The 245747-nt window shown below is 42.9% G+C and overlaps 4 protein-coding genes across 9 annotated transcripts; 3 read left to right on the top strand and 1 right to left on the bottom strand.

Moving 5' to 3' along the window:
- Window positions 1-2716: 2716 nt before the first annotated feature.
- On the top strand, window positions 2717-40317 carry gfod1 (glucose-fructose oxidoreductase domain containing 1). Of its 2 annotated transcripts, none has more exons than XM_031754781.2 (3): window positions 2717-3723; window positions 32277-32470; window positions 32761-40317. In XM_031754781.2, the coding sequence occupies exons 1-3, from the start codon at window positions 3471-3473 to the stop codon at window positions 33499-33501; spliced, it is 1188 nt and encodes a 395-aa protein (XP_031610641.1). In that variant the 5' UTR covers window positions 2717-3470; the 3' UTR covers window positions 33502-40317. The 2 variants fall into 2 exon arrangements, with proteins under 2 accessions (XP_031610641.1, XP_039473518.1); XM_039617584.1 differs by lacking the exon at window positions 2717-3723 and adding an exon at window positions 21578-21635.
- A 28332-nt stretch (window positions 40318-68649) lies between these two features.
- On the top strand, window positions 68650-86537 carry LOC116331931 (kinesin-1 heavy chain-like). Its single transcript, XM_031754770.2, has 26 exons — window positions 68650-69034; window positions 70299-70386; window positions 70463-70536; window positions 70649-70753; window positions 70829-70877; window positions 70954-71009; window positions 71440-71527; window positions 72653-72777; window positions 73248-73352; window positions 75372-75517; window positions 75813-75961; window positions 76412-76611; window positions 77580-77648; window positions 77970-78176; window positions 78272-78415; window positions 79272-79460; window positions 79666-79783; window positions 81064-81119; window positions 81204-81313; window positions 81397-81498; window positions 81592-81652; window positions 82725-82796; window positions 83421-83525; window positions 83627-83840; window positions 84353-84473; window positions 84873-86537. Exons 1-26 carry the CDS (start codon window positions 68906-68908, stop codon window positions 84877-84879), a joined length of 2889 nt encoding a protein of 962 aa, XP_031610630.1. The 5' UTR covers window positions 68650-68905; the 3' UTR covers window positions 84880-86537.
- Window positions 86538-90853: 4316 nt separating this feature from the next.
- Window positions 90854-155988, top strand: arhgap12b (Rho GTPase activating protein 12b). 5 transcript variants are annotated; one of them, XM_031754845.2, is made up of 18 exons: window positions 90854-91026; window positions 96027-96779; window positions 142788-143060; window positions 145503-145643; window positions 145766-145846; window positions 146367-146489; window positions 147894-147968; window positions 148427-148488; window positions 148564-148645; window positions 151130-151231; window positions 151349-151447; window positions 151653-151755; window positions 151845-151964; window positions 152066-152164; window positions 152931-153008; window positions 153112-153246; window positions 153366-153471; window positions 154589-155988. In XM_031754845.2, exons 2-18 carry the CDS (start codon window positions 96102-96104, stop codon window positions 154761-154763), a joined length of 2532 nt encoding a protein of 843 aa, XP_031610705.1. In that variant the 5' UTR covers window positions 90854-91026; window positions 96027-96101; the 3' UTR covers window positions 154764-155988. The 5 variants fall into 5 exon arrangements, with proteins under 5 accessions (XP_031610705.1, XP_039473477.1, XP_039473478.1 ...); XM_031754838.2 differs by having other exon boundaries at window positions 90855-91026; window positions 151127-151231; XM_039617543.1 differs by lacking the exon at window positions 147894-147968 and having other exon boundaries at window positions 151127-151231.
- A 22493-nt stretch (window positions 155989-178481) lies between these two features.
- Window positions 178482-228299, bottom strand: zeb1b (zinc finger E-box binding homeobox 1b). Its single transcript, XM_031754828.2, has 8 exons — window positions 228042-228299; window positions 193683-193838; window positions 188079-188240; window positions 186967-187169; window positions 186596-186701; window positions 184427-186129; window positions 182952-183132; window positions 178482-182275 (listed from the first exon to the last, which is right to left on the bottom strand). The coding sequence occupies exons 1-8, from the start codon at window positions 228097-228099 to the stop codon at window positions 181536-181538; spliced, it is 3309 nt and encodes a 1102-aa protein (XP_031610688.1). The 5' UTR covers window positions 228100-228299; the 3' UTR covers window positions 178482-181535.
- Between the last annotated feature and the right edge of the window lie 17448 nt (window positions 228300-245747).

The raw sequence follows: 245747 nt of genomic DNA on the forward strand, positions 1-245747 counted from the left end.
TATAATTTAATTTTTGCTTGATGCATAAAGTTAAAAGATTAAAACTAATAAAACAAGTTTTAAAAAGAGACTTTTCCATTTGATTACATTTTGTATGATGAATTATGCAGAAAAAGTAGAATTGGGCTGAAAGATCTATCGCTTTATCACCTATTCAGGTTGTAAATTGTGTTTTTAAAAAGTAACTAAGTAACTAAGTAATTAATTACTTTTGAAAATAAGTAATCAGTAAAGTAACGGGATTACTTTTTGGGGGAAGTAATCAGTAATTAGTAACTGATTACTTTTTTCAAGTAACTTGACCAACACTGGCGCTGACGGGTTTGACCCCAACTGGCCGCACAGTTCCTGTCTCACATAAACAAAAGAAACAAACAAAAAACATGAGTCAATTACAGTGCAACTGTGATGTTTGAAACATTTACATTTTTATCCCTCCCTAAGTCAGAACAGTTACTACCATGTTTTCAATAGTCCACAGGCACATGGACGACAGGTTTCTGATGCTATAACTTCAGGAGGAAGTTACTGTGTGTGCTACAAAATCCTTAAAGCTTTTTCTTTAAATGGTGTTTCTGAGCAGGCACACGCTGTGTCAGAAACAGTAAAGAACTCTCAGCTTTGACCTTTGACAGCCAGCAGCTGCTTTCTGTGTGCAGTCTGCACCTAGCAAGTTCAGAGTCTATCTCTCTCTCCTGTTCGCTCATTCCTTCTTGAGCAAATGATCTGGAGACGGAGATGTTTCCATCCATCTGCACAAATGTGTTATTGGCAGACACAAAGAAATCTCACTGGTGTTTCAGATCCCTCATGAACCAAAATAACAGTCCAGTAATGCAATATTGTGTGCTCATGTCTGTATTGATTTATGACATTCAGCTTTTTCCATTCATTGAACAAGGTCCTGCTGGGTCATTAGGATGTTTTCTTTCAATGATTTACACGCACAAATATATGTAGATAAAACAGGGCGAAAGATTAACTTAAGCATATTATTTGTTCAGTCTGTGTGATCAGGAAGTTTACCATTCGTGCATGAATTATGACAACCTCAATCAGGATTTTTTTTAAGTATTTTTATTGATCTTTAGGCATGAAAAGATGAATAAAAATACTTAAGAAAAAAAATCCTGACTGGGGTTGTTATAAGTCATGCATGACAGGGCTGAATAACAATAATTACAATGAAACACGTCATATATCTATAGTAACATTAAACGACCAGTGGGTGGCAGGATATGGAGTGGCACATCAATGTCCAATTTAGTGGTTTATGTGCAAGTATACCATCAACACTGACACAAATACAAGAAAACAGCCTTTGAATAGTGGTCCACTGTAGCAACTACTATGTGTGAAAGGGTTAATGAGTCATAGACTGTATATAAAAGATGGCCAAAAGATTTATAGTCCTGTAGGAGTCAGTGAAAAAAGGGCCTTCGACTTCATTGATCTATACCCTTGGTAGTTGCCTGATGAGTATATGGCCTCAATTGCCAGTCTTCAAGACTTATTCCACAAAACATGATGTTCTTTATTAAATTATGATTAAAAGGCAGAAGGCAAGGTGTTTGTAATGAGTTTCTCAGATCTGCTGTGTGCTGTGATGTCTGGTGACTGATGGGTGAGGACGCAGGTCTACATCTTTCTATACAGTCTGCGGTTAGAATACCATTATCATACTGTTGGCAATCACACCAGATGCACTTAGGTCAAGTGAACTGGTGTGACTGGTGATGACACCTTTTGGAGGTATCTGGTCATAGAATGAACAATGACAGTACAGGGATCAACACAATTTCAAATATGACACTCATATTACATATCATATTACTCTGATGCACAGGTCAACATTCAGGTTGCTAAAACATGAAATGGTACAGAATGAACAGTGTTAGGGAACATCTTCTGGGAACCATTTACTACCGTGAAAATCTTGTAATATTTCTGCCTTAGCATTGCTAAAATCTGAAATTATTATGAGTTAATAATAAGACAGTAAATCAAAAAGATGTAACAGTAAGCAGACACAATTTAGTCATGGCTGTAATGTGGTCCTCTGCAGCTTCTGTAGCTGCAGTAAATGTAGCTACAGTGTTGTTGGTGTGTGTGGTTCCTGCGCTATTAACACCAGAAAAAGCAGATATGTTGAGGAACCAAGCACACTGTGGCCACGATGAAATTCATATCCTTTATCCACTTCAAAGGGTCCTGATCCCTGCTGTAGAGTGCACAGTAGCTCAGCTTTATCATATCTTAAACCTGGAAAATGAGCTCTTTGCCTCTGACAGCACGGTGTGGTATAGTGTGTTTAGTTCTCTTTAAACAGCTGAAGAACAGCTTAAAAAGCTGCCCTGTGACGCTTCTTATACACACTAACGTGAACACTGAGTCTTACTGGATATTTCTAAAAACTAGGGTGGAAAATATAGAAAGTAACTTCCTCTGACTTCAGCTGGCAGACAATAACTTTTGGTGTATGGAAGTATAGCCAGAATCTGAATCTGAAATAGCACCTCTGAGAGTAAACCTTCAATTGCAGCACCTATAAAAACCACGGAAATATATATAATATAATATATGTATCACTTGTTCTTTATTTGGTTTGGGGGTGTAGGGGTCGGAGGTGTAATGAGTGATGGTGGGAGGGTGCGTGTGTGTATTTTTGTTTATTTTCTGCTCTGAATGTGTACAGCACTTTGAGTTTGTATGGAAAGTGCTGTAGAATTAAAGTTTTAATCGACTGGTTGATTGTAACTCATATGAATCACACATACACACGAACAACCATGCTACGTGAAGCTTTTATTTTGAAATGGTGCTGCTAGTAGCGCTTCCTGTGTGTGTGTGTGTGTGTGTGTGTGTGTGTGTGTGTGTGTGTGTGTGTGTGTGTGTGTGTGTGTGTGTGTGTGTGCGCGTGTGTGCGCGCTGCGCCATCAGTAACGTCTCCAGCACCGTAGCACTGCAGCCGCTGTAGGAGCCTACGGGGAGCGGGCACAGGGCGACGGCGGTGTTTCCGGCAGCCTGCCGTCAGACCAAGCGCTTTCCCGGCTCACGTTTCTTCCAGCCCGCGTTATCTTCAGGGAGGGTCCTGCAGGGGGAGGAATAAGCAAACCGCGGAGGAGGAGACACGCTCTCCGCCTGCTTGGCGCAGTCAGTGCGGTGATAGCTGTCAGACGTGGACGAGGTGAAGAGCGGAATGGTTCATTTATAGACTTCGCTCAAGTGTGGAAGCGTGGTCGGATTTCCGCCTGTTCTCGGGTTATTTTTCGGCGGGTGATAACGACAGTTCGTGTCCGATCGCAGAGAGGGGGCGACGTGGAAATGCCGCACAGAGATTGTGTGAGTGCAGGTGGATGGCCAACCTGACGGTCCCCGCCGTCGCTTCCCTTCACAGCTCTGCTGGCGTCCGGAGCTGCGAACACCGAGCGAATCCATACAGAACCAAATCCAACTAATAACCCGGAGCTATGCTTCCTGGGGTCGGTGTGTTCGGCACCAGCCTTACCGCACGGGTGATCATCCCGCTGCTGAAGAACGAAGGCTTCGCCGTTAAAGCGCTGTGGGGCCGGACACAGGAGGAGGCGGAGGAGCTGGCCAAGGAGATGAACGTGCCCTTTTACACCAACAGGATCGACGACGTGCTGCTGCATCAGGATGTGGATCTGGTCTGCATCAACCTGCCGCCGCCTCTGACGCGGCAGATCGCTGTCAAGACACTGGGTGAGTCTGGCTGCTCCTCCTGCTGCTGCTGTTAGGATGGATGTTGCGGGCCTAGCGTGCAGGCTGCACCGGGCCACTCTTTAACACCACATGCCGCCTTAGTATGCTCACAGTGCTGCAGTGGATGAGACCTAGAAGTGGGAGCTTAGTTAGCAGGTGTGGTTGTTAATGATAGATGCCCCGAGCTTTATCTCACCAGCTGTGAGCGTTGAAAGTGTCCTCTTGGATGACTTACAGCAGGCTGTTTGTGTCCTTAACACAGAGCTCTGCAGATGCTGTGCTCCTGAGCAAAACAGTGCTTTTCCTCCCCCATGCAAACGGGTTTACAAGTTGCAAATGTCTCTGACAGGATGTTATAATGTTTTGCATTCATAAAATAATGCATTAGTGAATACATGCAGGTTAGATGTGAGTATATGGGGACTCCCTGCGAGGCAAGGTCTTCAGTCAAACAGCAGATTTAACCCATATTAGTGAAACTGTCACACACAGAAAACTAGAAACCCCCAGAGACCAGGCCTGCATGCAGGACAAGACAGGCACACACACTTGCACATACACACAGAGGTTGTTCTAGTTTGAATGTGGAGCAGTGCAGCTTATTTTGGAGATCACATCCAGGAGGGGTGAGCCTGCTGTGAGAGAATGGTGGCAAGAACTGCCGAGCTCTACTTCATACAGGTTTTATTTGCCCCACAGTCTGGCAGCAGAGCTCAGCTGGCAGTGAGCTTTAATAGGTCAGGTCTGCTGAACATTGAAAACAAACGGGTTCAAAGACACAAAAGCATCCGGGGAAGTATTAGGTTATATCTGGGAAAACATGTTCCTGCTTAGCTACCAAGCTGCAGGAAACAGGAGAGTGTGTAGGACGGTAACAAGGTGAGAGGTAACATCTTCAGCTCCATTGTTTTGTTTCATTAACAGCCTCAAAGATATTCCAGTCATAATGACATAAGTTAAGATGCTGAAACAAGTGACTTGCTCTATATAGCTGTGGTGTCACTGGTTGTAGTCATTTCCCTACAGTTATAAATATCCCCAGTATTAACCATGATTAATATAAAGTTAAGATGATTAACTTTACATTAATCATGGTTAATTAATCCCTGGCTGTCAGGGAGTCTGTTTAAACTCATTTAGAGGGGGAGCCCTTGTCTCAGACAGCGACAACTCATTAGGAACATTTAAGGAAGTGCTAATGACAGACCGTAAGAGGAAACATTACCTTAACTTTAATGCTACGTCGACTTGAGGTGCAAACAGTTGCATAACTAGTTTAGCAGATGCTGCTTTACTAAAGCAGTAAAACTTGCTACACTGCTTATTTAAAAAGCACTTCATTGTCTTTCATTTTGCCACATTTTCATTAAAATAAAGTGAGCCAATGCTTTGGAATGCGTTGGCACAGAATGTAAATACACTACAGCACCTTCATGCGCATTTTATCGACACTTCAGGACCGACCAGTCTGGTAGCAGAACCAGTTTAACCCACCCCAGCTTACTACTACATTTGTTGCACTTTTGCGTCATCACTGGGGTGGCTGCAGCTCAGGTGGTAGAGCAGGTCAGCTACTAACCGGAAGGTTGGTGGTTCAATCCCAGGCTCCTCCAGTCTGCATGCCAAATATCCCCCATGCTGCTCTCCGATGCATCCATCGCAGTGTGAATGTGTATGAATGTTAGATACTAAGCACTTAACAACCTAGAAAACGTGCTTGTGTGAATGGGTGTGATTGGGTGAATGAATTAGTTGTATAAAGCTCTTTGAGTGCTCAGATAGAGTAGAAAAGCGCTATATAAGAACCAGTCCATTTACCATTTACACTGTAATAATGACAGGAAGGTCAGAAGTAGACTTTTTGCAGTACAGGGTCCACACCAGGTCTCCTAAGGTTAAATATTAGACTTAAATAAAATATTAGCATTGTTCAGGATGTCATCTAAGGAAGTAAGTCATAAGTAGAGTTAAAGAAATTGATCACCACCTTGGTAAAAATGGTTAAAACTTCAGCAACATCCAGTAACTACAGGCTGTAGTTGGTGCCATAAGAGTCAAGCAGGCCTAAACAATTTCTTTCTCATTTTTAGTGGCTGGAGTGAAGCTTTTCATAAAATCATGTGATCCTCATTGGCACAAAAAACACTTGAACATCTATGGTTCCATGACAACGTGGCATTCTCCGTGCAGGTCACGTGATCTGATGTCAAGAGCTCCTATAAGCTATTTAGTAGGCCTGAGGGGGGTGCTCACATTGCAGCAGAACCATGTGTAGCACTCAGAGTGGGTTCTTGGTTTGTTCTGAGATGGTTTATAAAACAAAACAAAAAAACTGCAGTAAATTCTAAATAAAAGATATGCATGAACAAGCATAACCCTTATCAGTAACTGTCACTTTCACTTAACACACTCGACCTGCTCCATCCCACTTGTCCTGTCTTATGTGATTGTACTACATTAACTCAAAGTCAAGCAAGTAAACTTTGAGTTATTGTTGTACCATAACTCCACGTGTCAGCCACCTCTACATCGGTCGTCATGCTCCTGGGGAGCACAGTTACCCTGAGCTATAGGAGAGGCTGTTCCAAAACTCTTCCAGAAGCAAGTCTTGCCACTAGCCAGCTTGACAACGACCCTGGGCACCTCTTTGAGTCTGAGACCCCTTATTTAAACGAGCTTGGCATGCTTTCTTCCCAGCGTGTTATAATCATGTTATACAGCTTAAATCCAAAGTGCTGACACAATCATTGTCTCTGTCCCTGCTAGCAAAGCGCAGAAGAGACGACACGCTAAATCACATCATCATAAGTCAAGAAAACAACAAGTACACGTACCTTCATGTTTACATGATAATTAGACATGCTGTATTTTTGCCACTGTGCCGCTGAATCTCTGCTGAGCCGGTGCACTGCTGCACCAGTTTGAATGTAACAAGCTCGTTGGGTGCAGCGGTGGAACAGCTGCCATTTTTACCATTATGGGATTCTTCCATAGATTTCTATAGTGTCAGGTCTCTGTTGAACATTGTGTCAAGTTAGGTCCAAGTGTAGGGCGACTGCCGTGGAGCAGGCCTCCTCAGGGGTGCAGCTGAAGGTTAGAAATTTTTGCTCATGAGCAGGATGCCAGGTTAGACAGGCTGTATAACCCCATGTACAGTCGGTCTTCCACATACTGGAACCACTGCTGATTCTTAGTGTAATAGTTGTGTAATAGTCAGTGTCCCTGTGTGGAGATAAGGCCTCTGCGGTTCCATTCATTCCCACACTGCTGCCTTGTTTGTTCCCTGGCTTCACCTGATTCTGTAACGTGAGCTAACAAAAGGGATGGGACTGATGTACAGGGTGGGCCATTTATATGGATACACCGTAATAAAATGGGAATGGTTGGTGATATTAAAGTCTTGTTTGTGGCACATTAGTATATGTGAGGGGGCAAACTCCTCAAGATGGGTGGTGACCATGGTGGCCATTTAGAAGTCGGCCATCTTGGATCCAACTTTTGTTTTTTCAATAGGAAGAGGGCCATGTGACACATCAAACTTATTGGTAATGTCACAAGAAAAACAATGGTGTGCTTGGTTTCAACGTAACTTTATTCTTTCATGAGTTATTTACAAGTTTCTGACCACTTATAAAATGTGTTCAATGTGCTGCCCATTGTGTTGGATTGTCAATGCAACCCTCACACACTGATAGCAACACCGCAGGAGAAATGCCAGCACAGGCATCCAGTATCCGTAGTTTCAGGTGCTGCACATCTTGGTGTTTGGTGTGGTATATGGGGTACAACGATAGTGGGTCCAAATTTCATCAATGGAAACCTCAAGGCCACTGGATATTTGAAATTGCTACATGATGATATGTTTCCCTCTTTATGCACTGAAGCTGGCACGTTCCCTGAGTTTTTCCAGCAAGATGGTGCACCACCACATTATGGGTGCCAGGTCCAAGCATTCCTAGATGAACAGTTTCCTGGAAAGTGGATTGGTTGTCATGGGCCAGTTGAATGGCCCCCAAGGTCTCCCGATCTGACCCCCTTAGACCTTTATCTTTGGGGTCATCTGAAGGCAATTGTCCATGGTGTGAAGATACGAGATGTGCAGCACCTGAAACTACGGATACTGGATGCCTGTGCTGGCATTTCTCCTGCGGTGTTGCTATCAGTGTGTGAAGAGTGGGAGAAGACGGTTGCATTGACAATCCAACACAATGGGCAGCACATTGAACACATTTTATAAGTGGTCAGAAACTTGTAAATAACTCATGAAAGAATAAAGTTACGTTGAAACAAAGCACACCATTGTTTTTCTTGTGACATTACCAATAAGTTTGATGTGTCACATGGCCCTCTTCCTATTGAAAAAACAAAAGTTGTATTCAAGATGGCCGACTTCTAAATGGCCACCATGGTCACCACCCATCTTGAGGAGTTTGTCCCCTCACATATACTAATGTGCCACAAACAGGACTTTAATATCACCAACCATTCCCATTTTATTACGGTGTATCCATATAAATGGCCCACCCTGTACAGTGGAGGTTTGCTCATGCCATGACTGCACTCTTCTCATTATGTACTTATGCATACCCTAAATCACAGGTCACACCAGCAAAGGCACGTGACAACAAGGGAACGTAAACTATCTTCTCAGTGTTAAAGGTTGCTCAAACGAAGTGAGGCTGTCCCAGTGAACTCAATTGGACCTGCATGCCAACTACATCAGCTCTGTCACTAGCCCTTCTTCCTCCTCTCTTTCCTCTCAGCTCATTTCCTCATAGCTTCACTGCACGAGTACCGCCTGTTCCTTTCCACCCACCTCTCTTCAGCCGGTCTGCATCTGGGCCCGATCCTGTTGGCGTTCTGTTGGACAAACATGAAACAGTGTTTGCAAATTCTGTTGAAATTGGGCTCGATAATTACACCAAGTCAGAATATCATAAACATGATACTGTACATTTTTTAGGTTCCTTTACTGCAGGGGTCTCCAACTCCAGGCCTCGAGGGCCGGTGTCCTGCAGATTTTAGATATAACCGTGGGTCAACACACCTGAGTCACATGATTAGTTCGTTACCAGGCCTCTGGAGAACTTCAGGACATGTTGAGGAGGTCATTTAGCCATTTGAATCAGCTGTGTTGGACCAAGGACACATCTAAAACCTGCAGGACACCGGTCCTCGAGGCCTGGAGTTGGAGACCCCTGCTTTACTGCTTTAAAGACACACTTTTCCATATAGATAAACCTTTTATTTCTTTATCTATTTCTAAATCAATCAGTCTTTGTTCTTCAGAAGAGATCAGATGAGTTTGTCTGGAGCCGAAGCTGGCACCTGAAGGTTGAGGCCCTTTAAATTAAAGGTGGGAATCAGCAGACAACCCACAATACCATGACATCACAGTGCTTCACTCACGATACGATGTTATTGCAATTTCTTAACATTGTGATATTGCAATAAAATGTAATTTAACCGCAAAGTCTGTCCTTAAAGGAAAACTTTACTAAAGCAAAACTACAAAATAAGATTGCACAGCAATGCCATCACTAAAAGCCACCATAAATATTGCCCTAAGACGGAGTCAGTCAGATATCGGTTATCAGTCTGATATCAGACTGTGATTGTGATTATACGCTGGTTAACTGCAATAATCAAATATTTGTCTACATAAACAGAAATTCACTCATGTGACTGAGCCATTAGCTCGCTCTGAGTTGGGAGGTAGCTTTGTCACGCTAACATGACTGGAGCAGTTTTAATTTAAAGGTTAGAAATTCAGATTTTTCAAAAATATAAATGTTTATGGGTAGATCTAATGAACACACACATACACACAAAGTAATACATGTAGTTTGATGCTAATTCTTAGTGTTTCAGCAGCTACATGCTTATGTGTTAAGAAGTGGGAAACAGCTAGTCCAGATATTTTTCTTTCCTTTCAGTTAAATCGTATTTATGGAGCATTGATTCACAACACCTCAGTTAATTCATCTCAAAGGTGAATGACCTATTGCTAGGTAACGATGTCACCATTAGGTGCATATAGTAATTTTTCACTTTGAAAAGAGTTAAACATCTGCAATCATCCACCTTTAGTTGGAAAACTCCGACTGCTGCCTGATTGGTTCTTATCAGATGCTTCATGTTCTTTCAGTATTCGTTAAACCCCATTAAATGATAAAGACAGTGACTGTCAACACGAATAAGAAATTGCATCTGTTGCTGACCTTTTTATCTGTGCTGGCAGCTGTTGCGAAATTCAGAATTTTATCACGCTAATGCAGGACTGTCCTTTCCAAGAGAATCACCCCCTTTGCGCAAGCTTTAATTATCAGCTCAGTGTCTTCCAGCAGCCGTGTTAGCACACATGCTCATGTCCTCAGCTTCGCATGGTGCAGAACTTGGACGCCCAGCAGCTTAGAACATGCATCTCTCTAACATGTGCTAATATATCTTATATATCTTATATATATATCTTAATTGCCCCTTGGGGATAAATAAAGTCTTTCTGATACCGTTTTGTTTTTTTAAGCTAAACCGCCATCTTTTGCCAGAGAAAACAAGAGTAAGCGGCAAGTGAAAGTAAAACTTTAAAGTGGTTTCAGATGAGAGGTGAACTCCACTGTGTTTGGTCAAAGCTTTGAATTAAAACAGCATTTTAACTTGTTAGTGTAGGAAGTTTAGTTTGTAATGCAAGAAAAGAAACCGAAATAGAAAGGTAAGATCAAGATAGAGAGATAACTACTTCAGGTGTTACACATACGCACTGAGCAGATGTAACAGCCACATTCTGGGATCACTTTTTGTGGTTAATAATTGTTATAAAATTGCGTAATGTTTATCAGATATACGCACTCGCACCATGACTTGACTTGAACTCTAAGTAGATGCTCGTAGAAAGCAGTGGTAAATTTTACAGACGGCAGATGTGGTGGTAAAGTTGAAAATAAGATTCCAGTGAATCATGATATCAGCTGACCACTGAAATTTCATCAGCAGACACGGCTACACTCCTGCTATTTCTTACATCACTGTTTTCACGACAGCTCTGTGAAAGTCTTACGCAGTCACTGATTGGCTGACCTGGGGGACTGAAGGACTAAAACTTCCTCTTCTATCAGGGCGTGTAAGCTGATAGTAATCTGCCTGTGGCCTGCTTATTGCTCATTGCTTATTGCTTACCTCATGAGCTGACATGATAAATGTGATCAGGCTTCTTCAACAGAAGAATGTGAACTTTGCCTTTGAGAGCTGGGCGATATATCGAGTTTTTTGTTTTTTTTTAAATATCGATATATTTTTATACGAGATGTAAGATGTGATAATATCCTTTATATCGATATAGTCTATATTACGTTATAATTATAGTTGCGGAGCAGTTTGCCTCTCTTTCGTCCACTTTTGTCTTTACGCAACGTTACTCGACCTTGCCTCTCCTTCACTGAACACAACTCCCCCTCCTGCCCCATCGCTTCACCTGCAGGCAGCGACAAGATGGACACGGCAAATCTCCGTTAATGAGTTACTGCGCATCGCCCCGTGCGTGGGGCTGGACGGCGTCAACGTGTTAACGAGCTAGCCACGCTAACGCCATGCACGGCCTGAAATCCTTTCATTTTCTCAAAAGTTGACTGCGCGCCTTTTGTATGAATTCTGGTTGTGCTTGATGACCGCGAACCGATTTTATGTGGTACACAGCGCTCAGCAATCTGTGAAAAAATGTTTTAGTTCGACTTTGGTAAGCTATGGAGCTGCACCGCTTGATGGGTTGTCGGAGGATTACGGCTACCGAGGAGCCTCGCGGAGTAATACGTACTGTGCTTCAACGTAATATTACCGTATTGTGTGTGTATAAGGACCATAAATGGCACCTGTTCAGAGACATGGTTACTAAGCGGATTTCAAACTCCAGTAGAAGTTGGGAACAGAGCAGCTGTGAAATCTGTCTATGTTATTATGCTCAGCGTCTTTTAGTTTAAATTTTGACTGCACAATTGTGAGCTCTTTGTTATGCACAAAACAACATAGTTTTCTTTTATTTATAGAGCATCATTAATTAATAAATGCTCATAATTTATTTTTGAGTAGTTTTTTTCATGTACATCTATGCTGTATGTTAATAAAAGTGCCTGTGTGACATCTGGGACACAGCTTTGACTAAGAACTCTCTTTTTGTTCTTACTTTATGGCTTTAAAAAAATATCGAGATATATATCTTATATCGCCATCCAGCTAAAAAATATCGAGATATGAATTTTGGGTCATATCACCCAGCTCTACCTTTGACCACACTGACCAGTTTGTTTTTTCCCGCTCTTCATTTGACTTTTGTGTTGTACGAACACACTGTCTAATACTGATTATACTTTGCAAGCATTTAATTCAACAATTGAGTTCAGTTCAACATACTTAGAATGCAAAATTAGATATAAAACTAAAAACGTTTGGTTTGTGTGTTTGTCGTCTTATAATCTGTCCATAATAGTTGGATATTTGGGGTAACAAAAGCTTACAGTCATATATTATTTCATATTAGGATGCTCTATGCTGAAGGTGAGAATTGCCCGATAAGATATTATCACAATAGGTCATTCATGATATAATAATATTATATAATTTTTAGTAATTAGCAGTACACTGAGTGTTGTAGTAAAATATACTGCAATTTATCACCTTTTGTCAAATCAAATCAAATGACAGTTAAACTTTGTCTATATATCTGTTTTATTCATTAAAATAAAGTTATCTCACTATATTTATTATATTTCAATCGGTATAAAATAAGATCACTGTTGCTAACACCTGTCATAAATTTTGCCCTCAGATAGAGTCAGTCTGCTTTGTGTCTGACATCAGTCTGAGACTGACTGGAGTTTAGTTGGCAATTACATGCAATCTTCTTTGATAATACAGCAAATAACTGTGATAAATAATTGAAAATCACATATCAGCTGCTGTCTAAATAAACTGAATTTCCAACAGACAATAAAATGATTGTTTTAATTGATCTCACCAAATTAAATTTAAAGAAATATTCAATATTTACTTGTTTTAAATCCAAGTTGGGTAGTTCTACTTGTTCAATTGTTTACCCAGTGAAATGCTAGTCTGACTGTTAATATTAACATTTACATCATCCAGCCAGCCTTCTCTGTATTGTGTGTCCTCCCTTTACCCCTACTTGAATGACTGAGTACAGAATTAAGAACTAATAATAACCACGGGGATTTTAGGAAAATGGAAAATCACCGGTGGAAGCCAACAGCACCACACACGTTCTTCAGGTTTTACATAAGCAGATAAGCATACTTGGTCTACATTACAGTGAACCTGTCGGTCTTGTTGAGCAGCTTGTTGGCTTCCACTGGGATTTCTTTTGCAGTTCTTCCTCTGGTTTCTCTTTCTTATTAATGTAGCACTCCTGAGGCATGAAGCTTGTATTAGTGTTTCTAGTTTGCTGCATGCTAAGTAATGCCCTCAGGTTGTTGAGACGATACGATACATTTCAGTCTGTTGGTTTTAGGTGTCTTGTATAGCTTTGCAGTAGAATCATTTCTGTTCTCTAACTTCCTCCTGGGTAGATGCTTTGTGAAAATATGCAGCAATGCAAGAAAAAGAAGAAGGCTGATGCCCCAGTTTGTCATCCTCTAAGTGCCCGGTCCTGTTTTTGGGATCATTCGAAAGGCTGTGGAAAGGTTCTCAGGTTTCCTCGCATGAACAAAAATACTTCAGACTGTTGATGGTCCGGTAATTGTCTGAGAGTTGGACTATAGTCTCACACTACTTAAAGTTTTTCTTTGTCTTCTGTCACATATATAATGTTAAAGTGGTGGACACATATTCAAATATAGCCAAAGTTTCTAATAATAAGGTCTTTATATGTTCGAGTAGTGACTTTACACAAAAGCCCAGGCTTCAGGCTGCTCTAAACATTCCATTTCTGATGTTTTTTTCTATTCTTGGATCTGTGATGTCAGTGAGACTGGATATCCCTAATATGGTCATCTCTGCTCTGCTGTACAGTCTGTTTACAAGGGGCAGGAAATCAGAAGGGAAGGGACTGAAAGGCAGAGCAGAGATGAGCTAAAATGGCCAAGGTTAGCCATTGAATGATTTAACAAACCACACAAAGGTGCAGGATAAGATGACTAGGAGTAGTTTGAAATGTGTAATACACAACACTACTTTAGTGGAGGCCAAGGATAAAAGTATAAAGGTGGAAATGAGCATACTGGGTCACTAATCACCTTGTTAAGATTGTGCTTTTATTCTGGTAAATGTTCTCGTTTGGGCAGAAGGTTGAATGGCTGTGGGTCACACGCTGATGGGGAATCTGAGAGTTGAACTGAAATGTAAGACAAGCATGAGTTTCAGGTGCGCTTTCTGTCCCCTCGTGTGGTTCTGTTTTGCTGATAGGCAAAGGAAGTGCAGCCCTTCAGCTCAGCTCTGCGGTGCACTTTTACAGTGACGAGCAACAGGCACAGCACAGCATGCTGTGTCTTTTTAAAGCGACTGTTGGCGCCTTGTGACGTTTGTGTAAAATCCCTTTCAATTATTTACTTCATCACTTGTGTCATTGTGAAATTCCAAAATTGATTTCTGTTGTAATTCTGAGAAAAATGCAACATAGATCACAAGGAAGTTGAAAAGGTCAAGCAGCCTCACAGCATGACTGCTGAGCATGAAACTGACAGCACTGGGGTGTGTTTTCTGCATCAGTCGTTACTCATAACCAGGTTGATTAGTAATACATACGTGATAATGACAAGTCAACAGAAAAACTTGAACCCTTGAGCAAGAATTGACCTGGCAAGCACTCTAATTGCAGAGTTGTACTGGGTGATCACTTTAGTCCTTTAACAATTCTGTCCTGTCAAGAGTGGTCTTATGCTCCCTTCCATGGGGCAGGTGGGATCTCTGAATGGCTACATGAGTATAAAGGTGTTGGGATAAAGTCCTACTTGGACACAGTAAAATCAGAACACCGTCGAAAAGCTTCCTCAGTCCTTATGAAAGTACATTTGTCCTGTCTCCCTCCCTGAGTGCCGTTCTGCTGAAGGTTTCTTCCTGTTAAAAGGGAGTTTTTCCTTCCCAGTATTACCAAATGTTTTCTCATAGGAAGTCATCTGATTGTTGGGGTTTTCTCTATGTTATTGTAGCATCTTTTACTTTAGAATATAAGGCACCTTGAAGTGACTGTTGTTGTGATTTGGCGCTATATAAATAAGACTGTAATTGAATTGAATTATCAAATATGAATCTGGTTTCTTTCATCTCAGTGATAGAAGATATGTGTCTGGTTGGTGTGTACTAAGCTGCACAGCCAGACACTCATTCATACTGCTGGCTGGACCAGACTGTACCTGCTAATTATAGCATGTAAAGCTCAGTAGATGAACAGTATGGGCAATCACTCATCTCCATAATGTGACTGTGTGTAATGTGAAGGTTGTTGGCTATAATGAAAGCCCACAGAAAAATATAGCTGTAGCTCTATGGGACATTTTAGCATCTTTCAGTTCACTGTTTAGGTTTTACCGCATTCAGCTTTTCTGTCTTGGTCCAGTCCAGCACATAAACAAATCCAAACATTTTCTTTAGCTATCCCTGTGTTTGTGTTGTTCCTGCATGAATAATATGAACAGTCTGTAGATAACAGGTAACCATGAAGCATTATGCAGACTAAAAGCTAGCAGTGATCAGGTCAAGGGGGTTTGAGTGACACAAAAAATGCAGTGTGTTACTGCTACAGTTAACAGTAGATGATGTCTGCAGTAGTTTTAAATCTAAATCATGCCCATGGTTCATCAGCACTACATAAGATCTCAGACACCTGCTCTGCAGGGCCACCCAAATGCACAGGTTTATTTATAACTTGAATACTAAGGATGTCATCATAAATACATGTTTCCACCTCTGATACTCATACCTAACAGCACTTTTGACTGGTGATGAGCTCTCTGGCAGCCCACTGAACATGTTTAAAGTGCAAACAACGCCCAAATGTACAAATTACAAGAGAATAGCCAGGCTTTTTGACACAAATTTATCATCACTGAAAAAAAAGCAAATGTAAAATTAGTTTAACATTCATATTGTTAACAAGCAAAAGAAATGTTAATTGTACATGCGTTATTAAAAATACATCTTAGCTTAGCTTGTATTTCCTTTGTTAGCAATAGCCTGAAAACCATAAAGTTGTTTTTCTATGTCTACTGCTTCAGTGTGTTTGCCAGATGTTGAAATTTAAAAAAAAATCTATTTCTTTATTATAATGCATAAGAGCATGTGTGAAAATGCTTTGTGTGTGGAGTTTGTTCTCTATTGTTAAAGTGAAAGCTACGCTAACACTAGCTAGCTTCTACTAGGCCAGTCATAGCTACAAATGTGTGAATGCATTAGGTAGGCCACACCACTGAATGTATGCCTGTATGTCAGGACAGTTGATGCATAATTTTCCAAATTTCCAACTATAACCACATCATGGCATGTTGTTTTAGATAAACATTGATATGATATAAAAAAAATCAAGCTGTTTGGAACAGCTAAATATTGGCTGCAGAAAAGCAGCTTGGGGGTTAATAAAGTGTATATTAACTAGCTAACATTTCTATTTATTTCCACATTTCTTCTTTTTTTAATTTATTTGAGTCACCTTGTCAACTGATGAGTTATTTCCAGCTACCACACACACCATTGTGGTTACTCCACAATGTATAAAGGAGGGAGTCCAACCAGTGTTAGCGGTTTATGTTTGAGTTGCTATAACCACAGCAGGTCACTTATTATGGAAAAATAACCTTTTTCTGTATTTACCACATTCTTAAATGATAAAAAGGTACAAAAGAAGAAAGCACCTCTGATGTAGTCTACAGAAGGGCTCAGTTTTCTTCAGGGTGACTTTGCTTGCATTCATCAGCCTGATGGATGAAGGGCCCTTTGGTTAAGCGGTCCTTCCGAGTGGTTTAGCTCCAGACAAATTAACCACCCTCGCAGACGGAGTCAGCCAGGAGATAGAGTGGTATGCTGACATTCCCAGGCCTTCTTTTTTTGCTTTCTGCACTTGTGTTTTTCACCACAAGTTTCCCACTGGTTTGCGTTCATGTTCTACTGGATGTCCATTAACATGCTAATGACAGCCTGGGAGCACAAGTGTGAAAAAGTGTGTTTTAGAGACAGAGGAATGAACCGAGAGACGATGAGGAGCAGTGAGGAAGAATAGCAGAGAGAAAGCTTGTCATCCTGTTAAATTGCTTTTGTGTGTTGGATGAATGGCCGGACGGGGAAAGCTCTTTCAGCTCACCGCCACGCTGTGCTGACAAGTGAGCATTCCTGGAGAAAAGGAAAGTAGAAACCTCCCCGTCCCTGCCCCTTCGACATGCCCGCTTTCTTCTGCGTGGACCCATTAGAAACTGTTGTGTGGCACTGAACTTGGGGTGCAGGCTTTGGAACAGGAATCACATTGTGTGGGTTTTTTTTGTTGTTGTTGTTTTTTTAAATCCAAGGGCATTAGAGAGGCAAGATTTTTGTATAGGATGGGATTTGAGGCAGGCTTTCAGCGTTGAATAATTCTGCATTATTAGACTAAAGTCTTAATGAGGATATTTTCCTCTATTATTAAATTTGAACAGAGGAATGAAGAGAAGCTTTCAGAGATTTCTCGTTTAGTGTCAGTCAGTATATCTGCAGTGTGTGGAAGGGCTCTCATTCCATCCATCCATCTATAGCTTCTGAATTATATAAGTTACCAGTAACAGTTATTACTGGTAAATAATGGTTGAAATCATTATAGCTGTATCACCAGTTCACATGGGTGACATGTGAAATGAATAAGTTGTTGGTGACACTCAAGCCATCTTCACACATACACTGATGCCCTGAACATTTACATGTTGCCTGACTGAGCAATGTGAGAATAACACATGGTCACAGCCGTAGGAATACGTAACACTCGTCATAGTTTTTTAGTCGAAAGACTAAATTAGACATATTTAGAGGAGCATGGGAGTTGTACCATTTTCAAAAAATAAAAATAAATAAAGCTATAACGTTTCCCACATGTACGTGACATGATTCAGTGAAAAACAAGAGCCAGGCGATGTGGCTAAACACTAACTCATATCTTATCCTGTTATGACCTGTCGCTACTTAATTCCTTCCCGGCCTGAAAACACCTCGCTGATCAACCTGTTAAAACACTCCCACTTACTGAGTGTCTGTATGTAGCTAACTGTGGCATGCCAAAACAAAGATACCTGTGCAATCAGCTGCGGTGTTGGGAAACCACTTGAGTAATATTTTCAACTTGCACAAACTTAACCAGTGGCCCCGTCATCCCCTCCTACATCTCTCATCATCTTCTCTAGCATGCTGCCGGCTGATGCACTGTGTCATTAGCTTTATGTGGCTCTTTATTCCCTGCCTTGTCCTCTGTATTCCCAAGGTAATGCTGTTCTTTTACACATCTGCTCAGATGTCCTTTTATGTGCTGTGTTCAGGAATAGGTCCGTCTGTGTGTCTTAATTGGCCGTCAGGGACCAGGGACAAGAGGCATGTGCGGATACGAGTTAAAGCCCCCAAGTTTTGGGTCAGGTTTTTCCTCTAAGACTATTATTGTAACCACGGCATGCCCTGCACTTTTTTCTTTTTAACCTTGGTGGGCCTTTTTTTAGATCACGCTTGAACAAAAAAAAGCATAAACTGACAAACTGACACTGCGGAGTAACGCGCGACGCAGCAACGCGGTCAACAGGAAGTGATACTTGAGTACTCTGTAGCAAAGTGTGTCTCACTTCCTGTTGTGTGTGGGAAGTGTGCGCTTGGGTGACATTGAGGATTTCTTTCAGCGTCTTCCTGCTAATGACAGGTGACCCTTTGCATTCTTCTCTTTCTCTGTGCTTGTGTGTAACACATGAAATATATCCAGCTGCCCAATAAAGAAACGGAGAGATGGAACGATTCATAAAAATAGAAAACAGATCAGGTTTTTCTCTTCTTCTTTCCATATCAAAAATGTCTTTGTTGGTCATATATCTCTCTGACTCATGTCTCTTTCCATCCTTCTTATTTTTCACACAAATTCTTTTCAGCTTGCCCTCATGCATGACTCACTCATACCACAGGTGTAACTGTGTCCCTGCAGTCTCCCCCTGACTTTCTATTATCACAGTCACAATCCCAGTCAGCCAGGTGCATGAAAGGAAGTCAGATACCATTAAGGAGCGATTTCGTGCAACCAGCTTCATTTAAATCTCCATTATTTAAAGGAATTGTCTAAAATCATCAGTTTTTAAAGGTGCTATGGGTCCCATGTTATCAGTGTCCCAATTTCTTTTTTACTGTTATAGCAGAAGTAGTTGAGTATTGTCAGCATTGTTTGAAGTCATGATTCTAGCCATACGTTATATATTCAGCCTCCTCACTGAGGGAAATATCTGATTTTTAAGCCCCTAACAGCTCTGCTTGTGCAGTCCAGATAATTGCTAACTTTGGCTCTCTGATTTTTAGTGCTCCCCAGGTATGTCGCATTCGGTTTATAAGATTAGGTGGTCTGTTTGACGTCACTGAATAAAGGAAATTCATGGAAACTGTTTAGTATATTGTAATTTAAGTTGTCTGAGAAGGAGCCAAATTGCTGCACCTCCTCTGGGCCTTGACTTTAGAAATTCTAGCCTCTGATGGAAGATCTTGGCCTGTCACACATCTTTTCAAACCAAATCAGGTCGGTAGTATCAAGACTAGAAAAAGCCCGCTTGGAAATTAAGAAGTGGTGTCATGTGTTAAGCGGAGGCCTTTCTCCTGGAAGAGCTGGGTTTAAGTCCGGTATTATGCCAGAAACGAGTGTTGATTGTAGGCTGCAGTGAAAATAAAAACTGTCCCTGGGTCTGAATGTGAAGCCAACATGAAAGTTCCTTAAACCTGCATTTTCCCAGCAGGGGGCAACTACTCGGTTGCAAAAAGAAGTCGGATTGCATAGAAGTCTATTAGAATTTATCCTGAGCCTTACTTAATTTTTGACCTCAGTAAATACTTCTCTGATGTGTATATGGACCCAGTTACTAAATCATATTCAATACAACGTGTTATTTACTTACTGTTTGGATCATTTGTTGGAAAATAAATGCCAAGTCAGTACTGTATGGGCATGCAGTGTTACAGTGTTGCATAATCAGATCCATCCCTTTCATCAAAACTCATTATGTACATGACTAAAAATCTCAAGATCAAAATGGATGAGCTAAATGCATCTTTTTTATACAGTCCATGGCATTTTGATAATGTATGTATTCATTTGGATATGGTGGAAGGCACCTCAAACAGAGGGGTGCCTTCAGGTCTGCAGGAGAAAGGCTGAAGGTGGGCTTGAAGGTGCTTCAATGATATGCCACAATGCAGTGACAATGTGAAACGACTGCTCACACATTACCCCATGAGAAGCCTAGAAATCAAGCAGGGAGCTGAGAACCACTGTTCTCTGTCACAATATGCAAATGAATCATGTAATCAGACTGAAAGATGCAAATACTGTAGGTGATTTTGCATACAGTAGAGCACTGTTATTCAAATTGCACAGGCCACTACAACCCTTGTGGATTTCTTAGAATCACAGATGTGTCATTGTGTAGTTGCATACCACTGCACATCTGGTTCTTCGGGGAGAATTTGATGAGTTCACAATATTTCACAATCTTGCTCAAGCATTCTTTCAGCCAGTCCCGCAGACCTGCCGTCGATGTTCTTCTGCGGCGCATTGTGATGTCTGTTCTCTGCACAGTCATCGTAGAAGCACTTTGCATTTTTCGACCTTGTTTATCTCACGACTCCAGAAGAGCGGCACATGAATGAGGCATTGTGTCAGTGCCCTGTCTGCTGTTAACCCAGCCATAGTGAGTTATGTCCTCCAAAGCAGCCAAGAGACTGCCAGCCAAATTCAACTGGGTCAAAAAAAAAGAGAAGTTTCAAAAGGCAGTGTGTCTGTCTCAGCTGATGGAGGTCATCTCTGTTGATTTATGTAACGTCATTGTCGATTTAGAGTCTCTGACTGCAGGTCCTAAGACCGTTATTTGTCACGTCTTAGCAGTTACTCTGTAACTGGGCCATGTTTCAAGCAAATGTTGTTTATGGAGATGGGAAACACGACTTCCCCCTGATGTTAGTGACCCCCCGAATAATACGTTTGACACTTAAAGTGATATGTTTGGCAGAATTATGTGTGGGGAAGTTGTCACATTGATCAGGGGCCTCTTCAGACAGCACTTTGTTCACATGTTCATATGTAACTAGTTAAATTGAGCCCTTACTGAGTAGAAATTAACACAGGCTACATCACAAGCACTGTTATCACTGCAAGACGATAGACTACTTAAGTAGTATTTTAAGTATTCCAGCATGCAATTAATCAAGAATGAAGTGAGATAATAAAGAGTTGTTTGCCAATAGGAAAAAAAATAACTAGCTCTGTTACTTTAGTAAGGAAATGTAACATATTTTTAATTACTCCTTTTAACGGGGTCATATGTAGCTACTACTCTATACAGCTTTCGATACAATGTTACCTGTGCAGTAATTTGATGTGTGTAACAAAGTTCCACAGTAATCGTTGTCATGTTTGTGCTGTGTTTTCTAATTCTGGTTTGGATTCAGTCTCCAGCACGCTTGGCTGGATTTGAGAGATTGCCACAGTCACAGTTTTTTAGTAGTTTTACAACACTGTGCCAACACTTTGGCAAAAGAACGAGGCAGCACCTGCTCCTTGGCAGGCTTCCACAAATCAGCCAATCAGAAGAAAGTGCCCTTTTGGAGACGGGTACCTGAAAGAGACAGGAACTAATAGAGCCTTATTTTTACAGATGACAGGCAGATCACGAGGGTTGTTGGGGTCCGTTATCACCATGATGACAGTCCTGATTGGCCCAAGCGTAAGTGTTTTCCCTCCTCTCCACGTGTCTCCACCCCTGTCCAGTAATAAATGGTAATAATGGAACGTCTTTGTTGTGAACACAATTGCATCAAAACGTGCCAATTAATTAGCGTGCGCCTTAAGTCACTTGGCCGCCCATGCATATCAGGACATTAATGATTATTAATGATTGCTCACTGCCCTTTACTCACGTGTCAGTTTATGGTACAGCTGTCTGCTTCCTTGTGTAGCGTTAGCTGTGGGTCTTCAGCGATGTGTAAGTTCAGTATGGAATGACTTTATCCTTCCCCGCTCCCTTTTTTACCCTCTCTGCCAGGCCACAGTATAGAAATAATAAGCTTACAAGTCATCTCGTTAACAATCACGTGCTGTCATGTGCTCCATACAGGGTCCATTACGATAACTGTTTGCTCACTGCTGCTCATTACAATTCTGACCTTCCTCCCGTCGCTTCCTTCTTTCACTTCACAGCAGCTCCGTCTGGCACAAAGACGCCCTTCATGGCTCTGAAAGAAGCCAAGTGAAAGGAGGGCTGGAGCTCACCTCTTGTTTTGACAAAGCCTGACTTCTTCCACACGGCCACTCTAGCATGCTCACCTGTTAGTGCAATCCCTTTGGAAGATGCAATTTGTTTTTTATTTAAAAGCTCAAACTTGGCAATATTTTCTCACACACTGTACACAGCAACTCTACAGGAGAGTTGCATGTGTGTCTTTTACCTCATGTGTGGCATCTGTCCTTTACCCTAACATATACCACGTATACATTTTCTGTCACATTGTCCCAGGCTGCTTTTAAATGCCAGTTACTTTGGCAACCTAAGAGCAGCTTCTCTGGGACAAAGAGTCAGTTACATATTTATTATTGATGACAGCAGGTTTGCTCACTGCGGTCCTCGTTTTTTCTAACCAAACCAGCTCGTCTGACTTTTTATTCTTTCTGTACCTAATGAGCTGACACGTGCGCATGACTAAGCATCTAAAGTGATATTTGCCTGACCGCAAGCAATCGTTTATATGTAAATGAGCCCAACCAGATTAAAGTGTCAATTACATGAGGAAAAACATGTGCGTCTGGGTAGTCTTCTGCCTGATCCGCATAGTAATTAAAGGCAGCTCTGACAGTAAAATGTAAATGGCACAGAGTTGCTTCTTTGTGAGGCAACTCTGACACTGCCAGGCTTGTTCTATCTGTCTCAGCTGTGTGTGTTACTGTGAGCCATGATGGGAAGTGTGCTGATTAGGATGCTTCGTTTGTGTGTCAGTGGTGAGAGAGGAAAAGTAGACATAGTAGCTCAGCAGTTAATTAGACTCTGGAGGAACATGGGGGTGGGGGGGTGGGGGGTGAAGGCTTACAGACAGGTGCAAAGTCTTTGTGATCCAAGGTAAACATAAACATCCAGCCTGTGACTAATTTTGCCATTTTTTTGTTCGTGCTAACATAATTTTTATCATTGCACAGTAGGAATATTTAGCTGAGTGTGACATATTGTATGGATGGCCATTTCTGTTAGCATATACCTGCAGCATCAATGGGCAGTAGCGACCTTAATGCATGCCCATAGTGCTTGTGCTTTTATTGGAAGCCACTCCTTTGATTACCAGTCAAAGGAGTGGCAGTTGCCAGAGGGCCACGCTGGTGCTGGGGTTAATAGCTGCACTTAAGCACATTTAGGGATGCTAAACTCCTTGTGAAGGGCTTTAGCTGAGGCCAAAGTTGGTTGAATGAGGCTAATGCTTCCTATCATTCATAGTTGTACTGTGTCCTAATGGACTTATAGTTGGAATACCTGCTGTTTTATCATTCTTGTCCATCTGCTGGATGTACTCCTGCTGGCTGTGCTTTTTTCCATGACTCGTAACACTATGAACACCACCAAATTCTTACTCCTGTTTGGCGTAAATATTATCTTAAATAAGGCAGATTAGTGTTTGGGGCTTCTCCAGGATTTGTTAAAGAGGTTATATGGCATCCACACCTGCGCCCTGCCTTTGCATTAGCTGGAAGGTTCCAAGCAAAAGCACAGTTGACAAGAAGGTGACACCAAACTTATTGCCTATTACTGTAAAAAAACGCATTAAATAACATTATACACTTTAAAACACACAGGAAATGAACATTTTGTCATCAGTTGACATCAGCTGTAAAATGCATGAATGGCACTTGACATCTTTGGCATACAGAAAATAGATTTAAAAACCATAACCGATAATATGTAGCAATAAAATTCCACTTGGAGAATACTAACCTCTCAATAAATAGCAGCTTGTGTACACATGTTAACAAAAAACTGCACCAAACATCAACTCATTAATGCTTCTTTAACTTGTATAACAGTTGATGTTGTTTGCACACCCCCTTTTAAGGAAGTTTTCCTACTGAAATGTCATTCAGATTATCCACTAGGTGTTTGAGGAGGAAAGGGATAACGCTGGTTAGTAGACAGATAATGGTTCTATGATGTAGTGGTGTACGCATTCTCCTAACAATGAGAAGATCTCTGAATCAATCCCGGGAGGGAACACACATACTCTGGGGTTTGTAACTAGTGTAAAAATATGCTAAATCAAACATGTGTACATCTCTTAATCAGTTAGGAAAAAAAAATTTATCTTTTAAACATTTTTGAAACAGACACCAAATATTACTAAATTTTCTTTCCATTAAACAGTGACTGCGCTCCTCCAGACTCGAAGCAGATTGATTTGAAAACTAATTTCAAATTGCTACCTGAAGGTAGATGACACTACTCATTGCAGGACTGGGTTCCCTTCTGCCTTAGTAGAGCAAACATTGCTGCATTCATCCATCACTGCTATCAAGGTCACTATTGACATGCTAATTTCACAGTGTGAATACACAAAAAACAGCAAATTAGTGAGCAGACAGCTGGCTTTTGTTTGCTTTATGTCCAGCCAGAAACATACAGTGTACACTGATAAGAATGTCTATTTCTCCATGTTTGTCTGGGCTCTGTTGCCACCCCCTCTCTGCTGTGTAATTGCTTTAACTTAAATTTAATTTGGAATAATCAGCAGAAAGATGAGCCTGGCCTGCCTTGCTTAATGTCTGCTCCTATTTGGTGCTGAAGAGCCATTCACTGAGGCACAAACTGCTTCAAAGATGCTGAGAATAGTAATACTGGCTTTAGAGAATCTGTGTTGTGTTGTTTACTCAAACACATCATGATACCAGTTAATCCTGCATGTGAACTCTGCTTTACTACATATCGATTTCATCAGTGGATAGGAATGTACAAAGCTCCTCCCTAACACGTCTCATTCTGACCCTCGCCCTGCAGGAGCACGTGCGTGCCCCAGCGTGGCAGATGGCTATTTCTCCTGACCAGTTCCCCTAGATTTCCTATTTCTCGCTTCCTCGGGTGGAGGGCCTATTGTGCTGGCTGTTGCAATGATGCCTTCAGCATCCTTTTCGAGCCACCTGGTTTTCCTTTCCAGCTGTTTCCACAGGGCCACATTAGAGGTGGATTAAAATATTAACTCTGGTCTTGTGGTCTGGTTTTGTCCCTGTTTCTTCAGCTAGTGAGTCAAGTTTATTGTATCAGTGTTGCTGATCAGTATTTGCTCTGCCATCAAAAACAATTCAGTGAGCCTCGCCCTCACTTAAACCCAGCCCGACCTTCCTGCACAGCCAACACTTCCAGCCTTTCCTTCCTCAGCAGTGCTACTCCTGTACAGTGGAGGTGTGAGATCTCATGCAATGAAAGCATTCCCTCTGCCACACACAGCCTCATACCCTCCCTCTTGTGTTTCAAGGCCGTGCCCTGTGTTTGTGTCTGTTGAAGTGAATATTTGGTGCTCGGTAGGATACGCCACGAGTCGTGCACAGAGGCCCAGATGATGTGTGTGGCAGCGAGCCGAGAGGAGCACTGGACTGGAGAGAGTTGGCCTTCACTTGTAATGATGCAGCTGCTCTCTCTTTCTCTATCCTGGCCTTCCTCTGTCAGTGTCTCTGTCCAGCCAGTGTTGACTTAGCAAAATGGCAGAATATCAAAAATAATAATATTTAGGGGACCTGAAGCAATCCCCAACCTTCAAGAATTTCAATTGTTCATTGTGGTAATTTGGCTGAATTAAAGACTCACTGTAATTTTTGATATTTTGATGTGTAAATATCATAGAACAAGTAAGATGAACAGTTAGCAGTGAACAGTTTCTATATCAGCCATATATGAACTCAGGGGCCAGATCAAGTGGGACCCTCTTTGGGCTGAAAAATGAAGCCAACACTGATAAACGTGACCTAATTTGAATAAATAAACAGTTAATTGGATCTCCACCTAATGCACTTTGTTTGTTTTGGCATCAGTAAAGTTTTCTAACAACAGCTGGCACTTGATCAATACTGCGTGGACAGTAAAGAGTGCAAATGCAGGTATAAGAATTTTTACAGGAGTTTGTAAAATTGTCATGTCACCATCTTCATTGTACATCCTGTTTTTTATAAACAGAACTTGCAGGAAGTGATGCATGCTTTGTGTGTATGCAGAGGACAGTGGGTTTAAAATTCAGCAATTTTTATGTGTATGACTGATAAGAAATGCATGTTTTGAACGCTTTTTCTTTTTCTCTGCAAATGTTAACTTAGTAGAAATTGCTGCTAACTGCTGCCGTGGTTGAACTGTTAAAATTGATTGCTCACGATCTCATACTTATTGCTGTAACGATGTTAACATGCTGCACATGGCTCATCCATTCAAGATTCAGTGACTCATCTGTTCCATCCAATTAATTATAAAGCCCCTGTCTGCCTCATTCTCCTCTCCCTGCAATGAGATTAAGGAATTAACTTTTGTTTTTCACTAGAGGGTCATGATCAGAATATGCGCGAGCAAATAAATTAAAACTAGTCACCTGCTGGGTGGTGTTTCTGCCATTCCAGCTCGTAGCAGGAACACGTTTCTGCAATTCACTTCTTTTTTGGACGTCAGGTCTGTGAGGCGATGGGGTGTGATTTCAGTCTGTGAGGTCGGCTGATTCATTAGGCAAGTTGTCAGGAGCGTGCACATCAAAGGCACCTAAAGGCACCTGGAGGGACGCGTGCTACCACTGTTCACTGAGGGAAGCTTCTAATCCTAGAAAGCTAAAAAATGGCAGTCTGTTACAACCTGCTCTGCAAAATGTCAATGACTCTTATGCAGTGCTGCTGCTCCTGCTGCATACCTGCTTCCTTGGTACTTTGTCTGGATTTACACAGTAAAGAATGATGCATCTCCATTACTGGCCCCTTTATAATCTATTAATACTCTTGTCATATCTATAGGAGTGTGATTGTCCTTTATCCGTCTAATGCAGGGCCTCTCTCTCTTTGCCTTTAAAGTCTATTGGTTAGATAAGTCCTGTATGTGAATTATTGATGCTAAGGCACTGAGCCACTGTGCTCAAGGGTTTTTTCTGCTCCATTACTGCTCTCCCACTGGGCCAGGAACTTTACCTGCGATTTGAGCTTCAATTTACCCTACCAATCCTGAGGAAGTGTAGCTATTCAACCAACCCTAACCCCCAGCGCCAGGCCTTTACACTAAACCTACCATATATCTAAGGATATTTTCCACTGTTGTTCTCACATGTGGCACACAATAAGAAAAAGAAGAAGCTTGCTAGCTGTAAATCCACCAGATTATCAACCACCACTATTAACACACTGAAGGCTCAAAGACCAGGTCAATTGCAATATACAGTATTTCAATAAAGCGAGGTTGGCCAGGAGAGAAGCAGCCTTAACAGAATGGCATCAGGAACAGAGGCAGGTTATAGGCTGGTTCCTATCATCCTCATGACGACCAAGCAAGTCAGAATTTGCCCTTATCCCAGTTGTTAGATACTAGGTTGGACTCCAATAATCCAGAACAGCGTTTCTGCACCTTAATTTAATGACCACTTAAATCTGATAGGCAGGTCAGTGTGTATTACTGTCAAATGAGTTCATTTTTCATGTCTGGCAGCCTGGTCTCGCTTCCATTGAAGGTACTTCTGTGATGTGTTCATGGTGCAGATGTAAAGTTGGTTGCAGTGCTTGAACATCTAATTAGTAGCACATAAGAGGAGCGAGCATAAACAGAGTAAGGGTTTTTTAAGTGCCAGTTTATTTCAAATGAAATTTTTTCCAATGCTTGTGTCTGCTAGCTGTAAGGTGCAGATGCCGGCCGATCAGGACTACTTGGTATGTACTAATACATATACTGGAAATAAAAGCTTACATGTAATGTCCTCAATCAACTTAGCAATTTAAAATCAGATACTGGATTTATATGAGGTGTTTGCTAAACAAATTGAGAGGAAAGCAGGCTGTTTACGGTCAATGTTAGGTTACATCAAGCGTATGACAAAACTGTCTTGATAAATTCAGTTGGAACCTTAAATCTGTGTGCCAAAAAAGTTATTATGTGTCTTGTTTCTAATTAATTCCTTATTAGGAATTAATTGCACCAGTACACCTGATCTCAGGGTTTCCCCTGAGACTGGTTATTACTTGGTGCTGTTCTTTCTGTAACTAACAAAAATGTCAGATGCAGAAAGGAAGAGAGGTGTTCAGACGCTTATTCAACAATTTTGCTAGCACATCTATTAAAATACACTGATATGTCTAGAGATTAACACAGTCACTCAACCTTTCTCACTTCCCAATGTTCATGTTGGGGCATAGGTCGCCCACTAAATTGAGCTCTTCAGGTACCTTACAGGGGAGCTGTATATGTCCCACAATACAACTGTAGGTACATAAATGCAGTATTGCATTTTACCCTCAGTCCTTATCCATTCAAGTGCCATTTGTTTACTCTTGGAAGTTCTGCCTATAATCCTAGTTGTACTGATGATACTGTATCTTTCTTTGGCATCCCATCTTTCAAGGGATTCCCATTTGATTTCTTAAATTTACAGCTGCTTTCGCTCCATTTCCCATCCTCCTCTTCTTTTTTACTCTTTGCTCTGTGCTCTGCACTCGTATTTCTTCTCACGCTCCTCTATTCCCTTTTAATTCTGGTCTGCCAAACACAGCATTAGCGCTGTATCATTTCACCTCCCAGCTGTTGGTTTACTGCAGTGGTTGCTTGTACCTTGTGCTCAGGTGCATCCATAATCTGTTGCGCAAACACACGATCTGTCCTCTCACTGTCTGAGTCACACTTCAGCAGAGTAGCTCCCCTGACTCATCAGTCTGACCTGCCTAAGCCAGACTCAACCTTTCAGAGCTTTGTAGACAAGGAGAGAAAGGTCGTTGCTGATCTGAAGAGAAGCTGCTTTTCATCTCCATAAAGGTCACACTTTAGTCTGGCACGACAGCACAACCATGAGAATGACACAGTATAAAAACTTCCAGTATTCTTTGTCCTTTTTCTATTGTTTGTATTCTATTGTTCTGTATTGTGTTGTAACAAGCTAGTGGTTCATATGAAAGCCAAAAACCCCTGTCAAGAACATTTAGCATTTAGCCTGAAGAGTCTCACCCGAGGCAGTGTGTCTTTTCCTGTATCTGTTTCTGTGTGTTGCTGCCAAGACGAAGGGGACGTGGGTAAATATTTTTTGCTTGACTTTGTGTGTGTGCACAGTGGCTGGGTAATGTGGGGGGGGGCTCCCTTAGCGATCCTCAAAACTAGGTCAGAGGGATTAATATCCTGACCTGGCTAATTGGAGCTGAAGTTCACTTCCAAAACTGCTAGTTCATCCACAGGAAGCCTCAGCCAGGACTCCACTATGAAGCTTTTCACACTCTGAGGGCCCAAGGAATGTGTACAGTATGTGAAGCAATGCTTTTAGATTGTGTGTACATATCCTTTATTATTTGACTCCCTGTTGACAGTGTGAATCTAGAGCATTTACAGTGCATTAAGCTAACAGTGGCAGAAGTGGCCACAAGAACCGCTCAGTGTCAGCGTATCAGTCAAAATAAATCCTTAGTAACGGCCCAACACTAGTGGGAGGCTTAGCCAACCCCCCAGCCCCCCCACCCCAGTCAGTCAGTCAAGGTTTTAAGACCTAAAGCATGATTATGCAGAGAAAATACCACATTCTTTTACTGCACCTTTATTCAGTACAATGGTCGGTAGTTATCCTCTTTGAGTTCTTTATTCTTATCAAACTAAAACAGTACAACAGATACCACGTGTGGTCAGTCAGAGTTTTCTAATATGGAACAGGCCAGCCGTTGTTTTGTATTTACCGGTCTTACAAGAGAAAAGGTTGAACTGCGCGGTTTAAAGAAAGCAGGGTTTCTGTTCGTGTGCATGCCAGGGGTTGTATGTATCTGTTGTGAAAAGCTAGAATATTTAAGATAGTTAATGTAGATTACTATTCACATTATCTGTCTTTACACATGTAATAAAAAAAATTGAAATTGAATGTAACACATTATCTTCATATTAGACATTGACAAAAAATAAACTCTTCAGTACATATAAGCTAACTGGTGGCTAGTGCTACATTAAGTGTGTGCCATATTTAGTGGAAAGCATGAAAAATGCTTTGTTGAAGGTGAGGAAGTAAACCAAACCGCAGGACATCCCCACTTCACTGAGCCTTTTTTGACAGGAACCTTATGGCACTGGCCACACCTAGCAAACAAAGACGGGCTACTGTTGAAGTTTATATACATTTCTCTATACTATGAACTATACTGTGTCACTATGTTGACTTTGTTCTACAGTATGTTTCATCATTTACTATTGTGGCCACAGAGACTGTTTACTTCTGCTTTACATTAGTTTCATGCATTCAAGGCGTCCTCATGATGGATAGTTTTAGTTTTTGTACAGTATTGAAATTTCTCAGTGTTATTCATTAACATTGATGTTCTTTGCAAAGATGTAGTAAAGAACAGCACAGCTGTTTCAATGTTTTTGTCATTCAGATCCAGTTTGACAATCGATTGCAATTTGCAGACAGATCTCAGGGTTTTGTGTTTTTTTCTCTTTTCCGTCACTCAGATTGATTTTCTTTGAACTGTTGGCTCCAGGCAAAATGAGCGAATTGGTGCTTGGCCTAATTCTGTTTCGTCTGCCTAGAAACTGAATAACAAATCAACAAATACAAAGCAACTTACTCCTCAACAGCATATTTTGCAGGTCAGTCATATGGCTGGTCCCGTTTTTCTCTATGTAGCCATAACAGAAAAACAGCTATGACAGAAAAAAAAACCCTCCCATCACTATAATGGTGATTTGAGGACATACAGCCTCACATCTTGGTTGTGTTTGGATGTTTCTGGCACCAGTGGGCCTTTTGTTGTGCTGGAAGTGATTTTAATTGGGTTTCATACATGCTCTTTCTCCTCTCTTCTTCATCTCTTCTGCACTTCCTTTTATCAGCCTTCCATAAGGCTCCAGTAATACAAGTGAACCCTGTCTAAACCTCTGTGGTCTTACTGTACACCATGGTTATGTCTGCAATATCATGCATGCCTGACAACAATAATTCAACTTTTCAAATTAATTGAGTTTTTGTTTAAATAGTGCCAAATCACAACAACAGTTGCCTCAAGGCACTTTATATTGTAAGGTAAAGCCAATAATACAGAGAAAACCAGCTTGTTGACATATTTGACCCCAACAAACACGACTACTGCCATTAGTGCTAGGCAACAAGTGCCATAAACACGCATGTTGTTCAGCAGGGCATCCAATTCATCCTCCTTTTTGTCTGCCACAAAGATGGCTGCTTTAGGCACCATGTAGGTCTGAATGGGCAATGGATAGAGACAAGACAAAGCAGGAAAAAATACAAAGAGTCACAATAAACGAGAAGCCATTTCATTTCATTGCACTAATTGTAAGATGTGAATAAAACCTTCACATCTTACAGTTCGTGTGGTAAATAAATTTCAGTCAGGACCAATGACATTTCTGTCTCGAGCCATTCATGTCTGTGGTTATGGCTCAGCTGCGTTCTGCTTCCAAGGTCATAAAATGGGGAAAGCAGCAGCAAGACCACATCAATTCAATATAATTGCAATCATATGACCCCCTATGAGCAAGCTCTTTGGCGACAGTGGGAAGGAAAAACTCCCTTTTTAACAGGATGAAACCTCCAGCAGAACCGGGCTCAGGGAGAGGCGGCCATCTGCTGCCACCAGTTAGGGGTAGGTGGATAAAGACAGGACAAAGACACACTGTGGAAGAGATCTAGAGATTAATAATTAAATGTAAAGAGGTGTATAAACACATAGTGAGTGAAAAAGGTGATGCACTCAGTGCATCATTGGAATCCCCCAGCAGCCCATCTAAATGGCTTTTAGTGACTTTAGAAGAGGATCTTCATTAAGTTTGGCTGGTGGAGCCTAAACTATAGACTCAACATATGTTTTGCCTTTTTTGCATGGATTCACCGTTTGTGCACAGTTTACACTAACAGTTCTCACGACCCAGATGGGAAATACTTGAAAGTTCATGAAATCTTGAGCCAGTTGTTGTGGGAGTTACCACATTTAGCAGCTTTGCATTGTTTCTTCAGGGGAAGGGATGTTTTTATGCTCAAGAGGATATTATGACTCTCTCTCTTTCCGTCTCTTTTCTTCCACCTTCTTCCTTCATCTGAACATTCCAAGTAAGCTGTCAGGCTTTTTCACTACAATGGTTGCAAGGTTGCATGTCTGATTCACAGTTGTCTCTCCTTTATTTTATAAGGTATTGGCAAAAATGTAATCTGCGACAGGACCGCCACGCCTCTGGATGCCTTCAGAATGATGTCAGCTGCCCAGTACTACCCCAAGCTGCTGAGCATTATGGGAAATGTTCTGCGTTTCTTGCCAGCTTTTGTTCGAATGAAGGAGCTGCTGGAGGAAGGTTACATCGGAGAACTTCTGGTCTGTGAGGCCCAGGTATGACCAGAATTACTTCTGTTTATTGCTGTGTGAAGACACTTTTTTACAAATTGTTTCCTATGCTTTTATCTTGATATTAAATAGAGTTATAGCAGCATCCACATAGCAAAGAATCAATGTTGCTACAAGACAATGGTGGTACCCTGGTGCTTTTACTTGAGATTTGATCCCAGATACTACCCAGCTATCTCCTTTTCATTCTTGCTTTTCCTGATCACAGTCAAGTGAGCCATAATAAAATCTAAAAGACTTGTGCTCCCTCCTCTGTTGTCCTCTTTGTCTTAAAGGTCCACAGCGGTAGCCTCCTTGGGAAAAAATACAACTGGAGCTGCGATGATCTGATGGGAGGTGGTGGCCTGCATTCGGTGGGCAGCTACATTATTGACCTGCTTACGTTTCTGACAGGCCAGCGTGCGGCCAAAGTCCACGGCTTCCTCAAGACTTTCGTCAAACAGACCGACCACATCCGGGGCATCCGTCAGATCACCAGTGACGACTTCTGCACGTTCCAAATGGTACTGGAAGGAGGCGCCTGCTGCACCGTCACACTCAACTTCAATGTCCCCGGAGAGTTCAGGCAGGAGGTGATAGTTGTAGGGACTGACGGGAGGCTAACGGTCACAGGGACAGACTTGTATGGACAGAAGAACAGTGGCGGTGGAGAAAGTGGTGGCGGCCCTGAGCTCCTGCTCAAAGACACCACGCCTCTCGAGAAGGCCTCCCTGCCGGAGAAGGCCTTCAGTGACATTCCGTCCCCTTACCTCACCGGGACAATCCGCATGATCCAGGCTGTGCGGCAGGCCTTCCAGGACCAAGACGACCGGCGGACGTGGGACGGGAGGCCCCTGACAATGGCTGCCACTTTTGAGGATTGCCTATATGCTCTGTGTGTGGTGGATACAATTAAGAAGTCCAACCAGTGCGGAGAGTGGCAGAACATTGTGGTGATGACAGAAGAACCAGAGGTCAGCCCAGCTTATCTGATCAGTGAGGCCATGCGGCGGAGTAGGATGTCCCTCTACTGTTAGCATTTTTAAAACTCAAAGTGGCGCTCCAGCGGCATTGTTAGAAGTTTTTTCACAGAGCTGTCGGATTCCAGTTTTGTGTTGAAATTTGTGTTGTCACTGTTACAGAGGCTTTACACGAGGACGTGCAGGGAGTTGAGGTTTCCCGGCCTCAGCGGTAGGAAAAGCAATGTGATTAATAATCAGAACTTTATTTATAAAGAAGCTTTTTTTTTTTCATTTTGGCAGCAGATTTAAGCCCTTCGGGGAGATGCACTTTTAAATCAAGCAACAGAAAGACCTACAGTGGCGGCATATCAGGGAGTGAAGCTATCTGCTGGTTCGTTGGTCGATCAGTAGGAGGCGTCCTCGCGGGTATCGTCTTCTAATGTTCCCATTTCACCAACAGATACTCGCAATTTCATATGCTTTTCATCACCCCTGCTGGCTGCTTGATCAAACAGTTATTTGCGCCTCTGGTCTAGAACTTTATTTAACTGGTCTAGAAAGACACACGCCCTACACTGTGGGTCCGAACAAGGACTGCCAAGGAAGAACGATAGTCTTTTTTTGAATTGTGCCAGTCTGTTGTTGCTGTAATCTGAAGTACTTTTAGTACTAGTTTTACCAAGTGAATGTTAAAAAAAACAAGTCATTGTGCTTCTTAGTCATGCTCTGTCTGCTCCGTATGTTTCTCCTATGTGTGTGAAACGAGAAAAAAAGAATCAATCGTTTGGCTGGTGTTTTCTTTTTTTTTTTTCCCCAGAGGACTCTGGTTTTCGTATGCAATATAAACAGGCAGAAGGGGCACTAGTTTCTCTCAGAGTCTGAAATAAAGGGTTAGCAGTAAACTATGGTATGCCTTTATGCAGTTCCAGTCGGCTGTGCATCACCTGCATGGTTGGTCAGTGTAGCGGTACTCTGATTCTTTTTATGCTATCATTGTAGCCACTAAATCCCGTGTGACACGTATCTACACTGATGTGCGGACAGTCTTGCATGTAAGTTTGCAAGCTATGTGCAGATTTCCTTCTCACACTGCTGTGCAATGGTTGCTGCAAACTAATTGCAAGCCTGTGTGGTGTGCCCAGACCTCAAGTAAGACTGAGAACTTGCAGCAAATTAAATAGTGTAGCAAAGTGTGGGCGACTAATTTTTTTTTTTTAAATAACTTTTCAAAGTGTTAAGGTTGGTGTTATTTTTTGTTTTTTCTTATTGTTGGAAAATTTCATATAGGCCTAAAGATCAAACCCTGTAGCATTAATCCATCTGTCAATAATTCCTGACTGCAGTACAGTGTCTTTGGCACTTGGCCCCGCACCCACTGATTACTGCTTTCAATTATTACATAAAATTATTATATTAAGTGTTTTTAAAAAGAGCAGTTCAGATATGCGTCCAGCATTTTAGCTTCTTTTAGCTTATGTTTCAGTGTTTTGGTTTTGCGTCGCTCTCACCACTCTCATTGACCTTATTTCCAGCAGCAGCCATGCTATGTTTGCTTTAGCAAACATAGCATAGCATGGCTGTGATAAACACAATGTAAGCTGCCAGCCCCACACCAAACAGCAGAAAGACACAGCTACTTGATGTAACTAAAGAGTCAAATCATAAAAAGTAAAGATTTTCGCTGCGTTTACACCCAAGTTCATAGAAGTTTTAACTCTTAGAAATGCTTTTTTAAAGGAACTAAAAGGTTCCTTCACTCCACTGATATCTATGTCACCAGTGTGCTCTAAAGACTAAAGAGGATTTGGGAAATTGGTCCATTGACACGGAAACTCAAAGACTGTTTTAATATGCAACTTTAGGCAAAAGGTTGTGGTACTGTAGAAGACTACAACACTAAAGCCATACCAAACAGTACATAATTAAAGCTTAACTTTAAAGTCCTGCTTTGAACCCCTATAGAGCCAGTGCCGTAGTAGGTTACAGCGCTGTCTGCAGTGGCCTGCCGTCAAGATTGAATCTAACTTATTTATTTAGTTTATACATGGATTGTCAGAGGAATGAAAACAAGAAAACGCCATCCGTCTACACTGGAAGATTAATAGCTCTTGCATTAGAATAGTGAGGAAGCTAATCAGTAAACTATGCTTACACAGACCATCAACACCAAACAGACCAACCGCAGTTGTTTCCTGGGAAGGTGCACATCAGACTGTGCGCTAGCTAGTTTTAACACAGCCGTAAGCATGGCAGGAAACACTGCAGCGACGTTGTCACCTGCTTTTCAAAGCTGACCATGTTTGCTGCTTTGTAAATAGCAAAAATGGTGGAAAAGAGATGAGCAGTGGCCGTGAAGCAGTTTCAAACTGCTCAAAAGCAAGCACATTTTTGATCTTTTGCAGTTCAGAACAATTAGTATTATTAAGTACTACAAGTCCCCACACTGGTTAATATTTTAATCGGAACTTAATTCAAACCCCAGTCCTCCCAACAGCTTTCTGTTATCTGGACAAAGGCAAATGCAGCTCTGGACTTACATTTGTTATGTAAGCAGAAATGTATGCTGTAAGTTTCATCAGCTGTCGACTAATGCACATAACAGTTTAACCCACCAATCAGAAAACAGAACAAGTAGGTGTGTGACTCACAGTCCAGCTTCCAGGAAAGCAGAAACAAACCATCAGAAAGTGATGAAAGCAAATATGGCTGAACTTAAAGTTTAACATCAGTCGAAGCAGGTGAAGGAATAACACCAACCCACAAGCCAAAAGATTGATTTTTTTTATATGCATTCTCTATCCATAAGCTGTGCTGAAATACTAAATATGTAACGACTACTGAAAATGTACATAAAAATAATATGGAGCAACAATATGCTTTTGTCTAAAGAATTAAATCAGTACTGTATGGGTTTTTGTTTGTTTTTGTTTTTTTGTACAAACCAAGGAACTGGAACATGTCTGGATGAGTGTCAGGGTATTTATTCTATGTTGAAGTTTTCACTGACTGACCTGCAGTGCTTATTGTGGGAGATTAACAGCAGACTGAGGCCTTCGGAGCATTCAGCTTCTTATTTCCATTTATCGGATATTGACCAAAAGAGTCTCTTGTGAAAAGCTTTATGTTTTCTCTTTAAATGCACTATATCAGAACGCAGCACAACTACACTGTCGCCCATGAACTCATAGATCATAGAGTGTCTGTGTGCGCTCTTTTATTGTTTACTGTTTAGTGCTTTGCTGAGGCCAGGCCCTCTTTAAAACCCCTCATGCCACAGAACAAAAATTGAAGAACCAGAAAACACTCTTGCCTAAATAGTTTGCATGAAAAGCACTGAGTCTGACACTGATAAGCTGCCTCTCAGTACTCCAGGGAAAATATTGCCCCGTGTGTACCAAACGCCTTATCAAATCTGCATATAGACTTTCCCCCTTTGTCAGATAAGCTCACAAAATATAGCTATGTAAAGAAAAAAAGAACATGCACAGAAGTTGGACTTGTTTCTTCAGAGTTGAATTGTTTATCACCATCAACACAGATTTTGGGAAATGAACCTGAGGGCTGGTTGACTTTGAAGAAGACACTAGATAAATAGGCGCTTCATAGGAAAAAGGAGAGGTCTTTGGGACCCCCCTGATATGGCCTTTAACTCATTTTACTGCTGTTTGATTTATAGCTCTCTGCTGAAGTAGAACTGGTTGTTTATTTGTCCCTGTTGAGTTCAGCTGGAGGTGAATGATTTGCCTTTCTTGCTGGTTAAATATAGATAGACACACACAGGGAGGGAAAGGTTGGAGGCTAAATATAACACCTACAGCATATTAAAGGCAGCTTATGACTTAGGTTAACTTTTATTGCAGTAAAACCTGACATTTCTGCTTTAATTGGTAGCATTTTATTTGCAGGTCTGTTTGGCCCTTATGCACTCTCGTAAAGTCTTCCGTGACTGTGCACTTTGGTGCAGTCAAAGATCTGAGAGTGTGATTTCTGGTTAATTTCCCGTTCGATTCTCTTGTGAATCCTCCCTGTTTCTGCACAAGTAAATACTTTATGTGCTTATCTCTTCCGATAGAAAATGCAATTTTCAGATCAGTTCAGACTTTCTTGAGGACACATCTCAAAGGAGGCAACACCATAAGTCATAGGATTTGGAATTTGCATAAAGGCAGAGCTATGAGCCTTCATATTCTACACGAGGGCCTGACTACGGCTGATTAAAGCCAAAACCATGTAGATGTTAGCAGTTGGCTGTGCTGATCAATTTCAGCGGAGGCAAGCTACAGTTGTAGCCACAGCTGCCCTGGGGCAGGCTGACAGAAGCGAGGCTGCCATATCGCGCCATCAGTCCCTCTGGCCAACACCAGTAGGCAGTAGGTGAAGTGTCTTGCCCAAGGACACAACAACTGAGACTGTCCGAGCCAGGGCTCGAACCGGCAACCTTCCGATTACAAGACGAACGGCCAACTCTTGACCCTGTTTAATACTCTTTCTATATCATCACTGCTAACTTAGTTGCAAGTTCACCTCCAGTGACACTTAGAAAACTCAAGAGGTTCAGAAAACCCCCGTATCTTCCAATCAGCCATAAAATTTAAACTTCTTTGGGGTCCTGTGGGTTGCAGGGTGGGGCCCTGATGGATGGATGGATTAGGGGTAGCAGTTTTGGGGTTGGGTTCAGTTCTTGGGATCACGCTCCAGGCAGGATTTGTGATAGTTGTAAGGAAGTCGATGTCTTTTGGGACAATCATGGAAGGGAGCTTGATCTGCAAGGATGGATGTGGCTTCCAGGTCCAAAACTTGAAGCCAGTTGGAAAGTGCCTTAAAGCTGTCGAGTCTTACTGAATACAAATATTACGATCCTTAGTAGAGTTTAAAAAACAAAACGAGAACCCAGGGTATTCTTTATGGCGGGGCTACCTTGTTATTGACAAGTCGTTAATATTTAAGTTTGCGGTGTCATAAAAACATTGACAACGCTCAGCTCAAGGCGTCGCAAATCAGTGAATGACATCTGCCATATCCATCTTTTATACTCTATGCTAGGTAACAGTGTTGATGGTGACGTCAAAGGTACTACAGCCAAAGTCTCCTACAGGTGTTAAGGCGATTCATCGTGTTTTACTGCACCTGTTTTAATGTTGTGGCTGATTAGTGTATATTGCCTGCTCACACAAGTTCACATTGTTTCAGCAGGTTTTAGTGCCCCCGCACAAATAGATTCAGTGTGCTTTTAAATCAGCCTGGGCCTCATCTAGAAATAAATCGGCTATATTTAGTGTTCTGCGATGAGAAGACCCATAAACTTAAGTAGGCCTTCTTGAGCTTTTCATGTGTTTGAAGCTTATCTGTGTAGGGGTGAGTGCAGGTTTCATTCATGTCCACACAGACCCATCGCCCTTCACAGAGACTCAGTTAGTGGACACAACGAAAACATGGGCTTTTCATTTCAGCAGTATAGATGCTGGATAGGGGAAAAAACAGTGAATCAGAGAAGAAGCCATTATGAGTGTTGTTACATCACTTTAGTGCTCATTAGCAAAGCGTCTCCACCAACTTTCATCTGTGAATGGAGAGGCAGTAGGCAGCAGTCTGAAACACACGAGGCAATATGTGGCTTCTGAAGCGCTGAATATTTAATGAAGAATGTGAATGAGCCAATACAGCAGTGTGAGGATGTCATGCATTTTATCTGTTGACTGATTTTATCTTTTTTTTTCTAAGTTGAACCACTGAGTGTTTTTGCTTTTCATGCTGATGACAAATTTTGTTGATTTTTCCTCCACCTGTCAGGATGGCCCGATTGTGCATTGAGAAAGACCCTGCAGAAAACCTAAACACAAAACAAGAGGTGCTCTGGTTCCAGCACTTTGTCTCATTTGCTGACAGTCTGACTATGAACCGCTCCATCTCTGCATTGCCAGCATTCACTGACTCATTGCTCAGGAAAGGCCTTCACTCGCTGAGAGGGAGAGAGAGCGAGAAAGGAGGTGGAGGTGAAAACCTCAAAGAGATGCTTGTCATACACTCGGAGACCGTTAATTCGCAGCCAGATCCCACATTGCCAAAACTAAGTCTTGTCTCGGATTTGACCCCCCCTCATCTCGTTCTTTCACACTTGCTCCTCTGTAGGTCTCCCCCTCCCTCTGAGATTCTTTTTTTCCAGCCAGTGCTGAGAAAGGTAACGGTTTTTGATTTGCTTTACTTTGCATCAATCTCTCCCTTCACTTGTCCCCTTTTCCCCCCTTTCCTCTTTCTATCGTGAGCCAGGTTGAAGCCTGGAGGAAAAGCTCACTGGTGCTTCTGCAGACCTCCCTCTCGTCTTATTTGTTGTTTTCACAGCCACACAAAGACCACTCCATTCACTCACAGGTTGTGAATGCCTTTCCACAGCTGGTTTATGAATGCTGACTCTGGCCGTGTCTTGCTTGCTTCCCCCTCCACAGATATCCATTTTGATGCTGTATTGTGACTATATCTGATATTTATTGTTCTGTATGTATATCGTGGATGCATGGACCTCTGTACATACTGTAATTTGAACTCTCAAACGCATATTTATGGGTCTTACTAGAGAGAATGTACTTGCTGTAGGAATAATTTATATTTTCTATCCGTTAAGGAGGTCAGTTGGTGTCACAAATAAACGCCCTGCTGTAATGTTGTTGTTTTTTTGTTTAGTTTTTTTTGTTCTGAGTGACTGTGTGACTTCTGTTTCAGTGTTTACTGGCTCATCTCCCTGCACCAGTGCTTGGCATTGATTGAATGTGTGTGGCTAAGGGAATGCGTGAAAGTGGTGAAAATAAAGTGTGATCTTGTGTTTGCAACATGGTTTACAGCTTCAGCACTTGTCTAATGCTGCAGTTTCTATGGAATAAACAATATATGCATACACGATGGCTCTCATTTCATTTTTCCTCAGATACTGCCACGCATACTGACAGGACTGCTTCAGCACACTGATTCTTCAAGTCTCTGATACTCTACTGGAGGCAGGCACCAATTTCTTCCATTTTTTTAGTGTTTTTGTGACAGTCGTGGAATGCACCAATATTGCTCTTTAACATTTCACTGATAGGTACGTGTTTCATTGGCTTTAACATATGAGAGAGCACAGAAATTCTGTATTACTTTGCCAAAACCTTTCCACTGACAATTAGACTCAAACTATACCTGCAATTAACCCCATGCATAGCTGGCCAGCAGATCCCCACACTGTACATGTAAGGAGTTCGTGTTTTTGCTTTCATTTGTCACTCTTATGTATTTAATATGAAGAAAGGTTAGAAAATGTGTATTATGATAAATCCAGCTTGTGTTACTAAGCATTTTTTGAAAGTCTTTGCTGACCTCTGCTGGCTACAGTGGATGATGCACATGGTGTTGCTCGGAGCAAACCCTGACACAGGACCTGAGAGAAACATCTGGGATGGGGGGGGTCAGCACCCTGTCACAGGGCTAAAACAGAGTGAGAGACAACCAAGGCCTCAGTCAGATGGATTTGAACCCAAGACCTTCTTGCTCAAAGGAAACAATACTAACTGCAAACCAAGATTAAACTTGTATATAATCACGTTTCTAAAATAGGTTCTTTTACAAGTTTTCCAATACCACGCTTCCTGCTTTAAACCAATATTGCATTCTTCCATTTCCTGCTTCTCTTGTTATAAAAGGCCCTCTTGCCCAGCTAACCAGTTATTTGGAGTTGACTATTATTAGAATATAATTTTTTTTTTAAACAGAAAACGTAACTCGTTACTAAATGCATGCACGCGTATTAGAAAACAGTTGTCTTAAATGAAGGAAGTATCAAAGCAAAACTGTGTGTCGTGTTATTTAAACTTTGTCTGTATTAAAAATGATCAGCTAAACTAAATCTTAACACTAAAAGGTCTCGGCTGGAGCTGCCGATGTGATTTAAGAAACCTGGAGAACGAGTCCTGGAAACTGCTTCAACAAATGACAAGAAAGCAGACCGAGAGAGTTCAGGCTGTGTTGAATAAAGGTGGTCATACCAAATACTGACTTTTACCTTTTATACTGTATTACTGTGTATGTTTACCTCACTCCTATTTTCCCAGCTAAATATAAAGAAATGAAGGGTTGCTCAAAACCTTCACACTATATTGTATAATATGAATCTTAGTGTAACCCTGTATCGTTTCCATAATAAAATGCAATAACAGCCTTGATGCATGCTCAATCATCCAGGTAAGTAAATCTCCAAAAGTTGATTCTGTTCATCTGGACGTAGCGTTTTCAGTGGGAGAAACGTTTCATTACTCATCCAAGTGACTTCTTCAGTCTCAGCTGACTGCAGGTTTCCCCAATCTGTAAAGGGGTGAGGGAAGAGAAGCAGGGGCATATCTAGATAAATTTTCTTAGGGTGGCATAAGGGTAGCATATAAATCAAATGGGGTGGCAAAATCAAAGCAATTTTTTTTACAGATATGCAGGCTGTATGTAATAATGATACATACATAATATATTACACACACACACGTACATGCACGAGAGAGCATATTTCTCCTATATTGGCTTCCTTTCACTGGCTCCTTGTTAAATCCAGAATTGGATTCAAAACCTTGCTCCTCACACACAAGGTCTTAAATAATCAGCCCCCATCTTATCTTAATGACCTTATATTACCATATCACCCTATTAGAGCACTTCCCTCTCACACTGCAGGCTTACTTGTTGTTCCTAGACTATTTAAAAGTAGAATAGGAGGGAGAGCCTTCAGTTTTCAGGCCCCTCTTCTATTAACCAGCTTCCAGTTTGGATTCGGGAGACAGATACTATCTCTACTTTTAAGATTTGGCTTAAAACCTTCCTTTTTGCTAAAGCATATAGCTAGGGCTGGATCAGGTGACCCTGAATCCTCTCTTAGTTATGCTGCAATAGGCATAGGCTGTGGGAGATTCCCATGATGCATCGAGTTTTTCCTTTTCAGTCACCTTTCTCACTCAACATGTGTTAACAGACCTCTCTGCATTAAATCACACTTGTTATTAATCTCTCTTCCACAGCATGTATTTTATCCTGTCTTCCTTCTGTACACATAAAGAAGGAGGCAAGGGACTGGGAGGGGAGCCAAACCAAAAAACATACACACAGGCAGGCCGACCGGCGGAGACTACCAGACCATCACAATTTGGGAGGGAAAATCCAAATCTACAAAAAAAATAAATAAAAAAACCCCACTGGAATAGGATAAGATAATGAGAATAAGTATTTATGCATTACAATTTAAACTAAATATGCTGCTGCATTTATAACATTTTTAGTGAAAATTTTTCTCCGTAAATGTTGTAAAGTCAAATAAAACTGAAAAAACAGTCACCCTCTTCACCCCACCAGCCTCTTTTATCCAGTATAGCCTCATAAAATCAGACAGCTGTGACATTAAAAAGACCAAGATGTACCAGAATAATGGGAAGAGTATAGAGAAGGATAGAAATGGATCACAATCCAAAGCATATTCCACATTATCTGTCAAACGTGATGGAAGCAAAGTTATAGCGTAGGACTGCCTGCAGTCAGGGCTGGACTGGGACAAAAAATCGGCCCGGGCATTTTGACTAGAGACCGGCCCACCAGGTATTATAGGAAAAACCATAAATCCTTTGAATGAAAACAAACGCTGTTGTCACAGTGATGTACACTGTCTTGTTGCTATATATGTATCAGTCTAATAAACTTAAACCTACACCATCCTCCCTATTCTGGTATTCTAAAGAGTACCCAAAAGTAGACTGCTTGGTCGAGTTAACCTCCTGAACTATCTACAACACATGTTGAAAACCTGAAATTAAGACAGAGAAGACTAGAGGTGAGACATGATCATTACTGATTACTGATGACAGATTTAGATATATTTTCATAAACCATTCATTTGCCACATCAATAAACAGCATGGCAGGGCAAAATATTTTTTCTAACATGGCAACCTTTAAAAAGTGAAAGGAAATAGAAAGACAGGTGAGAAAGAATAAAACTTAATTGACTTTTTGGTACTGGTACAGAATCTAGAAAATGTGGGAAAATACTGGCATCATATACAGTACTTAGCTACTTCTGAAGAAATTATGATGGGACCCTAAAAAAATTACTATGTACAATAATGGATTTCTATACATTTTACATCAGATGAAAACGTTTGTTGTAAGATTCAGATAATTATTTGTTAAAAGCTAGTGAGAGGAGGTATTTTACTGTTATTTTATCATTGCATCAGAAATCATATAATAAGCATTGCATTAAAGCATTTATTGAAACTATTGACATTACATTAACGTTTGTATTACAGTGATTGTTATAACCTCATGTTAATCTTCTATTTACAGGTGTTAGTATAATCATATAATCTTTCATTGCAGGTGTAACCTGAGTTGTGCTCAAGTCAGTAAGGGTTAAAAGCTACAGTCAGCGGGATGTCTGGCTGATCTATTGAGTAAAGTGACGTAGAGTGTAGAAGGCCGCACATGCTTACAATACACTTACATCATGTTATTTTATGATCTGTTATTTAGCTATATCTTTTGTTAAGCTTTAAGTAGTGTGCATTGGCAATAATTACTCATTACTTCATTTACTCATCATCATTAATTGTTACTGCATTAAAGAATTTCTTTAGGCTGTCGGCCTTATGTTACAACTTCTGTTACAGGTATCGTCATAATCCGATATTAACATTTTCTATTACAGGTGCAGTGATAATTCTTTTCATATACATGCATTGTATTTTTGTGCTTGCTAAAGAGGGGGCTCGGTCAACTAGCGGAGGGTCGGAAGCTTTGTTCGGCGCGAGGTTCGAACAATCTATTGTGTTAAGGACTTTGAGCTATGGAAAGAACACGCTTACAAAACACATATACTATGTGATTTATTATTATCCTTTATTCATTTATATTCTTTTATTAAGCTTTGAATAGTGGCATTTGATGAAAACATTTATTCAACATATTACATGTATGGTTTCAGTTAGGTTATTGCACACATGAAGAGTTGGCCTCTGTCCTTATAGACAGAGTGGATGCTGAGGTCGAGACGCACACACACGCACACACAAGCAGTAGTTAAACTCATGTGTAGGGGAGAGTTCAAATATTTAAATAATAGTTTGCAAAGCCTTGTAGCTGTAAGATTATGTTTGCAGAAGAGACAGTTTGTTCCAGGGGATAAGCAGAGGATCTGGCCTCGGGAAGAAGAAGATGTTCTTTTAATGTGTTAAAAGTTGTCAACATTGATTGTATTGTACCTACTTTACGCATGAGGGGGCGTTCCAATACCCTGATTTTCATAAAAACTATTGTTGTGTGGTTTTCGGTGAGAGATCTGGTGCTGTCTGCGTACAGTGTCCCATCTCCCACACGTGTGTTCATTAAAATCATCGTTTGACTTGACCCGGCTGGACCAGTGTTGTTATTCTGGTTTTCCTCTTGTATCCATCCCCAATATTTTGAACCCGTAACACTAGACATTTCAAATGAGAATAAGAAAGAAAAGTATTTCTTTGTGCCCCCCTTTCCCTGTTAATGCCCTACCTGCCCCCCTGGCAAAACTTTGCTAGACCCGCCCCTGCACAGTTACCAGCTGTCAGCTACTCAGAAAAGGATCCTGGTGTTATTTGTCTCTCAGAAACAGTTCATAACTTCCTTTCAACTCATTCATGTCACCTAAAAGGTAAACCTGTTTCTCCATCACCTGTTCAGCTCTGATGATTCAGTAAGGACATCTCCTGGTTTCATCTGCATGTTTCCCTCTCACCAGATATCCAAACCGATATCATGACCAACAGCTTTTACAGCTGTGCTCCAGCAAACATCAGCTGATACTAGAAATTAATATTAAATAAATTCTAACAACAGCTGTTTAAGCTTAAACGTGCTGCTGTTGTTTAGCGCGACATCCGGTTTCCTGTTTCTGACGCAAAGTGGGCGATAAACAAACAAGAGAGAAAAGCCGATCAGCTGATTATTGATCAGTTTCATGATTGAAGTAGAAACAGGAGAGGGAGGGGGAGAGAATGGGAGAAGAAGAGGCAGCTTTGCAGCAAAGACACAGAATAATTCCAGCTTTGTGTCTTTTTCATTGTAGCTGAAGTCCGGGACAAGCTGTGTTCCTTTTCACCTCAATACGAAACGCACAATATTTACTCTGAATACGAGAAGATTCCGTTTTTTACAGGACGGTTGGAGACTCTAATAACTAACCTTATAAATAAGATAAGATAAAACAAGTTCAACATCAATAATATCATAGCACCCGCCCAGCAGTATATAAACTCCGTCATGCTAGCTAGTAAGCAGTACGAGTTATTGTAACTGACTGTAAAAAGTCAGCATAACGAAAATAAACTCCACCTAAACTTGGTTTATATCTGACCCAGATAGACTGCAGGTCATAACTTCTTACCTGAAGTTCAGTTCACTGCCTCGGGTCTCTGCTCCTTCTGCGTTTCCGTCATCCACCTGCCAGCGTGTTGCATCTGCTGGCCTCCACCACTTGCTAATGTTACTGAATCTGTGGAAGCTCCGCAATAGCCACCACCAAACAATTGAGTTATTTTTACACATCTCCCAGCATCTGGCCAGTCCACCACCTTTCAGTGTTTATACCGTTACGGGGAAAAAAACGAAAAAAAGAAAAAGAAAGAAAACCTTCGGCCCATAAAAACGAAAAATCACCATCGGCCCACCGGGCAAATGCCCGGTATGCCCGATGGCCAGTCCAGCTATGCCTGCAGTGGAATCAGGTCACTGGTTCCCCTCAGATGATGTGACTGCTGATAGGAGCAGCAGAATGAATTCAGAAGTGCGCAGTGCAGTACTACAATCTCTGCTCGAATTCAGAGATTCAGTTTGGTTGGTTGGCTGCAAGAAAGCCCAAAATATCCCAAAGCAAAGAAATGGGATATTCTTGAATGTTCAAACCAATCACAGGATCTACTCAAAAAAAGAATCTGTTCAATTTACTTAATACAGTTATGTCAACAATTTCCACTAAGCTGATTTTTGCTCTGCATAATTCTAAATGATTATAAACTGTAACTCACATAAGCAAATCAGGTAATTCCAAACTCATCTGGTCAACTTTGATTTAAGTAATAGGTCTGTGTTCACCTAATTAAAGTGACTCCAAAAATGCTTGAATTTGTCGATTGAGATGAAAATGAAATGAATGAAAATTTTCAGAGATGAAAACATGTCATTATACTTTATTAAGTTCTATTTACATAAGTAGGTTAACTGTATTTAATAAAACCAATCAAAAAATACTTGCAGCTCCAACTTAACTGACTTAAATTAGTGTGTGTGGCAAATCACTGGATTTTATTTCACTTAACTTGTTTTAACTGGTATAACCGTAAAAGTTTTAAATTGATTTACTAAACCAGGACATGTCAGCAATTTCCACACAGTGTACATAAGTAAATTCAAATTACCTCACTTTAGTTTTGTGGAACAAATATTTATTACCAATGAAACACAGATATTCAACCCTCTGATTATCAATACACATTTTCCTTCTTTATTTATGGTACACACCCCTTCTGACATCTCTTATTTCCCCCTCTTTCATGCCAATCTTTGTTACAATCTCCATTTTTATTTTTCCCCCTTCGCTGACCAACATGGAATGAAAACCTCATATGAACACTTTGAAAGTCTGCTAAAACATATTCAGACATCATTTCCAAAGACGGTTTGGAAGGTAGTTCTATGTGTGGATCCAAAATATTCCAGTTCTGTTGATGATTGGGGACAAAAACCGTTGTCCAAGTGTTCTGCGGTTCCATTTCAAGGTTACACTAAACAGTCTTTTACTACTCCTCTGTTTTCCTGCAGTTTCTTGTCAAACTCTTCATTCAAACAGCTTGTCTTCAATCACCTCACCAGCAGTCTACTGGTCTCTGCAATGTCTGATCAACATGTGATCTACATAGGTGACTTCGAGTGCACGGACAATTTAAATATGTGCATGGATAAGCGTGTCTGCGGCAAAAGTGGCCATGGTTTAACCTGTAGTGCTTCAATAACTGAGATCTTGTAGTCTCTTGTGCCTCACACTCTTTACACTTCCATATTCGTGTTGCTGAATGTCACGGCCCGGTGGACCAACATGAAGATGATCAGCAGTGTTACTGTTTTTCTCTCTCTCGCTGGGGGCGGAACTCATTGGCTGTGTCCCAATTCAGGGTCTGCACGCTTGAAGTACGCATTTTAAGTGCGATTACGTCACCGCCACGCGACGACGGCTGTCCCAATTCGAAGTGTACTTCAAATGCATACTCCAAATGCGCCGTCGAGTTCCCCAAATATCAAGCGTGGTCCCAGTGGCGGTCCTAGCCTGTTTGGCGCCCTGGGCGAACACCCCCTCTGCCCCCCCCCCACACACACACACACACACGAAGAGAGAGAGAGTATGCATTGTATGCAAACGGCTACTAAACAGACATAATTCGTCATACAATGAGAACAGGACAAATCAACAATTGACACTGACTAATTAATATTATATTATTGTATATATTGCTTGGAGTTTAGGATGTTACTGTTACTATTTTTACCATTTCTTCTTGGAGGAACTGTAACCCACATAATTTCCTTAGGGATTAAGAAAGTATTCTGATCCCTAATGTTTTAGGATACATGACCTGCCATTATCCAATGACACATCTGCTTACCTGTATCTTTTGCTCGTTTCTCCTTGTAGGAGCCATAATTAAATGTATTGAATTTTAATGGTCACTGGGTTTTCATTTGTTTGGTTGCTATGGTGATATGTAACGGGAGTCACGTGGGTGCTAGCGGCGACATTAAGAGGGCGTTGTCAGTCTGTCTTTCACTGGTTTGATTTTGACAGAGCAGGGCTGGGTAGCCGTAGTTTTTGTTGACCGCAGCACTGTGAGTTTCCCCTTGTTGCATTAGAGCCTGTGATGTTTTAAGAGTTTGAATCATGAGCCGATCACATTGCTCTGTAAACTTTTCAAGCACTTTAATAAACAAGCAAGCAATTTCACCTCTCGCAATATTGCGTAAAGTTGACAGCGCGTCAGGCAAATCGGCAGGCTCAGTCCCCGGCCTCTAGCGACTGTGGAAATCGCTACACTCCTCCTCTTCTTTTCTCTTTTTTTTTAAACTTTAAAAACGGGTTGTGTGTGAGACTTTAAATCAGCAAAATATAAAATATACATTTTAAATTGTTATTGATCCCTTTACCCCGAGTCCTAAAGTGTATATTTATTTTTTTTACTCTTAAATATTTATTGTTTGTTTACTTGCACTGCTGTAACTGGAGCCTCGTCGTCTCGTCTCTCTATATCAGTGGTTCTTAACCTGGGTTCGATCGAACCCTAGGGGTTCGGTGAGTCGGTCTCAGGGGTTCGGCAGAGCCTCCACCACGGATGTCGCAGAGGTCCAGACACACCCGAATTATCGTGTAAATTTGTGATGACACGCCCCCTTCTGGCCATCACTGGCTCCAGATGATCATGTTACACTGGTTGGCCAATCAGCGCTGCGAGGGAATGTAGTGCGGCGCAGTAGTCAACATGTGAATGTTGTGGTAGTACCGTGTGATTTTTCTAACATTTTAATCCATACTAACTATGTCGGCTTAAAAAGAAGAAAGTGGTCGGACGAATATGTACAATATGGATTCACATGTATCACGGAACGTGATGGGAGTGGCGTCCTATCTGCATGATTTGCAATGCCAAGTTGAGCAACTCTAGTCTCGCACCGGCAAAACTAAAGGAACACTTCTTGAAGCTGCATGGAGCGGGAATACAAGAACACAACACTTGCTGAATTCAAGGTGAAGAGAGCCAGATTCGATGAAAGGCCCACTCTGCCTGCTCTTGGATTTGTACCCGTTAACAAACCGATCCTCACAGCATCGTACGAAGTTGCTTACCTGATCGCAAAGCAGGGCAAGCCACACACCATTGGTGAAACACTCGTGAAACCAGCTGCATTAAAGATGGCAAATCTGATACTCGGAACAGCGGCCGAAGGTAAATTATCCCAAATTCCTCTTTCAAATGACACCGTCAACGACAGAATAGAAGACATGAGTAAAGACATCTTGGCTCAAGTAGTCGCCGATCTGATTCAAAATTCAGCCTTCAACTCGATGAGAGCGCAGACGTTGCTAATCTAAGCCAGCTTACTGTTTTTGTGCGCTATGTGAAAGATGACATGATAAAAGAAGATTTTTTATTTTGTAAGCCTCTTACAACAACAACTAAGGCAGCCGATATGAAGAAGCTTGTGGATTCTTCTTCTTCAGAGACAACAATCTTTCATGGGACATGGTTTCTGCAGTTTGTACGGACGGAGCTCCAGTCATGCTGGGAAAAAACTCTGGTTTTGGTGTGCTAGTAAAAGCCGATGCACCACACATCATTGTGACTCATTGTATTTTGCACAGGCATGCATTGGCAACAAAAACCTTGCCTCCAAAAATGGCAGAAGTATTAAAAACTGTGGTGGAATGTGTGAACTATGTGCGAAATAGTGCTCTGAGGCATCGCATCTTCAGTGAGCTGTGTAAAGAAATGGGCTCTGAATTCGAGGTACTTCTGTACCATTCTAATGTTCGGTGGTTATCCCGGGGACAGGTGCTGAATCGTGTTTTTGCCATGCATGTGGAATTAGCCCTGTTTTTGCAAGACCACCAACACTGTCATGCAGATTGCTTCAAAAATCCTGAGTTCATTCTCATTTTAGCGTACATGGCTGATATATTCGCAGCTCTCAATCATCTCAATCAGCAGATGCAGGGTGGTGGAGTCAATATCATAGAAGCGGAAGAACACCTGAAGGCTTTTCAAAAAAAGCTAATGTTATGGAAACGACGAACAGAGAACAACAACTTCACAAACTTCCCTCTTTTGGACAACTGTGTAAGTAAGATCGAAGATGTGTCTGGAATCGGAGATATTCCTGTATCCACGGAACTGAAGCAAACAATTGCAACGCACTTAGATGAGCTTGCAAAGTCTCTTGACAGATATTTCCCTACAAGAGAGTCATATCCAGCATGGGTGAGACAGCCATTCACGTTTGCTGTTGAGACAGCGGATGTCAATGATGAATACCTTGACGAAATCATTGAAATTCAGCAGAGCCAGGTTCAACAGCAACTCTTCAGAACAACAACGCTTTCAACGTTTTGGTGTCGACAAATGGACAAGTATCCAATTATTGCTAAGAAAGCCCTGTATTTTTCTATACCATTTGTTACAACATATCTTTGCGAGCAATCCTTTTCGACGATGCTGGACATAAAAACAAAGAAAAGGAACAGACTTTTCTGTGAAAATGACATGAGAGTGGCACTTGCCAAGGTGAAGCCATTCATATCTGAACTGGTCTCTCAAAGGCAACAACAGAAGTCACACTGATTTGGAGGTATGTAATAGGTTGTAAGTTCATGCATTGTGTTGGTTTTGTTCTTTGAACAAGGTGATGTTCATTCAATTCAATTCAATTCAATTCAATTTTATTTATATAGCGCCAAATCACAACAAAAGTCGCCTCAAGGCGCTTTATATTGTACAGTAGATAGCACAATAATAAATACAGAAACCCAACAATCATATGACCCCCTATGAGCAAGCACTTTGGTGACAGTGGGAAGGAAAAACTCCCTTTTAACAGGAAGAAACCTCTGGCAGAACCAGGCTCAGGGAGGGGCGGCCATCTGCTGCGACCGGTTGGGGTGAAAGAAGGAAAACAGGATAAAGTCATGCTGTGGAAGAGAGACAGAGATTAATAACAGATATGATTCGATGCAGAGAGGTCTATTAACACATAGTGAGTGAGAAAGGTGACTGGAAAGGAAAAACTCAATGCATCATGGGAATCCCCGGCTGCCTATGTCTATTGCAGCATAACTAAGGGAGGATTCAGGGTCACCTGGTCCAGCCCTAACTATATGCTTTAGCAAAAAGGAAAGTTTTAAGCCTAATCTTGAAAGTAGAGATAGTGTCTGTCTCCCGAATCCAAACTGGAAGCTGGTTTCACAGAAGAGGGGCCTGAAAACTGAAGGTTCTGCCTCCCATTCTACTTTTAAATACTCTAGGAACAACAAGTAAGCCTGCAGTGCGAGAGCGAAGTGCTCTAATAGGGTGATATGGTACTACAAGGTCATTAAGATGGGGCCTGATTATTTAAGACCTTGTATGTGAGGAGCAGGATTTTGAATTCAATTCTGGATTTAACAGGAAGCCAATGAAGGAAGCCAAAACAGGAGAAATATGTCTCTCTTTCTAGTCCCTGTCAGGACTCTTGCTGTAGCATTTTGGATCAGCTGAAGGCTTTTCAGTGAGTTTTAGGACATCCTGATAATAAAGAATTACAGTAGTCCAGCCTGGAAGTAATAAATGCATGAACTAGTTTTTCAGCGTCACTCTGAGACAGGATATTTCTAATTTTAGGGATGTTGCGCAAATGGAAGAAAGCAGTCTTACATATTTGTTTAATATGTGCATTGAAGGACATGTCCTGGTCAAAAATGACTCCAAGGTTCCTCACAGCATTACTGGAGGCCAAGATAATGCCATCCAGAGTAAGAATCTGCTTAGATACCATATTTCTAAGATTTTCAGGGCCAAGTACAATAACCTCAGTTTTATCTGAATTAAGAAGCAGAAAGTTAAGGCCATCCAGGTCTTTATGTCTTTAAGACATTCCTGCAGTTTAACTAATTGGTCTGTGATACCTGGCTTCATGGATAGATAGAGCTGCGTGTCATCTGCATAGCAGTGAAAATTTATGCTATGTCTTCTAATGATGCTGCCTAGGGGAAGCATGTATAATGTAAATAGAATTGGTCCTAGCACTGAACCCTGTGGAACACCATAATTGACCTTAGTGTGTGAAGTGGACTCTCCATTTACATGCACAAATTGGAGTCTATTAGATAGATATGATACAAACCACTGCAGTGCAGTACCTGTAATACCTACAGCATGTTCTAATCGCTCTAATAGGATATTATGGTCAACAGTATCGAACGCAGCACTGAGGTCTAGCAGGACAAGCACAGAGATGAGTCCACTGTCAGAGGCCATAAGAAGATCATTCATGCACGGCTCATTTTGTGCACCAGTAAAAAACATATCTATGTCTTGAATTTGAAATTATTATTTTTTTATTTTTCACTAAAGAGGGGTTCGGTGAATGCACATATGAAACTGGTGGGGTTCGGTACCTCCAACAAGGTTAAGAACCACTGCTCTATATACTGCACTGTACGTAGCGGAGAAGACAGTAAAGTTTACTTTGACTTCAGCAGCGAGCAGGCGCACCGAGGGCTCTCGTGCTCACTTTTCGCGTATAGAATTTTGAAAAAACATCGGTGCAAATTATAAGTCTGTATCATAATGTCTGGTGTTTTCGTGTTTGTTGGTTTGTTTTTATTTTGTTTTATTTTGCGAGTTGGTAATTTTTGCTGCTCCAGCCAGCCAGAAAATCCCCCGCCGCCTCGCCCTCTCCTCCCTGTGCCGCAAGCAGCAGGCGCACCTCGCAAACGGAGGGCGCCCTTACTCCCAGCAAATGGGCGATAGAAAACCGATCGGTGCCTATGACATTCCCAATATGCGCTGGCTGATGTCGGGGCAGCATGAGTACGAGCAATTTTTTTTTTTTTTTGCCGATGCCCGTGATGCCGCCCCCCACCACGATGCCGCCCCGGGCAACCGCCCGTGTCGCCCGTATCTAAAACCGCTACTGCGTGGTCCGGTGCACGCTTCGTGGTCCCATATATCCCACAATCCATAGCGCGGCGGTGGGTGTGGATAATTTTGCCGGGAAAGTTATGTGACATTAGTGATGTTTGTACTTTCAGCATTAACTTGGTTTTAAAGCCTCTACTTCAAAATATATATATAGTCGACCTTAATCTTTCAGAGAATGCAATGATTTTATGGATAATTAAAGTCAGTCATATATCCACAAACACAACAAGCTGACAGTCAGTGATGCTGCTCGGTTTGCAGTCCTGAATATCACGGCACAAGCAGGATTCACTGCACTGTTAATGTCAGCTATGTTATATTGCTGCCTCTGTTTGGTGGTGTCGAGCCAAACGGACTTTAACATGTGTTTGAACGAGCTGACGGTTCACTCGTTAAGCTGAAAGAAAGATGCTTTAATCACAGGAGTCACACATGTGTCCACTGTACCATCTGGGAACTCTTCTTGTTTAGCTTTTCGTAATAACACAAACACTAAATCCTTCTTCTCTTGTGCTGTTTTGTAGCAGTGTATACACCTGAGACTGTCACCTGTCTGTCTGTCCTGCACTCTCTCTCTGTTTCTTTCTCTCTGATTGTGGAATAAAAGTATGAACATGTATTTATAAGTTACACTTGTGTTTGAATCCTGCAGCTTATCACACATTTGATTTCCATGTGTGACAACTGCAAGTGTCCAGAGTGAGGACAGACTGAGGGACCCACTGCTGCACATCATCTGTGAGGCTTTGCACCCCTGATGATCCACCAGGACAAACTCAGCAGTGTATGAGGAAGAGGAGGAGGAAGAGCCAGCAGCAGCTGACAGATGGAGAGAATAGACAGACTGTTCCCTGTTTGTGAAGGACTGCTAGAAAAGTTTAAAATAACTAATTGTCTGTCCTGAATCAGTCTTATTAGGTAATGTTCAAATAATTTTATCATTCCAGTGTTTTCAGTGTGGGAGAAAGTACTCAGGGCCTTCAAGTTAAACACTATGAAAGGCAGAGACAAGTTTAATATTCAGAAACCTAAAGTATGTATCAGCAGCAGAATGGACCTAAAAATAAATGTTTGTTTTTTCACAAGCCTCTCACTTCCGCACTTCTCGTACTTATAGTACGCACCGTACGTAGTACGCGTAGTGTGCGTAGTGTGCGTAGTGTGCGTACTTCAAGCGTGCAGACCCTGAACTGGGACACAGCCTTCCGTGGGTTCCTGCCCTTGCCCAACACACCTGTTAAGAGTGAACACCTGCGCCTCATTATCCCTGCCACTACTTAAGCTGAGAAAAGGAAGCTACTCATCGCTGGATCATAACTTAACTTGACTTGATCTCCCAGAGCCTTTACCCCTGGCACTATTGTATATAGCAACTTTTCCTGCACTAAATCTGTGTTCTTTCCAAGCATCGGAGTCCCGCGTTTGAGTCCTCAGTTCACCGTGGCTCTGACATGGAAACAAAAAGAAACCATATTATATATTACTTGTTACATTAAATATTTTCACGGAAAGTGTTAAGATACACTCTGACCCTCCATTATGATCTTGAAGATGACTACTTCTAAACATTTAATGGCGATGGCATTTTACTTAGTACTATGTGAGCGTTACCAATAAATGGAGTTGTGCCTGCCCAGCCTTCAAGCTTGGAGATGCTTTTCAGAAAACTTGTTTGTATCATGGTCCCCGTGCCTCGACGGTCGACTCTCTGTTAGGCAACATGTTTGTTTTTGTTTTCCCTCTCTCCCTCTCCCCCTCTCTCTTTCGCCGCAGCGATGCTCATTGCGGACTCCCGCTGCTGGCCAGCTGCTGGTCAGTGTCAGTCAACCTGCGTATCTGAATCTGAATCTGAGAATTTTGTGACTATTCTTCTAATCAGACCTTTTGTGTGTGTAGGTTTTCCTGAAACCTAGTTAACGGACTACAAGAGGAGTGGCAGTGGAGAGGAGTTGGATTTTGTACAGAAAGTATGGAGCACTTCTTTCCGACCCCTGTTTCCCCACGGACCCTGGAGACTCGGACCCCCTTTTCCCCTGCACATTTTATATATATACACTTTGTTTTGTTCACTGTAAATAAACGCACTGTCTTTTGCCTAAGGAAAACCTGCCCTGCGCCTGAGTCCCTTTTAAGAAACCTTATCAGAATGATCCAGCCAACATGGACTCAGCAGGACAGGACCCCATGGGCCAGGCTCTGGCCACTCAGGAAGCCACTCTTGCCGGTCATGAACAAATGCTCATGCAGTTACGGAACAACATTGCCGCATTAACTCAGGCCGTTGCCCAGTTAATACCGCTGGAAGGGAACGCGCCCCCAGGAAATGTGCAACTGGGAAATCCTCAGCCAGCTAACCCCGCTCCCCAGGCGGCACCACCTGCAGCGCAGCGACAGTTAGCCTGCCTCGGGCCACTCCATCCGCAGACGGACCCCTGCCCACGCCGGAACCATTCTCGGGTGAGTCCGAAAAATGTGCTGGCTTCCTGGCTCAGTTTTCTCTAATTTTTCGTGAGCAGCAACGTTTTCATAACAATGATGGGGCAAAAATCACTTGTTTTGTTCAACTTCTGAGAGTTATGGGCCCAGATCCCGGCATTTCCTATACTGATTTTCTCTCTAAGTTTAAGAATGTGTTTAACCAAGGCACCGGGGCTGAGGCCGCTGCTCTCAGTCTCCTGAACTACAAACAAGGTAAGCGGAGCATGTCTGACTACGCTATAGACTTTTGGATTCTGACTGAAGAGAAGGGATGGAGCCAGGAGGCGCTACGGAGCGCTTTGTTGAATAATATTCGAGAGGATGAACTTATCATGCATGATCTACCTGTCTCCTTCAATGATCTAATGTCCTTGTTCATTAAGGTTGATGAACGGCTGCGGACTCGCCAGTCGCAGCAGAACTACAACTCACAACTCACAACTCACAACAAAGTCTGTGGGACTCTCAGGCGTCGGCTGATTCGGGCTCCTCCTGGGCACGCGAGGGCGCGGATGGAGAGGAACCCATGCAGTTAGGCGGCTCCCACCTCACAGCTGCGGAGCGTCAGCACAGAGTTTCAGCCAGTGAGTGCCTCTATTGTAGCCGTAAGGGACATGTTGTAGCCACCTGCCCATCGCGAGGTAAAGGGCGCGCCCGCCAGTGATGGTAGGAGTACTGGTGGGCGAGCTAAGCCAAGAAGAAGCTCCTCCCCATTTAACCCTACCAGCTAAAATCTCCATTCACTCTGAGAATCACTCCCTACCGGTCTTAATCGACTCCGGAGCAGAACAAAACTTTATTGACTCTCAGTTAGCCCCGCATAGGCCTTATGACTGTGCCATAGACCTGCTTCCCGGAGCTCCATTGCCCACCAATCGCCTTTATAGTCTCTCACTTCCTGAACGAGAGGCTATGGAAAAACACATCACCGAATCCCTAACCGGCGGCCTCATTCGTGCCTCCACGTCTCCAGTTGCAGCTGGCTTCTTCTTCGTTGGAAATAAAGATAAAACCCTCCGGTCATGCACTGACTATTGCGGACTGAATAACATCACTGTTAAAAACAAGTATCCACTGCCTCTCCTTACTTCCCCCTTTGAACTTCTCCAGGGGGCAACTGTTTTCACCAAACTGGATCTACGAAATGCCTACCATCTGGTCCGCATCCGCGAAGGGGACGAATGGAAAACCGCCTTCTACACCCACCTCGGGCACTTCGAATACCTAGTCATGCCCTTCGGTCTCACTAATGCCCCAGCGGTTTTCCAAGCTTTAGTAAATGATGTGCTCAGAGACTTCATTAACCGGTTTGTTTTTGTCTATCTAGATGACATCCTGATTTTTTTCCAGAAACCAGCTCGAACACGAGAACCATGTCAACAGGTCCTGCAACATCTCCTCGAGAGCTGGTTGTTTGTCAAGGGAGAGAAATGTGAGTTTCACGTCCCCACCATTGTGTTTCTGGGTTACATAATCAACCGAGGAGACCTCCGCCCGGACCCGGTGAAGGTAAAAGCCGTTGTGGAATGGCCAGAACCGCCAAATCGGCATCAGCTGCAGCGCTTCCTCGGATTTGCCAACTTCTACAGACGGTTCATCCGGGACTTCAGCCGAGTTGCTTTACCTTTTGACACAACTAACCTCTCCCAAGCTTCCTTTTCAGTGGAACAAAGAAGCTCAGTTGGCCTTCCAGGAACTCAAGAAACGGTTCGCCGCAGCCCCCATCCTGATTCAACCTGACCTCATGCAACCTTTCGTGGTCGAAATTGACGCCTCTGACTCGGGGGTTGGAGCGGTCCTATCACAACAGAAAGAAGGTAAGCTCCATCCCTGTGCCTTCTTCTCTCGCCACCTGTCCCCTGCAGAAAGAAACTACGATGTCGGAGATCGGGAACTGTTGGTGATCAAACTAGCCTTGGAGGAGTGGCGGCATTGGTTGGAGGGCACGGCTCAACCCTTCGTCGTCTGGACAGACCACAAGAACCTGGTGTACCTGCAATCAGCTAAAAGGCTCAGCACCCGACAGGCAAGGTGGGCCCTGTTTTTCACCCGTATCCACTTCACCATCTCTTACAGACCTGGTTCCCGGAATATCAAACCTGACGCCCTGTCCCGTCAGTTCTCAGCCTCAGAGGGACTGAGCCCGCTTCCATTCTCTCTGCTACCTGCGTCGTGGGCGCCATCTCCTGGGAGATCGAGGCGGCTGTTCGGGAGCCTCAAGAGTCGGAACCAGATCCGGGAGGTGGACCGGCCCGACGGCTCTTCGTTCCTCAGTCAGTTTGATCTCAAGTACTGCATTGGGCTCACACTGCCCGCTTTACTTGCCACCCAAAGGTCCACCGCACCGTCAAGTTCCTCCAACGCTACTTGTGGTGGGCTAAGGTCAGTTTAACCTCTGGTTATCATCCCCAGAGCAACGGTCAGTGTGAGCGTGTTCACAAAATGAATGCTTCTGTTCTTGAAAAGAGAAACAGAAGCAGAGAGAAAACAGTGATCTAGCCAACCAAGAACTTGAGGCAGCGCTACGGTGCATCGCATCCACCAACCAGTCCATCTGGGTTTTCAGCCACCTCTCTTCCCCTCCGTCGAAGGTGAGTAGTCTGTACCTTCTGTTCAGCCCCATCTGCGTAGGTGCTAGCGAGTATGGCGGGCCACACGGACAGCGTTGCTACGCACCAAGGACCGCAACAAACAGATCGCGGATCGCCACCGCACACCAGCTCTGGAATACACCGTAGGACAGAAGGTATGGTTGTCCACACGCTTTGTTCCTCTCAGGACCAAGTCCAAGAAGCTCACTCCGAACTTCATTGGTCCGTTCGAGATTTCGGCACTGGTTAATCCTGTCTCTCTGAAACTCAAGCTGCCACGCAATATGAGGATTCACGATGTGTTCCACGTCTCTCAAGTCAAACCTGTCCAGTGTAGTCTTCTGTGCCCTCCTTCCAGGTCCCCTCCTCCCGCCTGGCTGGTGGATGGCTTGCCTGCTTATTCCATAATACGCGGATTATGGACTCTCGCCGCCGCAGGCATGGTTTCCAGTACCTGGTGGACTGGGAGGGCTATGGTATTGAGGAACGCTCCTGGGTTCTGCGGTCCGCCATCCTGGACAAGTGCATGCTGCGAGAGTTCCACCAGTCTCATCCTGGTAAGCCTGGTGGGTCGCCGGGAGGCTCCCGTTGACGGGGGGGTACTGTCATGGTCCCCGTGCCTCGACGGTCGACTCTCTGTTAGGCAACATGTTTGTTTTTTGTTTTCGCGCTCTCCCTCTCCCCTTCTCGCTCTCTCTCTTTTGCCGCGGCAATGCTCATTGCGGGCTCCCACTGCTGGCCTACACACCTGCTCTCATCACCACACCGGTCGCCGATCCCAGCTGATTGCAGCACTATTTAAGATGGCGGCTCTACGCTAGTCTTCGCTGGATCGTTGAGCTATCAGCGTCAGTCAACCTGCGAACCTGCAAATCTTCTTTCCTTCGGGGTCAACCTTCAGATCAATAAAGTTTTATTGAATTGAATTGAATTGAAATCTGAATCTGTGAGTCTTGTGACTATTCTTCTAATCGGACCTTTTGTGTGTAGATTTTCTTGAAACCTGGTTAACGGACTACAAGAGGAGCAGCAGTGGAGAGGAGTTGGATTTTGTACAGAAAGTGTGGAGCACTTCTTCAAAACCCCTGTTTCCCCGCGGACCCTGGAAACTCGGACCCCCTTTTCCCCTGCACATTGTATATATCCACTTTTTTGTTTTGTTCACTGTAAATAAATGCACTGTCTTTTGCCTAAGGAAAACCTGCCCTGCGCCTGAGTCCCTTTTAAGAAACCTTGTCAGTCTGAGTGAACGTAGCATGCTCTTCAGTTACCAAAGACAAAACTGACAGCAGACAGACACCCAAACAAACAGAAAGGGGCTGCAGTAAAGGTCCGGCAGAGCATGTAGACCTCAGTCAGTCACTGACTGCCGAGGATTTTCATCAAAGTTTTAAAAACAATCATTTCATTTAAATCATATCAGGGTGTCCAGTTACCTTTGTGCCTCTGAAAATAGGGGACAGTGTATAAAAATGGTTGTCATTTCTAAACAGTTAATGCAATAACTTTGTGAAAGCCCTTGAATTAAAGGAAGAAGTGTGACACCTTAATAACTGTATTTGCATCTGTTGCTGCTTCCTGTACTTTTGAACTAAACAGACAACCACGAAGTACAGAAAGTGAAACTAAAAAGATCTGTTTCTTTCTCTTCCAACCCACAGTCTGCTTTTCATGGAGCACGTTATCACTTTGTGCGTTTTCACTTTTTATTTTTGTCGTGAGACAAGCAAAGACCATCGGGAGCACTCTGAACAAACAGTATGAAGAGCAGGGCCGTCCCCATATCGACCTCATTGATAAACTCTTGATTCAAAATGTGCTCAGCACAATCATAGGCATTGGTTGCTACTGACAACAAGAAATAAAGCCGGTCTGCAGGGCTGAACCATTTAGTAGTGGTGAGGGAGGGTAACACTATGTAGTATATCCAGTTTTAGAATTTATATTCAGCGTTAATTGTTGCTTGGCTCAAAGTGTTAATGCTAGCTTATTTCAATAAACAACATTTCATATGCACAAAACAAGAGTGGCATTAGGGGTGGCAAGAGATTATTTTAGGGTGGCACATGCCTCCCCATACCACCCCTGTAGATCCGCCCCTGAAGAGAAGATGAAAAAAGTCCCAATATTGAATGTTTACTTTTTGGGGTCTTTTTTTCAGCTAGTTTCTCCATCAATGAGATCATTACAGTGATATGTGAGATTTGTGTGACAAGTACCCTCCTCATAAGCCTTGTGGATGGCTTTTGAAAGTATGAGATCTTTGCACTCAGACATACGGTCACAGAGGAGTGAAGGGAGAGAATTTTAAAATTGATTTTATTTTTTTTTAGCTGTAACAGATGACAGCGTTTTTATTCAAACTTGATTTGGTTGTACAGTCTATGAGCACAGTGGCACGGTGGTTAGCATTGTTGCCTCAGATCAGGCTAGGGTCTTTCTGTGTGGAGTTTGCATGTTCTCCCTGTGTTTGCTAGGGTTCTCTCCGGGGGCTCCGGCTTCCTCCCACAGTTAGTTCATTAGTGGTGTTAGGTTAATTTGAAACACTAAATTGCCCGTCGGTGTGAACGTGAATGCGATTGGTTGTCTTTGTCTGTGTGTTAGCCCTGCGGCAGACTGGTGACCTGTCTAAGGTGTACCCTGCCTCTCAACCTAAGACAGCTGGTTGTACTGGGCTCCAGTGCCTCACACAACCCTGAAGAGGATAAGCGGAAGCGAATGGATGGATGAAGTCTATGAGATACAAGACAAACTGCCTTTCATTTAGGCTTCAAATGTAATGTAAAGTTCATCTCAAATGTAAATTTGAGATGAATTTAAGTTAAAAGGACTCCAGAGAGTCAGAGTCAGACTGTTGCTTGAACTTGTATTAACCTGAAAATCACGTGATGTGTGATCAGTATCAGAGTACAGCTGGTTTAGACAGACTAAACTCTGTATTGTAGAATTGCAAAATATTGCAAAGGACTGAAATGTTAAAGTACTGCAGTCCATTCAACAAGGCACCTCAACAAGAAATTTAGATCTGCCTTTCAAAATCCCACAAGTATGATCAGCGAACAAGGTAAACAATATGCTAAAAGTAGCAGCTCCAAAGTTATTTTGGAGACGTCCCTATGGCCAGTATACCTAGATGACTGAGCATGAATCAAGACGTTTTGCAGACATTATTCAATTTAATAAGATATTTCTCCCAGAAGGACATCAGGAAAGCCTGGAGACCAGCAGAGGGAGCTGCTGCATTTAAAACAACAAACAAATCCTCCACTACAGTCTTGGAAAAAATATCTGCTTTGAAAGTTGCTCTGATCTGCAGGTGGGTATAAATTTCCTGTGTTTTAGACAACGCCTTAGTTCTGTCTCATTCCCATCCAGTTTCTCAATATCATTTTCGTAACTGTGCTACAAATGCATAACATCATGGGCAGAAATTATGATACATATGTTTACAAAGGTAAAATGTCTAAGGTGCATTTTCATTATGTGACATCACTAGTCCAGTAAATCTAGCAGGTTTTTGTACACAACTGATTCATCATCATTTAAAATGCACAACCGCCTCAAGATACTGTACAGCCTCCTGACCTTTTTCCACAGGGGTGCAGAAAATGCTTTCTCATCCATTATTAACTCTAAGTGTGACAAGAAGAAGGTAAGCTGTACAAGACCTGCGTGTTTTTCATTCAAGTCTGATTTTTGCAATTAAAGCAACCCAATCAACATTCTGCAAAACGTCAAGGTTTTTCTTCAACTCTTAATTGCACTTCCAAACTTCCAAAATGAAAATACTTCAATTTAAAAGATTTTAACTTTATTTTTTTAATAACTTATTAACTTATATAACTTATTATTTTTTTTAATAGAATAGAATAGAATAGAATAATCCTTTAATTATTTTTTTAATAAGTTATTATAAATACTTAAGCACCTTAAGTCAGTACTTGGTAATCTCTCAGGAAACAGTGAAGGCAGACTGAAGCTCAAAATTAATCAGAATGCTTGTGATTTGCTAGTTACTTCAGAGGAAAGATGTTTTGCCACCATTCAGACACTAAAAGTAAAGCAGGGATGCTTTTAAAAAAAAATGCCATGAACAGTTTACATTTAATCAGACGACCTCATACACGAGGGAGCCATGTTCTTTTTACATGCAGTAAAGAGAACATGTTCCCCTCTTCTCATTTCAAACCTGATGATTCTTCTTGTTCCGTTATTTGAGGTTTTGGATGCTATTTGACTGGAGGCATAACTCACAGACACACGAGACGCGCCATTACTCCAATGGGTGTCCTTTATTATTTTTCATCCCCCCCCACAACAACAACCCAGCAGAAACGTTCCTACCTCTTAACATTTACCTGATACTACATCCCCCCTACTAAATAGGATGTGATGCTGGGATATAACTAAGAAAACAGATTAGACCCGCGTACTTTAAAGTATACTATTTCCATGTGTTTTATCTGGTAACAACTTGTTTACTGAACTCGTTTGGTTTCAAACCCAGACTACTCAGAATGTCCAAAAATAACCTCTCAAAGTATACAACTCTGAACACTAAGCATAAGTGCACATTTCTGAACTATTTGGTGCAGCTATAAACAACCTGTTTAAACAGTGCAACCATTTGCTTTATTTCACATTGTCTCTATGAGGGATGGGGTAGACTACCCAACCCTCTACCTGAGTGTGGGGATTATTCTGCCCCATAGCTCACTCAGTTCCTAGCCCTATGAGCAAACATAGTCTTTCAGATATGCTGGAGGCCTCCTAGACCTGGGTGGGATTTGGCTCCCAGCTTCAGGAGTCTGCTGGCTGGCCTCCTGCGGGATAGTGTCTGGAACCGACACACTCTGTGCCGCTGGAACAGAGTTCTCAGGTGAAGTCTCTGGTGGATCGACAGAAATCTCCGGTGCACCAGGTGTCCGTGTAAGATGGTAACGGTTTCTTCTCAGCATACCCTTTGCTGTCTCTACGATGTAGGACCTCGGTGAGCCTGCCATGGACACGACTGTCCCTCTAGTATCCATGTCTGAGACCCACACTTTGTCTCCAGGATTGAGCTGTAGCATATCATGTGCTCTGTGTCTGCGGTTGTAGTTTTGTCTTTGTTTTTGTCTGTACGATTGTTCTATAGCTTTGAGTTTGTCTGTGTTCGTACTTCTTGGATTTAGCTGTGATGGGATGACAGGAACAGTTGTCCTTATCCTCCTACCCATGAGAAGCTCAGTCGGGCTGTAGCCATTTGCCAATGGAGTGGCCCGGTATGCCATAAGGGCGAGATAGGGATCGCCAGACTTTTTAAGAAGACTTTTGATGGTCCTGACTGCCCTCTCGGCCTCCCCGTTGCTCTGAGGGAAGTGGGGACTGGATGTCTCATGGCTAAAACCCCAATCTTGTGCAAATCTTTTAAAGGAATCAGACGAAAACTGAGGTCCATTATCAGAGCGAACCTGCTCTGGTATGCCATGACGTGCAAAGATTGATTTACAGTGCTCGATCACTGCCTCTGATGTTGTAGATGTCAGTTTGGCAACTTCGAAGAATCTGGAAAAGTAATCCACAATGACCAGGTACTGTTTATTCTCTGTCTGGAACAGATCAGTTCCAACCATGGCCCACGGTCTTTGTGGGAACTCTGTAGGTAGCATGGTTTCTTTGTGGTTAGTCCGCTCACGGCAGCAAGTGTCACAAGTCTCAATCACTTTTATCAGGTCACTGCTCAGGCCTGGCCACCAAACAGATTGTTTAGCTCTCTCTCTGCATTTCGTTATTCCTAGGTGTCCCTCATGTAGTTTAGACAGAATGTCTGCTCTGAGTGATGTGGGAATCACTATTCTGCTCCCATAAAGAAGCAAACCATTGTGGACTGTGAGGTCACCTGAAAATGGCAGATAAGGCTGGAAAACCCTTTCAATGGAATACTTATCTGGCCATCCTTCCACACAGAACTTCTTCAGCTGGCTTAGAATGCTGTCATTGTCCTGATGTGTCTGGATTTCTCTGAGTCGTGGCTCTGTGGCTGGCAGACTTGCTATGATGGACTCCACATACAAGTTGATTTCTTCCTCCGGCAAACCCTCAGTTGTGCCACCTACAGGAGCTCTGGACAGTACATCTGCTGTTGCAATGTCTCTACCAGGAACATGAGATATGGTATAAGAGAACCTCATCAATCGCATGCGAGAGCGTTGTATACGAGGTGGAAGCTCATCCAGGCCCTTGGAGCCAAGCAACGAGACCAGAGGTTTGTGGTCAGTTTCAATGTGGAATGTTTTCCCAATTAAGAACTCTGCAAACCTCTCACAGGCCCATGTTGAAGCGAGGGCCTCTTTCTCAATTTGAGCATATCGCTGCTCTGTCACGCTGAGAGCTCTTGAAGCGTATGCTACTGGTTTCCACCCTAAATCAGCGTGCCGCTGGAGAAGCACTGCTCCCAAGCCATACGAAGATGAATCAGCTGATACGCATGTTTCAGCATTTGGATCATACAGAGCAAGCCCTGGGGGTGTTGTCAGTTCTTTTTTGATGCCGTCAAAGCCTGCTGCTGCTGTGGCCCCCATGACCACAGGTTGGACTTCTTCAGCAGATCTCTTAGGGGCGCGTTTTTCCGCCAGGTGAGGAAGAAACTTTCCTAGGTGATTCACCATGCCCAGGAAGCGTCTCACCTCACTTATGTTGCTGGGCTCATCCATGGAACTCACGGCATGCACCTTGTCAGGATCTGCGCTAACCCCCGATGCCTCAATGCCCCAGGAACTTTATCCTGTTCTTGGAGAACTCACACTTGTCGTTCAATGTTACTCCAGCCTCCTGCAGTCGAACCAGTGCTTTTCGCAGTCTCTCATCATGCTCTGCCTGTGACGTCCCCCAGATGAGCACATCATCCATCTGGCAGAGGACTCTCCTTCTAAGCCCTCAAGAATGCGTGCCATCCGTTTCTGGAAGTGTTCTGGGGCTGATGAGATTCCAAAGCACAGACGGTTATAACAATACCGACCAAAGGGTGTAATAAAGGTCGTGAGCAAAGAAGAGTCCCTGGATAAGGGAATCTGCCAAAATCCTGCATCGGCATCCAGCTTTGAAAACACTTTTGCTCCTGCAAGCTGTCCTAGAGTGTGTTCGACTGAAGGGAGTGGATGTTTCTCTCTCATGACATATTTGTTTAGTTCAGTGAGATCGCTGCAAATTCTCACCTTGCCTGTGCGCTTAGGAACCACCACCATAGGCGCGCACCAATCAGTCGGCTCCTCCACCTTGGAAATGACACCCTGCTGCTCCATCCGGTTCAGCTCTTCTTTAACCTTTGGTAAGAGTGGAAGAGAGATTCGCCTAGGGGTCAAGAGGGAAAACGGCTGCGCCCCTGGTTTCAGAACAATATTGTACTCCCCTTCCATTTTGCCTAAGCCGCTGAAAAGCTTGGGGAATTCTTGTTTGACAGCATCAATAGAGTCTAAGCTAATATGATTCACTCTGGCAACCAGCTGTAGTGCCACTGCAGCATGCCCACTCAGCAGTGGTGTGCATAAACCCTGTACGACATAAATGTCTTCTTTGGTTTTATGGTTGTTCTTGCTGAGAGTGGCTGTGAACATGCCTTTAACCTTCAGACGTGTTCCTCCTGGGCCCTGCAGAACCCTCTTGGGCTTATCCAATCTCCCCAACTGATGCTGTGTGTAGAAAGTCTCTGGGACTGCTGTGACATCTGCTCCGGTGTCGATTTTAAAGAGTGTGTTGCATTTGTCCACATTTATCTCTGTTACCCATGGACTCTCTTTGGTTTCCATGAGAGAGGAACCCAAAAAGCGACCTCATCATCAGTATCGCTGTTCTCTGAAACTGTTGCAGCATTGATCTCACACAGTTTTTGTTTCTGCACATCCTGGCAAAATGTCCTTTTTCTTACAGTAATTACATGCAGCTTCCTCATGGGCATTGTTGAAGATTGTGACCTTTATGTCTCCACATCTTCTGCATTGTGTCTTTTTTTTCTTTCTGTGTTTTGGCAGTGGTTTGTTTATGTAGCGGTGTCAGCTGCCTGGGACGTGCCCCTTCTTGCCGTTTAGCATGGACGCGGTTCAGTTGTGAGTTGGTAATATCCATTTTAAAGTTAGTGTTTAGCATCTCTTGTTGCTTCTTTACAAGCTCACTTTGTCGGCTCTGTTAAGCGCTTTCTCTAGCGTTAGTTCTGGATCCATTTGTAGCTGTTCTGACAATCGTTTGTCTTTCAGACCTACGACAAATCTGTCTCGCACCATTTCGTCATGCAAAGTCCCGTATCCACAATGTTCTGCCAGACAATGCAGTGCAGTATGGAAGCTGTCGACTGACTCACCCGTCTCTTGTTGGCGCTGGTTAAACTTCGCTCGCTCAAATATGATGTTTCTACGGGCTACGAAGTGAGCATCCAACCTCCTTTTAACGGTCTCATAATCGCTCGCCTCTTCGGGAGTCAGGTGCAGGGATACCAATATGTCCTCTGCCTCCTCGCCCATAGTGTAGATGAGGGCGTTCACTTGATTTTCGTCCGCTTGCGTCTCCAATCCAGACGCGATGCGAAATCTGTCAAAACGCTTTATCCATTTGGTCCAGTCGTCGGACCTAAAAGTGAACTTCTCCGGCGGGGTGACTTGAAACTGACTCATGACGTCACGTCTCTGTTCGCGCAGCTCCTCTGTGGCTGACCTTTAACCTGGCACCGACGCCGAAACCTTCCACTTATGCCCAACTAACGTTTCCAGTTGTCTTCTGACACCATGTTCCGTTATTTGAGGTTTTGGATGCTATTTGACTGGAGGCATAACTCACAGACACACGAGACGCGCCATTACTCCAATGGGTGTCCTTTATTATTTTTCATCCCCCCCCACAACAACAACCCAGCAGAAACGTTCCTACCTCTTAACATTTACCTGATACTACACTTCTTTCTGCAATCTTGACTTTCTTGGTTTCTTCTTCTTCTTGTGCCTTTGTGTGTGTTTCTGGATTCAAATGCAGACTAGTCAGTAGTGTTTTTAGAGTACAGGCTTCGATCCTCTACACTGACAGTACACTGTGCTGTCTTTATACTAGATCATCTACTAGATCTTAATCATTGTCAACATTTTGACCTGCTTGGGCCAGACAGTGAACCTCACATTGTAACCAAAGCTTAGGGCAGTGCTGAGCATGAGAGGCAAATTAGAATAATGATATAAAAGTAGCATCAGTGTAAAGCTGCTGATTTATTTTAACCCTTCAGAGCCTGAACCATGAAATAACTGCCACAAAATTCTGTGAACATTCTGACAATAAAAAAAAAGAAGTTAATTTGCATATATGAGTTTCATTTTGTATCATATTTAGTACATTGGTGCAACTTTTTTGCATTTTATTCCTTAAAAATATATTGTGCTATTAATTTCGTCTTTTTGGGTGGTCTCAAAAACTCATGTATCAAATATGATACACTTGCCTTTAAAAGGTTAAAAAACCCTGCTTATTTATATCAGGACCTACCGAGCCAGATGCAGAAAAAAGCAAATGTAGCCCAGTAGAGAAGCAAAGAACAGCTGTCAGTATTTTAAAGTGCATGTTTATATATGTACAAACAGGCCCTGGCACAGGAATCTAACGGTGCACACTCTTTGTAGTTTGTGTCTGTTTGACTGCCTCTTAAAGGGCTAGAAAGCTGAGGGTTTGGTAACTTTGGGATTTGCTTACAGCATCCCTCTGCTTTTTTTTTTTTTTTTTTTTTTGCACTTTCCTTCTCTGTGCAGATCACTTCCAAGCTTCTCTTTGTTAAAGATAAAGTTGACAGAGCAGCTTCCTGTAACATCTGTTTCAGAGGTTTAAGTATCAAGCCCGTTAATATTCCTGCAGAGTGTCTTCTACAGGTAACTGGTGAATAAGAGGGGAATGAAGTCGGGTGTCTTCAATCTCATCTTCAACAACTTCTCCAATTCGTCCTCATTCATGGTATCATACTCACAATCCTCACTGATGCAGTCATTTCAGTTCTCACCAGCAATGGGATCATCTTTCTCATCACGCTCTCTTTTTAATGATTTATTGTGGTCTAATTTTTTTAACAGTACAAAAATCTGGCATTGTAACACGGGTGTGGTCACTTTTTATATCCACAGCACTTATATAAAAAGTGAACACCCACTGTGTCACTTGTTTCTTCTTTCTTGTGAGATATATATTCTTGTAAAATACCCAGAGTTCCTACTTCAAATTCCCTACAGTGTAAATGTACCTTCTTTCTTTTAAAATACCTGAAGTTACTCAGTACTTAAACGTGACTTCTGACCGTCGGGTGGTCAACAGCGTCGCAGATCCTGACCAGCAATGTGACGCTTCTGTTCATCTGTCATGTGCTCTAATCGTTGTTTAGTTCAGCCCTGCAAAGAGGAGGCTTTTTCATCAATGCTGCGCCTGAAGGGAGCACGCTGTTAGTTTTCTTCTATCAGACTTTTATTGTCAGCTTTCACTGAAAAGTGTTGAATAGAAACACAAATGATTGTATGTTTTACAGTTTTTACTTTTGACTTCATTTTGCGGGGAAAGTCTCTAAACTGAGCGACAGACAACTTCAGCAGCACCACATTTTTGTTCTCTGAGCACTTCATCCATCCATCCATCCATCCATCCATCCAATCCATCCACAGCGGCGAGGATGGGGGACGCGGCGGCGGAGTGCACCATCAAGGTGGTGTGCCGTTTCAGGCCGCTGAACAGCGCGGAGGTGGCCCGCGGAGACCAGTACATACCCAAGTTTAAGGGGGACGACTGTGTGCTGATCGGGGTGAGTTTCATATTTTATTAAGTGAAATTGTGTCCTCAAAGAAAAAAAAAAGTTTGACATCATTCTATATTTTGGGTTGGAAATGCTGATTTTGGAGGCACTAACAGTGCAATAAACAACATTACATCATCTATTTAATGTACTACTATCTACTCGTTTTTTATCACCTTATTTTGATAGAGACAGTAGAGACTGACAGGAAAGAGTGAGGGGGGGGGGGAGACATGCGGCTCATCCAAGTGAGCTAAACCGGCGGCCCTCCTTTAATTAAGGCTAATGAAATCCCCATCGAATACGTTTTTGTGGTTGGGTGCCCTGATATTTGCTATATATTTATATACTTAGTCCTGTCTCCCTCCCCTCACCCCTAGATTTATGCCCCTCTCTGAGTCTGGTTGTACTGGAAGTTTCTTCCTGTTAAAAGGGAGTTTTTCCTTCCCACTGTCACCAAGTGCTTGCTCAGAGGGGTCGTCTGATTGTTGGGGGTTCTCTATATTATTGTAGAGTCTTTACCTTACAATATAAAGTGTCTTAAGGCGACTGTTGTTATGATTTGGCACTATCTGGCACTATTTGGCACTTTGCCATAGCCCTCCCGAGGCACTAGCCTTCAGTAAAACTGCACTGTTGAATAAAACGTGTAATATTTTGTTGTAAAATTCTGATTCTATTGACAAGTCAGCACATTTATAATTCCACTAACAACCCAGCTGTGTCCAAAGTGAAATCAAATTTCTTCCCCATTCTGATACTTGGTTAACACTTGAACAGGTCATCTTGACCATGCCGACATGTCTGAATGCACTTGCTGCAGTGTGATTGGCTGATGTGACTGCATTGGAGCAGTTGACCATGTGAACATGAACATTCACTTTCTTCAATGTCTAAGTGCTTTTTAACATTCGTACCGCACTAACCTTACAATTAGTAGATGACCTGCTCAACCTACCAAACCACAGCCATCCCAAAGGATACATTAAAAATATTCATTTGCTAAATATAAAAAATGTGTTCAACAAAGAAACATTTCAAAGAAAGAAAAATCAAAATCTCAAACCAGGACACTCACGGGGGGACACTGATCTAGAAGCAGATGACTCAATGATGGCATGAGGAGAAAACAGTAATATAGGCTAATGTAAATGCATACAAAGCTGAGGGTGGGAAATAAGCAAAGACAGGAAATCGAAGCAAAGCAATGCCCCTGAAGAGCTGACTTTTAAGATATATACTTTACTGTTTCTCACGGCTTCGTCTCTTAAAGGGCAAACCATACTACTTTGACCGTGTGTTCCAGTCCAAGACAACTCAGGAGGAGTTTTATAATGCTGTGGCTCAGAAGATAGTGAAAGGTAAGCTGTGCATTAGAATCTGTCCATGAAATACAAAGCCAAACCCCAATCCTAAATGTGTTACTTCTTTGTACAGATGTTTTGGAGGGATACAACGGGACCATCTTTGCTTATGGGCAGACATCTTCAGGCAAAACACACACAATGGAGGTACTATGAAGTATCAGCTGTTGGGTTTTTTTCCACTGGTCAAACATATTAAAAATAGCCAGGAAAAGCCTGAGATTCTGTGTTGTCTTACTTTTATCATCATGTCCTGAAGGGGAAGCTTCATGACCCTGAAATGATGGGAATCATTCCTCGAATTGTGCAAGACATCTTTAACTACATTTACTCCATGGATGAGAACCTGGAGTTCCACATCAAAGTATGTAGCTGAGCAGTGAGGCAGGCGCAGATGATAAAATCTGGTAAAGTCTCACTGCGCACTTTTGTTTTGCAGGTTTCATATTTTGAAATCTATTTGGACAAAATTAGGGACTTGTTGGATGGTATGTAGGGGCTCATCATCAGTCAGACCCGTTACAGAGACCATGATTCATTCTTTGCTTTCATTTTCCTCCACAGTGTCAAAGACCAACCTTCCTGTACATGAGGACAAGAACAGGGTCCCCTATGTCAAGGTAAGAGACTGAGTGCTTCATTTTCAAGGCACAACATTGTTTCTGATTAAACTCAAACTCTGCAGTCATACAGTCACAAACTTCTCCCAGCCGGTTCTAATGCATTAGTTATGAACAACAGAGCAAAACAATGATGCACTGTGATAGCTTACCTACAGGGTTTTACGTATTAAGGGCAAGAAGGCTTTACCGATCATTGTATTTCATTTGGCATTCAGCTAGAAGTCGCATACACCATGATTGCATGAAGAAATCCAAGCAGATATAAAAGCTACTGAGACCATGAAGCACTAGCTCTCTTTTCATAAATCTCCAGTGGAGACTGTTAGCGTGTCACGGTCCCTTTAGCTAATAAATGCGTCTCTATAAAGCAGTGTTGCTGTGGGGCTACTGAGCATAATATTTCCTTGTGATGTTCATGTGTCCCCAGGGCTGTACCGAGCGTTTTGTCTGCACTCCTGAGGAGGTCATGGAAGCCATAGACGAAGGCAAAAATAACCGAAGCGTGGCTGTCACAAGTGAGTTCATACATTGCGGCCTCTCATGGGTTCATCCTCACTGAGTCTCCTGATTGTTGCCACACTCCCAAAAGCTGAGCCAAGAAGACATCTGTGAAAAACACATTAAAGCCAGGTTCTTTCTAACCATGGGCACAAGGCTTAAACTGAAGCTGAGCTGACTCAATTATGCACTTATTTCCATAATTAAATGGATGCCATTATGACATCAGTTAAGTTTGTTGGAAAATTATCATTTCTATCAATAGACATCTGCATATGAACATGCAGAATCTGTAAGCACCAGACAACATTTTTGGTCCTGGAAGCTGGAAGCTGACTGGTTGTATCTAGGCAGACTTTGGTTGCATGAGCCACTGTGGTCAATGCATAGACCACTGTGATGGTAATAGACTGGTTCTTACATAGCACAACAGTTTACACCAGCACTTGTTTCTGCTTTCTATCTAACATTCATACTCCAATGGAAGCATTGGTGAGCAACTTCATTATCTTGCCCAACGATACTTTGGCATGCAGACTGGAGCAACCACCAGTCTTCTGATTAGTCTGCCTTCTGATCTGCAGCCACCACAACAAACGTTTTTGCTCTACCTGTGATCAGCAGGATAACACAGTGGGAAGGTCCCGTGTGATCTCCTAATTTAACACTGTGACGTAAAGATTAAAGGAGATGCTGATCTGCTGGGAAGGCAGCTGTGCTCACCACTATACCACCATTCCAGACGTCAAGGATTGGTTTTGGACTTTGGAGTTTGCATATCCTCCCTGTGCCTGCAAGTTTAAAAATCTCAGTCTATTTCCATTTCTCTTTCCACACAGCAGGACATATTCTATGTTCAGTAATTACATTAAAAAGGCAAGAACAGCATAAGCACAGTCAAGAGGTGTTAAAATTAGAGGATGTGAGGCCTTTTAGGTACCAATGAGCTACAGCTACCTGTGTTAGTCCCGGCTGGAGGTTTTATATATTCTAGTCTGGTTAAGTCTCATTCTTTTACCTTGGTAATGCCTCAGAAAAAACACTTTAACGGGCCATTATTTTTATTGCGTAGTAACCTAGAATAATATAATCAGTAATAACTGTTTTTGTGTGTGTGTGTGTGTGCCCACATGTACATTCAGACATGAATGAGCACAGCTCCAGAAGTCACAGCATCTTCCTCATCAACATCAAGCAGGAAAACAGTAAGACTGAACAGAAATTAACTGGCAAGCTGTACCTCGTCGATCTGGCTGGGAGTGAAAAAGTATGATTCTCAGTACTCCTCCTCCTCCTCCTTCTCCTCCTCTTTGACCTCTCTCATCTTCATAACCTCTGCAAATGTGTTTTTTCCCAATTCCAAGAGCCCGCCTCTGACTTGAACCAGCTAAAGAGTAGCTTTTGACTAGTTGTTTATTAATAGAGTAGAAACCAGGCCTGATTTAAAACTCAGGGTGGAAATAGCTCTTTTACTCTCATTTCCCTTTTCCCTAGTGGCAAAGTGTCTCTATATTAAATGGATCTGTATGATAAAAGTTTAATGATGCGATCGTGGTGCCACTTCAGTTCATGGGGGGAAACTAGAACTAGCGCTAAACTCCAGGAAAGCCATTAACATGCTTTGTCAACTGTCTTTTAATAAGCTGATCTTGTTAAAAGAAAAAGGTTCAGAGCATCTATAATGTGATACAGTTTTCAGCTTCACTGTAACAATTGTGCTGTTTGTGTGTTTCAAAGGTTGGTAAAACTGGAGCAGAGGGTACAGTGCTGGATGAAGCCAAGATGATCAACAAGTCCCTGTCTGCACTGGGAATTGTCATCTCAGCTCTGGCAGAAGGCTCGGTGAGACAGTTTTCGACTCTGCTTGGTGAAGCGTTAGAATTACTGCCACTCCAAAATGTGATTCAAAGTTTATAAATGAAATTCGTAAAAAGGAGAGGCTGAAGTGAGTTCATTACCACAAATGTGCCGATTCGTTCTCTAGATCTTTTAAAAGATCCCATAAGTTGTATTTGCATGAGGGCGGTGAGAGAGCACTGAGGTGTGCACTAGGAGTGACAGATAGGTGGGGGTGGGATTACATTAGTTCTGAGCGACTTCTTATTTGCAGGCTGACAGAAGAGGTCAGGCAGGAGTCTCTGTGAACCATTATGTTTACACAGGACATTTGGATCTTTGGTGACAATAGGGAACAGGTGGATGAGAGTCTGGAGAGCTGGAGGTATCCACTGGAGAGAAGAGGAATGAAATCCAGTAAATCCCAAAAGGTTGATTCTGTTCATCTGGACGTAGCGTTGTTCATTCGGTGGTGCTAGTTTCAGTCATTGTGCAATGTACTGTTTATAAGGTTGGGGAAACCTGCAGTGAGCTGAGACTGAAGAAGTCACTTGGATGAGTGACGAAACGTTTCTCCACCTGGAAATGCTACATCCAGATGAACAGAATCAACTTTTTGGGATTTACTTACCTGGATGATTGAGCATGCATAAAGAAATCCAGTAAAAGCATGACAGAATGCATGTGTGTGAATAAGAAGGAGACACGTATAGCTGTAAAGCTGGAGGAGCAGGGGTAGTTTAAATACCTTAAACCATCCAAAGCAACAGACAGTGCACAAGAGAGGTGAAGAAGAGAGTCTAAGCAGGGTGGAGTGAGTGGAGATGAGCGTTGGGGTGATTTGACAGAAGGACAGCAGCAAGAGTGAAAGGGAAAAATTACAAGATGAAAGTTAGACCTGCCATTATGTATGGTTTAAAGACGGTGGCTGACAAAAAAAACAGGAGAGGTAGAGCTGAAGATGCTAAGACTGCCATTGGCAGTGACCAGACTGGACCAGATTAGAAATGAGTTCATCAGAGACAGCTCGAAATGAGCAGTTTGGAGACAGTAATAGAGGCAAGGCTGAGGTGGTTTTGATATGTTCAGAGAAGGGAGAGTGGATATGTCGAATGAAGGATGTTGAATATTGAGCTGCCAGGCAGGAGGAAAAGAATAAAGACAACAAAGAAGATTCATGGATGTAGTGTTGTACGACATGCAGAGAGTTGGTGTGACAGAAGGGGATGATAGGGACAGGGTGAGATGGAGGCAGATCGCTGAATTCGAAGAATTTATTGTACTGTTACTGCTGACATCTGCGCCTTAAACACTTAACACACTGGGTAAATGTACACATCACCATGTAATGTGTGCAAGATAGATGTTGATCTACTGATCACACCCTATCTCCATTTTCTTGGTTATTACTATGACTATTTCCAGTTCTGGGGGGTCTATCAGACCAGATTGGACCTCAAAAAAATAATGCTAAAGATGACCCCAGCACGCTAAAATGTGAAGGCAATGGTGTGTATGTATGACAAGTTGTGAAATCATCAGAGAGTACAAACCACCAGTGTAGGTGTTTAGGTTAAAGGACTTGCAATACTGTGGAACAATCTTGTGTGCAAAAATAGGAACATCAGCCTGCTGCTGGAGACATTTTTCTAAATATTTACTGTTTCTTTTTATTGTAGGTCGGCATTATAGAACCTGAATACTTTTACGTACCATAGAATTTATCATAAGCCTTGATCTGTGCCACTCTAAATATCCCAGCAGTTGCACCTATTTCAAAGATCTAGGAGCCCTGAGATGAACCATCGGCCCACTGCTCAGGAGCCTCCATAGAGCATTTTTATATTGCTAAAATGTTACAAATTGAGTATATTTAATTTTGTAAGTACATGATAGTGGACCGCAGTCCTTAATTTTAGTTGCTCAGTTACATTTCATCACAAAAGACTTCACTGTTGTAAATGCTGTTTGTGACATGCAGAATTATCATATAATGCGACATATGGTCCCTCTCAATCTGCCTAGTCCTACATACCATACAGAGACAGTAAGATGACCAGAATCCTGCAGGATTCCCTGGGAGGAAACTGTCGGACAACTATGGTCATTTGCTGCTCACCTTCGGCTTACAATGATGCAGAGACCAGGTCTACATTGCTTTTTGGACAGAGGTACGTAGACACAAACCTGTTATCATATCTGTACAAATGATGTCACTGAATTGAAAGGTGTTCCACAAATAGCTACGTTTTAATATTAAAAGATAAGAGGCAAAGAAGACTGTGGTCTAGAGTCATAAATATGAATGATCCATAGGTTTGGTGTCTGACTCCATAAAGACAGGGCACCGACTTAAGCTCAGGCGCTGGGAAACAGCGAGCTGCTCTGCGGTGAAACCAACCTCAACTGTGTGGTGTTAGTATCCAAACAGACTGCTACCACTTTCTCACCTCTCTGTCTCACCAGAGCAAAGACCATCAAGAACCAAGTGAGTATGAATGTGGAACTGACAGCAGAGCAGTGGAAGAGCAAATGGGAGAAAGAGAAGGAGAAGAACAAGACACTGAGAAACACAGTCAACTGGCTCGAGAATGAGCTGAACCGCTGGAGGAGCGGTGAGGGCCAAAGGCTGCGTTACGGGCAGGTTATGTGTGGGTCATAAAAGCAGAGGCAGAGGATTTTGCAGACATATGATCATTGTTTTTATGTGTTAGTATGGATATTTTCATAACAATGTTAAATCTTGTGTCCTTGTGTTTAGCAATTAGAGTTGAGCTGCACATGGATCCTAACAGGAGGCTTTTAAAGAAAGAGCTCCTTGTTTCTATATTTAATAACCACAAACAGTCCCCCAGAAAAATATTCATGACCATGCCTGTCCTACACTAATGCTACACATGAAGGCTCGTTAATTTTAACTAGTTTTCTTTTCTTCTTTTTAAGAACTATTAAGAACCTGTTAAGAAAAGGATTGCTGTGAAACATAGCAGTCATAATCTTTCTCTGATGGGGAGCTAGAGAGGGAGGAAACAGACCTTATATCATCTTTCTGCTGCTCCCTGCAGGAGAGAGTGTGCCAGTGGATGAGCAGTTTGACAAAGAAAAGGCCAAAGAAGAAGTCCAGGCCCTGGAGAGCACCCACCACAATGACAAGACGCCACCCAAACCTCCCCTAAACTCCCTGCCTGGAGTCAAACTCACAGATGCAGAGAAAGAGAAGTATGAGGCGGAAATGGCCAAGCTCTACAAAGAGCTTGACGACAAGGTAACGAAACAACAGTTTTGGTGTTGGTTTAATTTGCTGTATGCGCCACTTGTGGCCTTTTTGGTCAAGCTGAAGAAATGAAGACCAGCTAAAAAAAATGTGAATGCAAAAGTTCAAAAACCTTAAGTGTTGAACTGATTTAAGCTGAACTGAAAGATGCAAGTCAGGATCACATATATGTGCATTTATTATATCACAAATGTTTGAGCACTAATAATTGATATTCAGCTTTGTGCTTTGCCCTGTGGGCAAACATCCCTTTCTTCATTTCAGAGCCTTTTCTTAATTTTACTGTAGGGATGTAACAGTAAATCCCAGTATAGGTAACAGTATATATATCTATATATATCTATATCTACAGACAGACAGACAGACAGACAGACAGATAGATAGAGATATATAATATATATATTGGTCTTTATCTCCATCTTAACTGTGTATTTAGGCTGGCTCATTGCTGATCAGTTCTGAAAATCTGTCAAACAGTGTAATCTCAGTACTGCCCGTTTTGCTTTATATATATTAGATATATATATTAGAACATGCAGATTAAGTGCATTGCAGTAGCAACTGACAGATTTTTTAACATATTTAAATAGACATTACCTCAGGCAAGACATGCTATTAATCTCCAGCAGGATAACAGTAAAAAGTAGAACACTGAGTCTATTTCGGTAGTACTTTGACTTTGTGAGAGCAGGACATAAACTAGGTAAGGTTTTACAATTCCAGTCACATGAAATTTCATAATATCTTCACGTCTTTCTCTTTTGTTTTAATAATGTAAATTCATTCTTGATATTGGAATAAAGACAATATATTTATGCGAAAACCAACGTTCATCTTCCAATTGAACTTATTTCTTTTGACCAGCAGGTGGCGCAATTGGTTGCAGTTCAGTATTGCTCTTTGGCAGTATAATTATGTGAATGAAACATTACTGGATTTCTCCTCTGCCTTTCCTGCAGGATGATGAGATCAACCAGCAGTCTCAGTTGGTGGAGACGCTGAAGCAGCAGATGTTGGATCAGGAGGAGGTGACACTGCATCCGCCTTCCCTTGCTTCCTGTCTTTCTTTCCTTCCTTCCCCTGTGCCTTCCCGCTGTTCCACATCCCCCTAGGCACTCCTGTTAGCATAAACCTGGTGTGACAGCTGATTGCAGACCATTAGTAGCCCTGCAGGAGAGGTCAAACTGTAACTCACTCTTAGCAAGCACAGGAGCCTCACCAAATTGAGCATATTTTTCTTCACTGTTCAGAAATCTGTTTTGTAGTCCCTGCTGTTGATACGTTTTTTTTAATCTACTTTCGAACCTGACTATAAGAGAGCATCGCTGAGCATCATTTACCTCTCCTAGCTATTAGCATCCTCTCGCCGTGACCACGACACGTTGCAGACGGAGCTGAACCGGCTGCTGGCGGAGAATGAAGCCTCCAAGGAGGAAGTGAAGGAAGTGCTGCAGGCCCTGGAGGAGCTGGCTGTCAACTACGACCAGAAGAGTCAGGAAGTTGAAAACAAAACCAAAGAGTTTGAGGCTCTCAGTGAGGAGCTGAACGAGAAATCGGTGAGCAGTTTGAAGCTTTAGGGGAATTTGCTGGAAGTAAAAACGCTAATACTAATCCTAGATGCTTTGTGATGTGTGTTATCGTCCACCACCAGAGCTCCTTGGCCTCCATTGACTCAGAGCTTCAGAAATTGAAGGAGATGACCAACCACCAGAAAAAGAGGGTCACTGAGATGATGTCATCATTACTCAAAGACCTGGCTGAGATAGGCATCGCTGTGGGAAGCAATGACATCAAGGTTCCCAGTTTTGGCTCTGATACACTGTTTCATATTCAGAAAAGTGACATTTGGGTTAAAACTGTGAAAGAATAGTGCTTTAGACCACAACCTAACAACTTGTGGTCTAAGAACTATCAACGTCATCAGGTATTCAGGTGATCCTTGCTGAATGGTTTTGCATGGGCCGGTTGCAAGCACTTAATTCCACTGTGGATGTATCTCTCATTCAGTTCTTTTACTGGATTCAGTCAGAAAATGTGGAACATGAACCTTGATCGAGTTCCAGCCAAAGTAGAACTTCAAATCAACCTTTATTATCACAAAAAAAAAAACCCCGAAAAGCACCCAATCTTGAAAAATAAGAAACAGAAACTAAACTATGAGTGTTGAATTTCTGCAGATAATGACTTTCAATAGTCATTAAAAAATTGGTAAAATAGATTTGGTTGAACCAACAGTCTGAAATTGATTGATTCAAATGTAAAACAGGTAAAAGCACAAAGATGCTCACAGAAAACGCTTCAGCAGACAAATGTTCTGCATATTTTATGATCAGAGGACAGCCAGTCAGTTGGTTGTCTAGTTTTAATAGGCAGTGCGAGCATCTTGTTTTGTTTGCACTGGTTTCCAGTGTATCTCCAACTGCATGCTCTTCAAGAAATTTTGATAAATTCTTAATCTATTTTAAACTCTAAGCCTCCGCTGAAAAGAGTTCAACATCTATTTCAGGACCACACTCTACCCATTTAAAATACTGCAACAAACAGATTCTCAAGTACTGAGAAAAACATGCGAGAGGAAGTAGAGGATGGTCTGTCTGGGACTGAGTCTGAGGAATGTCTTTGACCTGCGTAATGTTCTCTGACGTCCTCAGCAACAAGAGAGCAGCGGTCTCATTGACGAAGAGTTCACCGTGGCCCGTCTCTACATCAGCAAGATGAAGTCAGAGGTGAAGACCATGGTGAAGCGCAGCAAGCTGCTGGAGAGCACACAGACCGAGACCACCCAGAAGCTGGACGAGACTGAGAGCGAGCTGACTGCCTGTCAGCTCCGCATCTCCCAGGTAACAGCTACTTAACAACTGCTGCCATCTCGGATACTGTCGCCATAGTGACATATAGTTAAGATGTCAGATTATGTGGTTGTATATCAAACAGTGGATGGGTTTCTGCTTACTGCAGGTCTAACAATGGGATCTGGCCTAAAAGAACTGTCATTTAATTTGTATGAGTCCTCTTCATGTCTTTCGTTGGCCTGTCGTTGTTTAGCAAGAAGCCAAAATCAAGTCCCTGATGGAGTCCCTCCAGAATGTGGAGCAGAAGAAAAGACAGCTGGAGGAGAATGTGGACTCTCTCAGTGAGGAAATAGTCAGGATCAGGGCCCAAGGTGAGCAACACACTCTCTGCTCTCCATTCTGTTTTTGCACAAGGAGCCCTGTTTGGCTAAAGGTGTGTTGTGGAGAAGGCAGTGAAGCTGCTGTAAGAGTTCCTTAAGCTAAGTATTTCAGGACCACACTACCCATTTAAATTACTGCAACAAACAGTAATTGTCTGCATAGTCACTCAAATGTTTTAGGACATAAAAGCTAAAGCAAGTGGCTACAGTGGTGCAATGGTGACCTTCAAACAAAGTCTCACATACTGATTTAAAAAAGTCCTGGAAACAACCCTGAATAAAAGGATTTTTTAAAATCTTCTCTGGTGTTTTAGGCCTATTGAACAGATAGCATAAAATCCACATTTCTTTAAAAGTCTTTTTATTATATGTACCAGCCATTTCATTACAAGCAAGGTGCTCGTAATGGGTTGGACACCCTTTTGCCTTCAGAGCTGCTTTAATTCTTTGTGACGACTCACATTTGAAAAATATTTGGATACATTTTTTGTTGTGCATTGCTGTGCAGCAGGCAGGTCCCAAATACAGGACAGAGAACAGAACTCAACCTTAACGGACAAAGAACAAGGGGGAAACTCAGACAATTGATACACAGCAGGTAATGAGGGGAGAGGAAACAGGTGGGAAACACAGTGGGAACAAATCAGGAATAACAAGACAAGGGAAGTTAAACTCGACATAAGACTATCACAATAAAACAGGAACAAGCATACACACTGAGACCCAGACTAAGACATGCCATACTAACACAGTGATAGAAGATTAAACACAGAGACAGAACACAGAAAGACTAGACAGACATGGGGGCATCAATGGGGAAACAAAGGGATCACGAAAGATATAGATTTAATAAGCAAGAACATGAACTAGAATCCTACAAACTGAGAATATAATGAATGGCAAACTTAAAGGCATCCTTAAGACCATAAAGAAACATAAAATCCTGCGTCCAAGATCCAGGGACCATGACATTTTTATTATTTTAAACCTGAATTTGTAAAACTAAAGTTGAATAAGTCATAAGTATTGATTATTAGCATTGAACGTTCAAAGAAGTGTCTGTGTTTATGGATTTTCCTGAAAGTCATGCTAAAGTAATACCTGTTTCTCCTTTAAATCTTGTTTCCAGTAAACTATGAAAAGTGTTTACATGACGTGGCAACCTTAAGAAAAATACTGTTTGTACTTGTTTGTGCCATAAGAAACTAAAGAAGATCTATTGTTATATCCCAGTTGTTCCCAATAACATGGATCATTTCTTCTCCTTCCAGAGAAGGTTAATGCCATGGAGAAAGAGAACGAGATCCAGTCTGCAAATGAAGTCAAGGTACTGTAACACGTACAAAGTGTGCTTTTAATTGCCCACCTCATCTCATTCAGTGACTAGCTGTGTTTTTTTGCGTGTCTTCAGGAAGCTGTGGAGAAGCAGATCCAGACTCACAGAGAGGCCCATCAGAAGCAGATCAGCAGCCTGAGAGATGAACTTGATGCCAAGGAAAAGCTTATCACTGAGCTGCAGGAGTAAGACACCACATCACCTAATGCTTGTCTCTTTGAGTGAAACTTACATGACTCGTCTGATTTTATCCCTGACCTCTGTGCAGTCTGAACCAGCAGATCATGCTGGAGCAGGAGAGGCTCAGAGTGGAACATGAGAAGCTCAAGGCTGCTGACCAGGAAAAGAGCCGGCAGCTGGAAGAGCTCACGTAATGTCTCTCGCGTTTATTTAACAGGAAAATGCAAACTTGGTTAGCAGAACTGTTTTCCAGTCTTATTAACACTTGTTACATGTGCTGCAGGGTGCAGCAGGACAGGAGGGAGCAGGCCAGACAGGACCTGAAGGGACTGGAGGAAACTGTGGTCAGTTATTGCCACAAGTTTTAAAATCTGTATTTGCTTACAAAATGAGTTCACCACAAACCTGTTATGTAAGTAGCTGTTAGCAGTAGTATGTTGCTATGGAGATTTATGTCTCCACCAAAACAACAGAGGTAAGAGGAAAAAAAGTTACATTTTTAACACTCAGCTAGCATTAGCAAATATGGTCACTTCTGGCTCCAAAAACACCACAAAAAACATGGCGGAATCCAAAAATGCTAATGTTAAGATTTCATGATGCAGAGTCCAAAAACCAAAGGCAGACACCACCGTGACTATAACCATCTGTTATATACAACGTTTAGGACATGAAAGAGAGGAGTTATTCCTAAAGTGTCCCAATCTAACTGAAGAAATCTTCTGATAAAAGCTTTTAAGCCTTGTTTGCAAGGGGCAGCCAATCAGAAGAAAGCTGGGGAAATTAAGCTAAAATTGGTCATTTTGGAATGAATTTTAGATTAAAAATGAATTAAAATGGCTCACCACGATCTAGTCGAAGATGAATTATTAATTTGAACTTTAATTTATGCAAAGCAGCATTTGCATGTTCTCACAGTGACTGCATGGGTTCTCTCCGGGTATTCAGGCTTTCTCCCACATTTCAAAGACATGAGGTTAGTGGGGTAAGGATAATTGGGGATTCTAAATTGCCAATAGGTGTGAATGTGAGTATGAATGGGTGTCTATGGGTGGGTGGATGAATGGCTAGATGGATGGATTTGAAGGATTATGGAAAGCCATTCTAGTGAAATGGGTGTAATTAGTTTCCTTTAAATCAGCTTTAATCATGTGACCTCCTCCTGTCACATGCATGTATTTTTGCACAAAGAGTAGTGGTGCTCAAAGATTTACTTTTTGGGTGCAATAATTAGGTACGAACTGACATGATGTGACATCTCAGTACAGCCTCAATATTATTTATATGGCTCACTAGCCCTGATATAACCCAGATTTGTTGCCAGCAGCAGCAAATGATACATTGTGACATGAGTTTGGAGGGCGATTTCTTGTCACCGTTATTTTTTGCAAACCTGTCTTTCTCGTCTTATGTTAGGCACGGGAGCTGCAGACACTTCACAACCTGAGAAGGCTCTTTGTCCAAGACTTATCCACAAGATTAAAAAAGGTACAAGTCCTCACAGCGTTTCTGTGATGGAGCACATTTCAGCTCTCAGAGCAGACATGTATCCTCCCATTCCCCGAATGTTGCCATGGAGGATCATCACAGTAATCGCCATATTGTGATCTGATTTTTCATCTGTTAAGACACAATATCACATGAGCTCTCATTGCCCTGACCACGACGTTTACCTGGAGTGAGTCAAACAGCTCCATATTTCGCTCATGCACCGGCACCACTCCCATTTAATCTGCACTATGATGAAATTTTAATGAATCCAGGGAACACAACAGAAAGTGTCTGCAATAAGTAGGCCATCTGATTCTTCAAAGGTAGCAGCTGTAATTTAGGGACCTGGGCCCTCAGTGTGCTGCTCATCTCCTGCCTTCCGGTGGAAGCTTGATGGGATAGACAAAGGCAGAGCGGGCTTTCCTGGAGCACACAGAATATATTGCGCTGCTGTACTCATCCAAAAACTGCTACTTATCACCACATTTAGGCACAGATGGGATTCTCTGGATCAGGGCTCTTTGGTTACAGAATTATTTTTTGCTTTGACACGGATTTGAAAAACTGAAAGCAACAAAATAAATTACATAGATAATAAAGTTGCTTGCTGTGCTTGGACAGAATGCTCAGATGAACTCAGAGGACACAGAGAGCAGCGCTGCCCAGAAGCAAAAGATCAGCTTCCTGGAGAACAACCTGGAGCAGCTAACCAGAGTTCATAAGCAGGTAGAAATAGATGCAAACAAAGTGAGGCGAGTGTCTCCCACTCACACTGGCATCTCGAGCTTAAAAGCTCTATGTTTCCTCCTCTGTTTTACTTTCCTCAGCTGGTACGGGACAACAACGACCTACGCAGTGAAATCCCGAAGATGGAGAAGCGCCTGCGGGCCACAGCTGAACGGGTCAAAGCCCTGGAGACCGCCCTGAAGGAGGCCAAAGAGAATGCAGCCCGTGATCGTAAACGCTACCAACAGGAGGTGGAGCGCATTAAGGATGCCGTCAAGCCTAAAAACATGGGCAGGAGAGGATCAGCACAGATAGGTAGATAGGTTGTTTTAAAAAGCGACGCCTTTTACACGACCAAAAGGTAGCAGTTAGCTAAGCTTGATGTAATCTCGCTGTTTGTTTTGAGATCGGGTAGCAGACATTTTAAAAATAATTCCCAAAAGCTATATAGATGTTGATAATTTTGGTACTCTGTTCAGATTATATAGTAAATTTTATCCAGATTGACTAACAAGTCTAGTAGGAGTTAGGGACCAGGGAACATATATATACACTGTGATTATTATAGTAAGCTTTGTAGTTTTAAAGTTTTGGACAGAACCAGGCTAATCATTCATTATCAGTGTTTTTTATCTTTATGCTAAGCTAGGCTAACAGCCGCCTAGCTTTAGCACTAAAGTGATGCATATACATCAGTATTTTATTATTTTTCTCATCTAATTCTCAAACGGAAAGAAATTAGTGTTTGGGGTTTTTTTTAAAATATCAGTGAGCCATTAACCTTCACTCTGTAAATGATTGTTTTTGTTTCCCTGTGTCCAACCCAGCCAAGCCTATCAGACCTGGTCAGCTGCCAGGGGCTCCCATAAACTTCAGTGTCAACAGGTCCAACCTCATCCAGAACAACCACCCTACCGGCATTAAGGGAGGAGGAGGCGGCAATAACAGGCAAGAAAAGCATGCACCCTGTTTCCCTGCAGTCATAGGTTTATGAAATAGTGTTCCTGTTTTCTATCCCATCCTAATACTTTGAGTAACCCGTGTGTCTGAAGATGACCCCCCAGTTTATAATTAGCTAAGACAGCTGGGCCAAGTAAAGGCTTTTTAAATAATGGCTCAATTACAGTGGCCTTAAAAGCCTCTGATAGGTGTCCTGTTGATAGAGATAAATTAATTAGATTGAAAATTGATTGTTTCAGTCTTGTAGAAAGGGGGACCCAAAAACATGTGACAAGCCAGTGATGAACAACTTATCAACTCTAAGATCATTCTTTTCTCATTCATTCTTTTGCATTTATCCACGTTTATGGACTTCATTATTAATTGTTGTCAAAATTCCCCCCACAGCCCCTGATGGTATTAATACTCACTCAGACACAAAGCCAAAGAAGCAGACCAACATGGACAGCCATCAGCTGAATCGTTGCACTATTCTTCCAATGTCCAAATGTGTATTTACTGTATATAAGCACAGCATAAGCTGCAAAGCTGCTCTTTTAAGCTCTGTAACCAATCATAACCTGTAATAGTGTCCTGCAAAATCCGCTTTACTATGACAGGCTGGTGTGTTTCCTTTTCCCAGGCACAGATAACATTTTACGTTGTGCCAACATGTATGTACTTACAGTATGTGATCTTGATGGCCACCTCAGCATGAGAGCAGAGATGAAAACAAGGCTAAACGAAAGCCTTGATTCTCTAGTCTGTTTGTTGACTTATTGATTGGTTAAGAAGTGACATGCGCAGTTCACAGATGTCACAAAAACTTTTGATGGCAAATAAAACACTTTAGTTATACTCATGTGAAAAAGAAAGTTTTGACAGGACTCTGTGCAGTCCACTCTTACTGCTCCAATAGGAAATATGAGGGCACATAGCAGCCAGGTGCTGGTAATCAAATGCACTTGATTAACAGATCATCAGCAAGTGTGAGCGCTTCTATGAAACAGACGTTTGGCCAGTTTGCTGGTCTGGAGCATTCAGATGTGTTTTAATAATGTTCCACAGTCTTCCCAGGGGTGGGCATCCCAGGAAATTCACTCCAAGGTCAGATTGTGGAGTTCTCTGAAAATCTGAAAAACAAAAAAAACCCCCAAGAGTTATATCTCTGAATTTACAGGCCTCAGTTAGCATGTTAAATGCTAACGTTCATGACAGTACGATTAGAAAATGACTGCACAAGTAGGACTTGTTTGGAAAGGTTGCCAGGAGAAAGCCTCGTCTATCTGAAAAGAACATGGCGGCATGATTTAGGCTTGCAAAGTTGCATCTGAATGAACTGCACAACCTCTCTGGGTAGATGAGGCCAAGTGTGAGACCATCTGTCCAACAGCTTAAACTTGGCTGAAATTGGGTCATGCAACAGGACAATGATCCCAAGCACAGCAGCAAACTTCCAACAGGATGGCTGAAAACAAAAAGAAAAGGTGTTGTTTTGGCTCAGTCACAGTCCAGACCTCCACCTGATTGAAATGGCCTTGGGCATAAATTCAGTTCAAAACTCAACAAACTGAAGCAATGTAAAGATGTGTTGGCCAAAATTCTTCCATGATGATAAAGCTATACAGAAAATAATTACTGCAAGTTAATGCTGCTAAAGGAGGTTATACGAGCTACTGAACTGTGGGCTGTACAGAGTTTTTCACTGGACTGCACAGAGTACTGTGAAAAATGTTTTTTTCACTACTGTGTCTTAGTTTATGTCATTGAAGTTGCATTGCTGCATTGCAGCACCTTTTGCTGGAGACAGCAGAGGGCAGAATTGGCATAAGCATTAAGCATGACCGTGTCTAGCATTGTAGAACAGAGAATGATCTGCCTATGTATAATTGTTATTATTGTAAAGATACCTCAATAAAATCAATCTGGAACCTCTGTCATATTTTGGTGTGATAGCTTAATAATCTAATAACGATGATGCTGAAGTAGCAGGTTTTTGTCTCTTAAACATTTAACATTTTATTAAATGAATCTGTTACCACAGTGCTTGGTTCAGCTTCCACTGCAGTTTTCAAATTTATATATGAATGTAATAAACTTTAATTTGAAAGCTTGCTTGGTGACTTTATTTCCTATAACTTTGGGACAACTCAATGGAGGGGGAGTTAGTTGAGGAGATGAAGAAATTAGACAGGAGTACTTGGGGGGAAGCAAAGGAAAAAGCTTATACTGAGTTGTATGTGAGACTGGACAGGAAGGAGAAAGGGACTTGTGGTGATTGGCTGCAGACAGAGATTGAGTATGTGCAGCGAGTCAGCGTGATTAAGGATAGAGATGGAAATGTGCTAACAAATGAAGAGTGTTGAAAAGGTGAAGGAGGACTTTGATGAGCATATTAATGTAGAAAATATAAGAGGGTATGAAAATAAACTACCAGCCAGGAGGAAAAGAAGACCACAGAGAAGATACATGGGTGTCATGGGCCGTACAGAGGTTTGACAGAGAAGCATGCTCAGGACAGGGTGACGTGACGGCAAATGATCTGCTGTGGCGATCCTTAAAAAGAGCAGCCAGAAGACGAGGGGGAAAATACATACAAGAAAAACAAATCCCCTACCTAACACATTAGATGGGGAATCCTGCCTCAGAAAATTCTGAGCATCAGACACTTGGTTTCCTGTATTTTGGGAAGTTTTTTTCACCTTCAGTCTAGCGCGGGAGACACAATCTAGATCTAAACTTTGACAAGTGAAGATTCTGTTTGATATCAGACAACTTTTAAGGATTTATCTTTACCTTTCCTTTTTTTTTTAAGAAGAAGAAATCTCTTTCAAGCAACAACACATGAAACATGTTACATATTATAAATGTATCTCTGTTGTGGGATGACTTTTAAAAATCATATACACACGATTATGTATGTTGTTGCTGAGCCTGAAAACAACAATTATTATAACATTATCTTAAAGATATTTAAGAATAATTTCTGTTTACAAGTAATATAAAAGTAAGTAAAACTAGCAACAGAATCAATCTTGCACTGAGCTGTAACAACATCAACTGGAGCTGAAATAGGTCCTGGCTGTTCTTTTGTGCCATACCAATTTGTACCACAGGATGGTGTCCTGAGTCAACCAAGTCACTGAAAGCATTCCTATGCTCGAGTTTCTCCCAAGTTAGCCCGTTCCAGCTTTAACGTCAGGAAAGTGAGAAAAAAAAAAAACAGGATTTTTTTTCTACTGTTTATATTGAAGGCCGCCATCTTGGATTGCTAACTTGTGGTCGGTGGGGCTGCTCTGACTCTCTGAGTAGGAAATCCAAGTTGAGTTAGCATTCTAAAATTTAAATTCCGACTTAATCTGGATCACACCATTATTTACAGTGGAAGCCTGGGAAAAGGGAAAAACCTCTTGGGAAAAGGAGGATAGGGCTTCTAAGAAACAACAAACGCTAAAGGAACAGCAATATGCACCTAAAAAGTACAATGTTGCCCTCAGTGATAAAAGTCTGAATGAACATTTTCTGAAAAAAATTGGAAGCAAGTTAGTGAGTTGCTAGCTAGCAAAACGTTAAAAAACGAGCAAAAACACCCAAAAAACCTCTCTAAACAAGACTGATGTGTACTGAAATCACGCAGTGCTCGGGACTGTCATTTCCTCTTTACAACAACACGTTGTGTTTTAACATAGAGTTGTTTATGCACACATTCGTACATTTTTCTAAGATACTATGGTTGTAGTGTTTTTGCCTGAGGCTAAGTCTGGGTGAGTGACTCCACTGAAGCCTCTCTGCCTCCCTGGATCTTCCTGTCACTAAATCATTCATGTTCCTGCTTGGATGGTAAAACACTCTTCTTTGATCACCAAATGAAATTTCAGCTCAGTGTTTGTGTTTGGTAAATAGTAGCGGTTTTTGATACGGGCGACACGGGCGGTTGCCCGGGGCGGCATCGTGGTGGGGGGCGGCATCACGGGCATTGGGAAAAAAAAAAAAATAATGCTCGTACTCATGCTGCCCCGACATCAGCCAGCGCATATTGGGAATGTCATAGGCACCGATCGGTTTTCTATCGCCCATTTGCTGGGAGTAAGGGCGCCCTCCGTTTGCGAGGTGCGCCTGCTGCTTGCGGCACAGGGAGGAGAGGGCGGGGTGGCGGGGGATTCTCTGGCTGGCTGGAGCAGCATCTAATAACCAACTCACAAAATAAAACAAAATAAAAACAAAACAACAAACAATGTTTTTTCGAAATTCTATACGCGAAAAGTGAGCGCGAGAGCCCTCGGTGCGCCTGCTCGCTGCTGAAGTCAAAGTAAACTTTATTGTCATCTCCGCTACATACAGTCCAGTATATAGAGAGACGAGATGACGAGGCTCCAGTTACAGCAGTGCAAGTAAACAATATATATAAGAAGAGTAAGAAAATAAATATACATTTTAGGACTCGGGGTAAAGGGATCAATAACAATTTAAAATTTATAATTTACAGTTTGATGATTTAAAGTCTCACACACAACCTGTCGAAAGGGGAGGGGCCGGCTGCTTCTAAATAGAGCACATTTCATTCATAATGTTGTAAATCCAAGCCCATTATGTATTCATGATTTGAATCCTGGGTTGTGTGAAATCCCAGAAATAAACCCTAGACAAAGTGAATCTGTGAACTAAGGTGTAGGTCTATTAGGTTATGTTGTGGTGATCCTCAAGTTGGGGGGTTTGTGTTCATACTGGAGTGCAAAATTAGAACCAATGGAAGATGGACAAGAAAAGTTCAAAGCCATCAGGTCCTCAGTTTAGAAAAAAGAAAAAATAAGAGGAGGAGAAACGAGCAAAAGATATAGGTAAGCAGATGTGTCATTGGATAATGGCAGGTCATCCTGAAACAATCAGAATCAGAATCAGAATACTTTATTAATCCCTAAGGAAATAATGTGGGTTACAGTTGCTCCAAGAAGAAATGGTAAAAATAGTAACAGTAACAGACTAAACTCCAAACAATACATTATGTTACAGATTTTAATATTAATTAGTCATTGTCAATTGTTGATTTGTCCTGTTCTCATTGTATGACGAATTATGATGGCTGTTTGGTAGCCGTTTGCATACTATGCATAATCTCTCTCTCTGTGTGTGTGGACAACAGTTTTATGTTAATGTGCATTCCTTAATATGTTTTGGGGGGGCGCCAGAGGGAGTGTTCGCCCGGGGCGCCAAACAGGCTAGGACCGCCACTGTTGGTGATGTTACATGATTTAAAGATTGTGAAAATTAAAAGCCTGTTTCTGAAGGGAAATAATTTCAGCTTACTGTAATGACCTTTACCTTAAGGAAATTTACAACTATTCCAAGTTTACCAGAACAAAGTCAAAGACCCCCAGGGTGTCCGCGGACCTTGCACTGGAGAGGCCAGGGAGACCTTGAGGCTCTGAAACCCGTCTATCAGCATTGACAGACGGGCGGAGGGGGAGTGACAGACGACTGCTGGGTTAAATGCCCCAACTGCTACTGGCTGCAAGAAAGTACGCGAACTGAAACCGGAAACAAGTTTGTTTGTTCATGAAAATAAAAGTACATCAAAAATCTAAAAACTATTCAACTGAAAATTTTGCAGATTACTTTATCAAATCATGTAGGATTATGAACGCGGTTCAATTAACTGCCCCAGCCTTCAGAAATTATTTTTCTTTACACAGTAAAATTTTTCTTAAAAAACAAACAAAAACAAATGTGTGCTTATGGGTGAGGATTTCATTTGAGATCGGATGTGTTAATATGATAATATAGTAGCACAGTCCAAGGACAAGTACAACTCCGTTCAGCGAGGAGATTGTTATGCTTGGACACATTAGTATTGCATAGTATTGATATCAATTTTAGTGAACGAAAATATATATTCGATATAATAAAAGGTGTCCTTTACGATGCAAATGAACTTCAAAACAAAAGTTCCCTATAAAGTTCCCGTGGCAATAAAATAATAAACAAACCAAGAAATATAATTATCTGTTGCTGATTTGATATCGGATAATTGTGTTTTTGTTTTTTAAACGTCCAAAATGTGTAAATAATGCACATATGATATTAAATAAAACTATTTTCCATTGTTTTCTCCATTTATGGGTATAGAATCTGTCAGTGCCCCACACCTGTGTGACTGCATCGAGTGTAATTCATTTTCCAAGAAATAGAAATGTGCAATGGCATCTGTTACTAATAATGTTATTATTTGTATTATGTTTCAAATCTTATATAAATATGGCTATTATGGTGATAGCGTTATCGTGATTATCTCTAGTCTATAGTCTATAGCTATTTATAGTAGAATTTGATGGAGGCAGATTTATTTTGGCAGCTATGACCGGATGTGCGCTGTTTTCGCTCGGAACTTGACAGCCTGTGGAGAGGCGGGGGATTGCGAACAGACTGGCTGAAGGACTTGAGGTCTTCTGCGGACTCAGTCGGAGCAGGCGGGACTGAAATAGGTTAGAAAAAAGTTCCCTCGGATTACGTCTGCGGTCGGCACGGAGCACAGAGCTACGAGGCGGGAGTTTCTTTTTTTCTCGAGGTGAGTGATTTTATCCAGGCGGGTCGCGCTGGTCAGCGCGAGGCTATTGGCTTCTGTCGGAATTACTTTGTTGCTATGGCACGCTGTTGCAGAGCGCGCGGTGGTTCGTACTCGAGTGAACCTGCAGTGCTTTTGTCCACGCATGAAGCTTCTCGAAAATGTCCCGAAAATGTCTGCTAGTGGGAAAATAAACTAAAGAAACGTTGTTGATATTCTACTGAGAGGATAATTAAAGGTTCCACGTGATAGCATCCCTCCGTGTTGATGGGCTAATTTCCTCGCGTTGTTTTTGGTTATTTGTCCCAGTCGGGAGCGACATAAAGAGGAGGAGGGGGGGGCTTTCTTTGGCAGGCATGCCCTGCCCTGCCCTCGCTCCTGGGAATCCTTGGTGATGTCGAATCGGAGACCCTTTGTCATGAATTCACATGGATTAAACTCCTTTGTGTTGCGTTACTGCAGTGTGTGTGTGTGTGTGTGTGTGTGTGTGTGTGTAAGGGACCCTACCCCCCACCTATACCGCCCCTCACCATCGCCTGCCCCCTCAGGCATGCTCTGAACCCCCTCCTACAATTTATAGACTGCTTGCCTTTAGAGGGGGCTTTTCCAGTGCTGTGTCAGGGAGAAGCAGCGTTTTTATTCCCACTGATTCTCATCCACATATGCAGCAAATAACCCGCATAGATTGGATTGCAATGCAACAGCAGCAGGAGCACATGTTGGAGTGGATGCTGCTCATCCACACATCTGCTTTGGGTGAAGCACAGGGACAAAGGCAGTGCAGGTCTCAGGGTGTTTCTGCTGCTACAGTGGCTGGTCTGCAGATGTATGCAGGCAAACGCTCTGGTCGTGATCTCCTTGCTGATGCCTAGCTTGATATTCTTCCATTTGCACCCACTGATACCGGGTTAAAGCTGTGCCATCATGATTTGCAAAAGCGACAAATAACTTTTATTAGCTGAGAAACACTGATTTGACATGTTAACGGTGTACAGCAGTGCAAGTCATTAACATGTTCATTAAGAATCTTTAAAAATGTTTTTCCAGAGAACCATTTCTGTTACTGGATTGTTGTCACTAGTTGAGGATTTCAAACCATCTGCTTCCCCTTTTGAAACTCTACAAAAGAAACACAGCAAGTTTATGGTTATTAAGGTCCATATCAACAGGGACAGGCAGTATTTGCGCAACATCCCTTTTTTTTTTTTTTTTGTAAGAGTCTGCTGAGTACCAAGTTGGCCAGTGCGCTCCTGTGAGGCTGGACAGTGCTGTGACACCGTGCTGTGCAGTGCTGGGGATTTATTTCCAACAAGATTTAATCTCAAGTCCTCTGCCAGAACCACAGCAGTTGAAAGGAGAGACGGGGAGCTCCAAACTTCATCTGCATTCTTGCTGAGAAGTTGCTTTTAATTATTGTTAACAGTAGTGACTAGTGGAGCTGGGGGGCCCTTCCGAGGCTAGTGATGTCATGCTTGATCTCCAGCCAGTTTCTTTTGGTTTATGCTCCCTTTAAGGCAGATTTAATCGTTTGGTTTCGTGGTCATTTTTGGTCAGTGTGGGAAATGGTTTTCCTTGGGTATATTTGGGAGCCTTTCAGGTAGGTGCCTCAGCTTCAGCTGCTAGTAACAGTTTGTTATCCAATAGATAAAAAACTGTTACAACCTTGCATACTCCTACGTATGCGATCAGGGACTGAAGAGCTTAAACTCACTGCTCTCTGTGTGAGCTTCCTGTGATGGAGTCAGGACAGTGGCTGCCATGCAAACAACAGTGATAATGGTGTTATCATGTGGAAGCCCTGACAGGCGCCTGACTACATCTTTGGCAGCTTTGCTCATGGTGTCAACTGTAGATTGTGTCTGAGTGGTGCATTCTTGCCCTCGCATGTTCCTGAAGAGACGGTCATTCATAAAGGCTGATGGATGTGCAATTTGACATTACAGCTGGAGCTTGTGCTGGGACAAGCCTGGACCGGGCTGCTGTCAGAGACACACACCCTGAAAGCTGTGGCTTGATGCAACTGTAACACTTCATAGTGTTGAAACAGATAAAACAGACACTATTAAAGCTCATTATGGACATCTTTCATGAGTTCCCACTCCGGCCCAGACGGCTCTTACCACCATTCTGGGTATAGCTGTCTATTTCTTTACATAAGGATGGGCCCCTTTGTAGATTCGGCGGCATGTTCTCACGCCTCACTAAAAGCAGCTGCTTTTACCGCCGAGACTTCAGTCCGTGGCGGCTGCTATTTCAGGGGCAGAAGAAGAAGAAGGATTCAATATGAGGAGATATTAAGTTAACCGACGAAAGGATACTATCCGATGGATCAATGACAGGTCTCATCCCAAAACAAACTGCACAGGAATGGTGTGGGGCCCAGCTGTCTTCTGACTCACACACTGAGTGTGCATGATATAGCAAAGAGATTGCCTCAAGCTTTTAAGAGGTTTCACCACAGTGTCTTGTAGCTGCATTAATGAGTAATGATGCCAAAACTGCAGAGCAGGACTCAAAGGCTTTATATCAGGGATGCCAATCATGTGGCCCAGAACCAGCCTGCAAGAGGATACAGTTTTTAAATCAAATACAGAGCTATTCCTGGTGCGACGATGCCAGCGTTACAAACACATGCGATTAAAAATGTATGTCAATTTAAATTATTATTTTTTAAAATTTAAACAAATGGTTTGGATCATGAAAACCAGAAAACTGTTATTTCCTTACAAATCTCTAAATGAAGGTTTTGTGCCTTTCTAGATCCAGTGTGATCTGTAAATTGTAATATCCATGTAATGACACACTCGTTGAGTTTGGAAGAACTTAGGGATGTTGAAATTGCACATCTCAAGATGTATTGCTTCTGTTTTCTAAACGAATGGCTCTTTACGTGTGAAATTGAGCTAAAATTATTTTATACATTATTTGTTGTGTTTCTGGAGACTAATTGGGACCTAAATTTAAACATAACAATCTATTTCGTAATATTTCACATTATCAACTGAAACTCTGAACTCAATTCAATTCAATTCAATTCAATTTTATTTATATAGCGCCAAATCACAACAAAAGTCGCCTCAAGGCGCTTTATATTGTACAGTAGATAGCACAATAATAAATACAGAGAAAAACCCAACAATCATATGACCCCTATGAGCAAGCACTTTGGCGACAGTGGGAAGGAAAAACTCCCTTTAACAGGAAGAAACCTCCGGCAGAACCAGGCTCAGGGAGGCGGCCATCTGCTGAGACCGGTTGGGGTGAGAGAAGAAAAACAGGATAAAGACATGCTGTGGAAGAGAGACAGAGATTAATAACAGATATGATTCGATGCAGAGAGGTCTATTAACACATAGTGAGTGAGAAAGGTGACTGGAAGGAAAAACTCAATGCATCATGGGAATCCCGGCAGCCTATGTCTATTGCAGCATAACTAAGGGAGGATTCAGGGTCACCTGGTCCAGCCCTAACTATATGCTTTAGCAAAAGGAAAGTTTTAAGCCTAATCTTGAAAGTAGAGATAGTGTCTGTCTCCGAATCCAAACTGGAAGCTGGTTCCACAGAAGAGGGGCCTGAAAACTGAAGGCTCTCCTCCCATTCTACTTTTAAATACTCTAGGAACAACAAGTAAGCCTGCAGAGCGAGAGCGAAGTGCTCTAATGGAGTGATATGGTACTACAAGGTCATTAAGATAAGATGGGGCCTGATTATTTAAGACCTTGTATGTGAGGAGCAGGATTTTGAATTCAATTCTGGATTTAACAGGAAGCCAATGAAGGAAGCCAAAACAGGAGAAATATGCTCTCTCTTTCTAGTCCCTGTCAGGACTCTTGCTGCAGCATTTTGGATCAGCTGAAGGCTTTTCAGGGAGTTTTAGGACATCCTGATAATAAAGAATTACAGTAGTCCAGCCTGGAAGTAATAAATGCATGAACTAGTTTTCAGCATCACTCTGAGACAGGATATTTCTAATTTTAGAGATGTTGCGCAAATGGAAGAAAGCAGTCTTACATATTTGTTTAATATGTGCATTGAAGGACATGTCCTGGTCAAAAATGACTCCAAGGTTCCTCACAGCATTACTGGAGGCCAAGGTAATGCCATCCAGAGTAAGAATCTGCTGCGTGAGGAAAAGTTTTATTGAGGCCATAGATCAAGGAAGAAGGAAGTGGATTTTCCCATAGACCTTCTCCCAATTGGACTTCTCTTTACACCCTGAGAAACTGCATGTTAATGGCCATTAAAAACACTCCACGTTGAAGACACTTGCACTTGGGCTTTACTAATTAGACTTGGGAGTTACACTCATCCTTTATTCCAGGGAATGCTACTTGACGACACCGGCTTCATCTAAAATGATGATTAAAAACAAAAAAGTTGAAATAATAAAATAAAAAACCCAACGTTCCCTATCTGCTGCTATTATAGTATGACATGAAATGAGTGAAGCACATTTACTGAAGTGCAGCCTTGCTTGTGTGCCTGAGAGCTACACAAAGGTTATCAAGGGCTGGTAGTGGTTTTATACAGTGCGTGACAGGAAGCTAATAAAATGATGCCGACTTTATTTTTAAGTGCAGGCACTGAAGGAACGTGGCCTCCACAGTGTCATTGTAGTCATTAAGATTAGTGTGTGGGGTCATGTTGTCATCACCTTTAGCTCAGCAGCGGACGATCGGATTACCAGGCTGGATATCCTTAGTGGTCGTATCATTATCAGGGCCAGTCAGTGTTGACTGCCTGCTTGTGGTTGACTCACCATCCGAGCACGTCTGACTGGGGGAACATCGTGTCATAATGTGAGCATGTTTCAGCAGTAGCGCTTTGTGGTTGTGGTTATAAGGTGAGTAATGAAGTGGGGTGTGGATACCCATACCAGATAAATAGTAGATGGTTTGTGTTGTTTACTGGATGTGTGTTCAACTTTGCTCAAAGTTTTGTTGTCTTTAAAAAAAATCAAAGTAAACAACTTATGATTCTCCTCTCTGTCTTATCTTCTTTAGTGAGCTATGAGGAACCCTGCAGGCCCAGGTTGCTGATCAGTTGAGGTCAGAATTCAAGCACTTGTTCCCACAGACATGGCTGACAGAGAGGGGCTGCCCATCGCTCCGGGACAGGTCTACATTGAGGTGGAATATGACTATGAGTACAAGGCCAAAGACAAGATGGTGACTATCCGACAGGGAGAGTGCTATATGCTGGTGAAGAAGACCAACGAGGACTGGTGGCAGGTGAGAAAGGACGAGGGTGCAAAGGCGTTTTATGTGCCAGCACAGTACGTCAGGGAGGTGCGCAGGGCGCTCATGCCCCCCCAGAAACCCGCCTTGAGGGCCAAGCCCGCCGTTTTGGACATCTGCCGGGCGTCCAATGAGAACCTCAACAGGCCTCAGCCAGAAATGTCCAGCTTTGGACGGCCGTCGCCTTCTTCCACCCCCTCTCCATCCTCTGATCGCGTCACGCCGCCCGCACTGCCCAAGGATGCTAACCAGAATGTGGGGAGTCCCCACCACTGCAAACTGGTGGCTGAGTTGGTACTTCTCCACAATAACAACAACCACCACCACCACCCCAACAATTCCACATTGCCACGAATGCGGGCGGATTCACCAACGCCAAAATTGGGGAACAACCATAAAAGCCCAGATGGCAGCAAGACGTCCCCTCTGAGCGAGTTGCCGGGAGAGGGGATGAACAAGCTCCGCAACGACTCGGAGTCTGGAGACGAGCTGAGCAGCAGCTCAACAGAACACATGCAGGTAAGCTGCTGCTTTATTTCTATTTGTAAGCCTTGCTTTGTGCATTGGTAGTTCAAGTTTGCAGGTGCACCAAATACCACACAGGGTGACACCTTTGGGTCTGTATCTGCTCCCCTCCAAACAAAAGTGACTCACTCTTATGATCGCCATTCATTTTGTGTTTCTTTGTTCTCTCAGCTATGTTTTTTGTTTTTTCCTTTTCTGTCCATGTCTTCCTCTCTCCCTGGTTTATTTCACACTCTCTGCTCACATTTCCTCTGGGCCATCTGCAAATAGCTGCCCTCGTCCCAGTCACATTCTGTCATTGCGTAGTGAGAAGTTCCAGCTTCTTCATTCATCATCATCTCGCTTAGCTGCAATCGTTCATCAGCTGTGCATCGTTTGCCAGATCTGAGTAAAAGCATCAACAGTTGCACGTGCTTATTAAAATCTGCTGTTGCCCTTGAAGCAGAATTTGTCTGGTTTGTACAGACGGAGTGGGGTGAGGGGGTTGCGTTGGAGTTGGGTCATTAACGACTAAATGGCGTGTTCATGGTTTTGCTCGTTAAATGCAGGCTTCTGTAACTGAGTCTTCAGGTAGATTGAATGTAAGGGTCTGCCTGGCACAGCTGTCGGGTGTGCAGGTTTGTTGTCACTTTTCAAGCACTTTTATGTTGCTGTACCACAGGAAGGTGTGTAAAGGTATCATTATAGCTAGGGCTAATGCTTTGAGATAGATTATCTCTGCAGAGATCCAGACTTCCTGAACCCCCCCCCCCACACACACACACACACACACACACAGTGGAATCATAAAATTAATTTCCTCCCTCCCCTTTCCAGTCCCACAGACTGATAACTCAGGCCACAAGATATCTGTCTCATCACTCTCAGACAGGGGAACTGTGAAGGACTGCAGGAACTGGGGCTTATCCTCCCTTGTCTGGAGCGCTGGTAGATCAAAGTAGGAAAAAGGAGGAGATTTGAAGACAGTGGGAGGCCATGCGGCTCTGCCTTCACGAGCCATTTTTGGGCCGGCCGTATCCAGGCAGGGTCAGCTAGTTCCAAGGTTCCAAGTGCTGCTTGTGTTCTTTGTTCCACGGGCTGCAGCAGCCTCCTCCACTGTGGAGTGAACAAAGAGACGGGCCTGAATAGAAACTAGGTCATATCTGCCGTGGATCAGTCTGTAGCCCCCGGTTACCCCGCTGCGGGGACCGTTGTGTGAGCGAGAACGTGTGAGTGCGAATGCCATGTGTGATGCGCCATGTGAAGGAAAGTGAGAAAGGCAGCACACCAACACAGTTTACGGCGTCAGAGCCACAGATGTACTGTTGGATGGCTAACGGGTTAGTGGGTCGCATACCCCAAAAAAAAAAAAATGAAAAGGGTTACTTTCTGTGTTACTTGCCTGTCTTCACTAAACTTTTGGAATTAATTATATGCTTGGCCAAAATAAACACATTTCACTCTCAGGCATTTACATTTGCATGGGCAGCTCTTTGGGGTGTTTTTTGTCAGGCTGCAGTAGAGCTGGTAGGGCGCATAAGTAACAGACAGCAGACAGGATTTAGCCCGAGCTCCCCGTCAAGCTCTGCGGTGTCTGTAGTCGCCGAGGCAGGTGGAACCCACACCCTCTCTCTTTGTACCTTTGTGGTGTTGTGTTAGCTTGTCCTGTTTGGCCTGTTGCCAGGCAAGTGAATGACCCCGCAGAAAGCCCAATTCTTTCAGCTCCTCTCCTTCCACTGCTTCCTGCCATTGCACGGGTGCAGGCATACTGCCCCCCTGAAGAGAGAGAGGCAGAGGGAGGTTCCTGCTGAGGCAATATTGTATTTTAGAAATTGGTTTTAGACACTTGTTAGTGCCAGAGTGGCAAAACTCACTTTTATGTGATTTTTAAAAATTGATTAATTGTATCTTTGGTGCTTACCTAATATTGTGATTGAGACCTGATTAACCCAAGGTAGGCCACCATCGTACCACGGCACCTCTGACCTTTGAGGCATAGATATGGCAGTGCTGTGGTGTGTAGCGCGGGGCTGATCCAGCATGAATCTCGTGCTGGATCAGCCCCGCTCTGCAAATTGTGATCTTGTGTGACTCCCTTAAGTTTTTGTGGTGTGGCAGTGCGTAGTATCCTGCTGGGAGGTGTCAGCTGCCAAGTGCCATGAAGAGTGTGCTTAATCTGGAACAGATTAGGTAGGTGGTGCATTTCAAATTAGCATCCACATAAATACTAGAATCCAAGCTTATGAACACTCCATTTTAACAAGATGATAACTTTTATTTGCGTAACCTCGCAGCACTTTCAGTGTTCCTCATCTCTCTCTCTTCCCCATAACATAACAAATTTTAGGGAAATCTGATTGTTTCATGTTCTGAAAGGGGAAAACAGTGGCCGATATATTAGTATATAGCCCATTAACACTGAAGGCTGAGTAGCTCATGACGTACAGGTGCTCTGTTAAGCTGCTGAAGCTGGTCTGAACGTGGGGTAGCAAACACTGTTGAAGCTGCAGTAAACATCGCAGTCATCTCAGATCCTTACTGAAGGTGCAAAACCATGATGTCATGATGTATCTCTATGATGACGAGCATGTCCAGTGTCCCAGCATGCCAGTGCAGTGAAAATGCGGACTGCCAGGCACTAATACACTTGCTGTCAGGCTGTCTGGAGTGGCAGTATCATCTAATAAGACTAATTTTAACCCACCTACAACTTAAAACCACCCAAGGAGGACAAACCATGTCCACAAATCAGGTTATTAGAAGAGGCTAAAGCTGCGGCAACGCTACCCATCCACAAACACATTTCCTCTCCTGAGCACATCGACTCCGAAGGAGCCTCTGAATGAATGTATTGGAGACTGGATGGGAGGATTTGTCACTGACACGCCTCCATTCAAGTGCCAGCTGGCCCCCTCTTAATTGATTTGATTTGATGTGCGGGTGGCGATTAACGCCTCCGTGTCTCTTCATGCTTTCCTCGTGTAATTTGCTTATCTCTTCGGCTCTGGCGGAGACTGACAGTTCACTCCACGCCTCCTCTGCACCACTGGAGGTTGCTTGGGCCGGTGGTCACATAGCCCCATCCAAACGAACTCCCTTTTATTAACCAACGCTCACCCTCCCCTCTCGTCTAGACAGCGCAGCTACTATGCTCTTATTGGACGGGCAAAATAAGCCTCTTTTCCTCACTTCTCGGGGACCTCGCAGTAGGATCTGTTGTATATTTTCTTTTTTGAATGTAGCAAACATGTGATTTAAAGCCATTTTTTCCACATAAACATCTTGGTTTTCTCTACACTTACTCTGCTTTTATCTGTTGTTTTTGTCTGTTTGTCTGACCACACAGTGTGTGTATCCCCACAAAGAAAGTTATTTTGAGTCAGGTTCCTCAGGAGTGCTTTTACTCAGCTTTTCTTCTTTTTTGACTGGAAGCAGTTTTCTTTGTTCCAAAGCACGGTGACTTAATGAGCAGATGAATGCTACTCTGTGGGATTTTTGGAGAGGTCGGATGGTTGTTTTCTCTCTCAGTGGATGTGTCACCCAGGGGCAGATGTGGTGGCCCTGGAAGTGTTTGCATCTGTGCTTTGATTCCATGGATTCACTCAGCTGCCCTGAAGGCACTCACAGGTAGAAAGGCCTTGAAGCCCCCAACCTCATCCCAGAGTTTATACCATTTGACACAATCAGTGTCTAAACTGCTGGACCCTCCCTTTCTTTCATAATTCCAACACGTTTGGCTGTTAAGTAAATCCTCACAGGCTCCACTCTCTGTGATGAAACTGGTAATTCCCTGAGATTACAAGATGGATCAGTCACTCCCATTAAATAAGCTGTCTTCTAGTATTGTGTTTTTATTTTTTTCTCCTCTCAGAGAAATCTCATTGAAGGGCTGCTGTGTAGCCACAGTGACATAACAAGCTTGTATGCATCCAGTTGGATTCTCAGAGGGGTTAAAAATGAAAGTGAGCTGCTGTTTTGAGGCCAGCGTTTGCCTGCCTTCAGCCTGCTGTGTGGTCTTTTTGCTTGCTAGCGGTGCCTGGAGGAGGAGAGATGGGGGGGGGGGGGGGGGCTTGGAGGCCCTGGACCCCGACAGTGCTGCTTGTACCCGGTTATGGGATGGCAAAGGCATCCCAGACAGATACATTGTCATATTTTTGGTGAATGAGGAGATTAGTTTGGGAACGTGAGCCGTGAACCTCTAAGCAGCTGCCACGGTGAGATGAGTGATCCAGAATAGCGACACTACAAGGTCAACATTAAAGATGGGAGGAGAGCATTAAAAGCGGGTGTTGTGAATGTGTGAGCATATACTGGGAGCTCGATGGCCTGCTCATTGCTGTTTCCTTCTTCCTGTGAATGAAACACAGAGGGAAGCACGTGCACACGTTGGGCCCGTCCTCCTGCATTGTATGTTTGCTGACTTGTGCAACAGAGCAAAGTTTGGGAATGTGCATCAGGGGTTTAGCAGTGTAATGAAATATACTGCTACGTGGGGTTGCTTGAGACTCCTAAATGCACTTTGAAACTGCAGTCGCTTGCTGAAAGGTTAGATGAATTTACCGCTGTTATTTTGGTTGTGCTGAATCGGCTCATTAAAGTTCAGTTACGTGCGTTTTCTCCCACGTGAAGCAGAATGTGTGTGTTGTTCTTAGAAAGGACAGTGAGGTGGATAGTGAGAAAAGCCTTTCTGTCCCACTTGAGTATCCTGGGAAGCTCTTGAGTTTACTGTACAGAAACAACCTGTTCTTAAACACACAGCACCACAATAACCTGCTAATTGCATGTTTTGCTAAATGGGCCCTTTGTGCGTGCAGCCTAAAATTATGTGCAGGGACTCCTTACAGCCAATTTCCAAATAAGCTGAAAGCTTTTGAAGAAAGCACACACTCTTATTACATAAAGACAGTAAATTCCACTAGATATGAGCGCAAGCAGCGCTGTAACCATCTCCTGTGCCGAGACTTGCTACCGGTCCGGCTGAAAAGGAGGCCCCTGCTTGTTTTCCAGCGCGTGCTTGACATTCCTGCATCAGTGCCTACAAACGCACACTCACTCACGGTGAGACAACAAGCGAGTAAAATCAATGAAGGCTCGCTTTTCCCTCAGAAGTGCAGCACTGGACCTTTTGGTGATCTAATAATAAACTTGAGCAAACAGTGCATCTGCTGTGCTCATGTGAGCGTCTGTCTCTGCGAGTGCGTGCGTCTGGCTGCATGCATTCTTCCTAGTTCTTCTTTTTCTCTCTCTTCTGTCTGGGCATTGAGGTTTCTCTTCTACTTTTCTGCCTCGCTCTGTCTGTCTGCTGCTCCCTCTGGTAAATAAGTCTGCACACCTGTCTCTGGAGTTTAGTGAATGGCTCCTCTTGGTCCACTTTTCAAACTGTGACCACTGTTTCTATTTATTTTTTCTTCCACATCCATCCCGATGCATGCCTCTGTGATGCGACAAGAGGATTATATCCACAAGCTCCAAGCAACAAGGTTTTAAGAAACCCATAATAGCTGATATTAAGGCTTGCTGTTATGGGAGATTGTTTGCTTTCCATTTTTCCTTTATTAATGTTTTGATATAAGAAGATTTCATCTCAAGTCACAGTGTGCGTTCGCATGAAAGGAGCCAGAAAGACCAATCTGTCATAAAGTGTCACACCAGTTTAATTCTTCTTCTTCCCCCATAAAGACGACATTTGATGACCTCACCTAGTACCCTTAATGACGAGTTTTGACACCTCCATATATATCGATAAAGATGTGGTTTGTTGACCATAAGATAAGGTTTCCAGCTTTTTCAAGGGTAGCACTAGTAAACTACATAGGCAGACATTATCCGGACTAACTTCTGATGCACACCCAGTCATTTTGTTCTGAAAACAGGCAAGAAATATGACGGAAACCGCTCACTTCAGAACAGAGGAACGATGGCATCGGTGTAAGCTGCTTACACCCTCCGATGCCGTTGGATTCGAGGTGAAACATCTTCACAAAAAGAAGTCCAGCCGCCTTTTTTTCCCCAAGCTCCTAAAACTATGACCTGGATAACTGAGAACTTACACAGACATGTCAGGACATCAGGAGTTTTCAGCCCAAACAGTTCTGGGGATACCCTAAGGGTAACTTCTCACTTGGTGGTCCCCAAAGAAGCGCACACTTTTAGAGGCTTTTTTTCCCCGATGTTCAGCTTGTACTTCCAATAATCACTCCTATTAGCCAGCTAAAGATTGAGAGGGAAACTGCCACAGTAAGACAACACACAGACCATGTACTAGGTTGGAGATCATTTGATATCTTCTTTGACTACATTGCATGTTTGCTCTCAGATGCCCGTCTATCAGTTGAGGTGTAGAACAGGTGAAGGCTGCAGTGCATGCACAAATTACTTTATATTAACCTGCAGAAGTTCTGTCAATGCTTGTTTCCTCATTTGCAGTTGGCATAAACAAAACCTGGCACAACCAGAAGTAACAACTTCTTTGTTACTGAAATGCATACATACTCCATGTGACCTTAGGCATTTCAGTAACAAAGAAGTGCTCTGGAAGAGAACATGTTATTGTGTCACAAGCTAATAGGGTTGCTGTCCTATAGTGATTTTCTAGAAAACCATAATATTCTACATCTGCGCAGTTACATTTATTGGGAAAAAGCAGGTTATGTAGTTCATAATCATTTAACATTGGTTTTGCATTGGTTTGATTGCAGCTTCTCCTTCAAGTGAGAGTGACAGGTTGGTTAGTGTTTAAAGTCCTTCGGTTATTACTCATCTTCATTACCTCGTGTTCTTCCAAGATGAGGTAATGAGTGTAAACTTGACATGTAAGTGAGCCGCATGTCACTGAAGAACAGAGCTGACACAGGAGAGACCGAAGTCTTTGCCTCTCTTCTGTCTCCCTTTTTAGTTGCAGTTCTCTGTATCCAGCGTCCCTAAAGCTGCTCTGCCTGTCAGCCTGTGAGGCAGCGTGCTGCCTATTCACGTAGTGGATGACGGGGGTACATCACCTGTTTAATTTGCTCGCTCCGGCTATCCCGCTTTGCTCGTCCTTGCTCCGCTCTGTGGTTTAGCCAGTCCCTCGCCTGTCGCTCAACATCTCTCTCTCTGAGCCTGGCTCACTGCTGTAGCTTGATGCACTGGGACAGCATGTACCCAGAAAAGGTAAGAAGAACACCTATCTCTGGGCTGCTTTTCATAACTCGGCTAAATTATTTTTCTCAAGCTGCCTTCCTCTGGTCTTTTCTCCCCCTCTGGATCGTTCCCTGTCCATGCTTTCTCCCTCCCCTTCACTATTGTTTGTAATCAATGTGGAAACCTCATTCCCTTCTGCCTGTGGCATTTCACCTTGAAACACTCAGACTGACAGCACCAACTGCTGTGTGTACGCTTATGTGTTTGATATGGTGCTGGGCACGTGTGGGTGTTCTAGTGTAGGATTTATTTAGAAAGTAACTTGGCCAGCTCCCCCTCCGCTGTGTTTTCCACAGAGGTCTGTTTGCACACAAGTGATGATGCTCAGGGCACTGGGCTCTCAGTGCGTAGTTACATAACTGATTCTCGCTGTGTCCAGAGCCTTTTAAACAGCTGCTAGTCCTTTACCCCCTCCAGCAGCCTCTTGGTGTGGATGAGTGGTCAGGTCAAGCTATTCTTAAGAATCTCACAAATACTGCATTTTCTGTATTGATGATAAAAACTGTATCTGGCAGCACACACTTGCTTGTTGCAGAAAAGGAGGCTAAATTACCTAATTGGTGTTAATTTTGTTTTAAAGTGGACAAATCAACTAGGACCTAAACAAAGCCATTGTTAAGTATACTGAATATTTCAGTCTCTAAATAAATAACATATGCTGTTAAATGACCAGCGTGCTCAAAGCTGCTGCGTCTGTTATCACCCAAGGTTAGCAAGCTATATTCATAAACCATGCCGGAGCGGTGCACAGACACATTTATCTGCTAATTAGTGTTAAGTAACAGACTAATAGAGTGCTAGAATTTTCAGTGTTTTGCATCTGTGTTTGAGGTTTGTGCTTTCACCTTGAGGGATCACAGTCAGCGCAGCGCTGAAGTGAAGCACCATCAGTATCCCACTGTTCTTGGCATTTTGTTTGTTTTTCTTCGCCTACACTAGTTTCGCCTGCATAAAGACTGAATTTTGAAATCACGTCACCATGCTTCTAATGTTTACAATTCAAAAACAATTTCTTTAACAGCTTTTCTATCCAAAATGCACAACTTGGCAGGTAATGGCGTTGCATGTAAAGTCAGAGTTTGGACTAATCAGTGTGTTATAAAAAACTCTTGCGCCCCTCTTGCCCTCTTCCCTGGGTTCTGGCTGCTCTTTGACTTGTTGCACTCTGTCTTTGAGTGTAACAGCTTGTATTTCTCAGCAATTTAGCGCAACACTGCAGCAATTTCCTGCAGATCAAAGACAATATTTGAGAGCCATCTGCTGTGTCTCTCTGCTCTCAGTGTTTTCCTCAGGAGACCTGCAGCTGGGGGCTGGTTGCCAGCGAGTGGGAGGACTGGTGAAAGCATCAGAGCGTAGGAGTCTCGAGGCATCGAGGGGCACGTATTGTCTCCGTCATATGCTGCTGCTATCATTAATTACTTAGTGCAGCTGCCAAAGAGACAAAGGATGAGCAGTGAATGGATCAATGCCGAAATTGTTCTGATGGCGGCTGTCTTGCCAGAGGTCATTTACTGTTAAAGGGAGAATGGAATTGGTCTGTCACATCATCTGGTGGAGTGTACAGGCGCATGGAAAGGTGTAGAGTTGTTGCTGTGGGCTGGTACAGTTGCTCTTTGACCTAACACACCACAGAGTGCTGCAGGAGTACCTAGAAAAACAAAGCACAATCATTTTGTGGAGACAAGATATGCAAGAAATAATCTAAATGTCTTTTATTGGTGTTTCATTGGGATGAAAACACCATTTGTCACATTTAAATGTCATATGAACGATGAAGAGAGATACATCAGAAGCTTACAAATTGATCAAAAATAGTCTATTATATGTGTAATTATATTTTCTTTATGTTTCACATTCTGTATACTCCTGACAGAGGTATGAGCAACTGTGAAGCTATCTAAAGACCCTCTCATACCGCCTCCCAAAGTAATATTAGTACTATAATATAATATGGAACTGCCAGAATATTATTAGTCAAATTACTGGGCATAAAGCCTAGCACTAGTTGACCTACTTAAAAAAACAACAACATAAAACTCAGTAGCACAAAGAAGTGCTACAGTGTTGATTTTTTTGGCACTGAGGTTATAAGCATTAGTTAGACGAGCTCTGCAGTGGTTGTGTAATCCTTTCTGTTCGTGTAGGTCATTTTTAGGCTCGCGGTTGAGCATGCGTGGCCCAGATAGTCGTTTACCGCTGAACCGACTTTCCAGAAACTGTGTTTTTGTCCCCAGAACTTTCCATGAGCATCTGTCACCGAACAGAGATGCTACAGAGGGAAAAACAAAGGGGATACACAGGGAGTGGACACACTATACCGCTATGGATCAGTCCGGATTCTTCTGCCAGCTTTACAGCTCTGTAACCAAACAGCAAATCCAATTTTAACACAGCCTCAGCACACGTCCTATAATTGCTCTCAGATGGGCTTTCAGCTCAGTGGGGAGTCCTCCAACCAAACCCTGCCTTAAGGGGATACAGTATGTGTGTCTGTATATTCCTCAAAGCTGACCAGAAATAGCTCACTGTTAAAATACAGGCATTAGGATGGTGATCAGAGTTCTCTTTAGCACATGGAAGAACCTTCCAAGGCCAGGAGACTTTCAGTGCCCTTGCATTTGATTGGCAGAGAGGCACTCCCGGTGTCCATTAATGAAATGGATATGTCTGCAGTAACGGATGTCTCAGTGCTCCCTCTATGCTCTGCTGGCTCTGCAGTGCTGTTGGCTGGGTTGATCACCTCTTTGTATAACTGATTGACCGCTCGTTGATTATTCTGTCAGGGAGAGATTAGTTTCCGTCATAAACATATAGACTGGCTTGTGTTTAAAGTGTAGGAGTGGAGACACAATCCTGTTCATAGTTCATCTGAGAAGCTTTACAACATTAAAGAAAAGGGGCTGTGGAACCTTTAGAATCATGATCACCTTCTTTCCCTTATTTTCTGCTCCCTTCCTTTGCTGTTTAAAGCATCATCTTGGTGATGGACCTTGCTCAGGTAAGCGTTAGCTGAATGGAAGCAAAACAGCCAAGTGGTGGGGATTGTTGGAACCAGTGACATGGTGCATTACCTCCGCCTCAAACACTCCTTTTTAAAATTTTTTAAACTTCTTTACAGTAATTCAGATTAATTCTAAACAATGCAAAAAAGCTTGTGGCAAGTACTTTTATGAAGGAGCATTAAAGGCAAAGTCTTTCTCAGTGGGCTCAGAGCTAGTGGTGTGAAAAAATATAAACATACGGAGCATCAGAAAATAGTATTAGTCTAAGATTAGTTTGTATTTACTCAAGTTTTAACTAATCTTTCAAAGTGTAATTTTTAAATGGCGATTTCAATTGTTAAAGGAAAAGACACACACCTCTTGTTAAATCATAAATTATCTGTTATTAACCACACCTTTTGGAAAGCTCATTTTGTTTCGTTAGGTACAACCTGCTGAATCAAGAAATCACTAAAACAGGAACTGTCTGACAAAGTGAAGCAGGCTAAAAGGACTTGAAACATAGCACATCATGCCACCATCTAAAGACAGCTGAGAAACAAAGTCATGCCATCTGTCAGTCTGGAAAAGGTTACAGTGCCATTTCTAAGGGTTTGACAGCCATTATCCCCAAATGGAGAAAAACTTGCAACTGTGCTGAACCTTCCTGGGATTGGCCAAATCGAAGTCTGGGCTTAAATCTGATTGAGATGCTTTGACATGACTTTATACTGGACGCTCATGCTCGAAAAGCCTCTGGTGTGGCTCAGTTAAAGCAATACAGCATAGAAGGGTAGACTAAAGCAGAGTAATGTGAAACACTCATTGCTCAAATGCTTGATTGCAGTTTTTGGTGCCAAGGGTGATACAACCAGTTATTAGATTTAGAAGGCAATTACTTTTTCACACAGGGCCTTGGATACCTTTTTTTCCCTATCCCCTTAAAAAAAACAAATTCTCTTTTAAAAACTGTATTTTTATCTTTGTTTATCTTTGTCTAGCATTAAAATGAGTTTGATGACCAGAAATATTTAAGTTTGAGAAATATGCAAAAACAGAACAAAGAAATCAGGAATGGGGCAAATACTTTTTTGCACCTCTTTCTGTCAGTTTCTCCGTAACAACATGTTTAGTTATCTGATCAAACATCATTTCACTAAGCCTCTTTCCCTTCTCCTGCTGTTTTTCTTTAATGTTGTTTGTCACACTGGCTGTGGCTAGGGCCGGTCGATAAAATGGGGGGAAAAAAATAATTATAAACTTTTCATTGATGCATACATGAGACACGGTCAATATACAGTTGATAGAACTCATCCTAAAGGCCAGTGACGATGAGAATAGTTGAGAATTAGGTTGATACAGGAAAAGGAAACAACCCAACCCTCAAAAAATAAGGACAGACAGAGAAGTAGACACTGCTTTGGTTGGCCTGCACACCCCAATGCACGCACAATGTAAAGACTTTACAGTTCTTACAGCATGTCTGTTATTGTGTAAATACTTACGCTATTGTGTACTCCACACACATGGAGAGATGCCAAACTTTTCACTGTTCTTGTGACAGTGACAATAAAAAGCTATTCTATTCTATTCTATTCTATTCTATTCTATTCTGTTCTCTTCAACAGAAAATGAAGAGAGAGAGTGATATCACAAATGCAACAGGTTACTTTACTGTAAAAGACATGGTGCCAGTTAGTGCTGGGCGATATGACGATATATATCATGTGGACGATAGAAAAGTGTCTATCGTGCCATTTGTCTTCTATCGTTTCTAACCCGAATTTTACAAATTATTACATAAAATATATCATTAACCCTTTACAACCGGTCGGAGCAGGCAAACTCCGTTTTCCCTAACTATTTTTAAATCCCTGTAGAACTGTAACCACGTAAGGTAGCGCAATAATGTTTTTTTTTTTTGCATATGAAACCGTAGGAGTTGTACTTACATCTTATTCCATTAGCTTGCCCGAGGTCACGACTTTCTTCCACATATAGCTTTGCAAAAATTGCATAAAAAGCACTTCCAACAACAAAAACATAATATTCCAGACTTGCAGCAACAAAAACATAACATTCCAGACTTGCAGCAACAAAAACATAATATTCCAGACTTCCAGCAACAAAAACATAACATTCCAGACTTGCAGCAACAAAAACATAATATTCCAAAAACAGGCTTTGCCGATCCGATCAGCTGTTCATAACACTTCCTACGTTTGTCGACGTAAGTCAGCCATGTCCGCCATTACCTGTCTGAAACCGGAAGTGACGTCATTTTAACGGAAAATGTAGTTTTTTAAGCTTCAAAGCCTATGTTGGTGTTTTTAAAAGTAATGTTTGACTTTATGCTTTTCTGTATCGTTTCTGGGATGCTTAGAAGTCAAATTACACTGTTGTAAATAGTTTATTTTGATGCACATGCTGTGTTTTTGCAAATTTCCATTTATTTATTTTCATTTTTCCTGTAGTATATAAAAATTTGTGTATCTCAAAAATAAAACTATGAAGACACTCAAAATAAATACATGTAAAGATAAGCTCTGGCGGACTTGGTTCTATGGTAGGTCTTAAAGGGTTAAATAGCCTGTGCAAATATATTAGTGTTGTCTTCTCACTATACATACTCTTAACAAGAGAAAATAAAGTATAAAAAAATGATATTTTTCGCAAAGAAACTCTGTCTTGTGGTTTTGCAACATGGTGCTGCTTTACGTGCACCCAGATTTGCGACATGCTTTACAGTAACTCAAAACAAAGACTGCACCCTCTCCACTCGCTGTTTAAAGACTGCATACTTTCCAGATGACCACAGGTCAGCTGGTATATCGTGATATATATCGTTATCGTGATATAAAATAATTCATATCGTGATAAATATTTTTTCCATATCGCCCAGCACTAGTGCCAGTTAGCACAGTTGAATATGTTGGATTTAAGCATCTAGTTACAGTACTTGGCTCTTGCTACCAACTTCTGTGCCTTAAAAATTTCTCCTAGACTGCACATCCTCAGCCACACACAGTATAGGGAGAAAGTTGAACAGCTGTGTCGTATATATCAGGTTTGTGGTCGTACTTTTTTCTTGGAGCATAAGGGACCACAACTGAGTTAATATGTCAGTTAATGTTCTTCTTTGTGTACAAAACTTCTTGAACTCATTTGATATATAGAGAAGGTTTTTTGTTTGTGTTTGTGGGGTTCTTTCCCAATACTTTCAAACTTTTAAGCTTCATAGAAAGATGATTTGATCTAAATTTTGATCTGACATTTTGGCATGATATGATTTTTCTTTTTCTCTCTTTCTGTATTGCCGATCCCTAGCTGTGGGATGTGACTGAAACCACTAATAGAGGTTAAATTCTTCTTGTTTCCACAGTGAAAGGCCGTCAGCTAGCAGTTCCTTTTGGCATATGCTGATCATAAGATATAAACATTAGCCACAGGGTGTCACCCATTAACCTTAGCGTAAGCATTTATGGAGCTAGTAATGCCCAGATACATTCCTGCTGATCAGTACAGCGTAACAGGCTCTTAAACACTAGAATTCCACTCACCAAACCTGAATCGCAGACTTCTTGGATGCTCTGTACCATACAGGAGGCCATATTATTTGCTAAGTGATCTCATTAAACACAGTCAAGTTTTCCAGGTCAGTGCTTCAAATGAACCGAATTGGCAGCTACCTGCTACAGCTGGCATTGACACATGGTTAATCGAAGCAGCCATGCCCCTAAACTGCAATATTCTCATAGTTCAAGCAGATGCGTTAGTTAAAATAAATTACCTCAGGTGCAATCATTTTACTAGGAAATCATCCATACTGGCCAGGACCACTTTTGTGTACAAGGCTGTAATTAAGTTGTTTAATGCTGGCATTTAGAGGAGCGGCAGTTCTTGGCACTTTAGCACAGGATTATGGTTAAATATATTTGCTGTATTTATTTTCTTTGGTTCTTTTTTATGTCTATCTCTGATAGATTTTTAGGTGTTGTGAAGGTCTAGAAGTTTCTAGACTGATCAGGACTAATTTTTTTGTGTGAATTTGTTTCATCTTTCATTTTCAAGATTAAATTGGAAAAACTAAGTCTTGACTAAGTAAACAAATAAAATCCTGAAAGCAGCCCCATGACAAAGATCAGTTGTCTGAGTACAGTGATTTACTTCCCTCTGGTGTACTTTCTGTATTACAGTCTTATGTTTGTGTGCATCAGGGAATCAGCTTGTGTATAATATAACATATATGGCACACTAAAGCCTGAATGTATTTTTTGTTTTCTCTGAAAAGTACTACTACTGAAACATTGTTTTGAGTGGATTAACCTAGAGACGGACCGTGCCGGAGTGCCATAATCGTCTGAAAAGTGTTATAGGCTTCAATGGCTGAGCTTCCTGCACTGGCAACTGTGGGACAGAGGGGCTTTACTAGTCAGCCTAGGCACACTGCTCTACACACATACACATACTAGAATGCAATCTTCTTACATATCTGGATTAAGGGGGTTGTGTACGGTACATTCCTGGGTTAAACCCCTCCCTCCAAACTCCTGTTCATCCCACACCAACATGTTGTTGAACAATGTGCTTATCTTGACCCTCACTGTGGCATGGCAAATCACAAAACCCCACCTTATCCAAATGCCAAGTGTGCCATACTGATGGCTTGGGTAGATGGACAGTTAGAGTGCTTGCTGTTTGCTTCCATGTCTTTTTTGTTGCTTAATTCACAAATTCACTCTCCTTATTATTGGGGTGTCACTAAAAAACCCTCGGTAGTAACTGAAAGGCGAGTAATCTGCCTTTCTTAGAGTTGGGATCTGTGTGAGTGCTCTGTGCCCCGGGCCAGGACCCCCTCCTGGTGGTCAGTAAAGATGTTTGTTGCTGATCTCCCAGCCAGTCCCCAGGCTCTTGAACCTCTATTGATCTAAAATGAGTGGGCGTTTGCAACCATGGTGACATTCTAAGCAGATAGCAGCCACTCCACTGGTTACTAGGTTGCAGCGCTTTAGATATGTTAAGCATACTGTGTATGAGACACTGTTTAAGGATGAGGGTGTTGGAAAGCCAATCACAGAAACATCAGTTTGCTTTAAATGTAATCATATTAGTTTAATTACATGTTCAGTTCATCCTTTAGAATTGTCAGAATCCTGATGCATCCCATAGTTTGGATAGAGGATAATAAAAAGGAACCAGGGCTACAGCAGTTGTTGCAGATTGTTGGTATTTTTTATTCAGCTAAAACTGATCCAAACCATCATGTTGAGCAAACAACCTTTACTGTCAGGACTCCTTCATACATTTATTTTTGATTAAAAGGGGCTACAATGGTATCAGATAATACCATTATGGGGGCAAAGACCAATGTTCTGGGGCTTCCAATGTAACCAGCAGATGTCTGGATAATGACCAATGCATATACAGGTTAATATTTTCAGTTCTACGCACCAGTCATAGTTTACAGTCCAAATGTGACTATAAATAAATGTAAAAACCCTAATAAATAGCTGACAGATCGAGATTACATTTTGGGCAACTGATCCATTCTTGTTCTTAACAGGCAGCATTAACACCTCTCCGTTCTGAACCATCCCATTGGTTCATCAGGTCCCATTTCCAATGCCCCTTTGTTCCTTTGAAGCAAACCCATTGACCCCGATCGTAAATGCCATCCAACCTAGTGACAGCCACGTTCCAGATCCCTGTCAGCACCACTCAGCAGGAGGGGACCACCTCATGGCTCAGGGTTACCAACTGCCCCAGTTTCTGCGCTGCCTGGTACACGTTCTGTTCAAGGCCCACGGGCGCTTTGGCGGTCTGAACTGCCTTTACGTGCTATTGCTGGCTTGACAAAAACAATGGCGGCATTCTTGATAATGTGGTCAAACACGCCCAGTGGAAATTGAATTGCTTTCTACAGAAGCAGCTCTGTGACAGTCAATTACCCAACCAAGACCTTTATGTGGGTCAACCAGACGACAAAGGAGAACAAGCTTATCTGTTAAAAGATATTGGAGCCCATGAAAGCGTGTAATGTGACAGTTGGTTTTTCCCTTGTGCTTTAGTGTAGCATGACTATATTCTGTATTTTATATCATTTTTTCCTACCTAGAATAATAAAAATCCACCATTTTAGACCTGAATTTTTTGTTTATTCAATAAATTCTTATTTTCGAACCTAAATATGGGTAGTGGGATTCTGTCAAGTATGAGAGGAATACGAGTCTAGCAGCATGTGAGAACCCGACCTGCCAAGAATATATTGACGTGTAACTCAGGAGGTGGCAAGCAGTGCACAGTTCAGTGTGTAGTCATGTTTTCTGTGTCACATGCAGACCAGTGGCTAGCTGATGATGCAAGTCACTTTTCTAAAGACCCCAAGCATGTGACCAGGGAGTATAGATGACAAGGCAGCCCTCTCTCTGGCAGAGACTGTATGCAACAATGGCTTTTACAGTGGCTGTTCCCCTGCTGGAACTTTTCTCTGGCTAGATATACCCTGGGACGGGGGCACAAAGAGGGGAGGGCTGGCCGCTTGGCAGAGTCCAGATTGTGGGCTGCCTGACCCATAACCTGTGACACAATGCATCTTTCTGTCACTGTATATACACACACACACACACACACACACACACACACACACACACACACACACACACACACACACACACACACACACACACACACAGCTGAACACCCTGAGTCATTTTATGTAGGCCAGTGGGTAGAGTGGGGTAGAGAGGCTGGAGATTTAAATGTGCCCTTTTAATTGTATGTATAGCCTAGTAGCCCACTTTCCTTGGCCCTGTCACTAAAGGCTGTGGTAAATCATTATGAACTAATCTACAGTGACGCTGCCCTTTCACCAGAGCTCAAAGAAAAAGTCTTCTACATATGTCAAGAAGCCAGTGGGATTCAGCTGATGGTGGTGGAAGAGCAAAAACAACCCTGTCCTCACGTTCGAGTAGCTCTAACATTCTTGTGACAAAACATCATCAGCTCAGCTTCTGCCAAATGACCAATCAATACATCGAACCACTGTTTCACTGCTACTAAGGTCACAGATTGAACAATTAATCTCTGGTGACAAACAAAGCCTTTGATAGCTTGACAAGAACAATGTGGCTTTGAAAATGAACATTTTGAAGAATTTATTTACGGTACACAGCAAATCTGTAGATAACGTCTATACAGCAGAAATGATTAGTTATCAATGGGTTTTCTGTCTAGTGGAAAACCATCAGTGTTTTTTTTAATGCGATTTTCCACATGACTCAAGGTAAATATTAGAAATATATTTGTAAATAAATAAAGTAATTGTCTCTTTTCTCCCCAAATTTGTTTGAACTGTCATTTGTGCAGCATGAACTGGTTCATAAGCTCATAAATTAGAGGATCTATCTGGAAGTTAAGTCATATAAGGGCCTCCACAGGTCAAACTATAGCAGGCTCATTAAATGTTGCCTGTAGCTGCCTTAGTCTGTGGCTCTCCAAGGAGCTCTAAAGATGGACTGCTTTCATATTGGATGGCTGTCTCTGCTAGCCTTACTGGGCCTGCCTCTGCTAGCCTTACTGGGCCTACCCAACCACCAGTTAACCCTGTCCACCACGTCAAAGTCTTTGTTTTTTATTTGTTTCATAGAAATCATGACAGGACATTTAAAGGCATGGTGTTTAAATTGATAAACTGTTGTGATAATAATCTAGATTAGGATTACTGAAAATAGTAATTTGCTACTATGATCCAGAATACCATCATTTCTTAAAGAATGATAACCCATTGGCTTAAATGGTGAAATAAATGGTCACAAAGGCGAAAAGGGTCAGATTTCGAAGCTCATTATAAGTTCACATTGTGGAGACATTTGAGGATTTTCATACAACTGTTACAAAATCACCAAAATGAAGGAATAAAAAGCTAATCACTAATTGACTCAGTCAATGATGGCTAACATCTTTCTCCAGTCGCCCAAACCTTTGATCACATAAAGAAACAACGCAAAGTGAAGACATAATTTTCAGACTTCAGATATTTTGTGACCCTTTAGTGGATTAAAATATTTATAGGAGACATTTTCAGATTGAAGAAAATCAACACTTCTGTAATGAAAATGTATAATATGGACAGAGTAATCGTGCATGTATCTCTATAGTATTAATCATTATTGTATTCCCTTTCCCTTTTTAATTCAGCAAGATTCATTTGTGAACTCTTTTATGTTTTAGATGATTGTTTATGAGGACTAAACGAATAAAAATCAGAGTTGTAAATGTAGTAACTGTTTTTTTTTCTCCCCTCCTATTCTCTGCCTGAAGCAGAATGAGTTGTCCAAACCACCTGCTGTGCTCTGGGCTTTTTTTCTCGCTCGGCTAAGGTGATTCCATTTCCTTATTGTAGACGAGCTGCGAGTGCAGCACTCCGCTCTCCGGGGGGGTCCCTGCTGTCAGCCTCTCCCAGCCCAGATGTGCCGTTACTGTCTGCCGGTCCCAAACCACCTAATCCCTCCATCCTAGCTCTTTTTTTCACCCTCTGTCCCTCCTCTTTTAGCGCTCGCCCTCACTACTCTATACATGTTGCTGCTGCTGTATCTGTCATGTCATGATAATTTGCATTGCTTGTCCTATGAGAGTATCAGGTACACCTGAATATCTTGCACATCCTGGGTTGTCTTTCAGGTTTTTTACTCAGCAACTACAAAAAAACCCAACATGACAACAAGACATTTTCATTATGTTGATATATATCGGAGCCTGTGCGAAGTAGCTTGGTCAAACTGTCATTAAATATTCAGAGCCTTCAGCCTAAACTTAAGGAAAGCTGTCGAAGCACAACCTGCACTTCCTGTTTGCCTATCTGTGTTTGTGCATGAGTTAGATTTACTACAGATTGCTGGTTTGAGGTTGTTTTCGTGGAGGAAGTGTCCATTCCCCTTGCAGTCGGCTGTTGCCTGTTGAAGTGGTACCACTTGGCACTCAGCTTCACCATGGTTTGTGTCAACTTTCTGCAGTGTGATTGCAACCAGGGGCCTTAATAATTCAGTTCACATGATGATGTGCACGCATGCACATTCTCGCACCCCTCACACCCTATAGCACTCCAAAGACTGCTACAGGGTGATGCACAGAAGGAGAGAGAGATGTGTGGAATTATTCTATTTGAACCTCAAGGGCAGCAGGGTGGCGTTTATCTGGGTCACATTCTGGAGAGGAGGATCATTAAATCTGGAGCATTAGAAATCAGCTACATGAAAACACTAATGCATATGCATGGTGCAAACACAATCCCCCACACTGACATGGAGATACACACTGACTCACAACTCACGCAGCTTGCCATCCCATTTCATATTTTGCATGTAATGCTGTTGTGGGATAAAAGCACTCCTCGCTGCACGTTTGATTTTCAATTAACCTGATTCACTGGGGTTAGTACCCTGATGCACCACAACCTGCGTGCTTGGCGGCTCCAAGGCGCTCCCACTAATGAGTCATCTTGTGTCTGAGCACAGATAGACAAGCTTCCCTTTGTCTCTGCCACAAGCCTTCTCTAAAAAAGAAATAAAGCAAGAACTAATGTAGAAAAATAAAAATAACAACTGAAGTTGAACTCTGTATGTGGTAAGCTGTGCTGCCAGGTTAATATTTGGTCAGAATAAAAACCAAAGTCCGATTTATCAGGCTAACGAAGGAATATAAACAATAAGATGAAAAGTTTTATCAGAATGAGTCTCGATTGAAGTAAAGCACTTTTGGAGTTTTCAACATGTGGCAGGACAGAAATCCGTTCTCCTGTACAGCTGCAGGTAATGAGTTTATGAGTGGGCCCACACATGCAGCAAGAGCGGCATGCGCACTTTTATAAATCCAAAAAAATGATAAAATAATTACTTTTGAACAATAAATAGGACATCTGTAACTGACTGCCTTTCCTGTCATTTCCACCTGAACTGCAGGATCCAATAAGGCAGAGCAAGTGCTCTGGGTAAGAAGTACTGTTATTAGCTGCGATCCACGGCTTCGGAGCTGGAGTCCACGAGAGACTGTGTGGAGAAGCAGCTGTGTGACATCAAGGGCCATTACAGAATCAAACTGTCGTGTAGAGAATGTGACATGCAAAGTCACAGGGTTGGCTGGTAAGAAGCACCTGAAGTTTCAAAATAAGAGCATGGAGATTATCTGAGGATGGAAAATATTAAATGGTGAAATGAGTTACAAAATGCACTTGGGTGACTAGGGATGGGTATCGTTTAGGTTTTATCCGATACCAGTACCAAACCGGTACTTTTGAAACGGTGCCGGTGCTTAAACGGTGCTCGAACCGGTGCTTAAAGAATGGAGAACACAAACTTTGTCCAAAAACCTCTCATGTTTAACTGTTTTCCACTTTTTCTTTGGTCATTTTAGCCTTTTTGGCCAGGGTGACGGGAGTATCTGCCATCAAACAAGAAGACAGCCGCATGTAACTACGACGGTGTTTGCTAGTTCACCTTACATGCATTAATTTAATAAGTGGTTAGCCTACTCAACGTAAATTACACATGGACAGCATGGAGCTACTCACGCAGAGGAGAACGGCTGCTGCTGCCATCATCATCCGTCATCAGTTCTGCTACGCTGACAGGGCTAGGGGCCAGGACTCTACTCTTCGGGTTTTTGGGGGATGTTGCTAACTCCGGGTCCGATAACAGGCAACCCACCCGCAGTAGATGTGCACGGTGTGAGGTCTCGCAGCAAGCTATCAAATACGGCGCATTTCTCGGCTTTTAACAAAATGCTATACGTCGCCAGGTGTTTCATCAGATTCGAGGAATTACCTCCTTTGCACAGTATCAGCTTAAAGCACTTGTTGCAGGCTGCTGAGTTTGCATCTTTTGCTGTGAAGTACAGCCAGACTTCTGACTGCTTCGCCTTGGGCATTTTTAATCTGTAGCTCTGCTCTAAAAGAACGTGTGTACCTGGGCCCGCCTACTACGCTTGCAAAGGTAAAATGATTGGCTCGAATCCAAAGTGTATGACATCTCAGGAAAAAAAAAGCACCGAAATGAAGCACCGAAATGTGCGCTGCTTTTCGGTCTGGTTACTACCGTTTATGTTACTACCGGTACCCATCCCTATGGGTGACCATTAATATTGCAGGGGTCAAGTTGAGAAACAATGCTGTTTAAGTAAGTATTAAGTAGTATATGTATTCAAGTAAACCTGGCTTTGTTATAAAGACAGAGAGATCCTACCCCTAACACACACACACACAGTTTATTTCTTGTATCCACATTAAGGCTTTAACATTGGCAACGCCTGCTCTCTCCAAGTGCCCCTCTAGTTTGTTTGTTTTTAACTTGTTCATTGCACTCTGCTACAAGCAGAACTCCTCACATGGGTGTGTGAAGTGGAAAAGAGGTCACTGAGAAGGAGCTGGTTGGGAAACCGTGGATGTTTTGATGTGCTGCTTGTTTATGCTGACTGTATTAATTCAATTCAATTCAATTTTATTTATATAGCGCCAAATCACAACAAAAGTCGCCTCAAGGCGCTTCATAGGTACATAGAAAAACCCAACAATCATATGACCCCCTATGAGCAAGCACTTTGGCAACAGTGGGAAGGAAAAACTCCCTTTTAACAGGAAGAAACCTCCGACAGAACCAGGCTCAGGGAGGGGCGGGGCCATCTGCTGCGACCGGTTGGGGTGAGAGAAGGAAAACAGGATGAAAGACATGCTGTGGCAGAGAGACAGAGATTAATAACAGATATGATTCGATGCAGAGAGATCTATTAACACATACTGAGTGAGAAAGGTGACTGGAAAGGAAAAACTCAATGCATCATGGGAATCCCCGGCAGCCTACGTCTATTGCAGCATAACTAAGGGAGGATTCAGGGTCACCTGGTCCAGCCCTAACTATATGCTTTAGCAAAAAGGAATGTTTTAAGCCTAATCTTGAAAGTAGAGATAGTGTCTGTCTCCCGAATCCAAACTGGAAGCTGGTTTCACAGAAGAGGGGCCTGAAAACTGAAGGCTCTGCCTCCCATTCTACTTTTAAATACTCTAGGAACAACAAGTAAGCCTGCAGTGTGAGAGCGAAGTGCTCTAATAGGGTGATATGGTACTACAAGGTCATTAAGATAAGATGGGGCCTGATTATTTAAGACCTTGTATGTGATTAGCAGGATTTTGAATTCAATTCTGGATTTAACAGGAAGCCAGTGAAGGGAAGCCAAAACAGGAGAAATATGCTCTCTCTTTCTAGTCCCTGTCAGGACTCTTGCTGTAGCATTTTGGATTAGCTGAAGGCTTTTCAGTGAGTTTTTAGGACATCCTGATAATAATGAATTACAGTAGTCCAGCCTGGAAGTAATAAGTGCATGAACTAGTTTTTCAGCGTCACTAAGCGACAGGATATTTCTAACTTTAGAGATGTTGCGCAAGTGGAAGAAAGCAGTCTTACATATTTGTTTAATATGTGCATTGAAGGACATGTCCTGGTCAAGAATGACTCCAAGGTTCCTCACAGTGTTACTGGAGGCCAAGGTAATGCCATCCAGAGTAAGAATCTGGCTAGATACCATATTTCTAAGATTTTTAGGGCCGAGTACAATAACCTCAGTTTTATCTGAATTAAGAAGCAGAAAGTTAGCGGCCATCCAGGTCTTTATGTCTGTGAGACATTCCTGCAGTTTAACTAATTGGTGTGTGTTACCTGGCTTCATGGATAGATAGAGCTGCGTGTCATCTGCATAGCAGTGAAAATTTATGCTATGTCTTCTAATGATGCTGCCTAGGGGAAGCATGTATAATGTAAACAGAATTGGTCCTAGCACTGAACCCTGTGGAACACCATAATTGACCTTAGTGTGTGAAGAGGACTCTCCATTTACATGTACAAATTGGAGTCTATTAGATAGATATGATACAAACCACTGCAGTACAGTACCTGTAATACCTACAGCATGTTCTAATCGCTCTAATAGGATATTATGGTCAACAGTATCGAACGCTGCACTAAGGTCTAGCAGGACAAGCACAGAGATGAGTCCACTGTCAGAGGCCATAAGAAGATCATTTGTAACCTTCATTAAAGCTGTTTCTGTGCTGTGATGAGCTCTGAAACCTGACTGAAACTCTTCAAATAAGCCATTATTTGTTCATTACTGTTTAATGAACATTAATGCTATCAGCCAAAGTAAACTGGGACCCAAACTCAGATTCATCCCGTCGTCTGTGGCCTCTGAAGTTCCTCTGCTACATGCTCTGCTTTGTAGCACTAATCCTGTCCATTACAGAGGAAAAAAGCCATTTAACTGCATCAGTACTTGATGTTTACTTCACATAAATAGGTGACATCAAATAAGGAAGAAAGTATTATTGTGTTGTATTTCAGGTACATTATCACTGTATGGCATTTTTTTTTTTTTTAATATCAGCCCAGTCTGTAAACGACAATCTTCTCCATCATAGTAAAAAGATTTGTGTGCATGATTGGTGAGACTATGAACGTGTGTGTGTGTGCGCACGTGTGCACCGCAGCAGAGGCAGGGTATGAGTTTGACACCTTTTTCAGATTTCCACCCACACCAAAAGCTTGCACTGATACCTTCTGTCACCTGGCTTGTCAAAACAAAATCACGATGTGCGCTCGACAGACTCCTCCCACCGATCTGCTGCCTGGCTAACGAGGTAGTGACTCTAATCTGTCATCATCCTCGTCTGTTTTGGCTGACCTTTCCATTCACAGACTGAAACCACACACAAAAAGGGGGGCACTGGGATCAGCTGTGATCACTTTGTTTTGTTTTCACACACAGCTGGTGGCAGACTTACAACAATGCCAAAATCTAATCTCGATGGCGGTGGGTTTTGGCAATTTGATGATTGCGGCTTGTTGGATGTTATTTCCTGTTTGCGATTGGCTTTCTGATGGCTTTTGTTGAGCTCTTGTTGTGTCTCAGAAAGAGCTGAGATTGTTTTTTGGCTTTTGTCGTGAGTAGATTCACAACAGTTTTCAGTGCAGAATTCACTGGAGCGTCTGTCACTCTAAGTGGACCGTGTGAACCAGATTTTATGACCCTAAGGTTGTGAACTCTGACCTTTATATAGCCTTTGTCCGTGGTACGGCCACTTGTCAAGCAGTCCCTTCTGATTCTTTCTCCCATTTCCTTCATCTTGCTCTGTATTTTCTTTCTCTCTCCCTCCCTATATCCATCCATCTCTCTCTCTCCCTCCCTGTGTCTCTGAGAGGATCAGGTCATTCAGCTAATGAATCCTCCTATTTAAGGCTAGCACCAGAGCCCTAAATAGATCTCTTAAGATCCTTTAATCGGCTGCTGAGGCCTCTTCTGTTCTCCGTGATGACCGTGTGGATGTAGTCAGGTTGTTACAGTAGCTACTACTTGCCACATCGACATACCTGCTCAGGACCACCCCAGCCCCGACCGGACTTGTCTCTCTTCTTTCGGACCATGTTTTCATACCTGAGGACCCCTCATTACATTGTGAGTAGCTGCCATTGTGCACTGTGTAAGAGAAGGCTTAGTGAATGGGACTGGATGTGTCAAGGCTTAGGCTACTTGGCTGAGGGGAAAAGTGGAGCAGGTGTTGGTGAGTCTGGGATCTTGTCATGGTCTCTGATAATCACTACCATGCTGTACCAGCAGACTGTTGTTGTAATTTCCTTGTGTAAAAAGCATGTGTTATTGATAGTATTAGTCTTTTCTATGGAATTAATCTATTAGATATCAGACTTCTGTATATTTAGTTTTAAAATAATAGGAATAAACAAGTACCTCTATGCTATAGTATACTTGTTTCACCTAAGTGCATACTAAATATAGAGCTAGAGGTGCTACTTTACATTTCTTGTTAAAAATTGAATGTGCAAGTTGATCATTTAATTAGAATAGCAACAGAGCAGCTTGGCAGTAAAACTGCTTTTGTACCTCATGCTGTACCTGTTGGCTCCCGGTAGTCACCATGACAAGTGAAGTTCCAGAGAATTAAAACTAAAAAAGATGACAGTAATCCAAACTACACTAGCAAATAGCAATATAGAAATCTATATGATAATATGAAATCTATAATCAAAGCATCCATCATAGAACTGGAGCTATGTCTGTTCACCAGACAGTCACCAAAACAATAGCACTAAAACATTCCACAGCTCATAAGTTTAAACAATGGAAGCCAATGCAGAAAAGCCTTATACACACACTCCAGCAGGGGGCATAAGTTCCAGTCGACGGTAAAATATCGAGGAGAGGAGAAAATTCATGAACTGACTGAATTGTTACATCACCATGTTAAATTCAGTGAGCTCTTTAGAATGACCTATTTTTTCAACAATGTGTTTTATTTTATACACTGGTGGCAATGGGGCTGAAATCACATTAGGAGGTCTGGCCCAATACCTTTGTCCATATAGTTTAGCAAGGCGTTTTTTAGGGTGGTTTAACTGTTGATCGGCAGGTTTCTACAATATGAGCACGCATGATCCACTTCTGTGGAAACATCAGACCTAACATCCAAAGGATATACGCAATCATTAAAACCACCTGGTTAACACTGTTCAACCTCGTGACAAAAAAACTGAAAAGTCGAGGCATGTCATTGGTAGCTGCTCCTGTGGGTCTTGTGTGTTGTCTCATGGGGATTTACTGAAATGTCCCATAAATGTTCAGTCTAGCATTGGGATCTGGGAAATTTGGACGACAAGTTCAGTGGAGTGCATTATCCTGCTGAATTAGGCAACCGGTTGCCATGGGGAGCATGCATCTTCAACAACCTTTAGGTGGGCGTTATGTGTCAAAGTAACATTTAACACACGAATGGCAAGTTCAACTGGGCCTTACTTATAGAGGGTTGAGAATTAGGACCTCCCTGTTCAGTTGACTCTGATTCTGCAGTTCACCACAATTATACCAATTTCTTTATTTTGACATAATAACATACTATTAGAGGGGGAAAACACTATTTCAACTGAAAGGCATTTCTTGGTTGGTTGAATAACTGCAGCAGGTGTGTGTTGTTAACGGTTACATCTCAGTGTGTACTGATATCTCTGCATTGGTGTTGTTCCTGGATCTTCATAATGGATATTGGTTAAGGTTTAACACTACAAGTAACCAATCACATTGTTATGATGTCATAGTTTTACAATGCAGGAAAAAAAACCCTGCTGATGTCCACTCAGGACAAAAAAAAAAAACCTCACAAAATGGGAAGCTAGGGGCAGGGTTGGGAGCGTTATCGTGGTTAGTGATAAAGTTACAGGGGCTAAGGTTATCTGTGTAGGATTGCAGGAAACCATGACGTCACAGTAATGTGATTGTTGACTTGTGATGTGGTACTTGGACCAACATCAGTTATGATGATCCAGGAAAAACACCAACAGAGAGAGATCAACACCGGGCCTACATGACACACAGGAGGTCACCCACATGACCACGTTTTTTTAGAGAGGGGCTCAGCTAGCAGGGAATTACTTTACCTAAGGTTTCGCCTTGTCTCTTCTGATAACATGCGTTTTGCTCGTAGCTATCATCTTGATAAATTAATCTTCTGAGTTGATCCTTAACTGTTGCTTTGAAACAGTGACTTTGAAGGGGGCAGCCCTGGTAAGACTAAAGCATCCTCAGGAGTATTTCTAAACCTTGGCTGTCTGTCTGTTTCGGGTTACATGAGAGAGAAGAGGTTGATGCTTGTTTTCACATTCTTCCTCCAGCATCAAAAGGGAGTCGGAGCGAGTGAGTATAAAGAGGATCTGACCTTCATTTAACCACGGGGCAAATGTAGTTCAGCCTGAATGGGCCTGTAACAAGAACAGACTGTGTCAGTGAACAGAGCTGATATTGTGAGATGTGACAGTGCCTCGCCTGCGTGCTCTGAGGTGATTGTCTTCACAATTAAAGTTTTTCCTCAACATGGGTTGATGAGTTGAAGCACCCCCGTTACCCACACACCTGTCTTCCAGTGTGAAGGAAGAAAAGACTGAAATACACGATGTACAGACAGTTCTTTTATTCTCCAATAATAACTGGCAGGTTGGCTTAACCCCTTCCACCCACCACCTCTCCACAGCAACCACAGTGGTACCTACTGTGGCTCTGTTGTTCTCTATTGCTAGCGTCCTTTCTGCTTATGTCACATGTTTCTGCCTGCTCTCTCCCTCCTACCAAGTAACCCTTATTACACTTCACACCTCTTTTACACCCCCCAATTTCCCCTCCATCTTCAGCCCCCGTCGTTGTCAGCTGCTCAGCTGTAGTGACTGAAGGCTGACTGGTCATTGTTATCCTCTGTACCAAGAGCCCTTGTATTGTGTGCCTTCTCTGCACTTCATGGCTCACACCTCAGACCTACTGCTACCAGGCTCTAAGGGCCTGTATTTTCCATCAGCCCTCCTCACAATGTACTGGACAGTGAAGGGGAGGTTAGTTGAACACCTCACATGTCCCAGAACAATTTAAAAATTCTTCTTATGTGAACTGTGAAACTGTCTGTTTCTGCCTGTTAACTGTTTTATGGAAGATGGCAGCCAGTAAACAAGGAGCGTGCAGATGTAAGTAGGGCTGTTCGATATAACGATATATATCGGATGACGATATAAAAACATCTATCGTTTCATTTTACGCTATCGTTTGTTTCGTGGTGTCGCAAAATAAACTGTTTACGGCAATATTTTTTCATTATTTTGATGGTCACTGTGTAGTGGCTATATTAATTTCCTAAAGTTCTCTCTTTCTCTTATATTTAATATAACCACACTACAGACGGACAAGCGCTTGTTTTTATGCGTTGTCGTTAGCAACAACGACGGTAAAACCACCTCGTGTCCGCTTGTTTATTTTCCACATAAACCTTTCACAATAAAGCTCAAGATCCTGTTGAGACTTTTCAAAATAAACTGAATCACGTGAAAGATGCAGAGTATTTACGAATGAGAAGCAAAAATGAGCCATCTGGGGTCCGTTCTTCGTACCTCGCTTACTACATCCAAGATCAAATGACACATCCAAGATCAAATCATCGCGCCAACTTTGAGCTCGCTATTCCGGTTCTCCGAACACACCTGTTGTTGACGATTAGTACAGCTGGATGAAGTAATGTGAGATCACTGGGTGGCTTAAAAGGGGCTACGCATCGATAGTAGAAACATTGATCGGCAATGATTGGTCAGTGAAAATATCGAAGGAGCGCGCTCAGTATTTTTCGGCAGCAGAGCAAGAACTCTTGATTGAGGGATTTCAGGAGTTTCAGAGTTTAATTAAAACGCAAGGGAACACTGCAAAGGCTGCAAAAGCAAGGAGAGAGGGCTGGCAGAAAGTTGCTGACAAATTAAACTCGTAAGTAATTTATTATATTATATTACATTATATCCTCTTTCACATTAGAGCCACAACAGGACCCACTAGAACATGGGAACAAGTAAAAGTGAAATATAAGAATATTCTACAGAATGGTAATATTTATCACTTATATTGCTTTTAGTCTCTTGAAAAGAGACCCTGAAATAATCTGTTTGTTTGTTTATAACAGCAACCAAGAAAAGGGCAGAGCAAATAAAGACAGGTGGTGGTCCTGCACCCCCTCGTCACACCCCGGCAGAGGAGCTGGCCCTAGGGTTGCCACCAGACCCATTGTTGAGGGGCATCCCTGGGGCAGCTCTTCCTTAGACGAGCAGCCGGGTGCAGTAGCAGCAGCACCTTCATAACTGGTAAATGAGCTCATAATTCTATTTGTACAATGTAAAATATTTGGTTATTGCCTTAATTAAAATGCTTTTTGTACTGTGACATTTATTGACATTGTGGGGTTTTTTGTGTGTAATTTCACATAACACTCCATCACTTTTACCTGTTCCCATGCAAGGGGTGACTGAAGCATGCACAGTAAGTTGGGAGATATATATGTGTATATATATATATATGTGTATATATATATATATATATATATATATATATATATATATATATATATATATATATATATATATATATATATATATATATATATATATATATATATATATATATATATATATATATATATATATATATATATATATATATATATATATATATATATATATATATATATATATATATATATATATATATATATATATATATATATATATATATATATATATATATATATATATATATATATATATATATATATATATATATATATATATATATATATATATATATATATATATATATATATATATATATATATATATATATATATATATATATATATATATATATATATATATATATATATATATATATATATATATATATATATATATATATATATATATATATATATATATATATATATATATATATATATATATATATATATATATATATATATATATATATATATATATATATATATATATATATATATATATATATATATATATATATATATATATATATATATATGTATGTATGTATGTATATATATGTATGTATATATATATATATGTATGTATGTATATATATATATATGTATGTATGTATGTTTTATTTACTTACATACATACATACATACACACATATATGTGTGTGTGTGTGTATGTATATATATAATCATAATCTTTTTTTTTTTAATTATTTATCGCTTTTATAGCCGTGGTCTCTCATCTTACGAAGTAATTTACTATTACTACTCTAAAATATGAATTACATCTGAAATAATCAAATACATGAAATAGAATGATTAATAATACATTTCCCTTTTTTTAGGAAATGACCTGTATGTATCTGTATGAAATCAATAAAAGAATCAAATACTGAATTATCTTTAGTTACATTGATAATATTTATTTACGGAAAAACAGTGGAGAAATATCGCTGTTGCTTTCGTATAAATGAAGCCGACATACCTGAGTGGCCGCGATCTAATCCTGTTTACATAAAGTAAGCCTGCTCCCAGTCCCGGATGAGCTTCAGAGAACCGAACGATCCAAGATCACGCGAAATCGTCAACAATCAAATCCAGCTAACTTACTTAGTGAGGTACGAAGAATGGACCCCAGGTGCTAAAAAATAAACCTTAGACTCAAACGTTAGAACAGGCTTTTCCCCGCAGCACGCTGTGTAATAAATACTCACAAAGAAAACGGCGGCCGTTACAACTTATGTCTAAAAATGTATCGTTTCATGCATCAGTTAAAACACTCGACTCCAGGTACGCGACGCCCAGCTGGAAACATTTCACACAAGTCGAGCTGCCCGAGATTCACAGAATTTACAGAAAATGTTACATTTTTGTGATTTATATCGTTATCGGACGATAGATGTCTTAATATCGGGATATGAGATTTTGGTCATATCGCACAGCCCTATCTGCAAAAGCTGTCATCACTAAAAAAAGTCCCAATTATGTAACAGGTTGATATCTCAGCTGTGATGGGAGCTGACTCGCAATATATTTGGCGTCTGTACCGTGAAGACAGTAACTCGATCTGTTTTTGTCCCAGTCCCTGCTTCAAGTGCTCATCTGTCTGCAGCAGGAACTTTTTTGGATGCTGAGATGACAGTGAAGGACAGGAGTGCACCATTCCTTCTCTCCCAGGAGTCGGCTAGGATTTATTTCATCATTATTTATGTAACTGTTTTGGTGTTATCGGCATGAAATGAATCACTGGTTTTAGTTCAGCTGAGAAATGGTCTAATCACGCCTTTACTGCATGACACATCCTGCTGTTTTCTTCTCACCTGCTCAGGACTCATCAGGATTTGATTAATTTGAGTCAAGTGCCTGCAAATGCTGACAAACCAAGGAAACAGATGTTAATATACAGCAACATGTTTCCAGAACTCATCAGTGAAGTCATTATGTACCTCCACTGCTGCATACAGTTTGTGATTTCTGAAACCTAATCTACTAAAACAGGAAGCACTGAGGGAGTGCTTTCTGCAGACTGACACGTTTTTCTTTATATGTTGAAGCCTTTGTAAAATGCTTCTTTTATAAACAGTTGAACGTCCTCTGTGTGTGTGTGTGTGTGTGTGTGTGTGTGTCTGTGTTTGTGTCTGTGTGTGTGTGCATATGAGCCCTTGCACGTGTATAAAAAGGATATGTGCATGTGCACACATTCTCCTCGTCTCTCACAACAACAAAGCCTCGTTCCATCTTTCTGATGTGTGGAGCCAATGTTCCAGCTTTGTTCTGCTGCAGAGTGGAAGTGACCTCTGGTTCAGGCTCCAGTCAGATTCATTAAAATAAAAACCAGCTGCTGACGCACATGAAGACCTGCGCAGTTAAACATACTCATATTGGCAAAATGAAATGCAGTCTGAAACGGGCATGTTAATGATACATTCTGCTTGTGTTGTTTGCCATGTTGTATTGGCTAATTTAGTGGGCACAGTACCATCACACGCTGTCGTAATGGGACTGGGGGTTGTTATGGTTTGGGTAGAGCCTTTGTGCCAACCGAGGAAACCCCTTGACGTTTGATGTTCATGAGGAAAATATTTTCCCCCGCTTGCTCCTGAAGAACAAACCCCAGAGACATTAGCTCCGTCTAAAACCTTGTATGAAGTCGGGTGATGTAAGGTTGACCATGGGAAAACTTTGAAAATCAAACTACACAGAGCTGAGCTGAATAAATCAAACCCCATAAACTGTCATGATACCCGTTCCAGCTTTTTAAGTCAAGATTGGAAATATTATACTTACCAGTACCTGTTATTCAACTACTACCCGAACACAACTGTCAGCTAACAAGGTGCACCGTGGGTAATGTAGTTACCTTTTTTCAGACAACAATTTTAAAACATTGTAATCAATCAGTGTTGTGGTAGAAGCCTGGCCTTATCAGGCAGCATCAGTGGCCAACCTCACAAATATGCCTGGGGCTAAATGGGAGCAGATCCCTGCAGCCCGTTTCCAGCATTTTTTAAAAATCCTAAAATCATAAAAGGCTGGTGTGGCAGTAGATTAATGCTATAACAGCCTGATTTCTGTAATGAAATCCTTCAGCTCTCCGCTGACCTTTGTTTTTAGTGTGACCTTGTTTTTCTGTCTAATGAGCTGTCACAGATTGAATATGTGCTTTTATGATGTAGTTTGTGCTTCAGTAAAGTGTGTTGTATCTACTGTAAAGCAATGTTGTACAATAAAAATAGATCTGTATTTCACCAGAAACAAACACGGGTCTGTCAGAATGCCGCATTTGGATAGACTTCTCCAATAACCGCTCTGCTCTGTGTGTGATGAAAGCTGAGGTTTTCCTGCCTGCTATGCTCAGTATGAGACCAGTGGAAGGATAATGGCTTTGTTTAAGCAGCTGGGTTAGCACAGATCCTGTGCTGCTACATTTGCAGAGGAATGCTCTACAATGATAGTGGATCAAGTCAAGTTTTCTTTGAGTTAGCCCGGTTAATAAATAACAGAAAGGAAAGGCAACTATTTGGGGTCCTCTCGGATCAATGTGACACAAGTCTGTGTGGACGTGTATCTAAATGGTTTTTGTGACGTAACAGACTCGTCTGCTGAGAATTTGAATTATAAAGCACCAACTATGTGTGTGTCCCAGGTGGTGGACTTTCAAGAAGTATAAGAGTGTAATTGAGGTCTAATTGATAAAAGCTTTGTTTACCAAAATTAAGAGTTTAAAAAAAACAAACAAACTCATTATGTACATGAACATAATTAGTAGAACAAACCAGTCAGTTCTCTTGTCTGTGTTCTGTTAGCTGCATAAAAAAATAGTAATGTCAAAAAACACACTCATGCCTCTTCTGGATTATCTGAATGCTTGCAGGTTCCCATGGTAACAGTGGTCTTACCAATGTACGGCTCAACAGATTGCATATTCAAAACTTATTTTCATCCATTCGAAGCTGATCATAACCATCTTTCTAGCAGGTTGTGTGTTCTGCAGAAGTGTTTGTGGTGATTTAGGCAGGTTAGAAGTGACACTGAAAATGATCAGGCTATCCCAGCTACCACAGGGCGAGAGGCTGTGTTGTTTATGTCCTTTTAATCAAATATTTCAAAGAAATACAATACCTTGTCTTGTATTTTGAGTAGAGTGAACATTAAAACTGGGGAAGACCTGTGGGGTTTTCTGCTTTGTAAGTGGGCCTCAGCACTCTTGACTTTTGGAGTGGCTGCTTTTAGTTGCAACAAGTGAAAAGAAGCTGCTTTGAGATTAGAATCGGTCCTTGTTAATTTTCTGACTGTTCATCTTTCACCAAGATCTCCGCTGCACAAGTCCACACAGCTTTTGACCTCTTCTCCATCCCACCCGACCAGCCATTCAGCACCCAGGGAAGGGAGTCGGTATAATTAGCTTGAACCAATCACACTGAAGGCATTAGGGCAGGATTAGTCATTAACTGGGGGCTTAGCTGTCAGCTGTCAGCCACAGAGGAATGCTGCTAAGCCTCTGCTTCAGCCCCGTGCCACCAAGACATGGCAAGAAAACAAAAATTACGCCTGCGAAATACTTCTTAAAATACAGTGGCGGTGTCTGCCACTCTGCTCTGTTAATAGCCATAGCCACAGGTGGATGGATCAGACACCAGCTGTAAATATCTCCGTTGCATATGTAGCCCGGTGCTGCTCTTTTAATGTCCAACAGATGTTGGTGCAGTAATGCAGTCTGTGAGCCTGGATACAGGAGGACCTGAAAACAGGCACACTGTCTGTGTTAATTAAGCAAGTTTTCATAGTCTGAAGTGTCAGAATGTAATGTGTAATGTTTCGTCGTTCACCACAGAAGAGACCCTCTGTTAGCTTTGGCTCTGCAGTCAGAGAAAACCTGATGGCAGCGAGTTTGAACACAGAGACTCTTTGTACTGTGAGGGCCACTTGAAATGAGAAATAAGAGTGAGATTTGGCAACGGCAGTTCCATTAAAGAAATTGAATTTTCCTTCAGCGCGTCATCGATATCCCCCCCACCCCCAAAACCCCACTGCAACTAAACAGAACAAATTGATGCTGTCAGGGTGCTGGCAGGTCGTTTGACTTGTGCAGCCTGAATTCATTTATCAGACCCCTTCCAGTTCTCTCTCAGGAGTGTACGCAAAATCCATCACATCCTGTTCTTCCTATTTTATTGGACGGCTGTGTGGGTAACAGATTGCAGCATGGCTCTGTCATCCTTTCCCACAAGTCTGGCTGCGTGTCTCACACTTTGATCGGAGAGCACACACGCTGGCTCGCAGCTTTTAGTGAAAGTTTGACTCCAAGTTTGGCAGAAAATGAAAAGCAAAAGGAGTTGAACAGTAGGGGGGGTATGACCCACACTGGACACATTGCTGGGGGGTCTGGGAGTCTGTCCTCCTGTGCAGATCGGTGGCCTTTGACTTCCCCCAGCATGCACATTCAGATTCTTTGTTGCAATCTGTTACTCTGTTAGACAATCCTTTGCACTGAGTATTTCTTAGAGGAAAGGCATAGTTATACCAGCACTTTAAACAATGAAACTTTGCAGTGAATTAAACCCACTGAAGTTTTTTAATTTAAAACAACATTAAATGACTCTAATTTTATTAGCCAATGGACTACCATAAACTAACCTCTGGGCATCCAAAAGAACCAGTGAGAACATGTTAGGTGGTTACATACATGCTGATTGAACTGATGCTGCATTTAGTAGGTACTAATGCTCAAGTAAAGAGGGAGTGGAGAGAAAACTGAAGTGCTGATGTATGCTGTGACTAGAGTACTAGTCCAACCTGCTAATAATATTATGGTTGGCTTTCAGCTACAGGAGCAGTTAATATGCCTAGATCGAGATCTTCAGGAAGATATGTTTCTCTGTCGTGACTGGCTAATGAAATATGAATAACTTATTCAATGGAAGTCTGTTGGAGTCAAGGCGCAAGACTGGAGTGTAATAGGTCCACAGATCTGTCAAGTATGCACTTAATCATTTAAGCTTGTGAGTATAGTCACTGCATGGAGCTTCTTGAGAACCACACAGTTTGCAGTGAGGCACTGACCACTGAGACTGAGCACAGCCAGGTGAAGTAAAGGCACATGTGGTACCCACCTGAAATGGCTTGTTACACAAATCATATCATACACTGACAGTAGCAGCACATGCAACAAACATGTTTTTGATCTGTCTCTCCTGCTGTGATCTGATGTTTACCTGTAAAGTAACCAGGTCCTTGGTTCCTTTACAAATCAAGCTTTTGATTGGCTCCTTCTAATTATTCTCAGTTGCGCTGTTGCAGATAGGCTGAGCACAGTGCCGCACACTCATTCTTGGCTCTACAACAGTCTCCCCCTTATGCACAGCAGACTGAACATGGCTGCAGGCTTCCCCTGTCCTCAAAATCCACCCCTCACTCAATTAATATTTCAAGAAGGAAACCTGATTGGAGAGGCAGTGTGTGGCAGTGAAACTCCCTCTGTTCTTTGCAGAGATGTTGTTTGAACAAAAGAAAAAGAAGAAGCCTCAAATCATGTAAAACAGATGATTTTGGAACAAAAACTCAAAAATTAATTTGTCCACTGCAGCATTTTTTAGCACTTGAAGCCTTGGAGCCTTCTTTTGTCTGCAGTATCCAGGCAGCAACAGTTTGTGTCTATTAGACTTGTTATTCTCCAACAAGCTATCTGGAGGTTTATCACAACAAACTGACATTTTAGCTGAGCCTTATCAGCGCCACACCGAAAGGTTAATTGTTCGCATCTCTGTCAGCGCATGAGCCTCACCGAACCTTCTGATCCGTGAAATGAAGGAGCTGTCGTCATGCCGACCGCTGACAAGATGCTGACTCAATTTTAATCTCTTGGTTTTTCCTTTTTTTTTCTTGTTGTTTGTTTGGTTTTTTGTGCCTAACCCTGGTCGTCAAGTGCTGACCTGTCTACCTGTGCAGGTTGCATATACATGTTCCATTAACATTTTTTTCCCCTGCACAAACTATTCAGATTTTTTTTTCTCTTTTTCTTAAACTGGTTGCTAAGGAAGGTGAGGAGCTGCGTGCGTGTGTGCATGCGTCTTTTCTCATGTTCATGGAAAATAGACACGGAGGGCTTTGCTAGAAATATTATGATAAGCGAGTGGGCGAATGTGTTCGGAGCGATGACTAGCGATGTGGAAATGCAGGTTAATCTGATCATATAGATGTGGCCATCGTCATCAGCATCATATCTACTGGAGCAGAGGGAGAGAAAGTATGATGAATGTGAGAAGAAGAAGAAGAAGAAGAGGGGTAGCAGTAGGGCGTTGGCTGACTGAAAGGCGGCACAGGATAAAGAAGGAAAGAATGGCCAAAGAGGTTTTGGTGCATGATTATCAAAAGTGTGTGTGTGTGTGTCTGCAGAGAAACGTGGGCTTGAGAGGGGAAACAGAAGCGAGAGAGGAAGGCGGCGGGGGGAAGAGGTCAGCAGAGAAAGATGAGAGAGCTGAGGACAAAAGAACAGAGGGAATGGGAGCAGATTGATGCAGCGTTTCAGTGATGCTGCACGCTCTCCGCGCCCTCCCTCTCTCCAACCCTCGTGGCCTAGCTTCAAATGGTCCTCGTGGTGACCACCTTATTGGGTGGATGTCTCCATGGCCACAGACGCAGCTCTCTCAGTCACCATGCCGTCTATTCCCACTACCACACTGCACTTCCTTTAACCTGCTTTCATCTAATTCAATTACTCAGTCGCATTATGTAAGGCAGTTACCGGGGGAATAATGCCACGCTCAGAGGTGTGAGATTGACCCGTGTGCTGTCGGTGATGAGAGGGAGGAATACAGAATTATTATTTTAACAACAGTTATTACAGAGAGTGGAGCTTGTGGTTGATTCTCTCTGCTGCCTTTAATTTCAATGCAGACCTCCTGAGATTGACTCTGTGGGAAAGAATATTTGCCTACCAGCAAATAAATAACATCACATTTAGCAGTAAGGAGTTATGTGCTGGTGTTCACTATTAGTGATCAGACCCAAAACGCTGCACAATAGGTCTGTATTATCCAGTTTCTGGCCGGCAGGACAGGTGGAGCCGTGTTAAGGAAGTTTGAACTTCTGTTTCATGCTGTGTGCTTTCATCTTGACGGAGCTACTTCCTTTTCTTTTCATTTGCAAAACCAAGTGCAACAGTCTTTAAGGGGACTATATCATTTCAGACCCACAATTTAAAGACATTTAAAAGACATAAAAGACATTTTGTTTCTGTTCATTTTTAAATATCTGTGTCTATTCAGAAACGTAGATTCTGTGACACAAAGGAGGGAAGTGAGATCTGTAAAAATTATGTAATATGTTCGGCTTTTTTAGTCTGTCAGGATCCTGACAGCAGTAGCAGCAGCATCCTGAATCGGTGATTGAAATGAGAAAATGCAGTGTTTGATCTGCCTTTGTGTGCTGTTTGGACTGCAAACTGCTGCACAGTTACCATTGATGGAGATGCTGCAGAGTGGGTTGCCATGTGCTAGAAACCCCTCCCCCTCACGGTACTCTCCTCATGGCCAGATATTTGTGGTGGAAACTCTCCCCCCTCCCACCCCTGTGCCTACTGTCTTAACCCAAGGGAGACACCTACTGGACCTGCAGTTTAACTGCAGCCTGTGCGTCCCTGCTGCCCTCACCCTGACCTGCACTTCTTTGCACAGAGAATTATTTATGGTTTAATTTACAGTGCACTGCTGGGTCCAGTCCTTCTCCAGCAATTGTACAAGCTCTGTGGGACAGGAGGCTGACTGAAGGGAGGCAATTTATGGTGTGCTTTTCTCAATATGGCGATAAATACATGGGCGATAGCAAACTGCAACAGAGCCTAAGCTCATCGGGATCTATTAGCAAACCTTCTCTAATCAGTTGTTTTGTTTTCTGCTGTGCACGTCCGTTCCCAGCTTCCTTCAATTTCTCCATTAGACCTCTGAGTTGAATTAACGACATGAATCCACACGGGCGTGCCTACACACTCAGCCTGCGTAATGCATTCTTAATGCAGTTTGTGGAGATCCTATACTGTACTGGCCTGTAGTCTGAAACTCATTTATCACGGCTCTGCCGACAGACAGGCTGCTGCTCTGCTGTGAAGAAGACTGTTCTGTATTCAACAGCACCTCTCTTGCTCTCTCCTCATCACCTGCTCTCTTTCTCTCATTCCCTCCACCCATCCCCTAGGTCCTCTCTATTTTTAATTACCTGTCAGAGACCCTGGGTCCTGATCCCTCCTTCCCCGCTCTCTGCCACATCTCATTCACTTCAGCCAGGAATCTGCCCGTTGAGAATACAGTATAAACACTGGGCAGCGATTTACAGTGAGGGTACTGGGAGTATATTGTGGGAGGACGTCATGCTCGCTGATCACAAATGTGAACATCTAATGACTGGCTGAAGTTCTTCTTACTTGCTGCCTGCTATATTTTACTCTGTAATACCACGGGGAAGATTTTAGCAGGTGTGCCTGTATTTTCTGGTACTGTTGAAAAAGAGTGTTTTAAAAGTGTGTGTTATTTAATTGAGTGAATTATTTAATGTGTCATATGTTTTGGTTAAATAGTGCTTATTATAAATTGGCACATTATCATCAAAATAATCATCATCATCATAAGCACACATTCTCTTAAAGCAGTAGCTGGCCTAGACCATAAGATTAAGGTTGTCATGACAATCGTATCTTACTTACCTTACAATCTTATACAGGTGAAGGAAGTGCCCTATACTTGCAGTCTTCCTGTTGACCAGCAGGGGAAGCCTCCCAGTTCTTATTGATCTCTGTCGCTCTTCTGCTGTGTTTTGTCAAGTTTCCCTCCCCTCCCCATCTGCAGCTGGACGCAGCAGATGGACGCCCATACCTGAACTGGTTCTGCTGAAGTTTTCTCCTTAATCAAATGTAGTTTTTCCTTCCTACTGTCACCAAGTGCTTGTACACAGAGGTTCGTCTGATTAGGTCTTTACCTTACAATATAATGCAGTGACTGTTGTGATTTAGCATTATATAAATATAGTGAGTTGAAATAAAGTGTTTGGAAAAAGAGGTGACGGTCAACTAAGGCTTGTGCAAAGTTAATGAGGAAAATGCCCCACTTCTCACTTGATTTATGACCTAATTTAACATTTTACTGATTACTTTTTGGTGTTCATCAATAGTTTCAAGTCATATTTAATATAGCATGAAAAGCCTACCTTGGGATTCATAAGTTGCTATCAGAGGGGTCATCAGATCCACTCCTTATTTGGCCCTGGTCTCGCTCTTATTGTGATTTGGTCCCTGCAGCTCTCGTGAGATATGACAATACTGGGAATAATTTTCTGCACATGCATCATGACATGTGACCCCTTTCACATGATATACATATATAACTGATGCCATGTTTGTGTGCTTTAAATTTAGTCGGCTGCAGCTTCCCATACCTGAAGATTAACTATGGCTTTTCCTGCTGTTAGTGTAATGTTCTCAGATATATTTTTCAACTGTTTTTCAAGTACATTAACATGTTTTAGGTGCCGTATTTAAAAGATTACCAGCATAAACCTTTATTTTGTATTTATACAAATTCATTGAAAGAATTTATTTGCAGGTAGCGGTCAACTAAAGTCATGAAAAGACAAAATTCTCACATCTTATCATAATTTTTAACACCCTGTCGTGTGCCAGGTATCATCTATAAACAATACAAAGTAAAATTGGTGATCAAAACCAAGTGTTGTAATGTTGAAAGAGCTTCAGCATGTTGCCACATGGAATTGCAAAAATCTTTAGAGAAATGTTGCCGTTGGTGATAAAACTTAAATAACACCTTCCTCTTCAACTATTCACTTTTATTGCCCGTCAAACCTCCTGTAAATATACTCTTGCTTAATCTGTCATACGGCACTCATTTGACCAGGTGAAAGAAGAGTCCACAGGAGTAGTGATCAGGGGTGTTATCTTTCCTCAGCACACTCAGGTCTCTACACTGTGGTAAAAATAGAGTCTGGCCTTTGGTGAAGCAGTTTTGTCGGCGGCTGGTCTAAGCGAAACCCACAGAAAGTCATTCTTCATAGGGGAAGCTCACACTATTTCAACAGTTTCCTGTTGTGTCAGATGCGTTTGTGTACACTGCCGCACTTGTCAAACACACACACACACACACACACACACACACAGAGCGTGTGTGTGTGTGTGTGTGTGTTTGACAAGTGCAAAGGGGAACAGAATCCACCACACCACCACACACACACACACACACACACACACACACACACACACACACACACACACACACACACACACACACACACACACACACACACACAAAGTGAGGTCTCAGATTTCCTCTTACCTTCAGCTGGAACATTACAAGTCAGAAGGACTGAGAGAAAGCGGTGTTTTTGTGTGTCTGTGTTGGGAGGGGTGCTTTGAAACCACAGCGCGTGCCCCGTTGCACTTGATGGCCGCCGTGCATCACCATGCGACGTGCATTCAGTGTGTTCAGAGGCTACAGGAGAGCCGGGGAGGATGACGACGACGTCTTTGTGTGCAGCTCTGGACACAAGGTGACACAAATGAGACTGCTAGATATTTTCACCATGTCAGCTTGCTTAGATCTCTGCCCTCTGAATTAATATAGCACAGTGCCTCTACGTTGCCAGCACAGATGGATTTCAGGTCTTTGATGTCCCATAACAATTAGTTCATCTGTGCTCTTCCTCAAACTGTTCATTTATAGTTTGACAACTTTCCATCAGCACTGGCAGCAAGCAGCAGCTTTGTTCTCCTGTTCAACTGTTGCATTGGATTCCAGGTATTATTAATAACAGCATAGTGAAAGTTTGCCAGTCTGAATTTAGGGAACAGACGGTGACTGCCAGTGATGTTTATCTTCTTGTCAAGTTTAATTTTAAAGTAAAAAAAAAAAAAGTTCCTCTGTTGTCTCCTGCAATACCAAATATGTGTTGTGTTTTAACGTATGGTGTACACTGCATGAAGCTTTTCTTTTTCATACAGAACAGCCTCTCTTGATGTTGCTATTTTCATTTCTGTCTAGTTTTGAGGGAGTTGCCACTTTTTTCCCTCTTTCGTGTTTGGATGTCATACAGATTAGTAACAAACTTAAAAAAAAAAAGGAAAAGCTAGACTTTGGACCCCTGCATGGGGTGGCTGTAGCTCAGGAGGTAGAGCAAGTCAGAAGTCAGAGCACTAATCAAAAGGTTGGTAGTTTGAACCCTGGCTGCTCTAGTCTGCAGCCCAAATATCCTTGGGCAAGATGCTAACCCCATGCTTTCCGATGCATCCAGCTTGCAGTGTGGCTGTTGAATGAGGCATGCTGTATAAAGTGCTTTAAGTGTTAGAACCAGTCCATTTACCATTTGTAGTAAGGAGGGAATCTGATGGTGATATCTCAGTTCTGTGCATACACTAGAAATGGTCCTGAGTTGTCACCTGTATGCTGCGATGAAACATATCTATCTTGATGGGAGTGGTCTCGCTTCCTGGAAGGCAGTGGATCATCATTTGTAATGAGCATTTGTAATGAGCTGAATGGCTTGATGAGGATGAAAGAGCTGTGAATCATGGTGTTAGAGGCTGTATTTATTTATTTTTTTAGCTTCCTGTTTTGTTTTTTAACCAGTAAAGCTAGTCTTGTTTTCATCCTGTGATTTAGTCTCTGTGCATGTGTGTGCACCATCATGGTACCTTTTCTGGAAGCAAATAATATATAAAGTTTTATGTACTGGAAACCTTATAGGTGTGCGCTTGATTTCACACTGAAAGTGAGCATTCATGTGACAAAACATCTACATGTCATTGGGAATTACGACACAGAATTTGTTGAAGATTATAGTGAGTTTATCACTATAGCTCTGTGGTTACGTTGTCATGCTAACACGCACGCAGTGACTGTGATCTGCATTTGCTCACTGCCTTAAGTTTGAGTCCACAGTAGCCATTAGTCGGGTGTTTGGTAATAAACTGTCTGTTGGTTGTGCTGTTCTTGGTACTCATTATGTTCCACATTAACAGCACTTAATCAGGCTGAGGGGAGCACTACTCAGCCTGTGGAAACACAGAGGGAGCTTCGTCCAGTCTTTGGTAATAACACTAATAACAACAATAAAGAGCTGAGCGTCCTTTTAAACCTTATATGTTAGGGTGGTGCAAAATGACCAGTGCAGTTGAAGACAAACTCTCTATACAGGCAGCAGAATATGATATAAAACGATTGTAGCATATGTGGCATGCATGTCAGCAGTTGAACCGTGTTCCTTTACCCAGTAATAAAGCTTGTGCACACTCCACTCAAACTACAATCATTTTTAAATGACTCTGAATGCAGAAACCAGAAAAATATTTTGGTTTCCCTTCTGTCAAAACAGACATTAAAGCATGTTAATTACTTCTCCACCAGATGCATTCAGGTTTGTTTGGGCTGAGTGGAATCTAAATGGATTTGACCCCAGTCGTGCTCTCCACAGCCACGAGACTTCATCATTGCTGTATTAGTTCCTTAAAAAAAAAAGAGCAGTTAAAGCTGCAGCACACTGGATTCATTCTGGTGGCGACGGACGAGGCTGAACCCGAGTTCAGCCAAACTGTCATGTCTCTGCGCTTTGCCTCGTTCAGCCGCTCACTTTGTGCTGGACTTGAAACTGAGAAACAGTGGGTAAAACTTACTGAAGCCAGCAGGGTGCCACGAGGCCTTTGCTCCACTCCAGCACGTGTGCAGGATATTAAATAATAATTCATGTGAAAAATATTCCTGTTATTCCAAAACCGGTAGGAAGTTCCATCTGCGTCCTGAAAGATGCCCAAATGTTTGTAACTGAAGTGTGTTTCCACCCCTACGTTCCTCACCTGTAACAAACAGAGGCAGTGCTGGCACAGCCTTCTGTATCTAATGTCTTGATGCATTCTCAATCATCCAGGAAAGTAAATCTCCAAAAGTTGAATCTGTTCATCTCGACGTAGCGTTTTGTGGGAGAAACGTTTCGTCACTCATCCAAGTGACTTTCTTCAGTCTCAGCTGACTGCAGGTTTCCCCAAACCTTATAAACAGTACATTTGCATAATGACTGAAACCAGCCCACTGAAGGAACAATGGGCTGTAAGGTCAGTTCCTTAATCATAATTATGCAAATTCCCATGACCATTGATCAACAATCACTGACCAAAACCCACTGATCAAAGAACACTGATCAATGGCCATGAGTACCATTCACAGAGAGTTGGGGAATGGCTGCAATCACAGCATTGTAAGATGGCGAAAGATGTACCCTTAGGCCCCTCCTCGATTCAGAGATGGTCTTTCCTTTTCACGTAAATGGCCTCCTTGACTCCAGCGCTCAAACCAGCGTTCTTCCCTGTCCAGGATGTGTACATCCTCATCGCTGAAAGAGTGTCCACTGGCCTGTAGGTGTAAATAAACTGCAGAGTCCTGGCCTGATGAGGTTGCTCTTCTGTGTTGTGCCATCCGCTTCGCTAGAGGTTGTTTGGTTTCCCGATGTATAAATCCTGGCAATCCTCCTGGCACTTAACAGCGTACACTATGTTACTCTGTTTGTGTCGGGGGACCCGATCCTTGGGGTGGACCAGTTTTTGGCGCAGCGTATTTTGGGGTTTAAAAGCCACAGAGACCCGGTGTTTAGAGAAAAAATGCGTCTCAACTGTTCTGATACTCCTGACACATATGGGATCACTACAGGTTTTCGCCTGTTAAGTGCCAGGAGGATTGCCAGGATTTATACATCGGGAAACCAGGAGGAGGGGGCCTAAGGGTACATCTTTCGCCATCTTACAATGCTGTGATTGCAGCCATTCCCCAACTCTCTGTGAATGGTACTCATGGCCATTGATCAGTGTTCTTTGATCAGTGGGTTTTGGTCAGTGATTGTTGCTCAATGGTCATGGGAATTTGCATAATTATGATTAAGGAACTGACCTCACAGCCCATTGTTCCTTCAGTGGGCTGGTTTCAGTCATTATGCAAATGTACTGTTTATAAGGTTTGGGGAAACCTGCAGTCAGCTGAGACTGAAGAAGTCACTTGGATGAGTGACGAAACGTTTCTCCCACAAAACGCTACGTCCAGATGAACAGATTCAACTTTTGGAGATTCTGTATCTAATGCTTTCCTGCTTGCTAGAGACACCCAAAGCTGGCACTAGTCAGACTCAGCTCAGCTCCAAAAGCCCCAAATATTTTTTTTCAGACCATACAGAACGTTAAACGCTCTGAGCCGTAGCCATGGAAACTTAGCTTTTTCCTTTTTGTGGAGTGACCTTCGGATGCTGCCAAGTTTTAAAAGACCATCTCAAAAACTGTCTTTGATGTTTATCTGCTCTGACACTGCAGGGCCGGGTCCAAATCCAGGAAAATATATTCAGACGGCAACTCTTAGGTTGTGTAAAGCAAAGATCTAAATGGAAGACAAACTGTTTAGTTACCTTTTTATCTCTATACCGCATCGGCACTTTACACCAGCCATTTGCACAAAAGACACACGTAACTTATCTTTTCTACTTCCTCTTGCCTTTGCTGTGCAGGGTGCCTTTTTTTTTCTAACGCTTGTTTCCCCAAATTTTTCAATCTTTCTAACCTGCTATTGCACAATTTGAAGCAATATTTATGGTTACTAAGGAGATGTTTAGCTGTTAGGTCCCTGTGCCGTGACAGTGCTGTCTGTTATGGCAAAAAGCCACATTTAAAGGGACAGCTCTTCACAGGCCTGCACAGAGTCCTGTGAAAACTTTCTGTTTAAAATTCTGTATTTTCCTCTGACCTGTAGTGCTCTTTTTGTGTGCTAGGAGGAAATTTGCTGTATGTCTGCCTTCTCTTGATGAAGTAAATTGTGCTCAAAGCACCAAAAATCTATATTTCTTTCCAGGAATTAAGACCCAGTTACCCAGGAAAATATGCAAACCTTTTAGTGAACAGTTGAAACTACACCTGCACCTCTCGCAGTGCTAATGCCAGTGTGACAGCATGGTATCATTAGTTTTAGGTTAAGATTTAGGCTTGTATGATAATGTATGTTGTAATTGTACAAGTATACTTGTATTTGCTGTTTATTATGTGATGTTTGGGCCCCTACCTATAACCTGTGGTTATAAGTATGGATCCCCATTTCATAAATAACTTTGTGAACAAGAGCAGAAACAGTTCCAATACATTCAAGGAGCCTTGCTGCAGAAGGTGTCTGAAAAACTGGGCAACTCACACCAACTCAATCTACCTATTGTTTAATATAGCTATTAAACAGCCTCATGCATAAACTGTGAAGTCAAATCTCTGAAATTCACCATTTAATTTCTTTTGCATTTCATTTCTTTTATCCTACATGGGTAAATCTTGCATTAAAATACCAGCAGACTTTGTCCTCAGAGAATTTGCCTCTGATTTGATAGATAAATGATTACATAACTCTGTTGAGAGCATGTGGTTCAAATCTCACTGATATGGTGCGATTTCAACCTCTGTGACTGCAAGCCACATGTGCCGCCTCCATCCTGCCGTGCAGACTGCCAGACTTGCTCAGAGCCTTCGACTGCCTCCTCACTCACTCACTTTCGTTCTTCTAAATGGAGAAATTAGATTGTTGTGCAACATTTATATTTCTTTGCAGCTAAATTCTGTGTTTATGTTTGTAATGCTAACTGTGCTGTCGCAAACAGCTCAGCTGATCACGTTCCACCGTTGGGCCCACCCTGTGACAGCTGCTGCTGTTTGTAGCTAGGCCGAGCGTGTCCAACACATACTTGGATGTCAGCAGACACTGGCGTCTTGTGGTCATGGAATTCCTGGAATGTCATTGAATTTTCAGAATAAAGTGAGGACAGTCGTAAATTCCCAGAACAACTCAGTGAATATAAATGAAAAAAAGATGATCAGCCACCCGTGAATGAATGCACCACAAATCCTGATCTTCCTCCCTCTTTTCCTCCATCTGTCTCCTCCAGACAACATCACCGACAGGTCAGGGCCGGTCCGACTCGCCTGTCTATACCAACCTCCAGGAGCTGAAGATCTCTCAGTCCAGCCTGCCTCCTGTGCCCTCAGGCTCCCCAATCCACATCCTGGGTGACTGGGAGACCCACAAAGATCTGAGTGGCAGGCACTTCTACTACAACCGGGCCACCGGGGAGCGGACCTGGAAGCCACCACGCACTAGGGATACTAGCAGCAGTACCAGCAGTACCCGAGGAGACAGCCAGTGCACAGCGGAGAGTGAGGTGAGGGGTGCCTGGAGTATTTGGAGAGAGATGCTAAAAATGATCTGTTTCTGTAAGTAGTCATAAATGTCAAATATGAACAAGCATTCAAACAAATAATCCTTTGTTTGGGCCAAAGGGTTTAGGTGTGAGTGGATGTGGAAACAGGAATCAGGTCATAATGGTCTGTAAATGGCATCTCTGGCAGTTCACGTTAAATAAACAGGCTCTGTTGAAGTTGTGGTCAACCTCACTTCTAAAAGATGTTGTGGTTAGACGAAGGTGGGAAGACAAGTGCGCCTTTGATATAGAGAAGCCATGGTTTCAGTTTCTTAGTAGGTTGTCATTTCATCCTAACTATCCAACACTGCCCCCTTGTGAAGCATTAATGCACTGTAGTATAACTGATAGAGCATTGGAGTGGCTTATTATAGCCTAAAAACAAACGTGTTGATTCCAGCTTCGCACAGGACCTCTTGTTTCTCTCAGTTGCAAATTGTTTTATTGTTGTTGATTGTGCTGCTTGGCTGAAAGACTCAAAACATGAAATTCAAACCAGCCTGAGGAAAAACGTGGTGATACACGACAAATAAATCTGCCAATGACATTTGCAAATACCATCAGCTACTAGTGTGAAGTTGTTCAATATGTTATTTTCCAGCTGTGACTGTTAACCATTTTTACACAAATAAAAGCGTAAGTCAGCTATAAAGTAAAAACAATAAATAAATAAAAGAAAAGAAACACATCAAATGTTACTTGATGCTTGGGTCGTTCAGCTTTTATATTCACTAAATATAGTTGGCTGAACGCTTCACTACTCTTTTTCTGATTTGGCACCAGCAGCCAAAAGCTTTGCTCTTAATTTATGTATTAGCTGCTATGTGGATTACACTTTAATGTTCAATTCAGTTTTATTTATGTAACACCAAGGCAATAAAAGGCCTCAAGGCCTTTTATATTTTAAGGTAAATACATACAGAGAGAACCCAACAATCAGATGACCCCTGTATGAGCAACCACTTTGGTGACAATGGGAGAGAAAAACTCCCTTTTTAAACAGGAAGAAACCTGCAGCAGAACCAGGCTCAGGGAGGGGCAGCCATCTGCTGCGACCGGTTGGGGGTGAGGAGAGGAAGATGGGACAAAAGACAGAGATTAATAACTAATGATTAAATGAAAAGTGGTTCATAAACACCCTACACTATCTCTACTTTTAAGATTTGGCTTAAAACCTTCCTTTTTGCTAAAGCATATAGTTAGGGCTGGATCAGGTGACCCTGAATCCTCCCTTAGTTATGCTGCAATAGGTGTAGACTGCTGGGGGATTCACATGATGCATTGAGTATGTCTTCTTCAGTCACCTTTTTCAATCACTGTGTTAATAAACCTCTCTGCACTAAATCATACTTGTTATTAATGTCTGGCTCTCTTCTACAGCGTGTCTTTTATCCTGTCTTCCTTCTCTCTCCCCAACCGGTTGCAGCAGATGGCCGCCCCTCCCTGAGCCTGGTTCTGCCGGAGGTTTCTTCCTGTTAAAAGGGAGTTTTTCCTTCCCACTGTTGCCAAAGTCCTTGCTTATAGGGGGTCATTTGATTGTTGGGTTTTTCTCTGTATTTATTATTGTAGGGTCTACCTTATAAAGCGCCTTGAGGCGACTGTGGTTGTGATTTGGCGATGTATAAATTAAATTGAATTGAATTAAACACAAAGAGTGGAAAAAAGGTGAGTGAAAAAGACAGTCAGTGCATCGTGGGAAGCCCCCAGTATGTCAGGCCTATTGAAATGTAACTAAGTGAGGGCTCAGGTCACCTGATCCAGCCCTATCTATATGCTTTATCAAAAAGGAAAGTTTGAAGCCTTAAAAGTAGAGATATTGTCTGTCTCTTGAATCCAAACTGGAAGCTGGTTCCAGAGAAGAGGGGCCTGAAAGCTGAAGGCTCCACCTTCCATTCTACTTTTAAATATTTTAGGAACCACAAGTAAGCCTGCAACAGGGACCTAATGAAGAGAAGCTGATACTGGCGAAGTATGCTTTTTCTTTGTAGTCCTCGTAAGTAGTGTAGCTGCAACATTTTGGATCAAAATGTTTACATAACTTTTACAGTTTTTCTCTTTCTTAAAAAATGTGTTCACATTCTTGCCTACAGTTGGGCAAGATGATTGGTGCTGAAAACTATTTTACAACCTTTTAAAATTTGGTGTTGTACCTTACAGTGATATCAAAATGAAGCTGTGCAGATGCTGCTGAAGTGCATAACGCCCTTTGTAACTCACATGTTGGAGTTTTATACTCAGCAGCCAGTTTTTACTTTGGTTGACTCTAACTTTGTGTCCTGTTAGAACAAACTTTGTTGACCAAGTGTTTGAACACAGACAGTTGTCATGTGGTCATATGTGTGACCGTTGGTTCAGCCGATTCTTTGCTTTAAGGTCTTCTTTTCTGTCCTTCTTTCTCCACAGCCACTGTCCTCAGAGGAAAACTGCCACAGCACCCACTCCAGTCAGTCTGACAGCCAGTATGGGTCACCCCCTAGGGGCTGGTCTGAAGAGCTGGATGAACATGGACACACTCTCTATGTGTCTGAGTACACACAGGAGAAGGTGGAGTCTGATTTTGATTGTGCTTAAAAGAGTTTGGGTGACCTCACCCGTCACCCTTAGTGACTGCACTTCCATCAGATGCTTTTTCTTTATTTGCCGCTGACCTGTGTTTATGTTTACAGTGGATAAAACATGTGGACGAACAAGGCCGACCCTACTACTACAGCGCTGATGGCTCCAGGTCAGAGTGGGAATTGCCTAGGGTAAGATTACATGATGAACTTGGCTGTCCATGTGCTTTGTCTTTGCTCTTTACATCAGTCATCCACCACTTAATGCAGGTTCCTTCCTGGGACAATGACTACTCTTGTCGTATTACATCACCTGGCACCACTGCACTGTAACACACTTTGGCTCATCCTAGCAGTGTTGAGACCAGTCCTGTTGTTGTAAGTGGATGAAGGTCTGAGAGCTCATGGAAGAGCCAAGTTTACGTTGAACTCTAAGTGACTGGCTATTAGTGGCACTTTACCACCTAATCTGGAGGCTTTAGAGGCGATCAGAATAGACCGCTTCGTTCTCAGAGTGAGTAAACAGTGGTCTAGTGCACACGCAGGTACAGTCAGTGGACTTTACTGTAAACAATGCCTGCCGTGTAAGGAAACTTCCTCTGTCCAATGATCCTGTGGACAGTAAAAGGAGAGGTGGGAAAGAAGGGAATCTGAAGTCTGTTAGAAAAACATCTGGGACCGTAAACATCACCGCTTGTCTCTTTCTTTGCAGTACAACATCTCCCCTCAGCCCGGCGAGGTTCCTAAGAGTCGCAGCCTGGAGAGAAAGCAGCCGGATCCCATTGTCCTCACTAAGTGGAGGCACAGCACCTATGTCTTAGACCTCAATGACAAGGTAGGACAGAGACCACCACTAATGTGGAGTTAAACAGTGTTAGGCTGATGGAAACAGGCTTTCCTGTGTTGTTCATGCTGTGTTTTGTGTGCACTTTAACACTAATGACAGTTGGAGTTCAGCATATGGAAAGGTGGTGAATTATTCTGTGTGTGAAAAGAAGAGAACAGGTTGTTGTGAAAATTAATGATGGCCAATAAAAATGGATTAACAAGTTTGTTTTATCTGGGGAAGACTTCATGGTGTGTGTAGCCAGCATATCTCTGTGAGGACAGTGGACACCTGCTCATCATGTTGTATGGGATACAATCTTGTGACATGTAAAACAGACCAGAGCCACAAAGTTCAGCTCACAAACCCACACGCTGACACTTGAATGTCCCTGAATTCCTTTTAACAATGCAACATCTGTTACCAGCTGGGTCAGTTGTCGGTCTCGCTTGTGTCTTTGCGCATTTAGTTTGTGAGAGTGCTTTTCTGTTTTTGTCTCTTGTGAGAACAAAAATATTTGTTTCTGTAATGGTTTTTTTGGTGGGTGGCTTTTTCCCCCTGTCAAAGCTTCTCTGAAGAACTTTTTTCACAGGTTGAAAATAAATTTTTGTTTTGATTTTTTTTTTACCTAAGAAACTTTTTCACAAACTTGGCTAATTTTCTTTTCACCTGTTTCAACTGGAGAACCTTTTTCTTCCTATTTCACAGGTAGGAAAAGTAAACTATTGTAAAATGGTCTGAAATGGATTTTTAACTTTTAAGTCAGGAGGAAAATAAACTTTTTAGATATTAGAAAATGAATCACCACAAGCTTTTCTCACTTTCCTCTCAGGGAAAGGAAAGCTCACAGAATACAAACTGATAAAAGAAAGGAGAAGCTGCAGAGATTCAGACATCCTCAACTTTAGCCTTCAGTTTGGGCAAAGCTCCAAAAACTGGTCCCTGCACTTTTTATTATGCAAGGCACTTCTTTTTTCTTTCTTTCTTTCTTTTTTTTCAACCCTCCCTGATGCAAAGTTTAGCAAGTCGCATTAAAGAAATGGTTCTAATATGGGATATAACAATATGCATGAGTTAAAAGAACTAACTGCATGAGTGGCTAGTTTTAAACACAGCATTTTGTGTTTTGTTAGTTTCTTCAGTGTACATTGTTGTTGATGCAGGATGGAGATCAGGAAAAGGAGCAGCATATTGGACAAAATATTGAACATCTCTGTAGCCAAAATCCAAGATGTTTACAATTCAAACCCTAACTTGTCTTTTTTCTGTCTTTATCTTTTGATGACATCTATTAACAATAACTCATTCTTGTGATTCCATCCCAGGTTTCTTCTCCATCACTCACTAACCTCAGACCTGCTGTCTTCATGTATAGTTATTAGTGACTTATCACACTGTGCCTCTTGTTGGTAGGAGTGTGCTTCGGTGCCCAAGCAGAGCTCTCCAGACTCTGACTCCTGCCCCTCATCTCCTAAGCACCCCTTGACCGTTAGTATCCCAGCTTGCACTGCACACTGCATATCATCATCCTGCTGTCTCTGCATGTAAAGACAACACTTCTCGTCTTTCATCTTTTCAACAACCCATTTGGTTTACTATAGTGTGCTGCATGCCATATTTACCTGCATCAAACCTATCACCTACCTACTAAACTACTATTTCAACACTTTGCTGCAGCATTAGGGCGCCATCTGCTGGTGGTGTTTAGCTATGAACACAGCAGCTTTAAGACTCAGTTTGCTCCGCTCCATTTGCTTGTCGTGTGTGTGTGTGTGTGTGTGTGTGTGTGTGTGTGTGTGTGTGTGTGTGTGTGTGTGTGTGTGTGTGTGTGTGTGTGTGTGTGTGTGTGTGTGTGTGTGTGTGTGTGTGTGTGTGTGTGTGTGTGTGTGTATTTTCAAACATGTGTTCCAGCAGGTTTTTATCTGCCACTGTGTCTCTCTCCTCAGCCTTCAGAGAAGTGTGGAGTTCTCAATGTCACCAAAATCACAGAGAATGGAAAGAAAGTCAGGTAAGAAGTGATTACTCTCTAAAAGTGTTTTCTGCATCCACAGAATGTCGTTAACACGTTTGTCCTGACTAACAGGAAGAACTGGACCTCCTCCTGGACTGTGCTGCAGGGCTCATCCCTGCTCTTTGCAAAGGGTCAGGGGGGCAGCACCAGCTGGGTATGTATCCTGTGACCTCTGACTTCTTCTTTTTATTTTTATTTTTTTAAATCATTCCATTTGTTTCTCTGATATTTTCCTTTTCCATATTCCTGCGTATTCACCGGCCTTCATGCCATCTGTGTTGTGACCTTTGTCACCTTCTGTTCATTAGTTTTCTCCTCTTCTCTCTGAAGTCTTACTACCGCAGCGACTCTATCCCAGAGCTGCTCCTCACTCTTCTTAGCAGCTGGAAGCACTCAGTCAAGCCCCGTCCTGCTGTCTCCTATGTGAACTGTAGGCCCGGTCAGGCTGCCGCTGTATGTTCCCTCTCTCTCTGCATGCGCTCCCACCTCTCTCCCATTTGTTCATTCACCCCTGCTGTGACTGACCACTGACGTGTGTTTGTCAAGCTTAACTCACCTTAACTTCACTTTAGAGAAACAGCAGTTTAGAGAGAGATCAAAGGAGTCTTTTAAAGGTTGTGTGATATTTATACTTTTATCTTAAATTTACAAGAAAGCAGCTACCATACATTTTTGATCTTTGTTGCACTTTGTGGCATTAAACTTGCACATTTTACCTGGTACTTGGAGAGCAAGTACCTAAGATAGCGGAGGGCATTATACAGCAGTTGTTTTGTTTGCGCTCAATTTTGACAGTCCTATTAAAGATTAATATCAGGTTGTACATGCTTCAGATAGCTTTTCTTCAAATTCTTTAATTATCACTCACTTTTGCAACTTTGTACTTTTGTGTTACTCGCAAGAACAACTCCACCTCATTATTAGTCCATTTAAAAAACTCAGTGCTTTTCCTCGACATTTTGCCGCAACGTTTCAAAGAGACGGAAAGTAAATAAACGGCAGACAGAAATGAGGCAGGTCGAATCGTCTTGCGCTTCACCCATGCGCAGTACTGGAACGTAAGCGTTTTCGGTCGCTTCAATGTGGACGCACAACTCCGATAGTGTGGACGCGGAGCGTTTTCAGACGAAAACGCCATTTTCAAATCTATCCGGGCTAGTGTGGACGTAGCCTTAGACACACTAATGAGCAGCAGTGGAGCCCATGCAAGTCACTCATACAAACAGAAAATAGTTAATAAAGAGGACTTAAATTATTCTGTTGGATAAAAGTGTATGCAGTGTGTCTCTCCTCAGGAGGACATGCACTTGTATTTTACTTAGGGCAAGTGTGTTTAATGCTTTATTGATAAATGGAATGCTCTTTAAATATTAAGTGAGTAAAAATATGCAGAAAAGAAAGAAAAAATGCAAAGAGTTTAAAGAAAATCAGCATTCCAGTAACTATAGAAAAGTGATTTAAAGAGAGGAACAACAAAGTGTAATCAAACCTTCATGAAAAGTTCACACCCAACAGCAGCATCAGTGTGTTTCATACAGTTTCTCTGTGATGTCACTGAAAGATTTTTAAGAGCTGTACTGATATTTCGTTTAGCTGGAAGAAACCCCTGGCTGGTAGCTGTGTGTGGAGTGAGGAGTAAGAGAAAAGGAGAGACATGGACAAAATGCATACTGGGAGAGAGAGGAGGCAAGAGTTGACATTTATAGCAGCATATAAAGACACAGGGAGTAAATACAGAATGCTAACAGGGCCTACCAAGCATAGGTCCAGGACCAAGCAGTCAGAGGGTTCCCTGGTCTTATTCCAAAAATATATTACATTGTCCAGAGTGAGGCACAATAAAATAAAGCAAGTCACTCTACAATCCAGTGCCAAATTTAAAATCTTGTCTTGGTCATTTACAACAAGTGTAGATCCTTATAACTGACCTTGTTTTATGATGGGTCGGTGCTCACACCACAGCTCTAGTGATTAATAACAGTGATGGGTCGTGTCCTGGCATTCCCTTCCAGAAAGTTATCCACACATGAAGAGCAACACTTTGGGGACAGTGTTGGCGTTGATGAACTGCTCCTACGTGCATTAAGCAGTGCTTTCTGCTGGGGTGTCGGACCAGGCGTTGATGTCAAGGATCCGTTCGCACAGTTTCAGGCATTTGACATATGGACCGCTTGTCTGACAAGAAGAGAGTTTTAGGAGGCTCACAGTGTTCATCACTTTCCGGTGATATTTCCAGGAATAGCTCTGACTGAATTACAACGCTGTCAGATTTAAAACCTCCGAACATCGTGTTCATTAATATGCATGACATTAATATAAATAACTAATGGCCTTTTTGCTTTTTCGTAACACAAAACTAAAGATCTGTGTGTGTGAAGAGATCCAATATGTACCTCCTGCTTCACCAGTGATTCCTCTGACATCGATGCAATATTAATGAACATAACTGAGGTTCTTAGATGATTTAACGACTATTTTATTAACTGTTGTGTTATTTACTGAGTCCAGTGTAAAGTCTTTACCCCTTTGTTGCATATCTGGTTTCATCCTTGTACGGACACAGCAGGACATCCCTGTTATATCATGTGTGTGTCAGCTGTTGTCTCTCATACTGTGTCTCGTCTCTCTGTTCCAGAAGTTTGGCAGCAATCAGTCGAAGCCTGAGTTCACTGTGGATCTGCGCGGGGGGACAGTGGAGTGGGCCTCCAAGGACAAATCAAGCAAAAAGCACGTCATCGAGGTGCTGGAACCATTGGACCTGCTCCCAACTCTCAGCTCTTGTTTTTTCAGTCATTTTTGGTTCAAACATGTCAGAACAAGCTGAGCTTTTTTGGCTTTTTATCCTTTCCTCCTCTAGCTGAAGACCCGTCAGGGAACAGAGCTCCTGATCCAGTCCGAGATTGACAGTATCATCAGTGACTGGTACCGCGCCCTTACAGAGACCATCAACACACATGTGAGTGGAAGACACAGAAGCTTTACCTTTAATTTAGATACTTTTCCCACAATTCAGTGCAAGCCCAGCCAGAGCTGAAATCACAGTTTACACCTGTTTAAACAAACTGCAGTGAAAGGTTAAATACTCAGGAGTGGACAGAATAAATAGAAACTGAGAGCAAATTCAGTCTGAGCCAGCTTATGTATGTGTCTTCCCCGTCCAGGCATGGGAGTCGGATGAAGCCATTGAGGAGGACATGCCTGAGTCTCCAGGAGCTGAGAAACACGACAAGGAGAAGGAGCACCGGGACTCTAAGAAGAGCCGAGGTAAGTCTGCGAGTGTCCCTGCGCTGCAGAATGGACATTCAGTGTGTTTGCAAAAGAGAGGCACTCGCATGAAGCCTGTCTTCCTACAGCAATGAAGAACTCTGTGAGCATGGATTCATCAGACCAGAAGAAAACCAGGATGAAGCTCAAGAAGTTCCTCACTCGTCGACCCACATACCAGGCTGTCCGAGACAAAGGATACATCAAAGGTAAGCGGACAGCAGCTCTACGCACGTGACTGCAGCGAGTGCTCTGTGATGTTCCACCAGACGGGCGAAAGATGGAAATAAATGTTTGTGTGTGCTCACAGATCAGGTGTTTGGCTGCAGTCTGACCAGTCTGTGTCAGCGGGAGAACACATCAGTGCCCAACTTTGTCAAAATGTGCATCGACCATGTGGAGAACACAGGTACGAGCCCCCCAGACATACGCATATGACACACTGCTTATTATTTTTATAGATTTTTTTTATACAACTTCACGAATGCAGACATTAAGCTCTCCCATTCTAATTTAAAGAATCCAGAATATGTTGCTATGAATCATGCATCACCATGGCGATGGTTTGGGCTCAGTTTTATTTCATGTTCAGTCAGTCGTTTGTTACAGTTGCATTATTTTTTCACACACATTAAACAACAGAGTTCCAGAGGTTAAAAGTACAAGAGCCAATTACCTGAGTCGTAAACTGGAAGAGTGTAAAAGTATTTAAATGAAAAAATGTTTGAAAATCAGTAAATACAAAAATAAAGAGATCTTCCAGCCTATGAGGTTCCAAAGATACAGGCCAGTAACATGACATGTGTCCAAGGCCATGGCGGAGAGAGGCAGAGTCTTTCAGAAGTAAACTCAGGTTTTCTGCCACTTCAGCCAGTTCAGAATATTAAACATCTGTGTGGAATTTCATTTTTTTTTAATTGTTTTTGCTTCTGATGCTGCGACTTTCTGTATCAGGCATAATTTTAGTCTCTTTCAAGCATCAACATAACTGTTTTCATACAGACTACCTGCAGTTTGTTCCAGAGCAACACAAAGTGAAGCAGTGAAGAGAAAAGCGTTTGATCAGTCTCTCTTTGTTGGTGCTGCTGCTTTAAAGTCAGGAAACACAAACGCGGCCTTGTCGTTTACACTCCCTGCTCCTGTCTGTGTTCCCTTCCTCTCACCTCCACCCACAGGTCTTAATATTGACGGCTTATATCGAGTGAGCGGGAACCTGGCAGTGATCCAGAAGCTTCGCTTTGCTGTGAATCATGGTAAGATCTAGTTACACTGTATAATCTCTATATGTGATGTGATGTAAAGGGTCATTTTTCTGGTAATAGTTGTGTTCTGCCTTACCTCCTCGTCATCTGTCAGATGAGAAGGTGGATCTCAATGATAGCAAGTGGGAGGACATCCACGTCACCACCGGAGCTCTCAAGATGTTCTTCAGGGAGCTTCCTGAGCCTCTGTTCTCATACGGATCCTTCAATGACTTTGTGAACGCCATCAGTGAGTTATACGGTTAAAATAGTGCCGCTCTCAATCTTTAGGTTAAATCCTTTGCCTGGTGTGACCACAAGGTGGCACTGCATCCATGTGTTTTCACTTATTCTGCTTCTCCTCTTCAGAGTGCTCCGACTACAAGCAGCGAGTGAATTCGATCAAAGATTTAATCAAGAAGTTGCCAAAGCCCAACCATGACACAATGCAAATCCTCTTCAAACACCTGAGGAGGTAAGCAGTGCGCAGGGACACTTTTCATTCATCCATTTAATAAATAACTTCTTCAGACCGTGAAACCCGTGAAATCTCATCACTGTCTTCAGAAGTAAGGAAGTCATCGGTCAGACTTGTTCAGCTCTTAGTTTCCAGATTAAAGTCGTATATTCTCTGAATTAAAGCCACTGTGTTGTATGTTAGTTATTTATTACTCCGAGACACCACTGTGTATTTTGTTATACACTAAGGTATAATGACAAAACATTGTTTCAGCCCAGATATGAATCATTTTACCCTGAAGATCCGTCAAATAAAAACAAATATTAGGACCTGTGTCTGTATAAACACATGGGAAAAGTACATCCTGAGAACTGTAACCAGCCCACGGATCATCCCAGTGTGAAGCCCAGGATAATAACTAGTTGGCCAACTCATCAGCAGTCATTTTGAAAAATATAACTGGTGATAAACATTTATGAGGAACATCCGACACGGAGAAAGTAAAAGCCTTCAAGTGTGTGTTCTCTAATGCCCGTCCTCTTTGATTTATTTGGTCACGTTTTACTTGAACGAGTTTCACATGCGTGGCTCAAACGGACCCGTTCAGCTTGTTTACCCTCCCTCATTCCGATCAGCCTATATGCAAACACAAACTTGAGCCAGCTGTGTATTCTTGGCTCACTGCAGCCAGTGGCAATATCATATGTTCACAATGACATTTGCCTAGCTTTCCGATTTGCATTTATATGGTGCTGTGTTTGCTGTAATTCAGTACCTGTGAAGTGGTGTTTCATGAGGAAATTTATAGCGTGACATTCTGTGTATGGAGGTCTAGGTATATCAGCAGGGGGATTTAATCTGCCTTTTTTTTTTCCTTTGCTCCATGAATATGTTATTGTTTTGTGCATCTGCATGCAAGGATGTAGATTCTATTTAAAAAGACTATTATGCTCTTGCCTGGAGCGTTCTGTCGTGTTACCGAGTTTGCCTCTGTGCTCCGGCTCGAGCCTTAAAGATGTATGTAATGCACTTTTCTCCAGATGAAACCGGAACGCCGTCGAACACCTGAAGCTGTTTATAAAATGTGCGATCTCTAAATCTCCTCTTCTCCCCATTCTCCTCTTCCCTCCAGGGTGGTGGACCACGGAGAGGCCAACCGCATGACCACACAGAGCGTGGCCATCGTGTTCGGACCCACGCTGCTGAGGCCTGAGACAGAGACGGGCAACATTGCGGTCCACATGGTCTACCAGAACCAGATAGTGGAGCTTATACTGCTAGAGTACGAAAGTATTTTTGGTAGGTAGAGGTGCCTACTCAGGAAGAGGATGCCACACTTTTCAAACACGGACTTGTTTTCCATTTCCCCTCCTCTCTTTTGTTTCTGGACTGAATTGAACATTGCTGTGGACCAAGCAGAAAAAAAATTCCTAAAGTGTTGCACTTAAAGAAGTTTTGGAGATGATTTAAAAGAAAAAAACAAAGTGTATAAATCTCACCCACTTGTTCAGTTGCCATTCGTGCTACGAGTAGTGGGGCCGGATGAGTTTTTTTCAGAGTGGTGCTGCGATGACGTGTGGACGATTTGGTGGATTTGAGTATTCAGGTGTTTTTCACATACACTGGATTCCCTGTGGCCAGTAAATGAAAGTGGAGCTGCTCGCGCCTCTTGGTGGAATCCGACCAGGGAGTGGATCTGGTTTCTGTGTCGTGGAGCTTCGTTTGTGACGTGTGAGCCCTTTGAGTATTTGGATAAGGTGGAAAAATAATCAGTGTTAAGCTAACAGACTGTCTTTTGGCTCTTGGATGAACTGGAATTACACTTATCCCACTTATTAGTGACACCCCTGCCCCCACTTTCAACCAGTGTTGGCCATTAACCCTTTGGCACACAAGTGTACTGAGTGAGGTAAATGGCATAACATCGGAGCAGAAGCATCCCTGTGTTGCCACTTTGTAACAAACTGTGTGTCGTGTAGTCTAACGTGCTTTGTTAACATTTGCGTTAAGCCGGCCGCGATCCTTCGTGAACTTCATTAAAACTTCAGTGGCGAGAAAGGTCGCCGACCTCAGTCCTGGTGTTACTGGAAACCAACAAAGCGGACTTCTGGGAACTTCAGTGTTACCATTTCACGTGAATTTGCTGACCCTTCTCCTCACGTAAGCTAATATTAAAGTGTTCAGACAGGGGAACATGGCGCCCGGCTGTTCGAATGCAAAGAAGAGCCTTTAAATCCTTTTGGAGCGTATGTACAGGGAAAGAAAGTAGCTGTTAAACTGTCGTAGTGACTGAGGTATGTGTGCTTTTGATGGCGAACCAGTGAAAGAGTCTGACTTTGTTGAAGTTTGAATCAAAAACGTGAAAAATAGACGGATTGTGAAAAAGAAAAAAAAAAGTGACCGACTGTTACTTTTGTTTGCAGGTGTATCTGGAGTGTTTGCGCATGGTCAAGCATACATTTGAATGTACTTTTCAGGCTAACTGCTGTTTGTGAAATTGCTATGTCTAATAAAAAAACAAGACAAACCCACGTCGGTGTGTGCTGTGGTGGCTGTGTGGATGTGAAGTGAAGAAAAGGTTAGCAGGCTGTTTAACCTTCAATCAGCTCTAAAGCTTCCCCCCTTTCCCTCGTCTTTAATTACATAATTGAATTAATCTACTCAGCACTGATATCCTGCTTATTGAATTGAGTGATTAAGCTTTCATGTCTCAATCAATTATTTTCCTACCTGTTAATTATGAAATGAAACGTCGGTGTATTTCTGGAGATTTCTTGAACGCGGCCCAACCTCTGCCGCTCCACTTCCATTAATCTGATTTCTCCGTTCTTCAAACGCCGTTTTTGTCGTTCCGTCTCAGGTCAAACGTGGCTGCAGACCTGAAGGGTGTGGATTAATTGATGTCTAATTAGGTAATTGCCACAGTGTCAGTTCTGATTAAGAAGCACGAAGCGGAGCAAACTCTGCTTTGCTGAAAGCCACACAGAGCCTGTGTGTATATTTTCTGTAGTCGTCTCCATATGTGGAAGTTTCCAGAGTGGGTTTGCTTTAATTTAATTTAGTTTTTATTAGCTTCAGTGTTTCATTTTCCTTGATTTTTGGAATGTGGCATTTGTCGGGGGAAAAAGGTAAGATCAGAGCTAATATTCAGAATTCAAACACCGCCATGTATACTGCCACAATAAACATGCACATCAAAGACGTCAACTAAAGACACTTCTTGTTTTTATAGTTTCAGAATATTCTTTAAGTCTTTTTATTTTAGTTAGGTAAAATGGGTTTTTTTTCACCCTGTTAACTTCAGTAACCTCTTTTTCATATCATTTTTTGTGGATATATATGATAGTAGTAGTTTCTTGGCCTGATGAGGCTTCTTGCCTCATTATTTAATGACAAATTAAGTCGAATTAAGTCAGAGATCTGGAGTTTATTCAAACTGTTGACAATACATTTGGTATCTTTTCACTGAAACTCAGTATGAGGTCCAAAGAAATGTTAATGGAGCGAAGGAGAGAACAAAAACTTTAAGAGTAGCCAAATTAGCAGTGCTGTACAAAGAAAACCAAAAGGCCTAAAAGACCACAGCAGGCAACTAAAACACTCTTGGGGAGGTAGGTGTATCATAATCAGTGTCTAATGTCATGAATGTAAACAGCGTTTACAACACGGTGTAAACCTTTGCCTATACTAAAAACAGCAAGGCTAGATTGGACTTTGACAGAAAACGTGAAAGTACAGTGACCTGGAGAGGTCAAAAGCACCAGCGAATAGAAAAAGACTGCAAAGCTCACACACACATAAAGAAGCACAACAGAAGAGGACACAACATAGTGACAGATCAGCTGCAGATGTGACAAAAAAAGTTTTCACAGATGAAACAAAGATTAACTTCTGTCAGAATGAGAAGAGAAATGATCCAAAGCTTTCCACAGCATCTGTGAAACACGCTGAAGGCGATGTTATGGCACAGGCCTGGCTGTCAGCAGAAACCTGTAAATTGTGTTTGTCGATACAAACTACTAACAAAAATAGCAGGATGAACTAAAGTGTACAGGACCATGCTCGCTGCTCAGATTCAGCCGAATGCTGCAAAACTGATGAGACAGCGCTTCACACTGCAGATGGATAAGCCAAAGCAAACTGCAAAATCGACCCGAGAGTTCCTCAAAGCAAAGAAAGGAGTTCTTCAATGGCCAGGTCAATCACCTGAAGACAGCAGCCTAGCAGAAGATCTCACCAACGATCTCATTCTTACCTGGTTTTCAGGATCTCCCAAATGAAATAGAAAGTGTTTTCCAGTTGATCAACCACAAAGCTCGCTGTTGGTGGATTCCCTGGTTTGATTTAACATTTCAGCCTGTATATTAGCCCGCTGACATTAATGTGAGGGTTTAGAATCTATGACTGACCGTATCTCACAGATGACAAAAGCTGTGCGATGTGTGACATCATGTGTGAGTCACATGTATGTTAGATTTTTAATACTGTAAGCAGAATACCTCGTGTGACTTTTCCCTCTTTCTTGGCAGTATTTATCTTCTGTACTTTTTCTAAGGGAGTTAAACAGAACTTTTCATCCAGCCTCCAGGCTCTTTTCTTTCCACCACATGCCCTCCTCTGATTGAAGCCACTACTCTGAACCACCTCCACTCTCTTTGCCTATGTGTTAATTTATTGCAACAGGTTTAACTCATACCTCAGCTCTGGCTCTGTTTTGACAGGATGGACCACCCTGGATTCTACAAACGTGTCAAAGGTAGGCAGCACTGAGTCGTGCGCCCCGCTGAAAACCGCAGGCCGTTAAAACTGAGATGCAAAGAGGAGGGCCCCCAGTATTTCCAAATGAGAAAACAATTAGATCATTTCTATAATTCATGGATGCGACCACAGCGCAGGCCTGGAGAGGCTTTGAGTGTTTGAAGTGCTCCGTATGCTTGCAGTGGTTTTCAGGCCTGATCTGCTCCGTGGAGGCCGAGGTGTGGGCAGGTAATGTGAACAAGCCATTATGGAGCATAAAAGATTTATGGATCCCCCCCCCCCCCTCCGCTTCATTTGCAGGTGGGCTGTCAGCAAAGTGGCTGAATGAGGAACAAAATGGTTTGGGAGGTTTTTCTTTTTCTACACTGTGGTAAAGACATTTTTACCAACTGCTTTTACCAATAGCTCAGAGAGCAAGTGTGAGCTGCTGTTAGCTCAGTGCTGCAAGACGAAGACATCCAAGAGGAGCCTTTTAGATTCCATGATGCTGATTGGTTGTTGAGCTGTGCAGCAGTTAGAGCGTTGGAGCTTTTAAACGTTGTGTTTCTGGACACCCGAGGACTGACAGTTACTTTTATTTTTTTTACTACACAGGTTTTCTTTATTTCTTTTTTGTTTCTGGTGAAAATATTCTTCTACAGCTGAAAGTGAAACTATTATCACATAGTTTCCAAATAACCTTATCACCTAGATAAGATTACAGACCAAAAAACCCGATTTATTTGTCCACGTGTTTGTTGAAGATCCTAATGTGCATTAGAAGTGACGTTTCATTTGATAGTCCAGTCCAAACATCTCTTTGACAGACGAACTAATGTTCCTCCACCTCCTCTGCATCCATCCACCAGCCTGCTACACCACCATTAATGATTTCTGTGGCAGCAGCAGGGCGACATCACTCAACGCTGCAGTTTCATGTCTGATAACACAAACTTAGACGTCGGCTGACACTGATGCGAACTCGATATGTCTTTGAAGCTGTTAATACAGGATGAATGTACCTAATATAATGTCACCTATGTAGGGGTGGGTGGTATAGCCTCAAAATGATATCACGATATTTCATCGAAATTTGCAATAATGATATTTATGATGATGTAGTTAAAAATACTGAATGTTTTATCGGTGATTGTAGCTTTCAGGCAGCAGCATTTGTCAGGCCAAACAAAGGGACCGGCATCTGTATGCTCATCGACGACCTGATTCACTGTGTGAATGAATCCATCACAGTGAATCAGGTTGTGTAAGAATTTCAAAGTTATAAAGTGTTCTACATGTTTTATTCTGCATGACTGTCAACTATATGCTGCTATATCACTGGTTTAAGTTTGCAGTGTCACGTTTTTTTTTTTATTGGTATGCCACTAGGTGTGAATGTGCGAGTGAATGTGAGTGTGAATGGTTGTCTGTCCCTGTGTGTTGGCCCTGCGACAGACTGGCGACCTGTCCAGGGTGTACCCCGCCTCTCGCCCTATGACAGCTGGGATAGGCTCCAGCGCCCCCCCGCGACCCTGAAAAGGATAAGCGGAAGCGAATGGATGGATGGATGGATGGATGTACTCAAATATTGGATTTTACAGGCCAATACAAACAGTTTTTAATGTATCCGTTGCGAATAAACTCATGTCTTTCTTTCTCTGATGATAAGAAAGACCAGGCTTTTATTCTGTTTCATTCCATGTGTATTCAGCTAGCTAATACTCATAATTCATAGTAAGTAAATGCGGGGAAGTTTTCAGACTTTGAAATCTGCAGCAGTGTTTAGACCTGAATATCTCAACAACAGGATCAGTGAGCAAATAACAGCCCTGAAATAGTCAACACACCATTTTCAGAAAACACAAATTATTTGATACATGAAGTTAAAATTTCATATATATTCAAACCTTTGACCATGAACGTTTTATTTAAATCAGAGGTGAAATTATTCAAAAAAAAATTTGCTCATTTGAGATGTAATGACCTTTAAACTAAACCTGTGGTTACAAAAACACTTCCTGTCTGATAGAAGTCCAAAACGTCCCGTGGCCCTGACTTCAGTAAGCACTTTCCGAGTGGGTGTATTTGCAGTCACCCATTTCTGGTTACACTGAATAAAACGTTAAGTCCATTTTGTAAATTCTGATCATTCTGAGTGACAGAAGGCAGGATTATCAATTTGTTGTCACTATTGTAGCTACTCTCAGGTATACAGCATATATGGTGGACTCAGTGGTTTTACACTAGTATAACAGTGCGGGACAGTCTCATCACCTATCTGGCCCATGCTAACTTCCACATTATGTATGAACATGAGCTGATGACCAGTGCAGTTCTTTACAAGTACCCTATAGTAGGACTTTTTCCCTCATGTCCTATCAGTCATTTTGTAAAATAATGCTGTTTTATATTCTTTCTTTTTTTTAACCTGTGACTCTACCGACATCCTCAGACCTTTGGCAGCTCCTCTAGACTTCCTAAATGCAGCTGTTTCACTTCCATATGACAAAAACCACACAAACTGCTATTTCTGTGCTCAGTTGGAGGGATTTTTAAATGCATTTGAGCTGTGAGCACAACATGTCAAAGGTTCTATAAGTGCACTGGGGTTTGGACAGACACTTCAGAGAGAGATCACATAACCTGGAGACATAAAAGCAAAAATGTAGATGAGAAAGCATTTCTTCAGTTATTTGAGAGGGCTGGCCTTTAACATGGCCCACACACTATATCATTTTTAATGTGAGGTAAAATTTAAGACAACAAAAAAGAAGGCATGGCAGTCTGCACATTCCTACACTGTCTAACCGAAGATGGTGTGAGCGCTTACAAGTATAACATCATGTGCAAGAAGAAGAAGAACCAGTTCCTGTTGCAGAAATAACTCATTTTGCCAGCGCGCTTGAACTCAAAGCCATCCTTTATCCAAATGTGCTGTCATAGATGTGGCGCGTGGCTGACTGGGCTGTGTTCTCGCATGCATGGCGATGCTAAGTAAGCGTGTAAGTATTCCAAACGTCAGCCCGTCTCGTCGTTGTTATTAATGAGCTTCGGCAGCAGGAGTGGATCATTTTCCATGGAAATTCAATGCATTTTAAATAGCGGTGGATCAACATTCCAGGCCAGGATTTACATAAGGTAATTGCAGGATGCTGAAAGCACCTTCTAGCTGGCAATGGACTTTCTTTTCCCCCTCCTCCTTACCTTCAGTAATACAATCAAGTCCATTAAGTAGGCAATAAATACAAGGCAAGACTGTATCAGCATTCCATGACAGATAATGGGCTCTCTCCAGAATATCTATTTATTTACCCTTGGACAGTTACAGCTGCTGTTGTAGCAGACACACACCTCTAAGTCTAAACCCGCCTCTTCTGCTCCAGTATTTTCTCTTGTTGTCAGTGAGAATTGAAATGAGGCAGCTCTTAGGAAAAGAGGGTGAATAGGAGACACGGGGCCTCCTCCTTACACCTCTCTGAGGTCTACCTGCGGCAGCTGCAATGGGGGTCTGGGGAAATTAACTGTAGATAGAGAACACAAAGACAACAGTGGCATGCTGTATATATGCAGAGGTGGAACGGGACTTCAATCAACTCGAAGCTTAAAAAAAACACATAAAAAATACTTTCTTCCCTGGCTTTGTCAACTGGTGGTTAAAACGTCACGCTCCAGGCTCCAATATTAATATCAAGTGCATCGTCTGCTTTCCTGTGACGACGAGGAACACGTGGCGTAGGTACTTGTTAGCCTCTGTAGGTCCGTGACACAGCCTGTTCAGCAGCTCATTAGAGAAATGGGCTGAGCTGGCTGGCTGCCCCTCCCTTCATCTGCACCAACACTCTCCCTCCCTTTTTTTTTTTCTCCCCCCCCCGGAGACCTTTCGATTATGTGCCAGTGGCATGTATGGCTTTTGGGGGCCATCAAGTGATGATTACACTCGGTGTGTTGCTTTTAATTGATGCAGGAATCAGGAGCAATCGGCAGCAAAGGGAGAGGCTCCTCGTTTGGAAATGAGGGCAGCTGTGAAGTGATCTTCCAGCCTGGATGGAGATGTGAGGTGGAGGTTGGCCGTGATAAGTACTGACAGTGAGACAAAGGAAGAACTAGGTGCTCTGATTAATGTGAAAGGAGCTGGATGGGGGTGGGGGGTGGTTCTGTTTTTCCTTTCTCTCTCATTAACACTGTTGGCTCTGGAATATGTTAGCTAACAGCGCATGTATTCCCCTGGTGGGGCTGTTCTCCGCCGAGGCTGTAATTAGGACATTTCATCCACAGCCTTTTCAACACAGCTGTCTGATTGGCGGAAAAGGCCCAGCGTAATTACAGAGGCCCTGGGCCTCCGACGCTGTCGGGCGAGGAGAGGAGGGACCCTAAACAAATCACAAACAAGAATTCAATTAGCAGATCAACAGCCTCACACGTGGACGTCCGCGTTCGACGAGCCACTTAAGACAGTTCCTGCTTCTGGTCTGAGCTCGGGGAAGTTTTCTTTCTCTCACCGCAGGTAGACCTTTCGGAGGGAGGGCTGCGCTAGTTTGCCAGCTCTCTCATAAGCTCATTGGATTTGCTCCTGTGCCAATGTCTTACTTAATTAGCCTGCACATCTTTACGGGCATAAATCGCTTTTACATCACTGCCAACGGAGCGCACCGCAAAGTGGGTCGATCATATATTATGTTGATCCTCCTTTGGCGCGGTTAAAGCCATACATTACATTTGAATTTGTCGAAGAGCTGAGGACCCCCTGGCATAATTTTTCTTTGTTGTGCTGTCAGCGCTAATCTCTCCCCAGGGGTCTCAGCATCAGCTCTCTCTTTCTTTCTCGTCGCTGCCCCCAGATCGGATGAGTAAAGGGACGTGGGGGATTGAGCCGAGCCAGGAGGGCACCCACACATCTCTCATCACCCCACCACCCCTCCTGACGCGCAAACCTGCCTCCTACCTTCCCCGCTCAGGCCTCGACTCGGGGGGTTTGTGATGAAGATGACACATTTGATCTGCCTCTCCCCCCTTTTTTTGCTTTGATAACTTCCCACACTCCTCACCTTCGTCGTCACCATTGCCACGAGTTAACAAACTTTAACAGCCAGACTAATCGGTAGTGTGAAAGGTGGTACTCGTAATGACTGTGCAGCTCCCCTCAGCTCAACATTTTGTTGTCTTTCAGCTTAGACTGAAGCATGTTAGGTTAAGTGTGAACGTGAGTGTCTCTCTGATAGATTGCCAATCTATTCAGGGCATTCACATTGACTTAGCAGTGTTCTAGCATGCTTATCTTCACTGGTTAACTTTTAGCTTAGCATTATCTTTTACATTAGGGCTTAATCTATACCTCTACTATTAGCAATTAACCCATGCAAGCAAATGTTCCCTTATTTCCATTGTGAAAAAATGTTAAGCGAAGAAGCAAATATGATATTAAAATGCATTTTAATGTAATCAAAAAGGAAAGTTTTAGCAGCAGACTGTAAACTAATAAAAGTATAAAAGTAAATAGTAACTAAATGATACATTTGAAGGCTTTCATTCTGTGATTTTTCCCTTCTTTGTGTAGCCTTTTTATTTATCTTTATTGTGACTGGGATTGGCAGCTGAGGTCTGTTCTGACATCAAAAACAATGATTAGCTGAGGCAAAATCACAATCTTGGCAAAATTAGGACACACACATCCGTGTTAGGCTAATTGGAGATAATAAATCTATCGTAGGTGTGGATGGTAGTCTCTCTGCCTGCGTTAGCACTGTGGCACACTATCAACATGGCCGGGGTCTACCCTGCCTCAGGCCTAATGTCAGCGGGGGTAGACTCCAGCGCCTATTTTGGGAAACTAGTTGGATTTTTTTACTTCCTCAGTCTGTAAATACCTTTTTAACTTTGTAGCGAGGCTTGCTCTTTGTCATTTTTTAAAATGTTTTCCATAAATTGATGACTCTTCTTTTTTGGAAGCCTGCTGTGGTGAGTTTTTCTCTTCTTGGGATGGGATTATTGTTTGTTATTACAGTAATTTCACTGTCAAAGCTTTTTCTTGGTGTTTAATAGGATCACATGTTTCACAGACAGTGCACATGTTCAGGTATCAGTGGGTAAGAATGCTCTTTGACCTTCAGCTCTGCCTGGATTTCTATACATTATCAACATGTTATTTTAGTCCACAGTTTCCTGCCGACGAGTCGCGAGTCTACATGACTCTTTCTCGCTCCCTGCAGTGCCTTTTCTCTCCCACTAGGTTGTAGCGAAGAACATGGATTCACCCTCCACTCTGGCGACCCAGATGCATACCTGCTCCAGGCTCCGCTGTTTATTCTCCTTGGATTAACTTCCCCAAACGTCCACCCTCCCCTCATCTTCCTCCTCTTCTCCCACCTCCACATAGAGGAGGAAAAACAACTAGAGACATTTGGATCTTTGGCACATGGCAAATCTGCTCCGACTGAGCTTGTAAACACACACACACACACACACACACACTCAGACATAATCAAGCTTTTGCTACTGTTCCTCTCCAGGTCCCCTCTGCATTAGCATGGAAGTCATCCATATTGATGCTAGGTGATTCATGTGCTGCCAGCCTCTTTGTTTTATCTTTTTTTTCCTTGCCTCCCTCGCCCCCTTTACCCAGCCAAGGCTTTCCTGGGGATCAAGGGGGTGATTAAGGTGAGGGGAGACGGAGGAGTGGTCGAGCGAGAACCCCAGGGTGTTGGAGGTAGGGGCCGTTCCCCCTGGTGATGAGGTGGAGCTTAATTGATTTGTCAATGTGGAGCCATCTGGCACAGAAAGATGGGCCTCCAACCTGTTCTCCTTCCTGAGAGGGGAGGCGGGTTGGATTACACGCACATGCTGCATGTACTCTGTGGGATTTTATGATATCTCTTTGTCTTCTTTTTCTTTAACGTTTGGGGACAATGTGTTGTTATTGCGGGTCAGCTACACCCAAGGCAAGACTGTTTCTGTCGTTCTTGCCACACCCAGTAAATGGCATCGAAAAGAAGGCACGGCAGGGCTTGCAGCAGTCAGCCGCTGGTGAAAAAGGGACACCCAAACATTTCTTAACAGTTGCACCGGGTGGGGAGGGCACAGAGGGCATCAAAAGGTCAGAGGGTCTGCTGGACGCTGGCACAGAAATGAGGCCACCGGCGTCTTAATGAAAAGAGCTTGAGGAAATGGGGACAGACAGAGACAGAAGGAGAGAATGGATGCTGCCTGCACTGATTAGTATCCCTCCTCATCATCTCACTCCACCCCTCACACCCCCACCCCTTTTTCCTCTTCATTTCCCTCTGTCACCCTCTGACTGGGAGCCTCATTTCTATTGTCATTTTTAAAGGTTGTGATAAGAAGAACAAATGAAAGTGCTAGTGTACGGCTGAGGCTTTGAGTAATGATGTGAATTAGCCTCAGTCGTTTTAGAGACTCTAAAACACACAAGCTACTGCTAACGCTGACAGGTGGAAACCCCATCGTAGGTGACAGGAGCCACGTTGGCATCCCCGGGGCGAGGTAATGGTGTCTCCAAGAAAGATGGGAACATTCGGAAATTTCCAGGTTATTTCTAGAATAAACACTTTCAAGTTGCCCAAGATGAGGGGGAAGTGTAGCTGAAGCACAAATTGATTTGAAATGTCTACACAACAATGCGTAGCAACAGTTCGCCTTCATGTTTATTGGAAATACACACTTTCACACAAACTATCCATCCATTTTCTGCCTCTTACCTGGGTTCAGGTCACGGGCCAGCAGTCTATGAACTCTGATTTACATAAACTGTTGTTTGGAAAAAGAATACGTTTGTTTTCCTGTAATTGTTGCTTCTATAATATTTGATATTAATGAAGAAATGTGAAGCACTTTGTCTGGATCAGAGTATTACAGCAAGTTTTAGCATCTATTAGCTTGCCGTTTTTGTTGTTTATGGCCCATGAACTGATTGTTTTGGTTCTTTCACCACTATCATAAACTCATCAGTGTGCCAAAAAGTTTTGCAACCGTTTAGTTTAATGGAATATTGAGCAGCTAAAGAGCCAGATCATGTACTTGGGCCTTACATCATCAGGTAACTACAAGCCCAAATGTCATGTGCATAGGTCGTACAGCTAGCCATGTTTTTAATGGTATACTACAAGCTCACTAGACCTAACGCCCATGCTAAGCACTTTTTTTTTTAGCTAGCAATGTGTTCATGATGTTAATTATAGTGTATCCCATTAGCTTGCTGTTTCTTTTCATCTCGTCACTGTACACAGCGTAAAATCTTTTTGCAACCAAACCGATATGATGGAAACGTTCATCTCAAAGCTTCAGAACAGGACTTCAAAAACCAATGGATGATTTTACGGTAGCTACATCCATCTTTAACACTGCCTGTGCTCGTCACCTGTTGTTTTGTGCTCTGCTTTTTGAATCTTTTGAAAATTTGTAGTTAGCATTTTGGCCGACGCTGTGTTGTTTTTTTTGTTTTTAAAGCTAAAAGTTACCTATATGGATGAGAGGGTGGAATGCTAATTTATCCGCTAACTCTATGTAACTCTGTTGCAGAGCTGCATTCATAAACTGTATGACATACTGGCTAATTAGTGTTAAGTAATGGACTGATGATAGAATTTCAAAGCAACAAAGTCATAATAGCAGTCAGATGTTGTATTAAAACTGAACACCAACTACACAGACCCTGCACAGCACAGTATAGGACTCACCAACATCAAGCTGCCTGTGGTGGGACACTCGTCAGTCAAAGCAGTGACATCACTAACTCATTTATCCAGGCGGATAATTTATAGAAAAGAAAATAACCAAATTTGGAGTTGTTATGAGGGGCAAAATTATCCACAGTGAACAAAACTATTTAATGTAAGTGACTGTTAAAGTTGGATATGGTAGTGTATAGATGGACGTCAGCCTTGTATGGCAGCTAGAGAACTGCAGGTTTTGGCTTATTTTTTCAGCTCCAAAGGTTAATCTGTTTGCTTAAATCTTAATAAGGACAAAAGGTGACACTGAGAATATTGCACAAATGAGTCCTTTTAAAAGACATAAAAATACTCTTGATAATGCAGTAGTTCTGTTTAAGTTTCAAACATGTTTAGCTGAATGCTTCTAAAACAATAATAAGTTCACATCGACAGCAGCAGTAAATAAACTTTCATCGTGTACCCGCTGTGCTCCCTGAATAAACATGTTTCAAGAACAGACACAAATCACACCCTGCATATTCATACACTGTGTTCTCCTGCACCACTGTCACGTGCCAATGGTGAAGAAAACACGGTTAATGAATTGTGTTGTTTACGAGGGCTCAAATCACCACTTTTCTCTGTGGTTTCACTATTGTGTAGGCACATTCTAGCTTCTTTTTGCAAGCCACATTAAAAAAAACACATCGCATTGAATCTAAAAGCCCACGTTACTATTACGAGGTATTCATCCAAAGGTGATGATATGAAATTATCCCCAACAAGACTCTCTGTTCTAGTTTCTGTCTGTAATTAGAAAACAGGGGCTCCTTTCATTACTTGCACTTTTTACACTGTTATGCAAAAAGCCGTGGAGCCTTTGGAGCCTGGGCTTCAGACACAACAGCAGCTCAGCCGGAGCTGATAGACTCTGCTGTTAGCGCAAGGGAGGAACACCAAAACTGTTGATAATCGCTGGATTCAAAACAACAGGTGCCGTCCAAGTCTCTGGGCCCGATCAGCCAGGGGAGAAGCAGGAAAACCATAGCTCTGGGGGTGAAAAGTATGTTGAGGAGGAGGCGAGGAAGACTGTGAGGGAGTGATTTGGAAGGTGCTTTGGAGCACAGGTATCGGTTAAAGGAGGAGTAATGATGAACAAGCTTGCTAAAGCGCAGGAAATCCCCCTCTGTTAACCTCTGTTCGTACTCCCATGAAACATGCACATACACACCGCCATCTCCCAGTAGAGTCAGAGAACGGTGTAGGTTAAAGGTCATCTCTACCGAGGCATGTACACCTTGGGAGCAGCCAAAGGTCGAGCGCAGCGGGACGGTGATGGTGGACACATTCTTAACGAGCGTGATGGATGAGGAGGGAGAAACGAGCGGATTAACAAAAGAGACCTCACTGGTGAGGTGACCCAAACGTGAGAGAGCTGAGAGTCGGTTTATCTGAGCTCAGCTGTTGGCTGCTGAGTGACTCACAGCTCAGTAACACATCTGGATGTTTGCTGCATGACCTCTCTCTTCTTTAGAAAGACGCTTTAGACAAGACGCTAACTGCTCTTAAGCTAATATTCCATAATGCTACTGCAAGGTCCCTAATGACATGAAATGATGTAACACATTACCATGACAGAGACCACCACAGTGTTTAAAACTTCCAGCAAGAGTTTATGCTCATGCTCATTTAAATATTAAATATTAAAGCAGTGTTGTAACTAGTATGTTTACATGTAATGTGTTACACAGTATTATTATTGTCCATAAATACTCTTACAATAATAAAAGTAATTATTACCTTTTTTTTAACATTTTTATTAAGCTATAATGTGTGAAAAAATGTATTTATTTTAAACTTTGACCTTGGCAAAGTGTTAGCAGTATGCAAGTATGCATATCCGGTCTTTAAGTCTGACGTCATTAGCTGTTTCTGGGTCCAAACTCCGCTTCAGGTCCCAAAGTCAAACGAACACTGCGGCATCACTGAGAGCTACAAACTTGTCTTTAATAAAATGGTCAGCGTGGCTGCTCTGCCAGGTGTAACAATGAAGTTTAACATCCAGGCATCTATGAAAACAGGATTTATGAAGTTTAACTGAGTTTGAAGTTAGAAGGGCGTTAGCTTGCTAATTTCCATCTAAAGATGATACCATGTTGTGGCTGAGGGATTTCTGAACAATTAAAACATACAACTCTGCTATCACTTCAGACATAAATGAAGACAGAAAACTGAACAGCAGTGACCTTTGTAGGGTTAATGAAGTTGGGCTAGCTGGTATATAATGATGTGCTACATGGCGGAGCAAATGGCTGCCCCTCCCTGGACCTGGTTCTGCCAGAGGTTTCTTCCTGTTAAAAGGGAGTTTTTTCCTTCCCACTGTCACCAAGCTGCCCTCCCATAGGGGGTCACATGATTGTTGGGTTTTTCTCTGTATGTATTATTGTAGGGTCTACCTTACAATATAAAGCACCTTGAGACAACTGTTGTTGTGATTTGGTGTTGTATAAATAAAGAGATCTCAGTTTTTTGTTGTTGTTGTTCTTTTTGTTTTGTCACATATACCCCATACACTGTGTGATTACAGGAACACTAGCTAGGAGTCCTTATTCACTTACTAGAAACCTTCTGCTCTTAACTCTTAACCACAAACCACATCAAACATTCAGAAGAATCAAAGTCAAAACGCAACGTCACTTCAATCAGAATCACAACTCTACTAAAATTGGCATTTTAGTTTAACATTGACAGTTAGACGTATATTTAGATTTTAAAAAATGCTTTATTCAATATCCACTTAGAAATTAAAAGGTTAAATATAATAATCCAAAACACTTTAAAAACTGGTATCAATGAAATAAAAACCGCCCATTTAAATGAGATAATAACATCTTTTGTTTTACAGTGTAAATATAATGTCTTATATGTTCATGGTGACATGTGACATTTAATTGTTTAACTGGTAAAATCTTTAACATGGCATTTTAGCATGCTACCTTGTAAACAGAAATAATAAAAAAATAAAGATTGCAATAAATAATAGAGTTGGATGCTGGACAGACGGCATATTTGCTCCAATTATAAAACAAAACTTTTCCATTCTGTGCACGTATGGGATGTTTCTACACCAAAGCTTCATGGTGAGGAGTGGACATCTACAGTAAAAGCATCATCTAAGGGAGTCTGTGACAGTGAGTAACAAGGAAATCAACATGTGGAGCTTTCCATTTTATTTCTCTCTCTTAGCGTCTTGGGTCACAAGGACACAGGTGAAATCTTATTTTCGTGGTACCCGAAGAAGCTAGGAAGGAAACATCACTAACTGAAGAGCTGAAATGTGGGGAGATGCTCTGTAGTCCTTGAAGCATACGGGCCCCTGTAAGGACAAAAAGGTGAACCTTTAAGGCAGCGTAAAGAGATGTCACGCCTTTTTTATGGGCTTATCCAGCGACCAGCAACCAATTAGGTGGCAGCTTTAGAGGCGACACTTGAAGGTCCGTGCTCCTCTGAGGAGGATGGGACAATGGGATTACACACACACACAGCCACAGCAGAGAGACTGAGAAAGGAGAAATGGATATTAGCTTGTGTATGTGTGTGTTCATGCATGCTTTCCTGCATGTGTGGGAAGACCAAAGCACACAAGAGTGGGTAGATGGGTGGAGGTGCGTTACTTACAGCACAGAGCTTAGCGTGAGTGTGTGTGTGCAGGCAGGTGGGTGGTAGCTTTTCAAAGAGCAGACCATTTAATTGAATTCTGTGCAGCTCCTTGTTATTCTAGTCATGACTGAGAACTGCTCCATGTTGTCCCAGCAGTGTGGGAGGGCCAGCCTTACCTGCAAATATCGGCTGCTCTGTACTGTGTGTGTGTGTGTGTGTGTGTGTGTGTGTGTGTGTGTGTGTGTGTGTGTGTGTGTGTGTGTAGAGGCAGAGGTTGCGAGGTGATTGTGGTTGCGCTGGTGTTTTTCTAGCGCAACTCTAGTCCCAATGTGGTAACGAGGAGGGGAAGTGGTGAAAGTCAGCCCTGAACCTCACCCTGAAAAGAAAGCACGAAACTGCCAGAGCCTTAATACTCTAAATATATGTATGTGTGGAAGGGAGAGAGAGAATAAAAGTGAGAGATTTGACATGCAAAGCTTTCATCTCATTGTCCTTAATACAAAGCAACCCCAAAAGAAAGCGAAATCTCAGCTACTAACACGCATTCAGCTCACCAATAGAAAAGACATGCTGCCTAATAAAATAAATAGAGCCTCTAAGCAATTACAAGCTTAAACGATGATGCATAAATTTCATTTATAGATAGATTTCACCAGGGCTTATCTCTGAGAAACACTGTAATAGGATTCAGCTCGAAGGCAAGAGGAGCAAAACTGTGTGTGTGTGTGTGTGTGTGTGTTGATAGGGTGGGCAAGTAGGGGTAAAGCTTTTATTTGTGATTAAGGTGATGGGTAAAAGGTGACCAGGCTTCAGGATAACGACTGCACGCTAAACAAGGACACCGAAAACCTCAGTGGATCTCAACATGGTTAATGACTGGTTTCATATTACTGTAGATGAAGGGTAATTCACCAGGGAGATGTTTGAAGTCTGAGCCAAACACAGAACAATCCAATCAGCCAATTGACACACACACACACACACACACACACACACGCACACACACACACACACGCACACACACACACACACACAGAGAGACCTCCCATACTGGTCACCCTGCAATCCTTTGACCAATGCAAAGGGACGAGACACACACCTGTATTTTGAGTCAGATGTTTTTGTTTGTTTTAAATAAAATAAAATAATAATAAAACATGACTGCTGAAATTGAACAACCAATTCTATATCCATTTACTTACTCCAGAAGCCCCGCCCCTTGGACTGTAACTGTAGAGCTAAGCACATGTTTTTAATTGTTCAAATGTCACAGTGTATGTCCTGTCTTGACACATTGTGTCAGCATGGATTGCTGATGAATCGTATGTGTTACTTACAATTTTCTTCTGATAAATAGTCTTTCAAGCAGGTTTTTATCCTGTCTTCCTTCTCTCACCCCAACCGGTCGCAGCAGATAGCTGCCCCTCCCTGAGCCTGGTTCTGCCGGAGGTTTCTTCCTGTTAAAAGGGAGCTTTTCCTTCCCACTGTCGCCAAAGTGCTTGCTCATAGGGGGTCATATGATTGTTGGGTTTTTCCTCTATATGTATTATTGTAGAGTCTACCTTACAGTATAAAGCGCCTTGAGGCGACTGTTTTTGTGATTTGGCGCTGTATAAATAAAATTGAATTGAAACTGAATTGAATTATTATATTATGTAATAATGTAATATGACACTCTTTTGGTATGCATAACAGCAATATAATTATGTTATAAAAATGTGTTTACGTTATCATGCAGCTATTATGGTAAATCAGTGGGCGTGACATGTGCTTTCCTATGTTCATGATAAACCCTGCTGTGCTAGGACATACAGAGAGCAGCGCAACAGTTTCTCATAAATGTGGACGAGAGGAGAACGCTTACAGTTTCTTTTTATAAAACAGAACTAGGAACCACAAGTGCAGCTGAAAAAGAAAACTTTGTGGAAGTACCGGGGGAATTACCAGGATTTCTGCAGTGCTTTCCCATAAAAATGTGGCCTCAGCTAGTCACTAGAATATATTTTTAACATATCAAGTAATGAAACAGTGTGGAGTTTGGGAAAAGTAAGGAAACAATAAGCTATACTTGAAACTTGTGGTTTAGGTTATGAGGCTATGAGATTGGTGGCCTTCTGTAAGAGATGCCTTGATCACATCTGTCCCAGGAGTTTAGAAGCAGCATTGTACGACTCGAGGCTGGTAACAGCTTTTCTGAGGGCCTGGCTGTTTAACAGTCCATGACAACATGGCTTATCTGCAAGTGGAGGAAATTTAGGAGTCCTAGTCAGTGTTCCTGTAATCACACAGTGTATGGGGTATATGCAACAACAACAAAAAAAAAAGAACAACAACAATAAAAAACTGAGCTCTCTGTTCCCCTTCTGTCCACAAGTTCCCCCCCCAAAAAAGGGAAAATCTAGGCTACGGGCTCGCCTCGCCAAAGCTTTAGCTTGAGAACCCACAAAAAACCCTGCAGGAATCACTACAGTGTGCTAAAACATGTTTGTGTATGGCTGTGTTGGTAGTGTTGATAGAAGGACATGGAAAAAATGAAAGCATGTGGCCTGCTGCAACCCTCAGTTGAACTAGAAAAAAAAACAATATATGGATGAATATATATTATAGCTAATGTTAGCTTAATGCTAGCTAAAGTCAGCCTTTGTTTTGTTAATTTAACAGCAGCTGGACGTCTGTGACGTTAATATCAGGATCTCTCGAAATGGTCACTCATGTCTGTGAATGGCTGTTAAATTGCTCTCTGGGAAGAGTTTTGTTTAGTCATTTTGGAAATGACTGCTCTGTTATTAAAGTTTGAAGGCTTGCAGGAGCCTGTGATGTCTCTCTTGTGGCATGTGCTCGACAGCCGTGATTGACTGTTTGATTTGAGCTTCTGTTCATGAATGAAGTGTGACTGTTTCCTTCTACCTTCATGGTTTAGGAGTTAAACAGATCAATACTTCATGAAGTCCTGTTGCACATAAAGTTTAATGTTTGTCCCGGGATATGATTGCTACCTTGTTAGCGCAGTATAGCTAACGTGGCTTTGCTAAATAAGTAAAAAAGAAGTAATGCTGTAATTGTTTGTTTGGCATGTTTATGAGCCTGTAAAGACCATAAATATATTCCGAGTGTCTCGGTGTGTTACTAGCTGGTTATATACTGTAGTTTGATATGCAGGTTTCAGTTATGTATGAGCTTCTGCTGACCGCTGTGTTAAACTGGAGCTCTGAAACAGCAATTTGTCACATGAAGTGGCATATTAGCCTGCCGCCTTACACATATGCACACACACATATAATGTCTTTGTGTACATTCTGCTATTTAGTGGTTGAGTAAATGAACATGATATTTAAGTGACTGCTATTTCCTGAGCGCCGTTTTTTTCTTTCCTCTGCCTCCTCCTCCCGGCTTTTCTCTAAATTTCCCCAGGGAGCTTCGGCCCCCTGGGTTTGGCTCGGTGTCAGAGTCCCGGCAGCCATGATACTTCATCAGGCTTTTGCACCATTATTGGCAAGAGCACTCCATATCCTCTTAGCAGTTATAGCTTTTCAATTTTCCTTTGAAATGCTGAGCCCAGCAGAACATATGGCAATATCTTGGCTTTAAGTCCCAGATTGGCCTGAAAGCCTGTAAAACGGCCCCACGTATTGAACATGGAGCCACAGGCTACACACTGGTTAACCTTTGTGGAATTTCAGAATGGAGTCTGAGTATTGCTGTGACCACTGTTAAAGACATTTATTACAGGTACAATTACAAGATGCTGTTGGATGTTTTGACACCTTAATGTTAGGGTGTGAGCTGTCCTATAAAGCGCTGTTCCACCACCAAACCCCCTCCTCTATAAATGTCTCTGAAGACCTATTTAACATGACGGCAGAGCAAAACCCCTGACAGATTATTCTGTATCTTTCTGCCACAGTGCCCCTCCACCACATTCACAAACACTCCCGTAAGTTCAGGTCGCAGACGTATAGTACAATCGCTTGCACTCCTTCTGCTCCGAAGAGACAAAAGACAAAGAAGGAAGTTTGAATCCCATCCCACCCACGATTTCCTTTCCTTAAAACAAAGACTCTGGCTCAGGAGCATCTTCTTAAGACTTAGAGATGTTCCTGAAATGCCCCCAAAACCATCCTTAGGAATCCAAAGCGAGACTGTGCTTCTGGGAAGGCAGAAAGAATACACTATGCAAGAATAACTATCAAATATGTTCACCAGCTATTGTATCATTTACAGCGCCCGCACTGACTATGGATTTTCAGTCCATTCCATTACTAATTCATGTTAGTGGAGGGGGTGGGTTTGGGGATGCAGGAGGAGGGTCGACCCTCCTGGAAACCTAATCTGGATCAATAGGGTTGACCTTGGGCTGGTCTATAACCAGACGGGCTTGAATGATTCTGCTCGATCACTAACATGTGATCCCTCTATTAAATTTTATTTTTATGATGGAGTAAGGTTTAAATCGGCTCTTCTGATTAATTTGTTACGCCGCCATGATCTCATAACTATGTAACCACTTCAGATAACATGGTTTATAAATAGACTACCACTTGTGACTTAATATTTCTTTTGTTGATATCAACAAGCCTGTGACCCGAGGCGCTGAGTAAAGTCTGGAAAATACGACTATTTACTGCTTTCAAGGGGCGTAGGAGACGACTCACATGCATAAACTGTAGTTAAAAGATGGTTTAAGCTTCAAAGTCTGACCCTGCATTCTTTTTAATGGCCTGCAGGGGGGCGAGCTAAGTCCATTAAACTCCGGTGCCTCTATGGGAAAAGAAAAACAAACTAAACCTAGTATCTGGGTAATTCCACTAAGATTCTGATAGTGGAGGAAAAAAAAGAAAAGTGAAACTATTTAAGATACCCACGCAACACAATTAGCTTATCTACTAGCGTCTGTTGACCCAGGTTTATCTAATGCACCACATACCCAGTTGTTAATTGTATTCAAGAGAATTGTATTTTTTATATAAGACACACATGTATAATAATAAATTGATATCACTGGTAGAACACAGTATTCCATGATTCCTCTACACTGATTAGGTTAGTAGTCAGCTAGCTAGTAGATACAGTCCCTCAAAAATGAATGAATGGATGGATGCCCCATCGTTCTGAAAATTGTTATATTTGTTCAACCAATTCAGGATGAATTGCAGTCAACACTTCTGTTTTAACATTATTGTTGAACAAGAGGACAAAAAGTTTCTCTTCTCTGGGCAAATCCTAAAAGTGTTTTCCTGAGAGAAAATCTCCCTGAGCTCTACTTTATTATTGTTTCAACTTTCATTTGGACGCAGGACTGTGGTGCTGGCAAGAGGCACTGAGAGGATTAAAAAGAGGAGGAGATTATCAAGGAGACAGAGGAAGAAGAGGACAACAGGTGTGTGTGAAAACTTACAATATAGTATTATCATTACATGAAAAAGCTGGCTGCCTCATTTTCAATATAAGGTACTTTAGAGCTTTCAGTGAAATTGTATTGTGATGTTTACTTTCATCTTGCTCTCCATTTCAAACTATTCCATCTACATGTATGTACGTGTTCCTGTGTGACATATCACTGACGAAAGAATAAAAAGCCTCATCAGCGAAACAAGTTGGCTCCACCCACCAAACAGTTGTGCCCATGTGTCTGTAACTTGATGATCCGTGAATGCTACTGACGCTGACTGAAATGCAGTCAAGTCTCCACTAAAAGGTTTTGTTTTTCAGTTCTCGTTCCATCTATCACATCAAATATTTCATTGTCTTCCTGTTTTCCGCTTAAGCTAAAAAGTGCTTCCTAAAATGTGAAACTGTTGCTTCAACCATTTTGTTCTGCTTTTTTGGTCATTTGAGGTTTTTCCTTGGAACTTAATGAATCCACCCATCTTCTGTGGCTTATCATGGTCCGGGTCATGGGCAGTGTTGGGTGAAACTTTTTTAGTAACGTTATACATTACCGCATCACTGAAAAATGTAATATGATTACAGCAATTCGTAATCACATTACATTAGCCACAAGCATCTGCACAGACAGGGGGGCTGTAGCTCAGGAGGTTGGACATCTACTAATTGGAAGGTTGGTGGTTCAATCCCTGGCTGCTCCGGCCTGAATGCCAAATACCCTTGGGCAAGATTCTAGCCCCTAAGTTGCTCTCCAGTGAATCCATCTTGTGTGAACAGAAAGCACTTATGTATGTGTGTATAAATGAGTGAATGAGGCAAGTTGTATAAAGCACTCTATAAGAATCAGTCCATTTATCATTTACTGCACGCTAACACTAAGCTACACTGCAAAAACTCAAAATCTTACCAAGTATATTTGTCTAATTTCTAGTCAAAATATCTCATCACTCTTAAAATAAGACACAATCAGCTACAGAGTAACATTTCAGTGAGATATAGAAAGTTGTGTTTAGACAGAATTCTGGAGAATTTTAACTTCTAACGTTCCTGTGACAAAGTGGTTAGGATTTAATTCATTTACCATTTGTCACTTACATATATTGTTAATTTGTCTTGTGTTATCTTATAATGAATCATAATGCTTTAATGTAGACACTGCAGATGTAACCTTGGCTCTACATACTATCCCGGGTCTGTTTGTGGTAGCATTGGTTATATTCATTACACCTGTGCAAATGTTCTTAAAGCCAAATGTCACTTAATCATTAGTTGATTTGAATCTTTCATTTGTTCATGTAGTTTGGTTATACTTACCATTGTGTGTTCCTTTGCACAGGTCAAATATATAAAACAAGTGTGTGAGAGAGACCGCCCCAGTACTTCCTGGTTATATAGGGTATGATGTCAATGATCGAGTTAATTGGGTGTAACCAAATGAAGGGGTGTTTCTTTTGTGTAAATTTGTTTATTTCCTTTAAAATAACCTCATGAGTTGGATTGTGTGAAGAGATTGACTTTTCAAACTGTTTAGTTGGGTAAATGAGTTTGTTAAGTGGAAGAATGATTTTATTCCTGTTTCTTTGTCTAGACTGTGTTATTTGGTCTACCCTGTTTTCTCAATGGTAGGGATTAATAAGGGTTCAGCTGTGGGTGGAATTCTGTATAAAGCAGGTGAGGTTTTGACTGCCAGCATTCTTATGTTTGAGTGAACAATTGTTGAATGGCGATGCCAGAAAATAAAGGACACTTAAAAGAAACTTGAACAGTCTGCTGATGCTTTCTTCCTATCACTTTCTTTGCTGCTTACGTTATGCTACCCCACAGTTCCAATGGCAGATTTCTTTCCACTTATTTCAAGCAAAAATATCTCGTATTAGGTGGGAAAAAGTCTAAAAACAAGTTTGATGAGATATTTTGACTAGAAATTAGACAAATATACTTGGTAAGATTTTGAGTTTTTGCAGTGTAGCCAAGAGCCGAGAATGATGTTAAAGCCCAACTCCATGCTGACTCCAGCCCAGCAGCCGGACCCTGATCCTCAACAGGTAAAAAGGACAGGCTCCATTTCCAACTGTGATTTTTTAAAATGCAGAATCGCCATGGCGATCGCTTTGAAATCTCTTTGTGCTGGTTTTCATCTTTGCTTTGCCTTAACCCTGTTTGTGTTTATATGTAAATACTAAAAGAAAGATCCTATCCTATGAGTAATGTAGTAAGTAATGTAATGAGTAGTATAACATCTTACTTGCTCTGGGAAGTAATTAAGTAATGTACTGTGCTGCCTTTAAGAAAACTAACAAGTCATGTATCTAAACTTTTTTAAAGTAACGACTCCTACACCGGTTGTGGGGCTCACTAACATCAATCCCAAATATAAAATGTGACCATGAACTGCATTTCTCCATGTTTTACACCACAGCCAGAATTAATTCAGTGTTTTCTAAAATGAACATTTCAAAATTCTTTTCAAAATTCTGATTATGAAAGCAAAAGCTTAGAAAGACATGAAAGCAGAAGTGCATGAAAGAGCGTTTTGTAATTTCCAAACTCTAATGAAAAATCTCATGACAAACTGAACAGCTTGTAATTGATGTATTTTATTGTGAGATGGGGAGTCATAAAAAATGAACAAAAAAGAAAAAACAAAAACAATCACTATAAAAAAAGATGAGGGTGTTAAAGAGGAGGGGGGGGCGCATATAAAACTGGGTGTGGTCATGACACTGACATATAAAGTAACAAATTGGCACAAATAAAAACAAATAAGAACATACGTCAATATTATTTTGGCTTGGCAAAAAGGACAATTTGTGGGATTAAGGATCATCCTTCAATACAACAGAACACACTCATGCTATTAGACATACAATTAGTTTTCAAAAGTTCAGTAGCTTCATATTAGAGAGGGGAAAGAAAACTAAACTAACATGAGAATGGATGCAGAGGTCACAGGTTCCAATTTTCAGGCTTGCAGGGTGCGAGTTTCTTTTTTTTCCCTAAGAAAAACATCACTTCATTTGTTCCAAAAACATACTTCAGTATGCCAGAGTCTGATTTTTCCAGGCTTGTAGTTATTTGCCATTGATTCTTTTTTTGTCCCATACTAAAATATATTATCGTATTAATACAAACTACAGTATTGTACACTACATAGTGTAATAAATAACCATAAAGAAATATAAAAAATAAGACACATAAATATAAAAGTTCTCTATGACTAAAGAGACATACCCAACTCGCTGGGGGTGGGGATAATACTGCCATTGCTGAAAACATACAGTACGCACACGGACATGGAACATAAAACAACGTAAGAGACAAAAAAATGAAAACAAATTAAAAAATCAAATAAAAAATAATACTGACAGGTAAAACGATGTTGGATTAAACTCCTAGGATTCATATTTGCCTACATTTTGTTACCTGAAGAGACATCTGAGCATTTCATGGTGTGTTTAAACAAGTGCACTGAATAAGCTTCAGAAAGGCAGGACACAGTCAAAAATAAGAAAGTGTATTTCATCATCACCCATTTGAAAAACCAAATGTGCATTGCAATTTTTTTTTTCTGTTTGTTTCTCAGATTAGGTGAAAGCAAATTCTTTAAAATCTATAACACAGGAACACATTGTAGGCTAAACTCTACTCTCTCTGGTGTGGCGATCAGCCAAAGTTAACAGTATCCCAGCTTATCGGTTGATCTTGGACCCGGCAATACCTGATCATAGCTCCAACAGCAATATTCAGTGGCACTTTTGATATGCATGCTTCTCTAGTTTGATTATTTTAATGTTATTTTTTTGCATAAGGCTCTGAGTTGGGGGATGGGGCAGGGTTATAGGAAGGATGAGACAGTTTTCTACATCCGCTTTCTGCTCGCTCTGAACGTTTAAATCATTTGTTTGACATTTTGAGCTTTATACTTTCTTGTTAGTAACTAAAAATTAGCTTAGCTTAGCCAAAAGCTAAGCTAATGGAAACAAAGGGAAATAGGTAGCCTGGCTCCGTCTAAAGGAGAGGGCGACGGATATTTGAGTGCTGCTTTATCAGCTTAAATGTAGAAGATATTGGGATACTTTTGATTTGCTTTTAAGAATTGCAGAAATTGAGGCCTTTTATATTTGGTGTCATTACATAGCTATTAGCTGTTGCAGCACATGTAGCAGAGCAGCATTACAGATGAACACCTCTCTCATAAATATTTAGTGAAAAACTTTATTGAAAAGTTAACATAAACAATTTCCCTTTTCAATATAACTCTAACATACTATATATACTTTGTATCTTTATAAGGAATGACAGCCTTTTCTATAGGTGAACCTGGAAGTTAGCATTCCTTCAATAAAAAGCCAATAAGATTTTTCCACTGGCTTTTGGATTATCATGGAAAATCTCTGTGGAAACTTGAATGATGCATAACATGATTTGTTAAGCAAAATCATCTCCACAAATTGTTCTAAAGTTAGGCTTTGCCATGACTTTGGCACCACCAATACTGAGCTGCTGAGTATTTCCCAGAAACTTCTGTAGCCTCATTTAGCCACTTGTTAGCAAACAGCTGCTCTGGGACATGTAATAGCGTTTTCTAACATAGTTTACAATTTCACAATAAACTGTGACCATGTCTTATGTTAATCTTATAGAATCTACGAAAGGTGATATAACTAAAAAAAAAAACCCTACTGATCCTAAGACAGCAGAACCAGGAGAGGGAAATGCCAACTCAACTGCATTTAGGCCACAGTCTAGCATTTGCATAGGGGTAAATGTGACCGTGTGCAGTTTTAGGGGATTAAATAAATGAAATATAATGTGCTAGTTATTGTTCAGATGCTGCCAGGCTACCAATATGGCTAAATTATCTGACAGTGGTTTTGAGCTTTACACCAAATTGGTATCAAGAAAGCAAATATTTGCCCAAAATGTCAAACAATTTTTGTTAAATGCTGATTTAAAAAAAGAAGAAGAAAACAGAGTCTCAAAGGAACTAAATGCTGATGAGATTTTCTTCTTAAGGCTCACGATCCAATCAAAACTATAAAAAAACAAAGAATTGTAACGCTAGCATCTGCTAGCATGATGGCATTGTATATCTAATGCGGTAATACTGAAGGGTAGACAACACAACTCAACTGCTCCATCAAAAGGTAAACCAAGCCACTTGTAGTGCACAGGATTTTTTCTTATTTTCCTTCCAACCTAACAAAATACTGACTTTTTTTTGTTCATTGGCAATAAAAAGATATAGAAATATCTCCCAACTGTACAGGTTTTAAAGGTTAAAATATGAGTGATAAAATTAGTAACACTGATAAAAAGAAATGACCCAAGGTGTTTTAGTAATAAAACATTATCTAAAACGTGTCGGCTCTAGCTTCCAAAGTCTGTATAATGCATGTCCTTCATTTGTTAAAATTCACGTTCGTCTTCGTCTTTTCTTTACAAATGGATTTTTCTAACAGCGAGAAACCGTTCTCCTGTGGAAAAGTCACTAGTATTTTTTTCAGGCACACCTGGATTTCTACACAGTAGTGAACTGTCAGAGTGACCAGACATCATCTCGTGCGTTCTTCCTCTGCACACAGCGAGGAGGAGTCTGATTGTGTCTAGTAGAGGAGTCTGGTTCCCCGTTTAGTCTCCTTTCTCCCGTGGTGTCTGCTTCTCATCTTCACAAACCTCGTTCCTGTTTGTTTCGCCTCGACTCTCCTCTGCGACCTCTCCTCCTTCTCTTTCGCTCAGGCCTCCTTCAGTTTCAGCTTCAGGGGAACTTCCTTCATTTTCCATCGCCTTCTCTTCTTCCACGTTGGTTTCTTCCTGAACGCTCCCGAGCCCATCCTCCTGCCCGGTGTCAGCCTCCTCTTCTCCTATCTCGCTTTTTTCCTCCTCTCCTCCCTCTCCCACTGCTACTCTCTTCATTTCCTCCTCATTCCTCTCCTCTGGCTCGTCCTCCTCCTCCCCTCCTTCGTCCCCTATCTGCACCACCTGGATATCATCCATGTCCACCACGCCTTCCTCCTCCTCCTCTTCCTCGCTCTCCTCATCCTCTCTGGTGCTGCTCCCTCGCTCATCCGAGTCCAGCTGGGACGGGGCCAGGAGCTGTCTCTGTGCCCCACTCAGGACCTCCATGTCGATCTGGGTCTCGCCGTCCTCCTCCGGGCTCTCCCGCCCTCCCGCTTGGCTCTGCGTCTCCTTCTTGCAGTAGGAGTAGCGGTGGTTCATGTGCTGGGAGTAGGAGCCTGAGTGGGAGAAACGCTTGCCACACTTGTCACACTGGTACGGCTTCTCCCCCGAGTGGAGCCGCATATGTTCGATCAAGTGATGTTTGTGTTTGAAGGCCTTGCTGCAGATGCCGCACTCGTGAGGTCGCTTCCCTGCAGAGAATAACAAAGCAAATAGACGTCAACACATCAAACATATTTCTGCGAAGAGACAATATTAACAATAAACATTCAGGGAGCAAATCCCCCATCATGCTGTCTGAAAGGTGCCAGTGCCTGAAAGCTGAAATCAGTATCTATCATCAGTGTATCCAGGGAGAACATTTCCAAACAATACAACAAAATCACAACGATTGTGCTTCAAAACTTTCAAGGAAACTTTATCCAGGCAGGGAGCAGCTAGTTTCACCTAGCATGAGATCATTTGGAGCCGAAAACTGTGGTCCCGAGCCAGGTATCAGAGTAATAAAGAAAAAAAACATCGAAAATGCCTCTGAGAGTGTTGACCTGAGCTTGGCCACAGAATCATCATCATGGAGCAATCCAAATCACTACCAGAGCTCGCCTCTTGCTTCACATGAGAAGCTGGCAGCGCAGAGGTGGGGAGTTGGCGGAAAGAAATTCTCAGACCTCTTCTGTGCATGTTGAGTAATACCTGCTGGAATGGAGGTGTCCACCCTTCTTTATGCTGTAGCTCAAAATCCCCCTTTTGCTTGCACTCTGACTCATCTTTCCCAGGACCCAACAGAGTGAGTGATGGTGAGACAAGTTCCGGTTCTTTTTTTCTGGCTGTGTTCATGTGAAGGCCCTGGGAAACACGAGTGTTTACCTGTGTGTTCGTATTTGTGCCTCAGCAGCGAGCTGCTCTTCTGGAAGATCTTGTCGCACAGGTCGCAGGCGTACATGCCGCTATCCGTCTTCTTCATCTTCTTCCTTGGAGGGCCCGAGTCTGAGTCGTTCTGCTCCTCGACTGTGGAAACACCCTCTGAGCCCGTGTCCTGCCTGTCCTCCTGGGGAATATGAGAAATCAGACACACTTGTAGGAATGCAAAGTTGAGCTCAATCTGTTTGACAGCAAAAGACAATTGATGACTCAGAATACCAGTAAACCATGTGTCCTTTGTGGGAAGTGATACTGAATCATCCCCTGATCATAGGTTTTTACCAGTCTTTTCCTTTTCCTAGAAACAACCGCACTCTGAACCTAGCAACCTATCCACTGCTGTAGTCAAACAGGCTGCTTGGCATGGCTAAGGAGCAAATATATATACATAGGGCTCCTTTTTACAAGACAGGTCTATGCCGATCCACTTAACACAAAAGTATAATACAACAGCGATAAATCAATGCGGCAGGCAGAGGTGCGGCGCTTAAACAGATTCCAACAGATCAATAGAAGCTTTGCAGTAAAGTGCAGCCTCATGTCCTCTGGGTGACAGCCCAGGAAGATCACTCACACACCCAGGCATCTACATCCATCATTAGAGGCCCATTAGATGTCTGCACAATGAAGAACTATTAAGGGCTATCATTTTTACAAAGAGCCCAATTTTGACATTTCTATATATGACTTATTGATTTGATTTTGGATGGTTTCAGACTATCTATCATGTGATGGTGGTTCTGAACAACAAGACCGTACATGGATTGAATGCTTTGACTGATTGCTCCGAAAAAGATAAAAGCCAACTTGATTCCGATGCACTTGATTCTCAAAGTTGTTCATGGATTAAACCCTCAATCCTTTATATAACTCACATAATTGGAGGCAAACATGTTTTCTGATAACTCAGGAAACTAATTAAGGTCTTCTGTAAATGTTAGAATTAAAGTGTTAATTATGAAAAATATGCTTAAATGGGAGCTATTCTGCTGAATAAAGGGGTGGCACCGGGATTATTCTGAAGTGTAAATCATGCAAAGCTGCTCTGTGAGTAAAAACAAAGAGCTGGAAATGGGTGTAATAGGTCACCTTTTTAAGCTAGCGATTAAACGATAAGAGATGGGAAAATATGAAGCTACCACTAGCATCTTAGCTTAGAGTACCATAAAGCCTTGAAAGGGGCATGGCAGCTGGCCTGGCTCTATCAAAAGGTAACATAACCATTTTTGTCTCTTTGGCACGTAAATAAAAGGTAACAGTTAATTAGTGTGTCCTATTAGCGATGAGTCAGAACCTTTGTTTCACATATTTACATAAGCTAGCTGATGGCTAGCTAGCTTCATATTTAGTGTGCAAATATGAATAGCATCATTACATCAGCTCTGCTGCTAATAAAATGAGGGGACATAAGTGGTGCACACCTTGACTCCGTTGAGGTGGATGGTTTCGTGCGTCTCGGTCCCTGCGGGGCTATTTGCTGTAGTGGTATAGGTGTAAGCCAGCTGGGGGATCAAGATAGTCTGTTTGTTGTTGGTGGCTAGTGCTCTTAGGCATTGCATTGTGGTGACGATGTCGAGAGGTTTGGCACTTGGCTGGCTGGCGTACAGTGCGGTGGGGCAGGTGCCCATGGCTGAGAGTGGCAATGCCTCTTTCTTTGTGCAAGTTAAGTTTAGGGGTTCGTCCATGTTGGTGGAGCCAGAGGAAGGGGAGGGGTAAAGGCAGGTTTTATTGGCCGCTCTCTCTGCTTCATCTCTGGCTGGCTTCGGCAGCGACAGGTCTAGAGGTCCCTCGGCGCTCTGGGTTTTCTTCGCTGGGCCAGGACCTCCGGCTGTCAGATTTAGTGGTGAAGGGGAGGCCGGCGAGCTGTGAGCGCCGTTGATCTCTGCTGGGGTAGCTTCTGTTGGGCTGTCCTGGGTCACAGGAGGAATTGTAGTGGCTTTGTCCTTCCCTGGGACCAGAGACACCACACTGTTAGATTCACAAGTGTCCTCTTCCTCTGAGGGAGGTGTTGGGGCACCCAGAGATATCTGACCCTCCTGCATTTTGTCAAACCACTTCTTTACCACAGAGACCGGGAGGCTGACTGAGTCAGAGATCTTGGCCAGCTCGTCCTTGGTGGGCTCTGCGTTTAAGGCAAAGTAGGCCTTGAGCAGTGACAGGAGGTTCTTGGGCTGGCTGCAGAGTCCTCCGTCTGACAGCAGGGCAGCAACAGTAGAATCGGACATATCCAGGCCTGCGCCATTCAGTTTGAGACAATCCTTCTTGCAGTGCTTGAGGGCGTGGAGTGCATCCAGCCCACCGGGACAGTTGTCACACAGGAGACAAGTCTTAGTGGTCTTCTCCTCTTTTTCTTTTGCCTCATTGGCCCTGTTGCCTCTGATAGTCAAATCTTCTGGGAGTTTCTGGGACTTGAACGTGTTGGTGGTGGTTTGAGCTGGTGACAGAGGCTCTGGCTCTTTCTTTAGATTATGGGCTGTTAGCTGACCCTGGTTGGGGTCCAAATTGTAGTTGATAATGATTTTTGCATTTCCATCCTGACCCACTATCGGCAGACTGATGGCTGAGATGAGTTGCTGTTGTGGGGTGTGAAGTGTTCCAGTGGTTAGCCCCGAGTTCACCTGGCCTTTGGCATTGTTTTCTAGCACCTGACGGATGACGTTACCATCCACCGCAACTTTGAGCGCATTCTGCAGGTCTGCCAGGTTGATGCTGATGGGTGATACCAGCCCCACAGTGGGTAGGACCACAGCTTGCACTGTGCCCTGCAGAGGAGCTGCAGCACCTCCGCCGAAAACGCCGCCATTCATGGCGGTCACAGTTGGGGACGATATCACTGTTGGCTTGTACTCGAAGTCCACAGGTTCTGTCTTGATCTGGTTTAGGGGCAGTTGCTCCTGCAGGGGCTTGCTGTGCTCCAGCTTCTCCCTAATCTGAGTGCGGAGGACCGAGGGTGGCGTTGAAAGTCCTGGCGACTGACCCTGGCTCTGGGTTTTGGTGTTCCCTAGGCGTGATCTGCCGTTAACTGAGATGACGCTGATGCACTTCTTACTGCTGATGTGGGAGCTATATGAGCCCGAGTGGGAGAAGCGCTTCTTGCAGTTGGAGCACTCATAGGGTTTCTCTCCTGGATAAAACCACAATGTGTACAAGGGAGAGAAAGAAAGGGTGGTTGGGGGCGGGAGAAACAAATTTCCATTAGTGAATGAAGCTAAATGAGCAAGCTAGGCTATGAGCAGCACGACAGGAAAAAGCTCTAATGCATTTCAATGATGCTTAAACGCTGATGTAATAGCACCAGTGGGAAATGCCCTTCTCTAATTGCTGTCCCATAATGCCAAAAGAAACACAATTATTGCACATTAAGGAAGAGCACACAATGGACCGAAACACGATGAAGGATATCTAAATATGGGGAATTGGCTGAAACAGAAATAAAACATAAATATTGCTTCAGAGGAGACTCAAACATCTGTGGCCAACAGAGACTCGCGAGGCGTACGCCCGCCCCACTCACGTCCAAGCACACGCCCATCCACAAACACACACGCATACACAATACGCTGCCATGGAGACAGGGGTTGTCCACTCACCGCTGTGAATGCGTAGGTGCTCCTTCAGATGGTGCTTGTATTTAAATGCTTTGCCACATTCAGTGCACTTGAATTTACGATTGCCTCCCGACTGTGTTATGTGTCTCTGTCAGGAGAGGGGAGAGGGGTGAGGCAGTGAGATATACAGTGGAAACGCAACCTTTGAACTGCGACTAATTCATGTCATTAATCAATGGAGGGCAAAAGTTCTTGTTTATTCATCCTGTTTGGAAGCTGCTAAGGAAACTAAGCTATGATAAGCAGGGTCGATTTGAACAATCACTACAGCGTTGTGCAAGCAGGTGTGCTACTGGAACAAATCATCTCTAATCGTTCTGTGAAAAAGAAAAGTGTCAGAAGTCAGTTTCTACCTGATCTCGTCCGCTCTTGTGGACCGTCATGTGCCTCTCCAGCTGGGCGCGGTAGGCAAAGCTGTAGTTGCACTCGGGGCAGCTGAAGCTTTCCTCCGTCTTCTCGTGCCGGTACTTGATGTGCTCCTTCAGAGAGCTGTAGCGCTTGTAGCCCCGTGCACAGTATGGACAGGTGAGCAGCTGAGAGAACGAATCCGGAGTTCCTAGTGGAAAAGAAGGGCAGAGAGTGAGCAGGGGAAAGAAGAAGGGGTTAAAAACTCCTGATGTTACACGTGGCCTGCCACAGTGCGACTCCTGTGCTATTTAACCAATCCCTGAGGGATCCTCCCCCACAGGTAAACAGGACACAGGTACCCAAATGGATGATTAATCATCTATCCAAATGCCTGCCTGTCTCTGTAAATAAAACATATGTATACGACTACATTTTGAGACTTCATTTGCATTTCAGAAGCACTTGCAGCTTTCACTCCCTTCATATCTCATGATCCGATGTCCTGTTGCGCATTTGAAGCATTTCAAAAAACACCCACGCACGTGGGGAAAAGTGAGCTTGGTAAACAACAGCCGCCCGTCTGGATCCGAGCTGGTTAACACAGGGTCTCAGTTGGCCAGCTCCCACACAGGTAAAACATTACTTTGTTAACAGGTGATGTATTAAGTTTCCCCTGCGGGACAGGTGAGGGCCTCGGGATGGGAATGCACACACATTATCGCTCAGGTAGCTGTGAGTCAGAGCTCGCACAGACGTGACAAATTTACTCAGGTGTTGCTTTTTTCTCCTCCTCTCACTGTTCCTCCCTCCCTTCCTCCCTCTCACCTCCCTTTTTCTTTTTTTCCTCTCAGTGGTAGCAGGTAAAAGCCAAAAGCCCGGGAGTCATAAAGGCCCCAGTGTGCTGCACTTAACAAATAGCAGTGTGTGTAATGATGTCGGAAAGTGGCGCTAATGGGGTGGAGTTAACACCTGAGGTGATACAGGGAGCAGGTAGAGCTGTTTCCCCCCCGGCCCCCTGGGGCGAGTAATTACTGGGTGGGTTGCTGTAGCTTTGAGAGCTCAGAGGCTTTGAGATCTAAGATGAAAAGTGTGTTTTAGAGCATGCGATGCCCTGTACCATTCTCGTCGTGGATGCCGGTATCGGGAGTGCCCTGGCGCTGAGGCTCATCATCTGGGGCTTCCGGGTAGATGACGGCCGTGTCTCCCTGCTGGAGTATCTCCTCTACGAGGGCGTCTGTGCTCACATCATCCTCGCCATCCGAAACACAATCCTCCTTCACTGCGAGAGGACAAACATACAGTGATTACAGCCTCGACTGCAGAAATGTTATCCATTACCTCGTTATTTCGACACCATTTTTTCTATTGATGCACGCTGCACACATAAAACCTTAACCTTTGTATATGAGATGCAATAATCCATGGTGTCAAAAAGAGTGTCATGACTGAACTGAATCCCACAAGCCCGGAACGAGGCGTGCGGTGTCGAGGGGGAAAAACACAACATCCTGAATGCTGCACTTCACAATAGGATGAGAAACTAATTAACATCAAAGGCCAGAGGCTACTGTATGAACACCATGCTCTTTGTTAGAAGTGAATGGACAGCCTCTGTTCCCTATGTTAGGTAAGGTACTTGTTGAGACTGGACTGATAATTAGGTGATGAATCTTGTCCTGATGCATTGCAGCAGACAGACATTTCACGAGACCCAGCAGACACACACACACACACACACACACACACACACGGACGCACAAACACGGTGTTCTCTGAAGAGGCTTGGCCTTTAGACTGTGCTTAATATCCCAGCAAATGAGGTGCTGTATGTGGGAGCCGAGCGCCTTCCTTCTCCACATCACGTGAGCCTGACTAGCTAGTAACGAGCACTAATTACCAAGCTGCAGTTATAGGAAGTGTAACCTGAGGACAGACTTGGGGATGCATGAAAGCTTCCTTCCTTCTTTCTATCTCTGCTCTCGCAGCGCTTCCTGGAGCGGCTGCCGGAACCAGGTATAGCATGTCAGCTATTAAACACAAGCATTATTCCTCAATGGATATTATGGATATGTTAGCGTGTCTGTGTGTGTCATTACAGAGAATAATTGGAATAGTGAGCTATGAGCTAAAAGCAAAGTTAGCCTACTGCACTGGTGTTTACCAGGCAGATGTTTTATGGCTCGATTTAAGCTCTCCCCCTGCTTAGTGCAGATTTGAGGATTGTGTTTTGTGAATTGTGACAGTGCTGAACGACGGGACCAGCTGTTTTCTCCTCAGAGACGGGAACAGGTGTAGCACTTCATGACTCGCCAACGCACAGTGAATACCAGTGCTCTTACGCACAGCCTCACTCCAGCTTCCTCTGGTGCACCTTAACAAAGCTGTGAAACAATATGAGCGCGCTCATTTGTTGCTATGGTTATTAAAGACCGTTTGAAGAAAACCTCCCATCCTGGAATGAGCCCGTGAGAGATAACATGGAGAACGAGGCGGTCTGTTGATGAACGTGTGTGTGTGTGTGTGGAAAGCACAAGCCAGCAGCAGGTGCTGAGAAAGTCTAATCGAGGAATTCTCAGCCCACATTAGGGGGCTGAAAACCCCCTGAATATCACCCAGCTTTTCTCCCATGACCTCAGCAGCAACAGTAACACCCCGTAAGACATGTTTACCTCATTTTTCATAGCAGAAGAAATCATTTGGCATTTTGGGAAATGGCTTTCTGGCTAAGGTTTAGATGAGAAAATCAATATCTAGCATTTGCTCTGATGAGTTAAAAAAAAAAAAAACGGCCGTAGCAGAGGTAAGCTGAATTAACCACTCTGCCAGACATCTGAACCACATTCAGATTAGTTGAAAGAGTTAAAGGTGAAAAAACAGAGAGAAGAGATCCTTTTCCATCTAAATTTGGTCACAGAGTTGAATCCCATCCTTCACTGCTTAATCCAGTGAGCGTCAAGACAGTTGATCCTAACCAGGTGGACCAGTTTATCACACAGCTAACCCAGAGAGACACACAAATCATCAGCAGTCACATTCACACTTCTGCAAAGTCCGACGAGAGAATGCAGAGCATGAATAAATAACACAGGAACAACTGTGAGTATGTAGCAGACATGCCTCAAGTACATACACTGTACTTGCCATATATTCACAGTATGAAATCAGCCTGGTTTAAAAGTGACCAAGCATCCAATTCTGAGCAAGACGTGTGCAGAACACACCATGCTACAGGAAGATGAATCAATTATTTTATCTCCCACGATACATACTGGCCAATCCAGATATGAAGACAGGTCTGTTTTTAAAAAAACATAACACATGTTCATGGTAGGTGTGATCTAACTCCACACTGTGAAGTTACAGAAAAGGAAACTTATTTTTAGACGTGCTTTTCAATGATTTAAAAATATACCTCTCTACATTTCATGTTTTAAACTTATCTCGTCAACAATTTTTTTTGGGTGGGTGGTAATATTTTAATTTCTCTACTGGAGCTAATATGATCTAAACCCATCATTGGTTAAACATGGAACAGATCTGATGGGCAGATTTTATTTATTTCACTATTTCAGTGCTTGATAAAGGTCATGACAGGCTGAGCAAAATTAGCCCAGAAAACAGCTTCCATGCACATCTGCTGCTTGGTGAGCTGGCAGACACGAGAGTCGGTTGGAAGTGAAAGCTTCATATTTTAAAGTTATGCTGACGTGCAGAACATGTGTCACATGTGGCAAACTGATGATCCGACAGCAGATCAGCACTTTGCTACAGCAAGCTGGGTTTAGCTCCCATCTCACGCTTAAGGGCAGCATCCAAACACACCTTTAGGCTACCAAAATGTTAAGCGTGTGTGTGGAGTCCCAGTTGGGGGTGTGTGTTGAAAAGGTATGACGTGTTTCTCTCGGCTCTTTGTTAGGTACAGAGCCCGGCCAGAAGGGTTCGTGGGCTTTGCCGAGGCGGCTCCATGTTATCAGGCCGCTCCCCTGCTAAGAAACATCACACATAGGCCATTTATGTTGCTGACACAGGGATGTGAATGCACCTCTGCACAAGCAAGTTAAAAAAAGCTGCAGAAACTCGGCCCCCGTGAGGTTGTAGCAGGACGTTCTGTTGCAGCTCCCGCCTAAAAAACTATTTATTGCACGGTGTAACCCAACACATCTTAGAACAAAATCACCAGACCACCCACTCTCTCCTCTTCTCTTTCCCTCGCTCCCTTCTCTGTCCACATCTCTGCAACAAGATACAACGCTATCCCATGATGCATTTCCTGCCCTGGCCAACCTTTGCCCCTGCTGCTTCCTGTGGTCGTGCGTACAGACCCGTCTGCCGATTCTATCTCGGCTGGGCGATGCGTATCAGCAATCGGGATTCACACAGGCACTCGTTAGAAAAGATGTTCCACTTTATCTCCTGTCAGCAGGAGAAGGGATGTGAGGTATTTCCAAGTCTACAATGATTTGCTTATCCTTGGCTTAGTGCTATCAAACATTTGTGCTCTGAGTCTCTACTGAGCAATCTTTCCAACCTTCGGGGGTTTCTTCCTTTCCCGTGGCTCAGTTTTAACATCACATGATGTGAGGCACACGGGAACGCACTGTAGGTGTTGACGTGCGTTCACGAAGCCGCAGAGAACCACAAAATGGATTTTCAGCAAGCATCAAATATTGTCTCTGCATATTAGGCTAACAGTGAGGAAACAGGGAGAGCCTGGCAGCTTCAAAGCACAACATACAACTACCTATCTTGTAAAGACTGTGTTTCCCCAGCCTTTCACTGCAACCTCACCATATCAAAGCTCTCCAGCTCCGCCCTACCTATTCTCTGAGATGTAATCACACTCCTCGAGTCATTAAATGTAAAGCAGAGGCCCTCCCAGGTCACCGCTCTCTTTACCTTTCCCTCCTCAAGAGCTAGTCAGCCTGTCCTTAGAGGACAGCAGACTGCAGTTTACTGCAACAATACTGCGCTGCTCCACAATCATTTAGGAGTGAATGAGTAATGACAGTGAGCAGGGCGACCCATGATACCGTATAATCAAGAGGAATGATTCCCAAGGACAGAAATGGTGAGGGAATGGATGAGGAGGTAAAAAAAGGAAAGTAGGGATGGTGCAGAAAAACAACTTTTTTTTTTCAGTTTTGGAGCACAGCAGTCTCTGGAGAATGGGTGTCAAGGCTTTAATTTGAAGCAAACCGGGCTCTGCCGAGGAGAAGACTAGTGGGTGGTGGTCACTTTTTCAAGGCTTGCACCAGATACTCTGTTCTCAGGAGTGCAGGAGAGATGAAGGGATGAGAGCAAGGGTTTGTTTAAAGGACTGCGGCTTTCCCGTGTTTCATCAGTGCGATCCAGGGCGACAGCTAAGATGCTGCTTGATGTATGAGATGTGGGCTAGACAGAGCGTGTGTGTGTGTGTGTTTGTACATGACTGAAGGCAAAAGAAAATATGCCTGATCAGGCATAACTGTGGAGCGCGGCCAGCTCACTGAGCTGTTTCAGTGTAACTCATGCTTTTGAAGTGTTTAATGTTCACAAGCCCGGGCCAAGACCAATGACATTATTCTTCCTCCAACTTTCCCTTGATGCGAGGAGCTACAGCTGGAGAGCGGCGATGAGAATGACACCATCGTCTGGGGAATAGGTGGCTGCGGCATGCACAGGTCTGTGGTGTGACTGCATTTGTCTGTGTGACCGAAACCGCACAACAGAAACTGAAGGCTGCTCACTGCAAAGGAATTAAAATACATTTTTTTTTTAAAAATCCCTCCGCAGACTGAAAGTGATATGTTACTGGACATTTTCACTGAAGCCTCCTTTCTGTTTCACACATCACAGCCCAAAATGACCAAGTAGCACAACAGGCTAAAACGCTGAATATCTCATTACCTTCAGTTCTTGGCACAAGCCTGAAGCTCACAGCGCTACAAGTGCGAATACAGATTTATGTGCGCATGCAGTGTGAGGTCAGCAGCACAGAGGCCTTGAGCCCAGGTTGAAACACCAACGTCCTTCAGCACCTGCAATTGTTGTTTAGTGTGGGTAGGGAGGGGGGTGCTGTGACGTCAGCCCCTTCCTGTGGCGGTGAGCTGCCTCTGATGTCACTTCCACGTGCTTTGAGGTAAAAAGAAGTTCACGGAGGCCCCGCCAATGCCCACCAGTGCCATAAAGCACTCCACTGACTCGGTGGGCCACAAGGTTATTTTTTTTCTGCTTGAAGGTCTCTCCCTCTGTTGGCATTGTCTTTGTTTAATATCATGCTTCCTGCCATAGCTGGATGTAGTACCTGTTTCCTCACACTCTGTTTCACAATGAGACAAAGCCTGGTACTTAACTGTGTGCAGATGTCAGCGAGGCCTTTCTTAACTTAGCCTATGGTCCATTTGCTGAGGTTAAAACAACAGCAAATGCATAAACAACCCCCCAAAAACAAAAAGCTTTTTCAGAAATAAGTGTGGCATGAACACCAGGAGAAATGATAAAAATATAAATGTTCTGATAGTTGTTCATCTTCAAATACTGAACAAACCAGCATTTGTCTAAAGACAGGTGTAGCAAATATTAAATCATGTTACATTTGAATCTCAAAGCAGAAAATCAGATTAAGTGAGCACTCGTGTGGAACTTTTTCCTGGTGTAAAAACATCAACTGTGTTTCAGAAAGAGGCCGAGATAGCTGGTAGGCCTGCTTCACAACAACTGACAACACACTGCGCATCCTCACCTCGGTCCCAGCAGTGCTCCCTGGGGTGCTCATCTTCTGGCAGGGTGCTTTCGCAGTCGGCCCCGTCCGCCAGGCTGCCTTCCTCCTCCACGATGTGAAGCTTGTCCTCGTCATCCGAGTCTGAGCCGGCTTCCACCACATTATTGTAGTTAGTCACTGGAAGAAGAAACAAGGGAAAACATCAGAATGACTGGGGTGTATGTTTTTGAGAAGCTGTTGGAGCGGTACGGAGATAATTGGAGATAAATGTTTGTTAATTGAACGGGTAACTTTGGGATCCAAACCCACAGCAGTATCACTTGTCATAGGCGGATTATTCCTAAAACACTCCCTCTGTTCACTGAGTGAGTGAGCAGCGAGGCTTCAAACAGCGACAGAAAGCAACGGTTCACACTGTGAGAGGATGAATGTGAAGACCCCTTCTGCTATTGTGAGTTTGTTGTGGCTGTCACAGTCTTAAAACTTCCAGTATGTGCTGCTGACTGACTCCTAAGACCACAAAAAATGTATCCACAACAATCCTAGAAGCTGCACACATTTGGCATTTGTATTTTTTATATTAACGTAATAAGAGGTGTGCTGTATGTGCGTTGTGTTTACGAGCGCTGAATGTGCAAGGAGCCAGCGAGGTTAAATATATGTACTATGTCATTTAAATGTCAAAACTATTAAAGGGAATGGCTGAAGGAGGAGCAGGAGGAGGAGGGGGCAGGGAGTGGAAGCACCAGTTAAATAAACCCAACCCAATAACCCAGGCTAAATAGATTAGATGAAACTTAAAATGACCCCTACGGGGTTTAAGCCTCAGAGAATAAAACCACATGGAGTGAACGAGGGGCTGTTAAAAATAATGCCGGAGACGTATTTGATGCTCGTTGCAGTAAAATGTGAGCAATCTGAATCCAACAGTGAAGACAAACTTCTAACAACAGGCTCTGTGCAGCAGAGGAACAGAGAACATTCACACTTGCACACACACGCACACTGAAGCAGTGTGTGAGATCATTAGATTTCGTGCTGAAGTGGTGTGTGTGCTGTGTGGGAGTTGGTGTGACCTGGTCGGACTGAAGGAGCCAGGAGACATCGAGACAGCCAGCCTACAGAGAGGGTTATTACGGGGAGTAAATTTTCCTGACCGACTGTCTGTTTCACATTTGTGTGTGTGTGTGCGAGCGCTAGCTGTGTGCTCCCGTGTCTTCTTTTCATTTCCACCATCTCTCAATTCCACCTGTGCTACTTCCACCCACTCTCCGTCCATTTCTCCCCTCCCCTCCTCCTCCATCCCTCTGTTCCGCAGAGAGAGCTACAGATCCTCTTGGAGGCCAAATCAATTCTCCAGCGAGAGCAGCCCCGTCAGCAGAGGGCCCGGGCTGCGGCGCTCAAACTAGCTCTCCGGCTACTTTATCTCACATCACATCACATTAGGCAATCGACATCAGTGCTGGTTTTTAAATCCAGATTGAAAACGCATTTTTATTCACTGGCTTTTGACTCAGTGGTTGACTGACTTGTATTTACTTATATTTTATTGTTTTTGCTATGTTTATTATGTTTATTATTTTTATCGTATTTATTATTCTTATGGTATCTATTATGTTTCTATTGTTCAGCACTTTGGTCAGCCTTGTGTGTTTTTAAAGTGCTATATAAATAAACGATGATGATGATGATGATGATGATCACACAACGCGCTCTATCACACACGCACACACCACCTGCATTCACTCACAGAATATGCACTGTGAGTACAAAGCACCTGAACAGTTTTTTCCCTTCACTCTCCCCATCCCCACTCGCCCACCTCTTTCTGAAGTGGCTGCAAATTTGTCAGGAGGAGGCGTATCCGGGAGAATCGTGAGCCTGTTTCAATCAATGAGAATTGTTTCAGCGAGGTCGCTCTCCTTCTGTCTTTTGCGTCGTGTGGGTCATTTACGACTGGTTCGTATTCACACGGACTCAGTAATTGTGCAAAAGGCCGAGGGGGGCGGCGAGGTATGAAAGGCGGTTGAGGAGGGAGGGAGAGGCGCTGTTATTCTGCGAGTCGTTGCGCGGGGTCATCGCAGTTGTGCCGCAGCTGTGAAATCCAAATGGGGTTCATCAGGAGAACTATTTCACTCACAACCTCTTTCTCTGAGAAAAAGAGTAGGTTCTCTTTTTCTTCACCGTGATGTGAGCGCCACACTCAAGAGATACATTCAGCAGGGTGTTGCACATCCTTTGGCTCCGCTATCCAGGATACATCCTGCAATCTATTTAAAGACCTTGACAGGCAAGAACAATTGAAGCCACAAAGCTGGGATCCCATTCAAATAAAGCTATAATTAATTAGCTTGATTTAGCGTTGCTATGTGTGAACTGCTCTGCATCGGTTCTTCTTGCTTGTCTGCCTAACAATGCCAAACTCTCTCTCTGCTGTAAGAGCGACCCAGCCGGGGATTGTCCGCTCAGGGTGCAGCACTTCATTGTGAAACAGAAGCTGCTTTGGGATGAGTCTGAGAGGCTGTGGGGCCACAGCCACTCAGGTGTGGAGCTGAGGTCAGCGATTACAAAGCCAACGCGCTCTGCCAGGCAGTGTCAAAAGAAAATGATCAACTATAAAGCTGTAGAGAGAAAATCAATGTGCTGGCGTGTGCAGATGGGGAGGTGGCAGCGAGCAGGACAATAAAAGCAGCAAAGTACAGCAAATGGGGTGAGAGATAGAAGTAGTGGATTGCGGGTGCTCGTGTGTGTGTGTGTGTGTGAGAAGGGGTGAACAGACAGGGCCCTTCCTGTGCCAAACGGTTGGCGGTGTTGAAACAAAAGTGTGTGTTCCAACAGGAGATGTAACACCTAGCATCAACAAAGGCTGCGGTCCCTTCTGGCTGACCAGGCTGAGCGTTTGGACAGCTGGCTTCATTAGCGCTAGCATGCTAGCACACAACAGGAGGATGACTCCTACGCATCTGAGAGAGAAAAAGTGCCGGTAGGTGGAGGAGGTGAGGAGCTTTACTTCTTCAAGTTTACTTATTCTAGGTTTCAATGTGTGGAACACCTGAGAAAATAACAGCCTTTAAGCGCGGCTTAGGCCTGAAGATGCACCAGAACTCCTCCGTGTGGATCACAGCACTCCATGATACCTCGCGTCTCCTGCAAAAAGCTCTCTTTAACTGCAGATGCATGCTGTCACTGAATGCTTTAGTAAAAGACTAAAGCCACAGTTGCTCGAGTTTCTCCACCCTCGCCATCACTCGCCACCCTCCTTCCCCATTTGCAAAGTTCCCAGAGTCTTTTGAAAGACAGTGCCAGGCAGTCTGTGTCAGCCACACTTAAATAAGCCTGCCTGAGAGAGGGGCCTGTCTTGTTATGACACCTGCCAGGCTGTATCAATTACTGGCAAAGGACCGATGACTGGGTGGGTTACTCCCAAAACAGGTCCGGCATTACTCTGTTGGATCACCTTGGCAGACGTGTCGTCACTGATCTGTCAGCGGCACGGAACACCGAGTGCCATGTGTCCCCGAATGCAGGTTCACTTTTGTTGGTCCTGCACGAGTACTTAGTGTCCTGTAATTGTGTAAACACACCGGCTCTTATTCTAAGCTCTCGCTATTTAAACCTGGCCTGATTGATGAACAAGGGGGAGGAGTGCTTGGTGCAGTTTATGCTCTGCCACACTGAGGTGTGTCAGAAAGGAATGGCACTATCTCAGCTCAGCCTTGTTGTCTCTGTGCTCTGGGGCCCTGAAGGTGTGAGTGACTGGCTTAAAAAGTGAGCTTTGGATTTGGACACAGTGACACAGATAGCCTTTGAACAAACATTCATTAACTACGAGGATATCCGTAAGGAACCTATAACTCATCGTTGCTGACTGACAGCCCCATGTACTAGAACGTGTAGGAGCTATGTCTGGAATGTCCAACCAAAACACTTTTCTCAGAGTTTGTCTCTTAAAGAGACAGATCAAAGGGTGTGTTCTCTCGCTGCTGCTAATTTCAGTCAACTGACTGACACGTATTGTGAGGTCTGCTGTAGTTCTGCTCACGATTAGACAGATTGACTCACAGCGAGCACCGGCAACGCTTTGTCTGCCCTTCTACCTCTCTTCTATCTCTATATTTAGCTTTGGTACAGGCTCCCTCATTGAGGTACGCCACTTATCTCATTTGGAGCTCAGGGCCAGGCAGGCAGCGGTGAAACTACCACAGGCATCCTCAAAGAGGACAGACTCTGCCGTCACAGAGTCTGCCCTTGCGGCTCTGCAATGCCATTTTCTCAGGGAAGGCAACCACTACAAAAAAAACCCCCAGCTCGAACCAAAGTAAAACAAAGCCGTGCCATTCAAAACCTCAAGTATGCCGTCTCAAGGTGAGGCGCCTCATTCAGCGCTGAGGTAAACGCTGCTGGTTTTGTTAAAACAACAGCCGTCCTCCCACAGAGTCAGGAAGGTCAACTCAAGTGGCGATAACAAAACAAAAGAATTGGGGATTTTTATGGTAAGCTTGCTCACAGGCTGCTGCTTCAGCCCTGCTAAACAGTTCAGGTCGACAGAGGCTGACCTGAACTGCTTGGTTTGAGAGATATAACTGTGAATAACACATAACAGGATCCCTTCGCGCCAATTAGTTAGCTGTAGAGGACGCTTAAGTCTCAGAAGACTGTTTTTCCCAGCAAGTTTGCGACTGGCTTGTTCCTCCACAGATGCAGCACAATATGCAGCTCCAAAAACTCCCCAAATGACTCTTACTCACTGTTCCAAGCAAGGCTGGGAAGGCCAAAAAAACAGAAGCACTAGTACAGGCCAAAGTTAAGAATAGCAGTCCTGAGAATTAGTCACTTTTAACGCAGTTATGTATTTACTTGCTACGAGAGCTAGAAATGAAAAATATTCCCGTACATTAACACATATGAGACTGCAGCATCTGTCAAAGCACTCCAACAACTTGTGGAGCAGAGCGCTTCACTGGAATCACTTTAGAGGTGAGATGGAAGACAATGGGCTTTTGTCTTCCTAATGACACTGATCAAGGTTTTAGCACGTGAGCTAATGAGCCTCTGCTGGTCACTCGTCTCCCATCTGATGAGCACTTTCCATGATAACACTAAGCCTAATGGAGGCTATTGTTCTCTTAATCTGCATGATGATACTTGGAGGTGTAAAGGTGGGTGTTAATGAGTGTAAAGCAAAGCAAAAAAAAAAGGGGGCCTTGCTTGTTAGGTCACATGTTTTTATTATTAGTCAGAGTTAGTCCTAATAACTCCCCAGATAAGTGTACGCGTACTGAGGGGGAATCGGAGGCTGGTAAGGGTACGAACCAGAGCGGCTGGTGATGGTATTTCTCTGCAGGGCTAATGATGAACCACACACATTCACTGCACTGGGTGTCCACAGTGAGTTGCTGCTTCTGGCTTCTCTTAGCTCTTCTAAATAAGGCCAGGTGGGCTGGTAGGAACCAGAGGGTGTCTTCACACCACACACACACACAATCCACAGCATGCCCTGCCACCAAGTTTACATTAGTCCTCCAGCTCATGTTTATGTTGGAGGTGAGAAGGCCCCATCGAAGGTAATAATACTTGTACACCTAATTGAGAGAGTGTGTTCTGAATGTAGCAGTTAAAAAATCTGCCTTGTTTATTGAAGGATTTTAATAATTACGAGTGACTGTAACTGATACATTTACATAACATAGACTAGAGATGGACCGATCCGATATTAGGTATCGGTATCGGTCCGATACTGACGTAAATTACTGGATCGGATATCGGCGAGAAATAAAAAATGTAATCCGATCCATTAAATATCAAAAAAGCACCTCACAAAACTTGCGACATGGCGCAACTCGGCTCATAACCATAGCACATCGGAGCAGCATGCATCACGTGATAGAGCGGCTGTGTTTATTTGTAGCCTCACTAGCAATCCAGCATTTCATCTCCGAGGAAGTTATCCCAGAGAGAGGTAAAGCAAGTGTGTAAGTTCATCTCTGAATGTTTGTAAAGCGTACCTACGTTAAGCTTAACCACCGATATATGGAGCGACTGCCTCTTCTCTCTCTCCCTCTCCTGCCGCTACTTCATGAAACTCCTTAATGATCAGCTGATCGGCTTTTCTGTCGCGAGTCCGTCTCTCTTGTTTGTTTTTGGCCCACTTTGCACCACAAGGAGGAAAACAGCAGCTGAACAACAGCAGAACGTTTAAGCTTGATAAGCTGTCGTTAGAATTTATTTAATATTACTTTCTACACCAGGATCCTTTTCTACGTAGCTGACGGCTGGTAACTGTGCAGGGGCGGATCTAGCAACGTTTAGCCAGGGGGCCGATAGGGCATGAACAGGAAAAGGGGCACAAAGACATACTTTTCTTTCTTATTCTCATTTAAAATGTCTAGCTTTTAATAAATAATTGTCTGAATCTTACACCCAAAGTTTTAATCTGATGTAAAATGTATAGAAGTCCAGTACTGTATATAGTAACTGTTAAGTCTAATATACCCTAGTAAGCTATAGTACTTTTTCCTTTGGGAAGATACCATCTGTCAATTCTGCAATTCTGTAGTAGAAAGATGTTGAATCTATTTAATTATTCTTGAAAAATAATTTATTTCTGTGCATTTTTTTTCACACTGCATCAAATTAAAGTTGATTATGTCGATTAAGCATCATGAGATGGAGAGTGGGCGGTGGTTCCCTATTTTCTTTTGCTGGGAGTTTGCAACCCTATTAGTTAGGTTGCTTAATATTTCTGCTAAGTACTCTTTAAAATACCAGAATAGGGAGGATGGAGTAGGTTTAAGTTTATTAGATTGATCAATATTGATGAACTATGAAATATTTTGGGTGCAGTGTATTTTTTACATACAGGTATAACAGAATAGCTTTAGTGTTGTTGTTTATTTAAACTTGAGTATGAACTTATACAAAATGCAGCAAGATATTAAAAAAACAGTTTTATTGATTAAAAAACACACTATATCGGATTAATATCGGTATCGGCAGATATCCAAATTTATGATATCGGTATCGGTATCGGACATAAAAAAGTGGTATCGTGCCATCTCTAACATAGACACCCCCCCCCAAAAACCCCCCAAAATTAATTTAAAAAAAAAGAAGAACAAGAAGCAAACCTCATGCTTTGCTACCCACTTCCAGTATCTCTAAAGCCTCCCTCTGTCCATCAGTGAAGAGGCCTGTTCTCAAACACTCAGCAGGTCTGTGGTGAGAAAATGCAAACTCCTGCAACCGGTCCAGCCATACACAGCACAGGCAGGTGACAGGGAGGCAGTGATGTAGGAGTTGGGTAAGTGTGAGGTGGTGCGGGGGGGGGGGGGACACAGAGGTGAGGAGAGGAAACATCTGCTGTAGATTCTGGTAAAACCTGCAGTCACGCTTCCAGCAACCACCTTCCTTCTGTTTCTCTTTTACCTCTTCACGGTTGATCCGTCACTGTTTTTTCTTTCTTCCTCCTTTTTTCAACCACCAGGCCAACAAAACTATTTTACCTGAGTGACGCAATTTTATTACTCCTCACTTCTGACTGCATTGGAAAGCACCCCCACACGAAAAAACACTGCACCAAAAAGAGCAACACAAATATTTAGCCAGCACAGAAAACCTTTGGCGCACACCTGGGTAAACAGTTGTTTTCCTTCTGTTAACAGCCACTCTAACTTTAAGCGGCAGACAACTGAGCACAAACCTGGGTTAACGTTGCGTTAGCCTTCGTCAAATCTCATTTGGTCGTCGCAGGCAGAATGAAACGTCCCCGTCACCTCTGCTGTCAGACTCCATTCAGCCTGCATGTACAGACTGATGAGTTTGGAAAGCTGCACAGCACTATATTGGTGTTCTTCTCCTTTCATTTTGCCAATTTGTATGTCTGGGCTTGACATTTGGAGTGGAGGCTCTGTGTGGATATTATTAGAGCGGCCGCCTGAAGGTATTCAGCCTGTTTAAATGTAGTCAGCTACATCAGGAGCATCAAACTTCATTACATGGCTTGTTTCCTTTTTCTCCAGCCACTTCAGCATTAACGGCAGTAGCGTGGCCGGGTCAGCAAATGCTGTTTGAGCAAACACAAGTGAAATTAAGGTGGGATGTGTGCAAACTGGACTATTTATTTGTCATCAACAAGTGGGAGAATTACATCTAAATGCTGGAATTGTACAAACTTAACTGTTCTTACTTAAAAATGTAAAGACTGAAAATGTTTGAATATGGAAATTTGGATGGGGAAGAGAGAAGCAAGACCCCCAGTGCTAAAGAGAGCAGGCATCAGTAAAACAGATAGCACACTGGGGTAGAGATGGGTTGCAATGCAGCTTGCAGAAATAAAGCAATTGTGAACACGCCATATGAGTATAGCCAGTTGGATGTGTAGATGTATATAAGCTGAGCCATTGGGTGTGCGAGGTATTTTTTTAGTTTCCTGACTGTGGAAATATATTACCTTACTTTCTACTTACATTTTCTTAATATTTCTTCCCATCTAAGCAAAAATAGAATTTATGTTTGAGTGAATTTTTCCTACAAACTTTGTGATCTTCCTTTGGGAGAACGCCAAAACCTCCTTTTTGGGGGGGAGGGGGATTTTTTTTTGCAACTGCAAAACTGTGGCCTAACAGCTTGGCAAAAGCGCACTGAGGTGTGTGTTTAAATATATGCAATGAGCAGGGATGATGTTATCCAACCTGGTTGTGTAGTGCAGGCCTATATTAGGTTAGTGTAGCACAGGGCTGTTGCATTTTAGGAGCAGGTGACTGGACATTCCTGCCTGTATTAGGCTTGACAGTTTACTGTGGGGGAGTGCAGAGCACGGAGAATTACACTGGCCTCTGAAGAGGGAGGCAAGGAGGGCGGGAGGGAAGGAGGGAGGAGTGTGGTCAAACAATTCCCTAACTGAAAAAACCTCATTAAATCTTGCTTACCTGTAAGCGTACCTTACTGCACAGACTCATCACTGCTAACATCAGTTCATTAAACACGAATGAACATTCAGCCATCAGCGCTGCCACGTTTACACTGTTCAATTCTTCACTGTGGCCGAGAATGCGTTTACAATGTAGATTAATACCGAGAAGGCCAGTCGGCAGCGAGAGATGTGCACGCACAACAGAAAGAGGGCAGAAGAGGTAAACAGAGGGGAATGGTGGCAAAGTGGGAGGACAGGAACTGCTAATGGCTTAAAAAGACAAAGCTGGGCTGTCACATATGATGCTCAACTGAACTGATGGCTGCTCCGGGGAGGGAGTGACACAAACTGTCTGACAGACTGGCATGAAAAACAGAGAGAGGAAACAGAGGGCTGCAAGAAGAAGGCATGAAGGAGGAAAATTATGTGAATAATAATAATTTAAAAAATGAAATCAAGACAACCAGGGAGTGGCAGGAAGAAAGAGGGTTAACCCAAAAGAGCGAGGGCAAGGGACAACATTTGGTTGGTGCATGAGTGCCTCGGTAAAGGTCAGGTGTTGACGCTGCGGCTCTGCCTGACAGATGTCTCATCGAGGGGACAGGCTGCAGGGCAACAGGCAGCACACATGGACACATTTGCGCACATTTGTACACACATTCATGGACAGGTGGAAGTGCAGAAATAACCCAGAAGTTCCCTTTTGCTCATTGGTTGCATCTAATTTTACAACATTTGCAAGTTCCCCATTTATAGCGATCAGCAGGTCGACACACCTCAGTTAGGCCTCGGTCCAGATCCGTGTTGACAACCTACTGTGGCTTCACTAATAGCGACACTAACACGCAGAAGCGCTGTGCGAGCTCTTCCTTTTTGATGAAAACCCTCCTCTGTGTAGCATTTCGACAGCAGCTAACTACTCTCCCGTTTCCAGAATGTCATCTCTGTCACAAGATTCCAGAGGCCAAACGTCCTGCGCAACCCCCGACACACACGGCGTGCAATCAAACGCATCGCCCGAGGCCACCACGCAGTTGTCACAGTGGTTTCTTCTTATTTGCGTGAAGCACGGAGAGAAAGGGGTTAACGCCATAAACTTGCATCCACAAACGCTCTTTTGTCACCTCACTCCTCCGCTAACAACCCCCACTCCCTTCACCACTGTCCTTTCCTTTCTCCCCAGGCAAAATGGCCTTTCCCTCTGTGATCAGGAAGGGTTAGTCCCCCCCTACAACACCAGCCCCTGGGGCGAACAGAGCTGAAGAGCAGTCAAGCAGTAGCACTCACACCATTACCCTGCTGTTAGATGAACACAAGGGTGGACTACAGACGGCCTGTTGGATGGACAGCTACAAAAATCTGTCTTGTTAAACCAGGCGAGAAGGAATGTGTACATGTGTGTATACATGATGCAAGACCTCAACTAAACGGTGTATGTGTGTGTGGAGTGGGGTCACATTATTCCACAGTGCTGCTTAACACTCACTCCCTTCAGCTGTACTTTGTGTAACTAATACATAAGCTATGATGAGTAGAACAGGGGCGGACAGATGAAAAATGGCAGGCCGAGTGAGCAGCGTCACTGTTAATGCACCCTCTGGATGTGGCGCTCTATAGTGAAATGGCTGAGGCAGCAGGTAAGCACAGGTTCATCATGAAGTGATACATTGACGGGCCCTCTTTTGTCCATTATGTTCTCCGGCGCATGGGCGTGTGTCTGGGTGCCACCGGCCCGGGGAGACCATTAGTTCCCCGTGTCAGAATTTGGAGGGGAGTATCGACAGTGCGGCTGGGTTAATCGATATTGGCAAATCTCTCACTCCTCTCTGCCATCTATGCTAACGGGCCTCCAGCGAGTCAAACACAGCTTCTGTGTACTCCTGCTATTACGCCCTGCTTTGTTTCTTCCAGCTTTGTAAACAGGAGAAAAATGAACCGTTGCTTTTGAGGAAGGGGAACACGTGTGGAATGGATTCGAAAAGTGCGACTAATGCGACTGCCAACCAAACAATGCAGTCACTCTGTGCGAGTCACATGCAGCTGTCTTGTCCTTCATTCAGCTTAGTCATGTTCTTTCCTGCTCTGCTCAGATGCTCGTTTCTGCTCCGTGAGGCCAGACCAGGGTTTCTTTGCATGCCGCAGCCAACAGGGTGGGACCCTGATTACCCAAGCACACTGCAATCATTGGACTGGACTCTCGGGACTATTCCATGTGAAGTCACCTATAATGTGAAGTAATTTAGCAGGGAAACAGCCAGGGAAATGTTCTCTCTTTTCTTTTTCTTGTTAAGTACTCTCAAGTAGAAACACTTGAGAGACCCTATTTGATGGTCCTAGGGGAGAAAACCTGCATCAGGAAAGATGATGTTGTTAAGTCCCCTTTTCGAGCCAACTTTCCCAAAAGTAATCCCAACCCTATAGCTAACCAGGAGCATTACTTACAGCAACTGGCTGCTGACACATTTCCTGACCTGTTTTTATTAAACAAGTCATCCCGGCCTACACTTCATTCGGATTTTGCAAGAGCTGGGATGATACTGGGAGAAAAACACCAAAGAGGAAGAAGAAGGTCCTGCTTTTTGTGTCTCTGACAGCACGGTGACTGAACAGGGTCAAACAGAGCGACGTTTCTCCCTGCCGGTCAGGGGGAATTCCACCGGGCAGTGTGTGACCCTGAACACCAGCCTTCCTGTTTGACCGCTGTGATTTGACTTTGTCGCCGAGAGGAAGAGGAAAGAAAGACGGCTCTGTCCAAGCACTAGCTCTTCTTGTCACCCCACCAGCATGATTGTTCCTTGTCCTGTTGGTTGTGAAATAATTAAAGCAGTAAGGTGAACATTTGAGCAATACTCTGGCAATCTGGTGGTTTCTGGGCTGAACTGAAGTCATCTGAGTCATCTGTTACTGTCTCTGCAGTCAACAGGTCTCAGTCTGGAGATTTTGAACATGTTCAGACCAAATGCTAAGCAAAGTGACACAATACCACGCAACACAAGACACAAACTAGTTCTACACGAGCTGAAAAATTCACTCGATGCTAAGATTCTGCAAGGCTCCTGATTGAGGTGTACGATTCAGCTTCACCATTAAACAGATTCAGTAAAAGAGTTTGGAGCAAGAACACCCGATTTCGTGGTAAACTCTGCTCTCGCTGGCTGTTAGGCGTCAGGATTTCTGGGTTGCCAAATAGTTTAAAAACATGTCAGTTACCGTATTTGCATGAGATATGCGAGGCGAAACTTAACGTTTGGTCTCTGCACATCATTAGGCAGCTCTCACTGAAGCTGTTCTGAAATGTGTTGCCAGCATATTAGGAAGGTATTTAGTGTTATTTTTTTATTTTGTCACCCTTTCGTGTGTAGATATATAAATATATTTGTGTGTGTGTGTGTGCAGGTGTTGCCAGATCAGTGATAACACTCTTGCTTTTAATAAACTCTGCAGCAGTGCCGTGTGTGTGTTGGTGTCTTAGTGTGTGTGCATGTGTGGCTTGCTGAAAGGTCCTGGGCGTGTAATTGATGGGGGCTTTAGCACAGTAAACACATGCAAACGCACACACACACACACACAGGAGATGGGTGGAGAGAGGGGTGGTCATACGCAGCAATGTTCACCTAACATTATTCATCCTGTGTTCATCCGTGTAAGCTGAGTACACTGCTCCCCATACTGATGAGCCAAGTGGTGTGTATTAGTCACTTTATTTAAACACATACAAATAGCAGCAAATGGAGGCAATTTAGAGCATTCGTGCTCTTTTTCTTTTGTCTTTCTCCATTTTTTGCAGTACTTCCCTTCATTATCTGCACGATGGGCTGATTCAGAGCAAGGAGGCCGGGAGAAGGCGGCTAAGAAGGAGAGAATGGAGAGAGAGAGTGCAGGCAGGGAGGAGGAGAGGTTATTTTGGAGTCTCTGAACTGTAATCACCACCTACAGCTGCTTCCTCCCAGGTGCTCCAACTGGACATCGACAAAGAGAGGGAGGGTGAAAGTAGAAGAGCACAGAGAGAGAGAAAAAAACACTCCTGGAAGAGAAGTATTGGTGTCTTTCTGTTCATAAGTACCCCAAATTTCCATTTATCACTACATAACTAAACTTACACACATCCTAACACCTCTGCTGCAGACAAATTGCGTTGTGTTTCCACAGTTTTCCCTCCTGCTGAGACCCTGCAGGCAAACGGGAAGTTTTATCTAAGGAGTAGGAGGAAGCTGAAACTAACACAGAGCTGACACGACACTTCCAGTACCTGCCAGAGGAGACAGGATGGTGACTACACTTTCAGAGGAAACTAGTCTGGCTGTGAATGACACCAGACAGCGTGTGACTCGCACAAATAGCAGGTGAGACTGACTAATTAGCCCAGTTTAGCCCGTGTGGTAACATGGCCTGCAGTTTGCATCACATTCACAGCACTGAAAGCTAATGGATAAATGAATTAGCATTGGTGTAAAAGGTAAGGTAACACAGGTACGGTGAAAATGTGCAGTTATGTTGTGGTCATGTGTGCTTAGGTTAATCTGATAACCTAACAGTGTTAGTCCATTAGAGGGCTTACTCTATCTCAAGTCCATGTAATGAGCCGACTTCTTCAGCAGGAGCCTTATCGTACAAAAGGAATGCATAAACCACAAGTCTGAACCCTCATACAGCAGAAGCTTGTTATTAGGGTGAGCTCATTTAATTCTGATCATTAGCAGTTCTATCTTTTCATTTTGCCACTGCATTGAGATGCAGCGACGCCGTCTGATTAGCTTCTCCATTTACAGCTAACTTCTGAGATGACCATATTAGGAATATCCATTCCTTTTATACAGACCAGAGAGCAGGAAAACAACAGCTGGAAACTAAGCATTTAGAGCAATCTGAAGCATGAGCCTTTTGGCTCTCTGTACTTCGGGCCCCTATCTAAAGAGAGGGTGATAACTGTAATTTCGGTGGTCACGGGGACATAACGTGTTGAATGACCAATCAAAGCTGATTTAAAAAACAAAACAAAAAAAAACTCCAATGCCCCAACGAGATCTCCTCTACTTGACCCACGAGGGCACCATACAAATGCTAAATCACCGCTACAGTGCAAGAACCTGACTGGCTTATATGTTTGTCAGTTCAGCTTTAGATTTGCTCTTCAGCAGTGGGGGTGGGAGAACCACCACCTCTGCCATCAGGGAACCCTGTAAATTTCTATTTAGTATTCCTCAAGCTCCCCATCTCCTCCTTCATTAAACCTCTCTGCTCACAGGGATCGCTTACACATATGCTGAAACTTCTATCATGTTTAACAAGAGGATCCACCATTCTAACAACAACATGGAAAGTAAGCGAAAGCACAGGGTGTGATACTATACGAACACTGTACGTGCTCCAGTGTTTCCCCTCCAATGCACGTTTTAAGGATCTTCCACCATCAGGCACAAACACACTTCATCATTTACTCAACAGCCGCAGCCACGCACAGTTGTCACTGCATAAAGTCTCAGGGGCCAGAAAATACATCACGCATCACACAGCAAAACACCTTCCACATTTCTGCACTGCTGGTGTTTAAATAAAGAAAAAAAAACCTCCATATGGAAGGCTGCGGGTGCGTCCCTCTAAGTCATCCATGGCAGCCTCCTATTATTGTCCAATAAAAGTAGTTGGCGCCATGTGAGCCGTACATGTCACCGCCAGCAGCTCCACTGTCTGTCTCCACTGCTTTTTCCACTAGTTGCTGCACATAGTAACAACGAGAATCTAACAACAAATATGGATAAATATATAAAAAATGTCTCAAACAGACGAGTTCAGAGTGACGCAGAGAAAAAAGTCTGGAGGGGAACTTATTCTACTCATTTCCAACTCAGTACTTTTATTGGACTCTGCTAGAGTAGCTCTGCATGATTCATGGTTTGAAACCATACAACTGGCCTTGCTGAAGCCCTTCACTATCTAAAACAAGCTGCTTCCCCTCCCTTTATGCCAACTTTCTTCTGATTACTTGCTCATCACAAACGAAGGGTTTGAAGATTGAGGAGGAGAGAGTATCACAGAGATGTGATGTTTGCCCCATTCCTGATTATTTACTGTTTTGCACATTTTCCACACTTAAATGTTTCAGATCATCAAACAATTTTTAATTCTGAGATAACTGGATTCAATACAAAAGACAGTTTTTAAAGGATCGTTTCCTTTATTCAGGGAAAAAAACACATCCAAACCTACCTGACACTATGTGAAATGATAACTGTCTCCTCTTGTTAAATCATGAATTAGCTGTGATTAATCACATTTCAGTTTCACTAGCCACATCCAGGCCTGACTGCTGCCAGACCTGCTGAATCAAGACATCACTTAAATAGAATAGTGCCCTTTTCACAGCACCGTATATCCCTGTATATCAGAGATATCCTCCCTTACTGACCGTCAGAGCTACGAGAAAACAGGAGTGTTTAGAGCTCTGGGCTCACATCATGTAGTTTAACCTCATACATAGTTTAGTTTAGAAAGCTGCATTTTTGTATCACATACACTTGTGTAGTGAAGTGCCTGTGCTCAGATACAGACCCCATAAAAACCATCAATCCATTCATGCATAAACAAAAACTAAAAAAAAAAGAGCTGCACTGCAAGCCACCAGAGGTTAAGCGTACAGCACTGTCATCCTGTTAAAGCTGGAGCTTCGAGCCTGGCCAAACAAAACCTGGCTGATAAGGATGGCGGTGGCATCAAAGCCTTACAGATTATAGATTACCATCAAATCAGCCCGTGCACTGCTGAGATGGACAGGCACCTGCTACTTTACTGTAATGCCCCTTATCCACGGTGCTGGTGATTAAGACAGGAAGCGTGTGTGTGTGTGTGTGTGTGTCTAGGGGTCAGATCTGGACTTGTATACACAATAGCTTCTCATTAATAAGAATGAAAGAGGTCTCCATAAAACAATGGGATGCTGGTGAAACCCTCTGGTGTTAGCCCTTTTTTTTACTACACCCACCAGTAGGGTGTTACATATATATGTACTCATAGACTATAGCACCACCATCCACTGTTCCAGTGTAACTGTGGCCCAGTGCCAGCCTCGGCCCTCTCAGATCACTCAGTTACTGCCGTGCAGTTTGCTGCCTCTCTGCCCTCATTGCTCCCCTTTGCCAGCAGCGGTGTGAGGATTAAAGGAAAATCCTGACCTCTTCATCCACCTCTCTTTAATACCTGTGCTCACTTTAAATGGCTCCTTGAAAACCTAACTGGCTGGATTACGCGCACAGGTGCTTTCCCAACTCCTCCCGCCTGCCCACCTCTGCTGAGCATACCTCACTGGCATGACCTCAGAACAGGTGAAATCCAACCACACTGTGGGAATTAGATGTATGATTGCGATGCAGCCTGCATGATCCGGCAAGCGTTAAAAAAAGAAAGTGCAGGTCGTAGTCAACAGGATATGCTGATGTTCAGTTTATCTCCAACACACACACACACACACACACACACACACACACACACACACACACAAACATTCCCGCACCCTTAAAATTTCACCAGCAGGGCAGAAATGCTCCCTCCTGTCTGTCTCCCCGTTGGAGTCGCTGGCCCAGCACTTTTCTCCATTTTCATCTTCATTCGTAACCTTTATCTCCCTCCTCTCCTCCCATCGCCTCACTTTATCTCTGCCTTTATTCTTGTTTTTTTTTCCTAAACCACACTTCTCTAAAGGTGGGAGATGCTGATATTGTGTGCACTCTACATGAAACAATATATAAGAGAACCTTGGGGCCTGTATAGGTGGGGGTTAGGCATGCTGCCAGCTTAGTGGCACCGCTATGTACGTGCGCCTTTTGTGCTGCTGCTTTGCAGGTATAAATATTTCAAGATGACTTCAAGCTTGCTCACATGAAGATTTTAAGGTCTTTGCTGGATTTTATGCCAATTTGAAATAGCCAAATTTAATAAACAAGACAACAATCAGACCTATCAGAAAATGGATCTGGGCTGAATGCAGAGTGCTTTAAATTCTCTCTGCTCCCCACAGAGCTAAAAAATAAAGATAAATAAAAGATTTCAAAAATCAGACAATACTTTGTCACGTGTGCCATCCTATATCATCACCATATGTTCTATCGTGTCACAAACTGGGCTCACAGGTATCAGGAGAGACCCTGCCGTGCATGTTTCATTCATGCCCAGCCATCATTTATAGGTAGGTACACTCACGCTATGGTCGTTTGTCTCTCTGATGGAGAGTGAAGCAGCGGCTACAGGCGGAGAACAACTCTCATGCTACTTTAATGGGAATGAATAAAGGATGAGTCGAGGCTCAGACAACAGGTTAAGACGCTGTTTAGCACCTCTGGCCCAGCGCCCAGTGTTAGAAAGATGGGACAGATGGTGGAAAGGCGGACAAAGAGAGGAATTAGAAGGAGACATTAGAAAGAACATCAACATCAATAGATTAAGGAGGTGCACTGGTTCCTAGTGAGTACTTTGACTGTAGCATTTAGCAGAAGGACAGGGGTCTTTCTAAACAGCACATTAAACAGCAGTGAAGGAGAGAAAGCTACTTGTTGACACTGAGTCTGGTTCCATATGCCTCCACAGAACTCCTCTCTTTGATCCGCCTTGGAGAAAATGAAAGGCACTGGAAAAGTGGAAAAAGAAAAAAGAAAAACACGGGAAGAATGGGGACCTGGGAAGAAGGATCCAAAGCAACGCCTTTGAGAAAGCGATCTTGGGTTTAAGATGAACACGGTGCCGAAGTGGGTCGGCGTAGTCGGTCATTGGTGGTGGACTGGGAACAGGCAGAACAGGCGCTGGGCTGACGATGGTGCCAGTCTGCTACCTCTGATGCAGTCATAATAGCTGCCACCTGTCCTGGGTTATGGCAGCTACAGAGAGAGCTGATGGCAGCAGCCAGCAGCACCTGTGTTCAACAGTCAGATCACCACATCAAAACAAGCCTGGAGGGTTATAGCACTGCCTTGGGGGGGCGGAGGGTGGAGCTCAAGGGCATCTGAAGAACCAACAAATAGAGCTTTTCAAGATGTTTTCCCCTTCATGAACCGGGATCATTGGAACGAGGACTGTAGGTGTTTCAATAGCTCTATTTAAGAGCAAATAATTCAGGGTGTCACTGCAGAGCTGCCCCTCATTTCCTAAAAAGTGTCAATAAGCGTTCGCCGAGGCTTAGGGATGCCAATTAAACTGCTCATCTGCCACAAAACAACGCAGAACAGTGTGAACACACTTTCAAGCTTTTAAAGTCCGGGGGAAGCATTTGAGGAGCTGTGGGCTGACGGCTGGTGCCATGTGACATGGTGTGAGTGCATCTTATTTTAGAGTGAGAGGTTGAGATAAGGTGTTAAAAGGAGGGGAGGGAAAGGAATGCTGAGCTGTCCTTGTAAGCCACGACTCATGCTGGATGTTAAAATGTTTGATTAGAAGCAGCGAGTGCTCAAAGAACATCTCCTCTGTTGTATTTGTCCGAATCCAGACCATTCACAGTGAACATATATTCCACTTCAAACTGCAGAGAGCTAGCCTGTAATCGTCTGCTCCTTTCTTCAGTGATCATGACATCTGAACCACCATCCTGTTCTCTCAGCTTCTCCTGTGTGTGTGTGTGTGTGTGTGTGTGTGTACCCCACGCAGCAGTTTATTTAGCTGCCATGTTTACATTCCTGCTCAGTCAGCCCCTCCCAGGGGAGGATGACTGGATCTGAACTGTAGCTGAGCCTCTCTCGGTCTCATAGCTCAAGCCAGTTACATGATGGTTACTACAGATACCCGTGACTGACACACACGAGCACACAGTCAACACTCTTTGTTGGCTCTGGAAAACAAAAGAATATTTGTATACAGACGTGTGAAGCAAATCTGTCACTCCTACACGGCAAAGATAAGTGCCTTTTTTTTTCTTCCATTATTAGTATGGGCGTGGCCACGATATGGGGAGGCTAATTGGATGGAGTTATAGGACGTCCTGAGTGCTCAGGTCCCCAGCACTTCCCTGCCCTCATCATTAGACTGACTGGCTCCTGTGGCCTCCGGCAGAGTGCTGTCTGCACGCCCTAATGACCGCTGACTCACTCAGCACGCAGCAGTGCCGCCACATTAGCCCAGCCCAGAATAGCCCCAAATAAAGAGAGATGAGAAGGGAGCAGGGATGTTTGGCGCCCCTGCAGTCCTGTAAGACATTATTCTCGACCGCACATGATATGTGCTATTGGATTCGTTTCTATCATAAACTCGTGTAAGAACCGCATTCAGCCTTTGTGGCATTGTTACAGCTTCAAAGTGAGGAAAAACAGGGCCAGTACTCCAAGTTATTGTGCTAACAGCTGATAGGCTCATAGGCATCCATGAAAGACCTACAAACTCTAGGTCAACTGTCTATAACGCGTTTGACTTAACTCAATAAATTCGACATAATCCAGTACCCGACATGCACTGGGTGGTGCCTGCAGATATGTGAAGTTTCTCCGCTGCTATGGCTACACAACATGATGAAATGTGCACAGAAATCAGTGCTCCAGCTAATGGAATTAGCATTAGCGACAACAGTTTAGAAAATATGTTTGTACCACTTATACCGTTATATCAATAGACAAATGCATTAGGAATATTATAAATGCAGCATGGAAACACTGCAGAAAAGCCGCTGTGGTTGTAGACGACCTCGCCACTACCTCTTGTTAATGTTTTCTGGGTTCTGCCATGAGCTTGAGACGACTGTGCAAAGCTAATAAATTGAGCTAATACATAAACTAGTCACTAAGATTAAATTATATCATTTATGAGTTTGAAGAAGATTCATTCAAATGTCATCGAGTTTTTTTAATGATCTCTTTTAGAAAAAAAACAAACCAGGAACAATTTGAAACAATTAAGTGAAAAGTTAGCATTGATCACATAGGAAATTTCCACCATGACACTTTAATTTTTTCCTCTCTGACAGGCTTTAGTGTTATCTGCTGTCTCATGATGCGGTGGAAAAACCCAACTCCAGTACAGGACAGTTTCCATGCAGCGACCCACTGACTTGCTTTAACACTTACGTTTTTATATGTTGTTAAATGCAATCTAGCGTGCTAAATCAGTGAGCTTTTGAGGTGATACACGGTGTTTTTTTAATTTAAGGGTTTCCCCCTCTTTTCCAGTCTTCATTTTCAGTGCTGACAAATAAATGGAAGAAGCAGATCGGCACATTTCCCAGAACTAGCCCTTTAATTGCCTAACACAAAGCTCAGTAAATGAAAACACTGTGTGGCTCAGCTGATAGCTATGGGTTAACTAGGCTGCAAAACCCACATGATGGCAGGACAGAGGACTGCTCTGTGTTTAACTGACCATGGGAGGTAGGAGGAGATGGGGAGGGAGACAGGGGGAGTTTTTGTACTGCTGTCCTTCCAAAATGAAGTAAAGCTCCCCCTCGAGCACGGCGGCCATGTCTAACAAGTGTTCAGTTCATATAGTAGGTGGGAAAATAAGTTTCATTTTGATGACTGACGGGTCAAAAAGGAGGGTCGCTGCTTTAATTTTCCTCAATGTTCGTAAGTCATCGGACAGACACAGAGCGAAGGAGGGAGAGGACACATCTGCGAGGGATTTGGGACCGGCTGATTTCACCTTCTGTCAGAAGACAGAATAACAGTGAGAGCGAGTGTGAAAGAGGCACGGCCTGTCTGAAATACACCAACCAAGTGCAGTATCAGCCAAAAATACTCCTCCTAACAAGTCAATGCCATGTATTGATTAGTTCTACTCAGGGCTTATGCAACATCACCACCTCAGTATACAATTATGGTGTAATCACTGTGCACAAGCAGGGGGGTTTGCACAGCAACCTGCTTGCCCTGTAGAGATGGAAAAGTAAACTGTTCATGTGTGCCATGGGGTCCTTAAATCAAACTACACAATGTGAACAAAAGACCTGGAAACACTGAGAGAACTGTGCTCGCATAAACCCATATATAGAGCCAGAGGCAGGGAGAGAGTACAAAGGAGGCAGGGGGGAGGCATGTTAAACGTTTGCAGGGCTCTGAGAAGGCCTCAACCATGGATATGACTTAAGAGATGAGAACTATTCTGGATTCATAAATCAGGAAGAGCCGAGGCGGATGTCCAGCTAAAGACTAAGAGAGAGGAAAGTGTTGGGCTGACTCAGATGCAATCACCTGCATCGTCTGTTTTCCTGCTCTTAAACCACCATTTACTCCTCCCGCTCCTCCTCATCTTCCTCCTCTGCTGAAACCCAACACAGCCCCATTCCCACCGGGTCTCTGATGTGAGCTATGAGATGGCCGTGCTTAATCGATAGTGCCAGGTTGCCAAGACAACCTTGATTTCCTGTCGTCGTTTTTGCCGAGCGCCGGTGATTGCGCTGGGTGTCCGTTGCACCTGCCGCCCTCTCCTCCAGCCCCCCCCCGTCACTGTCTCATCAGGCGCCCCTTATCCCTCGCCTCCATCTCTCCGTGCTCGCAACATATAGCCGCCATAGACAAAAGGGGAAGGCGGTCGTACAAAGGCAAAACAGACGACGGGTCTGAACAATCAACTTTGTGAACTCGTGGTGCTGAGAGCGAGGCCACATGCACCCACCACACACTTTGAACAAACGCACACGCCCCGTCATCCCTAACAAAAGTGAGATGTGACAGCTATCACGTCTACCTTGGACGATGATGTCAGTGCACCTGGGGAGCGTTTACTCTCAGGCCCTCTCTCTTTGGCACCTCTAGTTTTTTTTTTTTTTTTCATTAATGGAGAGCTCATTAATCGTGGTTGATAACAAGGATGTGGGACAGGGACATGATTAAGGGGCTCTCTCTCCTTTAGCTTGGCGCCCTTGGGGATAAACAGCCTTGTGTGTGTGTGTGCTTTTGTGTGGGCTGCATGTTAAAACTGCTAAAGGACAGCCACACTCCCAGTGCTATCTCTAGGACATCTGTGGGATAGGAAAATACATGTTTCCACTTTTTCCACTGAGAATTTACATACAAATGTGCGCTAACCCTTCTTCCCTCGTTATGTGGATTCCCTAAAGGCTACACTTTAATGCTTAAGGAGCTGACACTCGTGGAGAGGACTTGGAATGAGTCTCTCCAGAGTTTTTCCTTGACTTCCGAGACTCTTAAGCTTCTCAACTAATTCTCACAGATTGAGGAATTGCTTGAGAATAAAAGTAAATATTATGTCTGTCAAAGTCTTTTGAAAAAGCTGCATTTTGTGGTCATTTGTCAGTTCACCAGTGCATCAGACAGCGACTAATTTCTCAGCGTCAGACTTGCTGCAGACTATGAAATTATTGATCCAAAGTTAAAAGAGTGATGTGCCTTGCATTTGTTCGGCTGTGCTTTGTGTGTGAGCGTATTGGCCTGCATTGTGTTTGAGACTTAAACATTACTGAGACCGCCATAAACAGTCAACACGCCAACTCCCAAACAGAACAAGGACATATAAGTACACTGTGCAAAGCTTATGTAAAGATACAGGACACTTCGCACAGTAAGCAACCATTTTCTGTGAATGCTGCGGATACGTGTTGTGGTTTACAACTAAGTAAAGGGTTAACATTAGCTAGCAACAGACCACAGCAACCAAGACTCCTGCAGCAGCTGATCACATTTGACCAGCGCTGCTCTTCAGCTGACTTAGCTTCACACTCTGTTCAGCAGACAGTATATACTGTAATATATTTTACATTAATAAAGTATTAACAAGATGGACACTAAAATAGCATTATAATAAAAGCAAACAGTTAATAGTCAATACTGTAAAAGTCCTATTCTGTACGAAGAAGTAATGAACGATGCTCTAAAATAACAGTTTCATGCGGTGAAATTAGGAATCTGAAATCCTCATTTTACATGGTATACCTAATTCTATACTACTACATTTACTATATGGCAAATAGAGAAAACGATGCTGTTGAGTCATTAAAACAAGCTAATTATGAGTACGCTAATATCGAAAGGAGGCCATCAAATGTCGCCAGTAAAGCAAACAATTATTGTGTAATACATTAAACAGGTTTGTACAGTTTCTGAAACATGACGGTGTAGAGGTGTAAATGACTAACTGGGTGAAATGGCTCCAAACTGGGCCAAGATTAGTAAGGTTTTTTCTAATTTAACTTGAACCACAAATGCATCTACAAACACAATGGCATGTTAGGACGTCTGCAGCAGAGAGCAGAGATCAGCCCGTGCTCGCATGAGGGCTTTGTAGCTCTGCAATCATTTAGTCTTACACACACATTAAATCCAATCTGTCTGGACCAGGACCCTAATCCCCTCTCCCCCCGGCCGTGGAGACAAGAAGACAGTAATCCTCTATATTTATATATTAATAGGAACGGCCTCCGCGAGGGCCTCTCTATATGTTGTGATGTATGTTTTATTAGTTGTGTAATCTGCTTGTTGATCAGAGGGCCAGACCGTTTAAACCGAGGTTTTAATAAAACACAGCCAGGCCTGCCTCAGGGATAAGCTCCCCAAGGACAAGTGAAAGAGCATAGGCTCAATAGACTCATCATCAACAATAAACAGCTTTACATCAACGCTATCTGTCAAGGGCCAATACAATTATTAGGTGAAATTCAACCCTGAGGCCTCTGCCCTTCCAAAGAAAAGATAAAGATAAAGCTAGATAAAGGCTAGATAAAGCCTAACCCAAATATGAGCTTGTTACCATAATGCATGCTTCGTTCAACTATCGAGTTATTTCTGAGGGTCTGCTTTCGTGTCACTGCATGTGTCCGTGATAATCCAAGTTACTCTGAGAATTTCTCCCAGTCCCCGAGGACCCTCGAGCAGCAGAGTACAGGAGAGCTGGAGAGGTAAGATTCCTTTGGATCTGAATCACGTTGGAGTCGTCCGCTCACCTTCCAGCCCGTCTAGACACTGTGTCACTGCCACACCCCTCTGGACATCTGTCCTGATTCAATAGATTTTTCAGACAGCCATTAGATTAGAAGGGCACTGCTTTAAATTAGCTGCTGAGTTGGGGAGTGATGGAGGTGGGCTGGACAGAAGGGCCATTACAGCGCAGGGGACACTGTCCCTTATGCTTACCAATGCTGTGCAGCTGCCAGCCATCACCCCTGATGTCTGTAATCAGTTGAGCTGCAAAGGCTGCTGATGTAATTTGTACGAATGGCTCTTTAAAATATTTTACAGAGATATGTGGCATCAGCTTGCAGGCCCAGTTTATGGTAGGCATCAATCAAAGTGACTTCCATAGAGTAAACAAACAAACAGCTTTTAAACATCTGGTGAGGAGAGACAGAGAGAGCAAGAGAGACACCCTGGGGAGATGTGTGATTTTCCTCTGAGATGTGTTGATTAACAGGAAAGATGGCGGAATGGGCAGAACATGAAACAGAAACCCCCCCGAAAAAGCCTTAGAGATGGGTCATACTCAGGTCAGGATTCAGGTGGAGGTTAGGAATGCACTCAAAAACCTATCACACACACAAAATACAGAAAACACATAGCCTTCGAATGCAGTGCAGCTAGACCATGTGACTGTCACGGGGTAATCTCATGGGAGCATCCCCCACCCCTGAGCTCCCCCCGTTTATGGACTGTAACAACAGGAAGTCAGCCCGGCCTGCAACATCACACCACACCTACAGATAACTGCTGACAGTAATACTCGCACAGAAACACAAGATTTACACAGTCTTCACAGTTACTTTTAATCCATAAGAAAGTGTGCGGTGTGGCCAAAGAGTCGGTGGCACCGCGCCCGCTGCTGCCGGCGTCGGTGTTGCACTGGTGAGCGAGGCGCGCTGCAGCCTGGCAGTGAAACAAGGAGAGGCCAAAGTTGGCAGGGGGTGGGCCTTTCACTCACTGAATAGCCCTTGTTTATCTAGGTCCCTCTGGGAAGTCAGGACACTGCAGTGAATGGGAGCCAGTTAGCAGCGATGGCATAATAAGATGGGTGGGGGGTGGGGTCATTGAAATTCAGCGCAGGCTACTGTCGAGACAAACCACCCTTGCCAGCTGTGGCAGTAACTTAAAGGAGCAAAGGGAGTGTTTTCAAAGTCTGAGGTTTTTCTGGGCGACCGACACACCATCAGGTGACCCAACCAGCTTTGATGTGCCGTTACTAACACGTAAAAAACATTCAGTGACGGCAGAGACCTTTCAGAAGACCGGGCCACTGTTTTACTACAGCTACAGATTACAATGTATAATGACACTCAGTGCTGCTGAATGAACTGCAGTCAGTATTCTGTTGCTTGATGCCAGGCACATGTCAGTTTAGCTAAGGCTAACTGCCCTGATTTTACTATTACAGTAGAAAGTAAAGTTTGTGAAAACAGCTCAAGGCTTCACAGTGGAACTTCACTAACTAATGTATACATGGTCTGTAACATATACTCTAAGACTATAGCGACACTACATAAGACTGGCGATGAACAGTTTGCCACATTAGCCATTTGAAAATAGCGCAATAAAGTTACCTGTGAGTTTGGGTAACGTGGCTAACTCTGCTTTTTTCTTTCAGACACATGAAACATAAACTGATTTCCCTAACATCTGTTTATTTATGGATCCTTACTAATATAATATTAGAATGCAATTTAAAAATAAGGATGATCTCACTCTAAATTTGGCTAAACTTGCTACGTGACCTGGCTTACAATTTGGCCGTGTAAGCATTTGGTAACATTAGGAAGAAGAAATACAGCAAAAAACAACCCTAAGTTCAGACACTGGCAATGAAAAGTGTTAGAAACAGTTACATGACAGGCACCGTGTCATTACGAGTGTATGGAACACTGCAGGTGAGTGAAGCAAGAGCCTCTGCAAAAACAACAAAAAATAAAAATAAATAAAAGGAGCCAGTGCAACCATTAAATGTATGGTAGAAAAGCCAAATCTTTCTAATGAAAAGAAATGTTCTTTTTCTTTGCCCTCTATGCGCTCCAAGCCAGCGTGTCAGCCGTAGTGCCGGTTCCTTTTCCAGCCTTTCATGTTTTCTGTCCCAGTTTGAGGCCTCAACAACCCCTGATGAGGATCCTTAAATAGGCTGCCACAGGTGCCGGGGGGCGCGCCGAGGTGAAGGAGGGGGAGGTGGCCTGGATGGGAGCAGGTCTGCAGGAAGCCTCTTGTTTTCCCAGAGATAAAGGGCTTTCAGGTTGCATCCTGGGCCGTAATCTCTCGCACACTTCCTGGTTTTGTTCGCGGTGAGTCCAGAGAAAAATGACAAAATAACCTTCGCCCCGAAAAGCTGATCGATAGCTTCTGACGAGACAGGATGCGTGTGATGTTGAATTTGAAGAGCGTAAAATGACAAAGAGACAGCTCAGATTTGACTCTGAGCGGTGTTCATTAATGGCCCTTGATCACGGCTGATTTATGGGTTCATTTATTCCAAGTGCTGGTTCATTACTGATGATGATTATAAAAGTGTGCATATAATTTCTTTTCTGACCTCTTCATTTGCTTTTAGAGCACAATTAACATTGTTCCAAGCTCTTACAACCCAATTACAGAAAAGACAACGCTGCCTTCCTTCAAATTCAAGTCCCTTAACCAGTCACTTTAGAGCTGGCCTTGTGTTTAAAAGGGTCCATTTACTAGAAATTTGCATGAAAGGGGTTTATTGAAAAGTTGGCATTGAGCAGGAGTGCAAACTTCAGAAGAACAGGCAACACATTCACATATCCACACAGAGAAAAAAAACAAAAAAACGCTTCAGTTCCAGTTCTTTTTTCTGCCTCTCCCACATTTTCTCTCTCTATTCTGATCATGTCCTTCTTGAGGAGGCCAGCGTTTGACCGTGAGCCACACCCTCTTTCCTCCTGCCAGAGGAAACTTTCAATCTCAGTCTCCCTCCCTCGCTCTGCCCGTGGCTCTGGCTCTCTCATACTTTTGTCAGGTGTTATTTATGAGTGCTGTATGCCTACAGCACCTGCTGGTGCTGGAGAGTCTAAGCCAAGGCAGCTGCTAGAGAGAGGAATGAGAGACAGAAACGAAAAGAATACATAGAGGAGGACGCAGGGAGTTACAGAAAGTTTGTTGACGTTTAAGAGCACCGACAGCTAACGATGAGCTGTAGGAACACACCAACGAGTGATGAACAAGCACTAATTAATAATGTTGTACAGCTCCAAACAGGATCAATTAAAGGCCATGCTTCACTGACTTTTGGTGCCGCTGTAATGACAGAGGGGAGGGCGCTGTCAGCAACGAGGAGGAACACAGACAGGCTGGCTGTGGAGATCCAGAGGTATTCACTCCTTTCATTTCATTATCCATTAGAGCCACACACATATACATGAAACGCACACAGGGAGGTCAAAGTATGTTTTCACTGTAAACACCTGAATGCTGGCAGCAGTGAGCTGAGTCAGCACAGGTGGGCTGAGACAGGTCAAAGGTCACTGGCTTTGTTCCATTTCCAGTGGGAGACGCAAAAAACACTTTGTCCTTTTCTTTAGAAGATATGTCATATAAAGAGTTTATTAAGTTCCTAATCGATTTTGTGGACGTGGCGCACCTCTACAGCACCTGTGAGCTAACAAGCTAGCTCACAGAGAATGAAACAAAAACAAAAGTTGATAATTCTGAGTGACTGGCGAACCCACAGTGAGTGTAAATCCACCTACAACAAGACTGTTTTTCATTTCATTTGCATTATCGTTTTTATGTTTGCATCCACCGAGCAGCAGCAGAGTCACTAAATAAAGGCATCCAGCCACAGCTCACCATAACTGAGGACGGTCTCAAAGTGTTGGAACTGTAAAGGTAACGTTCATGCTTACGTGTAGCCAGTTTCATGGCTAAGCAGTATGTTAGAAGTAAAACAGATTTTTTTTAGGCCTGTGAGGTGAGACTTGCAGACTTCTGTGCAAAAACAAAATTACAGAGTCATTACTGTGCTTTTACATCAGGATGTATTTGGTGTTATTAAATGCTCCACACTGCCAGCAGCTGTGAGATTCAGGCTCGTGAAACAGATTGCTGTGAGTTGGCTGCTTGACTAAACCCTGTAAAGGAGACTAAACTTTTCATCATGGGCTTGTTGAAGCGTTTGAGCGGTGAAAACTCTATGTGAAAATTCTATATGAGATATTAATTACTGATTAAATGAAAGCATGTCAACATACTATACATATATAATATAGTGCATGACTATGATATGGCTCTCAGTGAAACAGATTTTGAGCCTCCTGTCTTATAAGACTTGCAGAAAACACTAACAGAAAGCACTTTTATGTGTCTTTGTTTTAATGCGTTTGCTGCTGCACAGACAAACTATCACTTGATTCTTTGTCCAATACTGTAGCTTCCTTCTTGTAACGGTAATTGGGTATATAAAGGTGTAGCTGCCTCCTTTAGTCAGCTCGCAGTTGTTGGACAGTGAGGACCTCAACAAAACGCTCAAGGGTTAAATGGGGCAATGAGGAATCTCCATGCCTCCGCTATTCTGCCCTCCCTCTGTTTTCAGACTGCCCATTCTCCTCTCATTAATCCTGTGAGGATGTTTATCCATGTTGACATTCAGCATAGCGGCCGGCCTTCTCTTCTCTGACTAACAAACAGGGTGACTAAGATTTTTTTTTTTTTCCTTTCTCGCTGAAGCAATTGCAAGGCTAGCCTAGCTTAGCTACCTTGTTGCACAGGCTTGGGAAGGCATAGGAGCAGTCGATTTGTTAGTCACCGTGTCCCTCGGGACATCACAACCGGGCTGGGCAACTGGAATCAAACGTGAATATGAATGTGTACCCCCCCTCAGGAGTGCCATTATCAGTTCTGTGTGCTATGGAGAGGAAAATCAATATGGTCATCATAAGGGGCTGGCAAAAAGCCAGCCGCTGGGTTGTGTTCAAAGCACAATACACGACAGTGGATTACTTTTCATCTGATGTCATCTAATTTCATCCCTCTAGACAGAGACACTCTGGGACCGTAACAAGGTCGGGCACATTTAAAAAGGATAAGATGTCCAGCATCTATGTCTCAAAAACACGACAGAAAGGTGGTCAGCAGAGGTTTGCCCTGATGAGCTTTTGCCGCAAACACAAGCTGGTGTAAAAGCCCCTCACCGGGTGCGCCTTCTGCCTATTGTGTCAGTCCAGTCTTTTTCATTAACCGCTCCACTGAGGACCCCAGGGAGGGGAGGGGGAGATGGGTGGGATGAGAGAGAAGGAGGTAGCGGTGGTGATGATGTGAGGAGGGGTCTGCAGACAGACCCAAAAACATGATTAAAAACACACATCAACAGACAGCAACGGACACGGCGTACGCAACGTTTACCTCCAGCAGGACGGCAATTTTGAGGTAATCTCTCCCGCAAGTATACACACAGGATCACTGTCCCTCACACCCACACCTGTGTGGAAGGAGCGAGGGAAAGAAGAAAGACTGGGAGAGTTCAAAAGGTTGCAAATACACCTTTCTGCCCATGACTCACTGCTTTGGAGTCAGGAGAGGAGGGCAAAGGAGGCTTTTCTGCTCAGTTAGCTTACATGATACACTTAAGTGAGCTCTCCTCCCTGCACTGCGCTGCATCAAATACCAGCCTACACCGCTTTCTGTGGCAGTATCTGTGGCTAGGGTCAAGGCAGTCAGAGACACACACCTTGCTCAACAACAAGAAAAGCGTGGATGCTGTTACTACACTACCAACATGACCCAGAGTGAAGTAACCCAGGATGATATTTTGGACGGGTGGGAGGGTGCGACAGTTGTGTTTTTGTCCAGTTCACTGAGCCGACGCGTCGCTACAAGCTCCCACCGCTTACCCCCATTATCCGGATCCCCCCCCAATCACCCTAAGTCAGCAACTCCAGGATATTTTTGTCCTTCGAGGGGTAACGACTCCCGTCGTGCATACGGCTGCGTCATCAACAGTTAGGGAGCCTCGGAGGCTGTCATGCACATCACGGCCCATGCTGGGGATTTGGGGAAACTCCTGCCTGCTGTGCCAAATTAAGCCTTCAATTCACCCTGACATTCAAATCAGCAGAATGGGCGAGCACACTTAAAACATACATGGCACAGAAATGCCACGGGGATGCGTTGCTGTTAACATTAAGGCGAGCGAGCGTGACGCAGCCAAAAGCTACATTTCCGAGACAAAAATGTCAAACAGAGCGCGTCCATGCCAGCCTCTCGAGGGGCCCTGAGGGCCACGTGAGAGAGGGATTTGATGAATTCTGCGAACGTTCCACGGATTCCTCCCTCACAGGGACCTTTGGGAAAAGAATGGGTCATATGCAAATGGCATGCACAGTATGGAGGAGAAGTTTCCCACAAGCCCAGTGTGAAAAGGGCTCTCCCTCCCCATCCCGGGGCCTGCTGAATGGCCCTTTTCTTCTGCCACTGAAAGTGTATGAGGTAGAGCAGGCAAACTCCAAAGGTAACCAGGCTCTTTCTCCTCAGGCTTTCTCACTAAAGCTGTGACACACAATGGTTCAGTTAAGCATTCAGCCACACAAACCCCCCCAATAAAGCACATCCAAGCACAGTTAAGGGGGTTACTGAAACTGACTCTGGGTTTAAAACTCCTTCTTTATGAAGGGAGAGCACCTTTTTATAGGCTAATGCTCTCAGCCTCCATGGGAGTAGCTAATCATTAAGCTGCCTTAACAGAGGTGGGAGTGTGGTCGTACATCACATCGTTTTAATTCCGCCGAACAGTCAGATGATCTCAAGCTTATTTCCAACACGAAGAATGTGAAGCTTAGCTAAAAAGCAAAAAGTTTTTATGTAGGCAATCTCTACCTGCATTGTGTTATTTTTATTTTATTATTTTTTTGCTGATGTTCGAAACAAGTTGTGCAACTACTTCAGAGGTCTGGGAGCTGGCTGCCTATGCATCATTCTTTATATCTTGCCAGCATCGTTCCCTCACTTGTCACCTGTTGTATAAATCTTTCACCGCTCCACCTCCCATCCCCTTTCGACTCCACTGGGAACACGGAGCTTGCAATTTAGGGGGGTCAGAGAGGAATGGGGGGAAAAGAAAGGAGGAGCAGAGAAAAAAAAGTGCTCCAGCACCCCTCACCATCCCCACCACCACCATCCTCCTTCTCCCCCTCTTCCCCCTGTCATTGAACAGACTTAAACACAAACACAATTGGACATGCTGGAAGCTTCACAATGGCACAGAGGGGGGAAAGTGAAGTCATACTCTAAGCACGCATGGGTGCCTAGGTCAGGGGGCAATCAACAGCACCCCTGGCTACTGTGTCCTAACCCGCCCCCCTGTCCAATCCCCCAAAACTTCCCTACCCAAATGTGAAATAAAGGACGAGCTCTAGATCTGGAACAAGGAGTGAGAGGGGACAGACTGAGAGCGGGGAGAGAAGGGAGGAGGAGGAGGAGCTGAGGGGTTTTGGAGGGATTGGGGGGGGTTCTTCTTACTTGGCACTTTCAAATGAAGCTGCCGGGGAAGTTGGTGAAAAGCAGCGAGATAAATGAAAAATTTCCTCCTCTGCTAAACTCTTCGCACAACGGGGTGGACCTTTTAAATGTAAACAGATGGCTTTTAAGATGCACAAGTAGCAGCCAATCCCCACCTCCTCCTGAAGCCTCCGCTACGGGCCCAAACATCACTTGTTTCACACAAACAGCACAAGCTGCAGCTAAACTATTGTTTTGTTATGTTTCTTTCTCTTTTTTTTAATTGTTCTTCCACAAACTTACAGCATGTGGTTGTATTCAGTGGTCTCTAGACAGGGTGAGTGAGTCCAGGGCACCAAGTATAGTTTAAGTATAGTTTTACCAGGCCAATAAACATACTCTTCAACATTACATGAGCTGTTGCCAAGTGCCGAGCCCGCAACCTCATTCGCCTTATTTGATGGATGATTCATCAAGGTGGTGCAAGTGTGTGTGTGTATGAAAGAGAGAAAAAGGATGATGGAGAGGGAGCAAAAGAGGGAGTGATGCAGGGCGTTTGACACGCGAGGAGATGAGAAAAAAGGTCTGCATTATATTATCAAATAAACAGAAATCTAAGCTACCTGTGCACAAGCTCCTTCACAGCACCCCCCCCAACAACCCTGTTTATTTTTGCAAAGAATGTTAATACCGTCCGCATTCCTCTATTCCCAAATTGCTGTTTTAAATTACCGCTGCTATTCCTGAGGAGGGGGGGAGAAGCGACAAAGGAAGCTGTAGTATCCCGCCGATTGCAAACACCTGTTGTCCTGCAGGCTGTTAACACCTCTCTGTTTACAACAGGGAATGGGACTCACCTTGATCTCAGCTCCCTCTCTGCTGGCAAAGTCTCGGACTATAACAAGCCGGGCACAACTCAAGGGCTTCATTCGTTAAAAGAGCAACAGGGTCTTATAATTAGGGAGAGACAGCGAATGAGCATAACAAAAACAAACCAAAAAAAAAAAAGCTTCATCTAACTTCTCTGAGAAATCCCCTTCAGCATGCTGGGAGGTGCATTTATGTGACAGATCACCTGCCTTGTCAGGTGGTGGTAGGAAGCAAGGACTTTAAAAACGCAGGCCTCAACATCCCCTTTGAAGGAAATGCAAATGAGGCAAGGAAACAAGGAGCACATCTGTTTGACTTTAAATATCAATAGGGCCGTGTCATCAGTGAGAAATTATTAATACAAGCCCGTTAACTTAAAGAAAGGAGAAAGAGCAACAAAGGAAAGCACATGAGAAGTCATTTAAAAGCTCCCTTCCTCCCAGGGGTAATAGAAATGCCCACACTTTGACAGCAGGACCGTTATCTGAGGTGTGTCCACACGTTGGACACTGCTCCAGGAATGAAATGCAAACACACCCTTATGAAAAGAGAACAAAATCACAATGGAGAACATAAATAGCACTGGCTCAAAGTTTTTGTTTCTCTTTTTGTTTTATACTCTTCTCCTAAATTGATCAGACATCAACAGAAAATCCACACGGCACAATTTGCTCGCATTTTCCCACCCACTAACTCGTTTTCAGCAGCGCAGGAGCCATCGCATCTTACTAAGCAAAAATAAAAGCGAAATTCGCGTATCACCTCAGTTCCCGTGAGCTACACTGGGTGGTACACAGGCTAACGCAGGACCGAGACTACTTGATATGGACGCCACACTCTGTCAGATCCACGACGGAACAACTTGTTTTCTCAATAAAAAAAGAAGAAAAAAAAGTAGTCCGAGCACCGGAAACGACGATTTCACCACAGTCCAGCACGTAAATAAGAAGAGCGAAGCAGGAAAAAACAGACGTTATATACTCGCACAAGTCCATTTATGCGCGTCACACAACCAGGAGACAGACATTTGAACAAAGTAGAGCCGCACAGGCGACTTTGTAACCAGTATTTTCACACCACACTTAAATAACAAAAAAACGTCTTACTTCTTACTTACATTATAAAACATTAAAGAATGTAAACATTTCAAATGTTGCTGTGGGCTACAAGCTGTAATGAAGTGAGTAAAGACAGAAAAGTAAAGAGGTTCGCTCGCGACCACCGTCCTACAACAATCAGGATTCCCAGTGCGCGACAGGAGAGGATCCGCTGTCCTTATATGGGCTGCGCTCGCCCTGCTCACACAAACAGCGCGTGAGATACTCCTCGTTCTCCGGAACCTCCGGCTACCCCATCCATGTTTCTCCCAAGCTTTCTGCCACTGCTTCACTGTCAGACCCCCTCTGACAAGTCATATTTAATGTTCACGGCGTGTGCGGCATCGAAATGAAACAGTTAAGTTAGAGGAAAGAGGAAAGGCAAGTGTTCAAAGCGAGCTCCAATACACCGATACAGTTTCAGTGCTTCTCGGCTTTAACGCTTGAAAACTGTGTGTACAGTTACACTAAAGTGTCTGGATAACGGGACAGGCCAGGTTAAATGGGGGGAAATTCGTTTTGTCAGCCCTCGTAGCGCAGCAACAGTGTCCTATCGCTACCTGCTGCCTGTGCGCGAAAGAAAGAACAAACAGTTGTGTCCCCTCTGCTTCACACGCGCACAGATAATACAGATAATTATCAACATCGTCGAGGAAACACAAAACAAACCAAAACACAGCTCTGCTTAATGATTTATTTTATCCATATGTGAAAATACAATGTGTCCGTCGAGGTCCGCAACAGGAATCAGGTAGCCGTTTCCCCTCAGAAACAGGTCCGAGTTTAGTGGTGGGCTCAATAACTCGACAGAATGGGACTAAATCAATGGATTGTCAGCCTGTAGAGACGGACAAAGTGTGTTTAAACGAATAAAGCAGTTTAAAGTGGAAACAAAAGCTTTTCCACTCATAACGGACTGAGGTGCGTATAACGGTCTCCGGCGCATAGAGCCGCTAGGCGGTGGGAGAGCCGCGACCCAGGTATAACGGTACACCACATAGGGCTGTAATACAGCGCTCACTTGCTACTTCCCAGCACTTTCGGTGAGTAAAAACCGGACTTCTGGGCCACGAAACTTTTCGGCAAAATTACTGGGAGACCGGACGGCGTTCACACCGTATCTCTGAAAGCAAAGCCCCGAGTCGGAAGTAGTTTTACTCACCGTTGGTCCTTTTCGGGTTCGGCTGCTTTCTGCGCTTACACCTGGGGCCATCCGCCATGATCCTTTCGTTGTGTCTAAATGCTGCCGGAGAGTCACCTCCTCTCTCACCCCCCTCTCTCCCCCCCTCCTCCTCCTGGCTTCCCTTCACCTCCCCTTCTCCGCACCTGGTTTACGACACTCTTTACGGCATCACCTTCCCGCACCTCATCGACCCACGCTGCCAGTATCCTTCACGCGGAGTGCTGGGAGTGAGAGCGAAAGCTGCGTGGAGTCCGTACCTGCTCCGCTGTCACGAATGTGGCGTGTTTTTAAACAGAATAAATATTTTTCTGTGATGATACTGAAAGGCATTTCCACCACATTTTCTTTTTATGACCACAGCGCAAATTGGAAGTTTGTTAAAATAATTTTTTTCCTCCAAATTATTATTATTATCATTATTATTATCGTTATTATTATTGTTATTATTATTTGCATGTTTTATTGACTTTTAAAGCACATGGAACAGATGTCAAAAACAAAAAAAACGAACGAATACCAAAAAATACATGACAGAGACATGTAAATAATAAAAGAATTAGTAGTTATTTAATCCGTTTTGGATAAGTTTGTGTGTGTGATTGTACAGGTATGAGTTACATATGAAGACTGAACTCCAGTAGGTAAGCAGATTAGTGCACTACAAGGAAGAATGCAAACAAGCCTGGAGCTGGTTTGTATCTGTCACATGCTGGATCTTTGTTCTTGGAACCTTTCAGAGAATTTGGCCCTGAAAAATGAAGGTGAACACTTGAAATGAAAAAGGCCACGTTTGGCACAAGTTGAGGTAGTATGTTCCCTTTTTATGGCTTCCCAGCACTACTGCTCGGTCACAGCCATTCCCAAATCTCCTTCCAACCAGATTTTAGGATGATCAGCCCCCACCCCCCTTACCCTCACACTGATGGGTTTTGTAAATTAGGTAAGTAGCCACGGAAAGAGGACACTGCAAACTTTAATGAAGATTTAAAAGAAGCATGGCTTCCACAGGAGACTCCTCAGGTGCGTTTTTAAAGGAAGTTTGCTATCTTTAATCATTTTCATTTTTTTTCATACCCACGCCTGACCTGTTCTGTTTGAATGTATGTTTGCAACCTTACTGTGTGTGAGCACAGTAGGGTTGCAAAAACAGCAGACAGGGCTTGTGTGTGTTTGTGTGTCAGAGAGAGGAAGCAGTCATGAGACTGTCATCACTGATTCAATCCTCCACCTAAAGAAAGACCCCGCTGTTCTCCTGAGCCGAACCCTCTGCGGCGGTGATGAAGAGGACACAGACATGCCAGCACAATCAGCAGGTTCAGACTGTATCCAATCAGACCTAAAACCTTCACACACACACGGGCACACACACACACACACAACCACAAACACACACACACACAGAGCTAACCACACTGTGTAAACAGAAGAGAAATATCCAGGATCACATGTTTGAGGTAAATTCCTCTGGATGCTTGTAGTGATGGGGAAAGATGAAGTTTATATGATGCTCGAGGTCCCATGACTTGCAGCAGTGTGTTAGAGTCGTGGCTATTCTTGAAGCAGATGACTATAAGGCAGAAGTGTCAATTGTAGGGCCCAGGGGCCAGAACAAGCCAACAGCTTTGCAGAGTAAAAATTGCAAAAATAAGATGGCATACTTTTTTTTTTCACTTGATTTTTCAGCAGATAGAGAGAATGGATCACATCTTGAGAGAGATATCAATAGAGTTGGATATCCTAATCATCACTTTAACAGTCTTTCTAGCGCTTTTCTTAACTCTTTTCCCCATAAAGATGACATTTGATGACCTCCCCTTCACCCTTAGTGATGAGCTTTGACACCTCAGCAGCCCTGAAATATGACAGTTCAGAAAACAGCTTCAAGGGTTACTCCTAGTAAGCTTTTAAGTTCTAGATGGATGTTTTATAAAACATGAATAATTGCAGAATGTACATTAACTTGTTAACAGCAAAAAGAAGAAGGCATTTTAAAAAACAACAACAAAAAAAACACGTCTTTCGGCAATAATTTTAGTGGTCGGGGCCACTCAAGATCAAAGTGGGCCGTAAGTGGCTTCTCACGCCTGGACTTCTTGTATCTGAGATGTTATCATCTTTCAGCCCATACTGACTGCATAACCGCGGTTTTGCATCAGTTTAGGGTATCCCGCATTGTCAAGGCAGATTGTTTTAGGAGGATGCAACGATTTAGAGCTGCTAGTGCTTTAAGAAGCAAGCAGAAGTCTCAGAGATATATTTGGATTAGACTTTGCAGATTTCATCATTTAACCACACACAACATTTCAGCATATAAATCTGCCCGTACAGTATTTACACACACAGAGTAACAAACCCCACATTGCAGGACAATCAGCTTATCACTCAGCTACATGTGATGGCTTGTATACACGGGATGGCAGACCTCTGAGGTGAATAATTCAGTAGCAGCAGAGCGGTCCAGCTCTCGGGGCAGGCTGCCCAGACGCAGAGTAATAGCTTTAGCATAAACAACACCTACAAACTTGCTCTAGGTGGCCTCTTCCACCAATAGGCAGCCTGCCTTTCATTGCACTGTGACTACCTCTCCTGATGAAAAAGGCCCCAGAAACAGTCTGCATCAGCAAAGATCAATGATGAGACACTAAGCTAAGCGTGCGGTCGGAGCTGCACACGGAGTCTGGAAAAATAGGATGCTTGTTATCCAGTGGAAAGTCAGATCTTTCCCATTTTCCTTGGATCACGCTGCTATTATAGCATGAAGTCATTTTTTTTCTTTTTCTCAACATCTGTGGAAAACAAAGAATAACAATTACACGAGGACCGCTAATACGAAATAGACCGAAGATGTCTCTGATGTGTTTCAAAGTAAGTGGAGTAAAACCAGAGCGATTTATTTGCTCTTGCAAACCTCTGCAAAGTTTGCACTGCAGCGAATTCACGCAAATGGGAAATGCACGCTCTCAGTTATATGTAGGCACCCTGTGTGACCCCACCGTGATTGGGATGAATGTTGGGGCGGAAAGAGAGTCTATTACAAGACACAGATCGAATGTCATAAAAACAAGCACCTCAGAGTGAAACCCTAATGAAGATGGAGCCGTTTTTATCCCCCCTACAACCAGGACATACAGGTGCCAGTCACCTGAGAAATGACAACAGCAATAAAAGCACGATCCTGCCTTAAATAAAGTGGCCCATGAAATGAAATGAAAGGCTGACTCTTGCTCATCCAATGGGGAATTAAAATAGAGGAGGGGAGGGGGTGAATGAAGGGGGGGCGGGAGGGATAAGCAGCCATCCTCCACTACATTAAGGGATCATGCTGCTCCCTGAAAATGAGTATTGATCCTCTTAGGTCCAGGATCGTTTAGGAGATTAATGTGAGTAGTGGTTGAGCTCCACAGTGCTCCACACAGGACAAGGGGGATCAGCTCGGCAGGATGGCCCAGCTGAAGCAGCCTATCGGTGAGCGAGGGGCTGACGGTGTTCAGTTTGTGTTTTGGGGGTAGTTGGGTGTGTGTGTGTGTGTGTGTGTGTGTGCCATCTGGGCTGTCAGCTAAGAGAATCAGCTGGATGTCCAGAGGTCGAAAGGGTGAAAAACATAAAAGGGGAGGGGGAGAGGTTATAAAAGAGAGAAAGAGTCTGGAGGAAAGCGAAAGAGTGTCACGAGCAGGCAGAATAGAGGGAAGGAGAAGAAGCGAGAGAAGGAGCAGAGGAAATGAGAGCGAAAGAGAGGAACAGAAACTGCCACAAACAAAAACAAAACAAAAGGACGACAGAAAATGCGCAGCCTGCCTCGCTCCGAATACAGGGGACAGGCTGGAGGCAGTGATCGAGAGAGAGACGCAGCAGAGACTAAACTGCTTAATCTCTCCCAAGAGACGCCAGCCTAAATGTGAGGTCCCCCCTCCCCCTTTCAGAGAGCCCCCCACCCCCCAGCTCCCCCAACAAAACACTATCACAGCCATTCTGCTCAGCTACAGCCATGGCTGACAGACACGCACACATATACACACAGTTTAAAAGTCCTGAGGTTGAGCCTTCAGTGCAAAGCAATACTGTGGAGATGAGAAAAGATCCATTTCAATGCCACACATCCTCGTGAGTAAGCACTGCACGAGTGAGCAGAGTCTGTTGATTTATAAAAGCTGCTGCTTTTAATAATCTGGCTCGTCGTGAATCAACAGAGCCTGAGAATTTTCTCATGTCTCTCTTCTGAGGTCAAGTCGGCCCCTGTGGGGAAACTCCTAAAACAAATATGGGCTGAAGTATTCAGCGGCGGCTCAATGCAAGCTGTCAGGCTCTCAGAGACAACAATGCAATGTTTTGAGGGCTAGATGTCAATCTCGGGCACAGTATTCTCAGCTCGCTTCCGTCTCCTTCCATGGATTTTTTTTTTATTTTGTTCCCCCCTCAAGACAGGAAGTAGCTGACATGCTTGCTGGAGTGAGCCACGCCTCAGATGTTTGAGTTGAGAGAAAGGTGAGGAGGATGGAGCCAGAACAGCTGTCAGACCCCCCAAAGAATCTGATTACACTTCCTCCACCTACTTTCTACTGTCATGAGTGCTTACCCTGTGAATACTGATGTACAGCTCCAGTCTGAAAATGTACTTTGATAAAAAGGATTTTTTAAAATAACACATGCCAAACTGTCATCACAGCATATACCAAACACACCTCTTTAAGGAGCTGCAGAATATCCATCAGCCCAGCATCCACCTGCAGGGTGAATGATGAGCTGGATCCTAGATGCCAAACTCTAAATGCATTCGTCTGCTGTAACAAAAACTACACACTACAACTGTAAATAGCAGGCAGTTAATAGTGGTGAACTGATAAAGATTGAACACACCAGTGTATATAGTGGCTAAAAGCAGCACTGACAGACTACAAAAGGCTGTTTAATCTGTGTAAAATAAATGTCAGTACACTGCAGTGCAATGTCACCTAAATGTCATACGAGTTGTGTGTCACCTTTATTTCTGATGTCAGACTCCATCTTTAAAAAGCCATTTCTCTGCTGTTCTTTGCTGAAAGGGTTGTGTTGCTCTACTCTGCTACCCTGAAGGTTTTCTTCTTGGATTTAAGCCAAGAGACTTGGTCCTAGTTTTCATCATCTCTAAAAAAAACTTGTGTGATTTTGGCAGTGTTGGTTTGGACCATTATCACACTGAAATATTCATTTTCTGCCAAACTTCAGGAGACTGGGAAGCAGCTTGTCAGCCTGTATAACTCCAGGCCATCTATAAATGTCATATGCCCAACACCTTTTCCTCTTATGTAGCCTCATATTATCACACTCACTGCTCGGTCCTCCAATGATGGGTCTGTGTATTCTGCTGTGTTGGTCAGTTTCAAAACAGCCCTGATCTATCAAGGTAGTAGTGCTGTGGTATCTGCACCAAGATGTTAGCAACAGATCCTTTAGGTCCTATAAGTTATGAGGTGGGGCCTCCATGGATCGGACTCGTTAGTCCAGCACATCCCACAGATCCTCAATTGGATTGAGATCTGGAGAATTTTGGATGCCAAGTCAACACCTCAAACTCATTGTTATGCTCCTAGAACCATTCCTGAACCGTTGTATCTCTAGATATGGCATTTCCAAACTCGGGTGACCATGTGACTTTACAGCTGAGCTTTGTTCAGTGTTATTAGTAAGGTAAGGCTTCAAAAGTTGCATTTATGCGCCTACATGATTTTCTAAATAAAAAAGAATTAGAACCCAAATTAAAATCCGATCATGCTTATCAGGCATACTGACTAATATTAGAATATTAGGCAGGCTAAAAGAGAGTGCTAGGTCTGACTTTAGGCACAATGTAGCTCGCTAACCCATTAGTGTTGCTTCATAGTACACCCTTCTGGTCGCAGCTACTTTATTTCCATTTCTTTGCATTCCTCCCTGTGCTAAAAATCGTCCTGACCCTAGATGCCATACAAAGTCTGCATATTGTCCGATTCCATCCGTGTGTGAATAGCACATATATTTCCAGCGTTTGGAAGTCTTCTCCTGTTGCCTGCTACATGTGAGAGCGGACAACTCCTGATACTCTCCAGAGTTCATGTGAGACACATCTCAACTTTCCTTTCAGAGCCACAAATAACATCATACACGTGTTTTCAGAGGTTGAGTAGTTCTCATCATGGCTAATAAGCAGGTTTTTGTTTCTCGTTAAATTAATACATGCACCTTTTTACCTGAGACACATCCGGAGGGACGTGTGAGCAATAAAAAGTCCCTTTATTGTATTTTCTTTCTTTCTCAAGTATCACCATTAGATAATAACTCACGCAGGATTAGCATGCAGCAGGAGTTAAGACCCCTCACAGACACAAACTCCCTTTGCTCCCATGATTCCACAGGGGTGGGTGGCCACGGGGCAGAGAGCTTTTGACCCGCAGGTAAAAGTAACGCTGCCTGTCTAGACACCAGGCCAAGAAATATACTTGTTTTGGCTAGGAAGACGTGTGTGTGAACTTATCCCCGCACGTGCACGTGCACACACATGAACGCACACCCCCTTGCTCCAGACAGGCTTGCTCCAGTCTTCCCCCTCCTCCTGTGACTGTCAAGAGGAGACAGCCACACTGTGGAAAGCCCAGTTTAAATTTATACTGTATTTATTGGAACTCCCGTTGCATTTTACTGTTCATTTGTCCTTGCGGCTGGAACAGCGTTTGAGTTCTCTGGGAAGACGTCAAACTTGGTCCATCAAGGTGTTATTTATTGAAGGCATCTTCTCTCACAGTTCAAAGCCAATCTGTGGTGAAGGAACAAATGTAAAATGAGGTGCACTACAGTGACAAGAAGATGTTATTAACTGGGTGATACGGCAAAGATAAATTTGGTTTGCCAGTTTTTCTAATTTTTTCCATTCATGTCTACTTGGATCTATCACTGGTGGTAATTTCTATTTTATGTGGCCAAGCTTTCAGAACATGTCTGTTAGAGGTAACTGAAAGGTGGAGACATTATTACACTGGAACTTCTTTCTATTCAGGCTCTCTATATTTGCACCTCCAAAGTGAACCACAGGTGCCCCACAGCGCTTTGCAGACCTGCACTAATCTGGCGTAACAATATGAACACCTGCCTATCTGGCGAATTCGGGGGCCAAGCCAACATCTCAAACTCATTCTTTTGTGCTCCTTCAACTATTCCCGAATCATTTTTGATTTGTGTCAAGGTGAATTATCCTGCTGAAACAGGCCACAGCCATCAGAGAGTACAGTTTCCATGAAACGGTGTACATGGTCTGCAACAATGCTTAGGTAGGTGTCAAAATAGCATCCACATTGGTGGCAGGACCCAGGGCTTCCCAGGAGAACATTGCCTAAAAGCATCACACTGCTGCCGCTGGCTGGTTATCTTCCCATAGTACATCCTTTCACAGCATCCAGGTAATGTAAAAGAAAATGCGATTCATCAGACCAGCCCACCTTCTTCCATATTAATCTCTGTCTCTCTTCCACAGCATGTCTTTTATCCTGTCTTCCTTCTCTCACCCCAACCAGTCGCAGCAGATGGCCCCGCCCCTCCCTGAGCCTGGTTCTGCCGGAGCTTTCTTTCTGTTAAAAGGGAGTTTTTCCTTCCCACTTTCGCCAAAGTGCTTGCTCATAGGGGTCAAATCATTGTTGGGTTTTTCTCTGTATGTATTATTGTAGGGTCTACCTTACAATATAAATTGCCTTGAGGCAACTATTGTTGTGATTTAGCGCTGTATAAATTGAATACTGAATTGAATTGAATAGAATTGAATTGAATTGCTCCGTAGTCAAGTTCTGATGCTGACATGTCCACTGCTAGTGCTTTCAGCGGTGTACAGAGATCATAATTGGGACCATGACTGGTTTGCGGCTTTCCAGCCCCATACACAACAAACTGATGTTCAGTTCACCTTTATTCTAACACCCCACAAAGATGCAGTTTCAGAGATGCTGTGATCCAGTCATCTAACCATCACAATTTGGCCTGTGTCAAACTCTATTTCTCGTTCTGAGGACAAAATGCTACCTAACCAATCCCACCCACTAACAGGTACCATGAAAAAGAGAAAATCAGTGTTACTGACTTCATCTGTCAGTGCTCATAATGTTACGCCTGATCGGTGTATGATATAATGTTTAAAATGATCATTATGACTCTGCAGTTGTTATGGGGGGATGTCCCGCTGTAGAAAAAAAACAGCTGTAAAATGTAAAAACTAATAGGATAACTTATAACTTATCGTTAAACTTAGTTTAGTGTCCTCTCAACGTCTGAGCTGAAGTGAAAGCTGCAAATGAGTCATTTGGCTCCGAGTCTCATCTCCTTCACCCTGAAGTTTGTTTACCTTTATCTTTTTGGTAATCTACACACAAAACAAGTCCATCTGAGTAATGCTGCCCCAATCTGCATGGTTTTGTAGTTTAAAATTAGGTGCAAATTGTACGTTATGTCAAAAGCTTTTCATTTCAACCACTTCTGTTAACAAAAAGGCAACATCTCTTTTAGCAAATGTTTTTATTTAGAACATTTTCTCCTGATTTTCCTCTTCATGTTACTAAAATTAAATGCGGTGGCTCCCATAATATAACGGTGTACTTTTCGCTGATTGTGTGACCTTTTAATACCCACTTCTACACGTCATTCCCCCAACTGATGATATGAATCTATATGTCACAGTTCCATTACAAGGAAACACATCTGAGAGTATGCAGTTACAGGTACAATAGTGAGGCTCTATGAGTAAATAGCGCGTGGGTGGTTTATGTTTGTGTATGTGCTTATGTTTCAATCTGTGATAGGCCACTGATGTTTTCACTGGATGAATATGAATACCGCACACCTACTCCTTTCCCACACACACTCACAGAACATCAGAACATTTTTCTGTGCACATGAATAGCGGCGGAGCACTATAAATGAACATCCAAAATGCCAGCAATTACTATGGTGTCCCTTTACTCAACCTCTCCATATTAAACCCCGCTTGTCAAACAGATTGTCTCCGGTGCTCCGAGCAGCCTGTGCTGCGAAACAGTTTTCATTAAGGGAGGATTGCCATGGGCCTTAGCCTGGCGGCTTAATGTAATTTCACAGCTCAGCGTCCGTGCGACCACTTCAGGGTCCAAGCACGGCCACCCACACCTTTACAAGAGCCAGCCAGAGGTGCTGAAAGGGTGACGGGCTGCTAGTAAGTTTTAAGAGCAAAAGGGGAGCCCCAAAATGAAATTCCAGCACAGGAAATGACTGTAATAATAACATAACAACCAGGGAGGCTTTGGAAATAAACATGTACAGAGATAGAGCGCGTTTCGTGTCGTAATGGGGTGTTGAGGACGAGGAAACTCACTCAGCAGTGGGTGCTGTTTTTGATGGGGAAAGGTTTTAAGAAATACAGTGGGATTCTTGTAGTTATGGAAATTATCAATGACGCATTGCAAGATTTGGTTAAACACTGATTTATTCTAAGCCTTTGCTGGCAGTACTTGAAAGGACAGTATACTGTACAGAATATAGTGTAATGCTCATGTTGTTGGCCTAAATAAACTGTGTGTTTTTTGCTGGGGAAGATTATATGATGATACCACGTGTAGAACTTAATACCAAATCACTAATTTAGCTTACTGGTCTTTTAAGGTGTACTGACAAGAGTGGTGATTTATATACAGTAGATTCATGTAGTTGAACCAATCTCTTCACCTCAATCACCTCTTGAGTATTCACCCCGAAGGTGTAAGCCAAGTGTGCAGTGAAACTCCATATTAGAAACACGTGGAGAACATCACACATCTGTACTCAAAGCGACATCTGGACAAAACTGAAAGTCAGATAGACTAGTGTTTCATTTTCATGGTTTACAGCTTTGAAAGGAGCCAAAGAGTCTTGACTTTAGTGCTTTTGAAGGGAGAGGAGCAACAAAGCCAGGCAGAAGTTAGGCTGTTGGAAACTTTAAATAGCCACAAATGCAAGGACACCCACAAACCACCCATGTGGGGAGGGGGGCGGGGGGGCAAGGCTGTCTACTCCCAGTTTTGGTCCCAAGCCTGGCAGGAAGTGCATCTGGCATAAAATTATGCATGTGGATCGTAAAGAATGAGATTTCCACAGAGGAGCGGTCTGGCCTGGGTTAACAACAGTGCTGAAGCTTGGCCAACAGGGTGACGGTGGCAACTGTGCTACTTTTGCTGAAGACAAGGGAGCAGGAGACAGGGAAGGAGTGAGGAGACAGTGAAGGAGAAGGAAAGGAAGGGAATGTGGAGGTGAAATTATAGACAAAAAATGGAGGGACTGTGACTGGTAAATGGAGAGATCTGGCTGATATGCTGGAGAGAAGGAAGGTAGATTTATTGTGCATGTAGGTGACCGTGTGGAAGGGAGATGAAGCCAGAAGCATCTGAGGTAGATTCAAACTATTCTATCATGGTGTACGTAGATGGAATATAGGTAATCTTGGAGGTAGAATATGTGAATAGTGCGAGAAGAGACAGAATCATGGGTTTGAAGTTGGAAACTGTTGGAAGTTGGAAGAGACAGACTGCAAGGTGATGTTAAGGGAGAATGTAGCATTAGATGTTTGTCTCTAGTCTGGCTTTGGAAATCAAGAATATGAAGAAGCAAGTGAAGGCAGAGGCCAGGATTAAATGGTGGAAGTCAAAGAAGGAAGAATGTTGCAAAGAATTCAGGATGGAGTTGATGGAAGAAGTGAGCATATCAGAAGATCAGGTTGAGCAGTTGGGAGACAAAGTTGAAGAGGCAAAACTGAAATGGTTTGGACATACGGGATAAAGAATGTTGAATACAGAGCTGCTAGATAGAGCAGGCCTGTAAATTAGGCATAACTTGCCACTGTGTAAAAGGTACTATATGAATTAGTAGCTTTACTGCCAACCAGTGAGTTATAACAGCAAGTAAAAGTACATATTTTTGTTCCAGAGTCCACTTGATTACAGCAGACTCTGGATGAAGGTGGAGAGGATCTGGAGAGATGGGCATAGCTTCATCAATGACAGTCAGCATCACCAAATTATGCCACTGGTAAAAAACAAACAAACAAGAAAACGCAAATATTTTAGAAAGCCATCAAACTCTGTTTAAAACTAAAAGTTAATAAGTTCATTGAACTGAATTTGTTATATTATAAACCCAAATCTGGGTTGGGACATTGGACTTCTCTAAAAAGTAAAGAAATCAATGGAGCATAATACTGAACCATTACAGAAAATTTATCTGTGTGTAATTTGACATCTTAATCAAAAAATATTTTACAATTTTTTTTCAGCTTTTTTTTTATAAAACAGTAAATTGTTTTAGCATTAAAAGTCATTTTGATTAAAGACTTTGCACATATTGCTGGATTAAACTTTAGAGAAACATAAAAAATCATTTGAGTAACAGTCTATTAGCCGACTCCTAAGAAGCCTAACAGGAATGCTTATGCCATGATGTCTCCAGTTGTCTGTGTCTGCAACACAGTATAGGCTACTAATGTGCATTTTTCTAACACTATCCTTAATCTTGGGTTTATTTTAGTCAACGTAATATATTTAATATAACATAAAAGATACTTTCCATCTAAAAATTGAAGTTTTCTGTTTGTTTATTTTAATAACACGAAAAACGGTATCATGGGGGGACCCTATAAAAAGGTTCTAAAATTAGTGAAACATTAGGAAATATTGTTAATGAAAAAGTTTCTATTAAAAATGATGGAACTGGGAATGTGTTTGTGACTACAATTGCGTGGGTGAAAATCACCTGATGTTAGCATTCTAGGGTTAGGAGGCTGCGAAAGGGTCAACTTAAGATATATACTTTTTTTTAACAACAGCTCATGCAAAACTACTCTAAATGAGTCCCAGAACAAAAATGAAGAGCTGAAAATAGTAATCTCTGTTATAATGTGCCTTGTTCAATAGCTAAACGCCATGATAGTGCAGCTAACATAACCTAGGGTTTAGCACTAGCATGGGGTTTAGCATAACATTACAGGAAAACAGCTATGCTATTTCCAGGGAAACAAAATCTGCCCATCAGCACATCTGCATCTCAATAACTGAAGTCTTGTCTGATAAACTTTGCCAACTGTACATTCTGATTTTTGTACGGGTTATGGCTTTAGATGGTTTCGCCTTTTTCAAATTTTTGTGCTAAGCTAAGAGGCTACTAAATATAGCTTCACATTTACTGTACTGACATAAGTGTGGTATTGATCTTCTCATCTACTTTCCATTTTGAGCATTTCCTCAAAAGCTGGCCTGTTCCTTTTGATGTGGCTTCTTGGGAAATTCCCCCTAGCCTGGCCACACGCAACTGGATGTGACTTCAATGCAGCCATATTGCACCTAAGGCACCACCACCATCACTGGTTTATGAGTTAAAACAAAGAAGTCGTTATTTATTGAACGGAAAGGGTTAATTGAAATAAAGGACCAAGGAGCTCAGGTTTACTCTTTCACTGAAAGCCTTGGTAAAACAATGGATGACGCAATAGGTGAGCCAAAAGCAACAATCAGCCCAATCTTCGCATTATGAGTCACGACCGAGAGACGCTCATGCTTATTCAGTGTGTCCATTGAGGTGTGCAGCCTCTTCATTTAATATTTCCATAAGGTTGCATATGAGTGTATGCCAGGCAGTCCCTGTAATAAGGAGGTAATGTATTCTGTGCCAATGGCAAAAAGGTACGCTTGAAACATCCCTCACAGGAGCAGCAGTTTCCTACTTGACAGTGGACACATACATAATTAAGCCAACTAAAAAAAATGAATATTTCATCTCAAAGCATTTTCATCTCCAAACATCAAAACACCTCAACGTCTCACATAATGAGCAAGGTAAAATACTTTTATTCATAGAGGGAATATGCAAGAAGGAATGCTCAGAGTACCTCGCTGAAAAATATATCAGCTGGAAAAGGAGAGGGAGGCCTTATACTGCTCTTTTTTCTTAGTTTGGGTTCTTGTCCTTGGTTCTTTAAGCTCGCGTAAAGAGCTCATTCTTTCCTACGAATGTTGCCGAACCATTTTTTCTCATCTGCAATTGTGTTATTATGTTATATTACAATGTCAGCCTTAATGCTTTGTAGGCGGATCCGGCTATAACTCACTCTGACCTGTAATTCATGACATGTCATCCATGAGTCGCCTCAGGACTTTTGGTTTCGCAGGTATGTGCGCGCATGCCAAAGAAGAGGATAAATTATTCCATAACCTTGCAGTGGTTAAATTTTACTAGTGCGGTCTATGTCAGAGTTTGCCAGAATTTCTTCACTTTTGTGATGGCATAGAGGTTCTGAAAGGTCTCAGCTTCCAAAGAATATGTCATAAATCATTTTGCAGTGGCTTTTAGCGGGGGTAGTGGCTGCACATAGAGCTATAGCAGCAGCACCACGCTAGAGAGGATTACTTTGACCACCAAACCTGCCTCTGACTGGCTCCCCATACACCTTCATAGAAGGGAATTAACCTGCCATGACTTGAAACGCTTTGCTGAGCGCTGGTCGATACTGTCATTATCCTAAAGCAATTCTTAATTCTATTTGGCCCTGAGCTAAAGATCCTTGTATTGATCACAAAGTAGGGATGCCACAACTACTTTTTTCCATAGTTAAGACCTCTATGTGTTGTTAAAAATAAAAGCTTCAGCAGCTCCTATGCACTGCCCAGAGGGAAAGATGCAGCCACAGAATGTCATTTTGGATGTTTAATCATACGTTTCACAGTGATACCTGATGATTTCATCAAGCGTTACAGTTATGAGACACAAATGCTCGAGAGTGGTACCTCTGTGTTTCATCGAAAAAGGCAGCTCTCTTTCATATCCTGTTTTGGGAGATGAGAAATATTGATATCAGTTGCCGAGCACTATCAGCATGAAACAGAGGCTTTCAGTAAAAGCAGCAGTGACAACACCTGTACTGAAGTTCCTGATTACATGCCTTTGTTCTCAAAGCTGTGTGTGTCTGAGCATGCATGTGTGTGCAGGAGAAGAACAGAGACACACAAAAAAGAAAGAAAAAAAGATGGAGAAATCCGAAGTAGCATGTAACCAAATGCTTCTTTTTCTGTCTGTCATCCACACACACAAGCACGCACAAGCAGACAGCATTGCCACCTGCCACAGACTATACACTGCGGCCTTTGACAGCGGTTAACAGAATGGGACATGTGTAGCCCCAGGTGACTCAAATTGCAAAACTAACAACACCATGCTTCATTGCACCAAGAATGCAGTGTGAAACACCAGCAGAAAGGCAGTGTGTGTGTGTGTGTGTGTGTGTATCTGTGTGCGCATCAATTTACATGTACCAAATGTGTATGTTTTTGGTTATGCATAAGTGTCATAACTGACTCATCCAGTAATGTAATGCAGCAATTAATATGGACTTCATTAGAATTCTTAAAGGAGCCCGAAGCATCAACAAACACAAACTAGATAATGCAGAAATATTGCTATCATTAAGACTCTAACTGCTCTGAGTGTACTTGTTATCCTGTCCTCTATTATTGAAGGATCAAATACATTTATATAGAGAACACTGCACTAAGAACTCAGTCTATCTACACTATTCAAATAATAATAATAATTAAAGGAAGACGTTTTAATCAGAGGACAGCATCAAGTAAGTTAAACTTGTGGGATATTGATGTGATCAGTTAAGTAGCAGAGGGGGTTGTTGATTAGTTTCAGCTGCTTTGGTGTTATAATGAAATTAACAACAGCTGCATTAGAGAAGCAACAATGAGATTACCCCAACACAGGAAGGGTTTTAAGGTGGAGGCCACTCCTTATGACTGTGTTTTTACTAGTTTTATGCTCAGCGAGGGTCAGTGTCACTACTGGTAGCATGAAGGAAACCTGGACCCTACAGAAGTTACACAGGTAGACCAACTCAACCAGGATGGTACATCAATACGTGCCATTGCCGTGAGGTTTGTTGTGTCTCCCAGCACACTCTCAAGAACATGGAGGAGATTCCAGGAGACAGACAGTTATTCACTGAGCTGGAGAGGGTCCTTAACCCATCAGCAGGACCGGTATCTGCTCAATTGTATAAAGTGGAACATTATAAGCACTGCCAGAGCTACAAAATGACCTTCAGCAGGTCACCATCTCTGACCAAACAAGTAGAAACAGACTTCATGAGGGTGACATGAGGCCCAACGTCCTTTAGTGGGCCCTGTGCTCACTCCATGGCACCATGGAGCCCAACAGACATTTGCCATAGAATACCAGAATTGGCAGCTCCACCACTGGCGCCCTGTGCTTTTCACAGATGAGAGCAGGTTCACCCTGAGCACATGTGACAGATGTGGAAGGGTCTGGAGAAGCTGTAGAGAACGTTATGCTGCCTCTAACATTGTTCAGCATGACCAGATTGGTGGTGGGTCAGGAATGGTCTGGGGAGGCACATGCAGACCTCTACAGGCTAGACAATGGCACCCTGACTGCCATTAAGTATCAGGATGAGATTCTTGGACCCATTGTCCGACCCTGCACTGGTGCAGGTAGTCCTGGGTTTCTCCTGCTGCACGACAATGCCGGGCCTCATGTGGTGAGAGTATGCAGGCAGTTCCTGGAGGATAAAGGAATTGACACCATTGACTGGCCCCCATGCTCGACTGACCTAAATCCAATAGAACATCTGTGGGACATTATGTTGTGGTCTATCTGGTGCCACCAGCTTGAACCTCAGACTGTCCAGGAGCTCAGTGAGACCCTGGTCCAGATCTGGGAGGATGTCCCCCAGGACACCATCCATCATATTATTAGCTGCAGGAATACTAGCATGTAGGGGTCATACAAACTACTGAGTACCATTTTGAGTTGCTCCAATGAAATTTCAGCTAAATGGACTAGCTTGCTGCATTATTTTTTCACTTTCATTTTCAGGGTGTTATTTCCATCAAATGGCGTAGGATCCTTTTGTTCCTAACACATTACCAGGTTTACATATGAATAACTTGCGCTTAGTTACAATTGTTTAAACCAAAGATCTTGGAATTTGCATTTGTTTAGAAATAGCCCCAAGACACCCTCCTTGAGTTCCTTGGACTTCCCCATTGTTCTGAGTATTAGTCATTCCGATGAGTGACTAATACTTTTTTTGTGCTGTGTAAGTGAAACTACCAGTTATAGTCATTTATGACAAACAAGAAGTTAATAGGACTTGTTGAGTTAAAGGATATTGTATAACCTTCAGCACCAATTTTTGTTTATAAAAGTCATTAAACATGTATGCTGTACAATCATTCCACCCTGGAAAAAGAACAGTTTAAAGCAATCATTATAAGTGCAAAATTATCATGACATTCACAACTGTGCAGTCATCGTTTATATACAGTCTATGTGAAACATGCCAAAATGCAAAGACAGTCATCCAAAGAAAAAAGACAGTAATGCAAGGAATAAACAGATGAATTGGCAGCGTTGATAAAGTAATAGAGGTTGTCAAACCAAGTATCCACTTTCAAGCTTGCTAGAATTGTACAAACTGTTTTTGCTCTTTGTTTTGTGTTACCGTTTAAATTTGTGCAGTTTCAAAAAAAAAAAAAAAAATCACTCCACCTATTTACTGCTTTCCTGGTAAAATACAAAGAAAACAAAATTGTGTGGCTCAAGACTTTTGCACTGCATTACATATGGAATTTAACTGACTGAAAAGACACGCAGATGCAGTAGGAAACAGAATTAAATTAAGTAATTTCAAAATAAAACAAAAATAAAACAGTGAATGATTATTTATCATCAGTGTTTGAGACATCCCAATTTTTACTGTGATTTTTTGATGCAGAATTATAGTTATTTTTAGATGCTACCTTTATATACTACTAATACTAATAAGTAAAAACTCAGTTAAACAAAAATATGTGTAAGGGCATTCCTACAAGGTAAGACTGAGGTTCCTCCAAAGGAATGGGGTCCCTTGTGTCACTGCAGCCTTGAAATGCCCTGTTGCATGCTGCACACATACAGTACGTGGTTAAGTGTTTTCATCTAAAATTTTGTAACACCGTTATGCGTCTGTTACCGTGTCCTGCAGTGACCCCCACCAGCCCGCTCTTAAATGTTTGATGCAGTGTTGCCAACTCCTCAGTAAGGAAAATCGCTATTGGTTGTCCTAAAAGTCGCTAGAAGTCGCTAAATGACGTCATCACCTAATTTGCATAATTGGTCATGCTAATATAATTGTAACCTATGTTGTTGGAGAGAGAAATAACATCGTGGAAGAGACATAAAGTGAGTAAAAAACGTCCTAAATGCATTTAGAGTTTATTTAGAACTACAAATTAAATTTCTTTTAGCAATTATTGTTTTTTTTAATGTCACAATTCCAACCCTGCTCCTTTACCCGGGCTTGGACCGGCAAAAGTGACCCGAAATAGGCACTCTGGTGGAGTTACTTTGTGTGTGTGTGTTTATAAGTAGTTTTAAACCTTGTGATCCACAAAACAGCATAAGAGTAAAAGAGTAAAAGAAGAACTGACTGTGTTACAGCACCCGCTGCTTGTTGAGAGTAAAAGGGATACGTGCTTTCACGTCTTTTTTTAGCGACTTTTTTAAGAAAAAAAGTCGCTAGGGGGTCTGAAAACTCGCTAAATATAGCGACAAAGTCGCTAAGTTGGCAACACTGGTTTGATGTGTCTGAGCTGTCTGACAGCTTCAGTGCTGTGCTGCGCTGCTACAGGTTATTAC

This window comes from Oreochromis aureus, linkage group 9 (genome assembly GCF_013358895.1).
Source record: "Oreochromis aureus strain Israel breed Guangdong linkage group 9, ZZ_aureus, whole genome shotgun sequence".
In the NCBI taxonomy this organism is placed as follows: domain Eukaryota; kingdom Metazoa; phylum Chordata; class Actinopteri; order Cichliformes; family Cichlidae; genus Oreochromis; species Oreochromis aureus.

Coding starts and splice junctions, on each gene's coding strand:
- gfod1 (XM_031754781.2), top strand. CDS start 3,471: ATGCTTCCTGGGGTCGGTGTGTTCGGCACCAGCCTTACCGCACGGGTG. Junction 3,724..32,276: donor GATCGCTGTCAAGACACTGG/GTGAGTCTGGCT, acceptor TTATTTTATAAG/GTATTGGCAAAAATGTAATC. Junction 32,471..32,760: donor TTCTGGTCTGTGAGGCCCAG/GTATGACCAGAA, acceptor TTTGTCTTAAAG/GTCCACAGCGGTAGCCTCCT.
- arhgap12b (XM_031754838.2), top strand. CDS start 96,102: ATGGCTGACAGAGAGGGGCTGCCCATCGCTCCGGGACAGGTCTACATT. Junction 146,490..147,893: donor TCTTAGACCTCAATGACAAG/GTAGGACAGAGA, acceptor TCTTGTTGGTAG/GAGTGTGCTTCGGTGCCCAA. Junction 152,165..152,930: donor CGACCATGTGGAGAACACAG/GTACGAGCCCCC, acceptor CTCCACCCACAG/GTCTTAATATTGACGGCTTA.
- LOC116331931 (XM_031754770.2), top strand. CDS start 68,906: ATGGGGGACGCGGCGGCGGAGTGCACCATCAAGGTGGTGTGCCGTTTC. Junction 71,528..72,652: donor CCGAAGCGTGGCTGTCACAA/GTGAGTTCATAC, acceptor ATGTACATTCAG/ACATGAATGAGCACAGCTCC. Junction 79,784..81,063: donor AGTCAGGATCAGGGCCCAAG/GTGAGCAACACA, acceptor TTCTCCTTCCAG/AGAAGGTTAATGCCATGGAG.
- zeb1b (XM_031754828.2), bottom strand. CDS start 228,099: ATGGCGGATGGCCCCAGGTGTAAGCGCAGAAAGCAGCCGAACCCGAAA. Junction 187,170..188,078: donor CGGCATCCACGACGAGAATG/GTACAGGGCATC, acceptor CTTTTCCACTAG/GAACTCCGGATTCGTTCTCT. Junction 183,133..184,426: donor TCCACCTCAACGGAGTCAAG/GTGTGCACCACT, acceptor CATATTCCCCAG/GAGGACAGGCAGGACACGGG.